Source organism: Paroedura picta, chromosome 3 (assembly GCF_049243985.1).
Source record: "Paroedura picta isolate Pp20150507F chromosome 3, Ppicta_v3.0, whole genome shotgun sequence".
Taxonomy (NCBI): Eukaryota; Metazoa; Chordata; class Lepidosauria; order Squamata; family Gekkonidae; genus Paroedura; species Paroedura picta.
Genome location: NC_135371.1, coordinates 94,082,396 through 94,370,753, shown reverse-complemented (window position 1 = coordinate 94,370,753; position 288,358 = coordinate 94,082,396). Strand labels below are relative to the sequence as shown.

The window sequence follows — 288,358 nt, the reverse complement described above, 5'->3', positions numbered from 1 at the left end:
GGGCCACATGCCATGATCTTCGTTTTCTTGATGTTGAGTTTCAACCCAACTTTTGCACTCTCCTCCTTCACCCGCATCAAGAGGCTCCTTTAGAGTGGTATCATCTGCGTATCTGAGGTTGTTGATATTTCTCCCTGCAGTCTTAATCCCTTGTGACTCATCTAACCCCACTTTTCTCATGATGTGCTCTGCATACAAGTTAAATAGGCAAGGCGACACTCCTTTCTTAATTTTGAACCCATTAGTGATTCCATGCCCAGTTCTCACTGTTGCTTCTTGACCTGCATATAGTTTTCTCAAGCAACAAATAAGATGCTTTGGTATTCCCATCTCATTAAGAATTTGCCACAATGTGTTGTGCTCCACACAATCAAAGGCTTTAACATACTCAATGAAGCAGAACTAGATGTTTTTCTGGAACTCCCTAGCTTTCTCCATGATTCAGCGTATGTTGGCAATTTGATCTCTAGTTCCTCTGCCTCTTCGAAATCCTGCCTGTACTTCTGGAAGTTCTCAGTCCACATATTGCTGGAGCCTAGCTTGTAGGATTTTGAGCTAGCATGAGAAATGAGTGCAATGGTGCAGTAGTTTGAACATTCTTTGGCATTGCCCTTCTTTGGGATTGGAATGTAAACTGACCTTTTCCAAATCCATGGCCCCTGTAGAGGCCCCATGGCCCCCTGGATCAGAGGACATCAGCAGAGCTGGGTTTTCCCATCGGCTGCTCAGGGAGTTCAAAGTCCCTCCTCCTTTTCCTGTCCTGCGCATTGCTCTTTTCCCCAGTCTTTCCCCTGCCTCGGATAGGGAGACAGCGTAGCTTGTGAGCTCCGTTTAACAAACCTAATATTTTACTCACCTTTCACCTTTTTTCCTTCCCTACCCTTCCCCCTCGCATTTGGAAAAAGAAAAGTTGTTTTTGGGGCGGATTGATGCCTTACAGCAGCTAAGGAGTCAGGAAAGAACCCTAAACAGTGGGAGTGTTTTTGGCGTGTGCATGAAGCCATGGCAGCCATTTTGGAGCGATTTTTTTCTTGACAATTACAAGCCCAGCTACTCCCACATAGCTCTAATGGCCTCCCATGAGGACCAGGAGGAGATCTTGTCTCCACATGAGCTCGAGGCTCCTCTAGCTCCTTCGGAAAAGTAGCCAACGGGCCCGGTGAGTATTACCCCCCGCCCCCGGGGGGCGCTCCAACTGAGGCAAAGAAAGCCCTTAAAAAATCTGCCCAGAAAAAATCCGCCTCTGGCTCCTCCACCTATAGGGCTTCAAAGAAACGGCTGGAACAGCCTGGCGGCCAAACTTCCAGTCTAGCAGCAGCAGAAGTTTCCAGTAAGCCCTCAGAGCCCAACACTGGGCATCAGTCAAGCATTGCTACGGCTTGTATGGGCATGAAGGAACTCCAGCCTAAGGATCACGTGAGTCCTGGGGACCAGCTCCCCCTCAATACTGAACTGTTATCCTTTTTTCGTAAGGCCATTAGAGAGGAATTTGTAGCCTCTTGCCAGGCTGAGAGTCCCAGATATGTCTGTGGTCCAAGCTCTGAGCCACAAAAGTTGCCTGGCTGCTGCGGTAGAAGCCATGGCCCTAGAATTAAAGATGATACTATCTAGGGTGGCATCAGCTGTGAAGGCTGCAGTTTTTAATAATCTATTCACCTCTTCCAGAATTCTGGTGCTCTCTGGGGGTATAAGCTGGCTCGGCTTTCTGGCCTATACTATGGCTGCTCTGTTCAAAATGGATGTAATAGTTACAGCTCTTACCGTCATGGCCATCGCTTTGTGTGCCCTTCATAGGGCAGTTTCTGCTTTCTTGTTGATTGGGTCTCTAATATTACCTTCTCCATCTTCTGAAACAGCACCTGGTGAATGAATGGCTGCAACTGGTGCATCAACAGAAGCACCTGGAGAATCAACTCCCCATACTCATGCAGGCAGTAAACTTTAACCTCTTCAGCATCAGTGGTTGGGGCATAGACCTGGATTACTGTGTTGTTGAATGTTTTGCCTTGGATTCAAACTGAGAGCATTCTGTCATTTTGGGGATTGTATCCCAGTACTGCTTTTCCCATTCATTTATTGATTATGAAGGCTACTCCATTTCTTCTGAGAGATTCTTGCCCACAGTAGTATACCTGATGGTCATCTGAATTAAATTCACCCATTCCTGTCCATTTTAGTTCACTGATTCCTAAAATGTCAATGTTGTCATCTATTGTTTGACCACGTCCAGCTTGCCTTGATTCATGGATCTGACGTTCCAGGTTCCTATGGAATAAAAGTATTTACAGCATCGGACTGTCTTTTCGCCACCAGTTACTTCCACAACTGAGCGTCCTTTCAGCTTTGGCCCGGTTGCTTCATTCATTCTGGTGCTATTCATACTAGCCATCTGCTCATCCCCAGTAGATATAAATGACAGCAATGGATATAAATGACAGCAAAAGAGATTTTGTCTAAATTTAAGGAAGACTTTCCTGATGTTCAGTACTGAAACAGTCTCCCTCATGAGGTAATGGATTCTTCATTGCTGGAGGTTTAAAAGGTATCAGTCAGATACCTTTTTGTCAGGTTTGTTATGATTATAGTTTATGCATTGGTGTCTTTCTAGCTCTGAGATCAAATTTTAAAAATTGCCTCAGAAATATTACTGAAACTGCTCTAGCAAGTATATTTTAAACTAGATATTAAGCCCGATGTGGGCAAAATACAGCAGGCCCTAGCATGATGGGTGGGTGGAGGGATGGGGCGAAGGAAGGAGGAAAAGGAGAGAGACAGAAAGAATGGGAGGAAGACAGAGACATAAGAAGAGGGAGAGAAACAGGTAGCCAGAAAGACGCAGATGGAAGAGAGGGAGGAAGGGAGAAAGGGAAAAACAAAGGGAATTCTGGGAGGAAGGGAGGAACAGAGTAAGGTAGGTGGGCTTTGCACCTTTTGCCGGGCCCAGGGGCAGTCTTGGCTGCTCCAAGGCCTGGCAGAAGGCTCGGGACGGGGGCGGTAGGCTCCATGGCCTACTGCCAGGCCTAGGAGCAGGCTCGGGCCTGGCAGAAGGCTCGGGACTTCGGGAGTGGGCTTTGTGGCCTTCTGGTGTGTCAAAGGGCAGGCGAGCCTGCCCCAGGGCCCGGCAGAAGGCTCCTTGGTCGAGGGGAAGCCGGCCGGAGGACTTACCGCTGGGGATGGCTTCTTCCTCTGAGCGGCAAGCCCCGGCCGGCCCAAGCAAGGCTGGGCCAACCAGCCAATGGCAGCTTGGCCCTCGAGTGACACTCGGAGGGCCCAATCAGGAGCCGCGAAGCGGCTCCTGATTGGGCCCTCCGAGTTTTTATCCCGGACAGTGCCCGCTCTAACTCCTCCCCACCAGCCCTTACTCCTTTATTCCTCCCGCTCCTCCGGAGCGGGGGGAGGTTTAAAGATACTCTGTGATATTAATCGGTAGTTGATTTGTTTTATTATGTTTTTTATTATTTATTATCATTTCATTATTTTCAGTGTTATGGAAGACATGTCTTATTAAACATAGAGTATCCAACTGCCTTGTTAAGCTGATGAACACTGAACATCTGTCTTCATGCATATCTTTAAAACTTAGCTACCTTTAATATTTGAGCTGATGCCTCCTGGGGGGAGAGTGTCTGGCTTCTGCTTCTGGTGCACAGGCCAGTCAAGAGTCCTGATTGGCCCGTGGACTGTTCGCACCCTCCCCCAAGAACCCTGGCCAAGGGCACTCTGGAGCTATCGCTGCCATTCTGCCCCGGACCTCCTCTGGGAGAGGGTTGGTGGGACTGCCAGAGGAGAGGGAGGGAGTCCCCTGCCAGTAAGCCCACCAAGACCTGGAGAGGCTGTGTTAGGCCTTTTTTGGAGGGGGAAAGAGGTGCCCTGGGATTGATGCTTGCGCAACCCCCAGCTCTGCAATAGCCTACCCTCCTTACAAGCTGTCCCTGGGGAAAGTGTGGAGGAAGCAGATCCCAGGAGCCAGGATGAGTCTCGTGGTGCCCAGGCACCCAGGCCCAGGAGGCTTGTTGTAGCACAGAAGGCCAGCAAGCCGGAGGGGGGCCAGCGGGTGGTAATACGTGGTGGGCCTGATCCGCCAGCTGCCCTCGGCTTGGTTCATGTGGTGGTGGTTGAGAGCAGGCACTGCTCTAGACTCTGCCATGGCCGCCATTTCAATGTGCCTTGCAGCACGGCTGCTGGGCACATTCCTGTGAGTTCAGCTGACTCCCCTTTCTGCCAAACTCAAGCTGAACTGGACAGGGCTTAGAGGGCAGTGTCCACCCGTGGTGACTCCTCCCAGTCCCCTCTTGGGGATGAGGCACATCCGCAGTGGCGGGGGAACACAGAGCTGGGGTGGTGCAGCTCCCTTGGCGGGGCTTGCCTGCAACCCTGCACTTACCTCTCCTCTCCTCCCCATGGATGTCTGGGCAGCAGCCATTACAGGCCATTTCAGGCAAGGTGCCCCCATGGGAGGGAGGTGTGCTGGTGGTGAGTCAGTAGGAGCCAAGGAGGCCACAAGCAGATGTAAATACAAAAATCTTCTTAAGCAAAAGAAACTGGATCATTCAAAACAATTATGGCAAGAATTAAGTAAGACTGTTACAGAGAAAAATGAGACACACTTTTGGCAACTCATTTCTTCTGGTTTTGGTAGGCCTCATTTACAATTAGATGCCCAAATTTCTGGTAAGGATCGGTATGTATATTTTAGAAACATCTTTAGTAGTTCTCATTCCAATTCCTTGAATGATGGCCCTCAAGCACAAATCCCCCAAATTTTACCAGCTTGGCCCCAAGTAACTGAATCGGAAATCAAAAAACTTATTCTATTATTAACAGGAGGAAAATCTCCAGAGGAGGACATGATTCCCCCAGACTTATATAAATCCTTTCCAGACTGGTGGGCTCCAGTATTAGCCAATATATTTACTCATTGTTCCACCCAATTGGAAAATGAGCGTTGTGGTTCCTATTCACAAGACGGGGGACAAAACAGACCCAAAGAACTATCGCCCTGTAAGCTTGCTGAAGGAGCCTCTTGTGGCGCAAAGTGGTAAGGCAGCCGTCTGAAAGCTTTGCCCATGAGGCTGGGAGTTCGATCCCAGCAGCCGGCTCAAGGTTGACTCAGCCTTCGATCCTTCCGAGGTCGGTAAAATGAGTACCCAGCTTGCTGGGGGGTAAACGGTAATGACTGGGGAAGGCACTGGCAAACCACCCCGTATTGAGTCTGCCATGAAAACGCTAGAGGGCGTCACCCCAAGGGTCAGACATGACTCGGTGCTTGCACAGGGGATACCTTTACCTTTACCTTAAGCTTGCTGAATATAACTGCTAAACTCTATAGTAAACATCTGTTGCATAAATTAGAGGATTGGGAATCATCTAACTGTTATTCACCCCAATCAGGCAGGGTTTAGAAAAGGACAAAGCACTATTGAACACTGTCAGAGTCTTTTTCAACTTGCCACTTTAAGCATTAATGGCCCCACCAAAGCCCTTTTTGTAGCTTTTGTGGACTTGGCCACAGCATTTGATACGATCAATAGAGCCCGCCTTTGGGAAAAGCTAGCCAAAACAAACATTGATAAACGCCTGTTATTCCTCCTACAAGCACTACACACGGACATACATGCAAAAGTCAGAGTTGGTATTTCTGGCTCAGTGACTGACCCAATTCCAATTCAGAGAGGAGTTAAACACAGTTGTGTCCTGGCCCCCATGCTGTTTAATCTTTATTTGAATGATATTGTTTTGAGGTTAACTGGACCAGAGTTTACTCCTCCCTCCTTTCGGCAGCAAAAAGTATCAATCTTATTATATGTGGATTATATGGTTTTAATTTTACGCACCTGCATTGGATTAAAGAGGTTGTTGGTCAAACTAGGAGATTACTGTAATGAGGAGGCTCTTAATATAAATTACAACAAGACCAAAGTCATGGTCTTTAGGAGAAGGCCAAAGAGATTTAAATGGAACATCCATAATATTCCCATTGAACAAAGCAGCTCATTCAAATACCTGGGAGTGACCTTCACTGAGACACTGAGTTGGAACAACCATTTAGCCTTGATTAAGGCCTCCACTCTTAAAATAATTGGGGCCATACTAAGATTCTATGCATCTAAGGGAGGATTTCTTATTGATTCAGCAATAAAACTATTTGTAGCCAAGGCCTTACCCCATCTCCTTTATGGTATCGAAGTCTGGGGTTGGAGGGATCATCTGATTTCTAGTTTGGAAGTGATTCAGAATCACTTCCTTAGACGTATTTTGGTCTTACCTAAAGGAACTTCTGCCGCACATATACGTGCAGAGTTAGGGCTTCCATCGATCAGGTCTCGAGTCCACTTAGCTTTGTTAAAATTTTGGGCAAAACATAGGAAAAACACTACCAATTCAATATTCAAGCAATGTTTTGAACTAACCTTGAATACTGATCCTTTCTGACTTGCCAGTTATGATAAAATACAATCACGGTATTCCATCCCAGATGATTTATTAAGAGCACAAGTTGATGGGTCTAATCTGAGAGACTGGATCTTTAATACTGATGCCATACTGGATAGACAAACAATAACAAAATCTAATTTTTCTCTTTTGTTTAAACTATTCAAAACAGTCCATCTCAGATCAGACTATTTAGTAACCATTTCTGTACAAAAACTTCGAATGGCATTTGCTCATTTACGCTTTCAAGTTATGCCATCAGCCCTACTCTCAGGCCGTATTTCTGGTGTACCTTTTGCCCTTCGCCTATGTATTTGTGGAGAACCTGCTGTTGAAGACCTTTATCATTATGTTTTGGATTGCCCACTATACTTGGAGCCAAGAACCAAATATATTGAGAGATATTTGAGTGGCCAGAACTTCCCTATGAATTTGGACAAAATAGTCTTTTTATTATCAGATACCAACCCCCTAATTAGTTATGTTTCACTATTTGCATTAGCCACAAGGAAAATTCGAGCCAAACTTATGCCAAACATAGAGCTAGAAACCTGAATTCTTATTGTCTTTTATTATCTATGGACTACCGCATGTTCTAATTCTTTTACTGTTTTTATATCAACTAATATGATATTGATTGCATTGTAATGGCCTATGGCTGGAAACAATAAAGTCTTATGTATGTACTAGGGGCAAAGCCCATTGTCTCCAAGAATACAACGGGCGCTAGCGCTTAGCAGTGGGAAGAGGAAGGGGAGGAGTTGTCCAGTCTGTAAGGGCATGGGGTTGAATGTGTGTGTTGTGTGGGAGGTTGTGGTGGCATGGTGGCAAATGAGGGTATGGGTGTGGAGATATGGGTGTCAAGAACCCGTGGTTTGGAATGTTCGTTGAGTGTGGGAGAAGACTGACCTTCGGGAATTTTGGCATAGTGGTTACAGATGAGCTTTCCAGAGCCATGTCCTCAGATATGTGAAGGGAAAATCAGACTGGAGACTCTTCTTAGGGGAAGATTACATGGCAACCAATTCCCCCCAGTTCTGCGTCATTTCCCTTCTTGTGTGAATGAGGCCACATTCACCAAAATGCCCCTTTGCTCTAATACACATGGGGTAGTCACAGTACACAGGTGTCCACCCTGTTCCTTCTGTCTCCCATGTTTTCACTGTCGGTAAAATGTTATGTGCCCACATGCTTCTTTCATGGTTGCTCCTTAGAAGAACAGATTTTTGTACCCTATTGCTTACTACCCAAAGGAGTCTCAAAGCGGTTTACAAACACCTTTTCCATTCATCTCTCCACAATAGTCAACCTGTGAGGTATGTGGGGTTGTGAGAGATCTGAGAGAATTGGGAATGGGCTGCAGTGACCCAGCAGGGCTCAGGTGTCTCAAAGCATTTTCCAATCATCTTCCCTATCTCTCATGATAGCAGACTCCACATGAGGGAGGTGGGGTAGCGAGCCTCACAGGGAAGCTGGCAACCCTAAGAGGAAGACTCTCTGTGCACAGCAGTCTTGACCTTAATAAGGTTTTTTATACTGTTTTTTTTTTTTATTTCCCAGGCCAAGGTTATTTGCCAGGCCAATATGTGTCTCCAGACATTTACTTGTTCTCTATTTACAGTTTCAGGCTGTAAATATTTAGATCTTCCTGCACTTTCCAGACTCACAGGACTGATGCTGGTCTGCCTGTCTGCACCCCAGAATACAAACAGTTGCTGATAAGGGCTGGCCATAGCCCATAGCCCAGGAGGGACACACCTGCACCACTCCCTACCAACTGGAGGCAAAAATGGCTGATTTGAAGGCTGGACTCTGAGGCATTGTATGATTTTGAAGTCCCACCTCCAAACCTCCAGGAATATTTTTAACCCATGGGGTAGCCAACCTACAGGTGTGGCCTGGAGAGCTCCTGGAATTACAGCTCACTTGCAGAGTATAAAGATCAGCTCCCCAGGCAGAAAGGGCTACTTTGGACAGGATTGTGGTAGAGAAGAAACATTTAAGGCTTCCCACACAGGTTGTTGTTGAATTTAAAGACTTGAGGCCTACTGCACAGGGTTGTTGTGCAGATGAAACAGGAGACAAAAGAGCCAGTTTCCTCTGCAGAATAACTCTGTGCAGTGGCCACAAATCTGCAGAGAGTTGCAAAGAAGAAAGACACATGGCTTGGCTGTGTCTAACCTCCAGCCAGAGCAGTATTTTAAGTGAGAAGGGGCTTTTCTGTGGCCTCCCTGTCAGGCAACTGTTTGGCAGAAGGGGAAAGCCCCCCCCCTCAAAAGGAAGGCCCTCAGGCTCCCCTACGTTGCTCTTGGAAAGGCCTCCCTCCCCTCAGTCAGGGCCTGTCAGAGGCTCCTTCCCAGCAGGCCTGAAGGGGGGGAGGGGGAGCACTCTGCAGCCTCCTGCCAGCTCTGTCAGGGTTCTGAGGCCAATTTACAGTTGGACATGACAGTTAGGACAGCCTTGGGGTGAAAAGGGCTGGCGCAGCCTGTCCAAGCCTCTGTTCTCATCCCCCTTGGCAGCCCTGCTGACCTCCTCTCCCTCCGGTGGTTAGGAGCAGACTGGCAGCCAGACTGGGCTGAGTGAATGGAATTTTGGTCTGTCCTGGTGAGGCGCCAATAGGAAGGCACTTTGCGCGCCTCCCCATTGGCTGCTTGGCCCTGGATGGACACTCAGATGGACACTGATTGGGCCCTCTCAGTTTTTATCCTGGATAGGGCCCACCCTAACTCCTCCCCAGGTGGCCTTACTATTTTGTTTAATACCGCAGGGGCGGTTAAAGATGAGCTAGCTGTCCTTTGACCAAAGGCAGGGATTCTATTAGGCTGTAAAGATTATCCTCCCCAATGGGCCTCTCTGTTCTTGCTCTGCAGAGAGATGCCATGCAGAACTAGCTGTTTTGATGCAGATATAGTGACTGCTGATGATACATTCATAGAATCATAGAATCCATACAGGTCATCTAGTCCAACCCCCTGCTCAACGCAGGATCAGCCCTAACCATCCAAGAAAAGTGTGTATCCAACCTTTGCTTGAAGACTGCCAGTGGGGGGGGGGGGGAGCTCACGACCTCCTTAGGCAGCCTATTCCACTGCTGAACTACTCTGACTGTGAAATTTTTTTCCTGATATCTAGCCTATATCGTTGTACTTGTAGTTTAAACCCATTACTGCGTGTCCTCTCCTCTGCAGCCAACAGAAACAGCATCCTGCCCTCCTCCAAGTGACAACCTTTCAAATACTTAAAGAGCGCTATCATGTCCTCTCTCAACTTCCTTTTCTCCAGGCTGAACATTCCCAAGTCCCTCAACCTATCTTCATAGGGCTTGGTCCCTTGGCCCCAGATCATCTTCGTCGCTCTCCTCTGTACCTTTCCAATTTTATCTACGTCCTTCTTGAAGTGAGGCCTCCAGAACTGCACACAGTACTCCAGGTGTGGTCTGCCCAGTGCCGTATACAACGGGACTATGACATCTTGTGATTTTGATGTGATGCCCCTGTTGATACAGCCCAAAATGGCATCTACCTTTTTTACCGCTGCATCACACTGCCTGCTCATGTTTGGTTTACAATACACAAGTACCCCAAGGTCTCGTTCACACACAGTGTTACCTAGAAGCGTATCCCCCATCCAGTAGGCATGCTTTTCATTTTTCTGACCCAGATGTAGAACTTTACACTTACCTTTATTAAATTGCATCTTGTTCTCGTTTGCCCATTTTTCCATTGTGTTCAGATCTCGTTGAACTCTGTCTCTATATTCCGGAGTATTTGCCAGTCCTCCCAATTTGGTGTCATCTGCAAACTTGATGAGTAGTCCCTCCACCCCCTCATCTAGATCATTAATAAATATGTTAAAAAGTACCAGGCCGAGCACCAAGCCCTGAGGTATCCCTCTACTCACCTCTCTCCAGTCTGATGAAACACCATTGACAACAGCTCTTTGAGTGTGGTTCTCTAACCAATTCTCTATCCACTTAACTATCTGAAAATCCAGATTGCAGTCCTTCAACTTATCCATCAGAACATCATGGGGAACCTCATCAGAAGCTTTACTAAAATCCAAATAAACGACATCAATCGAATTTCCACGATCCAGCAAACCTGTTACTTGGTCAAAAAAAGGAAACCAGGTTGGTCTGACAGGACCTGTTGGAGACAAATCCATGCTGACTTCCTTGGATCACCAAATTGTCCTCCAGATGTTTGCAGATCGCTCCCTTTAATATCTGCTCCATTATCTTCCCCACAACAGAGGTCAGACTCACTGGTCTGTAGTTTCCTGGGTCATCCTTCCTCCCTTTTTTGAAGATCGGAATAACGTTTGCTCTCTTCCAGTCCTCTGGGACATCTCCAGTCCTGAAAGAGGTCCCGAAGATGATGGACAAGGGCTGTGCAAGTTCTCTGGAAAGTTCTTAGAGCACTCTCGGGTGCATTTCATCTGGCCCAGGTGATTTGAACTCATCCAGTGCAGCTAAATGCCTCTCGACAACCTCTCTATCCATGTTAACCTGCCACCCAGACACTAGCCTTTGGCTACTGCCATCTCTAGATGTGCCTAAACCCTTTGACCTGTGGGGAAAAACAGATGCTTTCTCTGCATCTTCCGTTAGAGTTTGTCCATCCACACCCAACAGTGGGCCTAATGCCTCCTTTACTTTACGTTTGCTCCTCACATAACTGAAAAATCTTTTCTTGTTACAATGGGCTTCCCTGGCCAATCTTAGCTCACTCTCAGCTTTGGCCTTTCTGATGATTGATCTACAGTGCCTAGTAACCTGTAGGTACTCTTCTTTAGAGCTCTGTCCTTCCCTCCATTTCCTGAACATTTTCCTTTTCTTTCTTAGTTCCTCTTGAAGTTCTCTGTTCATCCAAATAGGCTTCTTAGAGTTCCTGCAGTGTTTTCGTCTTTCTGGGATAGTCATTTTTTGAGCATGCAATAGCTCTTGTTTGAGTAGCACCCACACTTCACATGCTCCCTTCCCTTCCAGCATTCTCGTCCATGGTATGACACTCATCATGTCTCTGAGTTTGGCCTACGAAAATCCAACATCCGCGTCTGGCTACAAGCTTCCTTGGCTCCCCATCTCAAAAGGAATTCTATGAGGACATGGTCACTTCCCCCTAGTGTCCCCCACCTCCTTCACCTCATCCACCAACTCTTGCCTGTTGGTCAGTATTAAGTCCAGTATGGCTGAACCTCTTGTGGGTTCATCTACCATTTGATAAATGAAATTGTCAGCCAGGCAGGTCAGAAATACAGAAATTCTGTATTATTTTTTTGTGTTATCCAACCACTAGATTTAAAGCCCATTTTACTCTGAGATAAAATGGGCGCTAGCAGGGGGAAAGGCAGGGGTGCGGGGATTGTCTGGGCAGGCGGCGGCCGTCTTGGGGCATCTCCAGTGGGGTGGTGAGTGGAGGAGGCGATCCGGGCGTTGGGGCGACCGCGGGGACGGAGAGTGGGCGCCGGAGGCGGCAGGCATCTTACCTGGAGCTGCGACAGTGGACTGCTGGTGCTCCCGCGGTGATGGGGTGGCGGCGGCGGGTGGCTGTGGTGGCCATCCGTCCCAGGTACAAGGCGCCATGTTTTTTAGGGCGGCAGCTGGCGGCGGGACAGCAACAGGAGCGCGGGGTGGCTGGTGACAGTGGGGTGGTGCAGGGTCGTGGCTGCGGCCGCCTCTCGCCGGAATGGAGTGTAGTCTTTGTGGGCCAGCGAGAAAGGCGTGTTGGCAGGTGGTTGCGGAGGCCCCCCGTCTCCATAAAGGCCCACCGAGGCCTCTCCCGGCCTCGGCTGGGCTGCCCAGAGCAGAGGGAGGTAGCCTAGTGCCCCTTGTATTCAGGGATACAAGGGGCTTTCCTGCTAGTTAAAATATATTTGCACAAAGGAGACTTTTGGATTTGAGGATGGCATGGGGGGTGTTAGGATCCCAAAACAAATGTTCTATTGAGGTTGCTGTGGAAAATTGTGTCAAGAAGCTTGTTAAAAACTGTGAGAGCTTTGCACCAGAAGTCCACATGGTTCCCACTCATCAACCTGTCCTGCCCTTGGGGGGGAGGGGCGAATTCTTCACCATTGTTTCTCACAGAGCTGGGCAATTTGAAGAGGGCCAGAAGATGTATAGACGGATGCTGGTGGAAATCTTGTGCTGTATCTGACAATATGAGTTATAGAACATTTTGGAAGACCTATGAAGCAGGGATGACAGTGGCAAAGTAATATTACTTCTTTGCTGCCTTGGCATCAACTAGTTTATGACCATCCCAACTGTTTTAAGAAATATCTTCTACATAGGGTTTTCTGTGGAATGGAGTGCATGAGATGGTCAAGAAGGTTTCCACACTTCTGCAAGCTATGTGAAACAGAATTGTTCGGAGAGCATTTTTGTGAAATTCGTGTTACAACGAAAATGTTTGAAATAGTTTTTAGAAAGGAATCAGACTGTGAACAATAGTATAGTATGTATTTGCTGTATTTCAGTCTGATTGCTTTGACTTCATCATGCTTATGTAATACAGTTCTCTACATTCTTTAGCTTATATCATGTCTAATACCTTGATTTGTTTCAAACTGCTATAACCCTAGTCCTTTTACTTTGCCTATTAGAGGTCTCATCCTGTGGACTGCATTGTTTTACACTGTGTAATCTGCCTTGAGACTCAGTGAGTCTCAGTAAAGAAAGCAAATACATAATAAAAATATGATGACTCACCAAAGATTCAGTAAACCTACAATGGAAGTTTTCAGACAAGCCAAATTTTGTGGCTGGTTGGTTGTATTTGAGCCACAAGTTGTCTCAGCTGAATGATGAGTGACAAGAAAATGAGTCCCGGTATCAGTAAATCAGAGATGTATTTCCCCAGTCCTGAAGTATGCCTAAACTAATAAAATCCAAATTACATGAGTAACTAGGATGATTAAAAGCATGAATATGTTTTGCAAATTGTTTTTTTCAAATGATTTTCTTACTGTCACATTGGTTATAGATATTTAGAAAGAGTGACTACAGGCTGAATTCTGATCAGTGTTTCTCAAAAGTATCACTGTGGGTGCCTTTGAATGCAAGGGATGCTGCCATGGAAACATGGTGTTACTTTGCAAGCATCTATTTGGTCAGCAAAACGGGGAAGGGTTTTGAATGTAGAAGAGTTACACACAGCTGAAGCTGTCAGAGGGTGCATGGCTTGCTTATAGTGTCTGCAAACCAAGGTGGGGGCAGTTGCAGATCTTAATGTCAGGGAAAGAAGGGGAGGATCTGTGTATCAGGAGGCACTGGTCGGAAGTAAGTAAGAGTGAGAATCATTGCAGGACAGAACGCTGAGAGGTTGCAGACACCACAGGAAGACCAAAGGAGAAATGCAAAGGTAGATGTGAGGACCATTGAAGAGGATATGGTGGAAAGGTTTAGGAAGTTTTGGAAGTATGATGCTGACATTTTTATGACACTGGATAAAATCCAGAATGACTCTATAAAAGTATGACATTTGGCTATTACCTTTGTTAACATGCCAAACTTCTCAAATGGGCTTATGGAAACTCGGCCTAAGATGCTAGTGTCTTTGTTTTTGTTTCTTGTTTTGGTCATATCTTCACATAACACATAAACTTGCTTTATGTTGAATCCAGCCATTGATCCATGAGGGTCAATATTGCCTACTCAGACTGGCAGTGGCTCTCCAAGGTCTTAGACAGAGATCTTGTGAATTACCTGGTCCTTTTAAACTGAAGATGAGGTGATTGAATGTGGGAACTTCTGCATACTTTCTGCTTTTACCACTGAACTACATGACCAAAGAGAACAAAGATGCTTCAGGTTTTCAGAGCTTTACTTTGATCATGCTCTTATTTTGTTTTTATTCCATCAGGTCTGTTATATATATTTGAAAATGAAGCCTGTTTATGAGAACTGAAGCAGTCCATAGTAATAAGATTTAAGTTTTTGTTCTTTCATCACAAACAGTGTGGCATGTAATATAAAATGTTGTGAATCTTAGGTGTAGTGGATTTGTGTATGTTTACCGTAGTGCTGCTATTTGGTCCATATCCCATACAGCCTGTGGTTTATGTGCTGAGTATCCAATTGAATGATGGAAGTGAATTACCTACTTGTACTTCTGTTTTGTTTTTAAAGCTAGATTATTCCCATATGTGAAACTAAAAACTTATCAGATTCTTCCGCCTATAGGTGGAAAATAAAACTGGAGCATTTTTTTTCCCTGGGGGGGGCCCAAACTGGGGCCAGGATCCCAACGATCATGGGCCAAGTGCGTTATGGCTGGGGGACGAGGTTGGACAAGAGAAGGGTTGGGAGCTCTGGTGTCCCGTGGAGGCACGGCCGGCGCTCTGGGTGCGCTCGATTCCCTTCTAACCTCCGTCCCATCCCCAGAGATGTGAGGGTGGAGGCTAGGGGAGAAAAGGGTCCGACATTGGTCTTGTGCAACGCAAGGTCAATTAAGAACAAGGTTGCCTCTCTGCAGCACTTCTTCGCGGAGTCGAAGGTGGACCTTGCGTGCCTGACTGAGACCTGGGTGAAGGAAAGAGAGTTGGTGGCCTTGAGAGATCTGGCACCCCCAGGCTACTTGGTCCTCCACCAATCTCGGACCCACAAAAGGGGAGGGGGGTGGCAATCCTGGTCCGGGAGGCTTTCGCCTACAGGGCTCTCCCGGGGCCGGAAATCGGGGGAGTGGAGTGTGTCGATATTGAGTTGGGCTCGGTCGAGAGCTTGGCTATCTGGTTGGTATATCGTCGGCCCAACGCCCAGCCAGATGCCCTGCCCCGCCGGCTGGAGGCGGCGGCTGCCTTGGTGCTGCAGTTTCCCAGGCTTTTAATCCTGGGTGACTTCAATGTTCATGCGGACGCGCCGTCCTCAGGACTTGGCGGAGACCTGGTGTCTTCCATGGCAACGCTGGGGCTCTCGCAACTTGTTACCGGCCCTACCCATCACGCCGGCCACACACTTGATCTGATGTTTGGTGCTGGGATAGAAGTGGTTCTGGATGCAGCCTTGGCTGTGCCGTGGTCAGACCACTACGCCCTGCGGGCTCGGCTCAGGATACCACCCCCTCCCCAGTTGGGCGGCGGGCGGATTTTAGCCCGCCCGCGGAGACTTATGGATCCGATTGGATTCCGGAATGCTCTGCGGGACCCGATGCCTCCTGGCGACTCACTTGCGGCTATGGTGGGGGACTGGCAGTCCCGCCTGACAGCCGCCATAGATGAGATCGCCCCTAAACGTCCTCTCTGCCCTCGACTCAAACGGGCCCCCTGGTACACAGGGGCGCTCCGGGAGAAGAAAAGGGAGGTGAGATGACTGGAGCAAGTGTGGCGGAAGACTCGTGACGAGGTTACAAGAACATCTTATCGCACGCTTATGAGGGTGTATGAGATGGCGGTGAAAGTGGCTAAACGAGAGTTTTTTGCCACGGAAATCGCGTCCGCAAGCTCTCGCCCGGCCCAATTATTCAGGGTAGTTAGATCACTCACCGCCCTTGAGGGGCGCCAAAATACTAGACAATTGGCACTCGGCTGCGAGGTATTTGCGAGCCATTTTGTGGATAAAGTCTTGTCACTCTGTCGCGACCTTCCCGCCACAATTAATACAGTAAATGAATTGGAGACCTGTTGGGCGCCTTTGGTAGTGAGGTTTGATGGCTTCAGGTGGCTCTCTCTTCCCGAAGTGGACAAGTTGCTGAGCTCGGTCAGGGCGACCACTTGCCCCCTTGATCCCTGCCCTTCCTGGCTCCTCAAGGGAGGCGGCCAGGGGATAGGAGGCCAGCTCAGAGATATCATCAACTCCTCCCTAAGTTTGGAGCAGTTTCCTGAGCGGCTAAAGGGGGCAGTGGTTCGCCCTCTCCTAAAAAAATCAATGCTGGACCCGCAGGACCCTGCCAACTACTGCCCAGTATCGCATCTGGCGTTCCTGGGCAAGGTGGTGGAGAGGGCTGCGGCTGACCAGCTCTCGGCATTCTTGGAGGAAACTTCGGCACTCGATCCATATCAGTCGGGCTTCCGTCCTGGCCACGGGGTGGAGACGGTGTTGGTCGCCCGTTTGGATGATCTCCGTCGCCAGCTGGACAGAGGCGGGTCGGCCGTGTTGGTCCTTTTGGATCTATCGGCGGCCTTTGACATTGTGGATCATGACCTTCTGATCCATCGCCTCACCAGCACGGGGATACGGAGCACAGCTTTCTGCTGGATACGCTCCTTTCTCCAGAACCGGACCCAGAGGGTTGCAGTGGGGGAAGAGTTCTCGCGTCCCTACGGACTCCCCTGTGGGGTACCGCAGGGCGCAGTCCTCCCCCCCACGTTATTCAACATCTTTCTGTGCCCTCTGGCCCAACTGGTACGGAGCTTTGGGCTGGGTTGCCACCAGTACGCTGATGACACCCAGCTCTATCTCCTCATGGATGGCCGCCCAGACTCCCCCCCGGAACCATTCGCCAGATGTTTGGAAGCAGTGACTGAATGGTTCGAGCAGAGTCGCCTGAAACTCAACCCCTCCTTACTATCGCGCCCCAGGCCAGGAATTTGGGGGTGACCATTGATACCTCCCTGACTATGGAGGCTCAGGTCAAGAGAGTAGCGGGTGAGGCATTTTTCTATCTTCGCCAAGCCCAACTACTAGCGCCCTACCTGTCCCCTGACCACTTGGCTACAGTGATCCATGTGACAGTCACCTCCAGAATAGATTTCTGTAACTCGCTCTACGCCGGCCTACCCTTGTCTCTGATCCGGAAACTCCAGCTAGTGCAAAACGCAGCTGCTCGGGTCCTCACTGGTACACCTTGGAGGGCCCATATCCAGCCTGTGCTGAGGCAGCTGCATTGGTTGCCAATTACTGCCTGGATCAGGTTCAAGGTTCTGGTTTTTACCTTTAAGGCTATACGCGGGTTGGGACCCACATACCTGAGGGACCGCCTACTGCCCTATGTCTCCCGCAGGGCTTTACGCTCAGCGGGGGAGAATCTCCTGATCCTTCCTGGCCCTAGAGAAGCGCGCCTGGCCTCGACCAGGGCCAGGGCCTTTTCGGTCCTGGCCCCTACCTGGTGGAACGAGCTCCTGGGTGAGCTGCGGGCCCTGCAGGATTTACCAGCTTTCCGCAGGGCCTGCAAGACTGAGCTCTTCCGCCGGGTTTTTGGTTGAGGCCGGGGTCAGCGAATGAGTGTCAACATTCCCCCCCCCCCCAGACCTAGCATCTCCTCCCCACCCTCCCTGCTGCTCTGATAGCAGGGGTGGGAATAATAAGTTCCGCCATATTGGGATTGTTTTAAAGTCTTTTAATGGGTATTTTAATGGGGATAGGACTGCTGTGACCCGCCCCGAGCCTACGGGGAGTTGCGGGATATAAATCCAATTAATAATAATAATTATTATTATTATTAAAAATCTGTTCGTTATAAGACAGTCTGCTATCATACAATGGACTTTACCTATCTAGGTCAGGGAAGAATGTGTTTGGCAAGAACCAGGGGAGTTTTGTCAGGAGGGTATTAAACTGACACAACAAGGGGAAGGAGATTACCAACATGGGGATTTCAAATAAGGAGAACCAACAGTAGAGGCTCACTTGGGAAGGCCAAGTCTAATCATGGAATTGAAGGTGTGGGACTTCAGATACTTATGTACCAATGCCCAAAGCTTGGACAGTAAGAAGTAAGAGCTAGAACTTCTAATACAAAGGGATATTATTTAGCAGGCATTACAGAAACATGTTGGGTTGTAGGTGGATATGAGCAGTCCAAGAAAAACCTAAAGTGTCAGAAAGGAAGCAGAGTGGTACTGTAGGTGAGAAGTAAGGTGACAGCTCAGTGGAAAGTATCTGGGTGAGGATGAGGGAAGGAAAGACAAACAATATTGTGGTTAGAGTCTGCTACAGACTGCTAGGCCAGGAAGTGAATGCTTCCCTCCTTGAGCAGCTTGACAATGTATTCAAGCAACATGACATTGTAGTTATGGATGACTTTGTAGTTATGGGTGACTTTGAATATGTGCTGGAAGACAAACTCTGTTAAGAGTCCATTCATGCAACTTCTTGACTTCTGTTGTTGAAAACTTTCTTTTTCAAATGGTGGAGGAAACTAAGAGGAAGCTCAGCCATACTCAATATTAGCCAGCCAGCAAGAGTTAGTAGATGGGGTGAAGAGATGGGGACCTTAAGGGGAAGTGACCATGTCCTCCTGGAATTCCTTTTGCTGTGGGAGGCCAAGGAAGTTCATAGCCAGATGTGTATGTTAAATTTTAATAGGACATCCTTTAATGAATGCAAAATCACGATGAGAGTCATTCCATAGGCAAGGATGTTGAAAGAGAAAGTAGCAACCGGGGTGAGCTCTCTTAAAACAAAAACTCTTGCAAACTGAAGCCATCACTGTTCCAACAATATGGAAACATGGTAGTGGATCCCAGAAGCTAATGTGGATGGATAGAGAGCTCCATGATGAGCTAAGAAGAAAAAAATGAAATGTTCAAGGAATGGACTTGCCTCTAAAGATGAGAATTTGCATGTTGCTACGCACTGTAGGTGAGCCATCAGAGAGGCCAAAGTTCAGAGCGAGCTGAGGTTGGCCAGGAAGGCTTTCTACAACTAGAAAAGCTTGTCAGCTATATGAGGAACAAACTCAAGGTAAAAGAGGAGACAGGTCCATTGTTGACTTGGGTGAAAATGGATAAACTCTGACAGAGGCCAGAAATTTTGCCTCAGTATTTTCCCTGAAGAAGGGGAACAGGCTTATCTAGAGATGGTACTAGACAAGGCATGGCATACAGGCTGCTTGTTGACATGGACAGAGAAGTTGTCAAGAGTCACCAGATTGTATTGGATGGATACAAATCCCCTTGCCGGGTCAGATGGGTGTGCATCTGAGAGTGCTCAAAGAACTTCCTAGAAAGCTTGCAGAGCCTTTGGCCATCATCTCCAAGATCTCTTGGGGGATGGGAGATGTGCCATAAGACTGAAGGCAAATATTATCCCAGTCTTCAAGAAGTGCAGAAAATATGACCCAGGAAACTACAAGCTAGTCAGTCTGATCTCTGTCCCAGAGAAGATACTGGAGCAGATTTTGAAAGTGCCAATCTGCTAGCATCTAAAGGACAACTCGATGATTCTGGGAAGTTAGTACAGTATTATGCCCAACAGGTGCTGGTGGACCAACCTCTTTTCCTTCTTTGATCAAGTGATGAACTTATTAATCATGGGAATGCCACTGATACTTTTTACCTGGATTTCAGTAAAGCTTTTTACAGAGATAGATTCAAATGAGTAGCCGTGTTGGTCTGAAGTAGCACAATAAAATCAGAGTCCAGTAGCACCTTTAAGACCAACAAAGATTTATTCAAGGTGTGAGCTTTCGAATACAAGCACTCTTCGTCAGACTGATCTTCTTACATGACAGGGAAGATATAGTGTACTTAAAGTACACTGAATGCTAGGGGATTGATTGGCTGTTTTGACAAAGGATTATCATTGCTGTATTTGGTTGTGACACAGTCTACTGATGTAACAGAATTGATTTTTGCTATATATTCCCTGTCATGTAAGAAGATCACAGTTTGACGAAGCGTGCTTGCACTCTAAAGCTCACACCTTGAATAAATTTTTCTTGATCTTAAAGGTGCTACTGGACTCTGATTTTATTGTGCTTTTTACAGGGTTCACCATGATGTTCTAATGGGTCAATTGGAAGAATGTGGACTGGCCTCTAGGATAGTTAGGTGGATAGGAAACTAGTTGGAGAACTGTACCTTAAGAGTCAATGGCATTTCATTTGATTGGAGAAAGGCATCCATTGTGCCAAAGGGTTCAATTTTGGACCTGGTATTTTTCAGTATTTTTATAAATGATCTGGATGAGGGGGTAGAGGGACTACTGATTAAATCTGCAGATGATGCCAATTTGAGAGGAATAGCAAATACACCAGAACACAGAGATAGAATTCAGCAAGAGCCAGTTTGGTGTAATGGTTAGGAGTGTGGACTTCTAATCTGGCATGCTGGATTCGATTCTGCGCTCCCCCACATGCAACAAGCTGGGTGACCTTGGGCTCGCCACGGCACTGATAAAGCAGTTCTGACCAAGCAGTGATATCAGGGCTCTCTCAGGCTCACCCACCCCACAGGGTGTCTGTTGTGGGGAGAGGAATGGGAAGGCAACTGTAAGCCGCTTTGAGCCTCCTTCAGGTAGGGAAAAGCGGCATATAAGAACCAACTCTTCTTCTTCAAGATCAGGACACACTGGAAAAATGGGCAGATGTGAATAAGATTCAGTTCAATAAGGATAAGTGCTTAGTGTTGTGTCTGGGTAATAAAAATGATAAGTGGATACACTTCTAGGTAGCAGTGTGTATGAACAAGAAATTGGTGTACAAGTGGATTGCAAGAAAAATATGTGCAGTCAGTGTGATGCAGCAAAAAAAAAAAAGGCTAATGTGGTCTGGGGCGTATAAACAGAGCCACAACATCCAAATTATAAGATGTCATAGTCCAGTTTTATACCACATTGACAGACTACACCTGGACTACTGTGTACAGTTCTGAAAGCATTTCAAAAACGGTATGGACAGAATGGAGCGGGTGCAGAGGAAGATGATGAAGATGATCAGGTGCTTAGAATCTATGAGGAAAGGCTGAAGGACTTGGAATGCAGAAGGTTTGGGGGACAATATTGCTCTCTTTAAATATTTGAAAGGCTATCATTTGGAGGAGTGTAGGGAGCTATTCCTGTTGGCAGCAGTGGATAGAACTCATAATAATGGGTTTATCTTATAGGTGGAAAGGTACCTGCTGGGTATTAGGGAGAAATTTTTGTTTACCATAAGAATAGTTCAGCAGGGGAATCGGCTGCCTCTGGAGGTGGTAAACTCGCCCTCACTGGCAGTATACAAGCAGGAGCTGGGAAAACACTTGATAGGGATGTTTTAGTCTGGTCTAGCATTAAGCAGGGGGTTGGATTATGATCCTATATCAGACAGGTTTAGATTGGAATCAAATGGACAAGTAGTATTATCAGATGCTAGAACTTTCAAGTGTCCTCAAGGATGTACAAGCAAGCTTAAAAGTTTTAGCTCTAATCTAATTTTCTGTTATTTTACTTTCATAATAGCCATGAAATGTTCTTTCATAGAAGTAGCATCTACTTCTATGGTGTATGTGCTGCCAAGTCATCACATGATGGCTGCTAGACTATAATGATATTTTAAATGGAAAAAGACTAAGCAAAGAACGAAAATCTTTTTTTTCAGGAAGCAACTGTTTCATGAGCTTCATAGTTCCTTCTGTTAGTAAGAGTCTGTTTTCATCAGCAGAGCCCTGGCAGCATCTTAGGCATAGCAAGCTTGAGATGGCCTATTATTACTTTTTACCATGATGACTAGAATGAGAGTAACAAGTGTCCCACCCCATGTCTGGGTATATTGTAAAGCAGTGGTCCCCAACATTTTTATCACCGGGGACTGGTCAACGCTTGACAATTTTACTGAGTCCCGGGGGGGGTAGTCTTTTGCTGAGGGATGCTGCCACCTGAGCCCCTGCTGTGCTTGCTTTCCCACCGGCGCCCCTGACTTCCCGCCATCCCCTGGGGGGCGGTGCCAGCAGCACCCGCGCAGTGCCATACCAAGGGGGAGCCCCAGCCATGGCGGCCGCCGGAGACCACCAAAGGTGAGCCGGCGGCAGAGTGTCAGGGCAGCCCGTGAGGCAGCAACTAGGAGGAGGAGCTGTGGCCCGGTACCAACTGATCCACAGACTGGGACTGGTCTCCGGACCGAGGGTTGGGGACAGCTGTTATAAAGAAGTGTAAGGGCCATCAAATATTGTGTGTCTTTGTGCTTTCCCAATCCTTGAAGGCAAGAAATGATGAGTTGGAGCTGTGACTATCATGGGAACATTTCATGGGAAAAGTAAAGGCTAGATCAGCTCCTTGTCTTGAACTGCTATTAATTTTACTTTGAGTTGCTCCTAACATCATCATTTCTCTGTTCTGCAGAGGTCGCCATTTCAATCTTTGAAAAGATGCAAGCACACGAAATCTTAAAAAACCTGCGGATTCCAGAATTTGATGACTTCAGCCAGTTTTTCCGAAATCTGCCTGCTACCACACTTGTAGGCATTGGTGCCTTTGCAGCTGTTGTTGCATACTGGCTGGCTAGCCGGCCAAAAGCAGTGAAACCCCCATGTGACCTCCTGATGCAATCCAAAGAAGTTGAGGTGAGACTACTGCTCCTTGCAAAGGACACATTTGAATGCTATGATGAAAATGTTAATGCTGTGCTTTTATTAATAGATAACATGCCGCTTAATTCCATCATCTTTTATAATATTCATAAGCAGCAATCCATGACAGTGAAATTAATATACTGTTGACTGTACAATTACTTTTTTCTGGGCCAGAAGAACAACATGTCTTCTGTATACCTGGCATGCTATGACAAGCCATTTCTATTATAATTTTAGGGGAACCAAGTTTTTTTTTTTTAATTAAATTCCCTCGATTTCCAGATTTTCCAAAAACTGGGCATTTGCAGCTGTGAGGTAAGTTTTGTGGTACACAAGTAGGATATGTAGGTCACTGAGGCAGGAAGTGTCTATTAGCCACAAAGAAGATTTGTTTATTTTCAGATTGGTTTCCATGAACAGATCAGCAGCGCAGGACTCCAGATACATAAAAGAGAAACCTGGTTGGGGCATTTTAATTTAGAGAGTAATTTCAGTTTTCTTTAGTCTGTCAAGCATAAAGAGGCTTTTACTGATTAGATTGGTGGTCCCTCAAGTATGCTAGCCCCAGACCATGGCCTTAAAGGTCAGAACCAAAACCTTAAACGTGATCCGTAACACAACTGGCAACCAATGCACAGCACAGGCTGAATATGAGCCCTCCATGATGTTCCAGTGAAGACCCTCACAGCCACATTTTGAACCAGCTGCAACTTCCAGGTTAAGGATGAGTGCCAGGCAGCTTAGAGTGAGTTACAGAAGTCTAGCCTGGAGGTGACTGTTGTATGGATTACTGTGGCTAGGTGTTCTGGGGCCAGATAGGGCGCTAGCAGCCTCACTTGGTACAGGTGGAAGAATGCCAGCTTGGCTACCTTGATGACTTGAGCCTCCCTGGAAAGGGAGGCATCAAAAGTCACCCCTAAATTCCTGGCTAAGGTAGAATCTCCAATTGGACCCCATCCAGGCTAGGGAGATGTGCTTCCCAATCTGGATTCTTCCTCCCCACCCATAGGACCTATGTCTTGGAAGAGTTGAGTGCCCATCTTCTGCAATACACTTAAAAAGATATAACTCTGTTTAGGATCGCTGAAGCAGTTGTCTACTAATGCATAGTGAAAGTTTGGCAATAAATAGATTTAGATTGATTTCAGTCTTTGTATGAATTCCAATCCTATAAAGCGAAGTAGTTTTTCATGCAGTCACTTCCCATTTGCTATCTTCCACAGAAAGGAGATAGTACTGAAGGTGTAGCCATCCAGATATAATTGAAATGTTTAAAATATTTATTTTATGGACAACATGAATGATGCAATGAAACTCCCTTGAGCCTGTCTTTGTTTGTAACATGCTTTGTGATCTTTGGAGATAGATTTGTAAAATAATAAGGGAGACTAATTATACTACTGAGATTCCTTTTATTATGCTCAACCCCTCTTATTATTTAAAATCTTATTATTTAATATATATATATATATACATACATACATACATACATACATACATACATACATACATATATACATACACACACATACACATACACATACACATACACATACACATACATATATACATATATACATATATACATATATACATATATACATATATACATATATACATATATACATATATACATATATACATATATATATATATACACACACACACACACACACACACACACACACTAAAACTACCCCATGGAAATTGTGTACTTCCATCCCTAAGGCTTTTAAGGGGTACTTAATTTAGAATATCCTGGTGGGGCTATGAAGTCTTACTGAGTCATGTGGAGTTTTTCATCAGGCGTTTTTGTGTATCAAGAATTGCTAGGAAAGAACACAGCAAATTTAGAAAGGGAAATCAAGGAAGAGAATATTGAAGGGCATATATTCTGGACAATTGATCTCATATATAAAGGAGTTTCTGGTTGACTACTGCTCTGATGTGTCATAATTGGACTTAGTTTTTTCAGGCTGATTAGCAAAAAGACCAGCCACACAAAACCCAGTACCAGCTTCAACTGACATTGAAAAGGAGGTTCAAAAATCTAATCTGACTGATAATGGGATGAAGGTACTTCCAGTATTATTAGTTACAACATAATCTGAGATGCCTGGATTTAAGTGTTATTATTTCCCATCCTGCTTTGCCTAACTACTACTTCATTCCCATGAAATGATGGGCAAAAGTTAAAACAAGTGGGGGGGATGGGACTGTACATGTGCTCTTGATCAGGTTGTAGGGTACAGCTTAAGAGGTCCAAGCACAAAACTGTGCAAGGCATCAGTCTCTCTACATATTTGTCTACTTACTGACCAGCCTACCTACATGCCTCCATTACTCCAAGGAGCAAAGGCAGGCAATAATAATAATAATAATAATAATAATAATAATAATAATAATAATAATAATAATAATAATTTTGTTTTTAAATCTTGCTTTTCCTTGGTCAGCTCAGGGCAGGTAACATCAGATTTAAAACAACCAATACAAAGTAAGTTACATATAATAAAATTTAATCAAATGTAAGTTTAAATTTATAGTAAAATCTGGGGGGGTGGGGAGTTAGTCAGTGTCTGGTTAGTCAGTGTCTGGTTAGTTTCCAAGCATAAAAATGTGTTCTCAAGCAGGGAGACCAGCATCTTCTTGATGTTATTTCCTGCCCTCAGTTGTAGGTTTGGTGGAACAACTCTATCTCACAGGTCCCCTGGAACTGTTTAAGGTCCCAGAAGACCCTGATCTCACTACATAGAGCATTCCACCAGCCAAGACCAGGGCCCAAAAAAGCTCTGATCCTGATTGATGCCAATAAAACCTCTTTGGGACTCTGGATGTCTAGCACATTTTGATCACATGAGCTCAATATTCTTTGGGGGGCATAGCGGAAGAGGTGGTCCCCAAAACACAGGGGTCCCACACCATGTAGAGCTTCGAAAGTAAGAATCAGAACCTTGAACCTGATTCTGTCTCCAATCTGGAGATAGAGCAGCTGAGAGATCACAGGAGTAATTTGGTTCCGATGAGGACACGAGCTACCACATTCTGGACCAGTTGGAGCTTCCAGAGCAGCTTCAAGGGCAGCCCTGTGTAAAGCAAGTTATAGAAGTCTAGCTGGAGGTGACAGTTGCCTCGATCACGGTGGCTAGGTTGGGTGCCAAGAGGTAATGTGCAAGTTGTTGTGCCTGATGAAGGTGGTAAAACACCCAATGAGTGACATTTGTGGCCTGAACCTCCATAGATTAAGAGACATCCAGGCTCCTGACAGTGGCTGAAGGTGTTGCACTACTTCCCCCTCAGCGTGCTGACAAAGCCAGAGAACTTCCATCTTAGCTAGATTTAACTTCAGCCAACTTAAGCAGGTCCGCCACGGCTTCCAGACATTTGACCAATGAATTTGGGGGTGTAGATAGATTGCTGCCCATCAATAGAAATAGCTAGGTGTCATCAGCATACTGATGGCAACCCAGCCCAAAACCCCAGACCAACCTGGGTGAGGGGGCACATGTAGAGGTTCAATAACATCCAGGAGATAGTATCTCCCTGTGAGACCCTACGTACTTGAGCCTGCCACTAGGATTTTCTCATTTTGCACTTTTGCCTACACAGAAACCTTGTGAGGAAGGCTTGGCTAAGAGAAGAAGACTGGCCAAAAGTCACCCAATGAGCTACATGACTAAATTGAGTTTGAAATTTGTTTTCCCTAGGCCTGCTGGGGTTTTTTTTGGCAAGATGTATTTCTACTGACAACAGTTCCTAAAGCTGATCCTTCAGAGTAAAAGTACAGTAAAGACATGCATGCATCATAACCATCTGAAAACAATTCTCAGTAGCCATTTTAAGTAGTCTTTACCAGCTGTCTAAATCAATGGAGATTAAGCTTGGCAGGCTTCTTTGAAAGGTGAATTCCACTATGGAAGGCTAATGTTCAGAAGGGCCATATTCCTTCTAGTTATCCACCTTATTGCTGAAAGGAAGTTCACCTTGAGCTGATCTTGATTGGAAGCTATTATATGACATCATGATTAAGATGGTTCGATAAAGATCTGAGAGACTCGGGTTCAAATCCCCACTTCTGGAAACTTGCTGGGTAACCCTGGACAAGTCACCTAAGCTACCTTATAGGATTGTTGTGAGGATAAAATGGAAGAGGAGAATGATGTGAGCTTTGGGTCTCCATTGGGGAGGAAACTGGGATATAAATGAGTGAATGGCTTGAGTGAGACAGGCCCTGCAGGAAATATCCATAAAGGAAGCGCAGATGCAGAAAATTACTGGGATCACTGATAAGGGAAATGTTAAGCAGGAATGTATGTTTGGTATGTGAGAGTATCTGCATGATTGGGTCAATCAAAAGCGAGCTTTTCATCTTGCCCAGCAATGCTTTTCTTCACTGTGCCCTGTTTGTTGTTGTCATTGTTGCTTAACCTTCAGGTTCTGATGAACATCTTGTCCAGGAACAACTTTTTCTTCATAGTCCTGCCCCTCCCCCCCCATTGCTTTTGCATAATTTACGTGTTCTGAGAAACTTCTGAACTTGCTTACTAAGTGTAAGTTGTGCTTTTTTAGTTGGTCATAATAAAGGCACTGCTTTTTAAAAATCAATTCTGTAATGGAGTAACATGGGTACTTATGTTTTGTCTGTGTATGAAGATGCAAACTCAACAGTACCTTAAAACCACAATTTGCATACAATAAGAGGTAATTGCTGAAAAATTCCACTTATGTTGGGTGGTTTTTATGTAAGAATATTTCCATAGAACTGTATTGATTTTTCTGAACACTTGTTTTGGGTCTTATGTCTCCAAAATATTCTCACTGCTGTCTGCAGGAATGCTCCCTGTCGGTACTGTTATGGAATTAAATGTATATTTCATGTATATTGCTGCATCATTCATGTTATCCAAAAAGTTGTCAGAAAAAAATTCAGGGGCTCCCCAGTATGATACCCATGGGCTCCATGGTGTCTACTGATACTTTTCCAGGCACCCCCCAAATGTTTTTAGAAGTGGGTGGAGCAGGTAGGGCTTTTGCCCAGCAAGGATTCTGATTGGCCATTGGAGATTTCATTGTGTGCATATTCTTAAAATTTTTATTTTAGCAGCAGCTGCCACCACAGCACATGAATCTTCACCATATGACTGAAGGTAGGCTGCAGAAGCCATTTTGTGGCTGTCTCTACCTCCTATGGCAGCATCTACCATACCATGTCAGAATCAGGCTCAAAAATGCTGGGGACTCTTGCTCTCGTTAGATTCATATCTCTACCAACTCCTGATCTCCCTTTGTTATCTTGTCCTACTCTAGGGCTGGGATGGTGCTCGAAGATCTGTAATAGGTGACACTTCACAATTGTTAGCATACTACTACGATGATGCGAGGACCATGTATGAGGTCTTTAGAAGGGGTTTCAATATATCCGGTAAGTATTTGAAAATGATAGTGTTTGGCCATACATTGAAAATGTAATTTATTTAACATTGTATAATTCCTGATTCCATTCCCTTGAAAGATAGTAAGACATTCTTTACTAAATAGTGGATGTAGTTGGTTGCTGTTGCACTAATTTGTGTCATAAACTCATTTATTCTTTGCCATTGACCAAGACTAGGCCATTTCCCATGTGAGCTGTGAGTAACCATAATGTAAAAATACAGCTGCAGAAGGTAGTTTTCTGTGCACAAAGGGCATAACCTAAGAGTGGAGGCATGTTATTTCATTCAGGTAAAACACAATGGAACATAGAGTTGCCAGGTCTGGCTTGGCAACCAGCAAAAGACTGAGGAGAGGAGAGTATTTTATATGATTGACAGGAACAGTGTGACATCAGGGAAAACCCATAAGTGATATCACCCCTCTCTAGCAATTGCTGGGAAGACTGTGTTTTCCTGTCCCCCCTGGAAGTAAAGTTATTATATTGGCCTGGTGGCCATTTTTAATTTAAGAAAATTTACACTACTGCCATGATCAGTGGGAAAGAGCTTGGGAGCAGGAGAATCTTTACCCATCCCAGGGGGCTTGCAATTCTAATGGAATAACATTTAATTTTAATAATTTTAACGTTTTAACTTTTATTGATTACTGAAAGGATGTATATTTATGAACTGCTCTGATGATGTGATCATTCACAAGGGTGCAATATAAACATCTCTACACTAATAAGGTAAATATTAAGAAAACAGTCTCTTCCTTTAATACAGCCTGTTGGCAGGACTACAACCACACCCCTGCATCAATAACCTCCTGTTCTTCTGGGTCATTTTTAAAAGCAAGCTGCTCCTTCCCAAGTTACCCCAATGTATGTTCCATCATTACTGTTGTTCCATCAAGCAAAATCCATGCATAGTATAATTTAGATTTTATCTGCATACTTCTCTAATGTTAGCAAGTAGCAGTCCACAAATGATACATGCTCATTTTCTTTATTCACATTTTTTGTTGTTGTACTTTCCCATTTGGGGCTCATTTGATTTTTTTTTCTGTAAGAAACTAGAACAGGGACACTCAGTAAAGATGACTGGCAGTAGATACAGAAGAGAAAAAAGGAAACCAGTGCCAGGGAGTACGAGTGCCAGGAGGCAACATCAAGAGAAGGGATTAGACTCTATTAACAGGACTTGGCTGTGGGAAGTATATGATATAAATGTGGAGGTGGGGCTGATGAGAGGACTGTTTCATCTGAATATCTCTACTCAACTTCTTTTGCCCATACTGGAGTCCAAGATCTGCTTGACTTCACAGTGGGTGTGTTCATCCACATATACCAGAATTGGAGCATTAGGACCAGAATGCCATTTATCCGGTTCAGGAGCATGGTATAGCATGCTACAATGAAACACAGGATGGACATATTTACATCTTAGGCAGGGAGAGTTCCACAGCCACTTCATTAATGGTGAAAGCGCCCTAGTTTATGGGAAGGCTGCTGGCAGCAAAGATGCTTGGTAGACAAATAAACCTGGTCCCTCACCTTCCATAGGAACGCATTTCTTGTCAGCCCATTTTTTGTATTCCTCTTTGGCCATGTCCAGAGTGGCCATGATGGTCAGCCAGGCTGCCTGGATGTGGACTGCCCACTCCTTCAGATCCAGAGGACTGTCAGGCCGAGGGACCCAAGTGGGTGCAGCCAACACATTGGTCCCATAAACTACCTCAAAGGGGAGCATCCCCATGTTAGCGTGGAACCTATTATTATAGGTGAACTCAGCAAGTGAGATTAGGTTTGACCCAGTCATCCTGCTGGTAGTTAACAAAGCACCAAAGGTATTGTTCTAGGACCTGGTTAACCCACTAGGTTTGTCTATTAGCCTGAATTCAGGGCTTGCTTGATCCCCTGTGATGCCAGGAGCTCCTGCCAGAACTTGGAAATGAACTGTGACCCTCTGTCTCAGATTAACTTGTGGGGCAACCCAGGGATGCCAGTTTCTGGGGCATAGGTAGGAAGGTACAGGGCACAAAATGGGCTTGCTTAGAAAACAGGTTCACAACCAACCATGGAACAATCTTGCTGTGGCTGAGGGGAAGAGCCGTAATGAAATCCATGGAGACATCACTCCAGGGGTGGCTGGGGTCTCTACACATGAGCCCCCATGGCTTGCTTCCTGCCCTTTTGGGCAAGAGACACACGAGGCAACCTTGCCCATAAGATTTTACATCCTTGCACAGTGAGGGCCACCTATAATGTCACTGCACCAGGTGGAGGGTTTTCACAAAACCAAAGTGCCCTGTTGCCAATGAATCATGACATAATTTCAAACCTTCAGGCTGGGCAATCATGTAGCACCAATCTACTTGGCAAAAGAGTCCTTCCCATTCCTCCAGGCTTGGGTGGAGCATGAGAAACTCAGCATCCCTCCCCAAATCTTTTTGGAGCCACACAGTGGGAGTGACAAGTTGGAAAGCTGGTCCTGCCCCCACTGCCTGGCTTCACATTACTGCCACAAGCCCCAGGTGGGTGCATGTGAAGACTGAGCCAATAAGTCAAGATGTCATCAATATAAACCAGGACCCCCTTGTACAACAGATCATGCAAGACCTCATTTATGAGGTTCATGAATACTCCCGGTGCATCACAAAGTATGAACAGCATAACGAAGTACTCCAACTGTCCTAAAAAGGTAAAGGTAAAGGTATCCCCTGTGCAAGCACCGAGTCATGTCTGACCCTTGGGGTGACGCCCTCTAGCGTTTTCATGGCAGACTCAATACGGGGTGGTTTGCCAGTGCCTTCCCCAGTCATTACCGTTTACCCCCCAGCAAGCTGGGGACTCATTTTACCAACCTCGGAAGGATGGAAGGCTGTCCTAGGGGGTGTTAAATGCCATTAAGGTGCTCATGACCCTGTTTTATTCTCCCTCTGTAGTACACCTCCCTCAGGTTGAGCTTGGTATAGATCCTGCCTGACTTCAGCTGTCCCAGGAGATCCTTTATAAATGGAAGAGGATATACATTTGAAGTGAAAATGGCATTTAGCCCCTGGTAGTCACAATTGCAGGGACCCATCCTTTTTCTATACTAACAGCACTGATACCACCATATACAACATGGTGGGCCAGATAAAACTTTGGGTTAGGTTTTTATCCAAAAACTTCTGCAGCTCCTCCATCTCCCATGGAACTGTAGAATAAATCTTTGTGCTTGGTAAAGGCTCTCCCGGTTTTAACTCACTGGCAGAGTCTGTGTTATCGTGGGGGGGGGGGTTGTCACACTCCAATTCATCAAACACCTCCCCTAATTACCACTACCCTTTAGGCAGCCCCCCCTTGCGGCTCAGCCCTGCATGTTCAGTCCTGGGAGCAGTTGCAATGTTGGAATGCTCCTGGGTGCTTCCTCCTAGAGCCACTGAGCGGCAGGGAGCCTGACACCCCAGATCATTGGTAGTCATTACTTGGTACCACCAGCAGACACTGGGATCATGGTAACAAAGCTAATCCAGCCCCAGGACAAATGGGAAGGCCGCCCCCAGGGCCACTACAGGTTTCTTTCTCTCCAGTGTTCCTCAGTGTCTAAGTGGAGGGGAGCCATCTGATCTGTAGCTGCCCCCTCTTTTGAGAAATGTCTGTCTATCTGGGCAAACTGAATTGGACTTTTTGATTCCTCAAGGCCCACTCCCAGCACTTGGAACATCTGAGGATTAATTAAAGATTAATTAAAGTCCGGGTGCACCTGCAATCCAGAACCCCTTGAACTCAGATCCCCACTCCTGTCTCTGTATCAGAAAGTGTCACAGGAACTAGCAGGAGAGGGATGGGACTCACCAATTTCCCACCCCTGTATGGGACCTACCAACAGGGCTGTCTCATGGCAAGTTGGCCCCGTTTCCCACTGGTTTGTGACTCTCAGCTGCCTCCTGTTCAGAATCCTCAGATGATGGTGGTGCCAGATGTTCATCCAGCGGAGTCAGGAGCACCCAAGCCCCCTTTCTAGGCATCTTTTGGTCCCCAGGTGAGGTGGACAGTTTCTTGGGAGTCAGCAAGGAGCCTGGCATAGTGCCCACCACAGGCAGTTTCACCCCTTTCTTTGATGGGCAGTTGGTGAGGAAGTAGCTGGTTCCTCTGCATCCCAAATGCAGGCCTTCTCCCACCGTTGTTGTGCTCTGCTGCATCTGAGGGGTGTGTGCACCAGGGTTCGGTTTTCCAATACACACCAGCACGCTTCTTTGCCACTTCCCCAGCATGCCAAATCACCACCATTTCCATGATCCAGAACCAAGTCTCTATCTCCTCTGCAATACACACCCATCCCAGCAGGGTGGTGGGGTTCTGCTGCCCCTTGCAATGCCACAGGAGGTCGGGACACAGTCCATTGTGGAAAAACTGGACCTTGTTGGTCTCATGCGAGTCATAGACTTTGGCTGCTAGGCAGTGGACCTCAGTGGCATACTGGGAGACTGTCTTGGTCTCCTGCACAGCTGTTCTTAGATGATGTCTTCTTGCAAAAGGTCTTCAAAGTGCAACTCAAATTCTTGCATTAATTGTTCTTAGTTCAGGAGCTCTGAAGCATCCAAGTCATGTAGCCCCACATATCAGTCTGCTACCTCTTACTCCAGAAATGCATCCACATAGCGCACTCGAGATACACCATTGTGGAAAAAATAGCTACACTTATCCATGCAGGCTTGCACGTGAACAAGGAAAAATGTCACCAACCCATTGAAGTCGGTGCAGACTTCCACAGCTTAGGGAACCCATCAGAACCAGGAGCCAAGACGGTATTCTCTCCGGCTGAGGGTGGGGGGCAGCAACTGTGGCAGTAGTTGTTTTCATAGCCACTGCTGAGATCCTGGCCTCATCCTCCAGGTCATCAGTATATTGTTCCAGGACACAGTGGGCTTATGTCCTCAACTTGGCCTCATTTCCCATAAACAGTGTTGCCATCGCCCCCGACATGTCCTCCCGCTGGACTTTGAACAGTGTTTCAGCTCAAGGAACTCCCACCGCAGCGTTTTTTCCAAATCAGAGCAGCTGTGGCAACACAACAAAACATATGTTCTTAATGACAGGGTTAAGCCTTAAATATGTGAAGTAATAGTGTTTTAGAGCATGTGAAGAGTTCCTTTGTGTCCATTGCTGTGTAAGTGTATCAGGATGTCACATTTCTAGGTAATGGATTCTAAATGGATTTAGGTCATTGAAATTCTTTCCAGTTGTCAAACAGAAATTTTGCCCTTACCTCTATTCATGTTCATAGCTCTTCCTTGTTGCCATTTTTCTTCATCGAACTCTGAGGAATAGATAAAGAACTGTCATCTGTGACAATTCACAGCTAAATATTATTGCCCCATATATTTTCCTCCTGCTTTTCCTTCCACAGTATGCTTTTGTCAGGAGGATGCTTAACTGTATAAAAGTCATGTGGGATGTTTTTACATAGTGGTTCATCATAAACCTTGTCAGTAATTTGATCTGTCCAACCATAGCAGTCAGAACTAAGGCAAATCAAATTTTACAAGCTGCAAAATTGTCCTCGGCTTAATCCTCTGCTTTTATGGAGCTAGAAAAACTGTTGTTTCACTTTAAATTCTATTTAGCTTTTTGGGGGAGCAGGGGGATAAACAGTAATCTAACCATCATAAGGTAAATGTCTTTTATTCAACAACAACATAAGTAAATATGTATGTAGAACTTGAGATAGTGTTACCAACACTAGAGAAGTTGAAACAAAACTAATAATGCTATAATAATTATAGCAACTGAGAATTGTGGGCAAGTCTGACAATATAGCCACATCTCCTAGAATTCTTCCCCCCTATAAAGGACTTTGGCTTGTATTCGTATCCCACTTTCCATAAAGACGGACACAGGATGAAGATGATGACAGGTGTTTTCTCACAATTCACCCTCCTTGTACAAAAGGAAAATTAAACCATTAGGAGTGGAATATTTACATTGAAAAGCATTGATCTGATAATGATGCTTGGTAAATAAAGGACTGGAAGTGCTTAATATCACAATCGCTTCCTGATTTTCAAATAAAAACTTCAAATGGCTTTTAAGAGAAATTTTAGAAAGAACTTTAGAAAGATAGCTTCATCTTTAATTTGATAACCTAGGCGTGAACTCTTGCATTTCAGAAGCACTCACAGACTGCTTATGCACTGGGAACTTCACTGCCCCAGCTCCTGTGCAGGAGCACAAATCGGGGGTGGACGATATGCACCAGGCCAAATGCTCCCCCATGTGGGTGCAGGAAGAGGTGGGACAACCTGCCACGACTAAAACTCCAGCCTGCAGCCCGGCATGAAACCTCCAGTGCATAAACGGTCACAGCGATAACAATAGTTGACTTATTTTTAAGCATGCTATTCTATTAAAGAAAACTCAAGGGATCTGAAGAAATGCATTATTAATAGTCTTCAGGGAAAGGGTTAGGTACTTCTCACTCACTCCTGTCTCTTTTCTTCAGAGAATGGTCCCTGCTTAGGATTCAGGAAACCCAAACAGCCTTACCAGTGGTTGTCGTACAAAGAGGTGAGCTTCCTGTTGTTGTTTGTTTCTTGTTGGAACAACAGAAAGGCCAAAGGAATAATTATGGATTAATTGTTCTGGTAGAAGACTCAGCATGAGGGCTGTAGTGTGCTCCTCCCCCACACAAAATGGAGACAAAGAGGAGCCAGTTTTTTTTAAATAGAGCAAGCTGTGCAAATTGAGCATGTCTGCATGTTTTGCTGATCTTCCTTTCTGCTACAATGTGAAGCATTGCATGGCGCTATTCTTTGCTATTAGCTGCTAAGGAAGAGAAAGTTCCTGCTTTGCCTTTTGAAGAACTTGGATTCTTTTTGGTGAAAAGGGGGCAAGGTGGGAAAGAATGGAAGGAATGGGATAGCTGGATTGTTGGGATGAGTCATGATCCACAGAGGTGGTCCCACAAGAACTATGCAGACACTGAAGCCTGACCACTTGGTGTAATAGTTAAGAGCAGCAGCCTCTAATCTTGAGAGCCGGGTTTGATTCCCCTCTCCTCCATATGCAGCCAGCTGGGTGACCGTGCCAGTCACTGTTCCCAGAGCTCTCTTAGCCCCACCTAGCCCACAGGATGTCTGTTGTGGGAAGAGGAAGGGAAGAGGAAGGGAAGATTTTTGAAAGCTGCTTTGAAAATCCTTTGGATAGTGAAATGCAGGGTGTAAAAACCAATTCCTCCTCCTCTTATTATTATGTCTTGCTGAGTTTTCCTTTCCTTCCAAATTTTCATTGAGATTTTTTTCTTAATTTTTTCCCAACTCTAGCCACATCAGAGTTAACATCCTGTGCAATTTTACAGACCTGAGCTGCTTCCACATGGGGTATGAAAAGTTGCCCCAGATCCAGAAGCAGCAGTGGTGGCAACAGGTGGGCAAGGTGTCTGCAGACTTCATCGCTGTGCTGCTTGCTGTTGCCCCTGCCAACATTCCTCCCTGTCCCTCCGTCACATGGAGGGGGGAGGATTAGTACCTGTAGCCCAGCAACCCTTCTTTCCATATGAACCATGCTTAAGTCTACATCATGGCTCAGCTGGGAACAGAAATAAGTCCTGAAGGATGGGTGGGTGAGGAACTTAGTTTTGTTATTTGGAAGGTAGAATTTAGTACCTCCCTGGATTAGCTATGGATAGAGAATCTACATGAATGTTCTGCATGGTAGCAGAACGTTACTTTATTCTTTGAATCAGATCAGAAGATGTTTAAAGGACAAAACACTGAAAAACCCACAGGTCTTGCTCAGAATGTTATATGGAAGCTTCCCTCCCCTCCAAAAAAAGGGTGGTGGTCTCCATTCCTGAAATTTTGGCTGGTTTGCAGTAGTTAGGTAAACTAGGAATGTTCTCATAATTAGTATATGCATACTTGAACTGAACTAACTACATTTTGACTTTTAACCCCTTAAAAATAGTCTATATACTAGCTATTTGAAGGAGACAGGATAATCTGTTTGAATGCAATTATCAAATCCCTTTACTGTATTGAATACATGAACACATGAAGCTGACATATACTGAATGAAATCATTGATCCATCAAAGTCAGTATTACCTAAGACTGCCAACAACTTTGCAGGGTCTTAGGCAGAGGTTTTCATGTATTACCTGGTCCTTTTAACTGGAGAGTCTGGTGATTAAACCTGGGACCTTTGGATTGCAAAATAGATTCTCCATCACTAAACCACAGCCCTTCCCAATACATGAAAGACTAACACTCAGAAATGAAAAGTTTTCTTCAGCTATAGCTAGTCAGACTGTCACCATAAGAATTCACCCATGATGATGACATTTCTTCTGTATTGTGAGAGCTGCGTCATACATTATTCTAGTTGTTTCCCTGGAAGAGTTCAGCAACTTGAAAAGCACTAGTGGGTAGGAATAGTAATGCAGGCCTCTTAACTGCCGTGGATTTTCTTTAACTTTCAGGTCGCTGAAAGAGCAGAAGCATTGGGATCAGGTTTACTCCAACAGGGCTGTAAACCATCAACGAGTCAGTTTATTGGGGTCTTTGCACAGAACCGGCCAGAGGCAAGATTTTTTTCTTTAAAAATAGAATTCTATTCCAACATCATATTTATGCAGACTTTAACTTAACCCTTTCATAATCTCCTTCTAGTGGATCATTTCTGAACTGGCTTGCTATACCTATTCCATGGTTGTGGTTCCACTGTATGATACATTAGGCCCTGGAGCCATTCGCTATATTATCAACACAGGTAAAAAAATTAGATTCTTGGAGTGGGGGGGGGGGAATAGGTTTTTCAAGAACTGTTTTTGCTGTGTGAGACAAAAGTTGATTTGGCTGTTGAGAAGAATTACTTTAGAACTCCTTCACTTCTGAATTTTCAGTTCTAGTATAGTGCTAAAAGATAGCAAGAGAACCTAGCCCCAGTAAATGTTGATTGTCTATGGATGGTTGCTTAACTACTCATTGATACCAAATACCTGGCAATACCTTGACAGGATAATGTAGATAGTGAAATTGCCAAAGGGAAGTTTAGTTAACTCTAGGTGCTCAGCATGTACTTTCTCAAAACAGGATATTTTTTAAAATGCGTTGTGCTAAATGCAAGCTATGATTTTGAAGTAGTAACTACCCATAAAAATAGATAATTCTTTCTGTAGGGGAAAGAGACTGAAACATATTAGGGGTGTGTGCGGCGGCAGCCAAATCAGCCATTCCAGGCCGACGCAGCCACTGCTGTGCCACAGGGGAGGAGGGGAGGCATGGGCAATGGTGCACAACTCGGCGCACACACGCAGGCACGGAGCTCCACACCGGCATGAGTGCGCCGACTGATGCACTGGCGCCTGCATCTCCCCTCCCCCCTGTGGCACGGTGCTGGCTGCATCGGCCTGGAACGGCTGATTTGGACACTACCATGCACAATCCTAATATGGATACAGTGCTTTATGTGTTGTCTAGCTTTAACACTCTGTCATTTTCATGGGCTCAGGATAACTCCAAATCTGCACTAATCCATTGGCAATATGGTATCAGAAGAGTCCATATTTATATTACATCTTGGCTTTTTTGCTTGCAGCAATACTTTTGCATCAAATACATTCTATCAACCATTTTAGGAGAATGCAGTTGAACAATTTTAGAGTTTATTTGTTCTGCTTTGCTACTATAGTCTCCAAAATTACATGCTTTAAAATACAATTCCATCTTGGTCTTATAAAACCGTAGAACAAAGGTGAGTGAAATGATTTAGAGTGAAATAATATGAGGAGCAACTTAAAAGGAGTAAGTTAAAATTTAATATACTGAACTTAACACCAAACAGAAACATACACAAACACCTTGGCTATGAAGGTAAGAGAAGTGATAAGGAATTTAAAGATTATTTTCCTGGGTCTTTTTAATATAATTGTCACAAATAGATATCAAGGAACATCAGGCTTTAAGATATGAGTACTGGATTTAAACTATTTTAAAGTATCATTTTTGTTTGTTTGTTCAGCTGATATTTCTACAGTAGTTTGTGATAAGCCTGAAAAAGCCAAAGTCCTGTTAGATCATGTAGAGAAAAAAGAAACCCCAGGCTTGAAATCCATTATTTTGATGGACCCCTTTGAGGAGGATATTAAAGAAAGAGGACAAAGGTGTGGAGTTCGTATCCAATCTATGCAAGAAGTGGAGGTGAGGTTCCTTTGTTTTACTTTATTTTGTCTTATTTTATAACCTGTGCAGAAACAGCTAGCTTTGTTGCACAGAATAAGTAAGAAATTATTGTTTCTTCATATTTCTGTTTTGATTTTTGTAAGAAAGAAAATGAATGACCATATGAGGTTATTTACAGAATAATTGGTTCCATCATGCTAACAATGGACCATCAGTGATGAACAATAAAATAAGGATAGGTGGTAATTTGCATTAACATTTCTGAAGCATGATCACTGTTCTCTCATTTACCTTTGTCAGCTATTATAATGTATCGTAAGCATCGCTTCTCGGCCTTTTGGCTAAGATCAAGTGTATAATGTATCGTAAGCAAAGCTAAACATTTCCAGGAAGGCACCAGTAGAGGAAGTCATAGTAGGTGAACTATTAGTTGAGTTTCTGCAATTATAGTGAACTACACATTACAGAGAATGTCCTGTGGCTAATCCAAGTCATTAAATTGTTACTCTTTTGTTATATTCTTTCAGGATTGTGGTCGAGAGTGTCACCGAGTTCCTGTAGTGAGTATGAGCACATTTCCCCCCACCTTGAGCATGTGTAAAACATTTGGCACAATGAAGAACTGTGCATGGCAGTTTTATCTGTGCCCTTGTGTATATCCTGTTTATTTTAATATGACATTCACAGGGATCTTTACTAGGAATGGGCATGAACCAGAAAAGTCCAGTTAGGTTTGGGGTGTTCCCAAACTTAACCAAAAGTCCCACAATGAGCCAGCTAGTTTGAGTTAATCTGTTTTTCTTCTCCCTACTGAGAAGTGGGAAGCAAAACAGACTGCTGAAATGGATGCCAACCATTTAAACGTAACAGCTTGGCTCTAAGCTGAAAGCTGCTAGGTTTGAATGGCCTTGAACCATACAAAAGTCCGGGAAATGTTTGTGGGAAGTACCTCCCGCAAGAACTGTTTGGAGGGCAAGAACTGGGCCCAATTCATGACGAATTTTGGCTCATGAACCTTGTTCATGCCCATCACTAATCTTGACAGATTATTTTTGTATATATCAAGTAGAACCCAGTGTTTGCTCATGAAATAGTTCCTAAGAATAGCCACCATAGATCCAAAACTATTGGAATGAACGCTTCTCAAGAGCAGAGTTAAGGGTATGGCTTCTTTGACCATCATATTCTTAATGCCTATTTGAGGAAATTAGATTCTTTTTTGCATCATTCAGCTTCAACTTCTCCAGCCTCATGGTAAAAAAAAAAAGTAGTTAAAATGTATTGTTGATTGTGGCTGCTAGTTTAAAAATGGGGAAACTCCGCTGATATACCAGAGCCCTTTGCTATGATTGTCTCTATTTTGTTTTATTGCTTTTGGAGGACAGTATATATAGAAGTCAGATGTTCATATGAGCAATTTAAATTTTAAATTTCTATCTCCACTGAGGTCCCATAGAGGCTAAATACTGGGTGTTCTTGGGAGATCACAGATCTTTTGTGTCTCATGTACCTTGGTCCTCTATCAGCACTACTCAAATAATTCAGGGGGCAATTAAGAAAATCAGCAGTGCAGTAGCCAAATGCCTACATTGCTTATAGTGTCCCAGCTTGGTATCAGAAGAAGGTACACATGTAATCCAAGATGTTCAGTTTTAGGAAAGTAGAAAATAAAGGAGATGGTGCAAAAGGATATCAGACTATGAGCAGATGGCAAGACAGGTGGCAAGTACAGGTCAGTATGGGAAAGCTCAGAGCCCCACAGCACTTGGCTGTGCAGCCACATATAATACTCCCCTACTAACCTCATCTCTATGGTATGTTCTTTTGCAACATACAAGAGGTGGGAGAAAGGGAATATTCTTTCCTTTCCAGCTGTTTATCCCCTTGAAACTCATCCTTCCTCCTTCCCCTACTGCTTCAGAATTTGGGGGATACAATGCAGGTGAACCACGACCAATCAGTGAATTAAAACATTGCTCAAGTTAAGGGATATTAGTGTTGCCACAGATGTGAGAATTAGGGGCTTTAATTTGTCAATAATGAAATGTATAGAATATATCAACATTTACATCCTACCTTATATTCAGTAGCATAACTTCAGAAGAAGAACCTATACATCATCAGTATGTTTAATTCTCAGCATAGCCAAATCTGTGGACACTTAAATTCAGAAACTGAAGGTGTGAATAGAGTACTAAAATATTTTTACACACCTCAGAAAAACCTCAGAAATATATTTGCAGGTTAAAACCCTCTAAAATTATATAATAATAATAAAAAAACACTGGTTAACTTGATACCACATTGTTTGCTTTGTTGAACAACAGCCATCCCACAAAAGCCAGTGTAGCATAGTGTTTAGACTAGAATCTGGGAGACCCAAGTTTGAATCCACACTCTTCTTGGGAAGGTCATTGGGAGACTTTGGGCCAGTCGGACATTCTCAGCTTAACCTGCCTTGTAGGTTTGTTGTGAGGATAAAATGGAGATGAGGAGAATGTTATAAGCTGCTTTGGGTGCCCACTGTGGAGAAAGGCAGAATACATTTTTTAAAAATATATACCAATATAGTCAAAGATGGGGGGCACAAATAGGACATAGAGGGTGAAGGGGCTTTAGCTTCCTCCCTATACCATTTTCCTAACTCAGAATGGCTACCCTGGCATTATTATTTTCACAATTGCGGGGCTGCACAGATACTGTTGTGCTATATGGACAGCCCCAATGGGACAAATACCTCCCCCTGGGGTCATTTCAGGTCAGAAAAATGTTATGGGGGCAAGGCTGAAGTACCATAGCTGTTAGGACTGTGTTTTCCAGAACTGAGTTCACAGCTGCCAGCTGACTGCAAGAGCCCTATGGTGGTTATGTGTTAAATGTCACATCTAGTTTGAACCTCAGATAACACTTATTTTGATGGCAGTTATTGTAGCAGAGGTTAAGAAGAGAGACTTCCTTTCCTCTCAGTTTGGCTAAGTGGCTTGTAATTTTCATTCTGGCAGTGCCACTAGGAAAAGGTAACAGGAGAGGGAAAATTATTATGACAGACAGCAAATATTGCTGCAACCCTGTCTGAGAATCTTGAGGGCCAGAAAATTCAAATGGTTGAGATTGTCAGTTGGAGTGGCATTAATTGATTGATCGATTGATTAATTGATTGATAGATTGGTTTTATAAGCTGTCACTCCCAGGCCAGCTGGCTCACAGTGGCTCACAACAGTATTAAAAAACAGTGTAACAATTAAAATTCCCCTCCCACTCCCCACCTCCAATTAAAATACCCCAGCTAAATCCAAAACCTCGCCCCACCTCTGCAGTACTCAGGTCCAACTAGATGGGGTGGTTGATCTTCATTACCATCTCTGCCTCCAGCATGGTCTCAACCAAATCCCTGGTGGAGGAACTCTGTCTTTCAGAAGTTCATTCCACCAGGCTGGGGCGAGACCTGACAAAGCTCTGACCCAGGTGGACTTCCTGTGGCCCAGGGATCTCCTATTTGTCATTGCAGGTTGCAACTCTGCAAGAGCTTGTATCATTCCACAGGGCTCGTAAAACGGAGCTCTTCAGCCAGTCAATATCTGTAACTGCTCCGCAGGAGCAGTATAAATAAAAGGGTAAGGGGGTAGGGGTGGGCCATGTCTGGGATGGGCAAGGGGGCCCATTGGCCCCTCGGCTGCCTCCAGGCACCTGCTGCCATTACGCGGCTGCCTGCCTACAAGGTAGATTGCAGGCCAGCCGGGGAAGCCTTCCGCTCAGGACTCAGCCCTCCAACACCCGCACAGAAGCGCCAGGGAGGGGGCTGGCCCCGGGAGGCTTCCTGCGGCCCTGGGAGCACGCCCAACGCATTGTGGATATGTCGCCAGTACTTCATGGGCCGTGGGAACCCTTCCATGCCCTTCCCCCTCCCTGGTGATCCCCTGCCCTCCCATGGCCCGGGAAGCACGCCGGACATGTCGCTGACGTGCCAGCCATGCTTCCCAGGCCAAGGGGAACCTCCCGCGCCCGTCCAACTCCCTGCTGACCAAACGCCCTCCCGTGGCCCGGGAACTGTTTGCAGATATGAGTCTTTTCAAATGGCAATACAACCTCATGGGGTTTAATTGGCTTCAAAGGCACGTAGTCTGACAGCCACAGTGGGCTTAAATTCTAGTAAAATCAATAAAATTGTAGTATTCAGGACTATACTTACAGAAAGTTCCAGATTAAAGATGCTTTCTTGTTAGAGATGTAGTGTATAGTTTGTAAGGACACAGAGACCATTGAAGCCTAGCAGTTTCTTAGTGTATTTTTTTCCACATAACTGATGAGAAATTTTAAAATCTTTCATGAACTCTGGAAATGTATTTGTGCTAAGAACCTGATTATTATTAGTTGGTGAAGGGTTCAAATGATGGAAGAGAGTTACTTGAAGGGCAAGGTTCTAAACTTCTTACACTGCAACTATTCAGCTTGCTTAGTTTATTTGGAGCACAATTTAGGGGAAGGGGGGGGAATCAAATCTAGACAAAGCCAAAAGGCATGGGAAAACATTCGAATTTTTCTTCTCCTCATGCCAATACATTATTTTACTCATTCACTTTTCATTTATATCCTGCTTTTCAGTATGATTGGGAACCCAAAGCAGCTTTTCACATTGTTCTGCCCTCCTCCACTTAATCCTCACAACTGCAACCTTAATAGGGTAGGTTAATCTGAGATATTGTAACAGGCCCAAAATCAGCCACTGTGCAAATAAACACAGTAACAGGATATTCACTTTTCTTGTGATTTCTCTAGCCTCCCCGACCGGAAGATCTATCAATTGTCTGTTTTACCAGCGGCACTACAGGTAAATTGAAGGACTAATATATACATTTTATTTTTAATTATGTTTAATGTATACCATAAAAGGTGTGAAAGACTTATTATATACAGATTATATACATATATAAATATACAAATTAAGTGTTGTAGTACACTGGAATTTATAAAAATGCATGTATGGTTTGATATTTACTTACATTTATGCAGTATATTTTGGAAAGGAATTGAAATGTATACAATTAATATTCCTGGAATGCCATTTAAATCAATTTTATTTAATGGCTTTTAAATTGTGGCTATTAAATTATGCTTTTAAAAAAATCTAGCCAACTGTTTTTCTTTAGACAATTTACTTTTTATCAAGTTTCATTTTAGAATTTGTATTGGTCTACATTGCAAATACTGTTGGTCAAGTGACTCTTGCTTCTGAAAGCGACAGCCACACACCAAAACTTCACATCAGTCTGTCTGGCCAACAGTCTTATCACATGAGCATGTTAATAGGACAAGCCCAACAGCTCAATGTCTTCCTGATTTTCACCTTGACTCCTGATATTGTGGCAACCCAATCTATTATATGAAGTACAGGGGAATGGAGATGGTATCAGGCACCCATATTAACATGGAAGATATATTTTGATGTACAAAATTGACTCAAAACTCTTTGTGTTTTGTATATTAAATATAAGGTTTAACACTTTAATATTCCTAAAGCATGCTATGTTAAAGATAGGTCAGTATTAGTTCAATATTCAGGCCCCATTGGGCTTTTGGACCCCTCCCTAGGCATCTGCATTGTGTCCCAGTTTGGATCTGAAGCTAACACAAGGTATCCAGATGGCAGGCGGCCACCATCTGCCCTGCAAAAGGAGCAGAGTCAGTGTGATATGTGCTTGTAGCACAGTTGCCCTTTTCTGAGGTACATTCTGATGTGTCGTGTTGAAATTGCAGCACTGGAAAATTCAGATCTGGTATAAATCCACATCACATCGTTGCCAGTGGCTAAATTTTTGTGGATTTTCCATGGATTTGGATTATTTCATATTTCCCCACACCCACACACACAAACACACATAAGCACATTTGTTATAAACATTTCATTCAATTAAAAATTGGGGGAGTGTTAGGTGTCTGCAGCATTTAAAAAGTTGGGGTGAACTTGGTGCTTAGTGGATTTAAGGACATACTGTTCTTTTAGTTTTGTACGGTGTTGCTTTTTCAAAACCTTGGCTACTTCCAATGTTTCCTGCTTCCAATGTTTATTTATACAATCCCACCAAAATCCCCCCTTCTTTCCTATATATTTTAGTATATATCACATCCAGTCAGATGGCTGGACGGCTTTACAGTCAGCAAACCTGATACTTGTAAGCCACTCTGGCTCCCCTGATCCCATGATTTTGATAGTTTGAGCATCAGCTGGTGCCTAGTAAGATAAGGGCAAGCTGCCCAAATCGGTGTTTGTAGATCTAAATCCCTTTGCTAGTTGGTATTTCTCTTCCTAGAGATGCTTTTGCGTCACTTTTGGTTTATGCTTGCTGGGACGTTGTTGCTTAGGTCTGCTTTGAGCAGCTCAGCAATTTTTCGTTGTTGCCAGCATAATATTATGGAACTGAATTCTGGATTCGAATTCTGGTCTAGTCCTTGCTGTGTTGCACTGTTTCTGTTGGCATGCTAAGGAAGACTGTGAAAATAGTTTGAGTTAATATATAGAAATGTCACAGAAATGACCTGTATCTGTTTTTAAAGCATTAGGGCCACATTATGTATTTTGCCATAGCATTTTCTAAACTATTAGGAAACATTCAGCCCCCATCCCCAAAAACAAACTCATCCATCCAGTGATAATAATCCAAAAAGGAGGCAGCAAATCCAATTGCAGATCTCCAATGACTTACCTACACTCCTTTGGGTGGTTTAGAAATAAGTGTGTTAATATACTAAAATACTGTGAGTTCAAACCTGAAATTCTTCAAAATGAGCTGCTCATAGGAAATACTATCATACCATGTTTGAACACTTTATGGGAAGGTATTTCTATGGGAACAGAGGTTGAAGGTATTAAATGAGAAATGTTCTCTTTAAAACAATTTTAATAAAAGTGTTCCAAAATACAAATAAGTGCTAGCCAGCCCTGTGCATCTTCTCATGTCTAAGTGCACACAAGATAATCCTGGGGTATTGTTGCTCCTTTGTGTTTATTGTCCCCTTTTCATTGGATCAGAAACTTTTTTGAGAAATTTGTATTCACTGCACTCTATGGGTATATTCAAAATTGTTATATATTTAGAAGTTCAGAGACGTATTTTGCTTTGGCTACACTTGACTTGGTGTATGTGACAGATGCATGTGACAGTTTTGCATTCCTCAGGACTGTGTTATAGTCCAGAACTGGGGGGGGGGGGGGAGAGAATTTGGTGACGATAAAGTCTGAAGTATTGCTTTGATAATTTTTTTCTTAATTCTCCAGGTAACCCAAAAGGTGCTATGCTGACTCATGGGAATGTGGTAGCTGATTTTTCAGGCTTTTTGAAAGTAACAGAGGTGAATATTCTATTTTTTAGCATACACAAAAATGACAGAAGCATGATTCAGATGAGGTATACGTTTTGATGAAGGAACTGCATCAAACATGTGCTATGATTCTTAAGGGCCAGCATGTCCCAGTGAATATAATGATATTCTAGTCTAATGTTATTGCAGAGTCTACCATTACAAGGATCACTGAAGGCCATTTGCTTTATTCTTTTCCACTCGTACCAAAAGGACAGTGGAAATCTGGTACACCTTGGATGAATGAATCCAGAAGACAAAAGGAATACTCTCCCTTCTAAACCACTTTGTAATACAAGTTTATTAACTAAGAGGACATATTAGCCAACTAGAACCCTCAAATTTTAGTAGGCATCTACAAATCTCAAGATTGCAAGATTAGTTCATGGTATTTACACCTGTGTATGTTTAAATGTTTATGCTTTTAAATAGCTGTTTGATACTATGCCCATGGAGAATTATGTATACTGATTGTTTTCTAGCATCTCTGGGGAATTCTTATGGCAGCATCAAACTTAAGTAATTGGAAAATGACCCAAGCAGTGAACATAATCACTCTAAAATGTCTCTTTAGATTTAGAAAAGTCTGAAGAGTCCTGACAAGTTGGAGAGAAATGAAACTGTGATATTAGCTTCCGTAGAGATGGTAAACAACAAGCCCTTTCTTGACAAATGCAACAGAACTCAAGAGTCTGCTGAGTAGCAGAGATGGCAGCAAAGAAAGCTCACTTCTCTGTCACCATAATATCACTATAGTATTGTCCAGCTTGAGCTGTTTTGTGTGGTTATAGTCCTAGTTACTGCTTACCCACAGAGGAGACAGTGAAACCATTAGCAGCTCAGCTCTTGCAAAGGACTTTTCAGATAAAATTGCTCTTATATATTTCAGTTAAGATCCACATTGGTTATGGATATGGGTGTTAATTTCCTTTGATATTTTGTTTCTTCAGTAAATAGTTCTCCATTTGTACAGCCGAAGTAAGTGAACGTAATCTAGTGAAAGCTTCTTGAATGGTTGACAGTTGTCCTTCCTGAATGGTGACACCTGCCAGAGAGTGACTAGCTGATTCTGTTTGTCACGCTTTTAAATTCAGGTGGTTCAGGTGGTAGTTTGTATGGTCTTAAGAGAAGCCATGGTGAGGCTACCCTGAAAAACTTTTGCTTGATCTAATAGATTGCAATAATATCCAACTGGTCCCTAATATTCCACAGCTGTATAAGATTTTTGAGTATATACTGACAATGCTGCTCAAGATATTTCTGGGTTTTTATCTGATATCTGATCCTGGTTTGTGGAGGCACTTCCTTTATCACTCTGGTAGATAGCACAGTGATGGGGAATCAGCTGAAGGACAGGAGAGTCTCCATGCAGATATTGTCCATGTTGGACTGAGTTATGTTGTGAGTTCTCAGTTTGGAGCTACTCTAGGATTAAGTATTGTTCTATCATTACCAGTGCTTTTTTCCTAATTTGATTGGTCCGCAAACTTTTTAAAGGTGTTGTTAGTCAGATTAGTCAGGCCACAGTTAGAAAAGATTACTAGAATGCACTGTACATGAGGCTGTGTAGGAGGACCTTTTGGAAACTGCAGTTGGTCCAGAATGTGTCAGGATGTTGAACTGCCCGAGGCAAATAACTACAATTGCATTGACTTGCAGTTAATTTCTGAGTCCAGTTAAAACTGCTGTTTTTGAATTGCACAATTTACAAAGCCCTTAACTATGTGGGACAAGACTATCTCAAGAATTGCTTTCTCTCCCACAAATCGACCAGTGCATTTATTTTATCAATAGGGGCTCTGCATATAAAGAGCCTTCCTGCCACATCATTCATGTTTATAGAGTATTTTACCAAGGAACAATTTTCTCTTTGTTTGTGTTGGAATATTAGATGTACATTTGTATCCACTTCTGTCCCTATATGGGGACTCAAAACAGCTTACAAAATAAATACAAAAGGCCAAACAAGCAATAACTTATGCTGCTCCAATATCCTGGGTAGTTCTGGTTCCACTCATTCAGAACTACAGATGAGTTTTGGGATGAGAGCCTTTTGACTCCTGCCAAAGAGTTGGCTTTTGGCCCTGTCCAGACTAAATACATGTAACAGTGGAGAAAAATAATCTCAACCCTGATCTTCAAGTGGTACACACTCTCTCTCATACACACACACACACACACACACACACACACACACACACACACACGCTCTTTGGAGCTTACTTCCTGCTGTTGTCTGACATATTTACTGTGGCCTGTTTTCCCTTGTTGTGATTTGTGCTTTCTGCCTCTTGTTTACATGGTTTTTATCGTACTGGCTTGCTTTACTCTTTGATTGTTAGATGCCTTATGGATCATTGTTAGATGCCTTGAGGATTGAATGGAAGGATTGAATACAAATATTTTAATAATATCCAGAAAACTATTTCCTGCAATATTTCTGTTTATCAAACAGGTGTTTAATGCCATTGTAAACCTCCCCAGGGGCAGGGGGGAGTGGCAACCTTATGAACTAAACTTGTATTCTTGTGAATGCCTTTTAATGAGTTCATACATACTTGGGCATCATGTTATAGCAATTGGCCTATTGCATCATACAAATCTGTGTAGGAATAAGTACATTTGAATGCCTGGAAATTGGACAGTTGTACTGGAAACCCCTTAAGTTAAAGAACTATGTTTTGCTTTGGAACATCACTGACCAACAGAAGTGTCAAGGACAGACCCCACAATGCTACCTGGAATGGAGATTTTGATCTGGCAGCCCAAGCACATTGGTGGAAGGGCTTGTTCACAGACCAGCTCTCAGAACACATATGCCATGTGTGGTGGGGAGAGCTTTCTACATACATCCTTGTGTTTTTCACCATTCCTGCTAACATAGTTCCATTGGTGTTGTGGCCTAACGCATTACTTCAAACACTGTTCTCTTTTCTCGCTTAATAATCTTTACCACTTTTGCTCCTCTTGGTGCCATTTTTCTTTTTTATTGTTTTATGACTTTCTTGTTGTGTCTTCCTGTCAGTGTTTCTTTCCTTTCTGTCTCCCATGCCCTTCATCTGCAGAAAGTGATCTTTCCGAGACAGGACGATGTGCTCATCTCCTTCCTGCCTTTGGCTCACATGTTTGAAAGAGTGATACAGGTAAGAAACTTGACTGGACTGACCTGGGCCTTGCGGGGCTCCCTGTTGTTTTGTTTTTTACAGAGTCAGTGGTCTCCTACATATGAGGATGTACACATTTCCTATTTGCCTTTAGCACACATGTTTGAGAGAATGGTACAGGTAAGGTATCAGTGTCAGTGGAAGTCAACTTTTTCTCCACTGATAAATAAATCTATGACAGTATTGTAAAGCTAAAACCACTTGTACATTCAGTGGTCTTAATATTCCTTTTAAGTTTCTACATGGGAGGGGGAATGTTCATGTTGCCAGCATAACACCTCTTAATATTACTAAAACAAAGTACCTGCCAGCTAGATAGTTTTCCTGAAACATCTAATTCTATAACAGGGCTACACCAATTTCTGCATTTCACAAAGGGTCTGCCACTCCTGAAAGGTGCTCCACAGTAGGATGTCATTGGATTGTCCCACAAATTTTGACTAGTAATTATTCCCTCTGAATGATGCCAGTAGAACAGAGAACCTTATCACGGCTAAGGATATTGTGCAAATCCAAAGCTATACAAATAAGGTTTTCTGTGGGGTTTTGTGTAGTCTCTGATCAACCTGATCTGGGTATGGTCTATGCTTATTAGTAGCTATCTTAGTAAGTGCAGTGTTTTAGTAGAGGGAAAGAATCATACTATTTGGGATGAAGAATTCATACTTCCATGTAACTTCCTTTTTTCTTTAAGTCAATATTCTGATGCTCTTTCAGCCACAGATGGAAATTTGCCTTAGAAAATTCATTCATTCATTTATTTATAGCCCACCTGTCCTGTAAAGACTCAAGGCAGACCTCATGATATAAAACAATGTGATCAGACATAAGTCAGCCAGCAAACAATGCAGTGGAACTAGGTTTACAAAGTTAGAAAAAAACATGGTTTTCATGTTACGCAAATACTTGGAATATAGCCAAGACTGTTGCATAGGCCATTGCCTATGTTTCTTGGCAGCAAGTGTCACCTAAGTGCAGAGTTTGGTGTAGTGATTTAATAGGGACACATTCATTTCGTAAAGGTCACTTGAAATTTGACAGTGTTTTTAAAGTTATTGTTCTGTTTTGTTTGACACTGTTTTCATTGGAAAACTCAAGCCTTTAAATACTAATGTCTTGTATTCCCATAAACTCTGCCCAGGACCTATGCTGTTCCCTTTGCAATAGCTAGCACAGAAAATCAACTCTGTAGAAAGTATCCCTCTTACCACTACAGCTCAAGTATGTGGTCTAGCAGGACCAATTCAGTCTGAAGCACATTTGGAATATGGAAATCAGGAAGCTTGAAGCACCGTAATCCATTCAATCTATAAGTGTATTTCCTTATAATGCTTTCATTGCCATTACTTCTGTGGACAAATAGTGGCAAGTGCATGTGAATTCACTTAGTGCGAACAAAACAACAGCAGAGACACTTCTTAGGCATACCGTCTTAGTTGTGTTTTAACTGAAGTGGCTAACCTTCTTTCTAGAGAACAGGTCACAGAGGGTCGCTGTGGGGGAGTGACTCCCTTGCACTCCCATGTGGGGTGCCACAGGGAGCGGTGCTATCCCCCACATTATTTAACATCTATATGCGTCCTCTGGCCCAGCTTATGGGCTTGGGTGTTATCAGTACGCTGATGATACCCAGCTCTATCTCTTGATGGATGGCCGGCCAGATCTCCCCCCAGAAAAATTCACCAGTTGTTTGGAAGCAGTGGCTGGATGGATCAGGAGGAGCCACCTGAAACTCAACCCCTCCAAGACGGAGGTCCTTTGGCTAGGCTGGAGCAGGAACAGGAAGCGCGTTTTCCCTGCTTGGATGGGGTGCAATTGTCATCTGTGCCCCAAGCCAGGAATTTGGGAGTGATTCTGGATGCCTCACTTTCCATGGAGGCCCAGGTCACTAAGGTAGCCCAAACGGTGTTTCTCCATCTATGCCAAGCTCGGCTACTAGCTGCCCCCGGAATACCAGGCCACTGTGATCTATGGGATAGTCACTTCTAGGTTAGAATTCTGTAACTCACTCTATGCAGGCCTACCCTTGTCCCTAACCCAGAAGTTACAGCTGGTACAGAATGCAGCTGCATGGGTACTCACTAAATCATCTTGGAGGTCCCATGTTCAGCCTCTGCTGAAGCAGCTGCACTGGTTGCCAGTTGTTTCCGGATCAGGTTCAAGGTTTTGGTATTAACCTTCAAGGCTATATGTGGCTTGGGCCCTGCATACTTGAGGGACCGCCTACCTCCTGCCCCCTGCAGGGATAAAAATCTGCCGATGATCCCAGTACCCCGGGAGGCATGCCTGGCTTCGACAAGGGCCAGGGCCTTTTCGGTCCTGGCCCCTACCTGGTGGAATGAGCTCCCTGAAGAGCTGCGGTCTCTGTCGGAGCTCTCTGAGTTCTGCAGGGCTTGCAAAACGGAGCTCTTCCACCATTTGCCCGAGGTCGGGTGGTGGCCCGGGGGCTAAGATCGGGCCCCTCTCCCCAGGGGGGGAGGCCAGTATTAGACAGGCCTGGTTCCCCAGATTGTTCCACCCATGCACATGTTTATGAGGTTTGAATGGGGAATTTTAATGGTTTTAATGTGTTGATTTGTAGTGAATTATTGTGAACCGCTGTGAGCAAATCTCCGAGAGCGGCGGTCATACAAGTCGAATTAATAATAGTAATAGTAATAGTAGTAATAGTAATAGTAATAAATAACACCAAATGTGCCCATAAATCTTCCTTATGCTACGTTACACGTGGGTTTGAGAAAGGATGAAGCTTTTCACATGCAAAAATATATTTCATGTGAACAGGCCAACAGTGGTGTTTTCCTAAATTGTGAGCAACTGAGCAGTTCAGAAATAACTATATTGTTAAGAACACGGTCAAGAGCAGAAGTAGGCAAGTATACAAGTCCAGAAATTAATTTCCTTTTTCTTTCTTTCTCTGTTTTTCTTTTCTTCTTTGTTTTGCCTTCCCCATCACAGTCTGTAGTATATTGCCATGGCGGAAGAATTGGATTTTTCCAAGGGGACATTCGCCTCTTGTCTGATGATATGAAAGCGCTGCGTCCAACTATCTTTCCAGTTGTACCAAGGCTACTAAACAGAATGTATGACAAGGTAAACTTTCAGACTCGTGATCACATGAGTTAGTGAGAGTCTAAGAACAGTGTCTGGTAAGCTTTTTTTTGGGGGGGGGGAGCTTTGACCTTCTGGGTTTGTCATATGACATGGATAACTCTCCCTAGAAGCTACAATGACTAAATTAAAGCTATTATACTTTGGTTCACATTATGACAAGACAAGACTCACTGGAAAAGACAACAAAGCTAGGGAAAGTTGAAGGCGCCAGGAAAAAAGGAAGACCCAACTGGGATAGATTGACTCAGCCAAGGGAGCCATAACCATAACAATAGGACATTTTGAAAGGCATTAATTCATAGGGTTGCCATAGGTTGGAAGCAGCTTGATGGCACTTCACACACACAAACACACACATTTCTCAATAGCTGTCAGATGATGCTGTCCTGTTGTTAAAATATCTCTAAGAATATTATATATTGACTCAATGTAAATTCTCCCAAGACTTGAATTTGTTAAAGGCTTCCAAGTATTTTGTGTTCTTGTTCACATTTCCCTTAGGAGGGAGAAAAATAGAAAACATAATTGGAAATGAATTGCAGCAGAAGAGCTTTTGTTAGCACGTAGCACTCGTATAGTTATGTTTAATTCAGTCAATTAATTATAATGCTGGCATCTGTGAAGCTACTTTTGCTTGTGCTAGTGATAAATTTGGTCCTCTTCCTTTTCGCCATGTAAGCTTTCCCCCTGTCATTATGTATTCCCTTAGATCTTTAGCCAAGCAGACACCCCACTGAAACGCTGGCTTCTGGAATTTGCTGCAAAGCGTAAAAAGGCGGAAGTTCAAAGTGGGATCATTAGAAATGACAGTCTGTGGGATAAACTATTCTTTAACAAAATACAGGTAAGCATCTGTTTAAAAAGAAAACAGGCTGTTGTGTGATGAAATTGCCTCTGGAGGGTTTGCTGGCAGTCTTAAAGCGCTATGTAGCTTCTGTGAAATACTTTAAAGCAGTTAGCAGCAGCATCCCTGGACAAGGAAAACAAAGAGTCTGGCTTCCGTTTCTGTGTGGAAACGGTTCTCTGTGACAACCTCCATGCAATGACATCAACATATGTTGTGAGCCTAGCATAAATTAACAGTATATTTAATTCTTAGCATGGCCTCATATATGATTTGGGACTATGGAGGGAGAGAGAAGACCTACCAACTTGGCTGAACCCCCAGGTTTGAAGACGAGATGCATTTTGTACTCCCCATTTCACTGCCTGAAGGAGTCCCAAAGCAGCTTCCAAACACCTTTCTCTTCATCTCCCCACAACAGACACTTTGTGAGAGGTGGGGCTGAGAGAGAGCTCTGAGAGCTGCTCTGTGAGGACAGCTGAAAGAGAACTGTGACTGGCCCAAGGTCACCCAGCTGGCTGCATGTGGAGGAGTGAGGAATCAAACCTGGTTTTCTGGAATAGAGCCTGCCATTCTTAACCACTACACCATGCTGGTTTGCAAAAAAAATCTAATACCTTTAGAATATGCAGAAGCATTGTCTGGCAGTAGTTAGAGAGCAGGCACAACCAATCTGGGGCTGCTTGGGGGTAGGAGTGGTTAAAAGGGGCTAGCCCACCCACAAGGGAGTGTACCCATACCACATACTTCCGTGTGCCAGTTACATTCCTCAGACAGCCTCCTCTTTAAGATGCCATCCCTTTGGACTGTTCACATGACTACAATATGATCAGAGACCTTTTCTTTGGGGGAAACAGTCTTTGGAAACAACCTGCCAGAGTAGCTGAGGAGGTATTCTTCACTTGCTATGTTTAGGAAGGCATGCAAGCCAGCTTGCTGTAGTAGTTCATAGCAGGGGTCTCCAGTCTGGAGAACCAAATTGGATTCCCCACTCCTCCTCTACATGCATCCAGCTGGGTCATCTTTGAGTACTCACAGTTCTTTCAGAGCTTCTTCAGCTTCACCTGCTCCCATGTTGGCTGTTGTGAGAACAGGAAGAATTGTAGGCTACTTTGAGACTCCTTCAAGTACTAAAAAGTGGGGTACAAAAATGCAGCTCTTCTTTATATTCCGGAGAGCATTTGGCGGAAGGTGAACTGTTCCAGCAGAATTGGCTATGCTTATTTTACTCTTGCAGTTGCTGATGTGTGTTTTAAATCCTGGGTGTGTGTTAAATCCTGAAGGGGCCGGGAGGGAACTCGCATGGAAGCAGGGCTAATCCCCACATCCACATGCCGATGATGCCGGGTTGGCCCCCTCACGGGCCTGGCATGGATCGGGGCCTCATTTGCCCCATGCAAAGGGGCCATCGGGGCCTGTCCAGTGGCAGGCCAGTGTGGACAGGGAAGAGATGGGCCTTCCAGGCCTGGTTCTTCCCTGTCCCATGGAGGCCAGGAGGGAGATGAAAATGCCCCCATGTGGCTTTGTGGTGCTTTGCTGTGCCATAGGACTTAATGAGGCTTTTTTTTTTTTTTTGCATGAGGGTGGGATTGCACAGTTCTTGTGCAGTCTGACCTTGCTGCAAAACAACCCCCACTGCCCCCCCCCCATGCAGTGGAAACTTTCCACCGCAACTGTGTCCCCTACAGGGACAAATTTCAGTGGCAGACCTGCTCTATTGCCAAAATGTCCCCCGTGTGGCACAGAAGCAGCAGAGCATAAAGCTCCATTGCAACACACCAGCAGCACCCTGGAGCAGCACCATTGGAGCAGAATCAATCTCTGTGATTTTTAATCCGTATTTTAACTTTGTTAACTGGGCTATTTTAATTTATGGCCTTGGAATGTGATTGCTGTGGTATTTGCATCCTTGAACCCAGGAAGATATAATATAATACAATATAAATGTTTAACTGAATAAATAAATAGATATCAAAATAATTACTCCCAGTCTTAATTTTAAAACATCATGTTCACCAAAATTGGTTCTATTGAATTTTGTAGTAAGAGTATGGAGTGGCTTAAATGAAATCATATTGTATTTGGTTTTGGCTGTTCATGTCATATTTGCTAGATATTGGGTAGGTGGGAATCTATATTCACTAGAAAAAAGAAATGATTAGATAAGTTGAAAGATCTGTTTTTTTTAATCAAAATGTTTTAAAACATTAATATTTGGAAACAAATAAAGTTGGAAAGAATTTAGAAAATAGGTGCTGTATATACTTATATACTAGAGTATACCTACCTTTTCAGCACAGTTTTTAATGCTGAAAAAGCCCCCCCCCAGGCTTATACTAGAGTGAGGGTCCCACTTACCTGTTATTGCTGATATTGTGGTAAATTAGGTGCCTCGGCTAAAATTCAGGTTGGCTTATGCTCGAGTATATACGGTATGTGGCAAAAAAGTTAATGTTTTTGTCCATTTAGATTTTTTTTCAAAAAAGTATAACTATGAATTATATTTTAAAAGAAATTCTAAGTTTTACAATATTTTATAATTATCTTTACACTGCTTCATGGGAGCGGTATAAATAAAACAGTAAGGGGTATGGGGGAGGGCGCTTTCCGGGATGGCCCCTTGCGCCCGGACTGACAAGCGGAGGGCCCAGTTATCAGTCCAGGGGCAAGGGGCCAATATGCAGCCACGCACAGCAGGGCTGCCAATTGGCTTCTTGCCCCCGGACTGACGAGTCGCGCCTCCCGACCCACCCATCCCCCAAGCCATTACGCGGCTGTCCGCTGACAAGGCAGGTAGGCAGCCGCCTCACCTAACCTGCCAAGCAGCCCTGGGAAGGGGAGTGTTTGGGGCACCCAGTGGACCCTTCACCTCCCCCCGACCCTCCTTCCCCCCTTGCCCCGTCCTCTTTACTCTTGGCTTCCTACCTTCCTTCCTTTGTCTCTCTCTCTATCCCTTCTGTCTGTCTCTCTCTCTCTGCGCTGCGCCCACGCTCCACCGCCGCTTTCCCACCCCCAAGCACCCAGCCTTCCGCCCTTCTCTCCCCTGAACTCTTCCCCCGCAGCCCCCCTTTGTAACTCAATCCCACGCTCTGCTGCCACCACTTCGCCCCCGTGCTCTGCCGCTGCTTTCCCACTCCCAAACACCCAGCCACCCACCCTTCTCTCCCTAAACTCTTCCCCCGCAAGCCCCCCTCGCTACTCAACCCTGCACTCCGCCGTAGCCGCTTCCCCGCCCCCAAACACCCAGCCACTCACCCTTCTCTACCCCGCACTCTTCTCCTGCCACTCCCCCTTGCAACTTGCCCACACACACACCCACACAGTGGACCCTTCCCCCCTTCCTTCCCCCTACCCTGTCAACCTTTCATTGCGCCTGCCTGCCTGCCTGCCTGCCTGCCTGCCTGCCTGCCTGCCTGCCTGCCTGCCTTCCTTCCTTCCTTCCTTCCTTCCTTCCTTCCTTCCTTCCTTCCTTCCTTCCTTCCTTCCTTCCTTCCTTCCTTCCTTCCTTCCTTCCTTCCTTCCTCCATTTCTCTATCTCCTTTCTGCCTCTCTCTCTCCCTCTCGCTTGTTCTTTGTCTTCCTTCCTTCCTTCCTTCCTTCCTTGTATCCATCCATCCATCCATCCACCCACCCCTTAATCTCCTTTCACGCTCCCATCCATCCATTTGTCTTCTGCCTTTCTTTCTCCCATTTCTTTCTCTCCTTTCTTTGCCTTCTTTCCCTCCCTCCCTCTCTCTCTCTCCCTTTCTCTATGCCTGCCTTCCTTCCCTCCCTCCCTCCCAGCAGGGGGAGGGGCCCGGGGGGGACCTCCTGCACCTGCCCACTGCCCGCTAGCACCCGCTGTATTTTTTCTACAGCGGGCTTAATTACTAGTAGATAGATAGTTCTGGTAAGCTTTCCAAGAGAAAAACTCTACAGTGTGGGGTAAACAACAAAGGACATTGCTCTATTGATCTTTCTGTAAATAGTCAGATCCCACGTCAAAAATGTCTCCTGGCTCAGCGACAAACCTGCTTTGTGCTTGTCACATACCAGTTCTGATTTATTTGTGATGTCTAAATACAATCCTAGCAATTGACAGTGGTGGAGAGGGGAGAGAGCAGTGAGAGAAAAAGCATCTTTTTAATTCTTGCCCTTCCCTTCCCTCTTCCAATATCTCCTTTGCTGGATCAGTCAGCTAATGGGACAGTTCCCATATCTAGCTATAGCACTATTTGGAAGACAATACTTGCCCTCATTTTATATCATATGCAAGGGAAATTGTTCCCTCCAGAACACTCCTCATATTCTGTGTGTGTTATGATAAAATAATATGTTTCAGGGGATCAGGTCCATGGTATTTGAATCTTTGTTGGGTCTTGCCGACGTGTTGACTCAAAAGAGCCTGAGAATGGACAAGTCTATATAGTATTTCATGGTTTTATTATGCTGTATTTTAATTTCTCTCATAGGCAAGCCTTGGTGGTTGTGTTAGGATGATTGTAACTGGAGCAGCTCCTGCTTCTCCTACTGTACTAGGTTTCCTTCGAGCAGCCCTCGGATGTCAGGTATGTTGTGCGATTCTTAAGATGTACTTGTTTTTTAGATATAGAAGCCTGGGTTGTAGAATTATTTAATGAAATATTATAGCTTATGTGGCACTAAGAACAAAATGTGTAAACAATGTAAATTAGCAAATTCAGTTTATTAATGCTAGAGCCTATAAAAATAGGTATTTTTATGGCAGTCTGCCTACCAGTTTGAGGGGAACCCCTATACTTAGTCACCCACACATGTTTTTCAGTTGTTCCTTTTATAGACTTGTTCAAAAACTATTAGCTAATTGTTAGAAAGATTCTCTGGTTCTTTCTGTCTATTTATCTATTTTATTTGTATTTATATACTGCCCTCCTTTGCGGCTTAGTATGGTTTACAGAAAACGTTAATTGAATAACTGTGTACAGAATAAATTTGATAACTGACAATAGTCTTAACATCAACAATTATAATGTGACATATAATCTGGAATAGATTCAGTGTATAATATAAAAAGCTAAGGCCTAGGTGGGCAGAGATTGGGTGGAGCCAGTCCGACATTTGGACCAATAGGGAGGTGATACAGTCTGCCCCCCCCCCCCAGCCCAGCCAGGGGCAATCTGGCAAGCTCACAGCCAGTTTGTTCCTGGTTGCTGACAGGAACACAGTAAGTGGGCTGGGGGAGGGGTAGCCTCCTTTCCCCCTGAGGCCAGGAAGCCCTCATGCCGTCTCGCAGAGCTGGCAGGTGGCTGTTGAATGTGATCCCTCCCTCCCCCCTCCCTTCAGGCCTGCTGTGAAGAACCCTCTAACAGCCCCTGACTGAGGCAAGGGAGGTGTTTCCAAGAGCAATGCAGAGGAGTCTGTGGGTGTAGTTGTGCTTTCTTTTTGAGGGGGGGAAGCTTTCCCCTTCTGCCTAACAGTTAGCTGACAGGGAGGATACAGAAAAGCCCCATCTCACTTAAAATACTGCTCTGGCCGGCCTCGCTGCTGATGGGAAAAGGCAGCCAAACAACTCTGTACATTTGAGTCCTACCTTAGTGGGTTGTTGTGCAGATTAAACTGGTGTGGGTGTGTCCTTCCTGGGTTATGGGCTTTAGCCAGCCCTTACCAGCAACTGTTTGTATTCTGGGGTGCAGACAGACAAACCAGCATCAGTTCTGTGATGGAAAGTGCAGGAAGATCTAAATAAAGAATATATTTAAGGCTGAAACTGTAAATAGTGAACAAGTAAATGGCTGGAGAGACATGGGAACTTTTTTCAAGCTTGGCCTGGTAAATTAAAAAAAAAAACAGTACTTGCCAGGAAGGTTCTATGAACTCAAAGACGCAAGTGGCCCAGAATTTCAAGTGGAGTTAGCTTTACAGGAAAGTAGACAGTGAGACTTTGGGGGAAACTAGGTGATCCACTTTTATTAGTTAACGACTTGGCCTTATGAACTCACTAAAAAGCCCTAACTCTTTAAACTTTCTTCCCTTTAATTGTTTTAGCATACCAAGTTGTGTACCATATGCAGCTTTATGCTTGGAATCTGGTCAGCATTTATTTGGAACTAAAGCTAATAACCACTCAATATTGGATGCATCTACATTATAACCCAGACCACACCTGGAGTACTGTGTGCAGTTCTGGAGGCCTCACTTCAAGAAGGACGTAGATAAAATTGAAAGGGTACAGAGGAGAGCGACGAAGATGATCTGGGGCCAAGGGACCAAGCCCTATGAAGATAGGTTGAGGGACTTGGGAATGTTCAGCCTGGAGAAAAGGAGGTTGAGAGGGGATATGATAGCCCTCTTTAAGTATTTGAAAGGTTGTCACTTGGAGGAGGGCAGGATGCTGTTTCTGCTGGCTGCAGAGGAGAGGACATGCAGTAATGGGTTTAAACTTCAAGTACAACGATATAGGCTAGATATCAGGAAAAAGTTTTTCACAGTCAGAGTAGTTCAGCAGTGGAATAGGCTGCCTAAGGAGGTGGTGAGCTCCCCCTCACTGGAAGTCTTCAAGCAAAGGTTGGATACACACTTTTCTTGGATGCTTTAGGATGCTTAGGGCTAATCCTGCGTTGAGCAGGGGGTTGGACTAGATGGCCTGTATGGCCCCTTCCAACTCTATGATTCTATGATTCTATGAACCCAGACCCATTGAGTCTCATCAGTCAAATGCTCGAATTATCCAATTTTTCAAACATATTCAAACCAAAATTATGTCTGTAGGCCTTGGACTCATTACTTCCTCTCTCAGAATCTGAGGCTTTCCAAACAAGAAAATACGGGCTCATAGACAATGAAACACAAAATCTTACCAGTGCAGCAAATATAATCTGCTCTCATTTGAATCTGGGGATCTTACCTAAAGTAGGCCAGAAGGCCCTTTTTTTACACCATCTGCTAACATCAGACCTACAAAGAGTCTTTTCTCTGACAAGATGCAAAGCCCTACCCTCAGTAATTCTTTTAGGAAGATACCAAAAATTCTGCATTCATATAGATATTGTCCATGTAAAACCAACAATATCAAAACTGTCCTGCATGTCCTTTTTGATTGTCCTTTTTATACAAGTATCCGTTCAAAATATTTGAACCCTATTTTGGTGAATAAGTCGGGATTTCCTGACCTTTTAAATGTTTCCTTTCTTGTGGATAACTCCAATACAAAAATAATAGAAAATATAGCTAAATTGACAAGGTGACATCAAATTGCATCAGGACCATTGTTAAGGACAATCTCTGTATACTTATCAATTTTGTGGTTTTTTTGCAATTACCTTGTTGTTTTAATCAATTTGCCCTTATTTTTACCCATTCTAATTCTAATTGTGATACAGTTTTATATGCCAATAAAGTCTGTGTGTGCGTGCATAGTTGCACACTGAGTTGACATGTTCAGTGATTTCTCTGCCACTATTCCAAGATCTCTCTCCTGGTCAGTTACTGCCAGTTTGAAGCCTATTAATGTATATAGTTAGGATTTTTGTTTGCAATGTGCATAACTTTGCACTTGCCCATATTGAACCTTATTTGCCATATTGACACCCACTCACGTTTATACTCACTCTCTGTTTCTGGTTAATTAACTAGCTTTTAATCCACAAGAGCAGTGGTCCGCAACTTTCCGGTTGCCACGGACCGCTGCTCCGGAGTGGTGGGAGAGGACGGCCTGGGGCCCCGCGCACGCGCGGCAGCCCCAGAGCAAACGCGCATGCGCGGACTGCCGCGCACATGCGTTTGCGCCCGGCAGGGGCGCAAATAAGCGTGCGCGGCAGTCCGCGCATGCGCGTTTGCACCACCGCCATGCCGGCAGCCGCGGCTCCCTCTCCCAGCCCCTCCGGGCCGCCAGCAAATCGGCCGCCAAAGCGGCCGATTAGCTTGCGGCTCGGCAAGCTTCTCTTCTCCCCCTCCCGAAACAAGAAGCTTGCCGGGCTGCGAGCTAATCGGCCGCTTCGCCGGCCGATTTGCTTGCGGCCCGGCGAGCTTCTCGCTTTGGGGGGGGCGGGAAGAGGGAGCTGCGGCCCGCGGGTTGGGGACCACTGCACAAGAGGACTTGTTCTCTTATTCTATGACTGCTGAGTTTACTTAGGAGCCTTTGATGAGGAACATTACCAAAAGCTTTCTGGAAGCCTAGGTAAACAGCATCTACTGGGTTAACCTTGTCCACATGTCTGCCACCCTCTAAAAGAACTCCAAAGGGTTATGGAGACAAGATCTTCCTTTACTGAATATATTCTGATTCATCCTCAGTAGCTCTTTTTCATCTATGTGCCTACTCATTCTATCTTTAAGAATGGATTCCACTAATTTATCCAGTATCAATGTTAGACTGATCAGCTTATAATTTCCCAGATCTCCCCTGGAACCTTTTTCAAAGATGAAGGTTACATTAGATGGAGGTATGGAAGCAGAGTTTAGGGATGGATTGTATATTTATGCCAAGAGATGCACAAGTTCACATGTGAGTTCTTTTAGAACTCTTGGAAGGATGCCATCTGGGTCTGGTGATCTGTCAGTTTTTAGTTTGTCCTGTAGTCATAGGACCTCCTCTCGCATCACCTCAATCTGACTTAGTTCTGTTGGTACTCCTTCATGAAATCAGTGGTTCTTGAGTGGGCAAGCACCTTCCACATTGAAAACAGGGGGGGGGGGGATGCATTCCTCTTCTTTGCTTTTTCCATATCATCCTTTATTAATTATTTAACCTGTTGGTCACCAATGGTCTCCCTGGTGGGTTTTCTGCATCTAATGTATTTTAAGAAATTTTTATTGTTGGTCTTTTGCCACTTGAAAGAATCCTTCATACCTTTTACTGCTTTCATTACTTTGTTTGTTAACCATGCAGGCCTTTTAATACCTTTTTGTACATTTTCTATCCTACAGCATATATTTTATCTGGGCCGCCAACATTGCATTTTTAAATAGTCTCCAAGTTTCCTGAAGAGATTTGACCTTCCTTTCCTTTCCTTTTAATTTCTTCATCATATGAGGGATGTTACCCCTTCTAAAGTTAAATGTTGCTGTGTTGATCTTTTTGGGCAACTCATAAAATATTGTTTGCAAATGATTGTGTACCTCTTAAGGTTGTGTACCTACTGAGCACAAGGATGGGGGATATTTTTATTGATTATGTGGCTTGCCAGTTCAAACAAAATTCTCAGCTATATGTCATTGTGTTTAAATGATGTATGTCTGACAGGTTTATGAAGGCTACGGTCAAACAGAATGTACAGCTGGTTGTACCTTCACTACTCCGGGAGACTGGACCTCAGGTACTAACTAAATAGGATGTATAACTTCATTTTAAATGCAACTGGATATTTAGGCTATTGATATAAGAATTTGTATGTACTGATGCTGAAGAACCCCATTTGCATCTAAAGTTTTGTGTTTTTAAAGCAATAATTTCCAGTAAGCAGAAGAGGAATAGCTTTTACAGCTGATGAGTGTCTTGTCTTTTCTACAGTAGGAGCTGAAGAAATGCTAATGCTAAACAGAACTTTATCAGGATTGAAGCTTCTCACCTATGCCCATATAATTTTTTTGGTATTCTTGTTTTAATGAGCATGTTAAATTGCAGCCCCTTGCAATTCCCTGGGATTGACCTGAGAGAGAGCTCAGGAGTAGACCATGAGTTTATGTACTGTTTTCCCTGCTCTTTTCATGGAAGAAAACATGCCAATAAAATAAAAATCGCTAATTCAACCATGCTCAGATAACTACGTAATGTACTTAATAATTTGCTGAGTTTATTTCATTTTGATTGTTTTGCCTGTTATTATTTTTCAAAGATAGTTGTCTCTTTCTGGTTTGTAGGTCATGTGGGAGCACCTTTGCCCTGTAATTTAATCAAGCTAGTGGATGTTGAAGAACTTAATTATTTTGCTTCCAAAGAAGAAGGAGAGGTATTTTATTGAGTAGTTGTTACTGTCTTTGCTACTTCATTTGTACCTTATTAAAAGCAATGAGGGGACTTGGGTATGCTGAGCTATTTTGCTCAATGATATTATCAAGAAAAGCAAAGAATGAAAGGACTGCTTTTGTTCCCAGTATGTAAGTCAACAGAGCAAAACAGTCTTTTGGTACAGTCCTTAATAATAGTAGAATATTAGTCCTCCATAGTAGCACCAATCTACAGAATCAATAGGATTACTTAGCTACATGGCATCCTAATGGCTTTTTAGACCCCCCTGAAAGACAAAAAACTATACAGTCTTATTTCAGTGAAATGCTGCATGGTAATTCTCTTTACTGAGAAAGATTTGCTGGATGTCAAGCACCTCTTCAGCCTGCTTCTTCCGGTCTGAGCAGTGTGCCAGAGACAAGCCTGCAGCCAGCAAATCTGTATGCCCCACCCATTCCATGATGAGCTGGCCTCTGTGGCAGGCTGCAAAGAGCTCCTTGAGAGCTGAGTGGCTGAAAGCAAGTGCTGGGACCAGTTGCCCTAGATTATCCTTGCTCCCTGCCCCCGTCTCCATCCAGGCACAAACGCCTGTCTTCGGCCTGCCTGTCTTCTACACATATTCTCATAGTGAGATGCCAGGAGGTAATTCCTCTGGCAGTTGGACATCGTACAGAACTTGTTCTGCTAGTCAAAAGTAGGATCCTGCATCTATTTAAGTACTTAAGATATTTTATCTTTTTCTGCTGTAAAAACATTCACAGCAGTCCAGACCGAGAAGAATTAAAATGCACAATATAAAAAAAAATGATAAAACCACCTGTGAAACCATACCTAGCACTTAAAACACATTTGTGTAAGTGGAGCGGAGTATGGAGACAATTCTTCAGTTTGTGCCACCACTGAGAAGACCCACTCTGTGGGGCATGTCCACTTATCTCAGGATCAGCCTGCTCTTTGCACTACTGCAGAGTTGTAGGTGAAACATTTGGTTTGTACTATATGTCATGTATAATATAGAGAAGAAGAATATGTTATTTACTTCAGTTATCATCTGCCTTTCTCATTAAGACTCTAGGTTATAGAATTTTAAAAGAATTCAGTAAAGTATAATATATCCAATAACCAGACATGATGCCATCATTGTTTGCCTGTACAAAGGGCAAAATGCAGATGTTTCACAGGACAGACTGATGTTGCTACTGGGAATGCAAGAAAAGCACTCTGAAGCTGTATATATATATAGGTTTTTCTTGGTGTACCCCAATTGGGTCATTCATATACACGGGCAGCTGATCATAGTATAGCATTGGGCACTCTTTGAAAAATAGGCCCCCTGGAAACTACACACCAGTTTTCCAGGACAACTGGAAACTCTAACTGAAGAATTAAGAGTTCAGAATGTGGCAGTATCAGCCTCTCCCAAGGCTGACTCACACATCATGAGTACTTATAGTTGGAGTAGAGTACACTTATTTTGGGAACACAGCCTCAATGCAGAGAGTACAACAAATTGATTCATCTTGCAGATCTGTGTGAAAGGTCCAAATGTTTTCAAGGGCTACCTGAAAGACAGAGAAAGAACAGCTGAAGCATTAGACAAGGAGGGATGGCTTCATACAGGGGATGTTGGAAAGTGGTTGTCTGTAAGTACCGAATATCTGCTAGCATTGCACGTAAAATATTGTATGGAGGTTCCATTTACGAACTGCCACCTCTGAAATGTACCTTTCTAGGACACAGAAGCAATAAAAAGTTGATTGGATATTGATGTGAATGTTTAGTTTGTGAGCTATGCCAAAAGTATAGTAGATGTGATACTGAACTATGCTGAGAGGCTGTGCTACATAGTGGACAGAAAATCAGACTTCGAGAAGGGAGTCTTTTTACTGATTGTCAGCATAGCTTTCTGTGTATATGAGTTTAACCTACCTGACAATATCTTCTTGTGAGAAAGTATATGAATGTTATAGAATAAATAAATAATCTAAAGATCATAAATCTTTCTCTCTTTTAATGGATTTTAGAAATAACAGAAATGACAGTTTCTCTTGTAAATGCTGCATTCTATTCATTGTTGTTCTACACTTTGTTTGGCAGATTACTATCATTTAAACTGTTCCATAGCAAGGGATGTAATCACTGCTCTTGTGACACAGTACTATTTGTGAGGGTTTTGCATGGCAGCAGAACCAAATAATTTGTGGGGCGTGCAACTGTGCTTGTAAAGTTACCAAGCCCCAACTGGCAACCTCCAGGAGTCTTTTAAAGGCATCATGCAAGTGCACTGACATAACCTTTGGCAGAAACCACAAGTGGTGTCATGGGATGCTCTAGGATTTGCAAAAACTGCAGATTCTAGAACATCCCATGAAGTCACTTCTGGGTTTCACTGCAAGAGGCATTGCATACTGCCGCAGTACTGATGTGTGCCCCTCCCCATGGCCTCTCAGGTGCCAGCTGAGATTGGCTAGAGCAGGTTTACGAAGAGGCCTCCAGTGGAATGCCCTATCGTGCTGTGCAGGGCAACTGAGTTGTAGCTTTTGATAGGCCTGCCCATCATAATGACATTATTTTCACTTTAATATTTTCTCCTACTGACAGAATGGCACACTTAAAATAATTGATCGGAAAAAACATATATTTAAACTGGCTCAGGGAGAATACATTGCACCAGAAAAAATTGAGAACATCTACATTCGTAGTGAACCTGTGGCCCAGATATATGTACATGGTGATAGCTTACAGGTAATACTATGTGTTTTTACCCTTTCTGTTGCAATTTGGTTAGGTTTTAGAAACTGCTTTTGCAATTTTAATGCTTCAAATGCATCTTCCTGGGAGATGAATCTGGAAAAGTCAGGAGTCACCTGTATTGCACTTCAGATGGCTTCAGCTTTTCTGCTACAGTGTATGCATGTCTGAAGATGTGAATGCGTCATTACAGCGCCTCATCTTGCATAAGAGTGTATAAATATGCAAGTTAAGCAGGAACACACTTGTAATTGTGTCATTTGTGCATTCACTGTAATGTGCAAAACAGATAGAGGGTGTTGCTGATGCCAGTCATCTCCCCAGAAAGTCTTTTCAGTTCCTAGAGAGACAGTTGAGTGGGAGGAGCGTTTACCAGCTTGCATTCTTTCATTGCATGTGGTATTCTGGGATACAAAGCATGCTGTCAGCTAACTCAGTGCTAACTCAGTTAATTCATCATATGTGCATTCTGTAGTGTCTGTCTGCCTGGATTAGCATATTGCTGTGTATAAACAGCACACACTTATTCAGGCTTTGCCACTGCAGCTTCGGAAGCAGATGTCTAGATGGTACTGAAAAGGGAAGGCATGTGCGGGAAAAGTCTAATCTTTTTGCAGAAGTCTTTATAAAGAAACTTATCAGAAGTTAGCAGGGGAGCAGAGGAGGGCCCTTTGCCTTGCTCTTGACTCTCACCTACACACGACCTCACGCACACAGCATACCTAGGTGATCTGGCTGGGGTGATAAGTGGGAGCTGCCCTAATAGTTTTGAAGACTGGGAGCAAAGGGCAACGAATGATTGGCTGCATTCATCTTCAGCAGCAGAGCACAGCTAAAGGGCAAGTGATCAAGCTAGGCTGCTGTCTGATAAATAAAAATGGCTCCGCTTTTATCTCCCTTGTTGCAGGCCTTCTTGGTGGGAATTGTGGTACCTGATGCTGAAGTCATGCCAGGTTGGGCCAAGAAAAAGGGGTTTGATGGAACGTATTCAGAGCTCTGTAAAAATGCGGTATGTTTTTATTTTGTTTTTGTTGCCTGAAAGCACACAAGAATACAACTGTTTGGGGTTTGTTTTTTTAAGACAATAAACAAATGTGGACTCAATTTATAATTAATCCGTGCACTATTTTGGGGGTCTACAGTAGCCAGTACTAGAGGGGGTTGTTTAGTGAGGTAAGCTTTAGGGGATAAGGGACTACTCAGTGCCAGGGGTGGGTCATTTGTTAGGAATTACCCACTAGATAAATACAGTGCTGCATTATATGAGGAGACAGGACAGTATCCTGTCCCTTATCCTGCCTCCGTCCATGGCCTTTCAGTAATGTCTTTTGCACTGCAAGGTTGCATTTTCACAGACAAACCATGAGACAAACTTTGGCATTCCAGATCCAGGGGGAAAAACAGCAACATTTCTACATATTGACCACATGTATGTTCTAGAACATCTTAGCAATGTTATTCTTCCTTGAAAGGACTAGGAGACCGTGATGTGTTGGGAACTCCCCTTCACTTTTGGCAGCAGAAATAGTCCAGCTTTACATCTCCCCTTCAGTTTTATCTTCCTGCCTATGGAGAAGGCAGCGTTTGGAAGGAGTTCTCTGAGTGCATTTTGTTTTCAGAGATTGCTTTGAAGTCCAGTATCTTTATTTACAGCATTCATCTTTATCTTCAGCAATCTCCCCTGTCTCACAAAATCATGTGCTTTGGCTCAGTAGAGCCCAGGGGATTTCTAGCTTTGCAGTGCTGCATAGAAACAGCAAGGGAGTTGAGCAATAGAGCCGTCAGCGGAATCATCCATCCTCTGGGCTGCAGGGAGATATTATGTGCCAATCAGCGCTCCCAGGGCCTCATATTGGGACATTAAGCTCTTCCCAACTCTATGATTCCATGATTCAAATCGACATGGGTTAGGTCTATATTCAATTTTTTTCATGGTTCCAAAGAGGAATGGGAAATGGTGACCTGTTCTGGGCCCCAGTTTCTAAAACAGTCACTGAAGCTGTTTTGGTCCTGAATGGGGATGCTTTAAATGGTTTTAATTAATTAATTAATTAATTAGAAGTGTTTTCCAATGTAAATTCTATGTCTGATGTCCATCTTCAATTAGCACTGCAGCACTTAATTAGTAAGCCCCCTTCACCTAATGTGTGCCAAGATAAAGGAAGGCCAGTGTCACCTAAGGGGATTGATGTTTGTTTAGTAGCTGAGTAGTGTTTCATGCTACTAATTAATAATCTATTGTTGAGATGGGGCAGAAATGAAATCACAGGAACAGTAGCCATGAGATGCAATTATATGATATGGCAGTTGCTGTCTTTGGAATGTTCTTGAATAAATGGGTTAAGTTTAAAAATGGGATTTAATAGTACATTTTTATTCTGTGCTTGTTCCCTGCAAGTTAGGGTAATGTAAATTGTTCTCCACTCCTCCATTTTATCCTCATAATAACCCTATGTGATGGTCAAGCCTCAGAGTACTGGGATAGCAGGAAACCAGGAAGTGAAGGGTTACTTCTTCACTGAGGCAAAGAACATGAGTGACATGCTGCTCCAAAAGGTCTGATTGGCCAGCAACAGCTGTAAGAAAATTCATATCTGTATGCAGAGGGAAGTTGATTCTGACAGAAACCTGCATTGAGAGAAAATCCTTCTGTGCCTTAGCTATACAACATCTACTCTAAAGAGATTTTAGTCAGAGAACACTGTCTTGACTAATCTGTCTGAATTCAGCATGCTAAAGGCAGTTCTACACAGATGGCACAGTGGTTTGAGTAGTGGTGTGAGACTTCCAAAAGAAAGGAGGGAATCTTCTAGGAGGAGAAGAAATATCTATGCCTACTTAAAAGGGGAAATTATCTGTGAGGATATCCCTAGTCTGGTGTGGAAAGATGGTGCTATGAACATTTATTTAATGATGTTTCAATTTCTATGCCACTGCTCTCGACAATAGCTGTCTTGTGGTGGTTTACAAGATATAAAATCAATAAAATCACAATATAAACGCATAAAACCCCAAAAACAAGCAATTACAATAAGATGGTGGCATAATCTTCTCTGATTCTCCAAATCCCAGCTCTGCTATTCCAGCCTTAGGACCTATGCAGGTGGTCCTAGATGATGTAAACCCAGGGGTTCTGATCGTAAAGCATATAGTAGGGTAGGACACACAGTTTGTCATTCTGATCACCCCCCCCCCCCCTCTAGCCTCAGTCTAACGCCTGGCGGAAGAGATCTGTCTTGCAGACCCTGCAGAACCTAGATAGCTCTGTTAGGGGCATCATCTCTTCTGGGAGCTCATTCCACCAGGTTAGGGCCAGGGCCCTGGCCCTGGTTGAGGCCAGGCAAATGTCCTGGGGGCCAGGGACAACCAGTAAATTCATTCTAGCAGAACAAAGAGCCCTGCAGAGGGAATAAGCAGATAAGTGGTCCCTCAGATAGGTAGGACCTAGGCCACGTATAGCCTTGAAGGTCAAAACCAAAACCTTGAACTTGATCTGGAAGCAAACCAGTAACCAGTGCAGCTGCCACATCACCAGCCAGATTATGTACCAGTTGCAATTTCCAGGTCAAAGTCAAGGTTAGGCCCGCATAGAGCTAGTTACAGAAGTCTAGTCTGGAATTGACAATTGCATCAATCACTGTGACCAAGTGTTCAGAGGACAGGTAGGGCGCTATTAGCCGTGCTTGGCACAGGTGGAAAAATGCTGTTTGGGCTACTTTCGTGATCTGACCCTCCATTGAAAGGGAGGAATCAAAGATCACCCCCAAATTCCTGGTGACTGGTGCCGGTGTTAATTGTACTCCAGGCAGGGGAGGTGCGCTTCCTGGTCTTGCCTCCTTCTACTCACCCACAGGACCCCCATCTTGGAGGAGTTGATTTTCAGATGACTCTGTCTGAGCCATCCAACTACTGCTTCCAAACAGCCGGCAAATATTGGGGGGAGTTCAGCCGGCCATCCATCAGGAGATAGAGCTGGGTGTCATCCACGTATTGGTGACACCCTGGACAAGCTGGGCTAGAGGGTACATATAGATGTTAAACAGTGTTAAACATTTCAGGAGTCAGAGATAAACTGATATTTCTAGCCTTCAAAGGAAACCAGGGGAGTTCAAAGGAACACAGATACAAAATCCTCTCAATATGAAGAACTCAGCAACTTAGAAAAAAGCTTATCTAACTTTAAGAAGCCTGTATTTAAGATCTACAAACTCTGCAACAATTGATTTTTACAACAAAGTTTTATCTCCTCACTCCATCTAACCTTTCCTAGCATGTCAAATTAAAATTTTGTTGGACTTTGACATCATCTCAAGTGTCGCTCTGAAAGGGGTTTAGTAAAAGGGGCTCCTACATAGTTCTTTGTTGTTCCAGGGCTGAGCTCAAAGCCAAATTACCAGTGACTGGATGGGATGGGATAGCTGGGTTTATTATTTTACAACAAAGAAACCATGCTACTTGGTCTGCTCAGTCAATGAGGAAACAGAATTTTATTTTTCGAGGAAAAATTTACCTCATTATGGGGAAATGTGTAAGGGGCTCATCATACCCTGTGACATGGAAGAGGCTGGAGATTGACTGGTCCTTGCCCATCTTTGTTACTTAAATCTGGCAACCAGTGGATTGGAGGGTCCCTCAGAGATATTATAAATCTCTCCTTGACATCTGGAGAGTTCCCTGAAACATTGAAAGAGGTTCATCCCTTGCTTAAGAAACCATTGTTTTATCCGCAGTACTTGGCCAGTTGCTTCCCAGTCTTGTATCTTGTGTTTCTGGGCATGGTGATTTAAAGGGCCACTCCAGATCAGCTCTGAGCATTCTTAGAGGAAACTTCGGTACTTGACCTTTTCCAGTTTGGCGTCCATCCCAGCCATGGTGTGGAAACAGTGCTGATTGCCCTGATGGATGACTACTAGCACCCTACCCGGTCCCAGAACACCTGGCTACAATGATCCATGAGATAGTCACCTCCAGGTTCAACTTCTGTAACTTGTTCTACTCTTGTGTGCCCTCGGGACTTACCTTGAGCTAGTACAGAATGCAGCTGCTAGGGTCCTCATGGGAACATCTTGGAGGGCCCATATCCAGCCAGTCCTGAGGCAACTGCACTGGTTCAAATTCAATATTTTGGTATTGAGTTTAAGGCCTTACATGGGCTGGGCCCTACATATCTGAGGGACCACTTATTCTCCTATGCCTCCCATAGGGTGCTTCGCTCTGTGGGTGTTGACTGGTGATTCCTGGTCCCCATGAAGTACACCTAAGTACTTTTCTACACTGAGCTTTTTATCCTCTGTCAGTCTGAATAAAAATAAAAACCCTCTGCATATTATTCAATTTCCATTTTGTTATTGAGCACTTTAAATTTTTCCTCTGCAATGCATATGATAGATTCCCGGTGACACTACCTTTACTCTGGGATATCCAGGAATGGATATAACTTGCTACATCTGAGAAAAGTACTCCAAAAGCCGCAGTATTGCACTTCTCCACACCTCTAATACTGACATAGTGTGGTACTCTGTTGCTGATTGGTCAGGGCATCAATTCAAAGACTTCAGGAAAACTGGTTCTCGGTTGCCATTCCCTCACAGGATTTTTTTTTCTCATCCCTCGGATGATTCCATCAATTTGTGTCTTCTCACTAAGTTCCTCATTTGTCTGAGAAACATCCTTTTGGACAGGCACTATTGTCTGGTTTATTTTACTGTTGTATATTGTGGGGGCAGTGTTAAATTAGGGTTATTATTGCATTTTACCATGATTGTAAGCCATCACGAGCCAGTCTAGTTGAGAGCAGCAACCAATAAATCTCCAAATTAATTAAAAATATTAAATCAAATTTCTGTTTGGATTTTCTTGGAGTATGGATTTAAACCTGGGATTCCCAGATGCTAATCTGATACTCTAACCCAGTGGTCCCCAACCTGCGGGCCGCGGCCTGGTGCCAGGCCGCGAAGGCCATGGCGCCGGGCCGCGAAGGCCGTGGCGCCGGGCCGCGGCTCCCTCTCCCCGCCCCCCCCCCCCCCCGCAGTAAAAAACTTCCCAGGCCGCAAGCTTGCGAGCCGGGAAGCTTCTTACTGTGGGAGGGCGGGGAGAGGGAATCAGGGCCGGGCCGTGCATTGCGCATGCTCGGCCAGTGCAAGCGCGGCTCGATGTGCGGGCGTGGCCCGATGCGTGGGAGCGGACCGTGGGCGCGGCCCGCTGTGCGGGCGCGGCCCGCTGCCCTGCCGGTCCCCAGCCTCAGAAAGGTTGGGGACTACTGCTCTAACCACTACAGTCGCAGGTTACAGTACAAGCTAAGGAGACTTTGCAGGTCATTCTAGATGAAGAGTTATAGTACCAGAGCCTTCACTAGTACCTTAAAGCAGTGGTCCCCAACCTTTCTGAGGCTGGGGACCGGCAGGGCATCGGGCCGCCCCCCCGGGCAGCGCCCACATTGGCCACGCATGCGCGATGCGCGGCCCGGCCCTGATTCCCTCTCCCCGCCCTCCCGCAGTAAGAAGCTTCCCGGGCCGCAAGCTTGCAGCCTGGGAAGTTTTTTACTGCAGGGGGGGCGGGGAGAGGGAGCCGCGGCCCAGCGCCATGGCCTTCGCGGCCCGGCACCGGGCCGTGGCCCGCAGGTTGGGGACCACTGCCTTAAAGTGTAAAAGTACAATTATATGTTAATACTTTGCAAGCACATATTTATTTTATTTTATTTAAAAACTTATTTTAAATATTTGATTACCAATGGAGTCCAAATAAGCACTTCTAAAATATGGAATTATTTTCATTTTAATAGGATTGTTTTATTGTTGGTTAATATAGTTTCCTAACTACAAACAGATTCTTCCTGTATTCTCTTTCAGGAACTGAAAAAAGCAATAATGGAAGATATGGTGCAGTTAGGAAAGGAAAGTGGACTTTATTCGTTTGAACAGGTAAACCATGAACACAAGTGACTGATTATTAGAACCTCCTTGTGATGAATAGGGAGGGATTTTAGCATGCATTATATAACTCTTCCTATCCATCATTCCTTTTAGTGGTTAGACTGATGCTATCTTTTTACATGTATTAAAAATACTTGCATCTATTCAAAATGTATGATCTAATTATAACAGATATGTATGTTTAAAATGTCATTCTACTTAATCTAAGCATAGTATTAGAAAGTCAGCTCAGGGCTTTAATTACCATTCTTGTAGCTGACCTGGAAAATACAGCTTTCCTGCTTGTTCTCCATGCATAGACTAATCTCCTCGTGACATGTACATAGATATTTTTGAAACAGAGAACTACAGACATCCAATCCAACACAGTCAGAGTAGTTCAACAGTGGAATAGGCTGTCTAAGGAGGTGGTGAGCTCCCCCTCACTGGCAGTCTTCAAGCAAAGGTTGGATACACACTTTTCTTGGATGCTTTAGGATGCTTTGGGCTGATCCTGCATTGAGCAGGGGGTTGGACTAGATGGCCTGTATGGCCCCTTCCAACTCTGTGAATTAGGAAAAGCTGAAATGGGCAAATGCAATATGCTCCTTCCCTTTACCCCCCCCCCCCCCATATATACATGCAGGTAGACAGAACAAATCCTAATTTAAACCTAATCTGAAATAATGTTGCATTGTGTTTCTGTTATTATAAGAAACACTAATTATAATATTTCTGCAATACTGCAATCATGCCTTAAATTTCTTAGCATGCTTGTATACATTAGAGCATCTTAGAGACTCTTGTAATTAGGATTCTGGATCATGTAATTTGCTTCTTTCACCAAAACTGGCCTTTGAAATTCTGCATGGGAAATTAGATTGTTTTTGCTGTAATCTTTACATGGTGCTATCTGTTAATCTACTAATTCATTTGGCATTATCCATAGGGTTAGGGAAGTATGCTGCTTATCACCATAGCATCTAAACATTGTGCAGTTAATATACTAAGTTTAGAAGAAAAACATGCATGCAAACTAAAAATCACAAGGAGGAACTATTGTGGGTATACAGAAGACAACAAAGGCAGAAGGCTGATGACTGTAAACTCATAGTAGAAAGTGTTGTCATTAGTGATCTCTGCATCATGTTTTTAAACCATATTCCATGTTGATAGGAGCACTTTTTCTACATATTCCCAGAGTACCAAGGTAGCCATCAGTCTAAATCCCTGACAGGTAACATTGCATGGAAATGTGACTAGAAATAAAAGAATATCCCCCTTATCTTAGATTTTTAACAGCTGATGTCCAGTTGGCCATTATTTTGGTGCCCTTCCTCTAGGGCGGTAAGAGATCTAACTATCCTAAATAATTGTGCTGGGCGTGAGTTTGCAGATGCGATTTCAGTCAAATAGAATTTGCATTTTACCTACTTCACTGCCATCTTAACTGCATACTAAAGGATGCTGTCACCACTTTGTCATGAATGAATACTTTACAAAATATAATCATTGTTCCATGTATATAAAACACAAGCCATGGTGATGACAACTCACTTAAAAAAAAACTGGTGAATGGCTCTGGGTGGGAGATATTCCACCAATGGGAAAAAGGCAGTCCAAGATTGCCCAGACACTGCTGATAAAACTGGACTGCCTTTTTCCTATTGGTGGCATATCCCCCCTCAGGGCCAGTGGGGGCTCTTGCTCTGGACTCCACACTCACCCTCTCTTCAGGCCTGCTATGATGGAAGCCTCGAACAACAACTGGTTGAGGCTAGGAACGTATTTCTCTATGACGGGCAGCCATAGCCACCTCTCTTCCGAGAGCAATGCAGAGATTTCTTTGGGTGTGCACATTTCTTTTAAGGGTGGGAGGGAGACTTTCCCCTTCAGACTAACTGTTGGCTGACATGGAGGCTGGAGCTCCTTCTCACTTACAGTCCTGCTGTGTCTGGTCTCACTGCTGGAGGGAAGACACAGCCGAGGTCCCTCTCCAGACTCCCACCAGCCCTCATTACTGCAGCCTCAGCTTCTTCCCTCATACATGTCTCTTTCACAAGACTATATAACACAATCTTCTTCCATAGCCTTGCAACCTTTTCCTGCTGAAAAAGAGAGTGCACTCTCCACGACTACCTTTCTAGACTGTATTCCACAGCCTCAGCTTCTTGCTGTACCCTCCATGGGGATTACCCTTCGTGAGCCTGCCCTACCTTCAAGTCCTCTTCCCCTTTCCTCATGTACTCAGGGGGAGGAGTTAGTAGGTAAAAGACAAGGGAAGTCAGGCGAGCGGCAAGCTGGGATGGACAAGGCAAGAAGTCAGAGCACGGATAATGGCAGGAGAACAAGTGAATACAGCACTCACTGTGGGTATGGGGTAAAACAGCAAAATGATAGGAAGGCAAGAGGGTAGATCTCCAACAAGGAGGGAGTCATTGACAGGGAACGGGGGCAGGCTAGACTTTGGCCTTGCAGGATCCTGAACAGCATAGGGTGGCCGGGACTACAAGCCTGTGCTGTCAAAGGCCCCCAGAACTGGCCAGGCCGGGATTCTCAACAGCTGACAGATTCTAGGAGATGTGGGAGTAGATGTTCAAAAGTATACAATGCCTCAGAGTCTATCCTCCAAAGCAGCCATTTTCTCCAGGGGAACTGATCTCTTACCTGGAGGTGTGCTGAAATTCCAGGGGATCTCCAAGTGCCCCTTCAATGTTGGCAACCCCAGGGTTGGAAATATTCCTTGTAGTTTGGAAGCAGAGTCTCAAAAGAGCACAATGCCACATAGTCCATCATAAATATCCATCAATAAATATCAAATGAAAACAGGGAGCATTTTATTTCCTCTTGGGTTTTTCTGGTTCTTAATGATGCAGCCCTGACCTGGATAGCCTAGGCAAGCCTGATCCTGTCAGATCTCAGAATCTAAGCATGGACAACAGTGGCTAGAAGTTGGATCGGAGACATCCAAGGATTTGGGTGGCAGTTACTCCAAGGAACACTAGGGGTCATGATGCAGAGGCAGACAATGGCAAACCACTTTCAAATGTGCCTTGCCTGGCTGCCAGATGATCCTTGGATTTCCTAGATGCACTGCACATGCCATACAATAAATAATAATAATAATAATAATAATAATAATAATAATAATAATAATTGCTGAACTTTGTTTCAAGACTGTGGATAGATGTAGCTATATTATTATTATTATTATTATTATTATTATTATTATTATTATTATTATTATTGTTATTGTTATTATTATTAGATTTATTTCCCGCCTCTCCCTGTAGGCTCGAGGCGGGTAACAATAAACTCAACCCCATTAGATCTCTTTAAAACCCCTGTTAAAATTATAAGATACTAACATGATGGCAGAAAATCATCCCTCCCCATACTAATATTGGAGATAATGGAAGAGTGCGATGTACAATTCCTAACTCCCAGGGGGGGGGTGATGTCCCTAGTTCGCTAGCCCCAGCCTCTACCATAAACCTGGTGGAAGAGCTCCGTTTTGCAGGCCCTGTGGAAAGCTGCCAAGTCCCGCAGGGCCCGCAGCTCACCCGGGAGCTCATTCCACCAGGTGGGGGCCAGGACCAAGAAAGCCCTGGCCCTGTTCAAGGCTAGGCACACTTCCTTAGGGCTGGGAATGATCAATAAGTTCTCACCCGCAGAGCGTAAAGCCCTGTGGGTAGCATAGCGCAGCAGGCGGTCCCTCGGGCATGTGGCTCCCAACTCGCATATGGCATTAAAGGTTAGAACCAAAACCTTGAACTGGATCCATGCAGCTATCAGTAGCCAATGCAGTTGCCTCAGCACAGGCTGGATGTGGGCCCTCCAAGGTGTTCCAGTGGTGCATTTTGCACCAGCTGTAGTTTCCAGGTCAGGGACAAGGGTAGGCCGGCATAGAGCGAGTTACAGAAATCTAATCTGGAAGTGACTGTCGCATGGATCACTGTGGCCAGGTGATCGGGGAACAGGTAGGGCACTAGTAGCTGGACCTGGTGAAGGTGGAAGAATGCCTGACTCGCTACTCTCTTGACCTGCACCTCCATAGTAAGGGAGGCATCAATGGCCACACCCAAGTTCCTGGCTTGGGGCATGATGGTGAGTTGCACTCCTGCCAGGGTGGGTAAGCGCGCTGCCTGTTCCCGCCCCCTGCCTCCCAGCCACAGGACCTCCATCTTGGAGGGGTTAAGTTTCAGGTGACTCTGCTCGGACCATTCAGACACCTCTTCCAAACATCTGGCAAATGGTTCTGGGGGAGAGTCCGGGTGGCCATCCATTAGGAGATAGAGCTGGGTGTCATCAGCGTACTGATAGCAGCCCAGTCCAAAACTCTGTACCAGCTGGGCCGGAGGGTGCATAAACATGTTGAACAACATGTGGGAGAGGACCACGCCCTGAGGGACTCCACAATGGAGTCTGTAGGGCTGTGAGAACTTCTCCCCCACAGCAACCTTCTGGGACCAGTTCCGGAGAAAGGAGCATATCCAGCGTAAAGTTGTGTTCCGTATCCCCGTGCCGGCTAGGCGATGGACCAACAGCTTGTGGTCCCCAATGTCAAAGGCCGCCGACAAATCTAGGAGAACTAGCACGACTGACCTGCCTCTATCCAGCTGGCGGCGGAGATCATCCAATAGGGCTACCAGCAACGTCTCTACCCCGTGGCCAGGACAGAAGCCAGACTGATATGGATCGAGTGCCAGAGTTTCCTCCAAGAATGCCAGGAGCTGGTCTGCCACAGCTATTTCTACTACCTTGCCCAGGAACGCTAAGTGCGGGCGGTAGTTAGCGGTAGTTAGCAGGGTTCTGCGGATCCAGTGATGGTTTTTTCAGGAGAGGGCAAACCACCACCTCCTTGAGCTGCTCAGGAAACTTCCCCATACTCAGGGAGGAGTTGATGATATCTCTGAGCTGGCCTCCTATCTTCTGGCCACCTCCCTTGAGGAGCCAAGAAGGACAGGGGTCAAGGGGGCAGGTGGTCGCCCTAACCGACCCTAGCAACTTGTCCACTTCGGAGGAAGAGAGCCGCCTGAAGCCATCAAACCTTACTGCCAAAGGCGGACAACAGGTCTCCAGTTCATTTACTATAATAATTGTGGTGGGAAGGTCGCAGCCACAAGACTTTATCTGCAAAATATCTCGCTAATGCCTCACAGCCAAGTTCCAATTGTCTAATGTTTTGGTGCCCCTCCAGGGCGCTCAGAGATCTAACTATCCTAAATAATTGGGCTGAGCAAGAGCTTGCGGATGCGATTTCCATGGGGTAGAACCCCCGCTTCGCCACTTTCACCGCCATCTCATACGCCCTCATAAGCGTGTGATAAGATGTTCTTGCAGCTTCGTTGTGCATCTTCCGCCGTACTCGCTCCAGTCATTTCACTTCCCTCTTCTCCTGGAGCACCCCCATGTACCAGGGGGCCCGTTTGAGTCGAGGGTAGAGAGGACGTTTAGGGGCAATCTTATCTATAGTGGCCATCAGGCGGGACTGCCAGTCCTCCACCATGGCCGCAAGTGAGTTGCCAAAAGGCATCAGGTCCTGCAGAGTAATCCGGAAACCAAGTGGATCCATGAGTCTCCGCGGTTGGGCAAAAATATGCCCACCGCCCAACTGGGGAAGGGGTGGTATCTCGAGCCGGGCCTGCAGCCAAAGCTTTATCCAGCTCCACCTCTATCCTGGCACCGAAAATCAAGTTGAACGTGTGGCTGGCGTGATGGGTGGACCCAGCAACAAATTGCGAGAGCCCTAGAGTTGCCATGGATGACACCAAGTCCCCACCAAGTCCTGAAGAGGGCGAATCCGCATGAACATTGAAGTCACCCAGGATTAAAAGCCTTGGAAACTGCAATGCCCAGGCAGCCGCAGCCTCCCGCAGGTGGGGCAGGGCGTCTGGTGGCGTGTTGGGCGGACGGTATGCCAGCCAGATGGCCAAGCTCTTGACTGTATCCCACCCAATACCAACACACTCCACTGATTTCTGGCCCTGGGAGAGCCCTGTAGGAGAAAGCCTCCCGGACCAAGATTGCCACTCCCCCTCCCCTCTTGTGGGTCCGGGATTGGTGAAGGACCAAGTAACCTGGGGGGCCAGTTCTCTTAAGGCCATCGACTCCCCCTCTTTCACCCAGGTCTCGGTCACACAGGCAAGGTCGGTCTTCGACTCTGCAAAGAATCGCTGCAGGGTCGCAGCCTTGTTCTTAATCAACCTTGTGTTGCACAAGACCAGTGTCGGACACTTTCCTCCCCTAGCCTCCAACCTCACATTCCTGGGGATGGGACGGAGGTTAGAAGGGAATCGAGCACACCCAGAGCGCTGGCCATTTTTCCCCGGCTGGGCCCTATGCAGGACACCAGTGTTCCCAACCCTTGTCAAACCTCTCCCCCAACCATAACATCCTTGACCCATGATCATCGGAATCCCAGCCCCCCTGTGTGCCCCCCCGACTGAAGCTCCCCTTACATATCTCCTCCCAACTATCTCCCGAGCGAGAGCACTAATTCCCCTAAGCTAGATCTACTCCTGCAGCTGCACTAACCCACCCTAACCTGCCTGACCCCATTAACACTATCACCCATCTGGCCCCCCCTCCCCCCACCCCAACCTATTCTAGCAGCTAGTGAGGCAGGGCTGCACCCAAAGGGCAAGATCCCGCCTGACTCAAGGGTTCTCTCTGCCACCTAAGTCCGACCCCCTCACTCAGCTGACCTAGCCTAAAAAAACTCCTACCTCTCTCGGTGGTGATCTTAAACACACTTTCTCCTGCAGAGAATCAGCACTGATAACAGAAAAAGAGAGAGAGAGAGAAAAAAGAGAAGTAGGTCAACGCAATACCAGCCAAGAACACTAGATGGAACCCGAGGGCCAACAAGCTGATTCCAGAGGCTGAACTCTGGACAATATTCCAGTCACCACTAGGTGGCAGTCTGGAGACCTAATTCTCCTCCTCTCCAGTCTTGATTTGGTTCTTAAAGTAGAAGCACCGTCGGCTCCACTGTCTTCCAGGTCGCACCTCCACTGGTAAAGGAGCTCGTTGGTGTCACTGTGGGGATTAAGATCGGGCTCCCCGATCTTGGGGTCGGGGCCAGTAATAGATTGTCCTGACCTGATAGGTCCCCAGTGACATCATCCAAATTTCCATTGGCCATCTTTAGTCCACCATTGTGTGGGATTTAAATTAAATTGCATATCACAGAGATTGGGTTGAGTTTTAGAATGTTTTTAATGGGATCTTAGTGGGGGGGTTTATTGTTATTGTATGGATTTTGTTTTGAAATTGTAAACCGCCACGAGCCAGCCTTGGGAGCAGCAGTCATACAAATCCAATTATAAGTAAATAAGTAAATACCTCCCAGAAACATTAATGTTAGATGTTTTATAAGAGAGAAAAACTTAGTTGAAAAAGCAGTGGAAATTGGAGTTGAGGGAGCCCGAGTTCTCTACTGACTGAAGGCAAGTTCATGTGTGGAATGGAAATAGCCTGAGGGCATTTAGTAAAATGAGAATGCAGAAAACCCCAGAAAAAATAAAGGTCACAGTCTGTGTCCTTGTCAGAAAGCCAGTATGCTGGGATAGTATAGATATTTTGATTATAGATCATAACTATAAGCCTGACTCTCAAATAGACAGGTGAATGAATGGACTTTTGTGGGAGTGCACTCACAGAAGAAGAAACACAAGTCAACCGATGTGTTATGCTTGGATTATTACATCTATAAATACCATAGTTTAGCCATGCCATTCAGTTCAACATTACAGTTCTTTCACAAACACACTGTTCATTTTTGTTGTTATTTATTTTCAGGTTAAAGCTGTTTACATCCACTCTGAAATGTTCTCTGTACAAAATGGCTTGTTGACACCTACATTAAAAGCTAGGAGACCGGAGTTGAGAGAATACTTCAAGAAACAGATAGAAGAGCTTTATTCAAGCATCTCCATCTGACACCACAGGAAGGTTCTCCAGCATAATGGACTGTGTAGTGATGTTAGAATAATACTGCAAAGTGAAAAGCCGGAAGGATGCAGTTAAAATAAATAAGCACCTGCTCTTTTCATGTGAACTTTCTGTTGTCTGAAGACACCATCACTGAGTAATTTCTTTACCATCTAGTTCTAGTTCCTCTCATTGTAATGGATGCTCTAGAAGATTGCTTTAAAACATTCTGGACACTTCTTAAACTCTTTACATTCTACTCTTTAAAAAGTATTTTACATTTACGTTATTAATGCCCACAGAAATTCCCTAGTAAATGGGAAGGTAAAGCAGATTGGATTTGCCTATTTTATAGTGTACCATCTGTGCTCCAGATTGATTTGTTAATACGATGTAGGTTTTCAAATGTCTCTGTAGATGGCTAACATTATGAACTCTTTAGAAATAGGAAGTTCTTGCCCTGGTTCACGGGTTGCCATTGCATGCTCATGCATTTTCCCTGCACTTGTCTTGGCTTCCATTCCAGTTGCAGTTGAGTGGATATATGGCCAAGAACTCCCTGCCACTTAACTCTTCCAGGAGACATCAGAGAGACTAGTAGCCTACCTCAAATGTTCTTTTGACTAATGATCAAACCTTGATCTAGAACTTAACCGAAATTGTTAATTGTCCTTAAAGAGGCAGCTGATATGCTCTGCAAAACATAAATAGAATTTAGTTTGATTAATCAATTCATGAAAGAATAGATTTCAAATGTACTTTATATTAGACTTAATGGGGCATACTGGATGAATATTCAAATGTAATTAAAGAGAAATATTTTAGGAATTTATAGGCCTTGAATTCTTAGTATTTCTTAGGGAGAATATCTCCATTGCTAGAGTTACAGACATTGAGGGTTCTGACATGATCGAGGTGTTATAGGTCTGTGGTTTTTACCCTTAGGGAATTTGTGTTGTGACTGCTATCAGATATTTGCAAAAATGAGCAATGGCTAGTCTAATAATATGGCATAATTTTACTGCTATACTCTTAATATTTCATTCCAGCCATAATAAAAGAAGAAATGGGGCTATGAAACAGAGCTTTCAGCTTTGCACCATTTCCAAGCCAAGAAAGATTCCAACTCTCAACAGCTAGTATTATTGGTTGGATGTACTACTAGCTGATAATTGTTAGAACCTAGAGCACAGCTCCTTCTTTTGGCTTCAGGGCTTCTGCTGCTGCCTCTTCCAACAACTTTGGACTTGTCATTGCTTACCTAACCAATGTCCCCACTTCTGAGTCTTCCCAATAGATCACCTAGAGCACTTCCCCTTGCTTGATAACTGAGCTTTTGATACTTGCTTCTTCAGTGGCTTCTTTCCTACTATTGTAGAGGTCTCTCATCTAGCCATCAGCATTTTACCTCCCAGGATTGCTTAATCTGTATAGGCACGTCTGAAAAAAAATAAAACCCAAGCTTCTGCTGTATTTAGCTTTAGTAGGGAAATTTGGAGCAGGGTGGAGGTGAGGGAGGGACTGTGGAGACACTACTACCTGTTTTTGATCTTGCACATGTGTGATGTGCAGTAAATTTGAGCCCTGATTCCAAGTCTGTGAAGCCCAGCTCTCCTACTGTCATGTTAAGCCAACAAACCTGTGAGTCCTTGAATAGTATGGTTGGACTGCTGTGGTACAATGCCTGGCTTTTGCCATGAGATATGCCCTCATTGTTAGGCCATTGCTTTAAGAAGCTGACATTAGGTTTCTCTTAGCTGTTTAAGCTTCTTGAATGTGGCAACAGAAATCGGTGCCTTTCTGGTGCACCCATTTAATAAATAATTTTTGTTGAGTAAGAGTTCCTAAGGCTAAGATGAGCCATTCTTATATTTTTAGAAACCATTTCAATCCCACAACATCTCAGAATCTGCCTAAATAAATATTCAGGGTTTCAGTGTGGAAATGACCACTTGCTCGAGACTTCTTGTGATGCTTAGATGTTCCCATATGAACATAAAGTTCCATCATGGACTATTCTGAAATAAGTGCAAAGTAAAGGCTTAAAAGCATCTGCATATAGGAGGATAAATCACTTTTCAAACTAAGTTAGATAAATGTATTACCAGGGCTATAAGAGGATAGCCATGAAATTCCATGCTTGAAATTTTGGGTATCTGTTCAAGGTCCTACTCTTAAAGAAGCAAACAGTTTTGGACTTCTTTCACTAGACCCATATGGAACTGTTGCTATATCAGTTCAGTGGGCAGTGGAGATAAATAATCATTTCCTTATAGAACTGCTTAGTGCAAATACTAAGGTAAAAAGAATATAAAACTATTGATCTAAATATCCCATACATTTCCTGGAACACTCTTTAAAATTTGACTGAGGAATCAAGGTAAGAAAAGAGATTAATTGAATGAACACGTTTTTATATAAAGCTGAATTTATTCATATCTGTTCCAAACAATCAGGGTTTAAAAGGCTGCATATCCTATGAGTATATTTGATATAGTATTTCTGGTGAGGGGTGTTCTTTTTTCTATCTTTTCAATTCCCCAGCTGGAAAAGGTTTCATTTTTAAAAATTGCAACTTCCTAACAAAATAAAATACAACAAAATATAACAATGGTGGTGAGTCTACAGATAAGCATCTTTGAAAGATTTCCAAATATTTAAACGTATGTTTATATGCAATTGTCATCCATATGCCATACATTCAAATGTTGATAAGGTTGTAAAGTCCTTGATCCACTGGATTACAGGATTCATTTTATTATATATCTGAAGATCTCATTTTCTATTGCTCAGTTTTTCTGTAGTATCAGTGCAAAATAATGGAGGAGGATCTGGTTTGGTGTCTTCTTTCTACATTTCCCCTAAGGCCAGTAACTAGATTGACACTTGAATGCCAAGCTTTCTAGTGGATAATGAACATTATAATTTTCATATTTGGATGGGAAATCGTATGGAAGTTGGGTTTTTTTTCCAAATAAGTTTTCTGTAATACTTGGGAAGAATGATTTATAATGCACATTTCTGAGAGATGTAAATAATGGAGAAAAGTGCCACACAAATTAAACTAACATGTTATCCTAGTATAATTGGCACCCATTTTTTTAAAGTTATTTTAATCTGTACAGAAGCTCATTGGATAATAGCACTTAACTCTTTAAAGCAGTTTGTAGGAACATTTTGGATATGTTTAAGCCAATGCTAAAAATTTTCAAATCCCTTTTTGTTGGGCTAGTAGTAACCAACCATGCGCTTATATAACTCCTACTAAAATTAAGATTTGTTGAGTATTTTTCCATTTCCTTTTAGATTTAAAAAGACTAAGTAACATAACATTGCCTTGATCATGAATGTTGTACTTTTTATCTTGAGGAATTGTAGTTACTGAACACATGTAAGGCAATTTCCAGTAACTATAATGTCTTGAGTGTGTATGCTGGGTTCTGTTATTTGCAAGAGGAAAAAAGAGCAACCTAGAGATGTTAAGCAAGATAAGATGCAGCTGTGACAAGGCAAAGTGAGGAATCATAGACTTGATGAATTACTGTCTTGTCACTTGCTATCTGTTCCTAGATATGGAAAATACTAGAAAGTAAGTCTTATTAAGCTCAGTGACATGGAATTATATGAAAGCAATTTAAACATTACTTTTTATGACAGATTATTAATGTTTCAAGAATATTTGGACAAGGCAGTTAACATCACATGGAAAATAACATGGAGATGGCCTGAGGGATTAATTTTAAGCCTTTACATGTTTTGAGATTAATCCTTATAGCTCCCCTGTTGTACACATATCCCATGAAAAGCATCATAGACTTAATGTGTTTCTATGATGCCTATGAATGAACAAATGAGTTAAGTCAAAGGACTTGAATTTAAATTGACCTGCACAAGAAAATAAATGCACAGGATGGAATATACTCATGTAATATACAAATGGCATACAACAGAACATAGTGTTACCTAATGGAAGATGGGTAGAATTTTTAAAATCTACGTGTTAGTCTCAGCATTAATCTCCTGATTATAAAAGTTGTTGCAATGGCATCAGATCCAATGGACCCAGCCATGAAGTTATGCCAGCACATGTTTAGAATTCGGGCAGCAATCAATTAAAATGTTTACAATCTGGTCCAAATCCCATACTACAGTGGGGGAAAAAAAGAAACCAACTCAGCATTAACACCATTCAAACTGATGCAAGTTTAGTTTGAATCAGAATTTTGGCTTTTAAATTTTCAAAAAGTACCTGTTCATCACATATGTATTATTGGAAAAATGTACTTGATCTTTTTGTGGCTCCAGTATCCTTACAATAATAAGGAAACTCTGCATTGTGTCTGCCTACACCAGGAGCCCACCGTGTTCAGCTGGTGAGTACATTAAGGTCTAGGATCAAAAGAACTTTTTCTTCAGTCTTCACTTTACAAGACAGGATTATCAAAACCTCCAATATCTAGATGAGGAAGGTGCTCTGCAACTTGGCATATACTAGTTAGAATGGACACGTTTAGAAAGATTCATTAACTGAAGTACAGCGTTTTAATGATTTATATGCCAACTGTTATAACAAGAGATGAGCCTGGTAGGTACAAGCATGCGCATAATTTGATGACTTGTAGTCAAATGTGTGAACTTCATCCACAGCATATTTGGCAGTACAGAAGTTTTATCTGTGATGCTAAAGCTGTTATCACAGTTTCAATATATCATTTCAATTTGCAGCCACTGACTGGTGAGCAATTCCCCTAGGACTAATAAATGTAATTATGGCATTATGTAACAAAATCCAAGGAATCTTTACAGATTAAGATAATGTTGCATAGCTTCACATTATGAAAATGCTCTCCTAAAAGAATAGTCTTCCCATTAGCCAAAAAGCATGGAAGGTTTTTTTTTTAACCATAAGGACTGACTCACATTTGAAGAATAATCCTCCACTGAAATATGCATTATCCTGATATTCTATGTGAAAAACTGGAGAGCAGATCCTCTGAAGAGTAAATATTTTTACAATACCTTGCTGGCAATGTTAAAAATGTTTCCTTGTCATGCCTTGGACTTTATTTTTATTGCATATATCAGAGAAAAACTCTTAACAGTTTTCTAGGAATGAAACGAATTAACTTGAAATAATGATCCTCAATTTTCCATGTGTGAAAAGCACAAATCTGTAATCTCTATGTAAATAAAATGAATGTACACTTTAAAATAATATATTTTTGCATGAAATCTGAGAATTTAAATAATTTGCTGATGTGTCATAGAAAACTCTGGAAAATATTTTGTTCAGAAATTGTAGTTTTTATTTTTTTTAATGTGGAGCAGCAGAAAGAATCTCCCCCCCCCCCCCAACAAAACCAAACAACATATATTGTAAATCTTACCTGAAAGCTGGCCGGAAAGCATAGTGGATGGTATCCATCCATAATGTTGACAACATGCTAACACTATATAAGATTCAGCACTGACGGCTTAAAATGTAGTCCCTACAGAATGGATCATCTTCATTGTTAGTGATGCTAGGAAAAATTATCCCAGCTTAGTGCCCACAAATTTGTTGGCAGAAACTGAACCAGACATGTGGCCCTTGACCCATAGCAGAATTCTTGCTGGCTAATTCTGTCTCTGCCTAGCTTTGTGGAATGGATATATATTTAATGTCTTTAAGAGTAAAATTAATAAAATAATATAGCCACTGTCATACAAAAATTAAATTTTATCTCATTCTGCTTTGAAAGTGAAATTGGCTGCAGTTTCAGCACTGCAACAAAGAACTGAGTTGTTTTAGTACTAGTAATGTTGGAAAGAAGAGTCAGCTAACATTTCTAATCCAGGTGACAGATGAGTGTATTACAGGTCTCTAATTCAAATGACAGAGAGCACTAAAAGAGCAGCTATGGTGTAGAGCAGCTTTTCTCAACATCTTTACCACTGAGAAACCCATGAAACATTCTTCAGACTCTTGAGAAACCCCAGAAATAGCACGGCTGTGCACAATATGGTTGGAAGCATAGTTGTGTACAAGCCCACCCAGGGCCCTTCCCCTTCCCATCCCCCTCCAGGCCCAAGATTGGCCATGGGGGGGGGGGGTTGGTCAACATGACTATATATGGTAAAATCACTTGATAAATGTTTAACAAATTTAAAATATATATTAAAAAATTAACTCCCACTTATTCAAGAAACCCTTCCAGGACTGTCAAGCAACCCAGGGGTTTCATGAAACTCTCGTTGAGAACACCTGGTATAGAGAGCCAGACTAGGATCTGGTGTCCTAGGTTGAAATATCCATTCTGCCATGACAGCTAATTGGGCCAGTCACACACAAACTCTGAATTCTGAGGGTAACAGGATAGGAGAATAATGCAAATTGCTCTGGGCTCCCGCCTGAAAGACAAACAAGGTATAAATAAAGGTGATACACATACATACATATTGGTTTACACTTGAAAATATTTGAATACAAATTGTAAAGTAAGTTCCAAAACTGACTACTGTTAACCACTTAAACAATATTTTAAACCCCATCAAAAACAACAGGCAATAACAGGGCCAAAATAAGAATGAATAATTGAGCAGAAATGGTATCTGGAGTCTCTGGCATAACGGAAGATATGATGAAACCAGAGGGGAAGAGCTAGTGTGGCAGCAGCTCTTCATGCACAGATTTCCTGCAGATCAGTGGAAGTGTATGTGTATGCATGGATAGATAGATACCCACCCTTCTGTGTTCATTTGGACTTTTCCTGAATGGATTTTCATTTAATTCAACAGCAATACTAAACTGATACAGGATTTCTACATTGAATGTGTGATATATGATGCCATCTGCCCCCTCAGAAACATGACATGGCTATCAGATAAAGCATTCATCATCACTGGCAATGTCAAGATGAAGTTATACTATTATTCCATTCTTTTAAAAGAAGAACAGCGACAGCACCCCAAACCTGTCAATGTGAACTTCCAGAGTAATTTGCGAAAGTATATTTGATTGAAGTGGGATTTGTTTAATTTGTTAATCATGTTAAATTTTGTTTACAAAGTATAATTGGTGTTATTCAGACTGCAGTCTTGACAAAAGATGAGATGTTAAAACAAATATCCTTTTAAGGACTCCAGATACATGGTGGCACGCCTCTGTAGAAGAGACAATTTAAACAAATGAGCTTTCATTAATCCTGTTTTCTGATTCCTCAAGAGACTTGGAGGCACAGAAACACTATACGCCTTTGCACTGATTCACTTCACACTACCTGCATTACAGCAAAAGCTTCTTGTAATTGGGAAGAAACCCCAAACTCACACACACATCACTCACAATTGTCACCAATTAGGATTTTTCTGTGAGACAACAGTACTTTGGTGAACTCTTCATTTTATCCTGTCATGTGATGACACAATATACTTGTATTCAAATACAGCAGGAAAGACACATGCAAAATACCATTTTTGTACATTTTGTTTATTTTTTGCCGAAGAAAAATGGACTGAAACCTCTCAAGATGTTTAAAATCATGATCTTCACTGTAGGCAATTCAGTTTTGGTATTTCCACCTGCATACCTACAATGTAAAGACACAATGGTGGGAACATTGTATACAGAGCAGAAAGACCATCAGATTTCTTGAATCTGTGCTCCTCTTACCGAACAAAATATTTTATAAAACTTTCATTCCAATATTGTGTATGATCAATAACCAGACATTCAAGAATGAGTGCCTATTTTAAATCATGCTGGGTTTTATTTTCTAAATAACCAAAGGAATAGTAGAATTGCAGGTCCGTCACAGAACTCTTTAGTAAACATTCTGATTCAAATCTCATTGAAGACAGTAATTCAGGAGCTTGTGATGATTTGAACTTAACTTGTTATGAAATCGACAGTAGCTACGTCATAATCAAATGTATGAGCTTGTTAAAATGAACCAATAACTGGAAATGCATAGTATCTTTTTTTCAGACCATGTGTTTAATATAATAAACTTGAGATAATTATTCCGCTTATTTTTTCCTCCTTGTGTATGTACTGTATTCAGTTGACGGGCAGTTTTGTGTTGATACATGATATGTCTATGTGGCCTGCATGTACAACATTCAGAAAGACCGGTGCTTTAAACACTGGAAAGCTCACACAGCTAAAACTGTTCTGTTGTAATGTAAACCTCATTAGATGACTCTGCAACAAAAGCAGATTCCTGTTTCTGCACCATACAATGAAACAAGAATATCCAAGAACTCAAATGGAAGAAAATGTGTGTGTGTATGTCTCAAGGCTTGTTATTTTAATAAAGCCTTTCTTATTACATTTTTAAGCCAAACCTGCTTCCAAGGGTAGTATATTTTATCCTCACAACCACTCTGCACATTAGCTCAAGAGAAAATTACTATCTCCCCCAAAAAACATGAGTTGAATTGCACCAGAAAAAACATACAGAAATGCACTTTAATTTCTCTCCTCCCTCCCCCCCTCCCCGCCTCCAAATACAATGTCAGGGGGAAAGATTCTAGTCTTATATTTGTTTTGATGATATATTACGTTATGTGCAAAATGTTTTGAAGGGATATTATTCACACATGTTCCTGGGATTATGTCTTCAGTCACAGGTATTTCATGCCTTTTCTGAATGTGTGGCTTTATCCCTGTAAATAATTTCCAAATAATATCCTGCAGCTACCTAAGGACCCAGGAGACTTGTGAGAGAACGTTCCCTTCACATTACCTCCCCCCCCCCCCCAAGTCTGACTTCTTTCTCGGCTTTCTCTACCCCATCTGTTTTCCACTATTTCTTTTCTCAGCTTGTTCATTATACTCTCCTGGCCCATTTTCCATTCTCCCTTTCTCCATTCTCCCCATTTCCAACTATTTCCCTCCCCCATTCATCACTTTCTTCCCCCCCCCCTCACATTGATGCTGCCTACCTCCAACCCACCGTCATGCTAGAGTTGCTTAGGTCTCGGTTCCAATGCATGGGTTGTTAGGCAATCCCACAGTGATCTATACAATCACACATCGGCATGAATTCTACCACTTCATGGAGCAAAGTCTGAAGTCTTCCACCAGCCTAAGGAATCTTCCTGTAGCTTAAAAGTTTTGTCCTACAAAGGAAGGGCCACAGAGTAGGAAGTCCCCTTAGCTGGACAACTTTTTCCAGTCTAAAGTTGGATGCATGCCTTTAAATGGAGCCTTCTTCTTAAGCATCTCAGGTAGTAGAACATATATTTGATTTAAATAATTTTTAGTGCAGAATATTTTTTAAAATTCATATCTAATATATTTTAATTGTGTAGTATCTAAGGGCCCAGCTTTCTCAATCTTCTCTGAATATTGCTTTTTACCAGGCTTTTACTTAGCAAAGTTAAAGAAAAGTAAAGGCAGTATTCTTCCCAACTGCTCAGTGAGATATAAAGCTATTCTACTATTGTGTCTGTCTTTTTATCTCACTATAAGAAATAACTTTTTAGAGTTGAGTGGAAAGACTTCTATTGAGGAAAGGTTACACACACACACACACTCATTATTGGCCACAATGTAATTTAGGACCTTCCAAAGCTTATTTATATTTAAAGAAAATGTTAAGATACGTGATCTGAGAATCTACCACATCATACTGGGTTGTAGAAAAGGGAAAATACATGGGCATTTTGTGGCACCCAACGATCGGTCTATATGAAAGGACACAGCAGTACTGTAAGATCACCTCAAAGAGTCTCTCTGAAACCACATTTTGATAAATGTATTACTTTATGGCCAATATTCAGAAGAAAGAACCAAAGGTGACAATTTAAACAGTTTTGGAATGTTCATGTACAACAGAAAACATGGGGAAATTTTTATACATGTAAGAATATCCCACTGCCATTCAAATACTACATTGCTCTTGGATAGCAAAATCGGCAACTCAGAAAAGGGGAACAACCATGTTCAACACATGGTTCTGACTGCCCTCTACTGAACAAAACAAAAACAGCCTGTTAATGTATTTATCAACAGAATTTAGCCTATTGAAATATTCACATTATTCTTCTTTTTAATAATGAAGTTGATGGGTAAGTGCCTACCAGGAGAGTGAGAATATGGTGAAGTTTCTGTATGCTCAGTGGACTCTTGGGGGTATACAGGAAAATTTTCATTTGTTTATTTGTTTTAAAAAGCCAACAGGAAATCTTCCTCCTCACCCAATGATGACCAAGCCATTTCAGGAGTGGGGTTGCCAGCTCTGGACTGGGAAATTCCTGGAGATATATGGGTGGAGCCTCCAGATGGCTGGGGTTGGAAGGGAGCTCAGCAGGCATAATGCCACATAGAATATACCTCCTAAGCAAAGTAGTGACTTTCTTCAAGGGAACTTATCTTGGTAGTCTGGAGATGAACTATAAGTACAGGAGATCTCCAGGTGCCACCTGGAGGTTAGCAACCCTATTCATGAGCCAAAGACTATTAGTGTCCACTTAAGGAAATTGAGAGTGGCTGGGTGAAGGAAAGCAAGGGGCAAGCCCAGCGCAACAACTCAGAGCTCCAAGATCTTACAGTATTTTGAAAAGGGAAATTTACACTTGGTCCCAGATTTACCTTATGTTCCTTTATGATTTGTTTCTTTGTCCACAGATAGGGAAACTGTAAGTGCTGCAGTCGCTCAGTCAGAGGCTGAGTGCCAACCACTTGCCAATCACAAGCCCTAGGAGCAGGAAGCTGGCCCAACTTCCTGGAATTATGTAGTGAGATTAGGGTTGCCAGGTCCCCCCTGGCCACCGTGGGAGATGGGGGGGGGGGCAAGGTTGCCAGATCCAGGTTGGTAAATTCCTGGAGATTTGGAAATGTAGGACAAGGACTTCTGGGGCGTAAAATGCCATCTTCCAAAGCATCCATTTTGTCCACAGGGCGTGATCTCTGTATTCTGGAGATGAACTGTAATTCCGGGGATGCCTAAATCCAACCTGGAGGTTTGCCTCGCTAACACTGGATAAGGTTCTTCTGAAGAGCCTCAGGTGCTCCTGAGGAGCCGAGTAGCAATGCCGTGGTGAAACAAGTGCATGAGAATACGGCTAGAACAACCGCGTAGAAAGCAGGCTGAGTTTCCAACGGAACCATACCAGACAGGACTCTGCTGGTCACGCTCCTCTCACTTTAAAAAAGCGCGGGAACGCACGCCCAGACTAGCGCAACAAAAAAGAGGGCGGAGTTTCTAGAGAGAAGCGACCAGGGGCTTCGGCGAAGGCACTTTCGAAACTGCAGTGTGAAGGTCGACCCAGAAGCAAATTTCTGGTTCGCCGACACAAGAGACTTAAGATTTCAGCAAGGGCGCCCAGAGTGCCTTGGAAACTGGCGGGGCTGCCGGGCGGTCCCGTTGCGCGCGCCGGGAAACTCTCCTTCCCGTAGTGGGCGGGACTAGCGGATTGGCGTCCCAAATGACGTGTTGGGTTATTATTGGATAGCAGGCGCCGCTTATCAGGTGTCTCTCCCCCCTCGAGGTGCGGGGAAGGGAGAAGTGGCTGAGGCGGTTGGGGAGTGGAGAGGGGGAAGTTGGTGGTTCTACCAGGGAGTGGCCCCTGAGAGATTAATGTAGCACTGAAGACTGGTTGTAATGTTGTGCTTTTTGCTGTGTGCCGTTATATTCAGTGAAAACCTTTGAAATAATCCCCAAATAAGCGGGTGTTATCTCGAAGTGTCACCCTTTGAAATAACGCCCAAGTAAGCGATGTGAGGGTGGATAAAAGGTCCAGAGTGAGGCCCGTTATGAGGAATGCCTGCTGGCGTTTCCCAAAGGGGCACAGGCGCCCCCCGGAAAGCCTGGGGAGAAAAGCCCTCTTAGGGGTTAGTTTCACTTTTGAGGAATAAACTTGGGTCTAAGTGAGGGTCAGTAATAACCCCCAGCAAGATTTGATACTAGCCTAAATGATCCAAAGCTCTGTGATGGGTAGCAGTTCTGGATGTATAGACCATCAATGAGTGATTCCCAGTCCTTGTATGTATAGCCTTAAATTGGTGTCCCCTCCTAAAAGACCTTTGGAACTTGACTGATCTTTGTTTCCACAGATTTTTGGCAGGGGGTTTCTGTGTTTTCTTTGGTCAAGGCAGTTGCCCAAGGACTCTGGCAATAATGTTTGGGGATATCCCCTCACCCTGTTTAAAAACTCTTCTCATGGTGCCCTCTTTTGCCTTGCAGACAGTGAGACTAGAGAGAAAAGGCAAATAAGATGGACTGGATCAAATTGCGCACCTATTCTGGGAAAAGGAAGGCCCGAATGAATGTACACTGTGCTTCTCCTGTGCCAGGCATGGTAGTTCCTGTTGGCAGGAGGAATGCCCCTCGGCAGTGCTTAAACAAGCTTTACAAACGTAAGAGGCAGCCTTGTGCCAAAATTATTAATTCCTGCCCTGTGCAATGAACTTTCCTTCCCTCTTCCATTCATGTGTGACTGGGTTAAATGTGTTTTGTTGTGCCTGGTAGAAAAGGTTCCCTGGTAAATAATTATACAATGCTATGGACTAGTTGTATGTTATGTGTAAGAGAAGAGAATGTAAGTACAGTCAGTTCCTTAATAAAGGGTTAGAAGATTGAACTACCCCATATTTTTGCGTTGTTAATTCTTTCCAAATTTGTTCATCTTATTTCTTTCGATGTGTGACTAATTAATTCCAGGGATGAAAATGACTTGAAAGTGATGCCATTCCCCCTAAGTATGAACTATCTTAAGCTGCATAGGCTTGTTGAATTTACTGGCTGATATTGCATATTTATTTCATTCAATCATGTTTTATTGTAATAGGGAAAAATAGTTGTACTTATTATATGTTAATTCTTTGTGCTTTCTAAATGGAAACAATCTGTGTGTGAGGGGATGATGAAGAAGAGGTTTGTATGCCGCTTTTCTCTACCCAAAGGAGTCTCAAAGCGGCTTACATTTGCCTTCTCTTTCCTCTCTCCACAACAGACACCCTGTGAAGTAGGTGCTGTGGCAAGCCTAGGGTCACCCAGCTGGTTGCATGTGGAGGAGTGGGGAATCAAACCTGACACACCATATTAGAAGTCTGCACTCCTGACCCACTACACCAAGCTGGATGTGACATGTGAAGGCATTTGAGCCTCTGCTATGCACTGAATGGCATGTGTTGCTTAGAAATGAAGGAAATACATGTTCAAATTTCTGTTCATGCATAAATTTTACTGTAGTTGCTATCCCTGAACGAACCCAAGAGCCTCATGCTTTGTTAATCCTCTCTGCTTTCAAGGGCTGTGGCTTGAGGATAGTAATTAATGAATTTTGTACACTGAAAGCAATGTCAAAATTATAGCATAAGAAAAGATGTTTTGTGGCCCTTGGCCTCATGAAATGTAAGACATCTGTTTTTCTTGGTTTTATCCAATTGTACTGTATAGTGCAATAGACTGAAATAATCACATTGTCCATCAGTAGCTTACCAGCCAATTTCCTGCCTTTTACTTTGGGCTTTTGTAGACATAGCTGGACTAGGTGTGATCTAGTAAGGCCTTCCTAATATTGTTATGCCATAATGAATGCCAGGGTATGTCAGTTACGCCTTCTGTATTTTTCATAAATATTGATGAAGCTTTTTTACTTATGCATATTGTTGGCCTGTGTTTTCTTTCCCACAGCTTGTCTTAATGTATTTGCTCCTTTTTTTTTTGGGGGGGGGGGTGTAATCCCATTTTGTATTCTGGAAAAAAGTGTCTTGAATAAAAATGAAATGTTGAATGCACTTGTGGAAAATGGGGTTCTGCTTTAAAAAAAAAGTAGTATGCTGCTGTAAGGGGCTACAATTCAGTAAACTGGAGGTAATGCCATATGCCCAGTGCAGCTTTGGCCTTGTTTATTGAGTTAACATTAGTGGTAACCTGGCTATGTTTTAGATGTTTGAAACATGAGAATGCAACAGCTACTTTATCTAAAATCAGCTCTTTGCAAACTTCATGGCACCAAAGAAATAACATATAATAACCGTGGAGAAGCCTCTGGAATACATTTCAGGTTTCGAGGATCCCTGGAAGTGATAGATTCTAGTCGGTAGCCGTGTTGGTCTGAAGTAGCACAACAAAATAAGAGTCCAATAGTCCAGGATTGTGTCATTGGAGTGTATGTAGCAGCAAAGTTGGTATCTGGGTTTGTTGCACGCTCTAGAAACAGGCCTTTCCGCACAAGGACCAATGTTGCCAATTTTAAATAGTGGAATCTCGGTGTTCCACATACCTGTATTTGTAGTAGAATTCAGTAGAGTTTCATTCGTTCCCCACAGGTTTCCGGTCTTGCAAAAATTGCTAGAAAGGAAGCGATTTTTTCTGTGCTTATTCCCGCCCCTGGCCATCAATCAAACGAACAGCCAATGGGCAGTTATCATGCTCCGTAAAAGCCCCTTTCCTTTAAGCACAGGTTTTAAAAAAACACACACACACGTTGCAACGAATATGCCTTGATTCTTCCTAACGTAGAGACCCATCTAGCTGGCGTGTGAGCTGGCGAGTCATTGTTACCATGCTCCCCCAAGTGAAAAAAAAAATCCCCCCCCCCCGCACGGGTGCAATTTTCGGCCAAAAATAAAGGGAACTTGCAAACGGGACTGTGTTGTGCTTGGGGACTTAGGGGAGCTTTAAAGCACTTCTGTGGAGGGACTGTAGTCGGAGAAGCCTCGCTGGGTGAATGAAGCCTCGCTGGTTCGTTGCTTTCCCCTCTCGCTCCAAGGAAAAAAAATTCGGAGGAGAGAGCCAGGGGGAGGGACTTTGTTGCAGCCGCTACATTGAGAACGCACAGGTCTTTTTTGCAAGTGTTGCAGGTTGTTGGCAGGACTGTAGCGATTTTCTTAGGGTGAATCCACTTTTCTGGATTCACCTGAAATCGCTACAACGAAGCGATTTTAGCGCTAGTGTTGCAGGACTGTTGCAAATTGTGTGCTACATCATGCGGAACGGCAAATTAGTAGCGTTTACCATTTATAAGCCTTCTGCTACTTTGAACTCGTGCGGAATGGCCCCCAGTGTCTAAGTTCACGTGAGATGCTGCATTGTTGTGGGTGAGGAGTTGTTTGAGATTGGGGAGTTGTCTGTGTGAAAGAAAAGGTTTGCCCCTGGATGTCAGCCTGCCACGTCTCCCTGCTATAGTGGGTTAATGCAAATTTGTTAATGCAAATTTCAGTTGTAATGCGATCATGTTCAAATAAAAAAAAATACAGAAGTGGGAGGGCAGGAGGAGAGGAAGATAGCAGGCTGATTTGATACATCATCACTTGGTGGGAATGGAGGAAGAAGCAGACTTGAATCCCGAGCTTCCTCACTGGAGAACCATGAATTGTCTTACAAGTGGCAGGAGAGAAATAATAGTTTCTGAGAAATCCCAAACTGTGCGGCAAGCAAGGATTGTATTGAGATCTGCTCCTTAAAAGCCTGATTTTTTATAAAAGGTCTGTTATTCCACAGCAGTTTAGGAAGGCCACCACAGCATTTTTCGCAACTGCGGAAACAGTCTAGGACATTGTTGTCAGAATCATTCATTATTAATCAAAACAGGATGCATTATCCAGAACTTCACTTTTGGAGGATTTGGCAGCGTTGACTTTATAAAATTACTTTGCCGAATCAGGAACAACCTTCAGGAATCAGGAACAACAATTTTTTGTTTAATTGGGGGATGGGTCTGACTAGAAAAGAGATTTGTTTTCTGGGTCACCAAAATAAATTGTTCCTCCTGAAATGCAAAGAACAGATGGCAGAGCTTACACAAACATAAATCCTGTTCTCAGAGGGCATATGCAGTCCTTTTTTGAAACTGAAGAATTGCCATCATGTGAGATGCTGTTCTTGATTTCTTCATGTGGCTGCTGAGTAGAAAAGAATCTCTTGATTCTTCCATCTCATAAATGGCCATGTGAGTCATTTTTCATAATACTGATAATTAACACACCTAAAGATTTTTATTCACTATCGGCAGATTGTTCATAACTCATAAAACAGAATTTCCAGAAGGGGGAGTTTATCCCATTTGGAAAGATGTAATAAAAGACAGATTTGGGGGTGTAATAAGATGATGTGGAAGTGACCATAATAATAAAATCTGACAACAAATAAAAGGTGAAAGAGTTACTCTTGCAAATCTCTGGGGAAAGCTAAGCTGCCATAATACCTTGGTTCTGTTTGGATGATCTTTCAAGATTGCTTTCCTTTGAGAAAGCAAATTCCCTTGATAGTCTTCTTTTTCTTCTTTGCTGGAGTTGTGTTTCCATTAGCTGATTCCCCCACCCCATGCAGGGTAATTGCAGTTGGATGACCTTGGAGAAAACATACCCTCTGTGCCAACGTGGATATGTCTGTGTCTCTGTGTGTGTGTCTGTGTTAAAGATATATTGTGGATAAACTGGTCCCTGTCCCCCCAATGTATTTGCAAAGGGATTAATTATGTGTATCCATGATTTCTTTAAATTACCATGCTAGTAGAAAGCAACCTGTCACTGTTCTTGTTGACTGAAATGCATTGTGTAGCATTGCTCATTTTTGTTGGTATTTTTATACAGTGGAACCTCATCTATGATAAAATCTAAGATCTCAAAATGGCACAATTTTTTCCACTTGGTTTTGGTAATCTAGTTTTTGAGTAAGAGTTTGCTTTTTTCCAGACCAGATTGAAAATGTGAATAAAAAAACATTACCAGCAGTTCAAGAAACCTCTAAGGTGGATTGTTTTTCAACTGAACAAAGGTACTTGCTTAAAACACTCTGTAGGCTGTTCTTAGGGAGGATTTCAGCATTATGGTGTCAAACCATAATGTGTATTTTAAGGCAGTGGTCCCCAACCTTTTTATCACCGGGGACCACTCAACGCTTGACAATTTTACTGAGGCCTGGTGGGGGGAGGTAGTTAACTCCTCTACTCTCAACCACTGCCCTAACGCTCTCTGATCGCTATGGTAATGTTTAAACATCCCTTCCAAATAAGATACAGACACGCCACAACAATGAACATAAGGAACATTTTATTTTCATGGAAATTTTAACTCATGACAATGACAAATCAATGGGAACCCTGAGCTTGTTTCTCTGCAACGAGATAGTCCCATCTGGGAGTGATGGGAGACAATGACACCCGAAGTGTGTTGTAAAGGGCCGGCGGGGTCGGGGAGAAGGCGTCCTTCGTGGCCCACCTCCAATTAGTCGACGGACCACATGTGGTCTGTGGCCCACAGGTTGGGGATTGCTATTTTAAGGCACAGTGGACAGGCTTACTCCTTTTTAGTAGACACTTGCTCCATTTTTGCAGTATCTCCATAGTAGCAGTAATGTAACTTCCAGCTTTTAAGTAGGTTGGATAGTTGTAATATGCTCCAAATTAGGGGCAGTAGGCAGAAAGTCCAAATAGTAGAGAAGGTTTGAACTGTTTCATGACAAATATAGCTCCATAATTTTGTTGTTTCTTTCTCTTTTTTTGTATAGTGATAACCTGAACTATAATGAAAACACAGGCATGAATATGAATGAAAATATTAATGAAATGGACAGTTGTACATCTCAGGTTTGAATGCTATTGTTGATTTCTTAATAGCATTTGAAAAAATAATTGCCATTTATATCCTATCAAAATACATATCAGTTAATTAGAATACAGTATGTTCAGTTATATTTAGTGATTACATAATTAGTTTTGGAAGCCATGTGAATTGGGAATATAGGACATACCATTGACATGGTATCAGAAAAATATTGCAACAAGTTTACATTGAAGAAAAAGAGACTTTATCAAAAATGATCCAGTAATTCTGCCCACTGACATTGTATTCATTAAGCATTGCTCTGTATCTTGATACTTCTAGTTTGAAATGACAATATTTTCTCTCCCTCCCTGCATTAAGTAAGTAGTTATCAGGGCAATTTGAAATAGTTGTTAGTATAGCTCATCACCACCACTTGTATATCAGTTTCCTAGTCAAAATTAAAACACTATAATTTGAATTTCTTGAATATAAATTTTGGATATATATTATATAAATATATATTATATAAACAATATAATTTGAATTATTGATTGTATAAAACTGTGTTAAAGGATGTCCAGGAGATTGTTTGAACTTTGTATGGTAAATAGGTCAATCTCAGTTTCATCATACCTTACCATCTGAATTTTCTACTGTTGACTTTAGGATTCTCTGCATTTAAACTCTGGAAGTAGAGAAAGTCTGGGAAATAATGAGAACAGTTCAGGTTAGTGTGCTTAACTATGATGGTTCCTCTTTATTTCCAAATATATATTTAAGATATCAAAGCCCATTTTAAAAAGGGGCAAAATGCAGGAAGGCTTCCCAAAGCATGGTGGCCCAGCCATGGAGGCTCTGCCACCAGGGTCAGTGCAGCAGCCAGGAGTCTTGGGAGCATGGTATCCAAACCGTGGGAGCTGAGCCACAATGGCCAGCCATCTCCCCCACCCCCTGGTGGCCAGGAGGCTTGGGAAATATATGCAGTATGCTTACATTTTGGATTGGTATTTGTAAGGTTGGTTAAGATAATGCCCTTATTAGTCATTAGATTTGAGTCTACTGAACATTCAAATGAATTTTGTTTTAAAAAATCAGTAGACATGAGTGTATTTTTTCATTCCTTGAGAACCTGAAAGGGCTAGCAACATAGGCTATAAAGCTGACCAGTTGATTATCTGTTCTGTTTACTTGCTGCTCATCATCATTGGTTCTCTTTTTCCATAATTATATTGTGCAAGCATGATTGGGACACTGGCTGCTTCCAGGAATATCAGGGAATATTAAATTACTGATCTATTTATTATTGTTTTTATTTGTTTTTTGATTTATAGCCTGCCCCTCCCAGACAAGCTGGCTCATGGCAGGGAACACAGTAAAAATCCCTACATTAAAACCCGCAATAAAAGTAGAACAATCATCCCTCCACGGTGGCAAAAACTAACCTCTACCACCTTCCTGCTCAGAGGACTTCCCAATATCCCATGCCTTGAGGAACAGATGGAAGGGGAGTAGGCTTATGTTCAAGCCAATTTCGGGGGGGGGGGGGGATCAAACTGCACTAGCTTCAACCAAAGACCTGGTAGAAGAGCTCCATCTTGCAGGCCCTGCAGAACTGGGAAAGCTCCAACAGGGCCCTCAGGTCTCCTGGGAACGCATTCCACCAGGTCAGGTCCAGGACTGAAAAGGCTGTGGTCTGGGTCAGGGCCAGGCATACCTCCTTGCGTGCCAGGAATCACCAAAAAGTTTGCACCTACAGAGTGAAGAGCCCTGCAGGGGGGCATAGGGGAGCAGCAGGTCCCGCAGGCATGTGTAGCAGACTGCAAATAGCCTTGAAGGTCAGCAGCAGAACCTTGAACTTGATCCAGGTCACAACTGGTAATCAGTTAGAGGGCGCATTTAGATGTTAAAAAGTGTGGGGGAGAGTATCCTTGTGGAACCCCACAAGGGAGCTCGCAAGGGCTCGACATACTCTCCCCTATCGCAACCCTCTGCGTCCGGTTCCTTCTGAGTAGATAGGCTGACTGTTTTGATTAAGTTTATTGTCTTTATCTTAAGAGGGAAAGAATGTAGAATCTTGTAAGTTCCTGTGAGATAGTTAAATCAGCTTGCTAAAAGTTAATACTAGAAAATTAAAACTAGAACAGTTCCACAGGGCCTGCAAAAGGGAGGTCCTCCACCAGGCATTTGGTTGAGGTCAACCTCAACAACCACTTCCCAACCAACACCAGCTCACATGTGAAGTCCCACTGAGCCTCCCTTTGTTATCACTTTATTATTGTAAGAATAAATTACCTGTATTGTTTCTGTTTTATTTGAACTGCCCTGTGTCTTTCGGGGAGGGCGGTATATAAATATAAAAAATAAAAAAAAAATGTTAAACAAATTACTGTAGCTACTTTCAGAGGCAATATTTAATTATTCACTCTTATGTGTGTTATGCTCAATATATAAGGAAGAAATATTTCAGAGATTATAGTGGAACCTGAGCAGTGTGGTTTTACTACAGTAAATATACAAATACAATATGTACTTCATTGGTAACTCTTCTTGCATCTATTAGCTTTTTTATATGCCTTTTCTGTTTGTAGTTCTATACAAATATATAGATTTGTGCAATTATAGTCTGAAATGAAACACAAGCCTTAAATTTTGTGTCCTTTTGTAGGAGTGATATTAATGTTTATTCAGAGTATTTTCAAATATAAATGATTCAGATATTTTTACATATTTTCTTTAATTACAGAAATGACCCTACCAACTGGTGTATCAGACTTTCTGCTAGAGTGCTTGGATTCTAGTATTGAAGCCGATACAGAATATGGTGATGGACCAAATAGTTTCTCATCGCCTGAAGCATTCAGGGATGACAGTGATTTAGGTGTGTACTATTTGTGCTTTATTCATGGGAACAGGGCCACTTGCAGATTTTTGAGGGCCACGGTCAAAAAGCTATAAATGGGTCCCTTTTTTCCTTTGGTCCAACCCCTTCCAGTTGGTCCCTCAGTTTGGCTCTACCTTTTCTTTTTTAGCCAACTGATTGTACCTTTTCTTTAACCAGGGGGTTGGACTAGATGACTTTGGAAATTCCGTTCCAACTTTATGATTCTATGATTCCCTTTTCCATTTCAGTTTGGTTTACTTTGGCTACTTTACTTTGTTTTCTGGATTCACTTTTATTACATTGTATGAAACAATATAACTTAGATCTAAGGTTGATAAAGCAAATATATTTATTTTTACATAACAATTTCCCTTTAAACGTGAATTGAATATGATGCAAACAAAAGCTGAGTAATTAAGAGCCAATTCTTCTGAAGGTCCAGGAAGTGATACATGTAGCTTCAGATTCAGAGTACCTTTATTGGCATAAAATTGCAAAGCATAAAATGAAAATTTCAAACAGTTTCAGATGTAAAATCTACCGTAAAAGATTTTCATTTAAAATTGCCAGTAAAAACTTTGCTACTTTTATAATAGTTGCTGTGTCCCTCACATTTAGTATCATTTTAATCCAGTGTTTCTCATTAACACAGCTGAATTTCCATTTCTTCAGATAATTAGCTAACGGGCGACGAAATACTTCAAACTTAGGACACACCAGAAGTATATGGTACAACGTGTCAGGGACACTACATCCATATAAACAGTATCTCTCCTGAGGAGGGATCTTCAAAAATCTACCTTGGGTGACATTTGAGGGAAAGATGTTTAAGCGAGCTACTAGAAATGCTCTTCTTAACTGGTGTGTCTCCAAAATTTGGAGATACATGGGCATGGATTTGTAAGATAAGGGAACATCCCAGAAGCCGTGAGGACATACACTGTTGTTATAGGAACCCAGAATCTGTGTATCCTGATCTTCTAGTCTCTGTAATATTAGCTTTAGTATCGTCCTTTGGTCTTGCATGCTAAAGGATGAGATGTCCAGACCCATAATTTGAAGTTTTTTTGACATTTTGCCCAGCCAGCTGAAAGAATAAGGGTCACTCAAAAGGTTAATTAACAAACTACCCGTTTGAGCATGGAAATGAATTTTTAACCAGTATTTAAAGGACTGAAACCAAGCCCGGGCTTCTAGACTATGTTGGCAGAGTTCTGCGACAAGTGTATGATTGGCCACACAGTTTGGGACTCCTAGCAGATTTCTGAAAAAGAAAGATTGTATGTTCTCTAATTTATTATTAAATGCATCCAGGGAAAGAGGGCGTGGGAGGAAGGGAGGGAGACTAACAGCCTCATTGGCAGAAGCTGCAATTGGGACTACCCCCCTCCCCCGCAGCTCTCATTGGTCAGCAACTAGTGACTGAGTAAGCCTGGTTTTGACACCAGGACTGCATGGATATATGGGTTAGAGAAGGACATGTATGACACCGTGTGTTTTTTTCTCCTTCAGCCAATTATGCATTAACTAGATGGACCACTGGTGTGATCTAGCAGGACTCTTCTTTTGTTCTTACTTGCTTCAAAGCCCATTAAAAATAAATGGGCTTTGAAAGGGGACCGGGCATGGCGGGAAGGAGGGAGGGGCGAGGTGAAGGGTCCATAGGTCAGGTGATCCGTGGCAGGGGGGAGACCCACGGGGGGCGAGCAAAGAGTTCTGGGTGAAGGTGGCGTGCAGGGGATAGAAGCAGCAGCAGAGTTTGGGCTCACCCTGGGGGGAAGGTGGGTGCTCCGCAGGGAGGCCGAGGTGGGCCTGGAGGAGGGGGGCAGGGGGAGGGGTGCCTGGCATGTGGCGAGTCAGCAGAGCAGCCTGGTGGTGAGGTTGGGGGGCTGAAGTGGGGTTCGAGGACGAAGAGCAGTCGGCGAGGACGGGCTGCGCGTAGCCGCTGCATGTGCTGGAGGTTAGCGGCCATGATGTGGCGAGAGTGGTCCGGGGGTGGTGGCACCTAGGGCACCAGTGGCACGTCTCCACCCCCCCCCCAAGGCGGCTGCTGTGGCTGCCGTGGTCCGTGGCAGCGGCACTCGCCAGAGGTTGGGGCAGAGAGGGTGGGAGACAGGAGGGGAAGTGGCCAGGGGGAAGGCGGCGTGTACCTGGCTGAAGAGGCTGGCCACCACCACAGCAACAAGAGCAGAGGGCCGCCGTGTAAAGACCCCCAGCCACCCCCTCCCCAGCGATCCCCCTGCTTCCCTGCGGGCCTCAGAGCAAGGCTGCCACATCGGGGACGCCTGCTCTGAGGCCCGCAGGGAAGCCTCCCCCGCCTGCCCCCTTCCCCAGCGATGGCCCTGCGTCCCCGCGGGCCTCAGAGCAGACCCTGACGTGCTGGGCCTGCTCTGAAGCCCACAGGGATGCTTCCCCTGGGCATCCCCCTCCCCGGCGATGGCCCTGCTTCCCCGCAAGCCTCGGAGCAGGCCCCGACGTGCCGGGCCTGCTCTGAGGCCCACATGGAAGCTTCCCCTGGCCGTCCCCCTCCCCAGCGATGACCCTGCTTCCCCGTAAGCCTCGGAGCAGGCCCCAACGCTGCAAGCCTGCTCCAAGGCCCTCAGGGAAGCTTCCCCCGGCCGTCCCCCTCCCTGGCGATGGCCCTGCTTCCCTGCGGGCTTTAGAGCAGGTCTGCTGTGTCAGGGCTGCGGTGGGCCTTCTCCAAGGCCCACACAGAAGCCTTCCCCGGCCAGCCACCTACCTGCCGAGTCCCCGTGGCAAACTCCAGGCAGTCAGGTAATGGGCCAATCGGAAGTCACTTAGCATCTTCCCATTGGCCCGTCACCTGACTGTCCGGAATTCTTGTCAGTCTGGGTGGGGGGCCAATCGGAAGTTGCTGCACGCCTTCCGATTGGCCCCTTAGCGTATCCCAGATTCGGCCCGCCCCCCCTTAACCAATTATGTATACCGCTCCCCGAGCGGTTTACAGATATGTTGCATTTTTATTTGGTCATTTTGAATTAAAGCTCAATACTCCTGGTATGACAGTTAAACACTCCAATTACATATTCAACATGCTTTCTGTATCTACTTATGCTTTATACTGTAGCCACAAATACATCTGTTAACTCCCATTGAAATCAGATGGAGTTGCTGTAGAATAATTAGTTTATAAATGTAGTGCTAGCATTGGTTATGAGGTTGGAGCACTGGCCCTATGAAGATTTGATGAAGAGTCTAGGACTTTTCCAGTCTAAATAAATAGATGTCACTGGAGAAATGTGATGGAGGTTTATATAATTTTGCATAGGGTAGAAAGTAAACTATAGAGTTCCTTGCTAGTGGACAATGTAATGGCTGTAGCCACAGACAGGTCTAAAAGATTAGGTAGATTCATGAGGGATAGGTCCATCAATGCCTGCTAAATCATGCTAAATACAAGGAAACACCCTTTATGGGGGCACTGAACCTCTGAATAACAGTGACAGAAGAAAACATCAGGAAAAGGCCTTGGTTTCAATGCCCAGTTTGTCAGCCTTCAAGTAACTAGATCAGTGGTTCTCAATCTGGGGGTCGGGACCCCTTTGGGGGTCGAACAACCCTTTCACAGGGGTCGCGGCAGGGCAAGCAACTTGGCCAGGTGGAGGCACCATCTATACAACAGCCTTGCATGGTAGATTAAGATAGAGTGTTTTTCTGTCTGGAGCAGCAGAAAAGAACGAGATCGGCATGGTGGGACAAGAGGCAGAACTGAACTGAGAAACCCTGGGGAAAAAAACAATTTATATGCAGGCATGAACAATGGATCTTCATGCCATTGGTTAGTTTCAGTTTAATTTCTGTGAAAAAACACTTGCATAATTTTATGGTTGGGGGTCCTCACAACATGAGGAACTGTATTAAAGGGTCATTAAAGGCATTAGGAAGGTTGAGAACCACTGAACTAGATTGACTAATGGTCTGATCTAGGAGGGCTCTTCTGATGTTCTTAGTGGATTTTAAAATTGTGGCAGGAAATAACATTGTTCATCATTTTTCTGTAGAAGGAACCTGTGCTAATCTCAAAGAATACTTTGGATGCAAGAACTCCACGCTCCTGGACACCAGCAAAGCCATCAATATAGACAAGATACCACCACTGCCAAGTTTTTCAAAAATATTTGGTAACTTCTGGCACGTTATTGAAGCATTTGACTGTAGATCTGAAGTTCAATCTTCAGCATTCTGGGAAGATTAGACTTGGTGCTCTGGCAGGAAATGTAAGCTGTTTCTCTACAACTAAGCAGGTGAACACAAATGATTTGCACCAGAGAAGAAAAAACGGATAGGTGGGGCTTAGCCTTTCTCTCCCCCATTGTCAGGGTAATTCTATACAAACTTACACCCTTCTATGTCCAATGACTTCAGGCCTTTTAGAGGGCTGTCACTCTTTTTAGGCTTGCTCTATCAGTGGGGTAACCATGTCTGGGAGTAAACAACTTGAATGGAGGAAGTAAATGGAAACAGAAATGTTTTCTCATCTCCAACTTTCCATTTTTCTTTTGCCACTTGCTGTGCTTCCATTGCTACTTTACATTTGGAAATTGGTCTTCAAGATCTGTATACTTTGTTAACACTTAAAAACCAATTAAGATTATCATTAAGGAATAGAATCATGAAGTGAGGGACTTCCAGGATCATCTAGTCCAACCCCCTGCACAGTGCAGGAAACGTACAACTACCTGCTTACACACAGTGACCCCAATTTCATGCCCAGATGCCCCGCCCCCAACAAATCCAGAATCCTGACCCAGAGGAAATTTGCCTCCTGATCCTTACACAATGTCATTTTATATTTTTATGAATAGATTCAGGTGGTCTGAAGCAACAGAATGAAATTTCAGTACAGTGGCACCTTTAAGACCAACAAGGTATTGGAATGGTGAACAGATCTCTGCTACCATTTGTTGGAATTAAGGTTGTGCGGTTTGGCTGCTTCAGCGATCACTGAAGCCTGAGGTGGCCAGTTCCATGGAGAGGAGGGGTGGGGCTCCTGCATGCGGGAACCAGCTGGCGCACTGGCACCACCTCTTCTTTCCTTGCCATGGCACTGGGTTTCGGTGATCACTGAAGCAGCCGAACCGCACCGGAGCGCACAACCCAGTTTTGTTTGTCCTCTTGCCACTTATTGTAGTGAAGGAACAAAACAGAAAAAGAGAAAAAGTGAAGGAACAAAACAGAAAAAGAGAAAGAGAAGGAACAAAACAGAAAAAGAGAAAGTATTATGCAATACTTGATTTGCAGCCAGGCATCTCTCCTGAGTATATGACCAGGACCTTGCAGTGTAGAAACATCGGCCCTTCAGAGTAGACCTGGACCAAATAACAGGCTGTTTGCATTTCAACAATTCCCTTTGTCAAGCAGCAAGTCATTTGGACCTTCATAACAGCATCTAAAACTCATACAGATACAAGTTAGCATCATAAACAACACATTGATCATACATTTAGTGAACAGCTGCAAGTTTCAAACTGTGACTAAGCCTAGCCTTCAAATCCCTTGCACTATTCTTGTTAGCACAGCTAATTAGCAAAAAGCTTTCCTCAGATAGCACAAACTGAAGCTGTCCTTCTTGATTCTCCTTCACCAGCAAAATTGCATCAGTCTCATCTTGGGAAAAGCCTTGTTTCTGCAGAACATTGATGGCTTTCCCTTCTGACAGCTTTTCAAAATTTAGCTGCTGAACAAACATCCCAATCTGAGCAGCTCTCTTTAAGACAGTTACGTATGTGTTGTCTAACCTTGCAGGGTTGGTGCTGGCTTCAGCACTTCAGCTTTCATTTCTTTGTTGAAGATTCCAGTCCTTAAGGAATAGACTTGTTACTGCTGTTTTCACTCCTTTGATTCTGCTGGAGCGTCTGTCCAACTTCTGGTGTTGAGTGCATTGACTGCATTTATTTATTTATTTATTTATTTATTTATTTATTTATTTATTTATTTATTTATTTATTTATTTGATTTCTATACCACCGCTTGCCGTAGCCTCATGGCAGTTTACACATAAAATTCTAAACAATAAAACCCCAATAAAATCCCCATTAAAAAAACAATCAGGATAGCGACCATACTTTCTCGTAATCCCTCCTTGTTCAGGGTGGGACACTCGATCTAATGTAATGAGAGCTGGGGCCGAGATGAATTTGGGAACCAGTTGGAAAACCCCTCACTCGGGACTCTGCCCCGGCCTCAACCGTATGCCTGGCGGAAGAGCTCCATCTTGCAGGCCCTGCGGAAAGCTGGTAACTCTGGTAGGGCCCTTAGCTCTTCCAGGACCTCATTCCACCAGGTTGGAACCAGGACCGAAAAGGCCCTGGCCCTGGTCGAGGCCAGCCGTACGTCCCGGGGGCCCGGGACAACCAGTAAATTCATACCCACAGAGCGAACAGCCCTGCGGGGGGCATAAGCAAGCTTGAGGAGTGATCTCAGCAACCTCTCATTTGAGGAGTGATCTCAGCAACCTCTCACTTGTCTTGCCACTGGCCTGCATTGCAGGATTATTCTGGCTGTCCTGCCTTGCAAGGGTGTGCACTGTAGCCTGAAAAATATTCCTCTCATCAATGTGTGCAGCACTGCAGATCTTTACAATATGGGTCTTAGGATCCATTATCCTGTACCCTTTAGATCCTTTTGCATACCCCACCAGGATTCCCAACACAGCTTTGGGACTAAACTTCCCCCTTCTTTTTTCTTTGGAGATGTGGTCATATATGCTGTGGCACCAAAACCATTCAAATGCCTCAGTCCTGGCTTTTTATCATGTCACAACTCAAACTGAGTTCTCCCTGTCTGCCTGCACTGTGTCCTGTTATATGAATAGGTTGCTGTGTTCATAGCCTCAGTCCAGCAACTTCCAGGCAGATTTGCCTGCTTTAGCAAGCACATGGTGGCATCTAGCAGAGTTCTGTTAAAACTTTATGTGAGCCCATTTTGCTGTGGATTGTATTCCACCACCTTATTATAAATTATACCTTCCTGTTCCAAAAATCTTTTGAACTCTTCGATACAGTATTCTGTTCCATTATCCATGAACAAAGTCTATATTGAACAGGAATGCTTTTTCACCCTTATGTGAAAATTCATCTGTACTCTTAGAGTCTCTATGCCCTTGTTTGTGCCTTTGAGAGTCATTTTTTATCCCTTTAACTTTGCATTCCTTCAAAAAATGATCTGAGCTGCTGCAGGAAAAACAGCACTTGTCTTTCTGCTTCTTGGCATTGCCCCTTTTATGCTTAACTGCATAAACTTTGTTTGGGGTCTCCTCAAACCCTGTCTTCTTAATTCCTCAGTCCTTAAATCACCCAATACAAAATCTATGGACTTTTTATGCCTTATATCACTGCCTTTTGAGTCTGAAAACTCTTTGGCAGAGACATCAGAATCCCACATATCACTGTATTTGTGTCCCATAGAATGATCATAGATGGCGGCGACAGGGCTTTGGGAAAATCCCCGATTATGCATGATGTTGCCGCCATCTGAGGCCTGGCCAGACCCAAGCCCTCAGACGACCTGCATTAAAGATTCTTCCATGGGCCTGGAACCACCGCAGGTCGGAGGCAAAGGCTAGATCAGGCTAGCCCTGTGCGTAATTGGAGGAGCTAGGCTTTTGGGCCTGATTCCTCCCCTGACCGACAGTGTCCCTGCAGGGATGCCTCTCGCCCCTGGCAGCTCTGCGGCTCTGCAGAGCTGACAGAGGCATTCCCCCACCCCCACCAAGGTGGTAGAGCAGCATGCTGCTCCCCACCATCGTGCAGTGGGGGCCCCATGCCCCTGCCGCCACTGCCGCGACGGCAGAGTGCTGCTGGCACTTCCGGCCCCTCTTTGTGTGTGCGAGGCCATTGCATTGGTGCAGCCAGTGCGTGCTGGGGGAGTCCCTCTCCTGTACATATACAGGGAACAGAACGGCGGCAGCCCAGTGTAGCTGCTGCCATGCATAATGGGTCATAGAGTAACTGCCGAGTAATCTCCATCATTTCATTCAAGTGATCTTTTAAGCTCCCATCCTTAGACAGCCTGATTGAAAATAATCTCTGAATCATGAAGTACTCTTTGCCAGCAGAATACTCTCCATAACTTTTATCCAATTTTCCCTGTAGCTCTTTGGCATTGGCATATTTCATAAAACTCCCAACTTCCCTTTTGGGCAAAGCTTTCAGAAGAAGCCAAATTGCCTTGGCATCCTTTCTTAAGAATTGTGCCTTCAAGCTCCCTGGCTGAGTCAGAGGGTTCTGAGTTAAAACTTCATTCCAAAAGCTTGGAAGGCCACCAAAGTAGTTTCCTTCCGCTGCAGATATTCTGTGGGGGTCTAATTTCTCCATTGCATTTAGATGCTTCTTTGAGTCCCCCAAAGCACTTTTGTTACCTGCTGTATTCTGCAGAGTCTGGGGACGAAGATGTGCTTCCTCCAGCCATTTTCTTTCTGGTGCACTTCAAATTTCCCTCTTCTTGGCTTCTGGCTCACTGCCAACGCAAGGGTGGAATTCTTTTTGGATCAGCTGCTCTCGGGCAGTCTTCTCTCTTTCTCTTGGCAGCAAGGAACAGCAGACAAAGATCCAGACTTTATAATCCCAGAGGGACGATTTTGCTCTTTCCACTTAGGAACAAAAATTGCAAAAAGCAAAAAATACCCCCAAAAGACCAAAACACTCACACAGGCTCTACCAAATCAGCTCTCTTCTGATTCTGGCAGTCCAGCCTGGCACACAAACCTCTTTTCCGATTGTGTCTCCAGTGGCCTTAAAAATCTCTCTCCACTTCCTGCACAGCTTCTGCTGCCAGGATAACAGTGAATTTTTATCTTTTTAAATTCTGTGTATGTGTACAAACTCTAATGTGCATCCATACTTTTTCATATACCCGTATCTGAAGAACAGTGCATGCACACAAAAGCTTATACCCAGAATTAAACTTTGTTTGTCTTAAAGGTGCCACTGGACTGAAAATTCATTCTGTTGCTTTCTTAGTCTTAAACCTGACCCAAACTTTGTTTTGAGAATTTAATTGCTTCTATTAATCATTATTCTATTAATCTGTACTTCAAGGCAGCACTAATGTGTAACACAAAGTATTGATGATACTCATAATCCACACTTCTCTGTTATTGTCTTTTAGAAAATTCTTTGGAAATTCAAAATGAGCACCTTGCATGGTAATATATAAACAAAAGATTTTTGTAATGTCATCATTTGTTGAGCATATTGATTTCCAGGCATAGGTTGTTGTTAATTTTCTGATCTTCATTTACTGTTGGTAGTTTCACTAGTAAGCAACAGTGAACTGAACAGTGCAAGTTAATATATAGTTATAAGCTATTTTCCAGAATGATTGTTTACAAATTTATTTTCATGAAAGTAAAGGATTCTATAACACACCATAGTTTTTGTTTCCAAATCCTTGTTCATAGCATTGGTCTGTACATACACGCAGTACTATGCACAAGGATCTGTGCATGATCACTGTGACATAACTGCTGTAAGTTGTATCATTACAAGACAACTAGTAATCAAGCCCATTGCAGTTCTAAATGCAATGGGCGCTAGCAGTGAGTGTGGGTTTGGGGGGGGGGACTACCTGCAGTTTTTGGTTGGGGTTTGAAGGGGAGAAGGGGGAAGGGTAAGGGACACGCTCCCAGCCACCCACCCACCGCCTCTCTCAGAACCCCCCCCCCGAGAAGCGGCGCCGCGGTCCTCCCTCCCAAGGCCAGTCAGAACCCCAGGTCCACTTACCGCCCTTGCGCTGGTCCTGGCTGCTCTCTGCTGGTCTTCGGGGGCTCAGCTGGGTGGCGGGCGGCGGTTCTTTTTCTCGAGCGGCGGTTCTGTTTTTCTCGGTTACCCAGGAGTCCAGGAGTTGTCCCAGGCGGCGGCCTGACGCGGCGAGAGGCCGCCGGGCAGGGAGCCCCCGGCAGCCGCGCTCTGCGCGACTGCCGGGGGTTCCCTCAGGTGGTGGCCTGATGCGGTGAGAGGCGCAAAGCGCCTCTCGCCGCGTCAGGCCGGGAGCAACTGCGAGCTGCGCTGCGCGCGGCTCGCAGTTCCTGGGGCTGGGAATCGGAGGGACCAATCGGCAGGCGCAAAGCGCCTGCCGATTGGTCCCTCCGATTGTCTGTCATGAGGAAGGGTCCAATCTGGACCCTTCCTCATCCCGGACTCATCCCGCCCCAGGACCCCTTACTGTTTTATTTAGTCCGTGGCGCCCGCGGCGCCACAGGCGGTTTACAGATAGGATTTGGATTCCACGGAGCAGCTTTCTATCTGGACGCTAAGGCTATAGGTTTTTGAAATAGGTTTTCTTAGACTGACAAAAAGAAATGGATAATGTATATTCAGCTATGAGCTACCTGACTTTAGGAAAATCCTAAACAGAGTTACTATCTTCTAAGTTCATTTATTGCAATTGACTTATAATTGTATAATTATAATTGGAAGTATGCTGTTACATACTTTGTTTCTGTTCAGTAATAGTATATCATCTTCACCTGGGGCTTATCTACACTGGCCTTTTAACGCTGGTTGGGTTCAGATAAGTAAAAGCCTTCTACACTTGATATTGATATCCAGTCTGGATTTTTCCCTTCATCTGCATAGGTGAACATTGACCCTAGAGTCAAACTACTTATTTCCTGGCATATCCAAGAATGGATTTTCCCCAGTTCATTAGAGAAATGTGAGCCCATGGCACTCTATTCTCAGTGCAGATGAGCTGCTTCGTTCGACATTTTTCTTCGCCATCTGCTGCAGCTGCACCTTCAGCACTGACATTGAGCTGAGGTTGCTCCTGATTGGTTGGTATGCGGCAGGAGCAGCCCCGTTGTCCTGTTCCTCCATTTCAGCTTCGTCTGGATAGTATCGAAACTTCTGTACTGTGGAAATATTTTTCTGCTTTTCCTGGTCCCTTAAGTAATCTATTGATCACTCCTATCAGAAGGAGTTAAAGACAAACCTGTGGTTGTCTTCAGGTGCAGTCCCTTCTCCCACATGTGGGAGAAAAGGAGGGGGGGAACGCTTGTAAAAACTCAGTGAATATTCTGAATAGGGCCAAAGGTAGCCAAGATAGCTCAGTTGGTAAAGAACTTGCCTTGAAATCATAGCTTTATGAGTTCAAGGCTGGCTGTGGGTCTTTCCCCCACACACACATAGATTTTATTTATTTATTTTGCTTTTGAACAGCTCATGTTTTAAAAATATATGATTTTTAAAACACGTGATTTTCAAAAGTTAAAAAATTAAATAAAACTCCTGTGTGGTGGGGGGAAAGACCCATACCCAGCCTTGAACTCATAAAGTTCTGCAAGGCTAATAGCTTACTAACTGAGCTATCTTGGCGCTTGGAAATTGCAGTGTAAAATGTCCCGGAAAGAAAGAAAGAAAGAAAGAAAGAAAGAAAGAAAGAAAGAAAGAAAGAAAGAAAGAAAGAAAGAAAGAAAGAAAGAAAGAAAGAAAGAAAGAAAGAAAGAAAGAAAGAAAGAAAGAAAGAAAGAAAGAAAGAAAGAGGGCAGCCCTGGGGAGCATTTCTCCTCTCCCCTCCCCCCTGAAGCCCATGAAGGAATAAACAGTAAGGACAGCTCATCTTTACTTTTGATATTAATGGTAATCAGATCACTTAAGGGGGAAGCATTCAATGAAACCTAAAGAAGTTAAAGGTGCTGCTCCTGCTAGAAACTACTTTATGAAATCCCCAGACGGTTGTGAGCATTTTGCCAATGTGATACTACGACTACTACTATGACAGTATATTGGAAGAGCAACCACTGACCGAAGACAAAACAGAAAGCGAGTCACTTAACCTAGGATCCCGTTTTGGTTGACTCTTTATGTTTGATCATATGTTTGACCATTTAGACTTTATGTTATAACCTTTTCATCTATAAACATAGAGAAGACTACTATGTGCCTCATGATTTCCTTTTTTCTTCTGAGTTCACATTGAGGAATCCATGGTTCTATATTTGATTGGAAACCAACCAATCAGCAGAGACCAAACAACAGACCAATCAAACCAAGGAAAGGGGGGGGGGGGAAGTCTCAGAGATCAGCCCCTGTGAAAGCTAGTTTAAGGGGATGCAAATGATTTCCATTCAGTGGAAATAATTGTTGTAGTTCTCTGGCAAGATAATGGGTGTGAATTGGTTCACCGATGGATACCACTGCTCCTTCTTAGGTGTAGGTTTATGTGTGTTTATCCCTTGATCATGGGAGAAGTAAAAGTTGATGTTTAGAAATTGTTGTTTTGTGGCAGCTATGAAGACTTCCTTTCAGACTTGACAATCTCACACAATCAAATCCTGAGAATAATGGAGGGATACCATACTGACACAAAAACATATGGATGATTGTTATCAATATAGTATTCACTGATCTGATACAGTAAAAATATACTCTCTGAACAGGAAAATTTTTTTTCTAATTTTAAACAGTAAACATTTTGAGTGGCTGAGTATGATTACTTCCTTAGTACTTGAATGAAAAGAAGATGATTTTTTTTGAATTTTTTTCCACAGTGACACACTGTTCAAGAGTAAACAGTGTTGTGAATCAACAGATGTGTCAACTACAGCACCAGGTAAAGTCATATTGTATAAATTGCATACTAATAGAACTATTTGTACAGTGCAATATTAAAATCTCATGCCCATATTACCTTTGGATGGTGAAGACCCTCCAAATCCAGCTTTTTAAATAACTATTTCTAAAAGGGACCCATAGTAGGTCTTTTGCCAGGTATGCTTAATGGAAATACCAGTGTTTAATTCCCATGCACATAGTTTTCCTATTATCTGTAAAACCAATGCACTCTCAGCTGGTGCAACATGCTCAAACTGTATTTCCTTTTTAATTCTTGATCACATAAATCATCCCTCGACCTATCACAATTGCTTGCATTGTTTTTCCTAGGTTGAATTATGCAAATGAATTGCACCCACTCATCTCATAACTGCCGTTTAGAACTGTATCATTCCATCATAGAAAGTCTTTCTAAAGGCTGGAGCATGTATTTAGAGATCTTAACTAAATTAATGACACTCTGTAATCTGTCTTGAGTACAAGTGAGAAAGGTGGACTATAAAAGATATAATTTTATATACAGTATTTGCTGGCGTATAAGACTACTTTTTCCCCCTGAAAAACATGGCTCCCAAGTGGGGGGTCGTCCTATATGCCGGGTGCACTTCAGTTGGAATAGACATAGCTGCCCATAGTGGCCCATAGTACTTTAATGTAATGTAACAAACTCTATATTTTAAGTGGAAATGTTGGGGGAGTCGTCTTATGCGCCCAGTCGTCTTATACACTGGCAAATAGTAAGTTTCAGACCAAACGAATGAAGTACTTGGAGTACCAAGTACCTCACTTGGATTACTGTGTTTAGTTTTGGGCACCCCAGTTGAAGAGGGATGTAGACAAACGAGCGTGTCCAGAGGAGGGCAACAAAGATGGTGAGGAGTTTGGAGACCAAGACGTATGAAGAAAGGTTGGGGGAGCTTGGTCTGTTTAGCCTGGAGAGGAGACAACTGAGAGGGGATCTGATAACCATCTTCAAATATTTAAAAGGCTAAAATGTAGAGGATGGAGCAGAGTTGTTCTCTCTTGCCCTGGAGGGACAGACCAGAACCAATGGGATGAAATTAATTCAAAAATTCCGTCTAAACATTTGGAAGTAGTTCCTGACAGAGCGGTTTTTCAGTGGAACAGGCTTCCTCGGGTAGTGGTGGGTTCTCCACCTTTGGAAATTTTTAAACAAGCTGGATAGCCATCTGACGGAGAGGCTGATTCTGTGAAGGCTTAAGGAAGTGGCAGGTTACAGTAGATGAGCAATAGGATTGTTAGTGTCCTGTATAGTGCAGGGGTTGGACTAGATGACCCATGAGGTCCCTTCCAACTCTATTATTCTGTGATTCTATGTTAGCTAGAGTTTTGGTGTGCTCGTTGAGTTTGCTCAAACTTACTTTGTTTTCAGGGAAACAAGTGTCCAAATTCCTGTTATCAAAGGAAAAAACACCAAAATCAAAACTTCCTGAAATCTTGGTACTGCCCCGAAAAGGAAACAGACAGGTAATTTTTTTGTGAGGGTTTTATTTTTATCCTGTCTTTCCATAAAAGACACACAGGAAAGCCTACAAGGCATTTTTTTGTCTTCAGAGCAATCTTGTGAGAGGCTGAGTTGAAAGAGAGTATATAATCCATAGTCAGCTGGTGAATTTCATGATGGTGTTGGAATTTGAACATGAAAAACTTTCTGATTACTACATTTGCAAAAGAGATACCAGTGCCTAGATATGGTACCTGTGCTGTTTTTCATAAAGAGTGCGGGACATCCCATCTCCTTGCTTGGCAGGGAGATACGTCTTCTCTCCCTGTAGTGATTGGTAGTAAAACTTCTTGCTGCCTGGTACTTAAAGAAAAGATGCTCAGTTTGAAACATCATTTAAACACCCATAAGTTATAATGGCACATTTATAAAACCATTCTGGCTATAGATAAATCTTGACTACAACAGGTGAGATAGCACTTATCAGAATGACATGACAGTTCTTCAACTACAGGAAGAATGAGAGATTAACTGGTGTTAATGTATGAATTTATTTAACTAGGATTATACTATATACTTCCCATAGTCACCGAGAGCTGGATCACATAGGGAAGAATGACATGTTCTTTTGCTGAACTTGTCATCATCAATCAATAGTCTTGGAACTTTTACAGAGGAGTATCAGGAGGTATAAAAGGTTACCTAACTCTTCCTGACTTCTGATTCTGTCACTCAAAGCTCTTCCCTGTAGACCTTTTTTCCTCACCAGACATGCTTTCCTGCATGATGCTGGCTGAGAGAAAAGTGACTAGTGGAACAGCTGATGTAGAGAATGGACTGAGCACATTGCCAGCTGATTTGCCTGTTTTACCTTGTATCTTTGAAAGATAAATGTGGTCAACCTTAAATACAATGGTATGTAAAAATGTTTTGGGGAAGCTGCTGTTACACAGATTGCTAAATAATTTCTGTGGCTAATGTTTGCAGCATTAATATTGAATCCCTGTGAGAAAGGGAGACTATAAATGTTCATATATAGAAAATTCAGTGGTCTCTCTCAGTATATATATAGATATTTATTTATTTTTCAGGGTATAAGCCTTTGTGTGCCTGCTATCTGAAGTAGTGTGCTTGCACATGAAAGCTTATACATTGAATAAAATTTTATTTGTCTTTAAGGTGCCACTAGACTCAAACTTTGTTTTGCTGCAGACCAACAGATTTACCCACCTGACTCAATCTCTTCCTCTCTCTCTCTACTCAACTTCTAGTTGAAGTTCTACCCCCCCCCCCATATAAAGGGCTTTAATCATAAAAAGGTTTTCTTAACTATGGCTACTCTGCGTACCATCTAAGTAGAACTGTTTTGTAGTAGTTGTAGAAAATATTCAACTTGACAACATTCCCATAGGAATTGGGGCATTTTCCTTGGATGCTTCTCTTTATTGTCCTCTGAGTTTAAATTTGCTAGGAAGGTACTCTTAGCAAAATCTTGTCTGTTCAAAGTATACCTTTATAATCAAGTACATAAGAAAGACTTTTAAGTATGGTAGTTAAAAGTGTGAGCTGACTCTTAGCCATTTTCATTGTACATTGATATGAATAATTAGTGATGAGTGGTAATATGTTGTGCCATTGATCATTTGGGACAATGTCACACATAATCACAGAAAACAGATGCTGACCAAACACCTCTCCAAGATCAGTCTTAAAAAGAAAACAGTAGGATGCAAAATGAGTCAGGTACCTAAATTAGATAACGATAACCCATCAGATGTTGTACCATATACAAAACCGTGATGTTTCTGCTGTTTGTAGTCCTCTCACTTGTGTAAAGTCAGGTACTGTAAATTCGTTATGAATTTCCTCTATTTCACTCAATTGATCAATTTTGTGATGAATCAGGGAGGTTCAGATTCTGCCTATGCCATGAACTCCCTCCTATGGCTATAGGAAGACCTCTTTGCTTTGCTTCTTCAGTATGATGGTAATGATTTGATTAATGCCAGAATTATCGTTATAAAGATTGTTGAGAATCTTTATAACAATTGCTGAGAATTATAAAGCACTTTGGAACACTCAAAAAGAGTTATCTAAATGTTCTATGTTCCTTTTTAATATTTTGCAATGATGCTTAGTTCTTCTTAATACTATAGCTTGATGATGAACAGTCCAAAAGTACAAAGTTCAGAAAGAAGGTACATTTCAGAAGTTTTCTTGACAGCATGGCAACCACCTCCTCTTCTGTTGCGTTGTCTTCAGCTGATTTGAAGACATCAGATCCATCTCAAGGAATTATAGCTGGAGAGTTAGCCCCCAAAGAGCCAGGTGCTTGTACGGTAAGCTGGAATGATGTGGTAAGCGATTAACCTTTAAGGCTGAGGGAAGTTCAGGGATTGGAATGAGCTGGGGTTCAGAAAGCTGCTGGGTAATGAGACAAGTGTCAACTACACCAAAACAACAGTGATTGGTGAAGCCCTTCCTCTCTTGTTTTTAAGACGTTTGTGAAGCAGAATCCCTGGTCTATAATGAGACCCTTGCCTCCTCAAGGTCACTGGATATTATAGAACAAAAATGGTTACCTTGATACTGTTCTTGTGTTGATCTAGACTCATAAGATCTGGGGCTGATTGGAATTCTTTCTTTTTTTAATAGTTTTATTATTTATTATTATATGAAGCATTTACAGAAAAGTAAAGAGAAAAAAGCGACCAGCTGATATGGTTTGCCATCCTCTTTTAACATACATATTCAGTTCCCATCACATATTAATCCTAATCTAGAAGTTTTTACCATTTTTCTTAGCAAAATGATTGTTAATACATATGAGAGTATGATCTGTTATAAGAATATATTCTATTATTATCTTAAGTGATATAAGGTCAGTCCCCTTCATAAATTGGCCCTGACCTAAGAGTTACTGCTGCTGTCTTGTTAATACATATGAAGTATAGTTTGTCATCCTCTTTTAGCATACATATTGGCATACATATTCAGTTCCCATCACATATTGATCCTGATCTAGAAGTTATTACCATCTTTCTTAGCAGAGTAATTGTTGATACATATGAGAGTATAATCTATTATCTATTATAAGAATATATTCTACTATTGTCTTAGATGATATAAAGTCAGTTCCCTTCATATATTGGTCCTGTCCTAAAAGTTACTGCTGCTGTCTTCCCCACAGGAAACCAGGAGAATGCTCCACTGTTCATCACATCCTTCAGGTGGTCGCAGAAAATGAAATTGTGTTTTTTTCCATAGTAGAGTATTTCTGATTGTCCTTCTGTCAGGGCCAAAGAAGTCTCTTGCTTGATTCTTGCTTGCAGTCGCCTTTAAGTAGGCTCTGTATACTTTATCAATCTGGATCTCTTCCTCTGGTCGCACAGAGATATCTCCTGATAGCTTCCTGCGTGCTATCGCCTTTGAATAGACTCTTTTTATTTTGTTGATCCAAATCACTTCCTGCTCTAAATAGACTTCCAGGTTTTCGGTGCTTTCCTTCCTTAAATCTGTTTTCCCAAGTTCTTACCAAGGTGCTTTGGATTTTTACGTCCCTAGCTCTCTCCCCCTCCTGTTGATTAACTTCCAGACATTGAATTCTCGTTTGAAGTATTATTGGCTGAGTTATGTTTTCCTCAGCTATTTTTTCCAGACCGTCGATTCTGTCTAACAGCTCTTTCTTAGTCTTTCGGATTTCCTTTTCCACCTTATTGACTGCTTTCAATATCTTTGAGTTCCCTTCGCATAACAAATGGAAAAGCTGTGCCTTAGTTAATTTTTCCATAGTTCTAGGCAGTCACAAACTATAAACAGAAAGTCTCGTAAGGTCTCGCGGGAGCACGAGCAATCCAAAATTATCAGTTTTTCGATCTCCGCATCAAGTCAGCTTCCCCCACTGAACTCTCTCCAGCAAAACTTTAAAGTCTCTCTTTTCTTGAGCTCTCTCTTTGTTTGGTTAGTGGGTATAATTAGCTGGGAGCCTTTCACTCGACGAAAGAAGGAATTCACTTGTAAATTGGTTGAGGAGGGGGGGGGGAAGAGCTTGTGGGGAAAGAAAAGGAAAAGCCAGAAAGCTTTCAATCCTTACTGTTGTAGACTTCAGCTCCTGTCAGTCTGGTAAAAGATGATCTGGGAAGAATGTAGGGTCAGCTGGTCGTTTCAGGCTTAGAAAGTTATTTACGACAAGGGCGCCATCATGACCTTAAGCACATGCCGCAGTTGATCCGGAGAGCTCAGTCTCCCTCCCTCTCCACGGATCTGTAGGACCCTCAGGATGCCGTTCCCGGTTCCTGGGGTGACCGGCGAGCAGATTTGCGTATCCGCTCAGGTCTGCCAGGTGCGGTTGCTCCTGACCCTCAGCATGGCTTAAGAGCCAGACAGAAGCCCAGCTGTTACGGCGCCATCTTCAGTCGAGTCTCGATTGGAATTCTTTCTGGCTGTATACATACTAACAGAAAAACAAACCTATCCAAGGCTATATTGTAAAATCAGTGTTACAAGATTTTTTATACATATACAAAAAGACCAACCAAAATGGTTTCTAGATATTTTGCTGTTTTCAAGTTCCTTTTCTCAGTGGTTGTGTCCTCCTGTTCTAATAGTATTTCTAACAGTAACCCTTATCAATGTGGAAAATGATTCCTACACTTCTACCTTATGCTATGCTAGCAAATAAGCCCGCTGCAGTTAGGAATGCAGCGGGTGCTAGCAAGGTAGCGTGGGGGGGGAGGGTAGTTGGCATTCGGGTGCAGTGGCAGGGCAGAGGAAGCATGTGGTGTACATAATGGGCTGCAGCGAATGTCTCCCCGGGGAAGGCGGTGGGGCGAGCGGTCAATGGCTGACGGGGTCAGAGAGACACCCTGTGGCAGGTGAGGGATGCAGTTGCATCACTCAGCTCAGCGCCGCTGGCTTCCCTGGCCCTCAGCGTCAGAGCCGCAATGCTGATAGCAGGGCTCCGGCGGCTGGCTGGCAGCATTGCAGCTTGTGTGACGGCGGGTGGGCACTCTGGCTGTGAAGTGGGGTTCGTGGCTGCAGCCACAGCTTGCACCATGCCGGCTCTCCACCACATCTTCTGCTGTCAGAGGGCAGGGAGTGTGTGGGCATGAGGCGACAAGCGCGGTGAGCGCACCTCGTGTCCGGCTTGAGGGGGCGGGTTCCCTAGGGTCTGGGTGAAGCTGCGCAGTGCTGGGCAGGTGGGTGCGCCCACTGGTGGGCGAGTCGGGCCAGCAGTGAAGCAAGTGAAGTGGAGGAGTGGAGCAGCAGCAGTCAGGCAACATCTGTTGGTAAGGGTGGCTGGCACAGCTCGCAGCCAGCTTCTGGAGGCAGGCGCTCCAGTGGCCAGCCCAAACTGGCCATGGCTGGATTGGGCCATGAGTGAGGAAGTGCAGGTCAGACACCAGATGTGTTCTGGACAGTGCTCCACCTACAGGCTGCTTTCCCAAATATTAGGGAGAACTATGGTAAGGATATTTAATACAATTCATAGGCCACCAGTTCACATATTTCAGGGCATGTCATAATTTTGGTTCTGATAAATGCAGCTGTTGCTATTATCAGCACGCTGCTAATTCCTGCAGTGGGAGACTCTGGCACCAGAAAAAGAGATGGCCTAGCTTCCTTGAGCAGGGCCCAGCAGGTGAGCCGGGTCCCATGGTCCCTGCTCACTTCTGGCTGAGCTGCTTGAGGAGTCGTGAGCATGGGGAGGCTGTCCCTGGTTGCCCATATAAGGAAGGGCTCCTGGGAGTCCAGCCTCTTTCCCTCCTCTGCGGCCTCTGAGATGCTTTCTACCCACTTGCCCTAATTGTCTCTCATTGTTTCTATTTGTCTATTCATTTGGCCTCATGTTTGTTCTTCTTTTGTATCATTACTTGTCACTGCTGGTAGATATGCCTGTGGAGGTGGATCCTTTGGGGTGGAGCCAGGCTATGTGAAGATTGGGAGCCTCTTTAAGAGACTGGATGCATCCTGAGTTGCAGTGCCTTCCTGGATGGGGAGGCAACTGCCTTGCACTGCAGATGGCTGGGTGGAGCTCTAATACAGGCTGCCATCCGCAGGGCTTCTCCCTCATGCCCCCTCCTGTCTGCACAGCCTTTGAGCCTTTGGTACCTGTGTAATTTTGACACAGTGTGGTGGGGTCAGGCACTGAATGGCTGCCTAAGAGTGGCTGCGACAGTAGATGGAGCCAACCACAAAATGTCTGCTGCAGTTTACCTTCAGTGATACAGTGAAGATCACTGTGTGTTATGGCATGAGCTACTGCCAAAGTGATATTTTTAAAAATTGGCAATGTCATAAGCCTTAGTGGGCAAAACCCCCACCTTGCCTTGTCTACTTTCTGAAAACACTTGGCAAGTTCCAGGGAAGATTTCAGCAGGCACCATTGTGTCCATGTGTTGGAGATTCCTGCTTCAGTGCGTTCTTTTTTATTATTATTATTATTTTATTATTTATTATTATATAAAGCATTTACAGAGAAATTGAGAAGAAAAAAGCGACCAGCTGATATGGTTTGCCATCTCTTTTAACATAGATATTCAGTTCCCATCACATATTATTCCTAATCTAGAAGTTTTACCATTTTTCTTAGTCAAGTGATTGTTAATACATATGAGAGTATGATCTGTTATAAGAATACATTCTGTTATTATCTTAAATGATATTAGGTCAGTCTCCATAAATTGTCCCTGACCCAAGAATTACTACTGCCGTCTTGTTAATGCCTATGAAGTATGGTTTGTCATCCTCTTTTAGCATACATATTGACATACATATTCAATTCCCATCGCATATTAATCCTGATCTAGGAGTTATTACCATCTTTCTTAGCAAAGTAGTTGTTGATACATATGAGGGTATAATCTATTATAAGGATATATTCTATTATTGTCTTAGATGATATAAAGTCAGTTCCTTCATATATTGGTCCTGTCCTAAAAGTTACTGCTGCTGTCTTTCCCACAGGAAGCCAGGAGAATACTCCATTGTTCAACTCATCCTTCAGGTGGTCGCAGAAAATGAAATTGTGTTTTTTTCCATAGTAGAGTGTTTCTGATTGTCCTTCTGTCAGGGCCAAAGAAATCTCTTACTTGATTCTTGCTTGCAGTCGCCTTTGAGTAGACTCTGAATCCTTTATCAATCTGGATCTCTTCCTCTGGTCGCACAGGAATATCTCCTGATAGCTTCCTGGTTGCTGTCGCTTTTGAATAGACTCTTTTTATTTTGCTGATCCAAATCATTTCCTGCTCTGAACAGACTTCCAGGTTTTCGGTACTTTCCTTCCTTGAATCTGTTTTCCCAGGTTCTTCAAAAGTACTTTGGGTTTTTACATCTCTGGCACTCTCTCCCTCCAGTTGATTAACTTCCAGACATTGTAGTTTCGTTTGATTTATTGTTAGCTGAGCTACGTCATCAGCTGGTCTCTCCGGACCATGGGCTCCATCCAAAAGCTCCCCCTTAGTCCCACGGATTTTCTTTTCCAGCTTATTGACTGCTTTCAGTATCTTTGAGTTTCCTTTGCATAACAAATGGAAACGCTGTGCCTTAGTTAATTCTTCCATAGTTCTAGGCAGTCACAGACTATAAACAGAAAGTCTCGTGAGGTCTCGCGGGAGCACGAGCAATCCCAAATTATCAGTTTGTCGATCTCCGTATCAAGTCAAATTCCCCCACTGAACTTTCACCAACAAATCTTCAAAGCTCTCTCTTTGTTTGATTAGTGGGTATAATTAGCTGGGAGTCTCTCACTCGACAAAAGAGGGAATTCGCTTGTGAATTGGTTGAGGGGGGGGAGGGAAGAGCTTGTGGGAGAAGAAAGAGAAAAGCCAGAAAGCTTTCAATCCTTACTGTTGTGAGCTTCAGCTTCTGTCAACGCTGCTGTCAATCTAGTAAAAGATGGTCTGGGAAGAGTGTAAGGTCAGCTGGTCGTTTTAAGCTTGTAAAGTTGTTTGTGACAAGGACGCCATCGTGACCTTGAGCACAGGCCGCTATTAATCCGGGGAGTTCGGTCCCCCTACCTCCCCACGGATCTGTAGGACCCTCAGGATGCCGTTCCCGGTTCCTGGGGCGACCGGCGAGCAGATTTGCGTATCTGCTCAGGTCAGCCAGGTGCAGAAGCTCCTGACCCTCGGCATGGCTTAAGAGTTGAACAGAAGTCCAGCTTTTTTATGGCGCCATCTTCAGTCGACTCCAGTGCGTTCTTTAAACTGCTTTCAAAAATAATATCCTGTTACTGAGTCATTCTACCCTAATATTGATTACCTGAGTGCACTGGAAGGAGTTATGTGCTGATGAACATAATCTATAATCAAGGTTTGATGCAGGGTTTTTGAATCTTTTGAATCTTTTGAATACTTATTTTTAAAGTAACTATTACTGTACCAGTGGCTATTTACTTGGGCTTTGTGTCACTGTTTTTAGATAAACCTCCCTACATGCAAGATCTCTGGGCATTTATTTCTGCATCTTAAAAATATAGCCAGAGAGCCTCTGGAGGTAAGTGGCATATTGCGGCCCCTTCACATGACATTGCCTACCTCCAGAGGTTGGCCAGCAGCTGGCTCACAAAGTCCTTCATTTTTATTTGCGACTTGGTGAATCCCAAAATTGGATTCACCACCCTACTAAAATGTGCGATCAGCATACAACCAGCCTTCAAGCAGCAAAAGGAAGGTATGGTGGGGGAAATGCGCTGTAGCCTGCCAGCTTTGTCCTGCCCTTGCTCCTGCCCTCTCCTCATCCTTCCCTGCCCAGCAAAGGAGGCAGTTCCCCCCCCCCATTACAAGGTACTGACCGAGTACCTTGTAAGCTGGTTGTTTACTTGTGTAGCCTCCATGCCGCCCATGAGATGTGTGTGTGCTTGCGGGGGCGGCAGCCATGGCGAGGCCTCGTGGGGAAGCGTATGCATTTGCATGGGAGGAGGCAGCGGCTGCAGCAGCGGCAAGCCCTCACAGGGCAGCGTGTGTTTTGGTGTTCATGCATGTGCGGGGGGGGGCGGCAGCAGCTGCGCCCATGCTTCAGAAGTCCTTGCCAAGGCAAGTGGGCAAGGCTGAGTGGTAGGTGCACAGACTAGTGGGGTAGAGAGAAGAGAAGCGGAAGGGACAGCTTGGACAGGGAGATAGTCGCGGTGGCAGCAGTTACTTAGATAAAGATGCCAGTTGAACTACTGCAGAGGTGGGAATCTGCCTCCCTCGCTCTGCTGTATTTTTTGTTGTCGTTTGTCTTGTGTGGCAATGAATGTGCATTGCCACACATTGCTATCCATTTTAATATTGCTATGCAGTGTATACTCATAGCAACAAATAAGTCATAATTTTGAAAAATTCGGAGATTGCAGGAACTACTAACCAGGTACGCCTGGATGGATTGGCCACCTAGAGTGATTGACAGGCCGATGAGAGACACATTGCTCTCTCTTCTGCCTTTTCAAGCCACAGCTGAGGAGGGGAAGAAGTGAGAGACGGTGGTTGAAAAAGGCGCAACAGCATGATGGTGAAGACGGGACAGGAGGCACGATATACTATTGTGCATTTGGGATCAGAATATATGTTGCTATTTTGACTGATATGCAGTAATCACCTTTTCTCTAAAACCAACTGTGCAGGAGCTACGTTGCCTCTAGCATTATGTACAGTTCTCTGTGTTCTGTGAGTTATGCGTCGTTGGCTCTAGATCATTGTTTAAGGTGACCAGATTTTAAGATTGCTAAAGAGGGACACCATTGACCGAGGGGGGGGGGGTTCTATATGGAGCAACAAAATTTCTCATAGAATGCAAAAATAGTATTGTAATGTTTTTTAAATTTCAAAATTAACAATTAAGTACAATTAACAAATATAAAACATTTTTTAAAAACTTATGTGTAGTATTATTTTATTGTTTGGCGTATTTCTCACTCAAGTGATTTTTTTTTTTTTTTAGATTGCTATCATTCCTTAAAAGGTGTTTTGTGAGATGAGGGGCAGATGGCAGTTATGTGACAGTTATGGTGATGGACAGGGTAGATGGCATCCCAAAGACTGGCACAGCATGGGAAAGATGCACTTCGCTGGGTAGAGAGCATAGTTTACAACCCAAAGGAAAAAACATGCCATCTCTTTGATGGGTTAACATCCCTCAGTTGACTGTCCTGCTTCTGGCAGGCTTGAACTCTAGCTCCTAGTGCCCAGATTGGCCAGTGCCCTATCAGTCCATGTGGGAGGGGGATCTAAAAAGGGGAGCTGTTCCTTTGTTTGGGGTTCAGAGAGACAGACAGACAAAAAAAAAAGAAAGTCCAGTGTGAATGATGAAGGAGGATGGTGCTTGTAAATACAGTCCTGGGGAGAGGTTCACTATGCAACAGTCAGCCTCCCTCTGAGGCTGCACCAGATGTTGAAGGATTGTAAGTTAACTAACAAGTGACCTTCCTTCCATTTCTTTTTATTTTACTTAGCCCTACCTGGAACTATCTTGTTGTTTGTGCCTTGTAGTTAGTTCCAGTGAGTTTGTGCCTTGTAGTTACTACAGTTATTCAGCTGAAGAGCCTTGCACATTCCTTGTCCCTGGGCTTGGCTGCTTGACAGCACTATTGTAAGATCCCTCTTGGGTATAAGATCCCCTTCTGGTTAATGCCAGGTGAGAGGGGTAGGGGTACTGGAGATATGAGAGCCCCAGAGTAAATTTTAGTCTCCAGCATGCCAGCGAGGGGAAGTCTGTAGGAGAAAGCATTTGACACCCTACATGGTGATAATAAAATGTTTTTGCTAAAGTTGCCATTCCATCTCTGTTTCAGTTTGTTTTCAAATATTTTACATATAAGTTGGTCTTGCAATAAGCATTTCTATGCCCTTGTTCTTTGATGCAGACTAAAATTCAAGGAATATCAATCAAAAAGCCTGTAGTCAGCATTAGGACTAATAATAGAAGTGAAATTGTTTTTACTGAAAACAATTAAAGGATGCCATAATTAAAATGAAATGTACTTCCCTATCTTGAAAAATATGTGCTAAAAGGGAGAGATTACCCAGAGAAGGGGAAATTAACTGTAAAAAGGGTTTGAGATAGTTATAAGGCAGGGTAGATCTCAGGAGAAGAACCCCAGTATATGCACACACACACATACATACACAAAGCAATAATAAGCAGGCACACTTACAAAATGCACCAGGGAGAAAATTGGGAAGCTTTAGCCTAGGGAAGGGACATAGACACAAAGCAATAAGCAGGCACACTTACAAAAGGCACCAGGGAAAAAATTGGGAAGGTTAGGCCACGAGCTCCAAAGAGAAGGCAGCCAGGAAGGAACTTCAGTGTGGCGGCCAAGAAGACAAAGCCTGCCCCCCTTCCCCGGCTCACCTTGTTTGCTTGCTTGCCCCGCCCGCTCTCTTCTCTGGCTCACCTTGTATGCTTGCTTGCCCCGCCCACTCGCTTCCCCCCCTTGCCTCGCTTGCTTGCCCCACCCGCTCGCTTCCCCGGCTCACTTTGTTTGTTTGCTCGCCTCCGGGTTGAAGTTGCACGTGCTGCAGTGCAACTTCCCTTCCCTCACAGGTCCTGCTGGTGAAGAAGGCAGAGTCCAGGCAGGCATGGTACTTGGCGTAGGGGCAGCGCTTGAGCTTGGTGAAGGCCAGGCTCGGCAGAGACGCGCCAAGTGCTCACTTTGCAGCTGGGCATGGGACTTTCTAAGTACCTGGCGGGACGTGGGACTATTTTGCGAAAGGTGGGACAGTCCTGCGTAAAGCGGCACTAATGGTCATCTTATCATTATTTGTACCATGCTATCAGTAGCAAATCTAAATCCAGATGTGGCTGAGTGTGGGCTCATAGTCCAAGACAACATTAAGTGCACTACAGTTTACTGAATCATTGGACTTCAGCATGGTTTATTCTACTTTGGATAGTAGCCAATGACTTTCCTGTGTCTGCATATAGGGCATATGACATTTGAGGCCAGGTCTTATAGAACAGTATCCTCTTTTTGCGTGTGGGATCATAATGACCCTCACCAGCAGTCACACCCATTGTACCTATTGCTTGTCTATATAATCTCATTGTCTAAAACCTGATTTACTTCACTTAATGGAAGTAGATGTATGGTCAAGCATGTTTACTGCTGCTCTCAGAAAGAATTCAAAGTATTCCTGGTTAGGTTAAATGTGAGGCAGTCAGGAAAGAATTAGAAATTTATTTATTTATTTATTTATTTTAGAAATAAAGATAAGAGTCTGAATGGTGTTGCAGGTAGAATGACATTTTAAACAAAGGAAACAATAGCAGGCGAGCAGCAGAACAATGTATTTTTTAAATTTTATGTCTGCAGAGGAGGGGGGTAAACGGTCATGACTGGGGAAGGCACTGGCAAACCACCCCGTATTGAGTCTGCCATGAAAACGCTAGAGGGCGTCACCCCAAGGGTCAGACATGACTCTGTGCTTGCCCAGGGGATACCTTTACCTTTACCTTTAGGAGAATTCCAATGCAGCAATTATAAGAAAGACTAAGGCATTTCTTAGAGTTTTGAGTTCTGAATACCAGTGCTGTGAGGAAACATCAGGAGAAGTCCTTGGCCTCTGTGTTCTGTATGTTGATCCGCCAGAGCAACTGGATGGTCGCTGTGTGAAACAGAACTAGATGCCATACTAGTCTGATCCAGCACAGCTCTTCTTATTGCTAATGAATACTGCATCCTGCAGCCAGAAATCTTACCACTTTTTCCTCATGTGAACGGTAAAATGGAATGCGATGTGTTCATCAGTATTTTTTTTAACTGTCTCGGGTTTTTCAAAACCAGCTCTGTAGGCTACTAGCAATATTATCCATGTACCTACCTGAAATGAAATGTTTCTCAGGGCACTTAAATAACTGTGGAAACTGTGTGACCACATCAGTTGATACTTTCTTACATGGAAGATATCTCTGCAGGAATTAAAATATGAAGCTGCATTATACTGAGGGCTTTTCCACACAGTGTTTTTCAGTCAGTTCTGCTTTGGTTTATCCCTTGATTTCCACATATATTTTTGTGCCTCTAGTTCTGTTTGTTATTGTTCACCCCACCAGGGAGGGTGGTCTGTAGTTTCTTTTTTTAGATCACTTTTACATGATGATTTTTTTTTGGAGGGGAGTTATTTGTCCTGCTCACTCCCACCCACTCCCAACCCATTTTTCAGTTATTCAAATACCATGGTCAAACCACTGTCTCCTCTCCCCCACCCATCCTAAAAGTACTAGCATATTGAAATGTTGCTAGAGAGATGCAACAATAGGCTTCACAGGCACACTGAATCCTCAAATATAATTTTGTACAGTAAATTCTACAGAGATCCAACTAGATTTCTAAATAATATTCTATCACATATTCCATCCCAGACAACCTCTTAGATAACTCAGTAGACAGCAATCAACTCAGAGGCTGCAATTAATGGTTCATTAATCCTGCATTGTAAAAGCTCAACTTGGCCATAGTTTCAAAGCAGCTTATACTTCCCTACACTTACAAACAATGCCATAGGCATTATTGACCGCATGCTTCCAGAAAACTCCAAAAGATCAATGCCTGTGTATTTGTGGAGCCTCAGTTGTGGAGGACCTCCCACACTACATTTTATCCTACCCATTGTACACTGAACCAAGGGAAAAAATTACTTGCTAATTGGCTAAATGGTTTAAATGGTCAATCTGATAAAGAATAAGTGACTTCCTTATTATCGGATACTAATCATTTTATTGCCAACAAAATGTCACTGTTTGCCCTTGCAGCTAAGAAAATAAGGGCTAAAGAGGTGCTAAAGAGAGCAGATATCTAGAATTTCTAGTTTGTCGTATACAAGCTGAATATTTTTCTAATTGATTAGTAGGTATATTCTAATTTGTATTATTTCATTATCCATCTTGTGATGCAGCCCCACATTGGGACTGCACAAGCGCAGGCCTGCCACAGAAAGTCTTTTTTAGCTTTGTTCCTGTAGAGGGTGCTACCTCCCCAACACAGTGTGCATGCACGCAGCTTCGCACCAGAACACACATGTGACTAGAGGCAGAGTGCCCCCCCTTACACTTAGTTATTTTTTTGCCACCATGAAATATAGTCAAAGTCTCGAACAGCTCCTCGTTCCTGCTGATGGCTTCAAAGGCCATTTTCAATAAGTGTTCCCATTGTGGGATGAAGATCCCCCACATGGATGAATATGACCAATATCTTCTGTGTCTGGGGGAGGCACATAATGTTGGTGCATGCCACATTTGCCAAAGGTTTGCCCCCAAAGCAAGGTCAGATAGTGGATCCAGGCTGATGGCCACACTATGGGAGAATGCCCTTTCAACAGGCCCTCCTAAACTGGCATCAGAACCAACTTCTGCTCCCACCTGTACCCCTGGAGCCGCTTTGGTTCGCTCAACGGCCTCAGTTCTAGTATCGGTTCCAACCTATCACAAGAAGAGACCAGTCTCTCAGACTCTGTCCCTGTCTCCTGCTACTGAGGCCATTATTGAACACACTTTGCTAGTTCAGCCTTCCGGACCTCATTCCAAGAAGTCTAAGAAATCCAAGCACAAGGCAAGAGGTGTTTTGCCATTGCTTTTCTCTCTGTAGTGACCCTAAGCTTACTTGGTGGCTTCCTATCCAAATACTAAACAAAGCAGACCCCGCTTAGCTTCTGAGATTGGGCAAGCCTGTACCATTGAGGTCACACCCTTCTAAATCCATTGAAACCAGTTGTCTTAAGAAGACCCCCTGCTTGGATGATTATTTGGAGGAAAAGTCTGACTGTCCTGCTTCCTCATGACTCAAGTATACCCAAATGTACTGGTAAAGCTGAGGGGAGGTTTCCCTAGCAGCTTGTACCACGCAGTTTGTATTAATTATAATGTTTTATGTATTTGTTTTGGGTTTTGTAGCTTGCCTTGTCAGTGCAGAAAGCTGCTACCAATGAAAAATCTTCAAATACGAGTCTGCATTTCGGAGAAACTGTTCCTGCATCTCCAGAGAGCAGTATATTTCAGGTTATAAGGCTATTTTCCCATTTTTGACAATGGCAATGTAAAATAACTTGGAGATGCTCTTACATAATAGAATGGCATGCAAAGAATTTCATAGCTCAGATAATTTTAAAATGTTAAAAAAATGTTTAAATAAACCCAACAAGTTCTTTACTTGCTACCTTCTTTAAGTTTACCTGACTGGGTTAGCCATCCCTTTATCAGCTTTATCAGTCCCACCACTCTACCCATGTTGCACCAGTCTTTGACCAAAGAAAAGTAGTGCAACATACTAGACTGAGACCCTTTTCATTTAATGTGTGAGTGCTTGCATATATTTATTTTAGGAAGCTTAGAAAGGATTTAAATTCCTTTAATATCTACAAATGCATAATTTCCCAGATCCTTTTATTTCAGTATCTACAGCATCCACCAGAAATCTGCTGTATTATCAAAGCATCACCAGAATTTAGACCACTGAAAGTTTTCCAGCATCCACCGAGCAGGCAATTACTGTCTCCTCCACCAAAAGTATCAACAGGTAAAAGGAAAGGGGTATATATAATATTCCTTTTAATGTCAGTGTTTTCTTCTTTTGGCTGGAGAAATGCATGCAAGAGTGAGAATTCTTGAATCTCCAACACAAATTACTGAAAGTAGAAAGAGCATTAGACAGGGACCAAGAAAACTTGAGTTTAACTTGATTGACTTTCAAGACTATACTGTATAGCTTGGTATGAAGCGAAATCATCATCTCTCACTCATGACTTCAGACAGTGAAAATGAGAACAGTAGTAAGGAGGCCTGCAAAGATCATCACTGGCTGAGCTATTTGCACGTGGATGATGCTGGAACTGAAAGGCAAATTTGTTTTCATTCTCTCTCTTTTTGCCCTTTTCATAGTGATACATTTAAAAACAGGGAACGTATTACATATGTATTTTAGTGTTAACAGTTTGTTTTACATTTCCATTTCTCACTTCATTCTATGGTCTCAAAAATACTCATAGCAGGATTGTTGGTAATATGCATATTTTCCCTTTGAAGTCCTCAGAACTGAGGGGGGTAATTTATTGCAATTTGAAAAGCATTGGAAATCCTGTTAGATTTTGAATTAACTGTGGCTTCAAAAACATTAACACATTCAGTCCAAATGTAATTGATTTATCTTTCAGATATTATTGCCAGTGACAGAAATTGGATCTACAATAATGACAGATGATCACTTCCTCTGTTTCTCAGGGCATGAAGGAAGAAATAACAGTACGTTATGGAAATTGTACAGTTGCATTTGGGCAGAAGGTGCACTCATGAAAACTAAAGCACCCCCAAATCATATTTGAACTGATTGTTTTGAACTATGTATTTACATGTGATATTGATTTCAGTAACATTTAATTTCCTTGAGTTTCATAGAAAGTGTTTGTAGAAGCTGAGATATAAGATATTGCATATTTATTCATACTACAGACACTTTGAATCAATTAAATGATAATCAGATAAGGGATCTGAAATCTGTACTGTTTCTTTGGCAGAAGGTATTTTGGATCTTAGGGATTCAAGTGCAAAATTTAAACATTCCTACCATTTAGAATTTTTAAAGAAAATTGAGAAATAGAAAAAATTAGATTAAACTACGATTTTGTTGATGGTGATACTTTTATAGAGAATTATGGAACAGATATTCGGGATTATTTGCACACGAGGATGTCTGCATTCTGGTAGGCAAGAATGTTATGAATGGGTCCAGCAAGCGCCGTCCGCCGTCCTCTTGTACAATATGCACTGAAATTGCTTCTACTTGTAATTGATTGGTCTCAGGGAAATTTTGTCAGCCAAAGAGAAATGTAGAACAACCGTATCTACTTTTAAGTCTGGATACTTCCCCTAAAATGGGCTTATGAAATTGCGTTACATGTGAATGCAGATTAGAATAATGTACTCATAGGTCTCTGTAGTATGAATATGTATATGTAATTAAAACTAAGCATGTTCTTCTTAAAATTTAATCAACTGTTTCCCTTTAAGGTTGGACTTGACTTACTCTGTTTCTGATTTTCACTTACTATGCCCCTTTAAAACAAACAAAAAAACAAAACCACTGTCCTGTAAGAATGTTGTCAATTACATAGCACTTTTTGTTCATGCTGATTTATATTTATTGAAGTAACGCATTAACTGAGAAGGAGAAAAGACCTTTTCCAGTTCTGTACTAAAAATGAAATAGTCTGCAGTAACATACATTAAAAAATCAAAATGCTGCTTTATTTTCATTTTGTGTTAAACTGCACAGCTGTGTCCACATGTGCAGAACATATGGGACCATGGCTATGGTTGCAATCAATACATATAACTATTCTTCAGCCTCACACAGGAATGAAATATCTTCACCCATATATTTTTGGAATCAAATTATTGAAGTTGAATATGTAGTAAGATAAGTATTTTAGAAAAGTCATGAATTCCAATTCTGTGCTAGGGGATCTAGGAAAAAATGAAGTTGGAAAAAATCTCCCAGGAAAATTGTGTACAAATAGAACCTCATTGTCATAAAAGCCCACCCAGAAAAATACATCCATCAGAAAAATACAGGAACTAAAAGTTAAGAGTTTTTATCAACAAATTTATTCAAAAGGAAAAAAATAACCCAGGGGATACAACAATAATAAAATATATTATTAGTTAACTATTTTGCTGTTTTTATATCTTGAATCTGCCAGCTGAAGACCAGAGCCGACATCATGATGGGGACAAAACACCTGGGGGGGGAGGGTAAGGATGCTGGAGGTTTTGGGGCTGGATGGTAGGCAGCTGACACAGTAGACAGCCACAGCAAGTGGGGGGGGGGGGCACAGGAGACCAAGGTCCACTTCACAGCTGATGCTGGCAGGGTGACCAGGACTGATGGCAGAGGCAAAAGCAGCTGCAGAGACTACAGGAGCCAGGGGATGGGTAATATAGCCACCATGGGTGGAAACAGGTACCTGAGGGCCAAAAGCCAGAGCTGATGAGGTGGTTGGCGGGATCCAGTTGAAGATCATGGATCAAATTGTACACTAGCACTAATAGAATACCTCTTACAGCTGGCTGCCACTTCTCCCCAGGAGATGGTTCCATTCAAAAAATGACACATGTTTTTCTAGCTGTATACATGACATGTCAAGGTGGATAATTCGTATCTGCCATGTATTTTACTGCAAAAAAAGAACATGGACACCTATAATAGAATGTTGTAATAATGAGTGAAATTGATTCCATATCTGATGCTTCAAAAGGTTTTAGTTGATTTTAAGAAGGCCAGTATGAATGCAGTGAGGATTGCATTTCCACACACTGAGGTGAAAGGGTGTTATTTTAATCTCTGTCAGAGTCTCAGCACTTCCGGGGCAGGGGCCAGAGGGCGTGATGGCGCCGCTTCTGGTGTCGTCAGGATGTTTGTGGCATAATGGTGACACATCCAGGTCAGGGAGCACATGGGGTGGGGCATAATGACGATGTTTCTGGTGACGTCGAGGGGCGTGGTGACATAGCGGCACTTCCAGGGCATGGGGCACGGCTGGGGCATGATGACACCACTTCCAGTGAGCTCAGGGGGCATGGTTATGCAAATAGTTTAATTATGCAAGGTGGTGGGCGTTGTTATGCTCATTATAATATGTGTACCACTTTACTACTAATGGGTGAATTTAATTCAGATGACCATCAGGTATACTACTGTGGACAAGAATCTCTCAGAAGAAATGGAGTAGCCTTCATAATCAATAAAAGAGTAGGAAAAGCAGTATTGGGATACAATCCCCAAAATGACAGAATCCAAGTTCGAATCCAAGACAAACCAACATCACAGTAATCCATGTCTATGCCCCAACCACTGCTGCTTAAGAGGATGAAGTTGACCAGTTCTATGAAGCCCTACAACACCTTCCAGAAGCAACGCCAAAAAATGATGTGCTTATCATCATGGGGGATTGAAATGCTAAAGTAGGAAGCCAAAATATAACCGGGATAACAGGCAAGTTTGGCCTTGGAGTACAAAATGAAGCAGGGCACAGGCTGATAGAATTTTGTCAAGAGAATACAATGGTCATAGAACACACTTTTTCCCAACAACCCAAGAGATGACTCTACACATGGACAACACCAAACAATCAACATAGAAATCAGATTGGCTATGTGCTCTGCAGCCAAAAATGGAGAAGTTCTATACAGTCAGTAAAAACAAGACCAGGAGCCGATTGTGATTCAGATCATCAGCTTCTTGTTGCAAACTTTAGGCTTAAATTGAAGAAAGTAGGGGAAAGCACTAGGCCACTCAGGTATGAACTAAATTATATCCCTGATGAATAGAGGTAGAGGTGACAAATAGATTTAAGGAATTAGATCTGATAGAGTGCCTGAAGAACTATGGACGGAGATTCACAACATTGTACAAGAGGTAGCAATTAAAACCATCCCAAAGAAAAAGAAATGCAAGAAAGCAAAATGGCTGTTTGAGGAAGCATTACAAATAGCTGAGGAGAGAAGGGAAGTGAAAGGCAAGGGAGAAAGAGAAAGATACACCCTCTTGATGCTGGTGAAGGAGGAGAGTGCAAAAGTTGGCTTGAAACTCAACATGAAGAAAACTAAGATTATGGCATTCAGCCCTCTCAATTCCTGGCAAATGGATGGGGAAGAAATGGAGGTAGTGACAGATTTTATTTTCCTGGGCTCCAAGACCACTGCAGATGGGGACTGCAGCCAAGAAATTAAAAGATGCTTGCTCCTAGCAAGGAAACCTATGGCAAATCTAGACAGCATCCTAAAAAGCAGAGACATCACCCTGCCAACTAAAGTGCGTCTAGTCAAGGCTATGGTCTTCCCAGTTGCAATGTATGGTTGTGAAAGTTGGACCATAAGGAAGGCTGACCATCAAAGAATTGAGGCTTTTGAACTCTGGTGTTGGAAAAGACTCTTATGAGTACCTTGGACTGCAAGGTGAACAAACCAGTCAGTCCTAGAGGAGATCAGGCCTGACTGCTCCTTAGAAGGCCAGATCCTGAAGAAGAAACTCAAATACTTTGGCCACCTCATGAGAAGGAAGGACTCCCTGGAGAAGAGCCTAATGCTGGGAGCGATTGAGGGCAAAAGAAGAAGGGGATGACAGAGAATGAGGTGGCTGGATGGAGTCACTGAAGCAGTCAGTGCGAACTTAAATGGACTCCGGGGAATGGTAGAGGACAGGAAGGCCTGGAGGATCATTGTCCATGGGGTCGCGATGGGTCGGACATGACTTCGCATCTAACAACATATATATATATATATATATATATATATATATATATATATATATATATATATATATATATATATATATATATATATAAACTTCACAACAATTCAATTTTGTTGTGTGCATTTATGACTTGTTTTCCGCCTGCCAATTTCCTGTAGGATTTTTTCATGTGTGCATTTTTCTGGTCATCGTACTAAGGAATATTTCTTCTAGCCATCTCGTTTTCTAGAAGATAAGTTTTCTGAAGCATTTATTTATTATTTATAATATATATATGTATGTATGTATGTATGTATGTATTTAAATCAAAAGGGAGAAAGTCCTCCTTGTTAGGTCCTGGTATGTTCTTTTGGCACTTTATTCCTCAGACGGTGCTATCTTTGGAAAAGGGGCCTTAATTCTCAGAAGGCCATGCAGTTTTGTTGGTGTTTTGGAAAACAACATCAAACTTTGAGAAGGTCAGTGCATTTTAAGGCTTCACCTCTCTTGGAAGCTGGAATCCTTCAATGCTGTTGACACAAACACAGCAACATACTCTGAATGACAAGGTTCTGATTTCAGCCAGGAACCATCTGCATGATGCATCTTTTCATAGTGTCAGGAGACACTATATTACAGGAGAAGGAGAGAGACTGTTCCTTACAAAAGCATTTTTGTAGTAATCTAAGGCAGCTCCTGAGATTCTAAGTTGGGGAAAAAAGCAGGGTATATGATTGCAATCTGCTTGAGACTTCTTCATGTAGTAAAAAGAGTACAAAAAACAACTCTTCTTAGCATCACAACTTTTTATCCCTTCCATGTATTAATGTGATATCACAGATTAAACAATAATAAATTTTTCATATCTCCTGAAATTCAGGAACTCCTCAGTTTAGTTGCTTCATATATTGAGCTCCAAGCCATCAAAGTTTTAAAAATAAAATACATGTAGATTGGGCTGGAAACAGAAAATGCTTCCTTGGTGTTGGATGGTTAAAGACTGAAGGCACTGTCTTATGGTTGTGTTTGAACAATAAGCACATCTAAGCAGCTGTTTTCTGGAGTCAGTGGAATTGCTCCATGTGAACTGTGGGCCTAATTTTAGTGACATCAGATTGGGTGAGTCACCACAGACTCACTAATATTATTAACCGGTGGAAAATGTGCAGTGGAGATTTATTGCCTGATCAGGCACATATATTACAACTGTCTTATCGCTATATAATCCAAGTGATTTAATGGACCACACAGTTGTGACTGCAATACATTGTTATGTGTTTGCAGAACTTGAGGCGAGTTATACTTAGTGTTTTAAATTTATGTCTCAAGTATGAGGCATTTAGAATGGAATAGTGTCCGGGCGAGGGTGTTGAGGTAGGGACCTGGGGAAGTCAAGGGGGAAATCGACCTGGGGAGAACCGCGAGACACAAGGGCCCGAAGGAGACGGTCGAGAACGACCCAGCCCCCAAGCTGGCCAGCCGGGACATTTGGGGTCCGAGCAAGTGGACAGGAACTGCAGGGATCCACCCGGACTTATGAGAAGGAGAGAAGACGCGGTGAACACTTACCTGATATCAGCAAACCGAGAACGCCCCTTCGTAGAGAATGCCCAGACAGCCCGTGAAAGGGGCGAGGAGAAAGGGAGTTGTCAAGCAAACCTTCCCACTCGCACGCTCCAAGGAATGGCCCGTCCAAGAAGCTGCCGACGCAGGAACCTAGGGAGAAACACTTACCTGTGAGGAAGCTTCCGGACGCCGGGGGAGCGGATGGAACGGAAGGGCGGGGTCGCGGGCAGCATTATGTAGGAGGGCGGGGTCCAAGGTGGGAGAATATAAGGTGGAGGGTGAGTATTACGAGGTTGGTTGGTGTGAGGGAGAGAAGAAGACAGTGGTGGTGTTCAGTGAAGGAAAAATAAAGAGCGGGTGCACAGAATCCAGCCTACATCGTGGTTCCTTGGCAAAGCGGAGGGCAGACGCAATGGCGGAGAAGGGCAAACCACAAAAAGGGGCGAGGACAAGCCCCACAAATAGGCAGACTTCCCAAGTTTTAACAGAGAAAAGGGGGAAATGTTTGATCAATCATAGCACTGTGAGTTTTACTGTCATAACCTGCTAAGGCAAGTCAGATGATTTCTTCTCACTTCAGCTATTGCTTGCAAGGAGAGGGGAATCTGTAGTCCTTGCAGATCCTTCCTGAAATCATGAATCACTTTGCGCCTCCCGATTAGACATTCTGGCAGCAAGAGACCAATTGGGAGCCGTGCTGCACATGGCTCGCAATTGGTCCCTTGCCGGTGGACTGACAATCGGATGGCCGAATCGGCAGGCGCTTTGTGCCTGCCGATTGGGCCCCCCGATTGTCATTCCAGAGGAAGGGGCCTATGGGCACCCTTCCTCATCACGGACGGGGCCCTTTGGTGCCCTTAACGAAATATATTATCCGCTCCGCTAGGAGCGGTTAAAGATTTGCACTATTAATGGGCTGAGGCCAAAAATGTTAATGTCCGATGGGATTCGTGGCTAAAAAGTTCCTTAAACCATCTGTTCCACTTAATATTTCTGGTAAGGGCTTGGAGGAGAAGCATGGTCTCATGGTCTTAATGCCCACTCAGTACAGCTGTCCTGTCCCAGAGTGCCTCCTCCTCCAACCGGCTTGCATGTATTTCCAGCGGCCAGCCAATCACCTTCCGTCCCGCACCCCCTCCTTCCATTACCCTCCAAAGCCAGGGACATGGTGCCCTAACAGCTGCCTGCAGCTTTTCCAGGTCCTGGGGAGAGGGAGAGGCCATCCAGACAACAGCTACCTGCCACCTTTACAGGTTCTGTGGAGAGGGGCAAGGTGTCTGCAGAGTCCTTGCTGGTGAGTCTATGTCATCCCCGCTTCAACATTCCCTCGTGTCCGCAAGCCCATCCATCCCTGCAGCATGTACCGCCATCCTCCATTTTCCACTAACAAACACTCATTCGTCCCCATCCCACAACAATTCCCACTACACACCCCTCCACCTACATGCCCTTCCATGCAGAACACCTCACCACCACCTTCCACCCCCCCCCCAATCTAGCACCTGATGTATTCCTGAATGCAACAGGCTTTGCATCTATCTAGTTGTATATAAAAGGTTTGGCAAAGCATGTAGTATCTTTATGGTAGCCTTCACAGACCTATGTGGAACTGGCATGCTAATGCTATACAAAGCTGGCACAGAGTAAAAAAACATTTACTTCAAGGGTTTTTAGCACACCTTTCCCAAAAGCTTACATCACAAAAACCAGTACAAACATTTTTAAGCCCTTTTTGAAATATTCATTTTTTAAATCCAGCAAAAAGGTTTTCAATTGTTTTGTGTGCCTGAGTTTTTAGATGCCTGTGGGAACAAAGATGGAAGAAACGCTTGAGTGAGTCTGGGAAGTGTGACACCTTTAACACAGGTCTCACTAGGGGGAACTCTTGAGCTGAGCAGAGTTTGAACATACATATTTTATATGAATATATGGGGGGATGGGGCTTCAAATATGTAGCTTCCAGGCCATAAAAGGTAACATCAAGTATCACTACCTTACATTGTGCCCAGATGCACTGGTAACTTAGTTTCCTATTTTAATCTTGATGTCATGTGATTGGTCTGACAAATCAATGGGCTACTGTGTTTGCACCAAAGGAGGTTTCTAAAGTTCTCTATAATGTGCTTATATATAAAAGCACGAGATGCCACAGAAATAGCACAGCCAGTCCAGTTGATCATAGAACAGAAGACCGCTTCTAGACCATCTCTGAAAAAGATACATTACTCTAACCTGTGCATCCATCACTGAGGCTGGCTCCAGGAGGATGGCCCCATCCTTTCACCTGAGCTGCCAAACTCCAAGCAAAAGTGGAGAGTTCCATTTAAAATAGTGTTAACTTTCCTGACATTCATCTCAGTCTTGTATATAGTGTTTGTTTAGGATTTCCTTTTTCACACCAGTTATCCCATATTCTAAACAAAATCCTGACAGATCGTGTTTTTTTTTAAAATCAGGTTTTTATGGGTAGAAAGGGAATAAGATTGAATAGGGAGGGGTGACTTTTGGTGCTATTAGACTTCTGCAGAACCACAGGTCCTGCTCTCTTCCTGTTGTCCTGGCCATCCATACCTGACTATACCTGGAGGTGTAAATTTCTGGACATTCTGAAGCCACAGGGATTCTGGGAGAAATGGAAAGGTATACAATACTGTCTTATCAAACCTAACCTAATTTTATTGTTTAATAACAATACTTACTGGGCATATAAAATTGCAATATTTTAGAAGTTATGTTTTAATTTTCTATGAGCTAAATTGCAAATATACTCAGTAGATGAGGGACTACGACATGCTGATGCCTCTTTGCTACCTTCGTGTTGTTATTGTTGTTAGGTGCGAAGTCGTGTCCAACCCATCGCGACCCCATGGACAAGGATCCTCCAGGCCTTCCTATCCTCTACCATTCCTTGAAGTCCATTTAAGTTTGCACCAACTGCTTCAGTGACTCCATCCAGCCACCTCATTCTCTGTCGTCCCCTTCTTCTTTTGCCCTCGATCGCTCCCAGCATTAGGCTCTTCTCCATTCGTCTCCCCACAATAGTCAACCTGTGAATTATGTGGGGCTGTGAGAGGTCTGAGAGAACTGGGAATGGGCCGCAGTGACCCAGTAGGCCTCAGGTGTCTCAAAGCATTTTCCAGTCGTTTTCCCTTCCTCTCCCCACAGCAAACTCCCCATGAGGGAGGTGGGGTAGAGAGCCTCACATGGAAGCTGGCAACCCTAAGAGGAAGACTTTTTTTTATATATGCCAGGCCAAGGTTGGTAAAAGTTATTGCAGTTCCCATGTTTCTCCAGCCATTTACTTGTTCACTATTTACAGTTTCAGGCTGTAGATATTTATTTAGATCTTCCTGCACTTTCCAGACTAACAGGACTGATGCTGGTCTGCCTGTCTGCGGCCCAGAATACAAACAGTTGCTGGTAAGGGCTGGCCATAACCCATAGCCCAGGAGGGACACACCTGAACCACTCCCTACCAACTGCGGGCAAAAACGGCTCCTTTGAAGGCTGGATTCCGAGGCTCTGTACGATTTTGATGTCCCACCTCCAAACCTCCAGGAATATTTCCAACCCAGGGGTAGCCAACCTCCAGGTGTGGCCTGGAGAGCTCCTGGAATTACAGCTCACCTGCAGAGTATAAAGATCAGTTCCCCAGGCAGAAAGGGCTACATTGGACAGGGTTGTGGTAGAGAAGAAACATTTAAGGCATCCCACACAGGTTGTTGTTAAATTGAAAGACTTGAGGCCTACTGCGCAGGGTTGTTGTGCAGATGAAACAGGAGACAAAAGAACCTCCGCAACAGCAATAACACTGTACAGTGGCCTCAAATCTGCAGAGAGTTGCAAAGAAGAAATACAGATGGCTTGGCTGTGTCCAACCCCGGGCCAGAGCAGTATTTTAAGTGAGAAGGGGCTTTTCTGTCAGCCAGCTGATTGGCAGAAGGGGAAAGCCCCCCCCCTCAAAAGGAAGGCCCTCAGGCTCCCCTGCATTGCTCTTGGAAAGGCCTCCTCCCCTCAGTCAGAGGCTGTCAGAGGTTCCTTCGCAGCAGGCCTGAAGGGGGGAGGGGGAGGGGGAGCACTCTGCAGCCTCCTGCCAGCTCTGTCAGGGTTCTGAGGCCATTTGCAGTTGGACATGACAGTCAGGACAGCCTTGGGGCGAAAAGGTCTGGCACAGCCTCTGTTCTCATCCCCCTTGGCAGCCCTACTGACCTCCTCTCCCTGAGGTGGTCAGGAGCAGACTGGCAGCCATGTCTCCAGACTGCCCTGGAACTCTGGTCTGTCCTGGTGAGGGCCCAATCGGAAGGCATGAGGCGCCTTCCGATTGGGCCCTCCGCTTGTCTGTCTGGGGCCAAGGGGCCAATCCAGGAGTTTTGATCATGGACACAGGCCACCCCAACACACTGTTTTATTAAGAGGGAACAGATATATAGTCTGTCACTCCCAGGTAACTGGCTTGTGGTGGGTAACATCATACAATCCGACAATAAAACCCAATAAAACAGAATACAATTATGTATCCCCCCTGCTCAACAGGCCTCCAACAACATGTGCCTCAAGGTATAGATGGTAGGGGAGTGGCAGCTGTCCTAGCCATTTTGGGGAGCGGCCCTAGATCTTAATCGCCCTGCCTCCCTGACAAGCAAGTGGCAAAACCCATTCTGCAGATGTCCTCCTTACTCCAGAGGAGAATTATCCCTCATGGTAAGTGTCCACTGGTCATTTTACCACCTTCACTACCATCTCATATGCAACTGGCTAGCCTCCCATCCAATCCCCCCCCCCTTTCATTATATAAGTCAAGTTATACCTTGCAGGCAAGCCGAGATCTTAATAATGGGCATCTAATGATCCAGTTCCCTGACTGTACTATTGGCTGATTGGAAGGATAAATGTGGCCAGCCACAGAATATGAGGGCTATTTGCTGAGCTTCCCAGAAGAGGCACATTGCAGAAAGGCCCAGATCTATAACATGTATTTCAGGTAATGTATTAGAACAGTGGTCCCATCCTTTTTATCACTGGGGACCGGTCAACGCTTTAAAATTTTACTGAGGCCTGGGGGGAGGGGTAGTCTACTCCTCTCCTCTCGACCATTGCCCTAATGCTATTTCGAGCACAATTGTATTTAAGTTGCCACAAGACTGTTCTGTGTATCAGTTACAATTTATATGTATACTAGTAAAAAAGCCCATTGTATCCTAAATACAATGGGCGCTAGGAGGCAGTGGGAGAGTAAAAGATGTCTTACCCGGTGCTGCGTCTTCTGGCTGGCGGCCATTTTCTGCGGCGGCTTGATGGCGGAGGCAGCGGCTTGATCGGCAGCGGCGGAGGCGGCGACTTGAGGGCAGAGGCAGCGGCTTGATCGGCGGCGGAGGCGGTTTAACGGCGGAGGCGAGGGCTTGAGCGGCGGCTTGAGCGGCGGCTTGAGCAGCGGCGGCGGAGGCTTGAGGGCGGAGGTGGAGGCAGCGGCTTGATCGGCGGCGGAGGCAGTTTAACGGCAGAGGCGAGGGCTTGAGCGGCGGCTTGAGCAGCGGCGGCGGAGGCTGGAGGGCGGAGGTGGAGGCAGCGGCTTGATTGGCGGCGGAGGCGGCTTTACTGCGAAGGTGACGGCTTGAGCGTCAGCTTGACGCGGCGAGAGTCACTTTGCGCCTCTCGCCGCGTCAGCCCGCCAGCAAGGAAGCAACTGCGAGCCGCGCTTTGCGTGGCTCGCAGTTGCTTCCTTGAGCGGCGGCTTGACGCGGTGAGAGGCGCTTCGCGCCTCTCGCCGCACCAAGCCGCCGGGCAGGGAGCCCACGGCAGCCGCGCTTTGCGCAACTGTTGGGGCTCCCTGGCCGGCAGGCTGACACGTCGGAGGCGCTTTGCGCCTCCGACGCGTCAGGCCGCCGGCAAGGAAGCAACTGCGAGCCGCGCTTCACGCGGCTCACAGTTGCTTCCTTGTGAGTGGGGTGGGAATCGGCCGAGCCAATCGGCAGGCGCTTTGTGCCTGCCGATTGGCTCGGCCGATGGTCCGTCAAGAGGAAGGGGCCAATCGGCACCCTTCCTCATCCCGGACCGAGCCCGCCCTAACTCCTCCTACACAGCCCTTACGGCTTTAGTCCGTGGCGCCCGTGGCGCCACGGGCGGTGTAAAGATATTAACAGGGAAAAAAACACACTTGCAATGGGACAGTTCTATTTGCATAGAATGAACAATGGCCAAAGTATGCAATGTGTATATTACTATGGGGGTGGATGCAACATATATTATATTGCAGTTAAATATTTTCTATTGCAATAGCCACTTCTTTCAAGAGCCACTGGATGGTTTGGTTGAGAAGCCAGGATGGATGTTTGAATAGCACACTGTTTCCAGAAAAATTATGCAAGGCATATTATATTGTTACAGGAGATATGCATGATAGATGGACATATATGGTAGATAGACCACATCTCTTTTGTATTGCAAGATGTATGTATCACGATTGAAAAAAATGTATATCCTACACTGTTATATTTTTATTGTATTAAATAAAATTTATAAATATGTTGAACAACACAGGCCCCAGAACAGATCCTAGGGGTACTCCACTTGTCACTCTTTTCCAAAGTAATTTTCAGCCTTCAAACACTCCTTCTCACGTTTCAAGACTCTTTTCAATCCAGCTGGATTGAGACCAAATTGGTGATCTTGGGCCTCCCTAAATTACCTTCTTAGACGAGGGCCCATTCCACACACATAGGATAATCCACTTTCAATATGCTTTGGCAGCTGGATTTTCCTATGCAGAACAGGAAAATCTACTTTTAAAGTGCACAGGAAGTGCATTATCTATTGTGTGCAGACTAGGCCCTGGGCCCAGGTAAAGAGAGACATCAAATAAAGAGCAGAAGATATAGAATAACAGACTGACATTGCAAGTGCTTCTATCTTTTTAGCATCACTATTCTCAAGGTATACCCTAATACCAGCTGCCTGCTTATCGACAATTGAGTTCCATAAATACAGACGAGCCTTTACCCTGGCTAGATGATGCCCTCAGCAGTCTTGGAGTGCAAATATAGAAGAACCCTTTCACGGAAAGACTATGTTCTTGTTTCCTAAAAGAAGTGGAAACGACTCAACATATTTTCTTCCACTGCCTGTTTTATGATCTATCACAAGCCAAACTTATTTGCTCACTATTAGACACAATGTCACATCAATCTAGTGCAGAGTGGATTAGAGAACTTCTGTTGGATGAAAAGCCTCAGATCTCTGTTGACTGCAAAGCTTTGTTCCCTTGTTATTTGGTGCATGAGTCAATTGATAGAGAATACTGATGCAAAAAAATTGAGAGAACATAGCTATAGTCAAGTACACTCCTACCATGGGTTGTACAAAAAGTGAAGTCCTTTGAACCAGGAAATTGGTCGAGGCCGTTTAAAACAAGCAGATTGTGCGCCAAACAGTATTCGATCAATTTGAGACCTGCCGTATTCAGTGTAACATCCATGGATGACCGATTGAAGGAAAATTGAAAAGGTATATGATCTTCAGTGTCAATCCCCAGGATCTTCAGTGTCAATCCCCAGGGCTAGGTCTAAGTTAGAAGTGCCTATGTGAGCATTGAAGTATCCCCCTTGTTATTCAAGCTCAACAAAATGACAGGAAACATGCATAAAGTTCCAGAAACTGATCCTTTGACCTAATTAAAACTCTTAACGTTTTTTTAAATATTTTAGAATCTTTTTCAATTTAAATGTTAACACTTAATTAGCTGATATTTTATTCTTAAGTACCATAAGTTTTATATTTCTTATATTCTTATATTTTGGTTAAAGGTAAAGGTATCCCCTGTGCAAGCACTGAGTCATGTCTGACCCTTGGGGTGACACCCTCCACCGTTTTCATGGCAGACTCAATACGGGGTGGTTTGCCAGTGCCTTCCCCAGTCATTACCGTTTACCCCCCAGCAAGCTGGGTACTCATTTTGCCGGCCTAGGAAGGATCGAAGGCTGAGTCAACCCTGAGCTGGCTGCTGGGATTGAACTCCCAGCCTCATGGGCAAAGCTTTCAGACGACTGCCTTACCACTCTGCGCCACAAGAGGCTCTATATATTTTGGTTATGACCGTATAAATAAATATTGATATTGATTGAATCCCCCTCTACAGAGTCTGAGATTAGTTATGTGTCCATGAAGTTGGCAAGTTGAGTGTCTTGTATTCTGTTAGTGGCCAACTTATTATACAGCATTTATATCATGATACCAGTAAATCTATGTTATTTGACAAAAACATCCCAATCTGAATGGGAGTGAGCTAGAAATAGTAATTTATTGATGCTGCTGCTAGTTACAGTTGCTGTTTTAAAATGTTATTATTTTAACATGTATCATTCTTACAGTTGGGTGGTAAATAAACCAAATAAATATAGCTTTGCATTTAGTGCAGCACATGCCATCAGTTAACAAACAATATCAAAAAAAATTTGCTTCACAGTCAATTGCAGCCTTTGTTCTGCCCCCCCCCCATCTTATTAGATTGTTGAAGATAGTAAGATAGTAGTAAGAGGCAAGTTGTCTTACATCAGATTCTTCTGTATGGCCCAGTACAGCCATTTCTGTCGTACAGGCTTTCTAAAGCAGGGTTTCCTGAAACGCTGTAGTTTCTTGATAACCCTAAAAGGGTTTCCTGAATGGGAGGGAGTTTATTTATTTATTTATATTTATATACCACCCTCCCCTAAAGGCTCAGGGCGGTTTACAGGGAACAGGAAACAGGTACAGATAACATAAGGAAACACATGTGACAACAGCAATAACAATATAGCAATATTAACTCCAACATAACAGCAGTAATAATAAGATAGAACTGCAAAGGAGCCTCAGCTCAATTCTTACTGGAACCCAGTGTGCTAGGCAGATTAGTAGTGGTCATAATAGGAGGCGGGGGGGGGGGCTGAGGGCCAATTGGAAGTGATGGTCCAGGTCAAATGCCTGGTGGAGGAGCTCCCTTTTGCAGCCCCTGCGGAACTGTTTGTGGTCCATCAGGGCCCTGATCTCCTCTGGGAGCTCGTTCCACCAGGTGGGGGCCAGAATGGAGAAAGCTCTGGCCCTGGTTGAGGTCAAGCGGGCTTCCTTAGGGCCAGGGACCACCAGGAGGTTGGAGGTAGTAGAGCGCAAGGCTCTTTGAGGCGTGTAGGCGGAGAGGCGATCCCTCAAGTATACTGGGCCCAGACCGCCTATGGCGTTAATTTTTATGTGTTATTAAATACTTTGTTAAACATTTATCAGGTGATATGACCATATATTGTCATGTCAACCCACCCACCCCTCCCAAAATAGCCAATTGTGCTGCCCTGCCGGGCTGTTCCAACATGGCTGGGTGTTTGTGCCAGAGTAGAGATCCTGCCAAAGGTCAGAGCCTAGTTTGGGAGGTTAGGAGACAGGGGAGTCAGAGTCTACTGTAGAGCAGGGCAGGAAATTAGGTCAGGTGAAGCTGGGGTCAAAGAGCAGGAGCATGGATGGTAGGCAATGCCAGAGGTTGAAGAGCCAGGAGTTGCAGGAACAGAGCTTTGCCATGGCGAACCAGAACAGAAGTCTCAGGAGACAGGCCAGGTTAACACATACATTGACCCCATTAAAAGTCTTGCCTCAAAGCTCTGCTGAAATAGCCAGAAGCCAGGTGGGGTAACCCTCAGCCAGAGGGCCTGCAGCTGGAGCTAACCCTCACCTGAGGAAGGGGCTGCAGCTGGATCCCATCTACCCTGACAGGAGCTGCCAAACACGCTGATCTTCTGACAGCTGTCACAGTAATTGGCCTCCTCCAACGGTGCCATTCAGGGCTTGCAGGAGCCATAGCCTGAGGCCGCCAGTGCTGCTTCTCCAGTGATTCTTCTGGTGGCTGCTTTATTCAGGGGCTTGACTTAATATGGCTGGGTAACAGCCTGGCTGGGCCCAGGCTGCTCATCACCAGGTAGGTCAGACAGCTCCTGGTCTGTCTGAACAATTGTGAAAGACATATATTAACCAGCTGACAGATTTCCTTTTTTGCTTCGTTTGGACATTTTGAGGAATTGATAATTCTTTTAGCTCCTAGTCTGTGGCAGGTAGGTCTCCCGATGCCTCTGGAAGCTCTTCTACCTCCGGACCGCCCCCTGCTGCCAGATCTGAGAAGGCAGGCATGACACCAATGATGGGCCTTGAGGGGTGGGGAGGGGCCCCGGGTGGGTGTATACACAGCTATCCCTACCAACCATATTCTGCACAATCGCACCATTTCAGGGGGGTTCTCAAAGCCTGAAGAATGTTTCAGGGGTTTTTCACTGGTAAAAAAGTTGAGAAAGGCTGCATCAGCACTAATGTAGAAGGCAAGGAACAAGCTGGCCTTACCTCAACTTATTTCCAAAGCTTCCTGGGTGTTTTAATAGCAGGGGGATTCCATCCTTGTCACCAAGATTTGTGTAGTGGAGAAAGCAACAAACAAAATGGCACTTATGCATCTTGACTCTATTTCTGGCAGCTAACCCGCCCTGTCCCCCATTAATGCTGGAGGAAATCTCAATGTATCTGAGGAAGTATGCATCACACACACTAAGTCAATTCTTGCTTATACCCAGAATTAAACTGTGTCTGTCTTGGGGGTGTCACTGGACCCAAACTTAGTTCACACATCCATTTGTCTTATTCATTTAGTTGCTCTGGCCGTTAGCATGGCTTATATTTTAGGCAAATGAAACCTCTTTCTACCATATTTGCTACATCCTGATTAATCCTGGACTAACATATCAGTTCTTGGACATTTTTTTTGAAGTGAGGAGGGCTGGGTTGTGTCCTTTAATGCAGTGGTCCCCAACCTTCTTGAGGTTGAGGACTGCCTCCAGGGGTGGGGGACAGCTGGCGGCCCAGGTGCCGCTCACACGTGGCAGCTGCACGTAAACGTACAGGCACAGTTAATGTACATGTGTGTTTTCACCACCAGCTAGCAGTGATTCGCATGTGCAGAGTTGCCGCGCATGCACGTTTTCGTCAGCAGGGGGCACAAATGCACATGCGCGTTTGCGTCGCTGGCATGCTGGCGGCCGTGCCTGCCTCTTTCCCCCCTCTCTCAGCGAGCAGCTAGCCGGGCCGCGAGTGAAGCAGCTGCTTCGCTCGCGGCCTGGCAAGCTTCTCGCTGCAGGGGGGAGGCAGGCGCAGCCGCCGGTGGCCTGGTACTGTGGCCTTCTGGGCCGCGGACCGGGGGTTGAGGACCCCCGCTTTAATGCATAGATGACTGTCATGGACTTTCTGTAACATTTCTCTGTGGAAGTTATTAAGTGTTGCCACCAGTGTTCCCTCTAAACTCTGCATAAGTGGCCACCCATTAACAAGAAGCACCCTGACCTGCTTAGCCCAGGCAAAGCTGATTGTTAGACTTCAGAAGCTAAGCAGGGCTGACCTTGCTAGTATTTGAATTGGAGATCTTCAAGGATTTGGATGGAATTTTTCCAAGGGTCATGATGTGGCGGCAGGCCATGGCAAACTACCACTGAATATGCCTTGCCTGGCTCCAGACAATCCGCACCTCTCCTGGCTACACCACACACACCTGTTCCACTTAATATTTCTGGTAAGGGCTTAGAGGAGGAGCTTGTCTCATGTCTTAAGAGCCACTCACCACAACACCCACTCAAGGCAGCTGTCCTGCCCCAAGTGCCTCCTCCTATAACCAGCTTGCCTGTCTGTCCAGTGGCCAGCCAATCGCCTTCTATCCCCCACCCTTGACCTCCCCTCCTCCTTCCGCTTCCCTCCGAGGCTCAGAGTCTGCAGATACTTGCCGTGTGAGAGCTGCCCCTGCTGGTGAATTCCCTAACAGTGGCCTGCATCCTTTCCAGGTCCTGGGGGGAATGGGAGGCCGTCCATAGAGTTCTTCACACACACACCCAAATTTAGCGCCCGTTGTATTCTTAAATTCAACGGGCTTGGCCCTTAGTCATGTGATAATTATACAGGAAGCCCCGTTCAGCAATAATCTGGAGTTGTGTAGGGTCTTGCATTTCCCATCAGTTATATTTTGCTCAGGATGCGAACTGAGTAGCAGGAAAAATTACAGAGAACATTGATGACCTCTGTTCTCCTTAAAAATAGCTTCATCTATCACTGTAAGGTCATATGTACAATTCAAAGAGTCATTGATCTTCAGATGTCTAGTCACTTTAGTTTCTGGTCATTGACCAGTCACACCTTGGATCAGACTCTACAATGCTTTATTACTTTCTCCTTTAATATGTTTCATTTTTTATTTGCCTCTGGAACTGAAAATTGTATCCATATAAACTTTCACTTGAATCTAGAGCCCTCCCTATGATCCACTCCTAAGAGCGTTCAATATTTCTAACTTTACATGGAGAATAAAGAGACATAACTTAAAACTGAATATAAACAGAAACTAAAAAGCAGTACAGCCCCTTTTAAACCACAGGTGTCGAACTCATTTGTTACTAGGGTCAAATCTGACATAAATGTTACTTTATCAAGCTAGCCATCTGTGCTGTAAAATTTAATGCAAGGGACCAGAGATATAAACTTTATAAAGGACACAAGCAAACCTAATTAACACTATTATTTTTATTAAAAGTACAAACAAAGGCAATTGATTCTTACTGGTTCAAGCAACTGATTTACTGGGGAACCAACAAAAGCGGCAATAAATCATATCTAAGTAGATTTTTTCCCCAAAGGATACCATAAAAAGGAAATGGTATCTTACCATACAAATTAGTAAATTTGTATATATAGCACATTTAGGATATGAGTGATCATCCTTGGAAGTAAATGAGGTCATTTTTCAGCACCCACAAATCAAACATGGCCACAATCCATCTACTGCTCTTCGTTTCCTATCTTCCTATGTCCTACCTCTGAGGATCTCAAAGAGGCACACCAGATGCCCTCCTCCACCACCCCATCTCCACCACCCCATCCCCCCTGTATGGAGGGGCAGGTTGACTGTCCACAGGTAGGCCACAGGGTCCTGGCTCAGGAGGACGGGAGATCTGAACCTAACTCTCCCAAATCTCCTCATCTCCAGTTTTCACCCTTCTTGCATTTCCAAAAGGCTTTATGGACATGCTATTTCTGAAACCTCCAAGGAGTGCTTTTTGTCCTTCATCTCTTTCCTCAAAGCAGCAGGTGTAAGACGGCCCACTTGCCTCCAAAATGATATGCTGGCCCTCTTGTCCTCACTTCCCTACTGGCATCATCCCACTGTGAGCTGAAGTTGGAGGCATATGCCTCCTCTTCCTCTGCTTTCATTTCCATTCCTTCGATACTATTTTATATCAGCCTCTTAGCCCAATCCCCTGTTTCTATTTCTTGACAGCCTTGACCACAAACACTTCACTGCATTCCTCAGCTCACCCACTCCACCACCACCCCTTTCTTCCTTACCTTCTTTGCACCAGTTGCTGGTGAGCCCAGTAAGAGCCTGGATGGACTAGTTCTGGCTCCCCGGCTGACTCCTACTCTAAATTTTGTTCCAGCACAAACTAAGGCTATCTGATCTTGGGGCAAGTCTTTGAACTACCATTTCCCTAATTTTGTTAGGAGAATGTATCTAAAATGTAAATTCCCTCACTTCCTTAATTGCAGCATGCATTATATAATGACACTAGATTTAAAGCCCATTTTATATTTGAATAAAATGGGCGCTATATGGCTCTTGCTTCCCCCGCTCCCCACGTCGTCGGTGTGGGAAGGGCGCGGGAGGGCCTGGGCCGTGGTGAGGGTACAGGGCCGGTATTTGCGGGGAGTGCTTGTCGGGAGGGAAGGGCGATGGTTCACTGGCGGGAAAGGAGCAGGGCGGCCACGTCTTCAATGCGGCAGCCCTGCTCCTTTCCCGGCAGTGAGCCATGTGGGGACAGAGTGTGGGCACGGAGTCCGGGGCGGGCCAAGTGGCCAATTGGGAGGCGCACTATGCGTGCCTCCCAATTGGCCACTTGGCCCCCGAGTTTTTATCCCTGAGTTTTTATCCCTAACTCCTCCCCAACAGCCCTTTCCCTTTTATTTAATCCGCTCCACATGAGCGGTTAAAGATAGTTGTTGGACAAAATACTTGAAATGAGCTTAAATTATGCTTCTTCTGTGATAGTCGATATATAAAGAATGTTTGGACACTGATGTGCATATTAGGAGCAGACCTTATGGTTGCCATGGGAATACTGCCAAAAACAGCTGTAACAAGTTTTTCTCCTTCCCTTCCCTGCAGTTATTTACGTAGATCTGAAACTAACTTAAGAGTGCATCCAACTATTAGTTCAATATGGCAATAATAATACCTGCCGCCTTTCAAAACACAATTCTTTCACTGTCCAATCTTTGAAGGGCCTAGAAAAAGACTAAGGTGAACAGTATGGCAAGGCTTTGTTCTTAGCACTGCAATTTTCCCTTCCCATAGAAGTGAACGTCAGTGGGCCTTTTTACATTTATAGTGAAGCCACCACAGAAGTGCATTTAGAGGAACTGTTGATGTGGAGCTGAATTTGCTAGCGATATCATCCAATGCAATTAAGTAGGTGAAGGTCTTCCTTGTCTCGTGCTTGATTTTGTTTCTTGGTCACATGAGGAGACAGAACCATAGGCGTTAGCGGTTATAAAGATAGATCTTATCCTCCTATTTTATCAGCTTGGCACCGGTGGCAGCCGCTTGTTTCACCACCCTCCTCAATTACTCTAGATCGCTCACACAAAATGAAAAAGCATTTTCTTTTGGTCCCACGTGTGAACTCGGGGACACTCCATTGTCTCTCATTAATGCAGAGATCTGCATCTGGGCAGGGAACAAAACCAAACATCAACCCCAGAGGGCAAAAGTGCTGAGAAGAGATCCAAGGTTAGTTTCATCGCCATTGTGGTAAAGAACGGCATATATACATCGATGATGCATGAGTTGAGGGGGGGGGCGGGAGACAAAAGGAGGCGGCAGCTGCTGAATCATATTTCTAAATTGCTCGTAGGCGAGTGTGTGTGTGTGTGTAGGGGAGAGGAATTCCTGTTAGAAAAAAGAAAGCCAGCTCGGAACCAGATTTGGAGGTGTTTCCTTTCTCCGCTTGCGCCCCGCACTCCGCTTTCTTGTAGCGGCCGAGCCCGCCAGTGCGGAGAGCGGGCGGCAATCCCGGCGCCCCTTCCCCCTCTCGATCCGCGCACCAAAACATCCCCAGCGCCGCGGCTCAGCCCAGCCAAGCAGAGATCGCTGGGTTCCCCACGTGCCCTCGGCCCCGCCGCCAATGGGCGGCCGGGGATCCCGAACGAAGCCCCGCCCCGCCCCTCCCCTCCCCTCCTGCCGTGGCGGCTCCAAGTGATTAATTTCTGTCATATGACTGTCACACCGAATGGAGTCGGGTTCGCGGAACTAGCTGGCCGCCCCAGCCGCGCGGCCAGATCGGGGGCTCCGGTGTGGCAGCAGAGCCTCACTCGCCCGCCCAAAATGCCGCCCACCCCCACCTTGTTGCAGAAGCTTTTCAACAAGAAGAACGGCTTGATTTCCCCCTGCAGGGAGCTGAAGGAAGAGTGCGTCTTCAGGTAGGGGCGCTAGGAAAGGGCGGCAGGACCGGCTGGCAGGTAACCTGCCCGGCCGTGGCGCAAATCGGGGGGACCTCTCGCTGCTGCTGCTCCTGTGTTCGGGGGGGGGGGGCTGCCAGTTTGGGGCTTTTGCCGCGACCCCGGTTCCCTCGGCAGCCCTGATTCAGAGGCTGAACTCTCCGTCTGCTCCCCTCGCTAACCCGAGACTCTGGGCTCGCCTTTCTCTCTCGGCTGCTTCCCCGCCGGCCTCCCCCTCTCCCTGGAGGAGGGCTCGGCTCGCATCGCCCGCCTTGGCTACGCCGTCGGTCTTCCTTCGAGGCGGAAACCACTCGGCAGCGCCTCTTCGCCACGCGCCCAAACTTCGTGCAACGTTGTTAGTTGGTTTTCCCGGGGAACCTCCCTTCCTGCCCCCGGCCCAGACTCCTGCCTCCTTCTCCGCAGGGCTCTCCCGTGCGTGCGCGGCCGTGCAAAAGCGGCTTTGCCTCACGTGCCGGAGTTGCAAAAGAGAAACGACCCCAAAAGCGAACCACTTCCCCCTCTTCGGCTTCTTCCTGGCTCCTCCGCGCGGCGGGGAGTGGCGGGGGCGACGAGCAGGAGAGCGCCTTGCCCCTTCCCCAGAGGGCAGCTTCGTTTCTGCCTTTGTGTTGGCCGAAGCTCTGAGACGGCGAATTCAATTGAAATCCACATCCGAAAGAGAAGAAAAAGATGCCAGTGCTGCTGGCTGTCCTGCAAGTGGAAGGGGAGGGTTTCTAGCTAGTGAGTGCCACCTTAAATGTTAAGGAGGGACAGACAAGGGAACTGCGGGGCTGCCAGGATAGTGTAGAATTACCAGAGAAGTCTGAGGGAATCTTGCTCCACAAAACCCAATCTGACCAAGCAAGGCTACCCAATAAAAGTGTGCAAGCCAAAGATGCTTCTCCAAAAGGTCTTTCTGCCTCTCCTTTATTCTGCCCTTAAAAGTAAAAAAAAAAATGCCATTTTTAAAATCATCAGGGTTTGTGATGACTTCTCTTTTTTGGTGATGAAAACCTTAATTGCATTAACAGACATTTTGTCATTTATATTTGTGTTTGGGGAAGAGGTTGAGAGAGGATGTGAATTGGTTAACTCGATGAAAATTGAGGTCTGGTGACGGAAAATCAGCCAAAGCTGTTCCATATGTAAGTTGTAAAAATGGTTCTGGGATTTGGCTGTAGCTTGATTCATTGCAATGTTTCTTGGCTGCAAGTCATACTCATTTCAGTGGAATGGGCTACACTTTTGTACACATTTATTTGGGAGCAAATCTTGTGGAATTCAGCGGGACTTGTTTCTGAGGGAACCTGTGAAGAAGCCCTTTGCTGTACAAAAGGGTTCATATGACTTGTAAAATTGCAGTTGAAAAACAGAATAGAGAAATCCTGGCTCTAGATCAGTAGTAGCAAGCTTTAATGACACAGTATGAATTAAGAAAGTAGTTGTGACAGTATTCACTTGATTCACTTAATTTGAGATTCAGGAGATGTCTTTCTAGTGACCCGGCCGCTGCCCGCTAGGTGTTGCCCCCCAAATTTACTTTGACAAGGATTTTGCTATTCCCACAACAGGTCTATTTGCTCTTCACCACTTGAACATTTCTGATTGCATAACTACTTCCTTCGGTTTGATTATATGTCAAAACAAAATAGAACGCCCTAGGGCTATTGTATGGAGGCATGGATCAGCTTTGTTTAATGGAGAATATAACCACGGTATTACTTTGCTCTGATCATTGACACTAACTGTTTTACTCTCTTGGTTCTGTTGGAGCAGGCGGAATTAAAAGCTAGGTAGCAGCGTGCTGGTTAAATACTTTGAGCAATTTATAGCTCCTGAGAATTACAAATTTTGCTTCCAAACATGAAGGGCTTTCTTTTATCTCATGGTTGCTAGCTTCTAACATGAATTTCTTCCTTAACTTGGAGATACCATTTTCAGAACAATACTGTGGAATAAGCATGAACAAAGCAGGAATGATGTATGACATCTGCTTGGTCTGTGGAAATGATATGCACATCTGGAAGTATAATGTACAGATGAACTGATCACTTATTTCTGTGGTGATCTTGAAGCTGATCAATTTGGTTTGAAGAATGGTGAAGGTGGCCCCAGTAAGCAAGTCTGACCAATTATTGTTCTCACCATGAGGAAATGTACATACATATATAAAACATAAACAATTCTGTAGGGCTTACAAAACGGAGCTCTTCTGCCAGGCTTCCAAGTTCCAACTGACGACCAACAATGAAGGGCCTCCTACAGCCTAGACTCATCCCCGTCAGGCAGCCCCATTACCTAAGCACAGGGCCTCCTCCTTTTTCGATTACTACAGTTGGTCATGTTTCTAAGTTGAGTCATGTTACTGTTCACATCTCCCCAGCTCCTTTCCTGGCTGCGTCCCCTCTCCCCGGCCCCCTCCCATCCCAGGCTCCCTGCTTCGTGGCAGGGAAAGGAGCTGGCCCACCACGTCTCCCCAGCTCCTTTCCTGGCCCCGTCCCTTCTCCCCGTCCCCCTCCCGCCCCAGGCTCCCTGCTTCGCGGCAGGGAAAGGAGCTGGGCCGCCACATCTCCCCAGCTCCTTTCCTGGCCGCGTCCCCTCTCCCCGGCCCCCTCCCATCCCAGGCTCCCTGCTTCATGGCAGGGAAAGGAGCTGGCCCGCCACGTCTCCCCAGGTCCTTTCCTGGCCGCGTCCCCGAGGCCTGCACGGAAGGCTTCGCCGCCCGGGCATCTACCTGGTGTATCTGCGGCAGTTGAGTGAAGGCGGGGAACGTTGTGGGGTGGTGGGGGGTCAGGAGGCACTGTGCACTGTGCGCGCGCCTTCCCATTGTCCCCTTGGCCCCAACTGACAAGCGGAAGGGCCAATCGGAAGCTGCTTGTCTCCTTCTGATCGGCCCCTCTGCTTGTCAGTCTGGGGCCAAGGGACCAATCGTTGCCCCCCCATCCCAGACTTTGCCCACCCCCACACCCCTTAGCCTTTTATTTATACCGCAGAATGGTGTAAAGATGTACACCATCCCGAGATGTCAGAGTGAGGGGTGGTATATAAACTGAACAAACAAACTAATATTCCAACTGGTTTTGTGTTACCACCTCTGTGATATTCTAAGTCAGTCTTTCTCAACTTTTTTAACATTGAGGAAACATTCTTTAGGCTTTGAGAAACCCCATAAGAGGTGCAATCATGCAGAATATGGTTGGGAAGCATAAATGTGTACATGCCCACCCATGGGCCCTCCCCTTCCCACCATCTCCAGGCCCATCACTGGCCATTTTTGGAGGGCAGTAGGCGGGTTGACATGACCACATATCACCCAATAAATGTTTAACACATTTTTGAAATATATAAAATATTAATTACTCCCATTTGGGAAACCCTTCCAGGGTTGTCAGAAAAACTCAGGGTTTCGTTGAAACCCTGGTTGGGAAAGCCTGTTCTAAGTGGTCCTGGCTGTATGACTCTGTAGCTGAAAATTTACATGCCGTGGGATATCATAAAAGGTTGTCTGTCTGTCTGCTTTTTTGGTGAGAAGGTAAAGTGTGCCCATGGTTTTTTCTTTTTAGTGAGGATAATATATATATTTAAAATCGGACATGCAATGAAATGAAACATGCATGATTGCAGGGTGTGTTGTTGGCTATTTCTAGCATTCTTTTTTATTAGAACATCAGTTGCCACCTGGGAATCTCTTAATGACAGCCTGAAGAAACAGCTGTGTAGAAGTCAGCATAGACACATACAATAGACCTAAATGCTGCTAAGCTCTGTGATGTGTTCCATGCTTCTTTTGGGAACAGATGCATTTAATTTGAAATAAGAACTACCCACAATTTTCCACATACCGTGTACATTTAACACCTAATCTATCAAAGAAAATTCCTTTCACAGCTTAGTTTTAAGGTTCTTGCTCTTAGATTATTTAATATTAGATTAGATTAGATATATTGTCACCTATGCTTTGGAAATATGTGCAAAATGTTATACAAAGCATTTTGGAGGGAGCTAAGTAGTTTCATGGATTTATGTTCTGAGGTCCTCATGGTTGTAGCTTTATCTGTCTTAACCATACTATTAGTTGGATGAGGTGTGCTACCTGATGATTGAATTAGGTTTACCATTAAAGGAAGCAAATTGCTTTTCCTGCACTTGTTGCAGAATTTGGGTTTAGAATTAGGTACCCGTCTAGCTTGATCTGGATAGGCCAGGCTAGCTCAGTCTCATCAGATTTCAGAAACTAAGCCTGGTCAAGCTTGGCTAGGATTTGGATGGGAGACCTCCAAGGAATCACAGAGCTGGAAGGGGCCATACAGACCATCTAGTCGAACCTCCTGCTGAGTGCAGGATCAACACTTTCCACCATCTCCCATCTAGCTTAGTTATCTGCTGTACGTACCTGAAATATACCTTGGTGATGTTTGATGAAGGCCAGTTTCCTCAATCCTTCCCTTTGTCATCAAATGTTGCACTCTTTCATGGAATCTTGGAACTAAGTAAGAGGCTTATTCATGATTTCTTAATTGCTCATAGTTGGTACTCTGTGCATAAACTTGGGAGTCAAGGGAGAAGTCCTTTCTATAATCAGATTTTCAATCGTGTATATGCAGGAAGTGTGTTTTGTACACTAGAGTTAGTAGCAGTTATTTAGTCATGAGCTGAAAGGAGCCTCCATGTTTAGAGGCAGTATTGCTGCTGCTGCTGCTGCTGCTGCTGCTGCCAAACTGAAGCTGCTGTGAATTTGCTGAGACCTCTGCAGGGGGGAGAATGATTTGTGATCAGATCAGATTATTATTGGTCCTTAGTAAAAATTACATTTTTATTGTATAGTCTTTTACATCTCCTAACTTTTTAAAGATAGTAATGATTGCAGAAATAAGTATTTCAGCCAAGCCCATTCTTTCTCTTCCAAAGAAAGAAGAACAAGACATCAGTTGACCTTCATGAGTATAGGGTCTTCTTTTATTTAGAAGGATCACTTTCTTAGGAGAAATAGGCTTGTGATGCAAATACTTAGGGCATTTCTGCACATAGAAAAAAATAGTGTTACACCAGTGCCATGGCGTAACGCTATTAAATAATGTGCCTCCAGTCATTCCTTACCTCCTGGCTTTCTCCCTTCCCTCTGCTGCCTTCTTGTGCTTCTGCCTCTGTGAGGCTGAGTTAGATGTTAGATTTCATATCAAGTCCAAATATGAATCCTGGCAAATAGGAAAAAATACTTTGTATCAAGATGGCAGCTGTTCAAGATGATAGGTAGACTGTTTTTGGCAGGTTGACAATGCTTTGTGACATAAAATATGTTAAACATACACACAAAAATGATAATTTTATATGGGCTGCAATTCAGTTTAATATTGCAATATACTATAGTATTATAATACTACTAGATATTAAGCCCGCTGTGGCCAAAATACAGCAGGCCCTAGCATGATGGGTGGGTGGAGGGATGGGGCAAAGGAAGGAGGAAAAGAAGAGAGACAGAAAGACAGAAAGAAAGGAAGGAAGATAGAGACAGAAGAAGAGGGAGAGAAACAGGTAGCCAGAAAGAGGCAGATGGAAGAGAGGGAGGAAGGGAGAAAGAGAAAAACAAAGGGAATGCTGGGAGGAAGGGAAGGATAAAGGGAATGCTGGGAGGAAGGGAGGAACAGAGTAAGGTAGGTGGCCTTGGGACCTTCTGCCGGGCCCAGGGGCAGTCTCGGCTGCCCCAAGGCCTAGCAGAAGGCTTGGGACGGCGGTGGCAGGCTTTGCAGCCTACAGCCGGGCACAGGAGCAGGTTCGGCTGCCCCAGGGCCTGGCAGAAGGCTCCGGACGGCGGGAGTGGGCTTTGTGGCCTTCTGCCGGGCCCAAGGGCAGGTGAGCCTGCCCCAGGGCCCGGCAGAAGGCTCCGTGGGCGAGGGGAAGCCGGCTGGAGGACTTACCACTGGGGAAGGCTTCTTCCTCTGAGCGGCGACACTCCAGCCGGGCCAGGCGAGGCTGGGCCAACCAGCCAATGGGGAGCCGCGCTTTGTGCGGCTCCCCGTTGGCTGCTTGGCCTCCGAGTGACACTTGGAGGGCTCAATCAGGAGCCGCGAAGCGGCTCCTGATTGGGCCCTCCTAGTTTTTATCACGGACAGGGCCCGCCCTAACTCCTCCCCACTTGCCCTTACTCCTTTATTCCTCCCGCTCCTCCGGAGCGGGGGGGATGTTTAAAGATAAACAATTTTAAAAGGCTTCATTTTCTCTTGTTGGTCATTTGCATCTTACATTCTCCTGTGCTTAAGATGACTCATAACAATAATCAATCAATACAATAAGGCAGTAATAAAGGTATTCAACAATTAAAATAAATATTTACGACAATAAAATAACAGCTGCTTGCTTGGAAATACCCTGTGTGAGTCATCCTGTATGACAGTCACCCCCAACATAGCGCTCATAGACACTGTGTTGTCCCAGAATGGGATCCTGGTGTCCACTTGCTTCTGTTTCAGACTGAACCATCAGTCCTGGCTTTCCTCATTGGAGCAGAAGGTGCTTCAGAAAAAGTCAGGAGACACCATCCATGGTGAGCACTTGTCCTGAAACATTGCCATCCTCATATAAAGATGCTAGGATTGCAACCTCGCCACGTGCTGTCATTTGCCCAACCCCAATGGCAATCATTTTGTGGCAGTGCATACCCCACATTCTCAAAATTCCAAAAGTGCCCACAAGTTCACCAAGATTGGGGACCCCTTCTCTCAGGAATCTGAATAACAACGTTGCACCCCTTGGATAGCAGATGGGCAGGTTTTGAGCCAAATCAGGACTTTGACACATATTTCAGTGGGGTAAACAAGGCTGCAGCTTTATAATATACAGAATCAGGGCACAGCATGGAAGGAGCTGTCTTCCAGCAGTCAGTGGACTGCTGGGCTCTCTGCTGCCTGAGATCTCACTTGCAGCTGAGGTGCACACTCGGTCAGCAATCAGTGCATTGCACTCCAGTGATCTGGGAACCACCGTAGGGGGCATTAGATGTTAGGTGCCAGCAGGTGTGAGCCTCTACATTGGCACCCTTCTGCTACCCAACACCGAGTGCCGCCATGCTGCTCCAGCTGAGGCAGGCCTCGCTCAGCCTGTATCCAGCCTCTTAAAGAGGTTCCTCTTCCAGGCAGTCTGCCAGAACGGCTTTGCGCCATGCCCAAACTGCTACAGAGCAGGAGACAAACCCTGTCTCCCATTCCCGCCACTGTTCCCAAGCCTGCAACCAGCTCCACAGGGCGCCCCTTGTGCAATGCAACCCAAAAGGCTTACCTGGGAATTCATAGATTATGGCATAGATCGGAAGTATAGTTAATTACCAATTTCCATTTTTTTAAAGAGCTTAAATAAAGCCCTCCAGAGAGAGTGTGTGGAGAGGAGTAGTGGTGATGTGGAATGAAGCAAAGAATATAGAACTGATGTGAGCAGGTCCTGCAAAATTGCATGCCTTCCTGTTTATGTGGCATCCGCTACTGTCTTTCCAAAAAGATCCACCAAATCAGATTTGGGAAATATTTCAGCAAAGCATGAGAAAAATACAGAAGCAGGATGGACAGAGGACAGTGCCATCTGGATGACCCTGAAAACATCATTTCCATAAGAAAACCAAGGTGGAGCAAAACTTCTGTGTGGAAACAGCCTTTGGTTTGGAAATCTTGAATGAAGCTCCAATTAGCTATGATGACCTAATTGCTACCTACTGGTGAGTGGAGTGGTGGCTGGCCTGAGCTCTCATTGAAGATCTGAAGACAGACTGGAGGGATTGGGGAGATAGTTAGCTAGTTGCCCTGGGGAGTCTAGGAGGGGTTGCTCAAAAGAGCCCCTCTAGTGAGGGGGATCTGTGCAGCGGCTCACCTTGGTCATCTGGTCATCTGGTTGGTGTACTGAATGCCCAGCACTCCACTAGCTGTCCTGTCAAGCCTCCTAGAGGTGGTGACAGCCTGGACATTGCAGTACCCCAGACTTTTTATCTTAGGGGACTTCTATGTCCACGCTGATTGCCCAGGGACCTGACATCATGGCAAACTGCAATTCAGTTCTAGGCTTCTGAAATCAGAAGTTTCCAGTCATGTCCTGTGGAGGAACAGGGAGGAAGTGCATGAGAACATGCTATGTTTGTGGTGAGTACTAACAGAGGTTTATTATGTCATTGGAATGTCACTAACTTGGCAGTTGGAGGAGAACCTTTAACGGTAGCTGTGGATTAGATATCAATAGATGGCGGCAGATCTTATCAGTAATACTGTACATGGGTAGTGTAGGTTAAGGGTAGGCTAGAATAGCAGATGGGAATCCTGGCAGAGCATTTGAGGGAGGATTTGCTTGACAGGATCCAAGGTACAGCAGAAAGCAGCCACTGCCACTAGATCTTATTTGATGTGTGAATAAGACCTGAAAGAGCATGGGGAATATCTGAAGCAAGAGAAGTTCATTTTGGATTATACCTATGAATAACTGCGTTAGTTAAAGACTAACATTGCAATCCTGAGCAGAGTTACACCTTTATAAGCCCATTGACTTTAATGGGTTTGAAAGGGTGTTAACTCCTTTCAAGATTACACTCTAAGTCTCCCTTTTAGCAGCATGTCTTGTATACTCTAAATCTGAGCCACACAGCCCATATGTGCCCCAAGCAGACCGTGCCTACATGAAGTCTCTTGTCTTCTACAACTGATTGTTCATTTCCTGTGCTTTCATTGAGGTATTGCTGTGGCAATACCAAGTGGCTGCATTTTTCGTGACCCATTGTCCAGTCATCCTTTCTGTTCTCTTGATGGAGTGCGGTGTGTTCATGAACTCCTGTTCCACAAGGGAAGTTCAGAGAAGCAGTTCACAGAGGCAGGAGATAGTCCACCATATATTGTAGGACTTGGGTTGCAGACTACATAAATCACTAGAGTTCTGTGCATTCTAGAAGGGTCATGGCTCAGTTGGAGAATGCTGTGGCTCAGTGCTAGAGTACTTGCTTTGCATGTAGAAGGTCCCAGGTTTAATCCCTGGTATCTCTAGTTAAATGTGTCAGATGCCAGATGACATGAAAGACCTCTGCCTGAGTCTCTGGAGAGCTGCTTCAGGTAAAAGTAGACTGTACTGACCTTGATAGATGTGTTCATGACTGAATCACTCAATATGGATTTTGGTCCTAAAAACTTTAATGCATGGGCTCCTGTCTTTTGCCTCTTATTAGGAGAACAAGCAACCTGGGAGTGTCATTTTTGATCCAGGAAGCAATGTCCAGGAAAAGATCTAAGCCTACCTCTCCTAGAACAAAATGTATACTGGGGATTTATTTATGCCTTCCCTTTAGTGTCCCACAGCATGTTAGAAGATCCTTTCCTGGAACTCTAGTGCCATGTGTAGTTTGGTCCCGTTGAACTCGGTAGGACATCATTCTCAGTAAGCTTTCACCACAGATTTACAGCCAGTAGTCTGCAACAGTCACCAGAGCTCTTAGGATTTTTCTCCCTTGCTGAGGAAAAACGCTGTGTTTACCCTGTGATTCCTTTATTTACATTGCTACTGTGACTCATTGCAGTCTTCCACCCACTTATCAAGCTAGACCAGTACTCCATTTGAGGAGATACCAGTGCATTTCCTGCAGGTACAGTAGTCCCAGCAACAGCAAAATAAACCTGATAGACATAAAAGCAAAGCAATATAAACTTCGTTTTGGATAGGAATCAGAATTCAAGGGGCTTAATGCAACTGTACCAGAAGAGTGAAACTAAGTAATTTTACTACTAATATCTATGGTAGATGGATACTTTTACTTCATGTAACCCTGAATTTTCTCTTGTAGGAAATCAGGTTTGTAGGCTAGAGCTCATTCGAATGGTCATGAGTTTGTTCCTTTGTGCAGTGTGTCACTGTCCCATGCTCACTGGGTGATCACTTCCTTGTCTCGCAGCTGCTTGTGTGATTAACTAAGATTGGACTGTGACATCTGATGTGTTTGAACATTCTGTCTCTCTATTAGACTTCTTCAGTTGTTTCTCCTTCTGAGGGGTAAAAACGCTTTCAAAAGAAAACTGAGCTGAGAAAGCAAATAGTATGGTTCCTCTTTTGGCCTCATGGGACACTGCAGATAGTCATACGGGACCTTCAAGCAGCGTCATATATTTAACTGTTCCTATGCAGTATTTGCTTAATTGAACTGAGCCCCCTTGATGCTTTCATCTTCTAATATGAGATGTTGTCAGACTAAATGTCAGCTTTTCATTCCTTTTCTCATCTTTGGTTTACAGATTTGGGGGTATGTCCTTGTATTTTTTTAATATACATTTCAGTCCTTTGTCAGGTTCACTGAAGGAAGTAGATTCAGATTCGGTTTATTAGTCAGCCATTGGCCATTTCAAACAAATTGACTGTTATATACAAAAGAAGTTAATATTAAGACATAAAATATACAAAATAAGTTAATATTAAGACATAAAACTGATAAGATCATGAGTTTAAAAGCTGTCAATTGAGTTTCTACATGGCAATATAAAGTTACACAGGTAAAAAGGAACCATAATCATTAGGGTTTTAATCCTGATTGCACAATTTGGACCTAATTTTCCAAGCAGTGAGAGCAAACAGTGCAACTCTACTGGTAATGTAGGCATCAATATCAGACAATAGAAAGACCATATATTCAGTTTTTGAGAGGCCTGAGGGAGTATTCTTTTAATAAACTTGCCTCCTGGTTCATCATAGAGGGGGCAGTCCATTACATACTGCATGAGGTCCTCGGTCACTTCCCTATCACATTTACAGGTGCATTCAGATAGGGGGAGGTGGGAGAACCGGCCACTAGGCACTGCTATAGGTAAGGATTGGAACGTTAAACAAGTAAATGCCATCCTGAGTGTTAAGGATGGCAAACTCTACAGATAATGAGGATTCAGCAGTGAATTCTCTTGAAATGTTTAAAAAGAGGGAGAGCTCTGGACCGAGCACACTGAGGGAAGTAAGTCAGGTGCTCTGTTTCTGAAGGTGTATTATGGTCTCAAAGAGGGAGAAAAAGCTGCACAGTGAGGGACCTGAAAGACAGCTCATTTCCTTTTTTAGAGCTGGTTTGTATGACATTATGAGATACTGGAATACTTCCGAGCAGTAAGTCCCATCTCAGAGAGCATTCTTGTAAACATTCAGTTGCAGTCCTGTGTTCACTTATTTGGTATTTAATTCTGATTGTGCATATATAGAACTGAGTATTAGTGGGCCCATCCTCTTGGTTCTAGAAATAATGTGGCATGAAGAAGTGATTTTCAGTGCCGAGCAAGAAGAAGCCATTGTACAGCAGGTATTTTTGAAGTCCACACCAGGCAACATTTCAATGTGTGGAGGGTAGGGTGGGCAACTCCAGCTTGGGAAATTCCTGGGAATTTGAGGGTGGTGCCAGAGGAGGAGGTTGGGTGAGATAGTAGGAGCTCAGCTGGGATGTTTTGCTGTAGAGCCCATCCTCCAAAACTGCTGTTTCCTCCAGTCGAATTGATCTCTGTAGTCTAGAGAAGTGGTCCCCAACCTGCGGGCTGCGGCCCGGTGCTAGGCCGCAAAGGCCATGGTGCCGGGCCGCGGTTCCCTCTCCCCGCCCCCCCCCCGCAGTAAAAAACTTCCCAGGCCGCAAGTTTGCGGCCCGGGAAGCTTCTTACTGTGGGAGGGGGGGAGAGGGAATTAGGGCCGCGCCGCACATGCACACATGCGCCATGCGCGGCCAAAATCGCGCATGTGCGGCACTTTAAAAGTGTGATTTCGCATGTGCGATCTGCGGGCGGGGCAGTTGCCCTGCCGGTCCCCAGCCTAAAAAAGGTTGGGGACCACTGGTCTAGAGATCAATTGGAATTCCAGGAGAACTCCAGGCCCCTTGTGGAAGTAGGTTACCCTGAGAGAGAGGGAGAGAACAAGACTGTCTGTATGGTATCTGCTCTCTGAAGGTCAGAACAGAGTTTATATATCCACATACAACCCATAAAGAGGATTATAATATTGATCTACTTTAGTTTTCAAGATTACTGAAATAATTTTATTTGTTACTATACTGGGTGCTGGTGGGTCTTCACTTTTCCATTATGGAAAGTTGCCTAATTGGAAATGGCTTCCTGAAATACTGTTTGGGTATCAGATACTACTACTATTTGATAAAGCTAGTATCAAATGGAGAAGCCATATGTGCATTCTGAAGAGCATTACCTCAGTATACTACCTTGGGATCACTTTCCTTCCTCAGTGGGAATGATTCAGAGGGAATTACTCACTTTTTATGGTTTTGGTTAAGCTTAGCTGAAGTAGAGACATGTTTAATCAGTTTTGCAAATTTTTCCTTCTTAGAACTTGGGAGTCTAATCTTCAATTTTCTTATGCTTCATTTGGGTGTAGCTTTTTAAAAAATGTTTCTGGATTTATTAGTAAGAGGGGAAAATAACAGACAGGATGGTTTCATAATTAGTCAGGATATTCTCTCCTGTTGCTACATCACGACTGAATGTTCACAGCATCACATGCTTGCGAGTAAGTCAAGGAAGAAACTTGCTATTGTCTATGGTGGTGCAAGTTCATCAGTTTGACTCAGTTCTACTCAATTTACACATAAAACTGAGTAAAGGGTGGAGTGTATCCCTTTATCTTTGTGAGTTATCATGATTAGGGTCATTTTAGCAAGGATGTGCAGAGTTTTGTCAGTCAAAAACAGGAAGCAACCTCAGATATTTTTGAGCGTGTTCTCAAGATGTCTTGATATGGATTAGTTGTTTGTAATGTGCCTTACAGGGCAATCCTCAACAGATTAAAATATTTCTAAACTCATTGGATTGCAGTGTTAATCTCTTTCTTCCCTGTACAGCGAAGGTAAAGAAAGACATTATTTCAGTGCATGTAAAATCAATTCATTGTAACCAAAATAATTTCAATCTGAATCACATACTTTTATACTTAATTATTCTGTATTAATAAATTTCAAAATTGTTCCAAGTGAAAGTTAACCAGTATTATCTGATGTAAGAGTTAAGTGTGTGCTTAAATCTCTTATGTAGAAATCAGTGGGAAATTCTGGTATTCATATGGTACCAGTTAGCATGAGGAACAGAGGGATGCTTTCTTTCTGGCACTTCTAGAGCATTGTAAGACATTCTGAACCACATACTCCTTTCCACGGCATGATTAATCAGTGAAAACTGAGATAGGGACATAAGATGGACTGTTATTGGTTTTTTGGGGCCTCTTTCATTGTCCTGGCAGGAGAAGCAATGCTGTAGCTCCCATGCTATTTGTCACATGTTTGTCCTTCCTTTCCTCCAAAGAACTTGGGTGAATACATGTGGTTCTGTCTTGCTCCATTTTATGTTCCTTGCTGCCTGAGTAATGGATAGCCTCAGTGCTTAAACATGCTGAAATTTGTGTGAATCATGGTTTAATTTTGCATGGGAAGTAAAATCACTAAGCCACCACTGAAACAGAAAGATTCCATTTAGAAGTGTCTCCCCCACCCCACTTGTGAGGATCTATGGCTAATTCTTAAAGACAAGAATACTGTATTTACCCTAAAGAATGATTAGTCATGTTATCCAGAAACACTGTAAAGAAAAAGTGGGGATTCTCTTACATTTGTATAAGAATTGCAGTTATGTGCATTAATAAAACTTTTTTATCTATATTGTTTTGGAGATCTTGCATTATTGGATCATGATCTTTTGGGGTAAATGGATGTTCCTTTAAAGTGTCCAGTTATTAAAGTGCTTTTATGCTACCCATTTCAATAAAGAACATGGCATTTCCCTTTCTTAAATTTTAGACTAGGGTGAAGTTCTAATGAGAGCTGCACCCAAGGAACTGTACATACCTATTCACCTCCCCCCCCATCTTTCTTACCACATTACATAGTGCTCTGGTCTGATCTGAGAAATGGTGGGCTGTCATCCATTGAGTCTCTTGTGAGTAGTCTCTTGTTTCTTTAGGTCCTGTCTTTATAAAGTTCTTAGAAAGAACCAGATATTTGCTCTTTGAGTATATGAGTATATGACTATGAGTATATGACTAAAAGGATCTTGACCGCAGAAGACAACATGGTTCAGGGGTTATCAGTCTGCCTTCAGAAATTATAGGAGTGATGATTGCAGGACTCTCGTACTTCCCTGCCTGGTACTGCCTTTTATTCTGAAAAGTGATCATCCTTTCAAAAAGCCATTGGCAACCTTATGCTTTGTCATCCTTCTCCACCATTATTTTGAAATTAAAAAAGAAACAAGATATTTCCTTCCATTATCATCATGCTGTCATGGCTGAAAAATATCACAGCACATTCTCGTTTCATTCAAGATGGCGACACTTCCAGACCTCCTGAAACCTCACTACTTTTAATTTGCTTAAGTAGTATGGTTTTTCTCCCTGAACAATGAGAAATAGTGAGTCCGGATTGTGGCACATTCTGCTTTCAGGTGAATCAGGCATGGCTTGTTCGCTGCTTCCCAAGAATACAGACTGGTTCAGGATATTATGATTTCCAGGGTACACAGATGGCCTATTGGAAACACATGATCAGCACAATTGAGAGTTGGTTTGTTTTCATTTATTCTAAGATTGTCTTATCAATGCACACTTTATTTTCACACTGCTTTTTATGGCTCTACTGTAACAAATTCTGCATAAGAGTATCATAACTTGCATGAAGCTTGCTTGCAGGGCAGGGCTGCCTCCTCCCATTCCTGAAGTGAAGTAGACAGCTGGAGGGTGCCTTATGTAAGTGTCTGGTCCTGCCAGTTGTCATTACAATGGGCACTTTTGGATAACAATTGCTGCAGAGAGTACCTAAAAATGGCAGCTTTTACCCTTTCAAACTTACTTGAAGGCCATGCTTCTGAGTGTATCCAGGCTCACATACCTTAGCCCCAGTTACAGAACTTTTAGAATGTATTGCCAAACTGTTCTCCAACAACATGGAGGTTAACATTTGAGAGTTCCAAGATGGAAATAAGCCCCACACCATATGAATACAGCTTATCAGCTGTCTATAGCTCATGGCCTGCATGCAGTCTGCTTCTGTTTTAATGCCCTTTCCTTCCTGGAAGGGCCAACAACTATTCCAGCTTCTGTCATCTCCGTGGGCTTTTAATGATACATTCATGTGTCATGATCAGACATTCAAACTATTAACCTTTAATTTAATGCTGCCACAAGCTCCTGTACCTTTCATTTTGTTCATCTGCAATTGCATACGTTTGATATATAGTAGCCAAGGAATGGGAGCCAAATCCCAGCAAGCTGCCACCTGTTCTAGGTGATTAATGAAGAAACTGAGGAGGATATAATAACATAAGTCCAAACTTCATCTGTAGCTTAACACTGTGGCTTTATGCCAAATGCCATGACTATATTTCCCCCTACAACTTCTGTTGTGCTCTTGGATAAAGTGGGTTTCACTGAAATTCTCCAGTCATGTAACAGTCAAAGTTTTATTTTTAAACCCCCGGGTGGAAATTGCTGATGTTCAGGTTTTGCTAGAAGTATGGGCTCTATTTCTATCATTTATAGGACAGTAGTGGGGTATAACAGAACTGAAATACAGGCCTGCCTATTATTATTATTATTATTAGATTTATTAGATTTATTTACCACCACTCCCTGGGTAGACTCGTGGCGAGTAACAGTTGCTCTGCCAGTACCAGTATGTCTATGCTGATGTTCCCAAGTTGGGAACTTTGGTTACAGATGGTTATGATTTGTTACAAATGGTTATCACCTTTGTGCCAGCAATGATAAAAATTTGGATGTAGTTTGGTTTGGGCCCACCATGCATTATATCATTAAAAATTTTGTACCAATTTAAGCAGTGCCCCAAATGTGGTATTAATCATTGTATATTATTGTGCTGCAGTATAGAGAACACAAGATGTGGCCACATTCCTATATGCAAAATCACTGTTTTTTATTGTACAAACCTTTGCACACAAATCCATTGCTGGAGACACAAGTTCAAAACCTGCATGAGCTGATATAGCATAAAGGATCCAATAGATGGAGTTCACAGCAGTGAGCTGGGAGGTTTCCACTCAGGTATCACCACACTGTATTGAACAGAAGGTCCCCGTGATGACTCCTGGTTGTCTTACCTGCAACTCTGGAGGAAATCTGGAGCAACTCTGATGCTCTGCAAAAACAATCTGCCATTTCTACGGCCCAAGAAAGAGCTTTGCATGGTATAACATTGTTGTGGTTCTGGTGTTTGTTGCAGTGGGACACCACAGCTGTATGTTGGAGTTACTGGGTCCCAAGAGTCAGAACAGCAGGACTGAGCTTTATAATGTATGTAGCTAAGATCCATATGCCCTGACTTTGATAGTCCAGGCTAGCTGAGTCTCATCAGTCTTTGGAAGATAAATAGGATTACCCCTGGTCAGGTATTTCGATGGGAGACCATAGAATACCAGGGTCACAATGCAGAGGCAGGCAATGGCAAATTCCCCCCCACCCCCCAAAAAAGAGAGGTTAATTTGATTGAGTCTTGGTTAAGGTTACATCTGTAGACAAATCTTGGTACAGATAACTTTGTTAAATTAGTGCTGTCACTGCCTTCAGTTCATTTAGGAGTGTCCGTGCATTTTATTTATATTTGTATGGTATTTACCTTAAGAGAAATTAATGTTACTTCAGAATAGCTGCTCTCTTTAAGGAGCTCTGTCAGTCCAGAAGTAAGCTAGGTAAAGGTAAAGGTATCCCCTGTGCAAGCACCGAGTCATGTCTGACCCTTGGGGTGATGCCCTCCAGCGTTTTCTTGGCAGACTCAATACGGGGTGGTTTGCCAGTGCCTTCCCCAGTCATGACCGTTTACCCCCCAGCAAGCTGGGTACTCATTTTACCGACCTCGGAAGGATGGAAGGCTGAGTCAACCTTGAGCTGGCTGCTGGGATCGAACTCCCAGCCTCATGGGCAAAGCTTTCAGACGGCTGCCTTACTACTCTGCGCCACAAGAGGCTCTAGAAGTAAGCTACCACCAAATAAATTCTTCTTGGTTTCTAAATACTACTTAGAATGAACACAATTGTTGTGATCTGTTTTGAATCTCATAGAAAAAGGCTGGCTACTAAGTACAGCAGACCAATAAAAATCCAGAACTCATGACTATTCACATGTACAAAGAGTGGGAATGAACTGCTATGCACCTGGACAGTGCAAGACATTAGGTATTTCATATAGAAAGTATACAGATCCATTGTGGTGTAGTGGTTAGATTAGAAACCAGGGTGACCTTCTGGTCCAAATCCCCACTCTACCATGATATTTACTGGAGGACTATGCTGCCTCTCAGGGTTATAGCTGGAAAAATGGAGGAGAGGCAAGTCCATATATGCTATCTTGGACTGCTTTAATGACAAGCAGGATAAAATGTAATTAAGAATTCTGTTTTTTGCTTGGTGCAGACCTATGGCATTTAAAAGCAAATTCGGGTTTCATTCTTTTGAAAATGACTCTGAGGCAAATAGAATGATTATAAAATGAACAGCTTAATGAAATAGGATTATTAAGTTTACATGGATATAGAGAAGTCATGCTATCAAAAATCTGAAAATAGAATATTCACTGTGGTTTCTAAGAATTAATATCTTTGGTTTCTAGGTCTTTCATGAAGCACAAATATTCTCCCTGTATAAAAAAAAAATACTCCAGAAACAAGGAATAGTCTCTCTTAGAATCAAAAGAGGATCAATACATGTTTAATTTATGAGTGATTGGGATGTGGTTCATAACTTTGAAACCATGAAAACTGGAGTTATTTCAGGGCAATTAATTGAAATACTCTCACTCTGTAATTATTGTGGTTTTACAGCATGTTTTACATACCTCATGCAGGATATTCTTGATGGCTTTGAAGTTCCTCTGAGCATTCCTGCAGGTATAAGCAAATAAATGCTTGTACTACAGTCCAGGGAAGAAGAGGACACACTTAAGATAAAACACACCTCTAGAGCTGTGGGATCACTACTTTCTACTTTTTTCACAACTGAAGAGACAAGCCCTTAAAAAAGAAATATAACAGTGGTTTGTCTATGGTAGGGAAGGAGTTGGATGAGAATCAGAATGTAAAGCATGGTGGCTGTCTTCTGAATACATATGTCCTTTTCTTGAATCCCAGCCAAACAGACTAAAAAAGAACTGTGTTACGTTAGATGACCTACTCAGAGGCACAATGCTGCATAATATGATACAAACATCGGCAGACACTCTTGGCCTCCCTTTCTTCTAGGCAGCTTGCCAGTAAAGCATAGGCCCAATTGCTATGATTACTTTGTGACTGATTCCTTCCTATGGTGAAGAAGCAAGAATGTATCCATCACCATGTGTCTCAGGTAATGCATAACATGACAGGCCAGGGGTAGTCAAACTGCAGCCCTCTAGATGCCCATGGACCACAATTCCCATGAACCCCTGCCAGCATCTGGAGGGCCGCAGTTTGATTACCCTGGGTTTAGACATACAGACCCAGGCCTGAAACTATTTACTAGCAAGGTCGTCACCTCTTGTATGCTGCTGAAATCTGGGGTTGGAAGGAAGATATTATTACCAGCTTAGAAACTATTCAAAATCTTTTTCTCAGGCGTATCGTAGTCCTTCCAAAGGGAACGTCAGCAGCTCTTATGAGAGCAGAAACTGGCCTGCCCGCAGTTAGGGCTCGCATACATTTGGCCATTGTAAAAGTATGGAAGAAATGGAACATCAAGTTCAAATTCACTTACTGAACAATCTTTTAAGCTTCTGTTGGCCAAAGATCCTTCTCGCTCCAGACTTTTAAACAACATTTTGTCACATGATTCCATGCCAGATGACCTGTTAAACTCTTCAGGAGATAATAACCAACTCAGAGACTGGGTATTTATCTCAGATGCCTTGATTGATAGATCATTAATCCTGCAATCTAAAAGTTCACCCTGGTACAAATTATTCAAAACAAATCATTTGAGATCTTCCTATCTAGTCTATCTTTCAACTCATAGTCTCAGAGCAGCTTTTACCTCCATGCGATTTCAAACAATGCCAACAGCATTACTGAGTGGGTGATACCATAAAGCACCAAAAGATCAATGCTTCTGTATTTGTGGAGCTTTAGTTCTGGAGGATCTCCCACATTACATTCTCACTTGCCCATTGTATACAGATCCTAGGGCCAAATTTCTAGCTGGCCTACTAAATGGGCTAATTGATAAATCTGATCAGGAAAAACTTGTGTTTTTGTTAGCAGATATTAATTCATTTGTTTCTAACAAAATGTCATTATTTGCCCTTGCAGCAAAGAAAATAAGGGCCAGAGTGGTGCTGCAGAGAGCAAGTACCTACAGGAGCTATAGGATAGGTGGACATATGTAGTCTGGAAATGTTTTTATGATGTTAAGCGATTGCTGTCTGAGATTGCACATTCTCTTATTTGCTTTTTTATTACTGATCTGAAATGTTTTAAATCCTTTTATATTTTCCTTTTGTATTGTAATAGCCTATGGCTACATGCAATAAAATCTGACTTGACGTGACATACAGATATATGTATGCATGACAAACCACTTACACTTGTATGTGCAAAGCTCTCATGTCGCACTCTGTATTGTTTAAGTATTCATTAAGTTTTATATCATTCTCTCCTCCACCACTCTACAACAGCTCTGTGATAGTTGGGACAGTCTCAAGGATTTTAATTTTTTTTTTTTGCTGTACTTAATAGTCTGCATTTTTCTTTGAGATCAGCCATTCAAACTAGTCCCAGCTCCTAATCCAGCTTTTACCACTACACTGGCTCTAGCCTTCCATACATGACATTGTGTACATTGATTTCAGTGCATGCAGTGGTTGAGTGAGCATGAATGCCCTGCTCCTCCCCCACAAGTATAACTTCTCTACTCACATGTCATAGGGAGAGGGGCAGGGGCAGCACAGTCATCACAACTCCCCTACAATATGTATTGATTTTGTTGTGCTACAGCGTCATGCCTAGAAGGTAACTTCAGATGTTTAGAGAGGAACAATCTGCAATCAAAACAGGGGTATTGTGGTACCTTACAGATAAGACATACTTATTGTAATGAAAGTTTTTGTAAGCGAAAGCTCATTTCAGAAGATGACAGTGGCATATTATATTCTTGTGCTCGTAGGGAAGAGCACATACCCAGCCCCTCGTGGGAAGGAATGGAGCCACAGTTGAGTGTAGATTTGAATAAAATAACATGTAAGTATAATTCAGCTTTATGCTACTCTTCTTGTAAATCCTTTCTCCCTCTTTGAAACAGTTCCCATTTACTTGTCCTCTGCTTTGTAAATTCGCACTCAGAAATAGTCAGCAGGAAAGTTCCTTCTCCTATGTACGGAATTCCCGCATTTCTCCATATGCTCCAGACGCCTCCCTTGTCCCACTCCCGCCCTCATGTTGTGTCTGGCAGCCTCATTGTTTTGTTCTGCTCATAACACGCGCTGTAGCTTATTAGCATTTTTATTGTGAAATAATTTTAAGTAACGTGTTGCTTTAACAGAATGAAGTGGTATAAAAGAATGGTGTCAGAAAGGCCCCCTTTTAAAACAAGGGGGTGAAAACATTTTGGGGAAATGACCATGCGAACAGTTCCTGCCTCAGAGTTCTTCCCCACCCCTCCCATATGTCAGACATATCAATAGCTCCTTGTTGTGCTTCTGTTTTTTTTTTACAGCTGTGCTGCCCTGCCAGCTGTTTCATTGGGGTTTCCTGTCTGCCCTCAAATGGCCAGGAAAGCCCTGTTAGTGTTCCGGAGCAGTGGGACAGGAAAACTGAGTATCCGGCCTCTTTCTCTGAGAAGACTGTCATTTTTACGCAAACTCCATAACATCTGCTGAGAGCAGATCCCAGGAGCACTGCGAACAGTTTATTCTGTTGCTCAGGAGACAGACTTGAAGAGGAAAATACTTCCTTTTGCAAAAGTCAAAGCCACCTCAAGCTTCTTGAGCAGCCAACAGTTTTGATGACACAGCTATGAGCAGATTAATATTGTTGATAGCAAAAGTGATGGTTATGATTATATGCAAAAATAATTTTATCTCCAAAGTGATAATTGTTCTAGAAATGTGCTCCTGGAAGCCGGCAAAAAATCACAGGTTTGTCCATTAGAAAAAAAGAAAAAGAAAAAGCAGCATCAATGTAATGTCTTTTATCAGGCCCAAACATGTAGCTTGTAGAATGTAGTGAGTGAAATGCAGAAGATTTTGTAGACTTAGGCCTATTATGCATGCACACCTTACTGCTTGACTTTGGATTCTGAGCCTGCCCTATGCACCATTATTTTTCTTCGGGTATATTTATTCTGCAGCTACAAACAAAAAGCTCAGGTTTTCTCAATTGGAGTGGGAACTTTACTTGTGATGTGTGGGGAGGGGTGTCCAAAGGTTTTTAAAATATATACAATTGTCCTATTGAAGCTGTCGAATAGCGTCAAGTAGTGCTTTCCATTTAAATCCTTGTGGTTCATTCCCTCAAAGGAAAGGAAACACAAAGGAATGCAGGCAAAGTCTTTTTTGAAAAAATCCTGAATCTGACCAAATTATTTTTGAAACTGGCTAGAGCAGCTGCAAACCTCCTTTTACTTATTGCCAAGTTCTAGTGGATTCTCTGTTGTTTTTATCGGCTACTGGAAAACAGTCACCATCCTCCACCATTTCCCTCTTTCGCTGTTGGTCTTTCTCTTCCCCCCTTTACCTCATTCCTCTTCCATGCAAGTACAAGATCTTTTTTTAAAAAATAATAATAAAATAACACATGGACTTGTGTTAGTGGAGTGGAGAACAGCTTCTTTGTCACGAAGGAAGTCTGACTCACTTTGTGCAGGATTATGGGAAGAAAAATGCAGGGGGTGGGATAAAAAGTAATTTCCCCTCCCAGAGCCAGAGGGAGAGCACAGAATCTGACCAAGCATGTACAATAGTATTCATCAGAAGTGCTCAGTTGAGAACTCTGGCTCACAACCCTCTCAGTGTTCCACACATGTGGAAGGTGTCTGGATTCTGGATCAGTACATCCTTACCACAGTTCCTCTATATATTTCTGAAAGGGCCATCTGGGTGGTGCTGTCCAGGTCTCAGGGCTGTTTCTGGGCCTGTCCAGACCACTGAAACCACAGCCAGTGGGCCAATACGAATGCGTCCAGCTGGGCACGTCCGTATTGGGCCGGCCCCTGGAGCACCCACCTCCAGGAGCCGACCGCGCCACCCAGAGGCCATGCGGACCCTCCAATCAGGAGGCCACGCACCTGGGTAAGCTGCTGTCACCAAGACAGGCCAGAGTTCTAGCCAGTCGCGATGCACAAAGCCAGTCGGGAGGCGTAGTCATTGGGCCAAAGTTCTGACAGGGCCCGCCCACCCTGGGGCAATCTGGAGACATCACTGACACTCTTTCTGAACACTGCAGGGAGAGGAGGTCAGTAGGGCTGCCAAGGGGGATGAGAACAGAGGCTTGGACAGGCTGTGCCAGCCCTTTTCGCCCCAAGGCTGTCCTGACTGTCATGTCCAACTGTAAATTGCCTCAGAACCCTGACAGAGCTGGCAGGAGGCTGGAGATTCCTCCCCCTCCCCCTCCCCCCTTCAGGCCTGCTGGGAAGGAGCCTCTGACAGGCCCAAGAACAATGCAAGGGAGTCTGAGGGCATGGGGGTGGTCATTCCTTTTGAGGGAGGGGAACAGTCCCCTCCTGCCAAACAGAGGCCACAGAAACGCCCCTTCTCACTTAAAATACTGCTGTGGCTGACCATGCTGCTGGAGGGACGAAACAGCCAAGCAACTCTCTGCAGATTTGAGATCTACCACACAGGGTTGTTGTGCAGGTGAAACTGGAAGCTGTTGCAGAGGTTATTTTGCCTCCTCTTTCATATGCATAACAACCCTGTGAAGTAGGCTTCAAGTGTTTCAGCTCATCAACAACCTGCATGGGAGACCTTAAATGTTTCTTCTCCTCAACCGTGTCCAAACTCTATTGGAGCCCTTTCTGCCTGGGCAGCTGATCTTTATACTCTGCAGATGAGCTGTAATTCCGGGAGCTCTCTAGGCCCCACCTGGAGGTTAGCTACCCCTAGGTTGGAGATATTCCTGGAGGTTTGGAGGAGGGCCTTAAAATCGTACAATGCCTCAGAGTCTGGGCTCCATTTTTGCTTGCAGAAGTAGCCATTTTTGCTTGCAGAACTGATCATTATAATCTAGAGATGAGCAGCGATCTAGAGAGGATGGTAGAGGCTCGCAGACTGTGGTTGGGGTGGAGTGGTCGCAGGTGTGTCCCTCCTGGTCTATGGGCTTTGGCCAGCCCTTAACAGCAACTGTTTGTATTTTGCGGTGCAGAGAGACAGACAGACCAATATTAATCCTGTGAGTCTGGATAGTTCAGGAAGATCTAAATAAAGAATATTTACAGCCCTAAAATGTAAATAGTGAACAATGGCTGGAGAGACATGGAAACTAAAGTGACTTTTTTCAAGCTTGGCCTGGTAAATAAAACTCCTATGAACTCAAAGATATAAGTGGCCCAGAATTTCAAGTGTAGTTAGCTTTACAAGAAAGTAGACAGTGAGACTTTGGGGGAAACTAGGTAATCCACTTTTATTAGGCAACGTTTTGGCCTTGCAGACAACAACAGGGACTGCAGTTACCAACAGCAGGTCTGAGGCTTCAGAAGGGCAGACATCACCAGCCAAGCAACCAAGTGGGGCCACGTGCATTCCTTTTGAAGTGCATTCCTTGTGAGGGGCTTTCCCTTCAGCTTAACTGCCTAGAGATGAGCTGTACTTCCAGGGGATTCTTGGACCCCACCTGGAGGCTGGCATCCCTAAACCTCAGGGGGATACAATGCTACACAGTCACCCCTCTGAAGTAGCCATTTTTGCCTGCAGAGCTGGTCTGTATAGTCTGGAGAGCAGCAATTCCAGGCTCCACCTGGAAGTTGGCTGTCCCTGGTCTGAACATATTTCTTGAAGTCTGAAAGTGGGGCCTAAAAAGTTGGTAATACCCCCACAGCTACCTAGCACCCCCTGACCTATTTTAGGTCAAGAAAACATTGCAGAGAGGATGTAAGGTTGCCAGATTCATGTAGATTTATCTTTTGGAATTCCACACTACCTAGGTGTGCATAAACCTGACTAAGGTCAAGACTGCTATGAACAGAGTGACCTCCTCTTAGGGTTGCCATCTTCCAAGTGAGGCTCTCTACCCCACCAGCCTCATGGAGAATCTGTTATGGGGAGAGGATGCATTGAGGCACCTGAAGCCTGCTGGGTAACTGCAGTCCATTCCCAGTTCTCTCAGATCTCTCACAGCCCCACATCCTTCACAGGTTGTCTATTGTGGGGAGATGAAGGGAAAAGGTGTTTGTAAACCACTTTGAGACCCTTTGGGGTAGTAAACAGCAGGGTACAAAACTCCAGCACTTCTTCTTCTAAGGAGCAACCATCAAAGAAGCAATTGGGCACATAGCATTTTATCAACAGTAGAAATATGGAGACAGAAGAAGCTGGGTGGATACCTGTGTACTGTGACTACCCCACGTGCATTAGGGCAGGGGGACAAGAAGGAAAACGATGCTGAATGCAGAACTGGGAGGAATTGGTTGCCATGTAATCTCCCCCTAAGAAGAGTCTCCAGTCTGATTTCCCCTTCACATATCTGAAGACATGGCTCTGGAAAGCTCCTCTGTAACCACTATGCCACAATTCCCATAAGTCAGTCCTCTCCCATACCCAATGAATATTCCACACCACAGGTTATTGACACCCATATCTTCACACCTATGCCCTCATTTGTCTCCATGCCACCACAACCTCCCACACAAAACACATATTCAACCCAATGCCGTTACAGACTGGACAACTCCTCCCCTTCCTCTTCCCACTGCCAAGTTCTAGCGCCCGTTGTATTCCTGAATACAACGGGCTTTGCCTCTAGTATAACAATAAGAAGAGAAAAAAAAGACAACCAGTAATACTTTTGGGTGATGTCTATTTATTGTTATTGTTATTGTTATTGTTATTGTTATCTTTCGATTTATTGCCCGCCACTCCCTTACGGCTTGTGGTGGGTTACAACATTTTAAAAACCCCAATAAAATCCATTAAAATCCCTCAACAACAATTACAATATAACATTATCGGTTAGCAAGCTAACCTGGCAAGATAGGCTAATCAACCTCCCCCTCCTACTACAAGCAGGTGGAGAGGGGATACTGATGGTACTAATCCCCAATCTCAATCCCGGGTCCCGGGTCCCCGGGGGGGGGGCATAGATGTTAGCCTCGGCCTCAACTGTAAACCTGGCGGAAGAGCTCCGTCTTGCAGGCCCTGCGGAATGATGGAAGATCTTGCAGGGCCCGCAGCTCTCCCGGGAGCTCATTCCACCAGGTAGGGGCCAGGACCGAAAAGGCCCTGGCCCTGGTCGAGGCCAGGCGTGCTTCCCTGGGGCCGGGAACGACCAGCAGATTTTCTCCCGCAGAACGTAAGGCTCTGCGGGCGGCATAGGGCGATAGACGGTCCTTCAGGTATGTGGGTCCCAACTCGCGTAAAGCCTTGAAGGTTAAAACCAAAACCTTGAACCGGATCCGGGCAGCAATAGGCAACCAGTGCAGCTGCCTCAGCACTGGCTGAATGTGGGCCCTCCAAGGTGTACCAGTGAGGACCCTGGCAGCTGCATTTTGCACTAGCTGGAGTTTCCGGACCAAGGACAAGGGAAGGCCCGCGTACAGCGAGTTACAGAAATCTATTCTGGAGGTGACCGTTGCATGGATCACTGTGGCTAGGTGTTCGGGGGACAGGTAGTGCGTTAGTAGTCGGGCCTGGCGAAGCTGGAAAAATGCCTGGCCCGCTACTCTTTTGACCTGCACCTCCAAGGTCAGGGAGGCGTCAATGATCACACCCAAATTCCTGGCCTGGGACGCGATGGTAAGGTACGTCCCTCCCAGGGTGGGTAAACGCGCTTCCCGCCCCCTACGTCCCAACCACAGGACCTCCGTCTTGGAGGGGTTGAGTTTCAGGCGACTCTGCTCGAACCATTCTGTCACCGCTTCCAAACATCTGGTAAATGGTTCCGGGGGAGAGTCCGGGCGGCCATCCATGAGGAGATAGAGCTGGGTGTCATCAGCGTACTGGTGGCAACCCAGCCCAAAACTCCACACCAGCTGGGCCAGAGGGCGCATAAAGACGTTGAACAATGTGGGAGAGAGGACCGCGCCCTGTGGGACTCCACAAGGAAGTCTGTAGGGGCGCGAGAGCTCATCTCCCACTGCTACCCTCTGGGTCTGGTCCTGGAGAAAGGAACGTATCCAGCGTAAAGCTGTGCCCCGTATCCCTGTTTCGGCGAGGCGGTGGACCAGTAGTTCGTGGTCCACGGTGTCAAAAGCGGCCGACAGGTCCAGAAGAACCAGCACTGCCGACCCGCCTCTATCCAGCTGGCGACGGAGGTCATCCAACAGGGCGACCAACACCGTCTCCACCCTGTGGCCAGGTCGGAAGCCAGACTGATATGGATCGAGTGCCGAAGTTTCTTCCAAGAATACCAGGAGCTGGTCTGCCACGGCCCTTTCAACTACCTTGCCCAGGAATGCCAAATGCAACACCGGGCAGTAGCTGTCTGGGTCCAGCGGGTCCAGCGTGGATCTTTTCAGGAGAGGGTGAACCACTGCCCCCTTCAGCTGCCCAGGGAACTCCCCGGAATCCAGGGAGAGATTGAGGATATCCCTGAGCTGGCCTCCTATCCTCTGGCCACCTCCCTTGAGGAGCCAGGATGGACAGGGATCAAGTGGGCAAGTGGTCGCCCTAACCGAACCTAGCAACTTGTCCACTTCGGGTAAAGAGAGCCGTCTGAAGCCATCGAACGTCACTGCCAAAGGTGGCCAATGGGTCTCCAGTTCATTTACTGTATTAACTGTGGCGGGAAGAGCGCGGCGGAGTAACGAGACTTTGTCCGCAAAATGGCTCGCTAAAGCCTCGCAGCCTAGTTCCAATTTACGACTATTTTGGCGCCCCTCAAGGGCGGTAAGAGATCTAACTGTCCTAAATAGTTGGGCCGGGCGAGAGCTTGCGGACGCGATTTCCGTGGCCAAATACTCCCGTTTTGCCACTTTCACCGCCATCTCATACGCCCTCATAAGCGTGCGATGACATGTTCTCGTAGCTTCGTCGCGAGTCTTCCGCCACACTCGCTCCAGTCGTCTCACTTCCCTTTTCCTCTCCCGGAGCTCCCTGGTATACCAGGGAGCCCGTTTGAGTCGAGGGCAGAGAGGACATTTAGGGGCGATCTCATCTATAGTAGCCGATAGGCGTGACTGCCAGTCCGCCACCAAGGCCGCTAGTGAGTCGCCAGGAGGCATTGGGTCCCGCAGAGCATTCCGGAATCCAATTGGATCTATGAGTCTCCGCGGGCGGGCTAAAATACGCCCGCCGCCCAACTGGGGAGGGGGTGGCATCTTGAGCCGGGCCCGCAGGGCATAGTGGTCTGACCACGGCACAGCTAATGCTGTATCCAGCTCCACTTCTATCCCAGTGCCGAAAATCAAGTCGAGTGTGTGGCCGGCGTGATGGGTGGGCCCAGCAACAGATTGCGAGAGTCCTAGTGTCGCCATGGATGACACCAGGTCTCCACCATGGACTGGAAAGGGCGCGTCCGCGTGAACGTTGAAGTCACCCAGGATCAGAAGCCTGGGGTACTGCAACGCCCAGGCGGCCGCCGCCTCCAGCAGGCGGGGCAGGACATCGGGCGGCGCATTGGGCGGACGGTATACCAACCAGATAGCCACACTCTCGACCGAGTCCCAACCAATACCGACACACTCTATTTGCGTTAAACTACCTCGTTCCTTGGAAGATGTACATTTTATACATTATATTTATCTGATCTGAGAACCTCAGATTGGAAGAATTGAAGTTTCTATATGCCAGCAAGCCCCACCCCAAAAAATCACAGTAACACAAAGCCCACAAAACCATATCCACATGTATCTTATTCCCTTGCAAAGTAAACAGCATTTTAAGCTTTCCTACCCACTTCCCAGTCAACTTCTTTGCAGCTGTGCCTACTAGCAACCACAGCCTTTTGAGACCTATTTTATTATCCTTGCTGGTTTTCGAAGTGGGGAGAAAAGGCTTCCAGGTTTAATAACACCAAAGGGTTTGGGGTGTGTGTATGAATGAGGGTGGCACTTTGAAGAATAAATATTTTGATTAGGGGACTCCAAGAGATATATTCAGATACATTTTATAAGCGTGGGAGCCTCTTCATTCATATTGTTTACCACCTTATATAAAGTGACCAGATTGTCCCACTTTTGGAGGGACATCTGGGGGCACCTGGCAAATTATACTTATGTTGAAGTTAAAAATATACTACAATACTATTTTTGTGTTCTATGTGGTCTATGAAAATTTTTGTTGCTCCATGTAGCCAAATTTTTAATCAAGAACCCCCCCTGGTCAATGGGGTCCCACTTTACCAATGTTAAAATCTGATCACCTTAAATAGTTCCCATTATTACATCACATGAGTATATTTAAATATTAGATCACTGGAGAAGATCCTATGAGGGGTTGAAATGCATTTGGTTTACTTGTTTTTTGTCATTTATCCATGTGTCAAAATGTTTTCGGTTTGTGCAATAATATGTGATGTTGATGTTTTAAAGTTTTATATGTGCACATATATTAAAATAATTATTTGAATTTTAATATTTAATATATTCTGCTGCTGCTCAACCTTTCAAGTTCCTAATATCCCATAAGCAGATATCTTGTGGTGGGGAAAATCCTAAGTACATTGGTAGGCCAAGTTAATGGGAAATAACAAAATATAGTACTGGAATGGCTCCTGGAATGTTCCCAAGGACTGCTGGTCTCTAAAGGCACTGCCAACATTTGTCCAAAACAGTGACAATTTCTGCCATTTCCCACTGGCCTTTCAAAATGCTAGAAACTACTGAAGGATGGCAACATTCAGTGAGATTTGACATTTACTATTACATTTAGATTTTATTGTATAAGCCTGTGTCTCCATTAAAGTTCATGACAAAACTCAGATTTTAATTTGTTGAGGATATTACTCATTATAATTTCATTTTTCTTTATGTTAAACTGGCTAAATAACTTTAACTGAAGTGTTCAATTACAGTTGTGCATTATTTCTACAGTCAAACTGTACCTGATTGACCTCTAAAGCCCCCAACTATATACGCATCACCCCATGACCTGAGGTAGAAAATTGTCCCATTATGGAGGGTGTGGAATTGTCTGGGCTTGTGGGGAGATCTCTTTCACCAATTTAAACTGAGAATTGGAATAAGAGGCCTTTTAGGCAAGAGAAAGGGATTTGAAACAACAGCTCAAGGAAATTTTACAATCCTTTCACAAGTACGAATGAGTGTGGCCTTTATCTTTTGGTGCTGTATTTCCTTCTTTTGCACTGCTAGTACAATAAACTGGCAGAACAGGCATTGCTATTCCTTTCAAATTAGACCTTGCATTCTTGTTTGCTCACGTCTCCTTTGTGTCTCATGACTGAATGAATCAACACGTAATGAAGTAGTCACATGAGGGACAGAGTAAAACAGGACTCATAGATTGATTGTGGTGAATCTTGGAGACACCCTACTTTGTGTGTGAAAGCTTGGGTGTTAACCAAATGAAGCATATTTCTTCCTCTCTCCAGTCCCAGCCCTTTGAATCAGGCGAGAGGGGAAATAAGTGAATCTAGCAATTCTAGAAAAATCCAGAATGTTGATGGTGTTCTGTTTTCAAGGTCTTTATAAGCCACTTGAATATTTTCTAGCATACAAAGACCCTCCAATCCAATATTTCCACAAATTATGTGCTCATGGGGTCACTTTGAAAAAGTATTTCATTAGCACCATATGTTCTGTCAATATTAGATCTGACTGTACTGCTGCAGGTTGAAGCTACATTTCCCGGATTAATCTCATGTTCCAGAAAACCCTTAACGAATCTGTCCTGTCATACATTGGTTTGTGTTTTCTTTTTTCTTTAGCATTTACTTTAAAGATTCATATCCCACATTTAGATCAAATTATTTTCAAGATGGGTTAGAGCAGCGGTCCGCAAGCTTCCACTTGCTGTGGACCGCTGTGGATTAGCTTGCGGCTCGGCAAGCTTCTCTTCCCTCCTCTCCCGAAGTGAGAAGCTTGCCGGGCCGCGAGCTAATCGGCCGATTTGGGGGCCGATTTGCTCGCGGCCTGGCGAGCTTCTCGCTTTGGGGGGGAGGGAAGACGAAGCCGAGGCTTCGCGGCCCGGCGCCGGGCTGCGGCCCGCAGGTTGGGGACCACTGGGTTAGAGACATAATAATATTAAATAAATAGAAAAGGAGGCAGTTACGTAACAGCCCTTAAACATCTGGCAGATGCCAGACTATAGTTCACTAGACGTTATTTGACCAAAGCATGTTTTCTGGAGGAATTGATTCAAATGGATAGCCATGTTGGTCTGAAGTAGCAAAATAAAATCAGAGTCCAGTAGCACCTTTAAGACCAACAAAGATTTATTCAAGGCATGAGCTTTCGAGTGCAAGCACTCGAAAGCTCATGCCTTAAATAAATATTTGTTGGTCTTAAAGGTGCCACTGGACTCTGATTTCATTATGGAGGAAGTGAGGGTGTATTAAAGTCCTTCAGCTGCTCATTTCCTGGCCAAAAACTGAACAACTCTCAGTAGCTTTTAGTAGATGCCGGAACTTTCTGTTCTAAGTAAAATGTATGTAGCAGTTAACCAAATGGAGGTGATGATGGATGCCTGGTAGGGTTGCCAGCCTCTGGGTGGTAGCTAGCAATCTTCTGGGATAACAGCTGATATCCAGGCAATAATAATTAGTTCACCTGAAGAAAATGGCCACGTTGAAGGGTGGACTCTATGGCATTATACCCCACAGAAGTCCCCCCTCTCAAACCCCACCGTGCTCAGGCTCCACCCTTAAAATCTCCAGGTATTTTCTAACCTGGTTTTGGCAAACCTAAACTTTCCATAATGTTCTATTAGTCCTATTCATGGTAAATTGATATACATCATAGAATCATAGAATCATAGAGTTGGAAGGGGCCATACAGGCCATCTAGTCCAACCCCCTGCTCAACGCAGGATTAGCCCTAAGCATCCTAAAGCATCAGTTAGCTCCCTCCTGTTTGTGCCAGTTCCATGACAAAAAAATGTAAAGATTGAACTTTCCTAACTTATTTAATGCTAGAGAAGTATTTTTTTTGTTTCAGTGAATACCTTGTCTGATTTTATGTCTGAAAGTAAGAGTACAGTTTTCAGAATACTGATGAGATTTGTTCATTTCTAACTTCAGTGTTTACAAAAATAAGTCACTTACACTGAGGTTTTGGTAATGTGCAAAATTATTTGTGGTGATATAAAGTGCTGTCAAGCTGCACCTGAGTTGCAGAGACCCTGTGGGGCTTTTAAAGTAAGAGACGTTCAGAGATGGTTTGTCATTGCCTGCCTCTGTGTAGCAAGCCTTGTATTCCTTGGTGGTCAATTATCCAAAAAGCTCAAAATAAGGGGAAAGTATTTTTACATTTTTAACACAATTTTTAACACAAAGAATTCAATTTTAAGAAAAAAATTAATACTAATATTTATTAAAGTTAAAAACCCAAAGCTTATTGCATAGCTTCAATAAAATCAGTGCATGCATGCATACCAATGCCTTCACCGACCAGATGCATTTCAGCATTACCACCTTTAGCAGTGGTCAGGCATGAAATAAAAACAGCATACATACGTAGAATACAAGAATTACAAAGATTGTTATATACGGAGTTAGCTCCTATACATAAAATTATATATTCTGGACACTATGGACTTTAGTCAATTCTGTGGACTGAAAGGCCAGATAAAACAAATTGAAGCCTCTAATGGTCAAGATAAACACTTGGTGTCCAGTAAGTGCCATGTAGGAGCCAACCTTCACCCAAAGTATGCTGCAGTTCCGCTATCCATATACTAACCAGGGCTGACCATCTTTAGCTTCAAGGATCTGAAGAAATTGGGCTAACCTAAGGCTAGGGTGAAGTTATTTACATTTATTTAATTAATGCTAATTAAGGAAGCTATTGGTTTAGTTAACTGGAAATGTTGACTATTTTAAAAAATAGCATAAGTCTATACAGTTATTATTCTTAATAATGGCATCATACTTTGCCGAAATCAAAATATAAAGGCCTAATAATTCAAATTTTCCACATACAAAGTTAAAATGATCCATTTAAAAACAAACAAACATGTATTTATTCATCAGTCAGTCAAAGTTTATTTCATGTGGCCATAGGCCATTACAATTTTCAGTTTCAAACAATTATAGATAAAATATGTATATAAATAACAATTCAAAATAAAATTATATCCATACAGATGAAAATATTGTTCAAAAGAGGAAAAGGAGAAAAGTTACAAGAGTACTTTATAGATTGAGATTAATTTTTATCTTGTTTTCTCTCAACTAATTTGACTGTAAAGAAATCAAAATATAAGGACCTAATAATTCAAATTCTTTGCATGTAAAGTTAAAATAATAAATTATAAGAAAAATAGCTGTATTTATTAATAAATGATTAAAAACAATTTATAGACCCCAAAATAGCTTCCAAACAGAATAAAATTGTCTCATATAAAATAAGTACCATATATGGTGCTGGCAAAACACATTTTGGCCAAATGGCCTTCTTTAGTGGTCAAAAATACAAATTACACATTGCACAATGGCTCCAGACTTGGAACGAATACACAATAATTTCAAAAAGTTGGACCCAATTGAAATTGCTCTAGAGGAAAAGGAAAGTAAGTTAACCATATTAGAATTGGTGCATTGATACAATTATGACTATTATAAATATGATTTTTAAAGAATATTGAGTTACTGATGCATTTGATCAGGGCCACATTTCACCCTTATTTGAGAATATGAAACAATTTTATTCTTTTGGGAGGCTATCCTTTGGGCTATGAATTGGTTTTAATCATTTTGGACTAAACATGTATTTTTATTATCATTGTCTACCTGATTCTAACTACAAATACCAGTCCTCATTACAGAACTAGGCAGGTGCCTTTGTTCACAAAAAATGGCTCTGATACTTTTTCCAGAATATATTGGTCTAAAAGTCTAGCCCAGGGGTAGTCAAACTGCGGCCGCAGTTTGACTACCCCTGGTCTAGCCGAATATGTTAATCATTTATTTCTGTCAAAATCTTTAAATGAGCTTACATTTTTCCTTACTAAAACAGAAAGTTCGAAGGAAGCAATATAGCTATATGAAAATCTAAGTTATAACTATCTTCCTTCTCAAAAAAACAATCTGGTTGTCTAACTAAATTTTAAAAAATGATTTAAACACTTAGTATGATGATGAAGAAGATGAAGAAGAGTTGGTTCTTATATGCCGCCTTTCTCTACCCGAAGGGGGCTCAAAGTAGCGTACAGTTGCCTTCCTTTTCCTCTCCCTACAACAGACACCCTGTGAGGTGGGTGAGGCTGAGAGAGCCCTTGATATCACTGCTCGGTCAGAACATCTTTATCAGTACCATGACAAGCCCAGGGTCACCCAGCTGGCTGCATGTGGGGGAGTGCAGAATCGAACCTGGCATGCCTGATTAGAAGTCCGCACTCCTAACCACTGCACCAAATTGGCTTTAGTGAGTGCCAAGGTATGAAATTCTATCTTCATGCAATATACCAGCAACATTAAAGCTCAGAGCTGTTTTCCCTTCCAGCTGAATATTTCAGAAGAAAGAGACAATTAAACCAGACAATTAAAACAAAGAGAATGTTATGAGGAAACAATGGGGAAATTATTACAGGCTACTCTTACAAACAATTCTTGACAATTTTGGTCATTAATCTCTGGTGCTTTGGGTGATAATTATACCCCATTTTCAATTATTCCCACTTATACATGGCATGACCATTCTTCACATCTTTTTTATGAGGAAGGGGTAGATTTGGTTGAGCTCCCTGAGTTAGTGACACCAAAATGGCTACCAGTGATGCCTAAAGAAATAAAGACTTTAATTGGTCAACTAAAATCTGGGAAAGCTTGGGGTTCTGATATAATTCCCCCTGAATTACTCAAATTACAGCCTGATTGGGGGTCTCAAACTTTGGCAGCTATATTTACTATGATTGATAACACAGGTTTATTACTGAATGCTGGGCTGAATGCATTTGTAATACCAATCCTTAAAAAGGGTTTTTTTACTCAACCAGTTAACTATAGACCAATAAGCCTGCTTTCTGTAGTGGGGTAACTGTATGCCAGGCACTTATTAAATAAATTCATTCCCGGGATGTCAAAGCATAAGGTTCTAGGATCTGAACAGGTTGGTTTTCACCAAGGAAGATCTACCTTAGATCATTATATTGTTCTTTCTCATTTAATTAATAAATATAGCAGGAGACAGAGATCTAAACTGTTTACAGCATTCTTTGATCTCAAGGGAGCTTTTGATTCCATACCCAGAGGACTTATTAACTCCAAAAATTGAAACTAATAAAAGAGTAAATCAAGGCTGTATATTATTAATGACCTTGATTCATCCCCGCTATGCATAGATGGTCACTGCCTGAAACTTGGCTCAATTCATCTTCCACTACTCCTATATGCAAATGATGCCGTTTTACTTTTAATTAAGAATTCCTGCATTCCTGCACTGTGCACAGGGTTGGCCTAGATGACCTTGGAGGTCTCTTCCAGCTCTATGATTCTATGATTCTACTTTCCTGTTCATGTGTTGGGCTGTAACATCTTTAGATTACTGCAAGATAAAGTATCACTGAATTATAAAAAATCTAAGATCCTGGTTTTCTCCAAATCATGGAAACCTTCTGTATGGAACATCAGGGGTAATTACATTGAACTGATGAGGCATTTCAAATATCTAGGAATGCACTTCCTTTCCAATGCAATCTGGGCAACCATAAAATTGATATAAATGTAGCTAAAACTACATTTAGCAATAATTGACTTAGCAATAATTTATTTTTTCTACACAAAACGAAATTAATTTGTGCCCGCAGCACTTAGGGTCTTCAACACTAAATCTTGCTCTCAATTATTGTATGGATTTCCAATCTGGATAAGTGCAGTCAACCAAACTGTTGAAAGTGTCCAATCCATATTTTTGCGCAGAATATTGGGAGCCCCAAAATGTGTACCATATGTAGTGATGTGTTGGGAAACAAATCAGAGAATGCTGAAAACTCGAGCACAGCTGTTAGATATTAAGTTTTGGCTGTTTTCGTTATTTAATCCTGATACAACTACTCTTACATTTTTAACATTCACTGAAAATCAGTTTCAATTGACAAACTTTATTGAGAGTAAAATTAAATCTATTGGAATAGCATTAGAAGACTTGACCTAGGAATCTAAAACATCTTCTTATCTGTAAACCGCTCCGCAGGAGTGGTAGTAATAAAGCGCTAAGGGCAATGTGGGAGGAGAAAGGGGTGGGGTGAGTCCGGAATAAAAACTCAGAGGGGCCAATCAGGAGCCGCAAAGTGGCTCCTCATTGGCCGAGTGTCAGTCCGGGAGGTGAGGGGGCTGGGGCAAGAGCCTTTGCCACCGGGAAAGGAGTAGGGCTGCCACATCGAAGATGCGGCGGCCCTGTTCCTTTTCCGCTGCTGAAGCTGGGACATGGGCTTCGGGGCCTCGGGAGGGGGAGGGGGGAGGGGGGAGGAAAGGCTTTGTCCTGGGGAAAGGAGCAGGCCCGCCGCATCAGAGACTCAGCAGCCCTGCTCCTTTCCCTGGGATGAAGCTGGGGCCTCGGGGGGAGGGGGCTGGGGGGAAAGTCTTCATCCTGGGGAAAGGAGCAGGCCAGCCACATCACAGACACGGTGGCCCTGCTCCTTTCCCCAGGATGAAGCCAGGGCCTCGGGGGAAGAGGGGGTTGGGGGGAAGGGGGCGGCGGGAGGAGGCGCCCAGCCCGGGGGGAGGGGGCCCGGGGGTCCTCCCGCACCCAGCCACCTGCCCACTAGCGCCCGCTGTATTTGGGCTACAGCGGGCCTATGATTACACTAAAGCTAGTGTAATCATAAAACACAGAACCCTGGACATAGAATATCAAGATCTTATTAGTGCTGCTAAGAATACTTGTTCTTCTTCGAGTTTAGGCATTTCACAATATATTTCACTATTAACCACAGGCTGTGTTCATGTAACAAACCCACAACAAAGTAAAACATATATACTTGCTAGGTTCAATGCTTTGCCCTCTGCAATAATGTTACAAATAATCAGTTTCATTTTTTTTTTACACTGTCCATTATATGGAAATATTAGAGCCAGTTTGGTGTAGTGGTTAGGAGTGCGGACTTCTAATCTGCATGCCGGGTGCGATTCTGCGCTCCCCCACATGCAACCACCTGGGTGACCTTGGGTTTGCCACTGCACTGATAAATCTGTTCTGACCGGGCAGTGATATCAGGGTTCTCTCAGCCTCACCCACCTCACAGGGTGTCTGTTGTGGGGGAGAGGAAATGGAAGGTGATTATAAGCCGCTTTGAGCCTCCTTCGGGTAGAGAAAAGTGGCGTATAAGAGCCAACTCTTCTTCTTCTTCTAAGGCCAAATTCTTGCATCTGCTTCTGACAAATATAAGATCCCTCTGATGAGAAACAATCAGAATCCTGATTTAATAAACAATTGCAGGCTTTTTGCAACAAGCAGTTAGAGCACTTAATGCTTAATTTGGTGATTTTTTTCTGATTGTTGTATTATCTGTTTATGTTGTTTGATATGCCAATAAAGGCGTTGTTTTTGTTGTTGTTGAATTATGGTCATTCTAACTTTGTGGAGAATTTGAATTATTAGGTCTTTATATTTTAATTTCTTTAACTTTTGGGTTCTTAATTCATGTTCTGGGGTTATATTCTTCTTTTTGATTGAGTATATTTTGCTGGGCCAGAACTATTGGGTGAAATATAATATCCAGTATCATATTTTATGTTTCTAACACTATCAGCTTACCAACATTCTGTAACAATTGCTTTCCAGGTATGACTGACAAATACTTGTCTGGAGATTGATTTGCTTCTCAATTATCACCCAGTCACAAGTGCAGTCTCTTTAATCAATTATATGGGTAGGGATTACAGCCAAGGAGTGCTTGCAGCCTTCCATTAAACCGTATCACTTTCACAGGCAAGGCAGTTTTCCACATAAGACTTGACTAGGGAGTGCTGCAGGGTGTGTAAATTATATCTCTCTAAACAGGTTGCTGCCTCAATTATGGCAACCTTGCCATATGCCTGCTCCAGGGGTGTGTTCTTGTTGGACTTTTATGGTTGTTTTACACTGAAACATCTAAAAACCTGTTAACTCAATGGAAGATTTCACACTGGAAGAAAAGAGGAACAAGTTCTACTTGTGGCCACAGAGCGGCACTCTGAGGGAACCATACCAGCAAATTATCTTCCCTCACTGTGTAGGGTGCCTTTATATACTTGACTTAGATGCAGTGCTGGGGAGGTGTTGAGCCAAATGGTATCCATTTTAAGGGTGCTTGCACTCGAAAGCTCGCGCCTTGAATAAATCTTTGTTGGTCTTAAAGGTGCTACTGGACTCTGATTTTATTGGGCTACTTCAGACCAACTCGGCTACTCATTTGAATCTATCCTTTTGAATTTGTGTTACTTTATTTTGGCTTCAGTTTTGTTTTGACAGCTATGCAATACTATAATTACTAGTGTGTAGCTTTTTGAAAAAAAACTATCAAGGGATGACAAATGCATTGCAGGAAACAACCACTGTAGCCACCTAGCCTGGTATTTTGACTACTGGAGCAGTTGTACTTCATGAAACTAAGCTTCTGAGTTTCTTACATCTGCTGCCTACCACTTTTCCTGTTTGAATTCCAAGGATAATATCTTTAAGTAATTCACCCATTGTTGTTCACCTTTTTTTAGAGTAAATGTTTTCTTGACTTATGGACCCTTTGAACAGTGTAAAGGGGCTAAAGCAAGTGGTCCCCAATTTTTTGAGTCCATAGGCATATTTGGAAATCTAACACACTGTGGTGGGCATAATAAAAAAAAAGATGATGATCATGATGTTATCCGTTCAGTTGTGTCTGACCCTTGGTGATTCTATTGGAAAGTTTTCACCATACGTTTCTGTCAATTACTGCTTCTTTTAGTTGGTTCATGGTCATCCCTGTATCGGCTTTGGTTGTGTGAATCTCTTTCTGATACACATAGTCACGCATGTCTGCAAGGACAAGTGTCACACAAACTCAAGTGTGTGCATTTGCTATCACATGGTGTCTCACTTTGAATACCAGCGTAACAAAGCACAAGGGCTCTGAAAAAAAATCTTTCCAGGACAACAAAGCAATATGGGAAGGGTTTAAGCTCAGCTGTCTGTGCTGCCCACTTTCTCCCTGCATCTGGGTGGTTGTTTGAAACTGCTTCAGTCAACTCTGGGTTTCTGTTGGCTTCATTCTGGCAACTGTGTTTCCGATCTATTTCTGGCTTTGCTTTTGTAACAGTCCATCTTTGTGGAGCTGAATTTCCATGGTAGGTAAGATTTGTGCATGTCTGTAGCTTCGGACTACGGCAACTCCAGCTGAAGGGATTTTGGTTGAAGAGAAATGTTACACAGAGAGCTATGGAGTTGGTTTGGAAAGAGCTTCATGGTATTGCTTTATAATGGCAGTCCACAAATGTCCTTTCCACACTGACCATAAGAAACATCTCTTTCCCCTGTGCGGAATATGACAATGCCTCCTCTTCTCAGAAGCTTGTAGCTGAGGGGTTGGGGGATAATGTTTAACTGTGTGCCAAACTTTGGAAACACTCTGAGCATCTCAAACATTCAACATGTTGGGAAAGATAAGACACTGCCTTTACCTTGGGGTTGAGGAGGGGCAAATCCATGTCAGTCACACTGGATGTTGGGGTGGGGTGGGGGCAGTTTGATTGATTCAAAACGTGATTTTTTAAAAGTAAAAGGCATGACAGATTTTAATGTGGCACGATGAAGAAACATTAAAAGACAGTCCTTGTGAATCATAAGCAAGTGGCAAAAGTGACAGCTGAACCTGGTATTCTACTACATTCTCGGTTGATTGTATCATGCACATTGCCAATCTAGTCTTGCACTGTTTTGAAAGAATGCACCTATGCTCTTCTACTGTAGTTGGATTTTGGAAAGCCTTTTTCCAGCATTCTGGGCAGCCAAATGCATTTCAGAGTAGACAATAATGGCATAGCTGTATCATTGGTTTTGACTGACAGCCGGTGGTGACAGTCTCTCTGTTGTTCTCCTATGAGTCATTTTGTGTGAAAAAATATTTTCTGCAAATATGCAAGAGATATTTGAATATTCCATAACTAAGTTAAAAAAAAAAAGACTGTGATACTATCTGGAAAACTGCAGAGACAAAAATGAGGAGGGCGTATAGGATTTTATCTGCTGTGCCATATTAAGCCCATCATGAGTTACACTTTGCCACATGTTTTCCAAAGGCAGCAACTGTTGTTGCAGCCCAGTCCTGTGAATGTTTTGTGTGGATGCAAGTCCCAATTATTAGAACCGGACTTGCTCTCAAGAAAGTGTATGTAGAGGATTGCAATTTGCCAAGGAAGGCTGTTACCTGGCCATGACCGTTTACGCACTGGAGGTTTCATGCCGGGTTGCAGGCTGGAGTTTTAGTCATGGCAGGTTGCCCCACCTCTTCCTGAACCCACACGGGGGAGCATTTGGCCCAGTGCACCTCATCTGGCCCGGATTTGTGCTCCTGCACGGGAGCTGGGGCAGTGAAGTTCCCAGTGCATAAATGGTCCAAAAGTATTGCATGTGAAAACAGAAACTCAAACCGTGGTGCTTAGATAGAGGCTTGAAAGAAAGCCACCTGAATAACATGTGAAGTTAATGTGCATAGAAAGAGAGTAAATGTATTTTTTGCAAATGTGGCATAACTTACCAAGCTGTGACCTTAATAGATACAAGGTATTCTTCAGTGTGGTATAGTTGTTAAAACTGGCAGCCTCTAATCTGGAGAGCTGGGCTTGATTCCCCACTCCTTCACATGCAGCCGGCTGGGTAACCTTGGGCTAGTAATAATCCTGTTAGACCTGTTCTTACAGAACCGTTTCCTTAGAGCTCTCTCAGTTCCACCAACTAGACAGGGTGTCTGCTGTGGGGAGAGGAAGGGAAGGCGATTATAAGCCATTTTGATACTCCTTCAAGTATTGAAAAGTGGGGTATAAATACCAGCTCTTCTTCTTCATTAATCTCTAGAGAAACAGAGAGCCTCAGCAGAATGCCATGGTATTTTTCTTTATTTCTTTCCAAGACCTTTCCGTTAAATGGACACAATACTATACTGTTCAGACTTCCCTTTTAATAGTTCTGGGGAAAGACTGTTCAGCTCCCTGAGTAGCTGGGGGATGCACAATAAAATAACTGTTTGGCTGGGGGGAAAATGCCCTGTTGTTTTGCAGTACCAGTTGGTATTACGTTGGCTTGTTTGGCGACTATTTGCAATAGATTGCTCTTGGGAATGGGATACAAGACAAACATTGGTGCAGTTTAATGATGCATTGACTTCTTATTGGCCTTGTTTATTTTGACTTTTCTTGTCTAACTTGTTTCAGCATCAAATTGACATATTTTGTAGCTTGCATCAATTACAGCCAACACCGATCCTTTGGATGTGTTGTTAGATTGCAGATAAAACTGCCAAACCTAGGGGGGTCTCAGAACACATCAAGTACTATAGATCCTATTGGTGAATCTCACCCATTTTCTTCATACTGTTGGTTATTCTGTTTATATTTATGAAGCTGGTCTTCATTTCCTGGGGCTTTAGTGGAAATCCAGTCACATATTTTCCTGATCACTTACTAGACAGCAGTTGTGTCCTGGTTTTAAAAATTCTTTTATGTGCTGATAGTTTTCAATGAGGTAATATGGAAACTTACTCCTGTAAATAAATATTTACATAATACATTGGGCTCACTAACTTCTCATTGTTACATTGCTCAGTAGGAAAGGTCACTTTTGACATCACTGTTCTTTTTGAGTGCAAGTAATATAATTACGTATGGCAGCATTTCATTTGGGCAGGTAAGGTGCACATGGAAGTTTGGGCTGGGTTGTCATCAATATGCAGATGACACCCAGCTCTTCCTCCTGATGGATGGCCGCCCTGACTCTCCCCCAGAAGCATTAGCCAGCTGCCTGGAAGCAGTGACGATATGGCTCAAGCAGAGTTGTCTGAAGCTCAGTCCTTCAAAGACGGAGATCCTGTGGCTGGGTAGGAAGGGCCCATGTGAGGAAACACGTCTGCCTGCCCTGGATGGTGTGCAGCTCTCTATGGCTCACTCCGCCGGGAATCTAGGCATGATTCTGGATGCTTCTCTCACAATGGAAGCCCACCTGGTTTCAATGGAAGCCCACCTGGCCCTGGAACACCAACGGTCCCCTCCAGACTGGACTTCTGTAACTCGCTCTATGCAGGCCTGCCCTTAGCCTTGACCCGGAAACTACAGCTGGTCCAAAATGCAGCGGCCAGGATCCTCACAGCAACACCGTGGAGGTCTCACATCCGGCCCATTCTCCACCAACTGCAGTGGTTGCCAGTTAAATTCCAGATCAAACTTAAGGTTCTGATAATTACCTTCAAGGCCATACGTGCTCAGGGCCCAGTGTACCTGAGGGACCACCTCCCTGCTTATACCCTCAAAAGAGCTCTGCGCTCCACCACTACCAACCGGCTAATGGTTCCTGGTCCTAAAGAAGTCCACCTGGTCTTGACCAGGGCCAGAGCATTCTTTGTTCTGGCCCCCACCTGGTGGAATGAGCTCCCGGAGGAGATCAGGGCCCTGATGGAGCTTAAACAGTTCCGCAGGACCTGCAAAAAGGAGCTCTTCCACCAGGCATTTGGTTGAGACCAGGCATAACCAACAGCGACTGAAGGGTCCCTGCTCCTCCCCTCCCTCTCAGAACTCCACTAGAGTGCTCTGGACCTGTTTGTACTGTTGCATTGTTGCATTGTTTATACTGTTATATTGTTATATTGTTACAAGTATTAGTTATTAATATTATTGTATGGTTATTCACATGTTATAGACTGTTTCATGTATTGTTCTTATGTTCTATGTAAACCTCCCTGAGCCTCCAGGGAGGGTGGTATATAAATATAATAAATAAATAAATAATAAATGGTCCACGCTGTGTCCCATATACTAAGTGCTGGTCATGGTCCAGCCAAAATTACAAGCAGAATTGCAATTGCACCAAACGTATCCTAATTCTGGCAAGGTCCTGATCATAAGAAGATAAATTAGCAACCAAATCTACTAGGGCCACCCCCATTGTGATTACACTGAAAATTCATACACTAAAATTTGAAGTTGACTATTGAGTTTATGTCTACAGATATTTGTCTTTATATGTAGAGTTCTAGTTTTTGTTACCTGAATGGAAATGAATCATAGAAATATTTTTTTCAATAAGCATACATTGTTAAACAGTGAGGACTATAGGTTCCGGTTCTACTGTGTCTTGCTTTGTTTTTTGCATACATTAAAAAGATTTTATGCATGGCACACAGGATGAGGCAACAATATAGATTGAGAATATTGTTTAAGTCCCAGAATTCCCATCTATCATCCTATGGGTTTAACCTGTGTTTTTTCTCCCTGTGCCAAATGTCAGTAAGCATCCTTGCCATCTCCATAACTGATTCAGAAAATCCCTTCAGTTTTGATAGTAATTTGGCTTGAAGGATGAGTGAGGGGCAGAAGAGAAGGGTCCCTATGAGAAGAACCCAAGTCCAAAGCCTTTTCTGGTGTGTGTGGAGTTAACTTCATAGTTCCTTGGATCCTGAACATAGTATCTATTTGGTGTTCTGGAATGGAATTCAATAAATGGATTAGGAAACCCACTGGGGGGAATCATAAGACTTCAGTACTCTGTGAAATGGTACAGTCTACAGAGTTCTTGGATGGAAAATTACTGTTGAGGCTATAGCAGTTTGTGAGGCCCCTGAGTGACTATTTTATAGACTTAATTTATCCTTAATTTCATACAGCTACTCAGAAAGTTTTGATAGTTTGTGAACTAGATTTATTGAGAACAAATCATCATTTCCCATTGCCCTCTCCCTGGAAAATAAAGGATGAATGTGGGTCCAAAAATTGAAATTTGGGTTGCCAGCTCTAGGTGGGGTAGGACCTGGGGAAGGTGGGACTTGAGAAGGGGAGGGACCTCAGAGGGACATGGGATTTGCCATGTCTAATGTGAAGCCTGGTAACCCTGCTTACAGTGCTTCATACTTTACTGAGATGTAATTTTGAAATGATTGTATTATGAAAAGACATTGCTGAAACAAATTATTAGCTTTCCTTTTTTTAATTCAATGCTAAACTTTTAAAACAATACAGTGATCTTTTCTGAAAATTACCCTAATTAACTGTATGAAATTGATTTCCTTGAATTATTTCCCCCCATTCATTTTATGTATTTCATAATCTTATATACAAACTAGAGGGCAAGCCCGTTGTCGCTGATGTAACAGGCGCTAGTGGGGGGGGGGAGTTGGTAGGCAGGGGCACAAGAGAGTCTGGCTCCTTTCTTTCTCCCGGCCCTCCCACGTCCCCTGCCTGGGTCAAGCTGGCTGGGTATGGCACTCCACGGACTCACAGAAGAGGCTATTGATGAGCTCAGGAGTCGCTGGTGCCTCCAGACTTGCAGGAAATCAGGAGGCAGACTCAGTGGAGGAAGTAGAGAGGTGGCTTCTGCGGCCGTACCGCAGTCAGGGCATTCCCCAGGAAGGACACAGCCTGTGGCAGTGACACAGGCATCGCCTCCTCTTCCCCCTCTCCTGCAAGAGCTGGCGCTGGCGACGTACATCCTCCGGTGGGAGGGAGTGCTTGGCCAGCCTCCTGCGCCCTCGACATTCTGAAGCAGTGGCGCCACCTGGCAGCCATGACAGCCACTTGCTGGCGTGGTTCACCGAACGCAGGGGACAGGGATGGAGGATACATGGAGGAGGGGATGCTGGGTGCAGGAAAAGGGAATGGGGGTCCTGCGTGCGGGGTGCACAGAGCAGCACGAGGAAGTCCCACGGAAGATGGGCCGGGCAGCTGTGTTCCACTCTGAAAGTAGGCACAAAGCAGGAGAGCTGAATGACTGAGAACAGGGCAAGAACTTTCTCTCCCCGACCCATCCCTGAGGAAGCATTGACCACTCATCCCTGAGAACCCGTTCCTGTCGTTTGTCTGCAGCAAGGTTGTAGTGGTCCTGGGACAGGCCATAAGCAGCCGTTGTTCTGAGGCAGAGCACACCAGCAGCAGGGTGAAGGTGTGGACTGTGGCAGACACATGGGCTCCGGCAGCCAGGCGCGTCTTTGAGAAAAGTAGCGTGCTAGCAGGGACGGAGGGTGGGGGCAGGCCAAGCTGGTCACGCCCTGATTGGCCCTGTTCCAACTCAGACACCCCGGACACGCTCCACCCCCTGAGCTGTTTCACAAATATTAAGAGGACCAATGGATAAAGATAGCAAAGTTGGGAAATTTTGAATACTGAAGTTCAGTGACTGGAGCTGTGAGCAGGGAAAGCAGATCTTTCTATGATCCTGAAAAGGGCCCCCGGTTTGTAAGAAAACATGTAATCTTTAAATTTAAAAAAAGCTGGGGCAGGGACTTGTGTCACTACACAACTAGGCTAGACTTTTCTTAAGTAGAGGTTGCTGGGGAGTGAAATACAGCTGTTGCTTGTGATGCAGATAAAGTTAGGAAATTTCTGGGAAAAAATCCTGATTAGGAAAAACTCCTGGTTAGGAAATCTCTGGAAAATTGGGGGTGCGGCTGGGTTGAGTGGGGTTTGAGGAGGGGAGTGACCATAGAAGGTTATAATGCCAAAGACTACACCCTCTAAGCAGCCATTTCATCCAGAAGAATGAGGGCTGCCAACCTCAGTGGGTGCTAGAAATCACTTGGAATTACAACTTCTCTCCAGACGACAGAGATCAGTTTTCCTGGAAAAAAATGGCAGTCTTGGAGGGCCGACTCTCTGGCATTATGCCCTCCTGAGGCTGCATTATATACTCGCTGGCATTATACCCTGTTCAAGCCTCATCTTCCCAAGGCTCGACCCCAAAATGTCCAGGGATTTCCCAACCCTTGAGCTTGCAAAACTAAGGGGACCTGATTTCTCTGGTTGGGAAATCTGTTGTGATCCCAGGAGATTTAGCAACTCTAGGAGACAATGAAGCAGAAGAAGGAGAGAGGCTATAGGAGCTTTCTTGAAAGGGGAAGAAGAAATAGTAGGGGGGGATGGGATGTCTCCTGCAAGTCCTCATGGGCTGCCGCTTGTATGATGTATTTTGTAATTGCAGTGAAAATGACACTCATGCTAGAACAACATGAGAAGTTGTGGGAAGAAGGAACACAGCCAGGAGACTGCATTGGAGATTCTCAGTAGTTTGCACTTTACTTTTCTCCAAGATTTTAAATCACACCCTACAGGAGTATTTTTACTACCAGATTCCTCAGTGCTCCCTCCAAATTGGTGTATTGCCCCAAGTATAGTTACGCAGTCAGGTTTACAGGAGTTAGACAGGGGCTTGTAAGCTGCATATTGATGTCCAATAGTTTTTGCAGTTTCTGGGTTTTCACTTGTAATATTAATGAGCCCTTCCAGAGCTCACAGTGCCTCCTTTGTTCATACAGAAGATGTGTGCTAGGGTGGGCTGGAGAGTGAAGATTTCAAGAGGTGGTGTGAGGAAAACGCTAAACTAGCCCATTTTTCTTCTATTCAAACTTACTGGAGTTTGTGCAGTCTGGAGTTGTCTCATTAAATGAGCCTAATAACAACCATTATGTCTCTTCTTAGTACGGTATAATAAATCAGGCACCCAAACAAGACCCCGACACAGTTAAACAGCCTTATTTTCACAGTGAAATCTGCATGTATGCATGTGAGGCGGAGAACTAGGATTGGCTGGCAAGCTCATTGCAGATCCAGGTGGCATATACTGACAGCTCTGGGTCACATGATGGCTATTAGGGCTTGCCTTTCCACTCATCTGGCTGAGCTTGTCAGCAAGGGTTGAACACAGGCATTCTCCGGCTTCCAGGAATGTAGAAAATGAGAGAAGGGGAAGAAGGGAGGTCGCCGGAGAGGAGACTGCTTTGTTATCTTTCCCTCTTTGATCAATCCGAATTCCCGACAAACGTGGACTATGGAGGTGCGGGATTGCAGCCACAGCTGCCAGGGGACCGTGGTCATGAGGCTCAGCCCGTATCGGTTTCGCTGAAGGAGGAGGCTAGATTAAACTGGCATGTACAGTCTACATTGGCTGCCAAAGGGGCACTTAGCTCGGTGATGAATTAGATGATCATCTGTCCTCTGCAGTAATATACTCCAGGAGACAAAGGAACCAGAGGGGTGGGGGGAAACTGAGAATGTTTTCTGTAGTAAAAATTCTGGGCTGAGCAACAGAATGGAACGGCAGGCTGCCTGTTATGAAAGTGAGGAGCAGCATCTAAGCCTGGATCCTCATGGAAGAGCCTGTATTCTGCTTCAGAGATCCGCTTTTTTTTCTTGACGGTTTTTGTTTTTTGGTAATCCTGCCTCAGAGACAAAGCTTCCCTCCTCCCACCCCCTTTTTTTTCTTTCTGTCTTTTGGTGCCACGGCATGGAACGTCTTTTGTTTCAGTTAAATTCAGACCTCTCGATCTGTCACCTGACAGTCTTGTGCTTCTGGATGAATGTGGTTCATTGCTATTATTAACCTGAGTTGGCAGCTGGTTCTCCTAACAGGAGTTCACAGAGATTCCAAAAAGTGGAGCTTGCTCAAGGGACAAAGATGCTTCCCAGGTATGAATATGAAGCATTAAGCAGTTTTTTATAGGAAGCTTGGTAAATAGCCTAAACATAATTTTTAGTTATATCATTTTATTTTATGGGAGTAATGCTGGGTTTTGTTGATGTGTTTAAAGTAGTTTTATATAATAGATCTGTTTTTAAATGCATTTTGTTTAATCTTCTGTAGTTTTTGCTATGGCATCTTATTGTTCTGATGAAAGATGATAGTGTCTAAAATACTAGTGGTTGTAACCTTGATGAATTAATCTTGTTTAGATGGGAGGGACATCCGGCATAATAAGGATTATTTCTTAAAATAATCAGTGAAAGTTTCAGTACTTCTAGAAATTGAACTGCTACTTTTTTTTGAGGGGGGGTATAACATACCTTAATGATGAATCTGGAAGATGGTTAGAATTTATAGAGCACAATTCAATCAGTTAAACGTTTTTTTTTTAATCCTGTTAGTTTCAATAGCCGAGAATTAGTCACATGCTTAACACTCTTATTGTAACCAATGGGATCTGAAAATGCTGCTTTAAAATTTGTTGGATTATACCAAATGCAGGGCGGATTTGAAACTTTTTAAAAATTAGGATGAATTGAAAAATTTTAGGAAAGAAAGAAAAGTGTAGGTCCCTTGTATCGAGTAGGGTCTGACTTCGGGTGTAATGGACAAGCAGAGGCAAGAGTCTAACAGGTTGATGATAAAACAAAGTAACAGGGACTCTAGAAAACCAGTAGAAATCAGTTATACAGGGACTCAGAGCCTGTATTGACTGTGAAATGTATTCTTCTCCATGTGACAGTGTAGTAATAAGGCTAAGATGTGCTTACTGTGAAAGAATTAGACAAGTACTTTGTAAATTATTGGTAAACTAATGAATGAGAATGATAGCTCAGACCCTACTTTGGGATCTAAGGCAGGTAGTTTCTTTCTACAAAATGTTATGCCGCGCTGAAAAGGTGATACTGAATGTGTACTTTAGAGCTAAAGATGTGGCAAGCAGGAGTGAACCTTGCTGGTACAGAACAAGGAGGATACCTTCCACCTTTGCCCCATATAGAATCATGTAGCAGTTTACAACAAATCTGTTCTTTGGAATGATGGGGCAAACCTTTATAAAAAGATCTTTGATTATAAGTCTGAAAATGGCTCATTCTCTCCTCACATCATGATATCACTGCCTGTCCAGAATTAACTTGGCTTTTCATGGACTACATACAAAAAAGATAGCAGCAACTAGCTTCTTAACTTTGATATGGGGGCTATTTCACACTAGTAATGGAGAGAAATATTCCTGTTTCTTATTAATACCAAATACCATAGCAGAGCCACTAAAGATTTTTGTGCCTACTGTGGAATACAAAAAAAAATCTTGTTTTCGCTTCTCTCAGCCACTGTTTCATGTAGGTAAAGCACAGCTAAACTTTTGTAATGGTAACATACAGTACAATAAACATTTTGCAGAACTGAGTTATATACATTGGCCAGGATTCAAAACTGATATCCTTTCAAATTAAATATTAAATGTTTATTCCTATTAATGAATGGAATTGACCAAAGGATTAACGGTCTGTTCTATTCACATACACCCCTGCGCCACACACACACACACATTTTGGTAGCTTCTCCCTCTCTTGAATATTTCAGACCACGTGTGATCATTCCTTGGTAGCACCTATATTTCTTGCTTCTGTGAGACCCAGAAGTTAACTCCAAACAATATTCTTGGTTTGGCTTTTGGCAATTTAATCTTGAATTTATCTGAGATAAATTGAAGATTTGCTATGACCATTGTTTTCCTTACTTCCCCCCGAATTGGCAGTAACTCAGTTAAGCTTCATAACTGAGTAAGAAATCCTGAATTTCTTAGATTCACCATTCTGGCCATCAGTGTGTCATGCTTCAGAAGATTTCCCAGTGGTAGCCTACAGGTTGGTACTGAGTTACTTTTTAAATATTGTGTTCTGAAAGATCAAGATGAGTAGCAATGTTAGTCTGTTTGTGGCTGCAGAAAAGAGCAAGAGTCCAGTAGCAGCACAGAATGGAAGCAGTAAATGCCCCCAGAAGAGCACTACGCTCTGCCACTTCCAACTGGCTGCGGATCCCTGGCCCTAAAGAGGCACGTCGTCGGAGCTCAACAAGTCAGATTGAGGTGATAAGACAGAAGGTCCTACAACTGGTGAATAAATTAAAAACTGACAAATCATCAGGCCCAGGACATACCAAGAGTTCTAAAATAACTCACATGTGAATTTGCAGATAGCCTGACAAAAATATGCAATTTGCCACTAAAATTTGCCTCCATTACCAAGGACTGGAAGGCATGTAAACATTTCCCCACCCCCCAATCTTTTTAAATGGCTCCAGAGGAGATCCGGGAAATTACAGGCCAGTCAGTCTAAAATCAATACTGGATAAGTTGGTGGAATCCATTCTTAAAGGTAGAATAAGTAGACACATTGATGAACTTATTTACCAAGGGCAAATCAGCATGGATTCTGTAAGGGAAGATCTTGCCTCATGTTTTAGAGTTCTTTGAGGTGATGAATAAGTACGTGGACAAGAGTGACTCAGTAGACATTGTTTACCTAGACATCCAGAAAGCATTTGATGAAGTTCTTCATCAAAGGCTTCTAAGTAAATACAGGAGTCATGGGATAAGAGGACCTCTTGTGGATTAAAAATTGGTTAATTAGCAGAGTGTGAGTATAAATGGGCAGTTTTCACTTTGGAAGGTGGTAATCAGTGGAGTACTGCAGGACTCCATACTCGGTCTCGTGCCTTTTAACTTGTTCATTAATGATTTGGAATTGGGAATAAACAATGAAGTGGTTAAGTTTGTAGGTGTTCAGGGCAGTGAGAAGCAGGGAGGACTGTGAGGTGCTCCAAAAGACTAGGGAAGTGGGCATCCACATGGCAAATGAGGTTCAATGTGGACAAGTACCAAGTAGTGTGTACGTTGGAGCCAAAAATCCTAACTATAAATATACATTTATGGGGTCTGAAGTCAGTAACTGACCAGGAAAGAGATCTTGGCGTCATAGTAGATAACTCACTGAAGACGTAGACTCAGTGTGTGACTGGAATAAAAAAGACAAATGCTATGCTGGGGATTATTAGGGGACTGAAAACAAATCAGCCAGTATCATAATTTCAATAAATCAATAATACAGCCTCATTTGAAATACTGTGTACAGTAGCGATCCCCAACCTGTGGGCTGCCGACCACATGTGGTCCTTCAACTAATTGGAGGTGGGCCCTGAAGGACGCCTTCTTCCCCCCCCCCGGCCCTTTACTTCATCCCCCCAGCCCTTTACAACACACTTCATTGTTGTGGCGTGTCTGTATCTTATTTTGAAGGGATGTTTAAACATTACCATAGCAATCAGAGAGCGCTAGGGTAGTGGTTGAGAGTAGAGGAGTAAACTACCCCCTCCCACCGGGCCTCAGTAAAAGGCGTTGAGTGGTCCCCGGTGAGTGGTCCTCGGCGTTGAGTGGTCCCCGGTGATAAAAAGGTTGGGGACCACTGGTGTACAGTACCTCAAGAAAAGTTATTATAGCAATGGGGAAAGTGCAGAAAAGGGCAACTAAAACAATTAAGGGTATGGAACATCTTCCCTACGAAGAAAGGTTAGAGGTCAGGGCTCTTTAGCTTGGAGAAATGACAGTTGAGGGGTGACATGATAGAGGTTTATGAAACTGTGCATGAGATAGAGGAGTGAGAAAAAAAGGTATTTTTCTCCCTTTCTCACAATCCAAAAACATGTGGGCACTCGAAGAAATTAATTAGCAGTAGGCTTACAATACATACTCTTTATCCAAAGAGGAATTAACATGTGGAATTCACTGCCACATGAAATGTCAGTAGCTATACAGAGGAGATGGAATAAACATATGGAACAGAGGTCCATCATTGGTTATTAGCCAGTAGTATAGATGATGCTCTGTATTCTTGGTTCTTGGGTGTGGGGGCACCCAAGTGGAAGGGCTTCTGCAGTTCTGGCCCTGCAGTTCCTATGCAACCATTCTAATCCTAAACTCTGTAATTAGTCTTTTAAAATGATGCAGCATTTTTAATAACATCATTGAATTTGCACTGTAAATCATCATAGTATATAACTGCATGAAATTCAAGTGCAATTAATTCAATAGTTTGTAAGAGAATTAGATATTTTCCCCATCCTATACCACTGTGTAGGACGTAAATGAATTATGATACTTACACTTCCCATTGAGGTATCTAGCACTGGCTACTATTGGAAAACATGAGAGGGACATGGTACCAGATGAAATGGACTAGGGACCTAGTTCCAGTATGGTTGCACCTATCAACGTTCTAAAAAGGTACTAACATGAAAGGCATGCAGAACAGATAAGCTGGCATAAACTATAAATATCATTTGCGTAGATGTTCTTAAAAATAGTTTAGAGTGATTCATCACCAGGCAGTTTTCATAACTTTGGTTAATATTATGTTGGAAATAATAGTCTAATAGCTATAACTTTGTAGAGAACTAGACATTGATAGAAATAATAAGTTATCTATCACTATCATTTTTATTCAGTTTGTCTTTTAAAATTAAGTAATATCATGATGTTAAAAGGCTTTGTTTTATATAAATTTGTAATGTTTTTGGAAGCATAATATTAGCTGGAAAATTCACTGATAAATTTTTGCTCCTTATATTCAGAGTTATGAAATGTAGTTAGATGCAAGCTAGGTTCTGCATGAGTAGACCAAGTAATTATTTTTGATATTCCATTTCTCATTTGCAGCAATATGAATGCTGACAAGAATTTGTTAAGAATGTGACAGTCATAAAGTGATATTTTTTGTGCTACAGGTGGAAAATAGGAATTTATATTATAGTCAAGACCTGGAGAACATTATTGTTTTTAAAGACAATAATAAGATATGAATAATTCACATGGTAGCAGTCACTTTTTATACCGCTGTGGCTGTATAAACATAAAAGGCTAAGGCCTAAGTGGGTGGAGAGTGGGTGGGACCAGTCCGGGTGAGGGCCCAATAGGAAGGCACAAAGCGCCTTCTGATTGGGCCCTCACCCGGACAGATTACAGTTCCAACTAGTTGGGAGGTGCGAAGCCAAAGTTCTGACAGGGCCCGCCCACCCAGGGGCAATCTGGAGACATTGCTGCCAGTCTGCCTCTGACCACCTAAGGGAGAGGAGGTAAGTAGGGCTGCCAAGGGGAATGAGAACAGAGGCTTGGACATGCTGTGCCAGCCTTTTTCGCCCCAAGGCTGTCCTAACTGTCATGTCCAACTGTAAATTGCCTCAGAACCCTGACAGAGCTGGCCGGAGGCTGCAGAATGCTCCCCCTCCCCCTCCCCCCCTTCAGGCCTGCTGCGAAGGAGCCTCTGACAGCCCCTGACTGAGGGGAGGGAGGCCTTTCCAAGAGCAACGCAGGGGAGCCTCAGGGCATTCCTTTTGAGGGGGGAGGGGAAATTTCGCCTTCTGCCAAACAGTTGGCTGACAAAGAGGCCACAGAAAAGCCCCTTCTCCTTAAAATACTGCTCTGGCCAGGGGTTAGACACAGCCAAGCCATCTGTATTTCTTCTCTGCAGAATTGAGGCCACTGCAGAGTGTAATTGCTGTTGCGGAGGTTCTTTTGTCTCCTGTTTCATCTGCACACCAACCCTGTGCAGTAGGCTTCAAGTTTTTCAATTCAACAACAACCTGTGTGGGAGGCCTTAAATGTTTCTTCTCTTCTACAACCCTGTCCAAAGTAGCCCTTTTTGCCTGGGGAACTGATCTTTATACTCTACCGGTGAGCTGTAATTCCAGGAGCTCTCCAGGCCATACCTGGAGGTTGGCTACCACTGGGTTGGAAATATTCCTGGAGGTTTGGATGTGGGACTTCAAAATCGTACAATGCTTCAGATTCCAGCCTTCAAAGAAGCCATTTTTGCCTGCAGTTGGGAGGGAGTGGTTCAGGTGTGTCCCTCCTGGGCTATGGGTTAGGGCCAGCCCTTACCAGCAACTGTTTGTATTCTGGGGCACAGACAGGCAGACCAGCATCAGTCCTGTGAGTCTGGAAAGTGCAGGCAGATCTAAATAAATATTTACAGCCTGAAACTAAATAGAGAACAAGTAAATGGCTGAAGAGACATGGGAACTGCAAGAACCTTTTCCAACCTTGACCTGGCAAATAAAAAAAAACAGTATAAAAAGCCTTACTAAGGTCAAAACTGCTGTGCACAGTCTTCCTCTTAGGGTTGCCAGCTTCCATGTGAGGCTCTCTACCCCTCCTCCCTCATGGGGAGTCTGCTATGGGGAGAGGAAGCGAAGACGATTAGAAAATGCTTTGAGACACCTGAGGTCTACTGGGTCATTGCGGCCCATTTCCAGTTCTCTCAGACCTCTCACAGCCCCACATCCCTCATAGGTTGACTATTGTGGGGAGATGAAGGGAAAAGATGTTTGTAAACCGCTTTGAGACTCCTTTGGGTAGTAAACAACAGGGTACAAAAATCCATTCTTCTAAGGTGCAATCATGAAAGAAGCATGTGGGCACATAACATTTTATCAACAGTGAAAAAATGGAGAAGAAGGAACAGGGTGGACACCTGTGTACTGTGACTACCCTTGTGTATTAGGGCAGGGGGGCATTTCAGTGTCTGTAGCATAATTCACACAAGAAGGGAAATGACGCAGAACTGGGAGGAACTGGTTACCTTGTAATCTTTCCCTAAGAAGAGTCTCCAGTCTGATTTTCCTTTCACATATCTGAAGACATGGCTCTGGAATGCTCATCTGTAACCACTATGCCAAAATTCCCAAAGGTCAGTCCTCTCCCACATTCAACAAACATTCCACACCACAGGTTCTTGACACCCATATCTCCACACCCATGCCCTCATTTGCCACCATGCCACCACAACCGCCCACACAACACGCACATTCAACCCCATGCCCTTACAGACTGGACAACTCCTCCCCTTCCTCTTCCCACTGCCAAGCTCTAGCGCCTGTTGTATTCTTGGATACAACGGGTTTTGCCCCTAGTATGTCATATTGTGTTTTTTTAAGAATCCTTTAAAACATGTTTTCTTTCTTTTGCCACCATTAAACCAAATAATCCTCCCCTTTTGGCAAAATTTCTGTTTCATCTCTAAGTGCATCAGTCTAGTTGACACATGCTTGTTTAAAATCTTTGTAAGATCTGGATCCAACTTAAATATCCAAGACAGGGTGAAAAACTGAAGATAAGTTATCTGTCCAGCCCTTTATTTAAACTCCATTGATGGCCAAAACTGGGTAGTATAGACTGTGTTAAAGAGGAATTCTAGTCAGTCAAAACTGGATTTTCAATCAGCTAAGTTATTGCAAGATGTGATCAGCCTTATTGTCCAGGCCTCTGTGGTCCCATGGCCCCCCTGGGCCTCCCAGATGGGAGCCTGGACCCCCTGAGATGAACCAGGAACCACTTACCGGACCAGAGAGGCTCCAGCACGATAGGACGACTTGCATCCATAGCTCCCGCAACCAGCCCTATCAGTGTGGCTCTGCAAGAGCACCGTGCCACTGGGGATAGCCCCACCCCGGGGCAAAGAGAAAGCTCCCTGTTGATCTGACAGGGCTAGGAAAGAGTCATGAGCCTTAACGCCTGAGCCCAGGGAGCCCCCTGAGTCTAGGAGGATGTCAATGGGTGAACTTCCCTGGGTTTGGCTGGCAGCTTGGCTGGGAGTTGGGTCAGGACAGTGTGGCCAGGATGCCAAGCAGGTGTCAAAACCCTGTGTCAAAAATGGGATTTGCCATGTCTAATGTGATCAGTTTTTTATTTAATTCCTCGCCCCTATGATGGGTAATGGTAAAGGTATCCCCTGTGCAAGCACCGAGTCATGTCTGACCCTTGGGGTGACGCCCTCCAGCGTTTTCATGGCAGACTCAATAAGGGGTGGTTTGCCAGTGCCTTCCCCAGTCATGACCGTTTACCCCCCAGCAAGCTGGGTACTCATTTTACCGACCTCGGAAGGATGGGAGGCTGAGTCAACCTTGAGCCGGCTGCTGGGATTGAACTCCCAGCCTCATGGGCAAAGCTTTCAGACGGCTGCCTTACCACTCTGTGCCACAAGAGGCTCTTTGGGTACCATGTGACAAAGTTTGTTGTACTGTCCCAACCCCTTTTGTTTACCGTAAGCTGGCAGCCAGGTAGTGCGCAGAATCCTACATGTAGCTCACATCCCCTGGTCAGTTACCTCACTCCTTCACTTGTCCCTTTACATTCCACACCTTTTGTAATCTATATTTCCGTGAGCCGGCCCAGAACCTGGGCTAGCCCTACCACTTTTTTGTAAGTGTCCAGCCCCCACCGTTCTCATGCTTACCATCTGACATCTCAAGGCAAAGCATTACCTTGTTGTGGAGTGGGGGTTGGCAATCCAAAAAGCAATATAAGACCAGAACTGAGGGCCCCTCCTCAGTTCAAGCAAAGTGCGTTTGTTACTATTTCAATGTTATATAATAAAGAAGTCTGATTTTACAATCAAGGGTCTTGTTAGTGTCTACGGGAGGCAATTCTCACAGCAGGAGTGTAGGGTCCAAACAAGTGGAGGGAGGGAAGGAGTTAGTGACAGGACAGCATATGTGGGAACAAGGGAAAAGGCACAGGATAATGAGACAGAGTGAAAGAGGAGGAGGAGACCAGAGAGCAAGTGAAGGGAGAGAGCCATCTCTGGGAGGTATCACACTTGATGGCAATATGATATATCCCTTTTGTGCTCTTTAATTAGCCCTTTTGTGTTCTTTCATTATGCTTAAACATCAAGGGTACATCATCATGCCACCAAAGCAGCTTAGCAATGAGAAGATATAATTAATATGATTAATAGAAGCTGTTTTTGAGCAAACCCAATATAAAAGGTAAAGGTATCCCCTGTGCAAGCACCGAGTCATGTCTGACCCTTGGGGTGACGCCCTCCAGCGTTTTCATGGCAGACTCAATACGGGGTGGTTTGCCAGTGCCTTCCCCAGTCATTACCGTTTACCCCCCCAGCAAGCAAGCTGGGTACTCATTTTACCGACCTCGGAAGGATGGAAGGCTGAGTCAACCTTGAGCCGGCTGCTGGGATTGAACTCCCAACCTCATGGGCAAAGTTTTCAGACGGTTGCCTTACCACTCTGCGCCACAAGAGGCTCATAAAAAACCCAATATATATGGTTGCAAATGTTTTGACCTTCTTAGAATAAGAAACATTAAATAAGTATTTCCCATCCTCCTTTTTAATGACCCCTTCCATTTCAATATATATATATATATATATATATATATATATATATATATATATATATTGCCAATTTAATAATAATAGTAATAATAATAGTAATAATTTTATTCTTATTTGTAAAATAATTAGCTGATGGATGTTACAATCTTATATCTGTGCATTAAACAGTCTTTTTCTACCACAGATATCTATCTGTAGTTCCATAAACTTTTTGGGTGGTCAGCAACATTTTTATACTGCTTTCCCTGCCTGAAAGTCAGATTGAACAGAAAAGTTGGTAGGTCCCAACCCACTGCCTTCACATGAAGCCTTTTTCATAGCTAATATCTGCAAAATATCTGAATAGGTAGGAATCAGTTTGCTGAACCCCTTAGCCAAGTGCTCTTCAGATTTCTGAGACTCTTTTGGTGGTGTTGTTGTTGTTAGGTGTGAAGTCGTGTCCGAACCATTGCGACTCCATGGACAATGATCCTCCAGGCCTTCCTGTCCTCTACCATTCCCTGGAGTCCATTTAAGTTTGTACCTACTGCTTCAGTTACTCCATCCAGCCACCTCATTCTCTGTCGTCCCCTTCTTCTTTTGCCCTCGATCGCTCCCAGTATTAGGTTCTTCTCCAGGGAGTCCTTCCTTCTCATGAGGTGGCCAAAGTATTTCAGTTTCATCTTCAGGATCTGGCCTTCTAAGGAGCACTCAGGGCTGATCTCCTCTAGGACTGACCTGTTTGTTCGCCTTGCAGTCCAAGGGACTCGCAAGAGTCTTCTCCAGCACCAGAGTTCAAAAGCCTCAATTCTTTGACGCTCGGCCTTCCTTATGGTCCAACTTTCACAGCCATACATCGCAACTGGGAATACCATAGCCTTGACTAAACGCACTTTTGTTGGCAGGGTGATGTCTCTGCTTTTTAGGATGCTGTCTAGATTTGCCATTGCTTTCCTCCCCAGGAGCAAGCGTCTTTTAATTTCTTTGCTGCAGTCCCCATCTGCAGTGATCTTGGAGCCCAGGAAAATAAAATCTGTCACTACCTCCATTTCTTCCCCATCTATTTGCCAGGAATGGAGAGGGCCGGATGCCATGATCTTCGTTTTCTTGATGTTGAGTTTGAAGCCAACTTTTGCACTCTCTTCCTTCACCCGCATCAGCAGGCTCTTTAGTTCCTCTTCACTTTCTGCCATTAGAGTGGTATCATCTGCATATCTGAGGTTGTTGATATTTCTCCCTGCAATCTTGATCCCAATTTGTGACTCCTCTAATCCCGCCTTTCTCATGATGTGCTCCGCATACAAGTTAAATAGGCAAGGTGACAGTATACAGCCTTGCCGAACTCCTTTCTCAATTTTGAACCAATCAGTGATTCCATGTTCAGTTCTCACTGTTGCTTCTTGACCTGCATATAAGTTTCTCAATAGACAAATAAGATGCCCTGGTATTCCCATCTCTTTAAGAACTTGCCACAATTTGTTGTGCTCCATACAATCAAAGGCTTTAGCATAGTCAATGAAGCAGAAGTAGATGTTCTTCTGGAACTCCCTAGCTTTCTCCATGATCCAGCGTATGTTGGCAATTTTATTATTATTATTATTATTGTTGTTCTTGTTGTTGTTATTATTATTGTATTTATACCCCGCCTCCCCCGAAGGCTCAAGGCGGCTTACATAACCCCATCCCCTAAAAACCATAAAATAACAATGAGATCCAATAAATTTACAATAGTGGCAACAACGATGGCTTACTCATTTAGTCTCCGCATCCTCCGCATTGGTCTCCAGTTCCTCTGCCTCTTCGAAATCCTGCCTGTACTTCTGGAAGTTCTCGGTCCACATATTGCTGGAGCCTAGCTTGTAAAATTATGAGCATAACTTTGCTAGCATGAGAAATTAGTGCAATGGTGCGGTAGTTTGAACATTCGTTGGCATTGCCCTTCTTTGGGATTGGAATGTAAATTGACCTCTTCCTATCCTGTGGCCATTGTTGAGTGCTCCAAATTTGCTGGCATATTGAGTGTAGCACTTTTACTGAATCATCTTTTAAGATTTTGAATAGTTCAACTGGAATACTGTCACCACCACTAGCTTTATTGTTGCTCAGACTTCCTAAGGCCCATTTGACTTCACATTCCAGGATGTCTGGCTCCAGGTTAGTAACTACTCCATTGTAGTTATCAGGGATGTTAAGCTCGCTCTTGTATAGCTCTTCTGTATAATTTTGCCACCTTTTATTAATCTCTTCTGCTTTTGTGAGGTCCCTACCATTTTGGTCCCTTATCATGCCCATCTTTGCATGAAACGTTCTCTTCATATCTCCAATTTTCTTGAAAAGATCTCTGGTCCTCCCCATTCTATTGTTTTCTTCTATTTGTTTGCACTGTTCATTTAAGAAGGCATTCTTATCTCTTCTAGCTTTTCTCTGGAATTCTGCATTCAGTTGGGTGTATCTTTCTCTTTCTCCCTTGCCTTCCACTTCCCTTCTCTCCTTAGCTATTTGTAAAGCTTCCTCAGACAGCCATTTTGATTTCTTGCATTTCTTTTTATTTGGGATGGTTTTAGTTGTTACCTCTTGTACAATGTTGTGTCCATAGTTCTTCAGGCACTCTATCAGATCTAATTCCTTAAATCTATTTGTCACCTCTACTGTATATTCATTGGGGATATGATTTAGTTCATACCTGAGTGGCCTAGTGCTTTTCCCTACTTTCTTCAATTTAAGCCTAAATTTTGCAACAAGAAGCTGATGATCTGAACCACAATCAGCTCCTGGTCTTGTTTTTATTGACTGTATAGAACTTCTCCATCTTTGGCTGCAGAGCACATAGTCAATCTGATTTCTGTGTTGACCGTCTGGTGATGTCCATGTGTAGAGTCGTCTCTTGGGTTGTTGGAAAAGAGTGTTTGCTATGACGATTGTATTCTCTTGACAAAATTCTACCAGCCTGTGGCCTGCTTCATTTTGTACTCCAAGGCCAAACTTACCTGTTATCCCAGTTATCTTTTGGCTTCCGACTTTAGCATTCCAATCCCCCATGATGATAAGCACATCATTTTTTGACGTTGCTTCTAGAAGGTGTTGTAGAACTGGTCAACTTCATCCTCTTCAGCAGCAGTGGTTGGGGCATAGACCTGGATTACTGTGATGTTGAATGGTTTGCCTTGGATTCGAACTGAGATCATTCTATCATTTTGGGGATTGTATCCCAAAACTGCTTTTCCTACTCTCTTATTGATTATGAAGGCTACTCCATTTCTTCTGCGAGATTCTTGTCCACAGTAGTATACCTGATGGTCATCTGAATTAAATTCACCCATTCCTGTTCATTTGAGTTCACTGATTCCTAAAATGTCGATGTTCAGTCTTGTCATCTCTTGTTTAACCATGTCCAGCTTGCCTTGATTCATGGATCTGACGTTCCAGGTTCCTATGGAAAAAAATCTTTACAGCATCGGACTGTCTTTTCTCCACCAGTTACTTCCACAACTGAGCGTCCTTTCGGCTTTGGCCCAGCCGCTTCATTTTTTCTGGCACTACTCGTACTAGCCGTCTGCTCATCCCCAGTAGCATATTGGACACCTTCCAACCTGAGGGGCTCATCTTCCGGTGTCATATCCTTTTGCCTTTTGAACTTGTCCATAGGGTTTTCATGGCAAAGATACTGGAGTAGTTTGCCATTTCCTTCTCCAGTGGATCACCTTTTGTCAGAGCTCTCAGCTATGACCTGTCCGTCTTGGGTGGCCCTGCACGGCATAGCTCATAGCTTCACTGAGCTATGCAAGCCCCCTTGCCAAGGCAAGGCAGCGATCCTTGAAGGGGGAACTCTTTTGGTACTGCCAAAGAACGTTTTGGGAGGACTGGAGAAATGCTATCAGGCGATGTTACACAATACTGATAAACGATCGGACATATATGAAATGTGATTTATCACTTGCAACTAATTCTTTCAAAGATAGTTAAAGAAGCATGCACCCAGATGGGGTAGTAAACAGGTTCCTTTTACCTTGGTAGAACATATTGTAGAACATTGCTGATATTTAGCTCATTGCTTTCTTAGAATATAATCTGCTCTAGGAGATTTTGTGTGCAGACATTCCTAAAGATCTGGAACACTTTCTGCTCTTCATTGCCATATTGCTGTCAGAGTCCAATTTCAAAATACTAGTAAGTGGAAGGAGGGGGAGGGAAACTTCTCCACAAAGAACTGGGTAAATCAAAAACTCTTTTTGGTAAACTGATGTAGCCTCAATAACTATAGAGAAAAATATATTTATTTTGATATAATTGCATAAAAATAAATCTCCATGAGTGGCTTGAACCTTCTCAAAATTAGTAAACTAATCTTAAATTTGCATAAATGAGAATGCTGTTTACAGAGATCAGCTACAGCATACACTCAGGGGATTATATTTATTTACATTCAGTTTTACATGACAGTAAATGTACATGTAATTTACATTTGGCTTATCTTTATATTGATTTCTTTTGGCTTTCAGTGGAAATTTCAACATTTGAATTTGTGAGTTGGATAATATCATGTGTGTCTAACTGCAATAAAACTACCCTAAAAATAAAGTAAAATTATCCCGCAGTATGTGAGTATAGGTGTTTTTTTGATGGTAAAATTGTATAATTGTATAATTCACTGTTTGAATTAGTACACTGTTATTTTGAAGACATAATGCAGCAAGTAATGAAGCACACAGTAGTCTTACATTCTGCAGTATTTAGCAAATAGCATCCCAGATGGTCAGCCAAGGAATGCCAACAGAGATCTTAGTACAGACTTGGAAACTGAAGTCAATCATGTGTTGTGTGTGTAAAACCCATCTCTCCACTTAAGTAGGATTTGAACTCTTGCCTGTAAAATTTGCTTTACATAGATCTGATTACTTGAGTTACAGGAACAAATGTTGGCTACTAACATATTATTTAACTTTTATCGGGCTTTTCTGTATGTAATTGTATGAAATAACATACAGCGGTATTGCATCAAAATTTGCAATAAATTGATAATACACAGCATGCCTGTTGCAGTATGGGCTGTGTTTTGGAAACAATTATTAAAGTGCATTGAAAACTTGTAAATCCCAATATGCTCCCAAATAGCAAATTGGTATGGATTCAGAATAAATTATCTACTCGTGCAAGGCAATTGTTTCAGTGGAACACAAATTTCATGCTCACCCTACGTCCTAGTAATCTACTGATTTCCTCAAAATGCTGCTCCTTGGGGAAAGGAATCCAGGAACAGCGTGAGAAGCAAGTATTTTATTTTATTTGTTTGTTTGTATTTTATACTACCCATTCTTTACGGTTCTGGGCTGTTTACATGGAACATTGCATAAATTTACATGGAACATTATAACAATCTATAACATTATACAAATTTCAATAAGACATCACAACAATCTTACAGTCTTACTTGTTCAGTCATGGAAGGGCATCTGAGAGGGGGAGAACCAGCAGATGTTCCAAGTGGGTCAGCCTCAAGCGAATGCCTGGTGGAGGAGCTCCCTTTTGCAGGCCCTGCAGAAGTATGGGGCAGGAAGAAGTAATTGGAGGATACTCCTCCCTAGAACTAGAAAATTTAGTGCAGGTGTCTGGCTAATAGTACAATTTTCAACCCCATTTCACAATGAAAAGTTAAATTAAAAGGAAACCTTGTACTCAAGGCTCAGCTTAAATCATACAGATCTTTTCAAAAAGCAGTAAATTTGGCCTTGACTGACTAATCTTCTTAGAATCATAGAATCATAGAGTTGGAAGGGGCCATCTACAGACTTCCAGTGAGGGGGAGCTCACCACCTCCTTAGGCAGCCTATTCCACTGCTGAACTACTCTGACTGTGAAAAAAAATTTCCTGTGAAATTTTTTATCGTTGTACTTGTAGTTTAAACCCATTACTGCGTGTCCTTTCCTCTGCAGCCAATGGGAACAGTATCCTGCCCTCCTCCAAGTGACAACCTTTCAAATACTTAAAGAGGGCTATCATGTCCCCTCTCAACTTCCTTTTCTCCAGGCTGAACATTCCCAAGTCCCTCAACCTAACTTCATAGGGCTTGGTTCCTTGGCCCCAGATCATCCTCGTTGCTCTCCTCTGTGCCCTTTCAATTTTATCTACATCCTTCTTGTGATGTATTCCTTAAACATTCAAAAGGGGAAGATTGGTTACTTACTTAATTTTAAGGAAGCTTAATGCTTACCTCATGACGACGCTAAATTCCAGCCCCAACACATGACATCACCCATATCACATATCAGGGCAGCAAACTGCTCACTACATCCTCCATTTTAAAGCGCTTCTCTGGGAATCCAAAAAAGTGGATTCACTACCCTAAAAAGCACTAGATTACAGAGAACAACCAGCAGAAGGAATGTATGGAGGCACAAATGTGCTAAAGTCGTCTGCAACATCCCACCCTCACTCTCGTCTTCCTCTCCCTTGTTCCTGGGGAGGAGAATTATCTTTAAAAAATGGCAAACTTCATGGAGTGACGAATAGGTGGACACGCGTGTAGGCGATATTTGGAATAAAAAAATATTTCATTCAACAAAGCGTGCCTCTCGAAAGTTGTCTCCTGCCCCCCCCCCCAAATCAGGAACAATGTTAATTTACTCATTTATCAAAGGACTCAGCCATCTTGGCTTCAGCACCCATGAAGGTCATTGGCTCTGTAGACTATAATGGGAATTTTGGCGTTCCCGCCTTTCCCAGGGCCTGGGGGTGGGGGGTTGAGGTACAGCCTCCAAACTTTCAGGATAGCTCTGGGGGGCTCTTCCCTAACTCCCATCCAAATTTCAAAATGATTGGTCCAAGGGGTCCGCATCTAGGGGTTCTCAAACAGGGTGCCCTATCTGCTCCATCATATCCTATGGCAGTGATCCCCAACCTTTTTATCACTGGGGACCGGTCAATGCTTGACAATTTTACTGAGGCCCGGAGGTGGAGGGTAGACTTTTGCAGAGGGATGTTGCTGCCGTCGCCTGAGCCCCTGCTTCACTTGCTTTCCCACCAGCACCCTGACTTCCTGCCGCCCGCTGGGGGGGGCACTGCCAGCAGCAGCTGCACACTGCCCCACCCAGGGGGAGCCCCAGCCATGGCGGCCACTGGAGAGCACCAAAGGTGAGCTGGCGGCAGAGTGACAGGGCAGCCCCCGAGGCAGCAGCCAGGGAGGAGGACAAGGAGGAGCCGCAGCCCGGTACTGACTGATCGACGGACCAGTCCCGGTCCCTGGACTGGGGGTTGGGGACTACTGCCCTATGGGACAAACTCTCCCTCTTCGGTGAACCTAGAAGTGGACCCCTTGGACCAATTATTTTGAAATTTGGTTTGTTAGATTTCTGCATGATTGAAAATCATGCATGGATTTGTACAGTCCTTTCTGTCACATTTCACTGCAGATCTTCCTGCTTCTTGACAAAAATTGCCCTCCCCCCACCCAATCACTAGTTCAAATTTGGTGGAAAATTACATTACATTTGTATTGGCAGTTGTTAAAATATCATCTGTGTTTTTGTAAGTCAGAATTATAAAAATGATTCTCTTTCTTTGGCTACTCTATGAAGACAAGCAATTATGACATTTCAAAATGAATAAAAATTAGCAATAGTGACCTCTCAGACCTGGAAGAGGGGCACATTCTTTCAGAGGGCATTGTACAAGAGAATTTAGAAATTTGGATGCTAAAGTATTGCCATAAGTCTCTGAAACAGAATGGATTAGCATCCCTATGCTGATGTGTGGTCATGATAAATTCTTTACAGGAGCATTTGAACCACATTAATTAGAGACAAACCAAAAGCATCCATATATAACCATTTTCTTTTTTTTTGGTGTGGTGTTTCATTTTCTCTCTCCACTAATATTAGCAACTTGATTGTTGTCATTTTTATATTGACAGGAGTACCCATGGATAATAAATTATTTTTACATTTGTCCAATCTAGGATTGCTACTCCAGTGATTAATCCTATCAATATCAATCAGGCCCATTATGCACAGCCGCCGAAACGGCGATTTCGGGTCACATGGAAAACGCGGAGGGGGAAGACGCGAAGCACACTGGTTATGCACGGGACGGGGCGCGACGGCGGCAAAACCCAGAGTAACCGATTATGCATGTGGCGATCCCGGCGCCGCTTCTGGTTGTGCCCCGGTCACCCGGAAGCTGCGCTTTCTTCCGCGTTTCGCTTACGCAACTTTTTCGGCGGCATGCACCGAATCTGCAGCCGGTTGCAGCTGGCACCGTGCGTTATTGGTGATTTTAGTCGCCGCCATTCCACCCCGAATGTGCGTTATTCCCCCCGTGCATAATGGGTCTCAAAGTAGTTATTCCCATTTGCGCAAGTATTTTATTTATTTATTATATTTATATACTGACTCTCCCGGAGGCTGATGGTGGTTCGCATGGAACACAGGAACAGGAACAATACAGAGAAGTTATTAATCAAGTGTGTAATTTGGCCAGTTGCTGTTCTCTTCAATACAGTATAATTTGTCCTTGATGTTTTTAATAGGATTATTAATTTTAACAGTGACTACTTAATAACTTATAGTGATAGAACCCATTTTTTTCTTTCTTTCCTATTAAAGCTGGCCTCTGCCGGAGTATGATCCAAGTCAAATTCGCTTAATTGTATACCAGGACTGTGAAAGAAGGGGGCGAAATGTCTTGTTTGACTCCAATGCAAAGAGAAGAACTGAAGATGCCTCAGTTTCAGTAAGTAATGTTAATTGAAACTCAGTTATTTTTTTGCGTTTTTTCAAATGTAACAGCAGTTTAATATGTAGGAGCTGATACAATAAATTATTTGCATTGATAGTCAAAGTTCAAAGAGAGATGTTCATTATGCTATATTTAAAAAAAGATTATGTTGTAAAGCACTGGAGTGTCTCTGATTCTTCCTAATGGCTTAACTATTGCTGCAGACTCCTCTTTTTAATCTCACATTTTATTACCTCATTTTTTTCGGAGGGTTTGTTATTTCTTATAGATTTTGTTAATCTTCTACATGACACAGAAACAATTTCTCTCCATTGTTTTCTCCTCTTGTGGCAAAGTAAGGATTTAAGTTTTGACTATAGGAAAGTATAACACCATACAAGATGAAATAGTCACACTGTAGTCACATTGTTGTTATTATCTGTTCCACATAGAATCATAGAATCATAGAGTTGGAAGGGGCCATACAGGCCATCTTTCCTCTGCAGCCAACGGGAACGGCATCCTGCCCTCCTCCAAGTGATGCCCTTTCAAATACTTAAACAGGGCTATCATGTCCCCTCTCAACCTCCTTTTCTCCAGGCTGAACATTCCCAAGTCTCTCAACCTATCTTCATAGGGCTTGGTCCCTTGGCCCCAGATCATCCTCGTCACTCTCCTCTGTACCCTCTGTACCCGTATACAATGGGACTATGACATCTTGTGATTTTGATGTGATGCTCCTGTTGATACAGCCCAAAATGGCATTTGCCTTTTTTACCACTGCATCACACTGCCTGCTCATGTTTAATTTACAATCCACAAGTACCCCAAGGTCTCGTTCACACACAGTGTTACCTAGAAGCATATTCCCCATCCAGTAGGTATGCTTTTCATTTTTCTGACTCAGATGCAGAACTTTACACTTATCTTTATTAAATTGCATCTTGTTCTCATTTGCTCATTTTTCCATTGTGTTCAGATCTCGTTGAACTGTCTCTATCTTCTGGAGTATATGCCAGTCCTCCCAATTTGGTGTCATCTGCAAACTTGATGAGTAGTCCCTCCACCACCCTCATCTAGATCATTAATAAATATGTTAAAAAGTACCGGACCGAGCACCGAGCCCTGAGGTACCCCGCTACTCACCTCCCTCCAGTCTGATGAAACACTATTGACAACAACTCTTTGAGTGCGGTTCTCTAACCAATTCCCTATCCACCTAACTATCTGAAAATCCAGATTGCAGTCCTTCAATTTATCCATCAGAATATCATGGGGAACCTTATCAAAAGCTTTACTAAAATCCAAGTAAACGACATCAACCAAATTTCCCCGATCCAGCAAACCTGTTACTTGGTCAAAAAAGGAAACCAGGTTGGTCTGACAGGACCTGTTGGAAACAAATCCATGCTGACTTCTTTGGATCACCAAATTGTCCTCCAGGTGTTTGCAGATCACTCCCTTTAATATCTGCTCCATTATCTTACCCACAACAGAGGTCAGACTCACTGGTCTGTAGTTCCCCGGGTCATCCTTCCTCCCTTTTTTGAAGGTCGGAATAACGTTTGCTCTCTTCCAGTCCTCCGGGACATCTCCAGTCCTTAAAGAGGTCCCAAAGATGATGGACAAGGGTTGTGCAAGTTCTCTGGAAAGTTCTTTGAGTACTCTCGGGTGCATTTCATCCGGCCCAGGGGATTTGAACTCATCCAGTGCAGCTAAATGCCTCTTGACAACCTCTCTGTCCATGTCAACTTGCCACCCAGACACTATCTCTTGGCTACTGCCATCTCTAGATGTGCCTAAACCCTTTGACCTGTGGGGAAAAAACAGATGTAAAATAGGCGCTGAGCCTTTCTGCTTTCTCTGCATCCTCCGTTAGAGTTTGCCATCCGCACCCAACAGTGGGCCTATTAATAAAGATAAGTGTAAAGTTCTGCATCTGGATCAGAAAAATGAAAAGCATACCTACTGGATGGGGAATACGCTTCTAGGTAACACTGTGTGTGAATGAGACCTTGGGGTACTTGTGGATTGTAAACTAAACATGAGCAGGCAGTGTGATGCATCACATCAAAATCACAAGATGTCATAGTCCCATTGTATACGGCACTGGTCATACCACACATGGAGTACTGTGTGTAGTTCTGGAGGCCTCACTTCAAGAAGGACGTAGATAAAATTGAAAGAGTACAGGGGAGAGCGACAAGGATGATCTGGGGCCAAGGGACCAAGCCCTGTGAAGATAGGTTGAGGGACTTGGGAATGTTCAGCCTGGAGAAAAGGAGGTTGAGAGGGGACATGATAGCCCTCTTTAAGTATTTGAAAGGTTGTCACTTGGAGGATGGCAGGATGCTGTTCCCGTTGGCTGCAGAGGAGAGGACACGCAGTAATGGGTTTAAACTACAAGTACAACGATATAGGCTAGATATCAGGAAAAAAAAATTCACAGTCAGAGTAGTTCAGCAGTGGAATAGGCTGCCTAAGGAGGTGGTGAGCTCCCCCTCACTGGCAGTCTTCAAGCAAAGGTTGGATACACACTTTTCTTGGATGCTTTAGGATGCTTTGGGCTGATCCTGCATTGAGCAGGGGGTTGGACTAGATGGCCTGTATGGCCCCTTCCAACTCTATGATTCTATGATTATTGTTGGGTGCATAATTGAGCATCATATTCTCGTTTCCTCATCGATCCTCTGTGGCCTCCAGGCAATTTTTTTCTTTCATTTTTCCCCATATTTTCTTTGAGGGAGAGTCAGTCTACCATTTGGGTTTGAGCACAGAATGTTCCCCTGAAGCATAATCATCTCTTTTTGGAACATCAAAATATTCAGATCACATCTCTCAGCAAAGTGGCAAACGGCTCCCCTTCTTCCCTTAATGGCATACATGAAGTTCTAGCTGCATCCCACGGTACTTTTGCCCTTTGCAGTAAAATACTGTGTGGGCCAAATGTTTTTTACTGTGAAAAGAGCATCTGTTAACTGCCTTTTAGAATGAAATGCCTTCTGCTAGCTGTTCCCCACATGGCCCAGTGTGATTTATAGCTCTGTTTTTCTTCCTCCAAATACAGTATACAGTTGGTCCAGTATAGCAGTACAGGGGAATATGCGGGCCTTTGAGCTGCACAGAACTATTCATCAGCAAGATGGACTTTGTTAATTCTATGAGCATTGATCTGGAGGGTTTCTTATGACAGGGCTTTATGCCTCTGCTTCCAGCTAAGTGAAATTCCTTGCTCCATAGAGAACATCACTTCAGTAGAAGATCCGTCTTTCTTTTGTAAGGCTTGCTATGTATCGGCTGTCAGCATGGAGAGGGTACGTTTAACGGCACTGTGCTTATTATAGCACTGTAACTTTATGGAAGTACCATCAGGTTTCCTTGTGCTGTTCACCGCTGTGGGCACAGTAGATGGTGCTAGCAGTACATTGCCTCCAGTACTTATTTACTGCATTTGCAGGCATCTGCTTGGGGCAAGGACTTTTTTTTTTAATGCAGCTCTTATTCAATAATCTGTTATAATTTTGGAAACATGGCTTGAGCTATACTTGGAACACAAGACAGCAGATTATTTTTGTTGCATAATATCTAGTGATTTGTCGCGTCTCATATTTCATTGACATTCAGGTTTAAAAACATTCAGGTTTAAAGAGGGGAGGGGAGGGGAGGGGCACCTGAGATATTTGATCTAGGTGGCCAGCAGGTAACTCTTGCACAGATAGTAAGTTCTAATATTGCACATCTGGAAATTTGTCAGGGTTCTACATTCTGCAAATGATTTTCTTATTGGGGAGCTGCTGACAGATGGTATCCCAAAGACCGTAACTATTTGACCTCTTTTACTAGTAGTCTCCTGAAATTCATTTCATTCTACTGTAAAGGCCAAAGACTATCATCTTTCCTAGTATTTAAATCAGGAAATGATAAGTGTAAGACACTGTGATCAGTGGTGTGTTTGTGAAAAGCTACTGTTTAGGAAGTTATTAAACGACTGATGCCTAGAAATGGAATAGCTTAAGCAGGACTTGACTGGTCTTTTTTGTCTGAGAATATATGTTCCCATTGTAAGAGTTGCCTCTTTTTCATGTACTTAAGTATATGCTTGCATGCTTCCAAGTGTGATTAAGCAAGGTTTCAACATCCACTGAAAGCTGCAACGTGACTTGCCTGTGAAAGCTGCTGTAACCCTGTGGAGCCAGTGTGGTTTTATCACATGATGCTGTGCCTAGCCCAAGACGCTGTTGTTTGTGTCAGAGATAAAATGCAATTCTCGTTCACGAGTTCCTAGCAAAGTCATATGATTGCCATTCACATGTTTTCTGCCATTGTGTGCCAAAAAACACAAGCCAGTGGCAATTTGAACAGGGCGTGAGTTCAACATTGTTTCACTAAGGATCTGATTGTCATAATGAGAGGCTTTTATTTTGCAAAGGAATGCAACCTGGAGTTGTAAACCTAATAAGAAAGCTCTATCTAGTTTTGCATAAGCTAGGCTAGATATGACAAGAAGACCAGCCAGTCTCAAAGGTTCAACTTTCAGGGCCCTTTGCTACAATAATAATAATAATAATAATAATAACAACAACAACAACAACAACAACAACAACAACAATAAAAGGACAGCACATGATGCACATAAAAACTGCTTCAGACCCACTTGAATCTATAAAAACAACTTGTGAAACTTATCAAATGGCAAAAGACTTAGCAATATGTCTAAATTTGATTCCCCCCTCATCCCCCCTTTATGAGGATGTTCAGAGCTCATGCATCACAATGCAATAGGGAATTTCAGTTATCACTCTGTTTTGAAGATGGGTTTTTATGCATTGTACAGTTATTTACTTTAAAAAATATTTATACTGTGGCTCAAACAGGCTTGCAAATCCAAATGTAAAATATACAAAATACAGTAAAACTTCAAATAAGTCCCTCCCTCCTATAAAAAAAGTATATGTAGCCTATAGGTACAAACCTCAGCATTTTATGTAAACCGTCCTGAGTCTCATGGGAAATATAATAAATGTACTTTTTTTTAAAGCCATAGCTAATAAAATCGCCTTGCTTGCACCTTCCCCCCCCCTGGCTTCAGGGGGCCTATTACATAGGAAGTGGATCTATGACAGAAAAATCACAGCACTTATCTTTGCTTGGTATGGGACAGCCAGTAAGTGGAAACCTGAGGCAGTTTGTTCTGCCTCAACCACTTACTATCTGTCTTCCCATCTATAATTTCTGTGGCACAACTGGGATGATCCTGAAGATGTCAAGTTCAGAATTCACTTCCTACTACTAACAATAGGTCACATTTAATGTTTGTTTTATGACTTGGCTCCAATGGACTGTTTCTGTGGATGGAAGGATTTCTGCCTCCCCCTCCAGCACAAAATGTCCCCTGATATGATGCTGTTGGGGGTCCCCTGTTGGGGGTATTTTGACCTGCATTGGTATGAGGAAGGTGATAGCATCATGATCCTCAGCAGAAGTTTTTCCATCCACAGACACTTTCAGCTCCTATATTTTTGCTAGTCAGATGCCTATTTTAACCGAGTCATAAAGAAGTCAGATACCCAAAGCCAGCTTGGTGTGGTGGCTAGAAGTGTGGCCTTCTAATTTGGCATGCTGGGTTCGATTCTGCGCTCCCCCACATGCAGCCAGCTGGGTGACCTTGGGCTCGCCACAGCACTGATAAAGCTGTTCTGACCGAGCAGTAATATCAGGGCTCTCTCAGCCTCCCCCACCCCACAGGGTGTCTGTTGTGGGGAGAGGAAAGGGAAGGCGACTGTAAGCCGCTTTGTGCCTCCTTCAGGTAGAGAAAAGCAGCATATAAGAACCAATTCTTCTTCTTCTTCTCAAATTGTGCATTATAGCTTATTTAAACTGTAATGCTGTCATTTAGTTTAGTGCAGTAGTTATACAAAGCACATTAAATGACTCTCTGTTGCAGTTACTGATAAGACTGGATACAGAATGACAATTCCAATATTGGTGTTGACAATACTCGCTGTAGAGTGTTCCAGTCTCCCAAGCATTTTTGAACTTGCAATGGGCATCTGAAATGTGGTCTGAAATACTAAGGACAGGAGTGGAAATGTTGAATGCCCATATTAAAATAGCTGAACCATGATCAAATACACAGATGTTTACACCCATAAAAATGGTTGCAGTTTATATATTCTATCTTTTTTTTTTGTTAGGCCTTACAAAGTAAGAAAAGGGGCAACGGGCAACTTTTCTTCCTTTTATCCTTTCTTTCCTACTGCCCAGCAACACACACACATGCATGCATGTACTTCCTTGGGCAAACCAGCTCAGGAGACCTGCTTGTGGAAGCAGCCTCTCCCATAGGGATGGGCATGAAGCAAACTTCATCATGAATTTTGCCCTGTTTAAAATTGGGATTTGGGGGAAGAAGTTTGTGACTGGTCTATAATCACAAACTTCCGTAAACTTTTAGAGTAGTTTCTGTGGTTCATGGGTTGAACAGAAAGCAGGGGGCTAAAGGAACTCCAAGTCCCCTTAGACCTCTGCTTTATGTTCCCGTGAAAGCTGCAAAAACAGCTGTGCAGTAGGGAGGAACTCCCTGCCACTCAGTTGTTTCAGGCTGTCATATGCAGTCCCTTTATACTTTAAAAGGTCTGCACAAGACAGTGTGAAAAATGTATGGTGGAAGTCACAGCTGTATCATGACCATCTCTACTCTTTGCTGTATTATCACTTGTTAAATTAGATACTACAGAGCTGATGCTGGAGAGTTGCACTACATTTCATAGAATATCTGCTTACATGCACTACCTGTGCACACTCCAGCTCCACTCCTCTACCACTAGATACATTAAACTTTGGGGCAGGTAAGAAACAGTATTTAGATGCATATCACTGTACATTGGACTGAACACAATACATTTCATTTTTTCCACACCCGAATGCTAATTTATTTATGCTTGTTTTTATTTATACCACATTTTCCCCTGTAATTGGGACCCAAAGCAGCTGATTACATCTTTCTCCCCTCCTCTATATTATTCTAACAACAGCAACCTTATGAAGTAGGTCAGGCGGTGACATGTTTAAGGTCACTGGTAAGTTTCAATGGCAGAGCATGGATTCAAACCCATTTGTCCCAGGTCTGAGTCTGACATTCTAACTTCTGTGCCATACTGCTTATATGTGTATATAAACACATTGTATTCTGATGTACCCACAGGTTTTTAAAAAAACAGAGGGTATTGCCCTTTGCAGCAAGAGTAGTGATGTTCTGCAGTGATGCTTTAAAATGAAGGAGGCATTCCCTCCAAAGTTTAACGTTATCTGGTGGTACAGGAGAATGGAGTTGGAACTGGACCTAATTTCTCTCTAATCCAGATGCTCAGCAGTTTTCTTCTGTTCAGTTTCATCATCATCATCATCATCATCATCATCATCATCATCTTATTTGTTTGTTTGTTTGTTTGTTTGTTTGTTTATTTATTTATTTGGCTGTTCAACCATGGCTCCCAGGGTAGCCAGCTTGGTTGCCAGTTGAATTCTGGATCAGATTCAGGGTCTTGGTTTTGACCTATAAGGCCATTCGATTTGTTGCTCCTTTACTCCTACCTGTTATTTATAAATAATATATAATATGCATAGAATATGAACATTACAAATTTCTTGTTGTTATCCCCAATTCTCGCACACTAATAAGACTTATCTAGTCAAATGGAATTTAGCATGTTACTCAGCTTGACTTGTGATTTTCTTTATGTCATTGACATTAAACTATTTGTTACATTTAAGCTCCTTAGGATGTTTTTCTCCATACATTTGGGCTGCAGGAGATATGAGTTCCCAGACTGCAGAACTTCTCAGAACACTGTTTTGTGGTTTGGCTAAAGTAAAACTAACACACGTTTGTTTTTCTCCTTCAGAAACTCTGTAACGATGTGCAGGTAAAAGTCTTTGGGAAATGTTGCCAACTCAGACCTGGAGGAGATAGTTCCTCCTCTTTGGACAGTTCCATCAATTCCTCTTCTTCGTCTTCTGAAACAAAAGAGCAGTGTTCAAAATATCAGGTGAGGGTTCTTCCTCTTGTAAATGTACCAGACTGCCACTGATGTCTGTGTTATCTGTTTGAAAAAAACAAACCTCTTTATTAGGAATTGGCTAGAGCTGGTCAGAGGGTGACAGGAACCTTGAAGAAACCTTTTAAACAGGGGGCCAGTTCACTGTCCCTTAGACTGTTGGAGGGCTTGACTATACTTTAAAAAAGAAAACTCTGAACAAATTCCAACTCTATGCTCCAGCAGAGCTATGTGACTACTGTCCCAGTGCCAGCTAGTGACAAGACCTGCTCAACTTGCCCGCTTTGACAAAATGTGAGCTCCTCCACCCCCCCCCCCCATGATTAGTCCTGTCATGGACTTGCAGACTGCTCTGAATGCTAAAAGTGTTGCACAGGAGTGGGTTCTTATATGCTACTTTGCTCTACCAGAAGGGGTCTCAAAGCAGCATCCTTCCCTTTCCTCTCCCCACAACAGGCACCCTGTGAGGGAGGTGAGGCTGAGAGAGCACAGATGGTACTGCAGAGGAACAGCTTGCAGTGCTATGAAAAGCAAAGGTGACCCAGTCGGCTGCATGTGTAGAAGAGCAGGGAGGGGCCAGCTCGCAATGTAGCTGTCGGGCCACCTGATCACCCCAAAATCCTGGCTCAAGAGAAGCCCTTGGAAAGCATGCCTGCAAGAGCTCATGCAGCTGCTGGATCCCGCTTTTAGCAGCTGTGCCAAACTTCCAATCCCTCCCGCTTTCAGCTACGAAGTGGGGGGGGGAATCCCGCCCACCCCCACAGTCACCCCCGTGGAGCAGCCCCTCAATGTCCCCAGAAGCAGGGGAGGTAGATTTCCATGAGATCCAAACCAGCTGCCCTCCCAACTGCTTCCGAAGAAGGGCCACCTCCCAACTCACCCTCTCCTTGCTGCTAAGCCTGCCTGTCCTGAGGTGTTCTGCGCTCCTGAGCCAGCACCCATTGAGCTTGAAAGCTTGTTGTACGAATGGGGGTGGGGTGGCAAAAGCCCCATAAGCTGACTGGCTCAAAGGGCAACGCTCTGCTCTTCCCCCATGAGGACCACCTCAGCCTCGAATCCCTTTCCCCAGCTCTGCACAGCTGGAAGAAAAGGGAAGGGCAGCAGGCTCACTTTTGCAGCAGGCTCACTTATCCCTTTATGTAAATTGAGCCTCTGGGGGTGGGGGGAGAAACCGCAAAACTCAGCTCTGCGGAGCCAAGCCAGCCGCTCTCCTGGTGGCTGGCCCTGGCTGGGCTGCACCAACACTCACCTGCTGCCATGAGCCCGCCTTTCCGAAAGAGATCTGAACTGTGGGCTAGCAGCCCGGTCGCACTCGCATTCTGCCAGCGCCGACATGGCCGGGTGCAACGCTCAGGTGTTGCCTGAAAGAGGGAGGAGTGGAGCACAAGCCCTGTGAGCCCACCATCTCCAAGGCTGCCATTCCACTCTGAGGGAGCCTCCAGCTCCAGCCCCCCCCCATAGGCCATCAATCTCCGCCTGCAGCCAGACCCAGGTGGGGTGGGGGGGGGGAACAGCCTCCTACCTGACCTCAGCTGCCACAGAGAGCAAGCCGCTCTCCTTGGTGTCCTGGGCCAGAGGCCTGGGACTCACACACGTGGTGCCTTATATAGGCTCCGTGGATCCCGGCTTGCCCTGATGCCGTGCGTGCTGCGAGAGTCGAGAGACAGAGAGAAGAAGGGGATTCGGAGAACATGGTGCACATCCCACAAATGTGCACTGTGGGCCCGGCATGAGTCGGCTGCGAAGCAGGACAGGCAGCAGCAGCAAAAACACCTGGTGGGCTGAATAAATGTCCTCAGCAGGCCGCATGTGGCCTGCGGGCCGCAGTTTGAAGACCCCTGGGTCTTCAGAATTCGTTCCCCTCCCTTGCCTTTTCAAGCACCATCCCTCCCTCCCATGGCTGTTTCAGCAAGACACGATTGGGGAGACAACAGAGCCTCGCCCTACCACACTGGAGACCTGATCCTTTTGGCATTTTAAAATCTCCTCATTAGACCTTAAAACAGCACTGGTGTCCATGGGGTGGAACCATGCTTTCTGTCACGTCTAGTTTGGCCCTTAGTCTTGGCCCTTTGCATTTTGTTTGCTAAAGATGTCTATCACAACTGTCAATGAAATATATAGTAACTGATTTTCTTGGATTGTTTGGTGGGAATAGGGAGAAAGGAATCAATGATTCTGAAATAGGTCTTTGAGAGCTTGAGTAACAAATCTGCCCCCACCCTCCCACGAGTGTGCAATCTGTAGTGTTACACCCCTAACTGTCAAGTGTTTGTTGAGCTTGCTTTAAATGTTTGTAAATCCTTATGTTCAAGAATGTTTTGGCCTAGAAAGCAGTTTGGAAATGTACAACTGTAAATCTGTTTCTTGCTGACAATGTAAAAGGACTGTGACTTGATTGCTCATTGAACTTGAGTTACACTTTACATAAGAGAAGCAGTTTTGGCCACCATTGCAGCCAGAGTCATCTGACATGGATATATTTCTGTCATCTCACCTTGTAGTGATCACAAGTGTTTTCTATTAAGCCTTCTTAAAATAGAATTGAATCTTTAGACCCTTTGTAGTGAAGTAATTCTCTGCTTTGGGGATGCTGATCCCAACGTAATGTATTCTGCGGCTCTGCATTAACAATGGAGTTCGATCCAGTATAGTAACAGGCTACCAAGTTTTGTTCAGCATAGCACTGGACTCTTCCAGGGACAGATTGTGCACGTGGCCACCCAGCATGTATTTTGCTTTCACGTTGTGCTGTTGAGCAGGAGAATGAAGCTATATTTAACTCTTTGGCATGGGAGATCTGTGTTTGGGACAGGAAGGAATATGGCTTTTGGTGCTCTCCCTTCCTCTTATACAGTGTAATTTTAGCACATCTTATGAGAGCTTGAAAGCAGTGTGTGTCTGCCCAGAACTGAGTTTAGCTGCCCCATTTGTCTTCTGAGTTTGACCAGGCTTTACTCAGAAATTATGAGACAGTTAGCGATATCGAAATCTTAAGTAATTGTCTATGAATACTGAAGAGGCCAAATAATTTCATTGGGATTAAGTGAGCATCTGGGAGTAAAAGAATAAATAAATCCAAAATTAATGTAACTGTCTGATGGCATATGATTCTTTCTTACATGGTACAAATCTGATGCACACTATTTAAAAGGAAATTCAAACACAGAAAGTTAAGAAGTAGTCAAAAAGTGAAGCAAATGATGTATCACAGATTGCTAACAGCGGCCCTTTTTCTAGTGCAAGGAGCCTCCCCCTTGCTTCCTGCTTTAGGGAAGAGCTTTTGCTGGGAGAAGGTATCACTCTTAGCAAGATCTGTTGAATCTGACCTTGTTCAATGTCTCCAAAATTGTGCATACACATAATTTTGGCCATAATAAGTTTTAATTGGCCAGTTCGATTGACCTAGGAATGAGTATGCAGGAAATAGACAAAACATCAAAAATGTAAATGTTTGCATATCACATCTATGATTTTTGGAGTGATAGGCATGTTTTGTACTCCAAACATTCCATTTTAAAATGTCTAAGATGGCTTCCATTATTGTATCAGTCCAAATAAAACTGCAGATAAATATAAAGATACTCGAGCACCAAACTGATAAAATCAAGGGGGAAGTATGCTCTTGGATCCAGATCTGCTGCTAGAGAAAAAGGTGATAACTGTGACTAAGAGTGCTTTTTACCAACTTTGGCCAGCTACATCTTCTCCTGGGCAGAAAATATATGGCCACTGTGATGGATGCCCTAATTACATCTGGATTACATTATTCTAATGCTACTATGGGCTTTCCTTGAAAAGTGTTCAAAAACATCTATTGATACAGAACACTACAGCCAGGAGTTCCCCTCCCTACCTGGAGTAGGTTGTAATCTGTTTCTGGTCACAATTCAAGGTGCAGGTGTTGTCTTTTCAAATGTTATAGCTGAAGGATTGTTTATTCTGTTACGAACCTACCAGAAAGCAATGGTCATCTCAAGGCTCTGCTTTGGGTGCCCCACCTTCTTAGATTAGGCAAGTGGCAATCTGGGAGAGGGCCTTCTTGGCCATGGCGCCAAAGCTCTAATACTCTCTCTCCCCAGGGAGACTCATCTATCTCCTTCTGTCACTATGTTCTGCCTTTTAGTTTGGTTTGGCATCCCCTCTCTGATCCTTCATTCCTGCCCAATGTTTTATTTGTTACTTTTATGTTTTTGTGTATGTTATCTCTGGTTTTAATTGGTTTAATTATGTTTTTCTTGTTGGTGTTAATGATGTTTAATATGAGACATTATTATGCATGTTTTAATTTGCTAGCTCCCTTGGTGGCCCTTGTGAAGGCAAAAAGGTGGAGCATAAATCTTGTACAAAATTTTTAAAATCTGTCTCCCCTACCACTGCTGGCTAGGTGATATGGGGACTCAGGGCCTGGATCACAGAGTATGCTGGACACATTCTTCTTTTCCAAACTCACCTCCATTGCCTCGCTAGACATGATGGAGAGGCTTGGAGCAGAAAGGATACCAGATGCCCTTTCTACAGATCTGTTTGTGCTTTCTGATGGGGGAGCTTGGAGGAGAAAATGCTTGTGTTCTCTTTCCTCTGCAAGCCATTTCCATGCCAGTTGCTTCAGAGGATATAGTGCCACAAGATCTCGTTCAGCATTTCTTGGGTTTGCTTTGCAATTTTTGTGCTTGCACAGACATTGTTTCTCTATTAATGGTGTGTGGCTTTTTATGTTTTGTTTTTTTAGTTTTAGGATATTTTAGGATATTTAGGATATTTAGTTTTAGGGACAAACATGTCCCCTTTCTAATTTCTTTGTTTCATTAACCATATATATATATTTTTAAAGTTCAAACTGCATTTCAGATGTGATAGACAAATATCTCATATTCAATATATTTTTCTTCCTTCAATCAGTTTCTGTGTGCTTTCCTACTCCACTGTGTCTTGACTGAAAATCTTTCTGTTTTATATGTATAGAGTGACACATTTGACTAGTGCCAAATAAATGTGAATGATCTTTAACCAGGTGTTAAATGTGTGTGAAATTCTGCACTCCAGTATTTTAATGCTGGAATTGCCAATTAAAATATCAAAAGTAGATGGAATGCAGCAGATTAAGTATCTCAGACAGTTTATAACACATTAGTATATTATTTTATAAGTTCTCCACAGCCATGACAAAGACACACATGTCAGTTTCTGCCATTAAACAAAGTCATTTCATTTACTGAACAATGGGCAAATAACAAGGATGGGAAGACATGCCCCAGTTGTTGTTTTTTTGGGGGGAGGGAATTACTTCACAGAGAGATGAGGTAGGATGAGGAAAGGAGACTGAGGAAGACAATGGCTTCTGAGGCATTTAGGGGCTTTCCGCACCGGGATCCTTGTAGCAAATTGTTTGCTGAACGAAAAATCGCCATTTAAAATAGTGCACTTCGTCATTATGCATACCTGACTTTGTAGTGGAATCCAGTTGCGTTTCTATCATTTCCCACAAGCTTCCGGTCTCAGCAAAAATCGCTAGAAAGGAAGCGCTATAGCCGAGCTCGTCCCGCCCCTGGCCGTCAAGCAGCCAATGGGCAGCCGTTAGCATGCTCCCAAACAGCCCCTTTCCCTTTAAGGAAGGTTTTTTTTTTTTTAAAAAAACACACCCATTGCAACGAATATGTGTTGATTTGTTGCAACGGAGAGACCCATCAGCTGGCAGGTGATGTTTGAGCTGCCGTTTCATCGTTGCCACGCTCCCCCCAAGTGGAAAAAAAAAAATCCCCCCCCCTCACGGGCCCGATTTTTGGCCGAAAACAGTGTAAAAAATAAAGGGAAAATACATCAGCAAACGGGCTTCTCTGTTGTTTGTGCTTAGTGAATAAACAGCTCTGGGGAGGGACTGAAGCCGGGGAAGCCTCTAAACAGAGGCTTGCTGGTGGGTTGAACTTCGCTCGCTCGAAGAAAAAAAAATGGCGATCGCTTCGCCGGAAGATCAGAGGAGAGAGCCAGGGGGAGGGACTTTGTAGAAACCACAACAATGGTAACGCACAGAACTTTCCCGCTAGTGTTGCAGATTGGTTGCAGGAGTGTAGCGCTTTCCGGAGGGTGAATCCACTTTTGGGGATTTCCCTGAAAGTGCTACAAGGAAGTGCTTTTTGCGGATCGGTTTCAGGTGTGTGGCAGATTGTCAACGACGTTGTGCATAATGGCAAATCAGTAGCGTTTTCAATTGGCAACCATTGTGCGATTTTGAAGGTGTGCGAAAAGCCCTTTAGTGTTGCTTCTGTAGGATTGTTAGGTATTTGGTGTCATGGACTTAGTACAGTAGATGCCATCTACAATTTTCAATTTTATGAGCGAAATGGATTTTAATAGTGCCAGGAGAGGAGCTATGGTTCAGGGGCAGAGCTGCTGCTTGGTATGCAGAAGGTCCCAGATTCAATCCGTAGCATCTCCAGTAAAGACCCAGGCAGTAGGTGATGTGAAGTAACTCACCTTGAGGCTCTGAAAAGCTGCTGCCAAACTGACTAGAGAGTGCTGCTGATCATGAAGATCTAATGGTCTGATTTAGTATATGTGTTCAAACCATAACTGCTTATATATAATAACAAATGTTTAGCATTGTATTTCAAATAGTATTGATTATTATCTGCTTAATAGATCAAAAAGACATTTCCTTTTGGTTGTTGAGGATTTGGGGGCTGTTTGGCCATGGTGTGTAATTTTAGTCCCTGTTGCTTTACTAATAACTGTTTACCAATAACTTGTACCAAAGTTGTCACAGAGAGATTTCCATCTTGTCATGTCCTACCTCTGAAGATGTCAGCCACGATTACTGGTAAAACGTCAGGGACTAAAACTACCAGATCATTACCTCAAAGCCTGGAAATTCCACAACAACCAGTTACTCTGTCTGTGAAAGCTTTTAACATTTCCTTTTCTTTCTACAGTGCCTTAATTGTGTTCTAAGAATGATCAGCTATGCAACATAATAATGAATGGCATATTTTGCAGGGCTCCCGGTGTTCCTCAGATGCTAATATGCTTGGGGAGATGATGTTTGGTTCTGTGGCTATGAGCTACAAAGGTTCAACCCTAAAAATCCATCAAATACGGTAAGATTTCTGTTTGCAGAGCTTTCTCAAAGGATCTCACTTTGTTGACTTCATATAATAACCCAGTCCTCTCATAGGAGTAGAGGTGTCAGGTACACATTGTTGTCACTGGCATTTTAATGTTTATATTTTGATATTAATTATGTGATTGTTCTTCAATTGTTGTGCACCGCCCTGAGCCTGCAAGGAAGGGTGATATACAGATTATTAACTAAATAAATAAAGCATTAATAATAATAGTAAAGACAGTTGAACATTATAGACATGACAGAATGAGAAGGAAGACTGGAACCATGTCTGATCCTCCACCAGGTTCTCAATGCTGTTCAAGTTTTTGCATAGGGGATTTGAATATATGATCTTTACTATCCATTTTTGCAAGGTACAGTTTGAGTATCCCAAGCACACATCCATATAAATACATTTATACACAAGCTCTGAGCAACAGGTGGAGGTCAGGGTTTGGCCCAGGAAGGCTGAAGCAGTTTCCACTTCCATGTGTTCATTTCTGTGTTGTTTGCCATCATTGGCAGGAGCACCCAATTAGGTCTTTAATACAGCAGAATTTTCAGACACAAACATCAGAAGTTTCAATAGAATGGTCACTGAGTATATGTACAACATAACATATTTCTGTGTTGTTAAGCATCTTCATTCAGCAGTATCAAGATGTTATTAACTGACAGCATAATTCGTTGAGGAAAGTGAGGCTGAAAATGGTTTTTCAGTTACTGAGTAAAGAGCAATGTCCTGTCTTGAGGTGTTCATGACTCTGATATGCAACTCAGTAGACAAATGAAGAAGATATATCTGTAATACATTTGTTTTGCCTCATAGCTCACCTCCACAACTTATGTTAAGCAAAGTTTTTACAGCTCGAACTGGAAGTAGTATCTATGGAAGCTTAAACACGTGAGTGCCTTGCAAGTATTATGTGAAATATGTGTATTGTGGATTAAATGAAAAAGAGAGTGCACATCAAGCCTTCTTGACCAAAATGAGAGGAAGATAAGAGCACTGTAAGCCAATTTTGTCTACTCCAGAATACCTAACCCCTCCCCCAGTCTGTTTGTGGGAACTCATGAAGGTCATTCACCTCATCCCACCCCTTCCTCTGCCTTTTGATGAGTGGATCTTCAGATGTGTCCATTTTTAGTTCCCTTGCCTTGCCCCAGCTCAAGGCTGTTGTTTAATTCTTGGAGGAGGAGTTAGAGAACCATCACCTTGGGTGGATGGCGTTTCTGTGTGGAGTACAGAGAGTGAACAGGCTGCCTGCGCATTCCTCTATTTACCTTTTTTCTCTTCCTCTGTCATGGACTCCACCCTTGCATCTGGAAGCCTTGGCCACATGTTGGTGCCTGACATAGGTCAGGGTCAAATTACAAAAAAATGGGCATGATTATATGGGAAACTGAAAGCTTCTGTGTTGCCTTTCATGATGATTGCTTTACATCGTTTTGTTCATAAGTCTTGCACAAGCAAGAGAGTATTCTTTATTAGCGCAAACCAAAGTAAATCACAATGGCATTCACCCTGTCCCCTCTCTTAATACTTCTGTTCTCCCCTTCATTGCTTTCAGCTGAGAATTTAGGAAGACTGACCTGTTTGCTGGTGCAGGAAAAGTGCTTGTTAAAAATCAAAGAAGAAAATGTGTTTAAATTAACTGAGGATTTGGGTCTTTGCTCCCATTTGTCTGGCACTACTCTGCAGTTGAAAAATTGCTACATGGCATAAGGCACACTTTATACAATGGGAAAGGAAAATGATTGGGAAAGGGATGGCATGGTGAGATGGAGATTTTTATCTCTTTCTTGGGCTAGGATATCACTTTGCTGTTCTTTACATTATGATGGCTGAAGGAGGAGAGAGTTCGGGGCTAATAATGCTGAGAAGCCATTTAACAATACGCAGAATTGGCTTCTGCACCTTGTGTTGCCTGTCATTCAACAATTTTATGGCCTGGAAAAGGGAAAAAATGTATACAGATGAGAATAGAACCACATAGGTCTTTAACAGAATGCAAATAACCATTTCTTTCTCTTTTTTCCTTCTGTAGGCTTCAAGACAGTCTTGAATTCATTAATCAGGACAGTAACATACTAAAGCCAGATCACAGCACAATTATGAATGGACTGCTTGGAAACATAAGTAATTAAGTGTTTTCTTTCTTGGGTTCTTTGTTTCAAAAAGTTCTGGAAGATCTATTAGAGTTGAGTCTAATAGCACTTTAGAGACCAACAAGAGTTTCAAGGTTTAAGCATTCAAGAGACAAAGCTCTCTTTGTCAGATATAAGTAGAGTAGAAATAGAGATCTATGTGTCCTTTTATCCAAGTCAGAAGGTGCAGGGATTTCCATCAGTGGAGATTTTAGACTGGATCCCAACCACAGTAAGATATAAAATATAAGCAAAGACTACTATGTTGAAATGAACGTGATTGCTTCTTTTATTGGCATTTGGCTCCAATCAGTATGAATATGATTTCTGTACTGATTGGTTCTCATACCAATTTCCCCATAGATCCATTTTATTAATTACATTCTAAACATAGTTGCAGAGGGTAGCCATTTTGGTCTGCGCTAGAACAGCTAGATTTAAGTCCAGTAGCACCTTAGAGACCAATAGGATTTTTGGAGTATGAGCTTTTAAAGTAAAAACTGATGAAAGGGAGCTTTGACTTCTGAAAGGTCTTAACATACAGAAGTTTTTTCTCTGCAATATGTCATGTATAGTTGTAATAAACAGGCCTTTTCACTGCGTGTAAAAATATGCAACAGAGAAACTTCCATGGGTAAACACATGCTTTGTACATCACAAGTTACGTTAGCTTACTGTCACCTGAGGGATTGGCGAAATGAATCAAAAGGATGGGAAGTCTTAGTCTACATTTCAAATTTCTTGTTCACATCGAAGATTTGTAGGATGCTGTAGGATTAATTCAACTCTATGCCACTGCAGTCCTTTTCCTAGCCTAGCATGCTGAAGAATAGTAATGAGGAGAGTAGTAACGAGCTTTGGGGAGTTGGTATATCAAGCTTAAGTTCTTACACTGCAAGTTTAAGGGGGGGTTGGCTTCATTTAAACCTATGTAGTTTCATCATGTTACATCATTTGAACATGATAAAGAAGAACAAATATATGCAAAGCATGCTAGGTGTTATTACTTTAAACTAACAGTATTCTAAAGCTACTTAAACTGCTACAGGTAGACAGGACTAAGACTATATTTACCCTGAAATTTCACTATCAAATCTGATAGAAAATGCGACCATCTCCTTAGCATCATATTTCTACAAGACTTCCTAGTGTTAAGTGTACTGAGCAAGTTAGGACAGAAAATAAGAATTTTATTTGTTTCAACTGATTTCCCCCCTGGATATTTAACTTGTAAGTGGACTTATATGAAATTCACTGGTTATACAGTCTTGCATTTCTTAATTTTGCTGTCTAAACTGAGTGTGATTTTTTTTAACTGACCATGTGGTGAATCACTGTTCTATCAAAATCTGTTGGAAATGTTTCTGGGTAACAACGTTTTGCAATCACTCTGTGGATTTCGTTGAAAATCAAAATGAGTTAGGCACCTAAATGCAGTTTTTACATTTGGAATGAATATTAATTGATATTAATAAATATCAAAATATTAATATTTAAATATTAATTGATATTATAGGCTGTCTTGTTGCAGGGGGATGCTGATCTCTGTCTAGACTTTCTGTATGCCAAGCAGTGATGTTCCTCTCCGTTGCCATGTTAGAAAGATAGCACCAAAGTAACCAAGTAGAAGAGCTTTGCCATAGTCTGCCACTTCAGTTGTTCTCAGACCAGGCTATTCTCATTATTCTAATACTTTTTATGATTTGTGTTGCCAATTATTTTAAGTGTTACTTCATACAATTGAAGAATGAGCTTTATTAATCTTGATTATTTTCACTGTTGTGTTTTGCAGCAATTAGGTGTCCTTATCCATGCAGGTGTTCCCTGCTAGCCTAATTAATCTTCCATAATTGCACTGTGCCAACAAATGGAGCAACATGATGATCTTGTCAAAACACTCACCTTTCCCATTTAAAGTTTTCATTTTCAAGGCCATCTGTTTGAACAGAATTATTTCTGAATGGGCACCCACAGTTCATCTAATTAGTTGATGGCTCTCCAGAATGATGGCTTTGGCTTCCTTACCACATCTATCTAGCCAGACTAAAAGGATGAATCCATAAAGAGACCAAGAGAACACCAGTGGGGTTACTTCATCAAGTATTTAAATGAATCATGTGCTCAAATACCGTCATAACAATTTCTTTAATCAATATCACTCAGCTTTTAGAAACTGGCAGGCTTTTAATAGATGGCTAAAGAGCAAGGGTATAAAATTTATTTTTGTGTTGTGGCACACCGGTAATTCCACCTGTTTTGTATGCCTCAAGTTAACTAAACAGAAGCCTGGCTACTATACTGATACTACTTTGTATTTCAGCAAGTTCTTCACCCTGCCCAGCATTTATTTATTTATTTGTTTGTTTGTTTGTCATTGCATTTCTATACTACTGCTCCCAGAAACTGGCTCGTAGCAGTTCACAATCAAAGCAGTATCAATAAAAATACTCCCCCAAACAGTAAAACAATATAAAATATAAATACAGATACAAGATGACAGTACACTAATAACTTTAAAAATTGCTACCCATATTCCAGGCATCGAGCTTTATATGTACCTGCTGGGAGATAGAACAGGCCCCCAGATCAGTCTACCACCACAGTAGGAACTGGGATGGGGGGACGACCATATACAGGAAAATCAAAATGACACAAAAGGAAACCACACAGAATGATGCAGTAATCAAAGAAGAAAACTGTGTGGCTCAACAAACATATATAGGCTCAATGGCCCCTTTTTTGCTAAGAGACCTTGTACTCAATTTGACTTTGTGAGATCACATGTAACTTATAAATGAGCTGAGGAAGACCTGCAAAACTGGCTAATATCCGGATGTTGTGTGCTGTTAAAATGATGATTTTTTTCATTTTACCCTGCTGTTTGATGTGATATGAAGATGTACCATTGTTTCCGGATTAAATGAAAGACTGAAATACATTTAGTGCAACTGAAGTCAAATATATATTTTGTTTTTGATTTGCTGAACCACACAGTTTTCTTCTTTGATTACAGTATATACATAAAGCAATTCCTGGTGACTCATGCTGGTTTTAGAGCCACTTTTAGGAACACTTTTCATAACTGTCTGCAGTTTTATATCACGTAGAACCTCTAGTTCTCACCACACTGATGTAAGCCTCCATGAAGGGTAGATTGCAAGCAGGAGCATAGTGACAACTATAGGGTCAACATGGTAATGCTTTCTTCATGAATCACTCTTCACATAGAGCAATCTCCATAGGCCCAGATACGATGGCCTCTATATAGAGTACCCTGCAATTTCAGTTCACTGTTATAAAAAAAGAGTTTAAAACAGTATTTACAAAACCCTTTTGGGTTTTTTCATAATTGTGAACTGCTGTGCTTATACTTCTGTGGTTTTCACTGGTTTATATCTGTTTAGAGCAGTGGTCCCCAACCCGCGGGCCGCAGCCCAGCGCCGGGCTGCGAAGGCCTCGGTGCCGGGCCGCGGCTCCTTCTTCCCTCCCCCCCCCAAAGCGAGAAGCTTGCCAGGCCGCGAGCAAATCGGCCGCCAAAGCAGCCAATTAGCTTGCGGCCTGGCAAGCTTCTAACTTCGGGAGGGGAGGGAAGAGAAGCTTGCTGAGCCGCGAGCTAATCGGCCGCTTTAGCGGAGGGGCCGGGAGGGGAAGCCGCGGCCGCCGGCATGGCGGTGGCGCAAACGCGCATGTGCGGACTGCCCTGCTGGGCGCAAACGCGTGTGCGCGGCAGTCCGCGCACGCGCGTTTGCGCTGGGGCTGCCACATGTGCGTGGGCCCCCGGGCTGCCCTCTCCACCCACTACTCCACAGCGGTCCGCGGCAAGCAGAAGCTTGCAGACCGCTGGTTTAGAGGACTGTGGATTATACAGCCCCCCCCCCACACTCTTCAGGCATGATATTGAATGTATATTATGCTTACAAATGAACTAAATGTTTAGTACAAAATCAGTCAATAGAGTTATGTAAACAAGGATAAGCCAAATGTCACGACATACTACAATTGACACGTGTAGTATTAAAAGATTCTGTTAGAGAGCATACTCACATCCAGTACCTATCAGTATTACTGGAATCTTACTTATTGTGTACAGAGAAATAAGAGCCCCAAGACGTTTAGAAAACATATTAACTGAACCCACTTCTTTAACAGTGCATTCCCAAGTAGAAACAATGGGCCTCTTCTAATTTGCCTGGGACTAAATATATTCACTGTTTGCCTGGGACTAAATATTCACTAAATATACCTTAATGGTATTTTGTTGGATATGCAGGTTCTCAGTGTGCAGATATTCAGCTGGGATGCAATGGAGTATGCAGTGACCACTAATAAATATTTTAGAAGAGAAGAAAGTATTGTAATAAATGCACAACAGAGCATGATCTATTCATCCAAACTTGCTTAATTTACATTTCAGAGCCAAAGAATCCAAGTGTAAGGCAAAGCAAAAGTAAAGTTAATCTGTAACCAGAACATTTCCAGCAAGTAAATTAAATAAAAAAGAATACATGTGACCCACTGATCCTTGCCAGCTCTTAATTTTAAAAGGTTACTGTGTGCTTACCGAGGATACTGTGTACATTTTTTCTCTGACCCACCCACTTTTTGGTAACTATTAGTTCTCATTATTATCTTCCTTTTTGTTAACAAAAAAAGAAAAAAGGGAAAGAAAGAAAATAAGAATGTGCCTTGCTTATAGTACTGCCTTTTGAATTCTGAAACCCATGCACATATTTGAAAGTTCAGACTGAGTGAGGATCCAGGACACCTATTGCTGATAAAGCTTAACAACCCACTAATAAAACTGATCATACTCAGGAGAACTGTTTCCCATTTTATCCTATGAAAACATTGTGAAAGCCCAGGAGAGGTCCCCTTGCTTCCAACTCTGACCTGATGTCTATCTTCACATGGAATCCTGTGTGCCCACAGGATAAATGATGAACACACAGCCTGGTGGAATGAGCTGCTGGCAGAGAGGCAGGCCCTCACAGAACTCCCAGAGGGCCTGTAAACAATGCTCTTTGACCAGGCATTTGGCTGAGGCCAAGGACCACCATCACCATCTGATTGGGCCCCCCAGCCAGACTCCTTCTCCCCCATCTCACACCTGGCTGACAACTGGTATACCATCCACCCAGTTCCCAGGCGTGCTAAGGGAAGATGTAAGGGAGGGAGTTCTTGACCATTTAGTTAAAAAACAATTGATGAATTTTTAAGATACAGTAATTTATCCTTCGTATAAGTGTTTAAACTGTCAAATCGTTATGAGCTCTTCTGGTGCTGCTTGGAGAGGGGCAGCCTATAAGCATAAACAAATATAAATAGATAAAGAATTATGGGCACAACATGGAGATTAAATCCATAAATGTTAGTGAACTAATAAGATACGATTCTTAAACAACAGGTGGGAAATGCTAGGAATTACAACAGGAGAAGGAAGGCAGTCTAAAATTCTTTTTTGTTGGTATGAATTAATCCTTTGTGCAGTGTACTGGGATCAAAGACAGATTCCTCAGTCCAGCCCCTGTTTGGCAGAGACAAGTAAGCAGAACTTTCCAGTACCCGCATCCCTTATTCCTGAGCTAAAGTTCAAGCACTGTTTGAACTGTTCCCCTCAGGCCAGGTTTCTTCTGGATCCTGACAAGGGAAGTTTTAGAGCAGTTAGTGATGCACTGCAGCAGCTAAGCTCATTTAGCCAAGTAGGCCCTGAGGCAGCTGGCACTTGGGTTGTGGCAACAGTGACTTACAGGGATGAGCTGATCAACTGTGTGCAGTGAGAGGTAGCCCTGCAGACCAGAGGAATCCTAGTAGGGGTCATAAGGTGGGTGGATTTGGAAAGAGTAATAAAAGCAATGGAGAGGTGGACACCAACCTGACTTTCTCAGGTAGACTTGTAGGTACAGAGAGGCATGCTGGTAAGATCGGGGTGGGGGGAGCTTGACTAGAGGTAGTGAAGCCAAATCACTCCTTTCATTGGAAGCTTCAAAAATAGTAGGAGAATTGGGCTTGTAATTTGAGTGTGTTTTTCTTGTGTTTCTGGGTCTGCATTTGTGTTGGCTTATCTTTTTTGTTCCCTACCACAGATGCTGTTCTGCTTTACTAACCTCATTCTTTCATATGTATTTTACATTTTGCCATGTAGGTTTTTCACAGCTTTGCAGCCCTAGACGGGCATTCTCTGAACAAGGTCCGCTCCGCCTGATCCGGAGCGCCTCTTTCTTTGCAGGTTTGCTATATGCTGTGTGGGTAGACTAGTTGTTGTTACCAAGCAGAGTGGATTTTGCAGCTTGGCCTTGGAAATAAAATATGTTTAAAAACAAAAAACAAAAACCCTAGTCAGTCCAAGTGGAATGGGTTTGAAAAAACATTTATGATATATTAAGAAAGCCTAACAATAATTTGCGTTGGGCTTGCAAATTTCTGGCAATGCAAGTTTGTCATTAGGGATTCAGAGGTTGTTTGAATTTGAACTCTATTTTAATTTGCCATTTCCATAAATGTGAAATAAGTTCTATTTTACTTACAATAACTGGCTTTTATTTCCATGGCTGATTTAATCCCCCACTCCAGATCTGAACAATTTATCATTCTTAAATTAATTACAATCGAAAGGCTTTTGACCTGGTTAATGAAATCCTAGCTTTGTTGAAGTCAGCATGGCTAGAATTTTACCTCTATGCATAGTAAGGACTGGCTGCAAATGCAGATAGCTTCTGGCATAGTTGAAGAAAGCAATAAAAGTTCAAACCTACCTCCTACTTGCCTTAGAGCACCGGTAGCACAACTGTTTCCTGTACCATTTTTCTTTAGTTTGTAAATGGCATTGAATGCTTTTGCTCCATGGCAAACTTCCCTTTTGTTGTCACGTTATTTCATCTGCAATGAAATAAAAAGGTGGGCTTCAGCAAAATCTGACAGCTCACAAGGAGCAAGTGTTTTGGCTTGATCTGCTTTGCGGCCTTTCTTGGTGATGGGTGTCTGTGTGTGTAGGTGCTGTGCTGTCATTTTCAAACTTCTAAATGAATGCAACCAATTAGCATGATTTATTTGAATGATAAAATGGAGCACCTTTGAATAATAAAATGGAGTTGAAGCGACAGTTTTCATATTTTCATGCTAACAGGTGACCTTATCTTCATAGTCCACAGCAACCCTATGGATATGCCTGGGAGAGAGTTGAATGAAGACAGAGACAGCGGAATTGCAAGATCTGGTAATATAGTTATCAAAATGTAATGTCTTTAAATGAACTCTTCCTGCTTTTCTGTAATTAAAGTATTATCTGTCACTTCATCTTGATCTCTCAAAATATAAGACCTTGAGCATATTTTTACTTCCACAACCATTTTTGTTAAAATATTAGAAAGTAGTATTCACAGTTTAGATCAGAAGAGTGATATTTAATTACAAACCATCAATATGCAAAGGGAAATTTTTGTACACTTATGATTCTCTGTGGCAATTTCATATGTAAGCGGCTTTTCAATTCCTAATTAATATTAAGATGTTTTACTGGATTGCTGTTTTTATGAACTCTGATTTTATTGTTTTATCATAAATGTTGTAAACCGCTAAGCCAGAATTTCTGGGAATGGCGGTATATAAATTAAATTATAAATAAATAAATAATTCTTTCTCACAACCACTCTTGGACTGGGTCACTACTATTGAAGATTTTATAGAGTACTGGCTTCAGATTGGGTCCTGCAGTCTGCAGGTGCAAGGGTTGAAGATCTTTGCACAAGGACTGAAGATCTTCTCTGCCAACCCCAGAAGTTGTATTTCATGCTCCTTAGCCATGCTCTGTCAACATACAGTGGAGCATATTGCAGTGGATTGGGGTCCTAAATATAAGCAAAAATAACAAGCTGAATCGATTGCTGACCTGCCTTTCACACATCTAGGGTTGCCAGTCCCCAGCTGGGTTTGGCAATCTTCTGGAATTACAACTAATCTCCAGACTACCAAGATCAGTTCCTCTGGAGAAATGGCTGCTTTGGTGGGTGGGCATTATAGCATTATATCTGACTGAAGTTCCTCCCCTCCCCAAATCCCACCCTCCCCAGGTTCCACCCACAACTCTCCAGGAATTTCCTAACCCAGAGTTGGTAACCCTAAACAAATCTGTGTTCAGAGAAGAAGACTGATATATTTTTCGGCTGTTAGCATCACAACGTAGATGCAAAACACTGTAGTGGAAAACATTTTGGAAAGCTTTATTTTAAAAGTTTGTATCTATTTTTTCTTTGTCACAGCATCTCTAAGCAGCTTGCTTATCACTCCGTTTCCCTCTCCGGGCTCTTCGCTAAATAGAAGCTGTGCTAGCAGTTACCAACGGCGCTGGCGTCGCAGTCAGACAACCAGCTTGGAGAACGGGGTCTTCCCTAGATGGTAAGATGTACATTATGACTGACGGGAAGTGCAGCTTTCAGATTCATGTATGATATTGGTTTACTTATTTGGATGAATACCTCAAGCTTAATGCCTAGATCTATTTTCTGAAAGTTTTGCGAGTTACTTAATGGTTTACTATGCATTAAATTTTAAATACATTGTATTTTAATATATATAACTTTCTGTTCTGAGTTTGTTGGGACTTTACGTTTAATATCTAGAACTTATACTAGAAATGAGGAGGAAGACTAGGAATTGAGGTAAATCTACCCAATTTCAGCTGTATCAGTGTGACTGTTTTTCATGCATTGGAAATAAATCTTGATTTACATGGATCCAAGTTTAATCAGAATAAAATTGTCTAGTTATATTTTACCTTCATAATATTCCTTGCAGCTCATGGGATAAGATCATGAGGCAACATGTGAAATAACATAGGAAAAAGGAACAAGTTACCATATGGTAATCCTAACACATTTAGAATCAGTTATTTGTGATAAGCCTGAGATCACATGACTGATCAAATAATAGAATAGCTTGATATATGAATATATGATTGAATATATGATAAACTTCCAATATCAACTGTTAAGGGATAACTATAGCCATTAAGGGACACCTATGGGCCTAAAGCACATGCATTACATATAAACACCTAAAACCAAGCCCAAAGTGTGTGCAATAGAGGTTTAAAAAATACCCATGAATGGCAAATGTCTGGTAGAGAACCTCTAAAAATACCACCTTTGCATCAAAGTGCTTTTGAATAAATTCTACAGATCAGCTGTACCAATAAACATGATCTTTTGCTGATGTATGTTGAAGTTCAAATTGTGCAGTAGCTGGAAGCTCTGTGGAAGCAATGCCTTGCACCATCTATTTCCCTGAAGGTCTATAGAAGAAAGCTTTAACTTGTCAGATGACAGCTCCAGCCCAAATCCAGGAATCGTCAGGAAAAAGAAAATAGCTATTGGGGTGATATTCTCACTTTCAAAGGATGAAGAAGAAAACAGCAAATTTCATGAGTTCTTTTTCTCACACTTCCCGCTCTTTGAAAGTCACATGAACAAACTGAAGAGTGCAATAGAGCAGGTAAATATTGTCACTGCCACCTCTTTGAATTGATATTCATCTTCTTGCATGTCTTGGCAAAAGAACATTGTGAGATAATGCCTTTGCCCACCCAAAGTAATGAGTGACATAGTACTTACCTTGGAGAGGTAGGCAGAGCAGTTGCTTGCTTCCTCTGTGATGCAGGCGCACTACATAATGGTTGTCTAATTCTATCCCTAAAAGGATAAGATATAGTTGCACAGAGGCCTGATGGGCACAATCTGATGTAAGCCACCCTGAGCCTCTGGGGAAGGACAGGGTATAAATGCAAAAATATAATACAAATAAATAAAATCATAAATGTTGGGTTAAGAGCCTGCATCACATGTGATATCACTGCGGGGTGGGGGGGTCTACCAGTGTGCTAGCTGCTTCCTCCAGGAAAACAATAGAGGCTAGAGTAGCATTCCTCATTACTTAAGATATTTTTTCTCTGTTATAATAAAATTCATCTGGAGCTTGGCCTAGTTGTGAAGTAAACATTAGCACAATTTTTTTTTAATTGTATTTACTGTCAGTAAGTTCAGAAAGATGAATTTGCTACCCATTTGAGTTTTAGACACTGAATCAGTATGGAAAACTTTGGACTTTTCTCTATTATTTGCAAGCAACAGTGTGGGAAAAACAATGCAAATACATATGTCACACATATTTCTGCTTTTGATATGAAACTTCACAAACAACCATTGTTTATTATAGTATAAACAAATGTTTTTGCCTGTCAGGGTACACCTTAGATATAGCATAGCACATGACTTTGTTTTTCATTTTCTGTTGCCATATCTGATAATGGTTTTCTGTTAACAATTGTTTTCAAGGCTATGAAAATGAGCCGCCGATCAGCTGATGCCAGCCAGCGCAGTTTGGCATATAACAGGATCGTAGATGCCTTAAATGAATTCAGGTGAGTTTGCTTCCAAACTTCTGTTGACTGTACTAAAATGCTTCAACTGCAGAGTTAAAACCTATTACCTGTCACCTCAGATGTATAGCAAGGTGTTGTGACAGAGTGGGTAATGATATGAGTATTGAACCTGAACATTGAAAACCAGAGTCCAGTAGTACCTTTAAGATCTTTGTTGGTCTTAAAGGTGCTACTGGACTCTGATTTTATTGTGCTACTTCAGACCAACATGGCTACCATTTGAATCTATCCCTATTGAAAACCAGGTTCAAATCCTTGATCAACTATGGAGTTCTTGAGGTGGCTTTGGACATGTCACTTCTCTCAGCCTAGTCTATTTCCTGATTGGGCCATGACGTTCCAAGGTGGATTGGTGATAGAAAGTGACTTTGTAGGGTTTTCATGGCAAGGGACGCTCAGAGGTGGCTTGCCAGTGGCCCATTATGCACGGAGTGGAAGGTCCGCATTCGGAGTGGAATGGTGGCAGCTAAAATCACCAATTACGCACGCTGCAGGTGGCAACCGGGTGCAGAGTCAACATATGCTGCCGAAAAAGCCGCGTTAGCAAGATGCAGAAGAAAGTGGAGCTTCCCGGGACCAGGGTGCAACCAGAAGTGACTCCGGAGTAGCCGCGTGCATAATCGGATACTCTGAGTTTTGTCGCCGTTGCATTCCATCCCTTGCGTAAGCAGTTTGCTTCGCTTCTTCCTCCTCCACATTCTCCATGCCGCCGTTTCAGCGGCCGTGCATAATAGGCCAGTGCCTGGCATAGTGTTGTGACTCTAGACTTCCTTGGTGATCTCCCATCCAATACTAGCCAGGGCTGACCTTGCTTAGCTTCTGAGAATGGACAAGATTGGGCTATCCTGGGCTATCAAGGGCAGGGCTGGAATGGTGCAAAGGGAATAAAAAATGCAAGTAAAATTTTCAAAGAGTCTGATAGTGAAGGAGAGAATTGACTTTCAAATATGTGAACCGTATTTGGTGGCTAAATAATCAACTGTAGTTGTGCATTTTGGGAAAGATTACAGATTGCCCTGTTGCGTATCCTGAAAAGGTGTAAAAGAATAAAACATTGTCGTCACCTTTGTTGAGGAGTGGGATTTCTATCACTGGAACAGGACTTTCTCTCCTCTCCTGAGATGTCAATACTCGGGGACAGGGCTCCCTAATGGACAACTTGAGTGCAGATAAGGAGTTTGCAATGGAAGGGGGTGGGAATTGGTTAAATTTGCCCTCCGTCTCATTAGTAAAAATTTACTGCTGGATATGACTCTTTCAAATAATCCAAACTCACTTCAAGGGATGGCTGCATGTGGCAGGATTTTTGTGAAAAACAGCAATCGATAAAAGGAGCACATCAGCAATACGTTTGGAACCCAAATGTTGCAATTTGTTTGCATATACAGTGGCCTTCTTTAGCACAACTTGCAATGCTCATTTTTATGGCTGCGGTTTATCTAAAGTAAATAGAAGAAGAAGAAGAGTTGGTTCTTATATGCCACTCTTCTCTACCCGAAGGAGGCTCAAAGCGACTTACAGTCGCCTTCCCTTTCCTCTCCCCTCAACAGACACCCTGTGAGGTGGGTGAGGCTGAGAGACAAAACAGGTATTTTCTTGTCCTCTCCTGTTCTAAAATTTGCATCAGCCACTAGAATCTCATTTCTTTAGCATCTTGGAAAATGGTAGTTTGTCAGCAAGAACCAGCGTGGTGTATTGGTTAAGAACAGTGGACTTTAATCTGGAGAACCAGGTTTGATTCCCTGCTCCTCCATATGGCCTTGGGCCAGTCTCAAAACTCTCTCAGCCCTACCTACCTGACAAAATGCCTATGAGAAGAGGAAGAGAATACAATTGTAATCTGCTTTGAGACTCTTTAAAGTGGAGGGGAATGGGGTATAAAAAAACTTCTTTCCTTGTAAGAGACTAGGAAACTGTCAGCTAAAGCAGGGGTAGTCAACCTGTGGTTCTCCAGATGTCCATGGACTACAATTCCCATGAGCCCCTGCCAGCATTTGCTAAAGGATTAGTTACACTGTTCCCTGAGCTAAAGGATTAGTTACACTGTCCCATGTTTCAATAGTGTCATTCTGTTCTTTAGCTAACTTCATAGTGCCAGAGTTATTCCTGAGCATCTTTCTAGCTTTACTTACTTATTTCAGTTCCTTTTACTGATTTCCCCAAAGCACAGTGATTGGCCATTCTCCCTAACTTCAACCAGTTGGGTTATCTAACCCTGGCCATTTAGGAGTTAGGAAATCTGGATAGGCAATTGTAAGAGCTGACTCCAGTTGGCATTAGGCACTCACTCTGAAGAGGCTCCTTGATAAATTTCTCCAGCAGTCTCTTTCATAGCCAGGAACAATTTCGGCAAGTGAAGCAACATAGTATATCAGTGGTCCCCAACCTTTTTATCACCAGGGACCGGACAACGCTTGACAATTTTACTGAGGCCCGGGAGGGGGTTAGTCTTTTGCCGAGGGATGTCACTGCTGCCTGAGCCCCTGCTCCACTTGCTTTCCCACCGGCGCCCCTGACTTCCTGCTGCCCACTGGGAGTGCTGCCAGCAGCCACGCCGAGGGGGAGCCCCAGTGATGGTGGCCGCTGGGGAGCACCAAAGGTAAGCTGGCAGCAGAGTGGCAGGGCAACCCCCGAGGCAGCAGCTGGGGAGGAGGACGAGGAGGAGCCACGGCCCAGTACCAACTGATCCACGGAACCGGTACTGGTCTCCGGACCAGGGGTTGTGGATCGCTGTAGTATATGACCTGCCTATGTAGGCATTGACAACCACTCAGTCTATCATGATATGGACTCTCTTTATCCTCAGCATCTGCTTTGAGATACTGTAGAGTTTCTCTCGTGGAGTTTGAGAGTTGAGGCTGGAGACTTGTCTGTGGAAATTTGAAGGTCACACTTATAAGCCCTTCCATGCCAGGAGACAGAAAAAGGTCTTGCTTGCCAAGTTGTTTGGTTGCTTTCCATGAAGAACAATGTGTGATATTTAGTATGGATGGCTGATTATAATCAGGATTAAGTGTGAGAAGGTCTGAAGGGCTGGAAGTACATATTGGTAGTACACTGTGCTATTAATATTATACATTCTGCTACCAGTTTGTGGTAGACGGCCAAGGCAGACAGCTTGGACAGTTCAACAGTAGCAATTTGGCATGGGGGAGATGAGTGTCAAGATCCTTCCCTTTCCTTTTTGTTTAGAAGGAACAGTACTGACACTGTCTCATTTTGGTTCTGTTCCATAATTCATATGGACCGTTTATGCACTGGGCACTTTACTGCCCCAGCTCTCATGCAGGAACACAAATAGGGGGCAGATAAGGTGCACTGGGCCAAATGCTCCCCCGTGTGGGTGCAGGAAGAGGTGGGGCCACCTGCCACGACTAAAACTCCAGCCTGCAACCCAGCATGAAACCTCCAGTGCATAAACGGTCATGGACTAGGTTCTGTGCCCTGTGGAGCAACAGCAATAAATGGTGTTTTTTTTTAAGGCTTAGAAAGAAGAAAAACACTTGGCTTTATAGTATACAACTGATAGATGTCTTGACTAGACCTTTAAATGCATTGTAAAAAGGGGTTAATTCACATGACAAGTTGATTGTATAATTTGTGAGGATTGTGTGTTTGTGTTCACTTGCAGTTCTATGCTGCAGTTTCCAAGCTGCAGTAAATATTATTCTGCAGCAACACAACTCGTTACCTGAAATCCAAGCTATTTTCATCAAAGTTAAAACTACCTTTGGGAGATTTTACTTTTTAACTAAGGATGTTAATGTGTAGAAAAGGAAAGTTCACAAGATGTTTTTTCTGTTAAATCTTTTTTCTGAGTGGGGATTTATTGTTGAAAATTGTCATCTAGAAAGTATTATATGGATCAGAAGAAAAGCTGGTTGTTCCTCTTTCAACCCACCCCACTCTACCCTGGTACAGAAAGATGTGAAATACTGGAATTAAACAGGATTGCCACAGTTTATGTTGTGATTCATTTATAATCTACAGAAGAAACAGTATACTTGTTTCCGTGCTCTGCAAAGGTCCGCATTTTAAAAGAAGAAAAGTAAATATTCCTGTACTTGCAGTATTCAGGACATTTGAACTATCACCTCTTACTCACAATAGAATAATCCAACTTGATTCTTCAACTGGCTTAGCAAAATCTGTGGTCATTCTCACTTTATTAAACCAAATGAAGATTTAGTATTGTATATTAAGAGGACAGTGGATCTATCTGTTACAGCAAGATAAAAATGTGATTACTAATTTGTGTTCAATATTTGTTACTATATAGCAGTTCTTTAGACCAGGTATTAATAACTGTTATCTAATTCTACTCCCCTATGATAATTTCTTCTGCCATTATCTGTATGATTTCCAATAATCAACAAATATTATTGTTTCTTGGGATGCAAGTATCCCCTGTCTCCTGGGGCAGTGGTCCCCAACCCGCGGGTCGCGGCCCAGTGCTAGGCCGCGAAGGCCTTGGTGCCGGGCCGCGGCTCCTTCTTCCCTCCCCCCCGAAGCGAGAAGCTCGCCAGGCCGCGAGCAAATTGGCCGCCAAAGCGGCCGATTAGCTCGCGGCCCGGCAAGCTTCTTGCTTCGGGAGGGGAGGGAAGAGAAGCTTGCCGAGCCGCAAGCTAATCGGCCACTTTAGTGGCCGATTTGCTTGCGGCCCGGAGGGGCCGGGAGGGGGAGCCGCGGCCGCCGGCATGGCAGTGGCGCAAACGCGCCTGCGCGGACTGCCGCGCACACACGTTTGAGCCCCTGCCGGGCGCAAATGCGCCTGCACGGCAGTCCGCGCAGGCGCATTTGCGCTGGGGCTGCCGCGTGTGCGCGGGCCCCCGGGCCGCCCTCTCCCCGGACTCTGGAGCAGCGGTCCGCAGCGAGCGTAAGCTTGCGGACCGCTGTCCTGGAGTCTAAAGTACTTTGCTAGGAAACAGATCTTTGCAGTCATTATCTTACTGTGTATGTGAAATATGCATATGTGGACATGTACACAGATGCACATATTTATATAGGTAGACCTGTGTGGAGCTCTGGGAAATGGTCCTGCAGGAGAGATCAAAAACCTGCTGATTCTGCTGACTATAAACATTTCCTATACCTTCTGTACAATGTCTACAAGTTCTAGAGGTGCTCTTGTCTTATTTTTAGATTAACAGAAAAAGGCAGCAATGAGGACTAGAATGCACACATGTTTAACTTCTCAGTCTTTTGGCTAAGAAGAAGAAGAGTTGGTTTTTATATGCCGCTTTTCCCTACCCGAAGAAGACTCAAAGCGGCTTACAGTCGCCTTCTCATTCCTCTCCCCACAACAGACACCCTGTGGGGTGGGTGAGGCTGAGAGAGCCCTGATATTACTACTTGGTCAGAACAGTTTTATCAGTGCTGTGGCGAGCCCAAGGTCACCCAGCTGGTTGCATGTGGGGGAGCACAGAATTGAACCTGGCATGCCAGATTAGAAGTCCGCACTGCTAACCACTACATCAAACTGGCTCTCATAAGATCAAGTGTAGACTGTAGTGTAGTGTGTAGATACAAAATTTGTCCATTTGTTTATGTACTCATTTTTACCTTTCTCATTTAACTGAAGACAGGTTTTAATTAAAAACAGTATTAAAAACAGAATTTCCAAGACTGGAGAATAGTGGAGTGAAACATATTATATTATTTACAATAAACTATGTCTTAAAGAGGGATTACAAAAGTAGAAATGAAGACTGCCTTACATTCTACAAGATGGATTAGAATAGAACCTTATTCATTTTATGAAACTCCCTTCTAAGTTACTCTGTTTTATGTGTGTCTAGATAAAAAAAAGAATCTCCCTCCCAGGTTAAATTCTTATTCTTGGGATACTCTTTTGCTCATTTATTTTTTGCTTAAAAAAACCCCAACTATCTTTAGGTCTTTGACATGCATGACTTTGGACTGAAATAAATGGACTGAGTGGGATGATTCAGGGAAGCTCTGAAAAAAAGAAGTGTTCATAAAACCACTTAATGTACTAAGGGGAAATGAAAGGGAATATTGCTCCTCTGCATAAAAATCACATACCCATAACTAGTGTTAGGCCAGCTAACAGATGAAAACTAAGTTGGCATGTGGTTCCATAGCACAGTCCCAAAACAAAGTCCATGTTTAATATATTTTATTGAGAGCCAAAGAAAACAGCATGTGCAAACATTTGGGTCCTCCACACCTCTTCATCAGTAAATGGCCATCAAAGGCTCTAACTGTACTTAGGATGGCACTGGGAATTTACCAGTTCACACATACAGGCAGAGGGTGAGCAGTAAATTAGTACAGAGCATAATGAAGATGTTTAGCAGATTCAAGGACCCTACAGGAGTAACAAGCTTATAAGGTTATCATTTCTTTGGGTTCAACTCTGGTAGGGAAATGTAGTGAGGGAAATAAATATGTCAAGATTAGAGACTAATTGGTAGAGGCATCCCCAATTGTGGAATGCCGAGATTACCCTGTCACTGCATTCCATCCCCCCCCCCCAAGCATGGAGGCATTTCCTTCATTGTCTTTCCCCCCCAGAGTTGAACTAAAACAGATGATAACTTTATAAACTTAGCTTGTTATTCAAGTATCGTCCTTGAATCTGTTAATCTTCATTATGCTGCATATTAATTTATTGCTCACTGACTGCTTGTGTGTGTGGACTGGTAAATTCACATTTCATTGTGTTTAAGAAAGTGCATGAGCACACAAAAGTTTACAGCTTGAATAAAACTTGGTTGGTCTTGAAAGGACCACTAGACTCAAACTTTGTTCTACTGCTTCAGACCAAAACGGCTACCCGCCTGAATGAGTTAGAATGGCCCTGTCAGTGTGGTGGCTAGGAACAACTTGAACCTGGCCCCTTGAATTCTACTCCTGCATGTGCCAATGGGTGGTCTTATTTTCCATCAGAGATCCAATCTGAAGTGTTTACTGCTCAGAAGTAATTCCTTGCTAGTTTGGTATTGCATTACAGGGTTTCCTTGCACATATGTTTGTTGCAATCATATATATAACTCGGTTTATTTAAAAAAACTATTAATGCTTTTAATCATCAGACTGAAGAGGCTTACAGTTCTGTGCAGGTTGCTGACATATTTGCAGTGTGCTTTGTAAAATAGCAACCTTGCTTGCATGTGTGCTTAGTTGCCCTCAAGTGCTTTAGAGTCAGCTAAGTGCATTAATAAAAGAGCCTCTTGTGGCGCAGAGTGGTAAGGCAGCCGTCTGAAAGGTTTGCCCATGAGGCTGGGAGTTCAATCCCAGCAGCCAGCTCAAGGTTGACTCAGCCTTCCATTCTTCCGAGATCGGTAAAATGAGTACCCAGCTTGCTGGGGGGTAAACGGTAATGACTGGGGAAGGCACTGGCAAACCACCCCGTATTGAGTCTGCCATGAAAACGCTAGAGGGCATCACCCCAAGGGTCAGACATGACTCGGTGCTTGCACAGGGGATACCTTTACCTCTACCTTAAGTGCATTAATGCTGATTATGCCTCTCAATGACCGTTTACGCTCTGGGAATATCATTGCCCCACCTCCCATATAGGAGCACAAATCGAGGGCAGATGAGGTGCACCGGGCCAAATGTTTCCCCATGTGGGTGCAGGAAGAGGTGGGGCAACCTGCCACAACTAAACTCTAGCATGCAGCCCAGCATGAAACTTCCAGTGCGTAAACGGTCGATAATATGCTTGAGCCATTCATTTTAGAGAGGAAAATATATACCCAAAAAGGATGTAAATATTACAGAAGGGGTTCAAGGAGAACTTGGCACTTTTTTATGCTGGAGCTTTACAGCAAAGTGTACCATGGCCAATTAGGCATTGTGACCCATTGTTCAGTTTAGCAAGCTGCCGCTGCATTTTTCAGGGATTCTTTCAGAATAGCACCAAAAGAAGAAGAAAAAGGCCTGGTTGCCCATCCATCCTTGCATTTGCTTCCAAGATATTCTGGAGAACAAGTCAAAGAGGAAAATGAATTCTGAATGGCATAAAAATAATGACATTATCAAGAAAACAAAACCCAAAAAAATCAAGCATATTTATTTTTATTCTAGTTTCAATTGTTATTGTTATTCCTTGGGGGGAAAGTACAGTCTTGTAGTTGCATTCCTGACTGCAGGTCATTCCATCTATGGTAAAACGTGTCCCCTAATAACTGTGTGTGGTTACAGTCTTTGTTGTCCTGTGGAAGGAAATGTTCTTAGTTCTATTTTAGTCATACCCTCCCAGAGACCTCATTTTTTTATATCAAGATGTAGTGGGGCAGCCCACATACTTCTTTAGCCCATTCACTGAGAACTGTTTATTTTTCTTTAATGTAATGTTTGAAGCTTAAATTTTGAGCATTACGACTTTTCAGTCCTTTTGACCATATAACAGATGGGGCAGGGAGGGATGAGGACAGGAACTTGACCATGCTTATTCACTGGTAAGAAAGTCTGCACATGGTCAGGTTACACAGGCAAGTTATAGCAAAGTAACTTGCATGTACTAAATAAAAATAGATATCTGACTGACCAAAAGTGAGTATTCTGCCTGCCATCCATGGCCCCATGTTCTCCTGAGGAAAATGTTCCAATGCATACAGAAGAGGAGGGAGCCACATAGTAGTCTCATCTCACAATAAATTTGGTCAGTAAGGAGCTAATGAATTCAGGTCCAGTCTTTTGGTAGCTTTCCCTCTATGGCTGTAGATTTTCCCTTGCTTCCACAATGAAGGTCAGAGAGGAGGGGTTTTAATTTTGGATGAATCTGTAACCTGACACGAGTCAGACATGAGTGTGGTGGGCAATAATAATAATAATAATAATAATAATAATAATAATAATAATAATAATAATAATAATAATAATAATAATCTTTAAAGCAGGGTTAGACAAATTTATGAAGGACAGGTCCATCAATGGCTATCAGCAACACTGATTACAGAAGCAGTGCCTTCTCAATACTAGCACTGGGTAGAAACAGCTCTTTGGTGTGTTTGTGGATTTCCTATCAGTGCAAAATTAAAAAGCGGCTGGGTGGAGGGTAGGGAGAGAGAATTCCATACTCTGTTTCTGGAGCAGATAGGTGGTGCATCTGGGATCTGGTTCTCTTCCTCATCTAATAAGGGAGTTTAACAGGGATCTAGCACTACAGTACAGGGTGACTGTGGCCATGTTCAAGCTGCCTTTGTGTTTTAGTAACTGGTTGCTAATGTATTTTTTCCCTGTCATTTCAGATAGACCCGTCTTAGTATCTGGCTGCTAACAGAATTTATTTACCCGTTCATTCAAAACCACTTGTTTCAGGTTAGCGGTTTTGAGGGAAATGTCTTTCTTCCATTCTCAACCCATTGTGTTTCCAAATCGTTGAGGCACTGGTTTTGCAGAGCGCATTGCACTAGTTTAGCTACTGGGCTGGCCTTGCCAAATGCCTCCCTTCCCTTTCCCTGCAGAGATTCTCTGGGACATTCTGCTGGGCTTGTACTGCTGCCTAGCTATTTCCCCCAATTGGAAACAATGGAGAGGGGCACCTTCTTCGAGTGCCCATAGAATTAGTCTGCCTGCTCCAATCTTTTTGAAAATCGGGAGCAAAAAATATTTGGTATTCTTGAAAATTGCCAAATCAGAATACCAAAGCCAGTATTGGTATTTGAGGATATTAACAAATAGTGATTTTTTTTTAGTCTAATATACCTGAACCTGAAAAATACTGATCTTTTTTCTGCCCAGAACTTTTTTCATGCCCAATAGTGAGGCTGAATCCTGAACCTCTTTGCTCTCAATAAAAATCAGAGCTTTAAAGTTGATAGGCATTTTTAATGTATCTTGTTTGTATTTTCACTAAGCTGTTCAACAGGTTCACTTATTGCTCTGCTGGAAACACACACACTTAAAAAGTCTGTGGCAAACCTTGATGCTCCTGTGAACAATTTTACATTATACATTTGTTTACTGGAACCCTCTCAGGAAAAGCCTCTTTTTGATTGAGATTTCACGGCCTCCATTAAGATGCTGATGTAGATAAAGAATTACGGAAGTTGAAATGTCTGAATAAGGGTGTTGTCTCTGTTAAGTATGGGAGGGGGGCTTGCTTCAGACCTTGAATCATGACTAGACTAGAACTTTGTCTTTAAAATGAAGCGGGTATATATATCTACATGCCAGTTTGTGTCATTGCTCAAGAGAACGTTATGGAGAATTGAAAGGCGGGCTTTTCTCCGTTGAAAGGCAGTTAATCCTCGCCCGAGCATTCTGTGCAGTTACTTACATGTCTGGCATTGAGGGTTCCCTTTGCCGCAGTCACATGCCTGCTGGAGGGCAGCCAATGGAATCTGATCTCTCTCTGAGGAAACACTATCAGTTGCAGATGCAGCCAGGGTTACCAGAATAGTAAATAACGAGTCACAAGACTCAAGCTAGCCTTTCAACGAAAACAAATAGTTTAATATCTTGGTATGAGAACAGAAACGGTTTCTTACTCGAACCAAACAGCTTTCACAGAGCTTTCTTTGACCTTTGTTTTTACTAAAGCAGAAGACAGCAGCTTCAGTTTATTTCACTTCTCGGGCATTTAAAAGTGACAGAACCATTGTGATGCAAATTTGGGAGTCAGTTTTAAGTGATCTTAGGAAGCTTGCTAGCACATAGCATTTCTAATATGTGGCCCAGGGGCAAAACATTAATTCTGTGGGAAGTGTTTTCTTTTGCTTCTCCCCCCCCCCAAGTTTTGTAAATTGCAATAATATAAAAGGAGTCAGCTGAACCCTGAGCTTAAGAGGGGAACTGCAGGTTTCTATGACCTTATAGGTAACGGCTGCCGTGGGAGTGATGTCACAGTGTACCTGAGGCTGGTGCCCCACATGTCCCTGTTCCCCAAACTCCGGCCTGTTGCTAGATATGTTCTGGAGACTTTACTTGTAGGTCATCCACAGTCATACTCTTATCCTTTTGTCCAATATGACTAGACCAGGGGTAGTCAAACTGCGACCCTTCAGATGTCCATGGACTACAATTCCCATGAGCCCCTGCCAGCGAATGCTGGCAGGGGCTCCTGGGAATTGCAGTCCATGGACATCTGGAGGGCTGCAGTTTGACTACCCCTGGACTAGTCATTCTTTGCTCTGAAGGAATGTACAGCTGATATCCTGAACAGTAATCAAAAGTGTGCTCGTAGCTAGGTCATCTGGTCCCAGGAATCACGTTTTCTGTGCATCTGTCAACTGAAGTTGTCACAATTAGGAAAATGTGTCCTCACTGTGTCAATCAAACTTCTGAAGAATGCCTGTTGTGGGAGCTGTGAGTTGTGATACTACTCTGGTGTATCACTATTCTGGCAGTTCACTTTTGCTCTTCAGCTCTGTCATGTATATCCCACTAAAATGAAAAAAACATCACTGTAACCAGTCTGATCCCCTGCTCTAATTCTGCCTTGCCAGTTGAACTGCCATACAGCTAGCACTACTCTAGCCGTTGAATGACAAGTGGAAGAGTTCATATGGAAAGTTACCCTGTTAGTTGTTTATGAGCTTCAGTGACTAAGAAAAGCAGACACACCATTAAGAGCGAGAGATAACCGTTGCACTATTAATTGCAAGGTCTGAAAAGAGCTAAGTCCATCAGAATCTATGGGGAATTTGTGCTAACAATTGAAGTCAGACTAGTTCTAGCAAGAGCATGTATATCTGGGGTCCTGTTGTCAATAATTTCTTCCCATAATGACAAATCCCGTAAGAGTAGCTGTGCTAGTTTGCTGCAGCAAATATATAACAAATAAAGCTACAAACAATAAAAGGATGTCTTGAAGGGATGGAACATGGAGTTGTTACACAGAAGGAATGGTTGGAAGACCTGGGTTTACTTTGTTTACTCCATTGTGGATCCTGCTAAATTTCGATTGATTTGAACTTGGGTCTTCTTTTGGTTATAAATGTCTCTGCCAAGTATAACACTTCATACATTTGGCAAAGTGAACTCTGGTTCACGGTTCACTGGTTCACAGTTAAAGTGTTGATCTCAAAGGTGCTGCAAAAAGCTTTTCCTCCCTAAAGTGAACAGGTTTTACATAGATCCCCACTTATGTTCCATCCACATACCACCAGCTGGGAGACCTTGGGTTCTCCACAGCACTGATAAAGCTGTTCACCAGCTAAAGAAAGGTATGGAGACTCGAACGAAAGATGCCTGCCTCGTCCCGCCCTTGCTCCCGCCCCCCTCTTCCAGGGACGGGAACTTCTTTTTTAAAATGTCTGACATCTTGGAGGAAGGAAAAGGTGGACAAGTGTGCAGGTGATGGCAGAAATTTTTTTTTTCCTGGGGGGAGGCAGGGGGAGGAGCTGCAAGCCCACAGCAAGAGACAGCCAGCCAGCCAGCGAAAAAAGCCACTAGGCAGGTGCCCCTGCCACTTGCAGCAAGGGAACTCCTCGGAGTGTATGCGTGCGCATTTGTGTGTGTGCGTGCAGGAGAGGCAGCGGCAGGAAGCCCTTACTGAGTAACGTGTGCGTGTGTGTATGTGGGGAGGGGCCAAGCCCTTTGCATTCATGAATACAACAAGTGCTAGAGAGCCAGCTTGGGATAGTGGTTAGGAGTCCGGACTTCTAATCTTTGATATAACTTTGGAAATATATGGTGTATTCAGACACCACAGTAAAATGTGTTCTTGCTCATTATAGTCACAAACACAACTTGTCAGCTCCATTCTCTTTCCTTTCTGCTCTGCTTCTTCATGGAGCACAATGGAAAGTTTCTCACTTGGGAAAGTGTCATTTCCAGTTTGCCAGTTTGATGTACAGGTGTAGTAGGCTCCTGGGAAAACTGGATTTTGTTTCATTCTGGAAACAGGGATTCTGAACGACCTGCTCCCCATGTTGAATCCTGGTTTGTGGGAAAGAAAGGTAAAGCTAACTCACACAGAGCAGGAATGGGAACAGGGCAGTAACCATGAGAGCAAGAGGTGTTTATGCCCAATACAGTCTGGGGTTTGCTCTGACCCACTGCGATACTATGATGCAACCTCTTTCTGTTTTTTTACATTTTCATGTAGAACAACAATTTGTCATCTCTATACCATGCCACGGATGGCAGAACCCGTGTGGCTTACAATGATGTCAGGGGCATCTGAGAAGAACCAGCTGTGCCATCGCTTTATGAAGGAATTTGCTTTCTTAATGGAGCAGGCATCCAAGAACCAGTACAGTATTCCTTTCTTCTTCTTTTTTGGTTTTCTGTTGACAAATGCCCCCTCCAGGTTTCTGTTTAAGAACAATAGTTCTTAAGAGCCATAGTTGCAAAGCACCACTCTACAAGAAGGGACGTTCAAGTGATGACAGAATACATGATATATGAAGGGTAGACTTTCAAACCAGAGTGGTAAGAGAAGTAATTGCTAAGAGAAGTAATTGCAAAACACAAGAAATATCTTACTCCTGTAAAAAGCTACAAACCTCATGAATGAAAGAGAAGATGTCATATATTAGAGTCCAGATACATTCTTTCTGTATGGTGCTTAATGAAATCTTCAGTATCTTCTTAAATAGGACAACTCATTTCCAATCTTTCTGTGAAGAGCACCTTGCCTTTATTGCTCAAATTGCACTGAAAAATGACCACCCTGATTTCTTATGGCAGAAAGCTAAACCAGATGGAATGCTAGGAGTTCTGGGAATGACACCCCCACTTAAAAAAAACAAAACTGCAGGTGTGAAGAGCCCCAATTCATATTGGGAGTACAGCACAATGGGTGGTGTGGGATTTCAGCCTTCTTCCCATTCTGTTTTTTAGACTGGAAACAGTACCAGGGACCTAAAGATTAGAAACAAGCAATGCTCATACCAGCACCTGTATATTTACTGCAGTGAGAAAAACAGGAGCGATCCACCAGTCTGTTCCAGATTAGGGAAATCAGATGGGAGGCAGCTCCTGCTTCATAGCCTCTGTTCATAGTCCTGAGCTGAATCAGAAGTAAAGGGCTGGAAGATCTGTCCACAGAACTCACCAGAAAGCATCTGTTTTGGTCTGACTGGCAAATGTTCACTAGAAATACATATATGAATTAATCCAGACTACTTTTGAAAACGTATAATGACATTTTGGTATAGTGGATAAGAGCGGTGACTTCTAATCTGAAGAGCTGGGTTTGATTCTCCACTGTTCCCACACATGAAGCCAGCTGGGCAACCTTGGGCCAGTCTCAGAACCCTCTCAGCTTCACCTGCCACTTTGAGATGTATGAGGCCTGCTGGGTGATCTTGGGCCAGTCACAGTTCTCTTAGAGCTCTTTCAGCCCACCACAGGATGTCTGTTGTGGGGAGAGGAAAGGTAGGCGATTGTTATCTGCTTTGAGACTATTGGTCTAAAAAAAAACCCAGTTCTTCTTCAGTTGGGTAGCATGTCAGAGTCTTGTTAATCTATTAAACTAATTGGAGACCAACCATTTTGCTTAACTGGGAGCTTTTAAAAGTATTGGAAATAGCAGCTGTCTTATACTGAATTCACATTCTTGACAGTGTAAAATTCTGTTGGAGGTGAAGAATAACACTCATCTCAGGTTTTTAAAAAGCTTAATCAGAGTATTCCTGAAGCCTTGACCTATTTATGTCACCATTGTGCCATAACACTGTTTAATGTAGCATTTTAAAGAGAAATCTCAGAATGCTAGCCCATTTTTAGACTTTAAGTGAATGAAATTTGATGGCTGACTGATGAAACACTGTACTTGAACAAGACCAAAAATCTAAAGACCCTCAGGCCTCCAAAACAGGACTGATACCAGGAGATTATCAGCTGCATCTCACCAAATGTTAACTATATTTTCTCATGCATTGTAAATGTGCACTGGTATGGCCAGGTTTCAAAAGAATGCTCTTTCAGTTTTCGGCACCATTAGGCCTAACTTCCACAGAACCAGCAAATCTTTAATCTGTCTTCCTGAGTGAGCTTATACTGGCAGATTCTAAAACTTAGAATGGATGCTACCAATACTTGTTGTTCTTTGCCCATATGGAAACTGATGCTTTTGTGTGGAAGTTGTATCTCATTCCCTTTCAGTGACGTGATTTAAGAAATCCTGATGCAAACTTCTTCTTTCGTCTGTCAGAAAGGCAGTGCTTTCATTCATAACAGCATCCCTTCATGAAAATGAATGAAAAGTTTTTATAGCAGTTTGGGTCATGATTGAAGTAGGGGGTACCTTACATGTTTTAGGGTATATATTAAATATTTTATCATCTATTTATGAAATAGCCCCTATATAAAATAGACTGTGCATGTAGAATCATGTAGAAAGTCAGTTGAAATGACAAATTTTATTCTTCACTCTTCAGATTTTTACCAGCTCTTCTGACTGCAATTTTGACAAACCACTTGGCCTGGGTCCCAACTGTTATGCCAAATGGCCAGCCACCAATCAAAATCTTTCTAGAAAAGCATTCCTCCCAGAGCGTGGACATGTTGGCCAAGACTCATCCGTACAATCCACTGTGGGCGCAGTTAGGTATGTTTTAAACCACCGTAATAGTTGCTCTTCATAGTCATCTGATGTCAGAGGGGATTGCACTTACTTCACCGTTTGTTACAATAGGTAAATCAATGAAAAAGAAATATGGCAAAAGCAGAAAATCCATGCACGAAATCATTAGTCCAGTAAATTATTTTACTTAACAATGAAGTCCAATAACCAAGATCTGAATAAAGCCTCTTAATTAATTTGATTTGCATCCCACCCTCCCACAATGCATCTCAGAGCAGCATAAGATTCCCCACCTTCACTTGATCCTCACAACAATATGGCTTATTGGCTTATATATAGCAGCTGGGATGGTGAAGATGAAAGGCAGTTAGTGTCATAAGTGAGGTGTGGCAGAAATGGGGAGAGAAGAAAGCCAGAACTAGCAGCAGAGGGCTTTTTTGTATCTGTTAAGATGGCTAAAGTAATCTTTTTGTTTAACAAGTATGCTTACATAACCAATAAGCCACACGGGTTTCAATAGAATGTGCTTCCAAGTAAATATGATTAGCACCCAAAATAGTTCAAAATGTGAATAGTATTCTGGTCATCTGTGCCCTTCTTCCCAATTCCATTTGATCTCAAATTAAAGGCATAGCATTGGAAGCTACTGTTGTCAGTTGTAGTTGGTTTGTTTTTTTAAAAATCAAGTATGTTTGTGAGAATGATGCTAGATATCTTGCCTGTTGTGTAATTAGCATGCGGTTTGCATTTTGTTACCCTCTAGGAGACTTGTATGGAGCTATTGGGTCACCTGTGAGACTATCAAAAACGGTTGTGGTTGGCAAAAGGCAAGATCTTGTGCAACGCCTATTGTACTTCCTCACTTACTTCATACGGTGCTCAGAGCTGCAAGAGACTCATCTTCTGGAAAATGGAGAAGATGAGGCCATAGTGATGCCAGGCACGGTTATCACAACTACCCTAGAGAAAGGGGAAGTGGAGGAGTCTGAGTATGTTCTGGTTACGATGCACAAGAACAGAATCAATTTGTCCCTTTATGAGTCTGAAGAAGCGAGAACTTCTAACTGCAGTTGTAAGTACTGCAAGTGCCCACTTAACCCTGCTCAAAATACAGAGGATGCTTCAGCACAAGAGAGGGATGATCCTGTGGAAACCCGGGAGATAGAGACTGAGGCTGCTTCAGGTGAAAACAGAGTAGTCCCTGTGGACTTCCAAGAAAATGCCGCTGATGTGAAGCAATGCAAAGAGATGACACCCTCTTGCTTTGATATAAAGTTAGAGAAAGTGGTCTTCACAGGGTCTGCCTCAGTTGAAACTTGCAAGTTGGCAGGGCCAAGCCTGGAACCAATGGGCGGGTCATGGAAGAAAGAAGAGTCCATGGATTCTGATAATGAGTCTGCTGAAGTCAGGAAATTAGCAAACTCAGTGGTAGAGAAGAAGCCACCTGATAAAATCTCATCTGATGCAATTCCTTGCAGTACAGCTGAGGCTCAGACTAAGGTGACTTTCCTCATTGGTGATTCCATGTCACCGGATTCAGATATTGAGGTCCGAAGTCAAGCAGTAGTGGAACAAATGGCCAGCCACAGCCACCAGACAGACACTGAAGGAGCGATGTCTGCTGACCAGAACTATGAAGCCAGTCAAACCCTTGAGGACCAAAAAAGAGATTGCAATAGTTCTGAACCATTTCCTCGGGTTACCAGTAAGCCTCAGAGTTGGAATCCTTACAATGAGGAGAGTGTGAGTCTGCTTGATGAGTATTTTACTGAGGAGAATTCCATTGAGGCCAGGACTATTGACGATATTCCATTGAAAGCAACAACATACATTCTAGACTCCAGCCGTAGCTTAGACTTTCATAGAAAACTGTGCACAAAGAACCACAAACCCACCAGTGAATTTTGTAAATTTATGGAATTGGTGCGACAAGAGACATGCAAAAACTGCTTTGCAGAGCAGGACCAAAGAGACAAAATCTCTATATGTATCCCCCATGGGGACAGAGAGAATGCAGGGAAAAAGGCTGACCCAGGTGTGGATTGGGACATTCCAAGAAATGAGAGTTCAGATAGCGCTCTTGGTGACAGTGAAAGTGAAGACACAGTTCATGATGCGGCTAGAACAAACAGTAACTATTATGTGGCAGAGCAAGAAGAGTGGGCTGAAGAAGAGGAGATCCCTTTTCCTGGGTAGGTGGGGACATTACTGGTACTTGGATGAATGTATTCTATTCTTTATTTTCCTACAAATTTGTGTGTTGTGATTTCATAGCTAAGAATGGAATCTGTGGATGGAAACGTAGTTTCTGCTTGCCAAGTGAATACCAGATAAGGTTCTTACGGAGAAAATTCTAGGTTTTCCTCATGTAAATGATATATCATTGATTATTTCAGCTGGGCTTCTTTCAAGACAGTAATTTAAGAGATGCAGCAATGTGAGGGATGCTTATTTCACTGAGGTTGCAGTTTAAAAGAGGCTCTGGTTACCTTTCTCACTTTGAGAGATATCATGCTAATTTAGGCAAGGCTATTAAAAGAAAGGCACTTAACTAAGGGGGAGAAAAGGTGTCACAATAATTAATTTCAGCACAAATCCGTATATTTTCACTTTACGTACTTTAAGCAGTTCTTGAGCTATAAGTGTCTTTTTAACGTGTCTTTTCTACATGGGCGCAACAGATGGCTGTGGGATCCAGCATAGGGCTTGATGGACAGCATGACGAGCTCCCACTGGAGTCAGTGGATTGTGCCTTTAACCGCTCACTAGATTGTGCCCTATAGGGTTTCGCTGAAGTAGAGAGAAACCAGTCCTAGTTGTAGTACACATGCCCATGTTATGCCTTTCTTTCAGGTCAAAATTAATTGAAGTGAACTCTGTCCAGCCCAGTATTGCCAATTTTGGAAGGTCCTTGCTAGGTGGCTACTGTTCATCTTACGTACCTGACTTTGTTTTGCAAGGAGTAGGAAGTGATGAGAAACTGAAACACTGTTTGATGTCAGATTTGTCGCATGCTGTGCAGGTAATTTAAACTATATCCAACATGTGAACTATTTCTTTGACCCGTCGACAAAAGCAAATCGTTCTCTACGCCTACCGGAATACCTATGAAGCTGGTGCTATGTTGAATGTGCATAATTCCCCAAATCTCCTTAAGCCTATTTATTGAAGGGTCTTGGGAATCACAGGGTATAAGACACTATTCGAGTACTTTCATGGAAGATCGCAGATAAATTGTGTGTTGTGCAACGTTTGATCTGTACTAGTCAACTTTTTATAAAGTATGGACAGGTTGCTTACAGTTTTCCAAGCTAGTGGGGTAAACCAGACTCAACAGTAATATCAGCATTCGATTTAATTAGATAAGATTTTAAAACACAACATCCCTACTTGCAGAAGTCCACTTATGCTTAATTGCCTTTTTAAAAAGTGGAATGATGGGATTTTCTTTGAACTGGGGCCAATGCATTTTTAACACTCAGATTTCTGAGCACTTAAGAGACATTTATACCCAGCAGGGTCCAGTAGGGATCCAAGGCAGCTTATATCATTCTCCTCTTCCCCATTTTATCTTCACAACAGCCCAGTGAGGGAAGGTAGGCTGAATGTATGTCACTTGGCCAAAGTCCCGCACCAAGCTTCCATTTCAGGATGGGGATTTGAACCTGGGTCGAACCTCTTAACATAATGGCTAAGATTCTCCAGAGTCAAAGTTTGGTAGGAAGTCATATGTGATTAATGGCCTTTGTGCTTCTCAACAGGTATAGTTTACCATTTAGACATTTAGTTACAATTTAGCCATGACTGTTAAATAGAACTTCCCTTCCTGAGAACACTGGATGGTAGGGAAAGTGAAAGGAGAACCATCACCTTCGTACCATGCCCTCCTCAGCTCTCCTGTTAGAAATAGAATCAGACAAAGTTGCCTTTGGTCAAATGCAGCAAGGAAATGTACCCTAAAAAAAGAGGGCCATGGGTGGGCTTCACTGGTGCTAAAGATTTCCAGTTTGCAATTGCTCTTTAAGACCAGTTATTTGCCTAGAGGTCTGTGCTGCCACAGTCTCTTGAGTCCATCATGGTTTTCAGATCAAAATGTCTGAGAACAGAGCAGCTCACATGAATTGATTGGAGTCCTGTGGCTTTTACTTGCAACAAACGGTTTCCGTCCCCTTATATGCCAATGAGGGAAGGCCATCCCCCTGCCCCAGCTGCCCTTTAACTCCCAAGTCTCTAGAAGGAATGGGAGAGGATATTTGAAAGCAGGTGTCAACTAGAAGTTAAGTCATTATGTGGGCTGTTGAGATGGCTGTAATCTTTTTCACGCCTTCCTTTTTTTTTAAGTAATGCAACTGAAAACCTTTAAAGCCTCTGTGTGGAAAGAGCTTGCCCCTTTGCTCCCCCTGCTGGTTTTTATGTGTAAACCGTGTGCACATGCTGAAGGATTGACTGTAACTATTATCAATATTAAATGGCAGCAGATAACCAAAGTAAATTGATAACGATTTTCTCTGATAAGGCATAAATATATGTAGTTAAATGAGCAAACCGTGAAAGAGAACCAAGCAATATTGTTTTAGCTGGTCCAGCCATTTAGTTTTTATTTGCATTGTAGGCAAAGTTATAGTTTTAAACAAATAACCTTTAGGTCTGTTTTCATAGGGACCAGTTAGAATTGGCATTGTATGTATGTATCCAGGACCAAAACCCTCCTTTCCCATTTGGGAACCCCAATGATGCCTGTCATGTCTTGCTTTTCCAATTATACCAGAAATGGCTTGGCCATGTAGTACTGGGGTCCGTTTCATAAAGACAAGCAGTGGCTGACTCTCTGGGGGCTTGCAGAGCATGCTGTGTCGTACCGTCCTGGCTCTTGGCTGCACTGAATCCATTCAGAGTTTGTCCATTGTCTTGCGTAGAACCAGGGCTTTTCTCGAAGCACTGAATGATGATCTATGAGAGTGCTTTTGCCAAACAGCTGAACGTTTCAACGTTTTCATTCTAAAGCTGCATTTTCCAAAGACTATTAGCAGACCTAATTCATGCTTAGAAACAACCCATTAGATATAAAGATCCAAAAGATAGGCTTCCCTTATGGAAGGGATCCATTTTTTACTTCGCCCTGCTTTCTACAGCCTCCGCACAATACTCAAAAGGCTGGGGTGGCTCCAGGAACAGTGGAGGTGTTTTGTGTGGGGACTGACATTTTGTGTGGGGACTGCTGGAACTCTTTGCACAAGGGTATTTTTGGATCCAACTCAATTTCGAGATTTTATCTTGTTAAAATCCCCTGCTTCTCATTTGTCTTTTAGCACCCTGTTCTCGATGAACCGATCGCAGAAGCTATCTGCATTATCGCAGACACAGATAAATGGACAGTGCAAGTGGCTAGCAGTCAACGACGGGTGACTGATAATAAACTTGGGAAAGATGTGTTAGTTTCGAACCTTGTCTCCAACCTACTTCATTCCACTCTCCAGCTTTATAAGCATAATTTATCTCCAAATTTTGTAAGTACCAAATCTCAGCATGAAGCTAATTGAGTCATTTTATGGCGAAAAAAGCCCAAATGCAAAGTTTGTTCTGTAGCTTTTAATTCAGCATAGTTGACCAAAATCTACATCATTTTCACTCCAATTAATACAAGAAGAAGAGTTGGTTCTTATATGCTACTTTTCTCTACCCAAAGGAGTCTCAAAGCAGCTTAGAGTCGCCTTCCCTTTCCTCTCCCCACAACAGACACCCTGTGAGGTGGATGAGGCTGAGAGAACCCTGATATCACTGCTCAGTCAGAACAGCTTTATCAGTGCTGTGGCAAGCCCAAGGTCATTCAGCTAGCTGAATGTGGGGGGGGGGGTGCAGAATCAAATCCGGCTTGCCAGATTAGAAGTCCGCACTTCTAACCACTACATCAAACTGGCAAGAAGAGTTGGTTCTTATATGCCGCTATTCTCTACCCAGAGGAGTCTCAAAGGGGCTTACAGTCGCCTTCCCTTTCCTCTCCCCACAGCAGACACCCTGTGAGGTGGGTGAGGCTGAGAGAGCCCTGATATCACTGCTTGGTCAGCGCAGTGGCGGGCCCAAGGTCACCCAGCTGGGCTTCATGTGGAGGAGTAGTGGGGAATCAAATTTGGCTTCAAGGATATCTTCTTGTGGGGTATGATTTTCTCACCATCACCACCCCATGCTGCAGCCCTGAGTAGCCCCTGAAATGCTGTTCTTGGGAGAAAAGAGAATCCCAGGAACAGCAGTGTATGTATGCGGGAGGGAGGTGAACTACAGCTGGAGGGGAGAGGGGAGAAAGTAATGGTTGGAAAGACTTCCATACACAGAAACATCCCATTGGATCCAACCCACTGAGTTCACTGACAGCATTTCTGCAAATTGGAGATCATCATAGTTATTCTGTAGATATGATATAACAAAGTTAGAGTCCAGTGGCACCCTTAACACCAAGAAAGTTTATTCAAGGTACAAGCTTTTGAGACAATCCCAGACATTTTAAATCCTTTTTGTTTTTCATTCACAATAGATATGCTTTGAGCCAGATTGTCTTTTCCTTTCCCAGAGTGCCTCATTCTTCTAGCTGATTTTCACAAAAGAAACCCAAACATATTTACTAGAAAACCATATTCAAATATTTACCCTGCTGACCTAAAAAAAGGCAGCATGCTCGGATGGACTATAATTTGCTTCCCCGTGGTCTTTGATTGCACTTGGAGACTGTTTTGTTTTTGAAATCATTGTTTGTTCATTTCCCCCTCCCAGTGTGTCATGCACTTGGAAGATCGATTGCAGGAGCTGTATTTCAAGAGCAAAATGTTATCTGAATATCTCAAAGGCCAGATGCGAGTTCCTGTCAAGGAGCTGGGTGTGGTACTGGGGTATGATCTCATTTCATTATCGCTTCTCTGCTTTAGGTCATCCTGCATGTTGCAGGGGTCTATATTCAATGCTCTTTAGGTTATTTACAACTCTTTAATTATATGATACTTTATGCTTTATTAAGATTATATATTCTGGCTATTGAGGCTATACTTTTGGAAACTTCTATAGGTTCACTTAGATTTTCTCACTTTGCTGATGTAGGAAGACTCAACATCTCCAGAGTGTCACTCTTTTCTTATGTAAACTTCTATGTAAGTTGCAGAATTTGTCAACAAACAATGCATGAAAAGTCTTAAAATTATACTGTAGAACAGTCATACAATGTACATACAATTGCTAAATGTTTGTTAGGAAGCAAGCCTTTTAAATTATGTTCAGAATCACAGACAGATCAGAATCCTGGGCCAAATTATGTTGGATCCCTCTAACATGTAATTTAGTTGGACGGGGAACCTAACATGGATCTGGTCTGTGGTGCTGGGGAAAGGGTGTTTTAAGTTTTCCTTTGCACTGGTTTGGATCCCACAGATTTTGCTAATGAAAAGGATTTCAATAAATGGGGTAGATTTTCCTCCTTTCCTCTCTTCCCACTGCAGCCCAAAATACTTCAGCAGGAATAACATGACAGGGGAGTTGAGGTATCAGTGGAAGAGGAGAATCGGTGAAAATTCTCCCCCCTCCCCAATCCGCAAGTTTCCATAGGTTCCAATCCACTATTTGCCTGTTTGAAATTGGAGCCTCTGGGCTGTTTATATCTTGCTAGGGGAATAAAGATAGGCACAATATAGGCATCAATCATTTTTCACTTGCTACAGGACTTGAAACAGCTAAGAAGATTTTTTATCAATGAATTTATATTCTAGAGGAAGACATTTTAAAAAATGCCATGTTCTTAATCCATATCAAACAATCTCTTAGTAAAGTAGGAGTTGCTCCATCTTTTGTAGATACCCAGCACCATGTCTAGCATGGCCCCTATTCACATTTACATGCATCAAATTTAGTGCAACTTACTTCTGATTAGCATGTATCAGGCTGTAAGTCTCAGATTGCAGGCCCACCAAGCATGTAAAACCTTGGCTGAATCTGCACGGAGCTTTTATTCCAGTCCCAGGTCGATTCAGACCCTGCCGTCTACACTGAATGCAATCTCCACTTTGATTTGGGGCGATTTAAAATTTTCATTTGCAATGATTGATCCAGAGTGACCCTACATCTGAACATCTCTTACCATAAAAATCCTCTGATAGAAAAAAAAAAGTTCTGTTTCAGATATTGGCTAATCCCAAAAATTATATAGAAGAATATAAAATCATGACTAAAGAATACCTACTTTCCTGGCTCACTTTTCTTTTCGGTTTGGAACTTGTCTATTGACATCCACCTTTGGGAACACGTTCTACATGTAAACCCAGCATTCTATTGGAAGTGTCTTGTTCAGTTCATTCAGTTTGCAATACCTGAAAAGCTGAATGCAAGGAATGCTTTAGTCCTGAAGGCCTCTGTAACCAGACAGTCCAGGGGGGAATGCAGCTTCTGACAAGACCAATGGGGCACATGTTTACAAAATAAATGCCTGTGCTCTTTAATTAGAGAAATGTCTGTGATTTCGGTAGTGTATTTGATGCCCAACCATTTGAAGCTCTCATAGTTAGTTTGTTTAATGTACAACTGTAGATAATTTTAATAGGCAAAGTGCAGATACCTTCGTCAACAGAAAGCCTGTTCCTAAAGTGTTCATGAATCTTCAGGATGTTGAAATTGTGGACTGAAAATGCTTTTCTTTCTTTCTTTCTTTCTTTCTTTCTTTCTTTCTTTCTTTCTTTCTTTCTTTCTTTCTTTCTTTCTTTCTTTCAGGATTGAATCCAGTGACCTCCCTTTGCTGGCAGCTATAGCAAGCACTCATTCTCCATATGTTGCCCAGATTCTGCTCTGAAATACCAAAGGGCACAGACAATAACTTTCTTTTTATAAAATGGGAAGACAAGGAAGCAGACAGAAACCCCTCTTGTCCAGGCTCCTTTGTGCCTGCAGGCAAATGAACTGAACAGCTCGCTTCAGCTGACTTGCGTGCCTCTGCAACTGACTATATACCGTGCAAACAAATGGAGTCTCTCCTCCCACCCCTTCTGTCTTGACCATTCTTTTAAAGGCGGGGAGGAATTACAACCAGAGGTTCAGATCATTGGAGGAGATTATAGAGCCTGGAGGACTCTAAATGGCTTGAGCAGAACTGCAAAAATGGATATGATGCCATGCTGTTCAAATCTGAGAATACAAGGAGGAACGGCTTCCTATGACCCTACGCAATGCTGTTACTGTGTGTACAAGAAAGCAAATCCAGCTGGCTTGGGAGTGACACGGTACCAATTAGGAGAACATTTAAAACAAATAACCATCCAGCTACAATTATTCATAGCAACTCCAACTGATCCTGCATTAAACAGGCTGAAGATCTTAGGATGGACATTTAAAAGGGCTGGTATACCCTACCCATGCTCAAAAATGTGTTTGTAGAAATTGGTCCTTTGGGGATGGGGGCAGTCCTGGCAATGCAAGCTAAGGCATCTTTGTCAGGCTGGCTGTGTAACTTGATCCTTGTTTTCAATGTTGTTCTGAGGCTGATAAAGAAAACAAAACAAAAAAGGTTATAATATCAACTGGCTTTTGTCTACAGAATCCTGTTTGTTTTTATTTTGAAAAAAGAATCATACATTTTAATGCCTCGATTGTGTCCTATTTGAGTTGCATTTCAGAGAAACACAGACACCCATAAGCTACTTTAAAATCCCTGAATTTTAGGTCCTTGATAGTGCACTCCTAAAGCCAATTAACGTTGATCAACTAGAGTGATTCTGCCATGTAGATGCCGGCTTCCCATTGGTTTAAATGAGATTTAAGAATGCTTCCATTTCTTTGGACTGTGCTGATTGGTTATAGCTCTTAGATTAACTGCTTTGTCGCAAGCAGTTTCCCTGAAGAAGATATGCGAATGCATTTACAAAAATAACCAAGATCGCAGTAGATTGGAAGGTTTGGAAAAAAATATTGTCTTCGATTACTCAGATAATTGTGAGGGATTGTGTTCTTTTTAAAGTAGCATCTTTGTAATTAGAGAATTTGAAGCTGGCTCTGCTTTCACACCATTATGACAGCTGCATCAGCATCTTTTTGGATATACTACCACGTGGTCCTCGTTTTTCTCTCCTGACCTGTTTCTGAAGAATAGGTTGTTTTAAAAAAGCTGTTCCAATTCATGTTCTGTATTTCCCCTCATGCACAATTCTTGGTGTTGTCATATTGCTGATAAAGGACCTATCCAATGTAAGAAATTCATACAGCACGTAAAATGATTATGTTCTGAACAAGGTTTACTACCTCAGTTTATATAAAGGGGCATGGCATTAGAGGGCTTTTCTTGTTTTCCCAAGCATCTAGGGAAACATCATTAACTAGGTTTGTCATTTCTTTAATACTTAGTGTTCTGAATTTCATAGATCAACACACAATGCAAAACCCCCACAAAGATTCCTTAATTTGCTAAGATAACACCAACTATGCTGTACATTGATCAGGGATCATACAGATATTTCATTATTATTATTTGAGGGGGGGTAGAGAGAATGTGAGAGCAAGCGAATGCAATGACAGCACATTTGAACCTCTGGAGGGCTACAGTTGTTTTCTCTACAGATCATGGTAACACTGCTGGCAATTTCATATTTGCTCCATTATGCTAAAGGGTGAAAGCAATTTATACTTCCCAATAGAAACACTGTCATCACTGAATTCTTGTGGGCAGCTGTCACACCCATTGGTCCGAAAGCTTCCCTACATCCATGCATTTTTGGCTTCTATTTTTAAAGGTTTAATTTCCGTTATTTATATATTTATTGGTACTTTCAAAGTTTCTCAACTGCATGAGTGCTTGTGTAGCCTTTTAAAAATGTTCCATAGCCTTTTTTTAAAAATGTGCACCACTTGAACAAGGCTATCCTGTCTTCTGCAGTGGTCTCCCATCATGCCATAACGTTTTCTGGGTTCTATTTTTTCCCCTGGAAGGAACTTCTGTTATTGATGTTGTTGCTGCTGCTGCTGCTGTTTCTCCCCAGTGATTTAGTACATGGCCTGGTGTCACTTTAATTTTTGAAAATGCTATAGCCCTCAAATTCCCCCTGCTACACCTGTAGTAAGTCCTTTTGCAAGTCAAACAATTTATCTGGTGAACAAACGTGAAAACAGTAGATGGGCTACAAGAGCAATGGTTGATTTCACAGTGCATACATTTTTCTAGCAGCTGCCACAAGTGTTGAAGTGAAAGGTGTTTGCTGTAACGGGGTGTGAATTGTGCTTGAAACTGCCACACATTCCTGTGTCCAAGAACTCCATATGTGCATGGGGCTCCATTGCCCCTTGAATAGGTGAAGCTCTCTGAGCACATAGGGCTCTTTTCTTCAGCCACTCCTGTCATATTTTGAACTGAGAACCCTAATTTGATTTCAAAAGAAATACATCAAAATGACTATGTGGCTCTTTTCAAATGGTAGAAGGTAAATTTTCAGCTGAGTTAAATATGGACAGTGTGTGGTTGGAAGCCTTAGCAGTAAATGAAGAAGTGACACGGAATGCTGCAAAGCAAAGCCCCCCCCCCCCATGATATACAGGTACCTGGTTTGTGTTGTTGCCTAGTTTCTTTTTCCAGAAGGATTCATATATATACATGCTGGCTCTTGTATAAACCTAAACTAGGGATCGTCAGCTTGTCTTTCAGAAAACATCATCAAGTCCTATAACTAATCATTGTCCTGAACATTTTACATACCTTTTCCTTCCGGTGCAGGGATTTCAGTGATGGAAGGCTTCAGATATTCCCATACTGACACAGCAGGCTGATTTTTCATGGAATCAGATTTACCACTGCACTGTGGTCCCTTTCCATTTAACACTGCTTATGAAATAATGTCTGACCTCGCAGTTATATTACTTATCCCTTTTATATTTATGGAGGCACTTTCAAGGAGTTGTCTCCTGCTCATCTCATTTGTTAGGTGGCTCTGGGATAGCTTTGTGCATGGCTGTTGTGCTCTCTCAAGGTATGGTAGCCATTACAGTTATAGCAGTGTCATCATCTCAAGTCATCATACTCCATCTGATTGATGCCGCAGCAGGCATCAGTGTTCTAGCGCAGCAGCACTCATTGTCCTGCCCTATTTACAGTGACGTACAAATGGAAATAGAACTTCAGTGTAGCTTGGACACAATGTTGTGCAGTACTGATTGCTCTGCTCCTTGTCCATTATACTAGTACCCAGAAATTGGTAGCACAAGATTGTGTGCAAGTGGAAATGGACATGGGGATACAGCTACTGAGGTCTCTATCTTGAGCGTCTGTATGCACAAGAACTCTTGAGAAGTGGGAACTTTGCACTGGTTCCAGCCCATAGAGTTGCCACCAAAGGGCATCAGTTATCTACCACCATGCAAATGTCTGAGCATTGGGTGTATTTAAAAGAAGAGGAGAATACAATCTTTTATAGTCCTAATGTGGTATTGTTGGAATGGCCCCTGCGTGAAACGCACCGTAGCATGATGGCATGCTTTCCTGTCACTGATCCTCATTGATGGTACTTGCAGTATTGTGATACAGACCTTGGATTGTTTGGATTTTAATTTTTTTAAGGGAACTATAACAGCACTTGCAGTGTTTACATCTTAATGTTTCATGCATTTCCCAATAATTTATGTACAGAACTAATCTCTTTGATTTTGCAATATCCACAACATCCATTAATATGTCTTAATTTTAAGGCTGAACTTATTTACACGTATTACACATATGAACTAGCAAATTTTGTCCCACTGAAGCTGGCAACTGCAAATGCAAAGCTGCCAAAAAGAAAAAGAAAAAAAACAGAGAGAGAGTAAGAGAGGGGGAGAGAGAAATTAGGGGGATCCCCCCCCACACACACACAAGATTTTAAATCTTGCCTTTTAAACCCCTGTTAATTAAGGAAGACTTTCTGTGAGGGTTTTGTTTTTGCTGTCCCCTAAATTATTTAGATACTGGTATGTGTAATATGCTGGGCGAAATGTACATACTTGTCTTTTTCTTCTTTTTGTATATATACATTTCCCAAGATGTGCACTTGTACTATAATAACCATTCCCAGTTTTAGGGGAACTTTGTGCAATAAATACAATATTGTCCATTTAAAGGCTCGTTTATCTTTGTCTTATTTTCAAAGGGTGGATAATGAAGAAAAGTGAGTAGTAAAGAGGTACACATATTATAATGAGCATAACCACACCCACCACCTTGCATACAAATTAACTTATTTGCATAACCATGCCTCCTGACGTCACCAGAAGTGGTGTCATCATGTCGTGCCCCATGCACCCCCTGATGTGCCACCATTACGCCACACACACCCCTGATGACACCGGAAGTGGCGGCATCATGCCCTCTGGCCTCTGACCCCTCCCCGGAAGTGCTTCCACTATTCAGACATGTGAGGGATGGACAAAAGTTTGTAAAGGCTACCACACAGTCTGCAGGTCAGCCCAGCATCTTTGAGTCACACAACAAGGTTGAAAGCCAGAGGAAACTCATGGAAGGCATGGACTCTCAGCATGCCCTTTCCTTTCTCAGGTATTGTCGAGAAGCACTTCAGTCTTCCAGGAAAACTGACTTTTTCAGACTCCTTGCTTAATGCTCTCAACCCAACAGGCTCCATGAGAGAGGACAAGAACAACAATGATTTGAGTGGCAGTGTTGGGAAATGGACACAGAGTACAGTTTATGACTAAAACAGAATTATTGGACAAGTTACTAAGCAGAAGTACCACTCCTACAGGAGAAGACAAATCTAAAGCCTTAACCATAAACTCAGAACTTTCTTTAAATGAGCTCTCACTGGATACTTTGTTGTCCCTTGGGACATCCTGGAAAGATCTTTTCCCCCACAGATCTTTGCAAATCAGGATGACTTCTCTCTGAGGAATGTCTTTGAAGCTGACCTGAACAAGAAGTTGGCTTCCCTGATCCCAAATACACCTGTGAGGAAACTAATCTCACATCTGATCCATCTTCTGAAAATGGATTGCAAAGCACCCACAATCCAGATGGCTTGTGCAAAACTCGTCTCCAGAACAGGCCTTCTCATGAAACTTTTAACTGAAAATGTCAATGAGACCTCATCTCTGTGGAAGTCATATTTCTGGCCTTCCAAGAATGTATCCAATACAACTACTGCAAGTTCAAGAAATTTGGAGAACTCTTTGCCAGCAAGGCAAGGAATTCCAGAATATGGATATAGAAATAAAATGGTGCTGGCTGTTTCCGTGACTACTATACTCATGGCTATCATTGTTGTCATCTGCCTGATTAAGATCTGCTCTCAGTCTTCTGCTTCCAAAGATAGGAGCTTTCTGGAAAGATTTAAGAAATCCATCCCAGATGAAGAGCATTCCAGATCAAGCTCTGTGTCGACGGAGAAGACTCCTCAACTCAAGGACCAGCCTTTGTGTGAAACAGAAAAGAACAAGGTGGACAAATTGCACCATGAAGACGAGAAAAAACGCAGCTTCGCAGAATCCACTCCTGATAAACCATCATCTGTACCAACACTAGAACTACTGGTGCCTCCTATTCCTCCACCACCTTCTCATTCTCCTGCTCCACCAGCACCACCTTCTACTTCTTCTCAAAAGTCCATTATGAAAAAGAGTTCAGATGCAGGAAAAGGAACTTCCAAGACCAGCAGTTCAAAACCAACAGGACCTGAGAACCCCACTGGAACAGAGGGTTCAAGTGAAGTGCCTGAAAGTGGGGAGGGAGATTAGGAGGAGGATGAAGATGATGATGAGAGTGAATGAACAATCTGGTTTTACAACTATTACCACAACTATAGTAATGTTTCACTTTTGTTAATATTAAATGTGATTAAAAACACACCTCTGAAATATAAAAATCTAACAGAATAGACAGTTTGCTCTGGACATCTACAAGCATGCTTCTGTCTGTAGAAAGAACAGTCATCATTGTGAACCAAAGAATTTATGGAATAAGATCATCAAGATTGATTTCATTCATTTGACGATAGATATAATAGTAAGAAATAATTCTTGTTTCCCCTTTTTTTCTTCTATTTTTTATTTTGGATTTTTCTCTCTCCCTTCTTACTTAATCCATTTTTATTTCATTCTCCTTTTCTTTTTCTTCTTTGCCTTTATGTGTATGGCAAATCTTTAAAAACAACTTCCTTTGCAGTTAATTATAGACAACCCCAGGGTGGTAAATGGCTTACTCAAGACAGTATGTTGTATGATGGCTGCACTAATAATGATATGTGTATAACATTGATAATACATTTTTTAAAAATGTACCCGAACTGAGAGGCAGTAGCCCTCCCTGTCTCAAACCCAATAATCCTTGGTTGTGACTCAGGGTTTCCATTGTTACCATAGTAGTTACTATGCTATGAGATCTGTTAAATGATGTCGAAAGGTTCACATTAACAGGGTTACCGATGTGCAGATTGCCAAAAGCCTGGATAAAGTGCTCATCAAACTGTCCAAACAGAATCATAAGAAACAACTGGTAAGTATAATGGAACTCCTCAATGGACTCCCTGTTTTCATTATACACCCACAAAAAAAAACATTTTTTTCCTGTTTTACCTGGGCATTGAATGCTTTGTCTTCCATTTCCATGGATTCATTAAAATCCTTGTCATTTTCTGTGTCCTTCTGAGTTTCCTCATCTTCAGATTCCTCAACAGGATTCCAGTACATGCAATGCAGAGGATTGGGTATCCCCAAGTCCACCTCATCTGCAAGATGGCCTGTAACAGGATGGGTTCTCCAAGACGGTAGCATTGTACTTTCTATGTTTGCAAGGCCATTTACCTCTGCAGTTGTAGGGCATTTGGCCATCTCATCCTCCTCACTGAGGGGCCAGTAAACAAAATGAGTGGGAACATCCCCATCAAAGCTACCTGTAGTTGCTGTAGCGAGGTTAAATACCAGGCACCTCATGGCAGCACTAGGTCTCAGCACAGGTGATGGGTTAGCAAGTATTAGGGGCCTGTTAGGAGTCTCCCAAGAGCCTCTTGTGGTGCAGAGTGGTAAGCGGCAGAAATGCTGTCTGAAGCTGTCTGTCCATGAGGGTGGGAGTTCGACTCCAGCAGCTGGCTCAAGGTTGACTCAGCCTTCCGAGGTCGGTAAAATGAGTACCCAGCTTGCTGGGGGGTAAATTGGTAATGACTGGGGAAGGCACTGGCAAGGCCACCCTGTATTGAGTCTGCCATGAAAACACTGGAGGGCATCACTCCAAGGGTCAGACATGACTCAGTGCTTGCACAGAGGATACCTTTACCTTTAGGAATCTCGATGTTTTCAACAAGAGCCATGGTTTGTATATTTTCAGCAAGAGCAGTGGTGTGTCTGCTAGCACAAGTGGTTTCTTTCCTAAAATCACTTCTTTGGGGGGCTGTCCCAGCCTCTTTGTTATTGGTCAGAGGTGACAGGGTGTGTTGCTAAAGGGAACACATGGCTGTACCTGGTCATTCCCATTGGTTGTGACGCAGTAGGGAGGGTTGGTCTATGCTGCACGTCTCTTCGAACGCTCTCACGAGGAGTGTAAAAAAATGGCTGCATTTCCGGTGGGAGCATGGTCTTAGAAATTGTTTCTGGGGGCAAAGGGGGCAGAAGGTGGGGGCATGACACCATCACTTCCAGGGAGGGGGGGTTATGTGGCATAATGTGGCACTTCCGGGCCAGGGACCAGGGGCCATAGGGCATGATGATGCTACTTCCGGTGTCATCAGGGGTGTGAGTGGTGTAATGGTGGCACATCCGGGTCAGGGGGCGCATGGGGTGGGGCATGATGACGGCACTTCTGGTGACGTCAAGGCGGCGTGGTGATATGGCGGCACTTCTGGGGCATGGGGCACGGCATGATGATGCCACTTCCGGTGACGTCAGAGGGTGTGGTTATGCAAATAGGTTAATTAGTATGCAAGGTGTTGGGCATGATTATGCTCATTATAATATGTGTACCCCTTTACTACTAAGGTGCAATATGTTGGCTAAATAATATAAGTCCACTTTGTAAATTGGACTCTTATCATTCAGCTGACAGATCGGACCTTTCTTTATCTCCTGCCTTCCATCAGTCCAATAGGATTTCTTTTTGGACTTATTTTCAAAGGGTGGCAGATTATTTGCTCATTTATGAAACACTTGCACTATCTAAAGAGCTGTTCCAAGCACACCCAACGGCCTCTGGGTATCCTGTGCAGTATCGGAGGGTTGTCCCTTAGCAAAGCAGATCTCATTCAAAACCATAATTCTCAGAAGTAATGTGCCATGCAGCAAAATTGTTCTTTTTTGAGAAACATAAGCAAATAGCTATTTAATCTTTCCAGGACACCAGAGACACCAGCAATTTTGCCATCACCAAATCCCTAAGCATATCCCAATATTATTATGAATATATAGATTAGTAATTTATTACTAGCTGTTTAATTGCCTATGACACAACCATAAAGACAGAATGCAGGATGAGATTGTTCTTGAAATTACTGATGTGGCTTACAGTGTTCTGATTTGTATGCATTTACCATTTCAAGTTACACTGCATAGCTACAATCTGATGCAGACATAGTTTATCAATCTTATTTTCTTATTAAAGTTATTTAAAAGTTTTTAAATGAAGTACGTTTAGGAGCGGAGCTTATTTTTTGATGGTTTTATAATGTATCTTTTCATGTATGTTTTAAATTGTTAGCTGCCTTAGCGGCCCTTGTAAGGGCAGAAAGGCAGGATACGAATTCTGTAAATGAATACTATTGGGCCTTCTATAGCCTATACTCTCCTACAGGCTTCAATAGAGAGGCTACCATTCAGTCTTCTTAGAGCCTGTTGCCCCCACTTGCTGAACAGTTTGGCTGCAGTCCTGTTTTCCTGCCACATACCCACTTCTACATTGAGGCCAGAACGCAATACAACTTCCTCTGAGATCAAGCTTTTCTCCCAGTAGCTTGATCTAATATATCTTAACTAGATCTAAAGCCCATTTTATTTTTAAAAGACATATTGCAACAGGAAAAAGATCAAAAATCCCTCCTATCACACACTGGGGGGTGGACATGGGGAGATGATTATAAGCCACCCATAGAGTGACCCAGAAGGGGGGGGGTCAGATCTTGCTTTGTGCGCCGGCCTCAACCATAGACCTGGTGGAAGAGCCCCATTTTACAGGCTCTGTGGAATGCAGAAAGTTCCTGCAGGGCCTGTAGCTTTTCTTTTTATTCCACCAGGAATAATTCATCCCCCTGAACAGGAAAAGGAGATGCAGAAGATGATGGAGTTTGGCTCCTGTAATGGGTAATGAGTATTTTTAAACTTTTAACTATGATTTTATTATTTTTAAAGTTAATTCTAAATTATGTTAATGATAAGTTATAAACCGCCCCAAGTTGGCAATGCCAGGAGGGGCAGTATAGAAATCGAAATTATAAATAAATAAATTTCAGGAGGAAACTTCAAATGCTATTAGCAAAATGTCCAACTACTTGACTGGTGGTATAAGGTGCCTGTTCTACTCCTCCCCCTCCCCTTTGCTATTTAACAGCTGGAGATTATTCCTGCAACTTTATTGTAGCAGCAGCTGGGAACAGAACAAGCTGTTGAATGTTGACAGAACCTGTTCCATTTCAGAGAAGTTGTGGTTTTGCTGACGTGTGGGTGTGACAGGTGCCTTCAGAATGTGCCCAACTTTCAGCAGGCAAGGCAAGGTTGACAGCAGAAGGATGGCTTAGGAAGAAAAAGACTGGCATGAAACTAGAGGGGAGGGCTCACCGCAGCTATTTGCATATGCTCCATTACATGGGTGAGTCAGCTGGTAGCTTCTTTTTGATAGGGTGCTGTGGATTCTGGCTTCAGACTGAATAAATGCTGCAGCATCCTAAGGAAGCCAAATTCATTCAGCAGAATGCGGCTCAATGCCGAAATCTGTTCTACAGTCGGCTACCAGATATCCTAGCATGTTAAAGAGGCTGACTAATCCTACTGTCAGTTATATAGGAGCTCTAAATATTGCTTCATTCCATGGTACAGCTGTTTGGGCGGCAAGGTAGACTGGGGCTGGGAGGAAGATGCCCTGCTGATTTTGGCCTGTATCTTTCTTTGAGGGACGTAGGAATGACTTAGTGCAGCAGTGCCATGGAATCCCACTTGCTCATGCCATCAAGGAAGTCAGTTACTTAATTATTTAAGCAAGGCATCTTTCTTCTTCATTTAGGCACATTTGATGTAATCTTCGGCAGGAACACAGTGTCTTTCTCTGTGTGCAGGGAGTCCCTTATTTAAAGATCCCAGTGAGCTTTTAAAAGCAGTTTTCAATCTTCCTCCAATTTGTATTCCTTAGTCCACTATGTTCAGTTCTTTGATGGTCACCTTAAATCAATCCAGCGTGTTGCAGCAGTGAAACAAGCAAACTGTGTTGGGGTTATAAGGGAAGGGACTGAAAATAAACCCGGGTGTATCAAGAGGGCCCTGTATAGATCCATGGCATAGCCTAATTTGGAATGCTGTTTATAGTTCTCCAAAAGAGGTGCAGAAGAAGGCAACCAAGATGATTAAGGGGGTTGGAGTACCTCCCCTATGAGAAACAGCTGAACAGTACTGGACTTTTTAATTTCTCTCTTAATCTCAGCAACAATTCTGGCTAGTTGCTGCCATCATAAACAAAAGCTCAGAAGGGGATAACTCAAGATTGCAATATTTGTCACTGTTTTGTATTAGCATCCCTTACTTAGGTAGAGGTGAACAGAAGAGGTACAGGATCTATAAAAATAGTGCATCTTCCAATTAGTAAGAAAATAGCGAAAGGTTCTTAATGGCTGAACAACACCGTTCTATAGCAATAATGGGAATGCTGCCCAAACCAATCAGAATGTATATACAGTATTTGCTGGCGTATAAGACTACTTTTCTCTCATGAAAAACATGCCTCCAAGTGGGGGGGTCGTCCTATACGCCGGGTGCACTTCAGTTGGGATAGACATAGCTGCCCATAGTGGCCCATAGTACTGTAATGTAATGTAACAAACTCTATATTTCGAGTGGAAATGTTGGGGGGTCGTCTTATACGCCCAGTCGTCTTATACGCCGGCAAATACGGTATCTGATAAAGAGATCTTTATGGACAAACAGAATCCACAAGTAAGGTCAGCCATCTAAGTGAAAAATAGCAATAGATATTCCATAGGCTTCTTGTTATAGCTTTGGATTTTCATTAATACTTTTGGTTCTCCCCTTTTCCTTTTCTCTCTTGATTCTATATTATGTATGTACACTGTATGATTTTAACCTGTAATTTATATGGGATGTATACATATGATGGAAGTTATATATAATGCTTATTCATTGTGCAGAAATAACTTCAAAATATTCTGCGTTAAAAATTAAATTCTGTGGACAAATCAATGGGGTATAACAATGAAGAATCCTGGGTTCTATTTGTGCAATGCAGAAGTGAACTTGTAACAGAGGTCAGAAGTCAAAACAACAGAGAGGAGAAATTAAAAATTATCTCAAGTTGGAAAACATGTTTGTTTCAGTGACTATACCTCTTTATCAATCGTTTTCATTGCAATGTGGGAAGTTAATAGGCATGCTGTATAAACCTTGATCATACCTTTTGTAAATAAGGATGGCTTGGTATGTGGAAGCAAACAATACATAAGCATAAACAAGATGATGATCGCCGATATATCGGGGGTGTTGAATTTTGGCTGCCTTTAATCCCTGTACTTGTTACTTTGCCCCTTTTCAAATTCATTTTCCAGAGCAGAAAAAGACACATGGAACAAATAGCTCAGTGTATCTCATATAGCTAGGGAGATCCCTAAAGCGAAGAGAATTGGTCTGGTTTGAGGTGATATTTACTGCTTGCTTAAAGATTGGGCCAAGAGGTACAACTTGGATGAAAGATGACTGGCCTCTGCACTAAACCTGTCACAGAGAAATCTGACTGGCTGTAAACTGCAGATTATCAGTGATACAAATCCTTTCTATGAGTTTCCGACTTCTTCTAGAAGTGCTGAGAGGACAATAGGCAAGGAGGATCCCTTTACCATTTCCATCAGCCTGTATCATCAGAGGAGTATTGTCCAGACTTGTTTAGCAAGTAAAACAGCTTCTTCAGCTGAACTGAAGGTCTGTTACTGGAGCAGATGATCACAAGTTCTTCTTCTAACATTGCAGGGAATTGCTAAGCCAATGACTGGGGGTGGCAGCTCTCTGTGGGTATGTTGCAAAAGCTTTATTGTGCTGGAAGGAAGCGGCAGGAAAGCACATGCACTTCTTATCAACACTTCATTCAGCATCTCCATTTACTATATTAAGCCACAGATTTCATGCCCTCCCTGTCGTCAGCTGCCATCTGACTTCCTTGGGCTGAACACAAGATAATGGAAATCAACTTAGCATTTACACAGACCTTTCTAGGGGATAAAATCAGTTCACGCACATCTCACTCATCTTTAGAAGCACCCTACAAACACTGTTGTTACCCCTACACAGAAGATGTGGAGCAAAAGCAAGAAAAAAATGGCTAGATAAAGCCACCTAATTAGTTTCCAGTGGGGCAAGAGTTGCCCCAGAGTCTCTTCTGGTTCACCATTAAGTTCTTTCTTCTTGTGAATTCAGACTGGGAGAACTAGCCAATGAACAAGGAATAACTATCTTCTTCTTGGTTGTTTTATATATGCAGCTTTCAGAAGTGATAAATTGTGATGGTCAGACAGGTGGGGATAATGTGAGGAGATTATGTTGGGAGGTCTTCTTCCCTTGCCCAGAAAGGAGAAAAAACTATGGCCTTGAATCCTCCATATCTGGTATGCAGAAGAACATTGCAACTGCCACACATTATTCCTGCTCTATATATACGTCTGTGTGTGTGTGGGGACACACACACACACACACACACACACAAATAAATGTTGTTGATTACTGCTTTCCTTTTAACGGGATGAACGGGATGAGAAAACCTATCATTTCAGTAAGTGTGATGATCCCCCCTTTTCTGATCCTTGTCCATCAGTGTACTCAAATTTTGAACATGCCACACTACTTGAAACCATTGTTCCAAACTTAAAGATGGGTAGAAATCCTGTGCTCCTCCTGAAACTATTCACATATTTTGTAAGCATCGCTGTTGAATGCTCAATAAACATTCATGAGCATGTTCAATAAAGGTTCACCCTTTGTTGCCAGTTCTTTCCCTCAATTAATGCCCCTCTTCCCTGAGGCACAAATCTTATCGTTCTAAAGGGGATTACTAACTTGCTGTTGTGGACAGGTAGCTTTTTAAATAGAGCATAGTTAATTCACACTAATGTTATGTCAGGAAATCCTGGCTGCTAAGCAGGGTCTACCCTAGTTAGTATTTGAATGGGAGACCATGGGAAGGCAGACAATGGCAAGCCATCTCTCAACATCTCTTGACTTGAAAATGTATACGGCTGCCATAAATTGGCCAACACCAATTTACTGGTTCCCATTCTTCCCTTGCAGGCACAGGAACTGATAGAAATTATAACTGTAATTTTTACAGCCTCTTGTATTAAGAAGGTCAAACCCCCCAACTCAAAAAAATTCTGTCATTATGTGCTAGCAGTGGCTACCTGTGAGTTGCATGTGATCACAGCTTGTACCAATGGCACAGATGCTAGTTTATACCTATTGTAATAAAGGTATAGGCTGATATCTTAAAACATTAGTTTTGAATATCACTATTTTATGTGTACATGTTCCTGTGGAGCATCAGTTCATATTATCAACTGTGCTAGGCCTCCTAAATGGATATTAATATATCATACTTCTATATCAGGAACTCTCTTTCTTACAGAGTTACCCTGTATAGTTCAATGGAACATGTTAGCTGGTTTTTCAGGACTACGAAATATCGAGATAATTCTGCTTATGTTCATACTGGCTGTTTTACTGAATAACCCGATATAGCTTAATGGCATTAACAATCATAGATTAGAATAAAGACTAATACTGCAAGCTGGCCAGTTGTTATTTATCTGGAGATGATAATTTTATCTTAAATCTCTTAGACACAGTTCCTGGAGTTCTGATCTCTGTTTGCTCAAGATGATTGACAAAAAGGGTGTGCTTACCTGAGTGGGTAGCATGGGTTGACCAAGGTATGGATTGAAATCAGTGTACACCCTTGTTTTGAATAATTTCAGAACTATTGTTTACTTATAGTTGCTGAAGACAAGGAAATAGTGGTGGATGATCCCAGTTAACCTGCATTGGGCATCTTCATTCATGCAGGGCTAACCATAGTTAATTCACAATTGTGACAGGTTGTGCTGTTCTTACTATTACTCCGGAAAAGAGATGGTAAGAAATCGCTGCAAAGAGAACCAAACCTGATTGTTGACTAGCAGTAAAGCCTATTGTACAAAAATACAGTGGGCTCTGGCTGCCTGTGCTCCCTTTCAATATTCTCCCACAGTCTGTGAAGGTAGGGAGGAGTGTTGAAAGGGACCACAGGGTGTCAAACAGCTGATCATGACAGCGGCAATGCAGGGGCCTGGTCCCTTTAAATGCTCCTGGCCTTGGTGAGGAGCATTTAAGGCAGCCGAATTCCTCAGCATTGTCTATTATGTTTATTCTGACAGTATGCTCAGCAATTCTCCAGAATCTCAGATTTGCCCAACATTCACTTCAGATACTGTTCAACTGAAGATTTGATAGATCACATTTGGAATGTTTTGCATGCAAAGCACATACATTACTATTTAACCCATTTCTCAGCTGTACATCCATTTACAGCTGACTATGAAGCCAAAGCTGAATGCCAAGGAGCGTGGAAACCCATCTCTGACTATGGAGTCCTAACACTACCACTGAGTGTCATCAACGAATAGCCCCAGGAAGCAGCTGGGTGAGAAGAACCTGTTACATCTCCAGGAAGATGAAAGATTAAAAAAATCTCAAAACTAAGGTAGATTTTTATTCAGACTTGTTTTACAATGAAATTCTATTAGATAGGAATAACTTGTTTGTACCTGTAAATCAACAAATCTAGTATATGGGCCTTCTATAGAAAAGTTATGTTCTGTATAGAGAGAAACTACAGCTGTTAGGCAATAGTATATAAGGTATTGCTAGTATTGCTACTTGGGTTCCAATTCATACATGCATAGCCGTATACAAAAACAATTTTCTTGAAGAACACGGTATAATCACAGAGGCTTCTAATGAAGATGTTTTAAGAAAACTGAAAACTGCATTAGTAAGAAAAAGGCCAGGAAATTTGTTCTGAGGATTTTAATTTTCCATTACAATGTACCTGCTCATTCCACAAAAGTAGTAAGGATTGTACTATAGTAATTTTGTTGGGTAATCTTATCCCACCTACCTTACAGCCCTCATCTTGCCACTGCAGACCTCTTTTTGTTCCCCAAACTCAAAGAACATTTAAAAGAAATATAATTTGTCTCTTGAGGATACCAAAACTGCCATTTTGATGTGGTGTAAATTGGAGACTGAGCAAGACATTTCATGACATTGCCAGCCAACTTATCTTTGATCATGAATCAATTAATAAATGTTTTTCTCCAGTACCTCAGCATGCAAAAAAAATCATGCTGATTCTTGGGATCCTATTTATTTAATTAATGAATTATTGGATTTTTGTACCGCTCCCTTCCTATGGCTCAGGGTGGTTTACATATAACATTGCAGGGTAGTACATGGAATGACCTAAACATATAACATAGTCAAAAATCACATCACCAATAATCCAACAGTGGTTATAGCTTAACATAATTTCAAAGGTTTGATCAAAAATAATATAATCAGAATGACAACTTAGATACACCCCCCCCCAGATAAGTCACACTGGTTCAGGCCATGGAGGAGGCATCTGAGGGAGACCTATGGATGTTATTGGGATGGTTGGTCTCAGGCTAATGCCTGGTGGAGGAATTGTGGGAGTTCAGGCAGGGCCCTGATCTCTTCAGAGAACTCATTCCACCAAATGGGGGGCCAGAACAGAAAAAGCTCTGGCCCTTGTTGAGGACTGATGTGCTTCTTTGGGGCCAGGGGTCACCAGCCAGTTGCCAATGGCAGAGCACAATGCTCTTTCGGGGGTATGGACAAAGGGACAGTCCCAGAATGCGTATGGCCTTGAAGGTAAGAACCAAAACCTTAAGCCTGACCCAGAATTCAATTGAGAGCCAGCTGAGTTGTTGAAGTATAGGCTGGATGTGGGATCTGCATGGCAAATTGATGAGAATCCTGGCCCCGCTGTTCTGAACCAATTGTAGTTTCCAGATCAAGGATAAGGGTAGGCCCGTGTACAGCAAGTTGTAGAAGTCCAGTCTAGAGGTGACTGTTGCATGGATCACTGTGGCTATGTGTTCTGGTGCCAAGTAGGGTGCTAGTAGCTTGGCTTAGTATAGATGGTAGAAGGCCTGCCATACTACTCTCGTGACCTGTGCCTCTATGGAGAGGGAGATGTTGAGAATCACACCCAGGTTTCTGGTGGAATGGGCTACTGCTACACACATTCCTCTAGGTTGGGTAAGTGCACTTCCTCACTTGGTCCCTTCCTACCCAGCCACAGGACCTCCATCTTTGCAGGGTTCAGTTTCAGATGACTCTGCTTGACCCATTTCATCACTGCTTCCAGGCATCTGGTTAAGCTTTCTAGGGGAGAGTCAGGGAGTTCATCCACCAAGAGGAAGAGCTGGGTGTCATCTGCATATTGATGGCAACCCATCCCAAGCCTCTGCACCAGCTGAGCAAGAAGGCACATGAAGGTATTAAATAAAATAGGAGAGAAGATTGCTCCCTGTAGGACTCCACATGTGAGCTGGTGACGGTTGGATACTCTCTCTCCTGAAGGAAGGAGGTCAGCCATTTGAAGGCTGTCCCCTATATCCCAGTGTCGGCAAGGCAGTGAGCTAGGACCTTGTGATCTACAGTAAGGAACTTTGCTGAAAGATAAAATACTATAAGCAGCAGTGACCGGACTCGGTCTAGCTAGCAGCGGAGGTCATCCATCAGTGCGACTAGGACCGTTTCCATCCCATGGCCAGGCTGAAAATCTGACTGAAATGGGTCAAGGGCTGAAGTTTCCTCCAGTAATGCTGATATTTGGTCCACTGCAGCCCTTTCAACTAACTTGCCCAGAAATGCTAGATGCAAGATGAAGCAGTAGTTGTTAGGCTCCTGCGGGTCCAGGGATGATTTTTGGAGCAACAGGCGGACCACTGCTTCTTTTATCCCCTCCTTTTGTTGACTGGATTTTTCTTGTCACTGTTAGTCATTCAAGTATAAGAAGTGCTAACGAAAGCTTGCAAACTCTTACAAAAAATTGGTTAAGTAGTGTATCATTGGCTTTCACTCTCTCTGGGTTTCTAATGCAGTCCAATCAATTATTTTTAGATGTGTGCTGAGGCTTATCCTGTTTCAGCAGATATATTGTGGGAAACTCTCACATGGAATCTGCTAAACAAAAGTTCTAATGACACTCTAGAAAGCAAAGAAATTGGGGAAATAGAAGGCTTAATAATGGTTCCCCGAAGACAGATAAGGATTGCCCCGGGCAAATCTAGCTTGCTGATTACAAGGGGCTAATTCTCTAGAGCCCCAAACAGCATGTCAAGGAAGCAGTAAAACACCATCTATTGTGAAAGGTAATTTAGGATACAGGATTCACAGATAAATAAAACATTTTTTGTATATTTTAAAGTGCTGTTGCAATTTAAATCCCTCATCCTCCACTCTCTTATGGCTGATTGATAAATACTTGGCACCTGCTCTGTATTCCTTTGGGATGATTTGATGTATGAGCATCTCAAGCAGGGCCATCTTCTAAGAGGCAGCAAAAGTCTACATTTTGTTTCACAGGGCATTTTTAGTGTCCTCTTTTACACTGCTTTGTAAATGGTGGCAGTTTGATCTGTGCTGGTGGGCAGCATCTTCCTTGCTCTTTTGGTTCTTTGTTTGAACAATGACCCCGGACGTGATGAAAGTCCCCATCCAATAAAAGTCGGTTCCTCCCTGATGGAGTTTACAATCTGAAAATCAATTGAGGCTGAGAGTTGGTTTTTCTCAGATACTAAAGGACTTAAGCCTTTAAAGGACTGAAAGAAGTAGGAAACATTTAAAATAAAAAGCTTTTAAAAAAAACCCTGTTATCTGAGAGTAGGGAGCAGCTAAATAATGCACGATGATCCTTTGTTCCCTATTGTAGTGGCTAAAAAGCAGCAGACCCTAATCGGGAGAAGCAAGTTTGATTCCCCATTCCTCTTCCGCATGCATCCAGCTGGATGCTCTTGGGTTAGTCACAGTTCTCTCAGAGCTCTCTCAGTCCCATCTACCTTGCAGGGTGTTTGTTGTGGGAAGAGGAAGGGAATGCAATTATAAGCCACTTGAGATTCCTCAGGATGGAGAAAAGTGGGATGTGAAAAACAATTCTTCTTTTACCTAAAACTGAAAATCTGCAAGTTGCAAATTTTCATTTCATGGAAACAAGTAATTTTGGGTACATTTAAAACAAATGGTCTCAGACCAAGATGGATACTACAAAATTAAGTGACATATGAATATGTTTTCCCTCTTTGACTAAAGTTTAGCTTAAAGAACCAATCTTTCCCCCTGGGGAAGCTCTCTGATTAGTTAAATAGAACTAGGTGGAGCAGATTATTCTTCCTTCCTCTATATCCAGTTCTAAATACAAACAACAAAATCCCCTTCTAACTGTTCTTACCACTTCCCTCTGACATTTTCTGTACTCCTTTCTCATAATGGTCACTTCTGTTATATTAATTGTATGGAGGATGGAGGATATGGATGGACAAATAAATGGCAGCCACTAGGGGTCAGAAGCTGCATCTGCAATTAATAACTGGGCTGTCATCAATGGTTTATACTCTCTCTCTCTCTCTCTCTCTCTGTGTGTGTGTGTGTGTGTATATGTGTGTGTGACCCCCCCCCAAAAAAAATCCGGTCTTTGAAAACTGACAGACACTGTGCCAGACAAGCATTTGGGCTTTTTCCTGTAGCCCATAAACCATAGTAAATAAAGAACTTTTAATAACAAGTTGCCCATTCTTTGCCTCCCCTTCCAATTTGAACTCATGATGCTAGAAGAAATGTGTACTGTGTGCATTCTTGTTTTTCTGTTCTGTTAACCCTCTAGCTCCTTTGGTGCATGAAGAGCTACAGCTGAGCAAAGGTTTCAGTTCTGCACATATGATGAAGTTTGCCAATTGGGGGCTTCTGTTTCGTACATTTACAATTCTGCTCTCAGAGTCAGTTAAGTAGATTATTCTCTACATTTTATTGGTTCCTGTTTCTGTTTGGACTAAGGAAAAATGTGGAGAGTTTATATGTGGCCATGTATATCCATGGACTTTGCTGAGTAGGGGTTTGCCACTTCACCTTCTGTTGCAGGGGCTGCAGCCCCCCCCCCCCATGCTAGTGGAGTTCAGCATTGCCCCAGGAACAGCACAGGGGACAAAGTAGGGGTCTGTAGTAAGAGGCAGGGAATTAGAAGTGAATGGTTGGATACAGGCAAATTAGATCATTTTTG

The 288,358-nt window shown here is 43.4% G+C and overlaps 3 protein-coding genes across 18 annotated transcripts in view; all 3 read left to right on the top strand.

Moving 5' to 3' along the window:
* ACSL6 (acyl-CoA synthetase long chain family member 6) overlaps positions 1–88,196 on the top strand; it is a 131,696-nt gene extending 43,500 nt beyond the window's left edge. For 6 of the 9 annotated variants that reach the window (XM_077326879.1, XM_077326882.1, XM_077326883.1 and 3 more), the window contains 20 exons: positions 22,406–22,626; positions 27,943–28,057; positions 34,539–34,603; positions 36,515–36,616; positions 36,705–36,804; positions 38,056–38,234; positions 38,744–38,776; positions 42,993–43,044; positions 45,490–45,563; positions 48,779–48,856; positions 51,695–51,829; positions 52,560–52,694; positions 57,146–57,241; positions 61,894–61,966; positions 62,511–62,599; positions 64,125–64,241; positions 65,200–65,343; positions 66,257–66,358; positions 72,198–72,269; positions 80,064–88,196. In XM_077326879.1, coding sequence (XP_077182994.1) covers positions 22,406–22,626; positions 27,943–28,057; positions 34,539–34,603; positions 36,515–36,616; positions 36,705–36,804; positions 38,056–38,234; positions 38,744–38,776; positions 42,993–43,044; positions 45,490–45,563; positions 48,779–48,856; positions 51,695–51,829; positions 52,560–52,694; positions 57,146–57,241; positions 61,894–61,966; positions 62,511–62,599; positions 64,125–64,241; positions 65,200–65,343; positions 66,257–66,358; positions 72,198–72,269; positions 80,064–80,204 — 2,123 coding nt within the window. In that variant the 3' untranslated portion in view covers positions 80,205–88,196. Of the gene's footprint in view, positions 1–13,691; positions 13,794–22,405; positions 22,627–27,942; positions 28,058–34,538; positions 34,604–36,514; positions 36,617–36,704; positions 36,805–38,055; positions 38,235–38,743; positions 38,777–42,992; positions 43,045–45,489; positions 45,564–48,637; positions 48,716–48,778; positions 48,857–51,694; positions 51,830–52,559; positions 52,695–57,145; positions 57,242–61,893; positions 61,967–62,510; positions 62,600–64,124; positions 64,242–65,199; positions 65,344–66,256; positions 66,359–72,197; positions 72,270–80,063 lie in introns of those variants that run through there. The other 3 variants (XM_077326888.1, XM_077326884.1, XM_077326880.1) reach the window with 3 other exon arrangements.
* A 3,168-nt stretch (positions 88,197–91,364) lies between these two features.
* MEIKIN (meiotic kinetochore factor) lies at positions 91,365–132,198 on the top strand. Of its 5 annotated transcripts, none has more exons than XM_077326877.1 (14): positions 91,365–91,441; positions 92,366–92,538; positions 96,823–96,904; positions 97,637–97,715; positions 98,341–98,401; positions 100,418–100,552; positions 104,578–104,697; positions 109,685–109,721; positions 113,067–113,128; positions 114,524–114,618; positions 116,752–116,934; positions 129,467–129,571; positions 129,965–130,088; positions 130,723–132,198. In XM_077326877.1, exons 2-14 carry the CDS (start codon positions 92,397–92,399, stop codon positions 130,767–130,769), a joined length of 1,272 nt encoding a protein of 423 aa, XP_077182992.1. In that variant the 5' UTR covers positions 91,365–91,441; positions 92,366–92,396; the 3' UTR covers positions 130,770–132,198. The 5 variants fall into 5 exon arrangements, with proteins under 5 accessions (XP_077182992.1, XP_077182993.1, XP_077182989.1 ...); XM_077326878.1 differs by having other exon boundaries at positions 91,365–91,464; XM_077326874.1 differs by lacking the exon at positions 91,365–91,441 and adding an exon at positions 91,490–91,670.
* A 19,461-nt stretch (positions 132,199–151,659) lies between these two features.
* FNIP1 (folliculin interacting protein 1) lies at positions 151,660–272,942 on the top strand. 4 transcript variants are annotated; one of them, XM_077326870.1, is made up of 18 exons: positions 151,660–151,880; positions 216,544–216,670; positions 224,560–224,703; positions 231,706–231,806; positions 232,644–232,718; positions 233,863–233,954; positions 240,105–240,188; positions 241,104–241,175; positions 242,218–242,353; positions 243,247–243,448; positions 244,288–244,373; positions 257,419–257,565; positions 259,697–259,866; positions 260,606–262,034; positions 262,696–262,864; positions 265,152–265,349; positions 266,608–266,723; positions 268,585–272,942. In XM_077326870.1, exons 1-18 carry the CDS (start codon positions 151,675–151,677, stop codon positions 268,661–268,663), a joined length of 3,633 nt encoding a protein of 1,210 aa, XP_077182985.1. In that variant the 5' UTR covers positions 151,660–151,674; the 3' UTR covers positions 268,664–272,942. The 4 variants fall into 4 exon arrangements, 3 of the variants coding, with proteins under 3 accessions (XP_077182985.1, XP_077182986.1, XP_077182987.1); XM_077326872.1 differs by lacking the exon at positions 151,660–151,880 and adding an exon at positions 197,909–198,720; XM_077326871.1 differs by lacking the exon at positions 240,105–240,188.
* The last annotated feature ends 15,416 nt before the right edge of the window (positions 272,943–288,358 follow it).

What these genes read in the sequence shown, in the direction of transcription:
- MEIKIN (XM_077326877.1), top strand. Translation starts at nt 92,397, where the DNA reads ATGGACTGGATCAAATTGCGCACCTATTCTGGGAAAAGGAAGGCCCGA. An exon ending in AAGTTTTTCAAAAATATTTG is followed by an intron (nt 104,698 to 109,684) that starts GTAACTTCTGGC and finishes ATTGTCTTTTAG; the next exon opens with AAAATTCTTTGGAAATTCAA. An exon ending in CCCGAAAAGGAAACAGACAG is followed by an intron (nt 114,619 to 116,751) that starts GTAATTTTTTTG and finishes TTAATACTATAG; the next exon opens with CTTGATGATGAACAGTCCAA.
- FNIP1 (XM_077326870.1), top strand. Translation starts at nt 151,675, where the DNA reads ATGACTGTCACACCGAATGGAGTCGGGTTCGCGGAACTAGCTGGCCGC. An exon ending in GAGCGCCTCTTTCTTTGCAG is followed by an intron (nt 240,189 to 241,103) that starts GTTTGCTATATG and finishes TTATCTTCATAG; the next exon opens with TCCACAGCAACCCTATGGAT. An exon ending in TCCACTGTGGGCGCAGTTAG is followed by an intron (nt 259,867 to 260,605) that starts GTATGTTTTAAA and finishes GTTACCCTCTAG; the next exon opens with GAGACTTGTATGGAGCTATT.